Source organism: Crassostrea angulata, chromosome 3 (assembly GCF_025612915.1).
Source record: "Crassostrea angulata isolate pt1a10 chromosome 3, ASM2561291v2, whole genome shotgun sequence".
NCBI classification, from domain to species: Eukaryota; Metazoa; Mollusca; class Bivalvia; order Ostreida; family Ostreidae; genus Magallana; species Magallana angulata.
The window spans coordinates 48,715,625-48,975,300 of record NC_069113.1 but is presented as its reverse complement, the minus strand read 5'-3'; the positions used below and the strand labels follow the sequence as shown (position 1 = coordinate 48,975,300).

The window sequence follows — 259,676 nt, the reverse complement described above, 5'->3', positions numbered from 1 at the left end:
GTGGTAACCATTGTGAGGTCATGAAAAAGTTCACACAGAATTGAACGTTTTGGCTATTCTAAATTTACAATTAAGGAAGCATATGTGCAAATGTAAATATAAGGATTGGGAGCAGATCCACTTGTATATATGCAAGACTGAGCCCCAGTTTAAACTAACCTGCATGGACAGATAATTTTTATGACATTATCATCTGGAGAGAGAGTGGAAAACACAAATCTTACTTTAGTTCAAGACACAGTCATGATGAGCTTTGATACCACATTTAAAATACGATTTAATGTTTGTTTTACTTCATTTATTGCAGTACACGCTCAAGTGTCTCTTTAAGCACATGTACTAGTTCAACATGTACTTCTATGCAACATTTAACAAGATGTGTTGAATAATATGTATACAATGAACATAAGAAGTATTATAAATATGTAGGTTACTATTAATGGCAGACATCAGATAAATAAATGTCTAGTACTCTTATAGGCACATATGAAAGTCAGTGACTTGCTCTCACCTAGAGGAATGAGAGTAAGACATCGTTAATGAAGATACAAACACCTCGGTAGTTCATTTGGGGCATCTTATACCCTCAAATTTTACAGCAAGAAACTGCCCACTTTAACGTTGTTTTATGGATCCGTTATGAGAGTTTATGTAACGATACAACTGAATGTTAGTCGCCAGAAATCACGTCACTGGGGTGATGAAAACACGTCCTTGCTGTTTGAATCACTTTTAAATTTTTTTTTTCTATATCCCTCTGGACATGGTTCTTGGAGCATTGATTATCCCTAGACATGTTTTTTTGATGGATGGACTATCCCTGATTGTGTTATATGAAGGATAGACTATGGATGTGTTCTATGAGGGATGGACTATCCCTGGCTGAGTTCACTAGGGCTGTCATCCAGACACATGGCCTGAGTTTGTTCAGGGATCTGCTCCTCCATCAATTCACTTGAATCAAGATCGTCTACATCCTCTGAATCAAAATACTTCTCCTCCTCATCCCGCTCGAGAACTTCAAGGTCATCATATTCTGTGTTGTGGTCCACTGAACTGGAATAGGAACACCAGATAGTTATAGGAAAACACCTTTCAGTTGTATTCTACTGTAAGGGATAGAAATGGATCAATTTCACATGTTCATGTTTGGTTTTTTTTAAAAACAGTTGTGACTGTCTGACCCTTTCTATAATTTTATAGCAAAATAACAGTATTTCAGTATACATGTATGTAATCTAAAATATTTCATTTCAGAATGCTTCATGTAATAATGCATTGTTCTCTATCGGTATTTACTTAAAATGATATTTTACAGATAAGTTTGAAACAGATCTGCATCATTTTTGAGAGTTGATTTAAATCAACTCTCCTATGCAGTTACTCGGGCAAACCGAAAGTGAAACAGTGTTTGGACCAAAGCATAAATCAACACCGCTGACAACATTAAGTTCACATCAATAAATTCGATGTAATGAGTTCTTAAAGCTGACATGAATTCATAAATACGCTTTATTTCCTTTTTATCTCCGACTACCGCCATATTAGTTGTCGATTTCTATTGTTCTATTCATCGCTACACACCCCCTATATAAGGCAGAGAATACTATTCATGCTTCACCGCATTCAGGAATTTCATACACCCGAACACGTTACCTTGGACGAAAAGACACATAGAAAAGCGTTTTGAAGAAAAATAATATGACTACCACTGCACTGGCAAGATATGTCCAATACGACGAAACAAGACAGGCTAAAATCCAGAAGCAGATACTTCAAAATTTCCTCGATAATTGTAGACCGTTTTCCTGTGTATGTTATAACATCGCACATGCGCAAACCACACACTGTGGCAGATCGAGCAATGTCAATTATCGCATAGATTTTATAAACGGGGAGTTTTTTGTAGGAACGGATGGAAACGTTGTTACTTTCTTGGATTAACTATCATTCAGCTACTGTGTTGGATGTAGTGTCGCCGGGGTTTTCAATAAGATGCAGACGTTATGCACTCTGTATGAACAACACACGTGTTCGATGTGCATGCAAAGGAAGTCAACACAGTCTGTGCAAAATAATATGGATATCTTGGACATCCTTTCAAAGAATAAATATATTTGTATTTCATTGATTGTTGTTTTCTTTATTCTTTATTACTACATTTTACTACAATTTGTAGTTCATGCATATAGAAGTCCGTGCAACGCGAATGCCTGGATCGGAAAGCAACCGACCGTAACTTTCTCAACCGGTATATATACCCCAGTGGCAGTAGAGGAGCGATCAAAAATAATATGGCGACCAAATGCTTTTATGAATTCATGTCAGCTTTAAGCATTGTTCTTCAAGGAAACTCATTTATAGATGCCTTGTAAATAGTCAGATATTAAATGGTACGAAAAATTTAGATATTTTTTGAAGTCGTACATTTTATGTATTCCTACGCCAGAGTTCACTATAGTCTCATTCAACCAGATGCTCGGCTGTCTCCGTAAATCTCCGACAAGCATAGAGTCTCTCTTGCTTGTCGGAGATTAACAGATACAGCTGAGAGTCTGGTTGAATGAGAGTAGAGTTCAATTTTGCTTGGATCCATACAATTTTTCATAACTATTTCGATTAATAATACGTAGTTTGATGGAATAATTCTTTGAATATTACACATCATGATTGATATTGTGTTTTAACGAAATTCCTGTAGGATTCATATTATAAAAATGTGTGTAATTCAAATACTTGTAGGAAGAAGATGGGGAATAAGATGGCGCAAATGCCCATTCGGTTTAGTAGTGAAATACTATTTTGAATTTATTTTCCCCAAATTAAATCTGTTCAAATATATTATAATACAAGTTTGCAAAAGCAAAATTTCTAACTATAGTCAGTTTTTAATATTTTTAACAAAAAATAAGAAGAAAAAAAATTGTCGAAAAATTTTTGTGGTATCGAACCCATAACATAAAAACCCTAGATATATAAGGTTAGCTTATGTCAGGTACTCTAACCACTGAGCCATTTCAGACACAACAAAGTGGGCTTTTTGAATATTATGTATGACTTTGGCCATGAACCACCGGACTTGTATTATTTTTTTCAAAACGTTCAATTGTTGGGATACAAAATTATATTTTTAATGTGTAGTGGGCCATCTCTCCACGTTTTTGTTGTTTGAAATCGGTTTGTTTTCCAATAGACCTTAATTAGACTATGAGAAAAATATGGAGCACAGACCCACTCTTTAAAAGAAAGTGCCTTGAAGTTCTAAAAAAAGGCAGTATTTGCAGGTTTCGATACGTATACGCCTGTTTGAGTCAACATATTCCAAGTATTGAACATATAGGTTAAAAATCAATGATTTGTTAAATACCGTACATATTGTTTTAAATGATTTTAAAAAACCCCATCAGATTTATTGATACATGTACTTTAATTTTTTAGTAGCCTGTCGGACCGTGTATGGGCATTTTACACGCCTTATCCATCCATCTTCTTACTTGCATGCAAAAAAACATATCGTGGTTTTTAAAATGAATAACAATCGATAAAATCAACTCCCATCAGTACTTCAGTACTTTGATTTACTATAGTGGCACTAGGAAATTGATGGACTGGTGCACAAATTGTACACAGACTAACCTGTAGTCAAACTTCTTGTCTTTTCCCGCTAGAAATCTCTCCTTCATGATCCGAGTAAACTCCAACTTGAGGTCATTTTTTCTCTCTTCTGATATTTCTTCTGTTGATTCCTCTTCTATTTCTTCCTCTGAAACATCACAAGCATGTTATTAATAAACACATGTACAAATTGCACTATATTTTGTGTGAATGGAACTTAACTGTACATTACCACATTGACAAATATATGTATGTTATTTAGTATACCATCATCACTTGTGTCCTCTTCTTCCATTTGGCACTCCTCAAAAACAAAATTGTAATAACTCAATGCAGCAAAAAATTGAAAAAACAGAAAATATTAGAATTTAAAACAGAATACTATTTCCTGAATCCCTTTTTTGATGGCTACTTATTTTTTATTGCAACTTGTTTCACCACCACACAATATAAATGTTACTTACCTCCTTTTCTTTCTCTTTATAATAGAGCTCATTTTCATCTAACTGATCCATGTGTTTGAGTAAGATGGTAGAGAATCGAAGATCAGACTTGTCAATCGTTTTCTGTGCCTCCTCCTCTGTAATAAACTGACCAATCAATTGCTCGTAGAGATAGGGATCTCTATACTTCATCTCTTCCTCACTAAAATATTCTCCTTCATTTTCCAACTTTTTCATTGCTTCATATCGTCTATTTTTCACAACATTTGTACAAAAATGGGCATTGCAATTTTTCTCTATTTCCTCTAAATAAAAGTTTACTTCATAATCATCTCTGCTCTTAGAGAAATATTCTGCATCTTCCATTGTCAAATGCTGCCAGAATCTTGCCAGGAAAGATTTATCTCCTTTTGTGCTTAGCACATCCTCTGCTATTTGTAGCTTTTCTGATACGGTTAGATCAGATTCTCCTAACTGTTGGTGCTTAAAGTGAGCATTTGATTTTGCAACTCTAATCAGCATTCTTTCTTTCATATTCCTTCTATCATCCAAATCAATACACCAACCTTCACCTTCTGTTTTTGAAGAGGACTGATTCTTCACATCCATCATGTTCAACACAATACAACTACCACTGGCTATTCCATGAACTATTCCACATCTATATAACCAACCTGATATAGTTTGCAAATCTGATCAGGTCGAATATCTCAAGTCACAACATTGATTTTTGTGTCGTGAATTTTCACTTAAGTTACCTCTGTTGGCACTATAATTTGATTTTCATTAAAATGGGATAATTCTAACTGTTGAAACGTATTTAAAACCTCATCCACCGATCAACTTCAAGGTTTATTTATTTTCAAATCAAAACCGGAAATAAGGTTAGGTGTATAAAATAGGAAATAAACATTTTACGGGGAAAATATTTCCGTACGGACTTGGTTCTACTATTTCCTTGACGATAATAAACAATATGGCAGATAATCCAGCAAATAGCTTACCAACAGAGGGCAAACCGAGTTCAAAACAAAGCGGTGATCTCCCTGAAATGAGTTCAGCAGAGGATATTGTGAATAAGGCACGAGAGGAAATCGAGAAAACAATGGAGAAAGCAATGGCCAACCAGCAAGGGGGACAGGAGTTTGAAGAAGTGATAGAGTTCTTTGATCCAATCCAAGACCCGTACGGAAAGGCCATCAAATATTTAGAACAGCATGATATTCTGCAACTTTTCCAGGTCATTCATTGTTTTTGTGCTTTTTCTTGTGAATGTTTTTACTATTTAGGGCATTTTTCCAGCTCGGCATGTATGGAAGTAATTACATTTAATTAGTTATAAAGTTATCATTCTATTCTGTTTTATTTAATAAGTTTTATTAAACGATCTTTAACAGAGAATAAAAGAATTAAACATTTTATCAATGAATCAAAATTACCGGAGTGAATTTCTAGGTTTTAATTAGGTTTTGTAACGAAATGGAAGATATATTATATCAATCAATACAATGATGGATCAGACCGGGATTCAAACCATTGCCCCTGAAATTTCTAGTCAAGAGCTCTATAGATACAAACTGATCTATATGGCGCCGGTATTCGAACCGGTCTGACCATCACAGTTATATGCATAAATACATGAATAATAAATTTTATATTTATTCATGCATAAATGCATTTAACAGTATTTTAATTTGTTTTGTTTTGATGAATGTACATACATGTACTAGTATGTACGTTATACTTTTTAGCTCACCGAGACGAAGTCAAGGGGAGCTTATGCTATACCCTCGGCGTCGATGTTCGGACCTGGTTAAAGTTTTTGTTGCAGGTCATATATCTAAGTTATTACTTGTCCCATCTTCACCAAACTTGCAAGGATGATGCATCTGGACCTACTTATGGACTTGAAAGACTTGGATGCTGAATCTGGGTCCTAAATTTCAGGAGCTGGAGTAGTTTAAGGTTTTTGGAGCAGGTTAAAGTTTTGTGTTGCAGGTGCCTTTTGATAGCAATATCTAAGTAACTGCTGATCCTAACTTCACTAAATTTGCATGGATGGTGTGTCTTATGATACTGATGCACCAGACAGGCTTGAACGCTGAATCTGAGCTATGGGTTTCGGATGCTGGAGGAGGTTAAGGTATTTGGAGTTGGTTAAAGTTTTTGTTGTAGGTGCCCTCTGATGATTATATCTTAGCTACTTAGTACTGGTCTTAACTTAACCAAACATGCATGGATGGTGTGTCTTATGATACTGATGCTCGAGACAGGCTTGAATGCTGAATCTGAGCCATAGGTTTCAGATGCTGGAAGAGGTTAAGGTTTTTAAAACTGGTTAAAATTTTTGGAGCTGATGCCCTCTGATGATTATATCTTAGTTACTACTTGTCCTAACTTCATCAATCTTGCACGGATGGTGCGTCGTATAATACTGATGCACCATACAGGCTTGAATGCTGAATCTGAGCCATAGGTTTCAGATGCTGGTTGAGGTTAAGATTTAAAGAGCTGGTTAAAGTTTTTGGAAACAGGTGCCCTTTGATGATGATGATATCTTAGGTACTAATTGTCCCAACTTCATCAAACTTGCATGGATGATGTGTCTTATGATACTGATGCACCATACAGGCTTGAATGCTGAATCTGAGCCATAGGTTTCTGATGCTGGATAAGGTTAAGTATTTTTCGTAACAGGTCACGTTTTATAGATAATAGTTCTATTTCAAACTTGCATTGTTGATTAAACTATAATATGAATGAATTGCAGAGGCAGTTTCAGATGCAGAGCTTGATCTCCATTTAATCAAGGATGCTAAAAAGTATATCTTAGTTATTACTGGTCCTAACTTCACCAAACTTGAATGGATGGTGTGTCTTATGATACTGATGCACCATACAGGCATGGATGCTGAATCTGAGCCATAGGTTTCGGATGCTGGGGGAGGTTTAGGTTTTAAAAGCTGGTTTAAGTTTTTGAAACGGGTGCCTTCTGATGGTGATATCTTAGTTATTACTGGTCTTAACTTAACCAAACTTGCATGGATGATGTGTCTTATGATACTGATGCACCATACAGGCTTGGATGCTGAATCTGAGCCATAGGTTTTGGATGCTGGATGAGGTTTAGGTTTTAAAAGAGTTTTTTTGAACAGGTCACATGTTTTATAGATAATAGCTTGCACAGTTGATTTAACTTTATTGTAAATAAAATGCAGAGGTTGTTTCAGATGCAGAACCCGATCTCCATTATCGAAGATGCTAAAAAATCTCCTACCTCACTCAAACCTGCTTGATAGATAGATGAGTTTGTTTTTAAATGATATAACATGATTCTTATGATAAAGTATTGTATGATATGATACACAATTGTTTAATATCATACAATATAACATCATATGCATGCGCGGATCTAGAGGGGGGGTCGGGGGGGTCCCGACCCCCCCTGGAAAATGAAAATTTATTAAATTTACATAGTAAAATTATCGCGAAAATATGCCTCGGACCCCCCCTGGCAAACACAATTATCCTTCGGACCCCCCCTGGAAAAATTTTCTGGATCCGCGCATGATATGTTATTTTGAAAAATGTTACATGATATGATATTGTATCAATTTTTTTATATTTTATTATATGATATTGTATCATGATATTGTTATTTATAGTATTGTATATAATGATACATTATTGTATAATATGATATTATTTATTTATTATATTATCACATTATACTGTTACATGTGAAATTGCAATATAGAATATTGAATTGTATGATATGATATTGTATATTATATAATATTGTATAATACAATATTGTATGATTTGATATTGGTTAAATTATAATAAAATTATATCACATGAAATTGTATTTTATGATATTGTAATATATATCATTGTATCATATAATACAATTTATATGTTACAATATTATGATGTATTATGTGATATGATATTGTATTATACAATACTATATTGTATTACATATTATGATATTGTATTATGTGATAAAATACAATTACTCATAACACAATACAATGTCATATCATAAGTTACAATATCACATCTCATCATTGTTTATTACAGTAATGTGTATTTTATTGTTTTAAATGATATAAATTGTAAGTATGATAGGATGCAATATTGTATTTTATGTTATTGTATTGATAAACATTGTATCTTATAATACCATATGAAATGAACACATGATTATCATACAATTTTTTAACAGATGATATACGATATTGTGTCAAAATAGTATCCATGAATATCCAAGATCATAATGTATGATTTTCATATAATTTGATAAAGGTGGTCTCATAAAGGTGATGCCTCAAAAAGGTGATGCCTCGTCTCAGTGAGCTTTGTAATCTGTGATTACCTATGTTTATATAATGCTTGTCATAATTCATAATCAATGTAAAACATAGGAGATCTGTCATTTTAATGATAGAACATTTTATCTGCTATACTTATATCTATTGCATTAAATTCTCTTTCTTTTTTTCTTCGCAGGCTTTAACAGCAAACATAGTATACTTTAAACCTGAAGATCCACTCAGCTACATGATGAAAGAAATTGAAGTGATAAAGAAAGAAAAGGCAGCAGCCAAACCTGCAGAGAAGAAATGAACATCAACACTACATCAATACACACTATAGGGGGACATGGGATTAGGGGAGGGGGGTGATAAAATTAGATTCATTTTTATGTATGTGTTGAGTAGCTACTCTATTATAAGTGTGCAATTTATATGTGTGATTCAAAATACTAAACTGAGAAATCATGTTTAATTACGCTGTATGTGGAAGTTTACATTGTTATTAAGAAGACTTGTATTTGATGTGAATTCCTTGCCACTTTATGAATAATCTTCATTAACAGATGAATCAAAAACATTACTTAGCTTATTACTTATAAGTCTTTGTCATTCATATGTTGAATACTTATATCTTTGAAGTATATTTGTTAAATAATTATGTATTTGAAAATTTAAGTTGAGATTATATTCTGGAGTATGCAACCAGCATTACAGAGTTATAGAGCTATAGTATTTATTATGCATAAGTATTTATGCTTGTTGCATGTGCCAAACTTGTTTTGTAGACTTAGGAATTACATGTACCAGCAGTTAAAATGTATCACATTTTAGCATAATTTTACATGTACTTTTAAAAATGTTTATTTAAAATATGATTAAGAATATCAAACTATCAATATATTTAAATATCAAGGAAAAATAAAACTCTCTTGATACTTATTTGTCTCACTTTTGTTTTACAGTTTATAATTTCACAATAAATTATTTCATAAAATGCAAACGATTGATTGATTTTTTTAGCATATGAATTCCTTTAATTTATTTTTTGTTTTCCAAAATGCTATGAGAGGTACATGTATAAACATAATGTTCTCAAAAAAATATAAGTTGCTTGATCCAAACTTAATGTCACAGATGCAATAAAATTATGAAAAAAAACTCTCCGTAAAGCGACACTATTTTCCACTTTGATTTATCTATATATTTTCATTTAGATCTCAAAAATGCTTTAGAGCGTAAATTAAGGAGAAGACTTCGCAACACGCCTGCAACGTTTTTTATCTATATTGTCTTAGATCCTTCTATTTCTTTAATACCTTATCTGAGCAAGATTCGTCGACACTGAAAGTGTTTGACTGACCGTGCGTGACGTCTCTTCCAGTCAGTCAAAATTTGCCAGTCTAGACGAATCTCGCTGAAATTATCCTTTACAAACAATTTCCCTTGATGCTGAAGGGTTTTATGTTAGATTTGATAATGCCCAACCGTATTTGATCACCTCATAATACATGTATTAAATTAATGATTCCATATTATTTATATTCGTATAATTTTCAGCAATTGTACAATCAATTATTAAAATAATCATTGATGAAATGTATTGGACTATACATTTCAAAATCGATTCGTAGAATTCTCACAGACAAAGACACTGGAAAATGTAAATATGATAGATTGATCAATTGGCCAGTTAAATCGAGGGCTCTACAAAAAGTGATCAGTCATCAGTGTAGCCTTATAGCATCGTCGCTAGCTTTAGTTTCCTTGTTTCTGTCTTTTGGCTATCTACTTTATTAATAATCGAATCATATGTTATGGAATGTCGCAGTTTTGAAGCTGTTTTGAGCGATTAAAGTTTTCATCAGATTGACATGTATATATATCTAGCGTTGTTTTTTTTTTTTTTTTGGAAAACATATTCATGAGCAGAAGCATTCTTAAACTGTTAAATTTTACCATGCATCGCGGTCCCCAGTTCCCTACACCACAAGTTTTTTTTTAATGAAAAAGTTAAAATGAGCAGTAAACAAGCATTTTTAGTTTGTCAAAGTTTAGCCCCCTCCCCCCCTATAAATTTAATTCCAAGGCCTATATAGGGAAGCTGTATTTAATTATGATTTTTGAGGCATTGTTGTTTGTTGAATGGGTTATTGGGATATCTCAAGTTTCGGGAGAAAAGGGGGGAAAGAAATTGAAAGTATTTTAAAAATACATTAAACTGAGAGCAGAACTTATCGTACTTAACCGCTAATTATTTAGTTAATTTAGCATATACTGACTCTTTCAATATTTGTGGAAGAAATGAACAGTTATAGTTATACATTGTAAGCTGTTTGTTTGACGAATTTAAAAAACAAAAATTCAGTTTATGGAAATAGTTTACTTGTACTATATATGAACAGCGCAAATTATAGAGGTATATATTACTTCTATTTTCCGTATTAGTTATGAAACTTGTGAATAGGTCCCTGCGATGGACCATACTTTGTGTTAGATATATAACCATAATTGTATCAACTTGTGAAATATTCAAGTTTTATAAGGAGTTCAAATGATTCTGTAATGAAAACTTTAGAGGCCGTAAAAACTGCGGCAAGTATAAAATTACCGCGGATGTCGGGGATTAAAATTTGGTACTTTGTATCCCCTGATTATCAAGTTTTATAAGGAGTTCAAATTATTCTGTAATGAAAACTTTAGAGGCGGTAAAAACTGCGGCAAGTATAAAATTACCGCGGATGTCGGGGATTAAAATTTGGTACTTTGTATCCCCTGACCAGAAATTTGCAATATAAACAAAAATGAATCCAATATGCTCGCCCATAGCTGATCATACGTTTTTTATTAAGGTCTTCCGTTTCCAACGGAAGACCTTTCTATTATTGTGCGGGAAAGATTATTTTTCTTTTTTTTTTTTTTCTTCCTAGACGCGAACTTTGAGGCTCCATATCTTGCTTATTTCTGAACAGTTTTTGCTCAAATTTTCAGGGCTAATGTACTTTACAAAACACTATCTTAAGCAATTCATAAAATTTAGAATTCTTTTTCCATTAAAGAGTTATCCCCCTTTTAAAAATTTTTAGGGCCTTTTGTTTCCAGACAAAGGCTCCGAGACTATGATAGCAGGGAATGGGAATCCAACGAATTTGAATAACAGAGACATTGTAGTTGTGCACATCTGTTTTTGTTTTTAGATTACGTTTTTTATTTAGGAAAAGGTAGGGGATCAAAAAACAGGATTCAAAAAAGTGCAAAAATTTAGACATATTTTCCTTTATATCTTTTAAACGAAAAATATTTTGTTAAGACATGTAGAATAAAAGTTGTGCAAAATATAGAGAGCTTTCATTTGACACCAATAAAAAAGGGCTGGCCCCTTAAATTAAGGGCCAATGGCCCTTAAAAAAATTTGCTTAATAACTCAAAAACGGTTAGGATTTTAATATGGCTGTCGCTGGAAAAGTTGTTTGTTGGGATCTCATAAAGGTCGTTACAATGTTATTTTGTATGTGATTTGTGTAGTATGAGTGTAAAAAGCTTTACATGTTGACATGTACCCGTTTTCATTTGACAAGTTAACGAAAGTCTTTGTGCGTACAACTGGCATAAAGTTGCCGCAGAAAGTATGCTGGTTTATACAGGAGGCATTAATTCATAAGAATTTTTGTTGTTGTTGGAGTGTAAGCTTTTCCTTTAGGAGTTAAAGTCATTGTTGTTAAGTTCTTATAGTGCACAATCATTAAAAACGGCAATTGGAAAACAAAACATTCTTTTTCTTTTCTAGTAAACCACAAAATATGGAATTAAAAAACTCTATGCATTACATTTTAGTTATTAACTCCATGCCTTTAAAATCTACCTTGAATCAGAGCTGTATGTGTGTGTGTACCATTACGTAAGCTCTCCCTTGCCCGCGGCCGAGAAAATCGGTTACCATGCTCGCGGCTGGACTACCTAGCGGTCAGCGGTCATCTAATACACGAGAGTTGCGTCTCTCATATATGAGTTTATTTAGCCGCGAACTCAAGAATTGTTTTAGTTTTGATTACACAAAATCTTTTGTGGATTAAACGATTGGATGTCAAGTAAGAAATAGTTCATTTAATTAATAAAAGCAATGTCATTCTCTAGAGCAATAATAGACATAGATCAATTTTGATATGGCTGTCGCTTATATATGCATTAACATGTTTCATGTTATATTATGAACTTATTATATTCTGTAACTATTATTCTTATATAATCCAAATGTAACTGAAATATCAGTTGTAACTCTGACCCTTGGGGAGAGGACTAAAATAGGCATAGCCTGATGTCCAATCCTATTATGTATTTATTTGCATAATAAAATATTTGTTAAATTAAACATAGATCAATTGTGGGGTTTAAGTTTAAAATATATAACTTCTATTTGATAGAGTAAGGTCATTATACTGCAAACTTTTCAAATCTTCCTTGGTTCTGAGCTGTGCGATTCTGTGCTTTGTACCTTTACGTAATCTATTCTTCGCCCACGGCCGAGGAGATCAGCCACGGCTGCATTACCTAGCGGTAAGCGGTTATTTAATACACAAGATTCGCACACCGCGACTTACACTTACATGCATATGAACGTGTTTGAGTTAATATAGCCGTATATACAAGAACTGTTTTAATTCTATGTTATAAAAGTTTGTCCTACTTTAATTAAATATTTGAGTGTAAATGAATATTAATGAATGATATTACTCCAAATCGGAAAAATCGTTAGAATAAACTAATGGTTCGTTTGGTTAAGTAAAGTACTTTAAAAACTGTACAATTAATGTTTTAAATCAACACCCCCCCCCCCCCTCAAATATTAAACCTTTAAATGATGATCATCCCTCGCACATGGCTGAGGAGATCCGGCGCGAGTGGACAAGTGATCCGCGGTTGGCTCGTGTTCCTCTACATGTACCTTATGACGCGTTTATGTTTCATATTTTGCACGGACACAACTATATTTTATTATGTTTTCAACTATTATATTGGTTTAAGATGAAAAGATAAATTTATTTTACTTGTACAGTTGATTAAGCATTGGTGTATACGATAGCGTACAAGGTAGTTTAAAAATCAAATCAAATTATAATCAAAGTTCCATGTTACATGTTTGCGGTAGGTGCTAGCACGATAAAAGAATGTCCTGAGTTGAGGCATTCGATGATTATTTAAAAGAATATTCACATGAGTTTTAAACAACTTTAGATTAGATTCTATCGGTCACATATTAATCACTTCTGTAGTTTTTCTACATGTTCGTTTCATTATGGAAGCGAACTCATTGCTGCCCCCCCCTCCCGCCTCCCGCCCCGCTGACAGGAACTCGCGCTGAATTTTTTTTTTTTTTTTGGCGAAACGATATCAAGATCTGTCGAAAATCATTTTTGGTGGCTTCTTCTTATGTGTAACATTTTGTTTCATTTCCCAACCGTTTGTTTATTCGGCCAGTCTGTGTTAATTCAATCGCCACGTGCGACCGAGAATCTTGTGTCGCTTCAGCGCTCACAGCTCAGAACATATATAGCCCCCGGTCATCAATTGTTATGTAATTGAGTAACAGTTGGAATGGTGCTTTTACTACATAAAATATGAATAAAAAATCATCCAGAAAAAATGTTACCGTAACTCAATAGTCAATACCAAAAATAAAAATCCGTATGATTACAAACTGAAATCGGTTTTTCAGTATTCGGCGGGATTTGATTTTTCTTCTAACATTAGTATTTTTATTGGTTTCAGAGAATACGATGTAAAAATACAAACAGGAAATAAATCTGATATTATTTACATTGATAATGTTGAAAAATATTTAAAATTAAATTAGTTACATTCGTTAGAAAACAATGTTATACAAACATCCGATAATTTTTTTCCTATGTCGTATCATTCGCGTAAATAAATATGTTCTGTACATATCCATGTACCTCAGAAAAAATTCAAATGATTAAACAAAAAAGAAAGTTGTAATTACTATTTCGGATTTTTTTTCAAAGTAATTTAACATTGTATTGAAAAGAACAAGAAATAAAAATGATTTAAATTTTTGACTCAGTCTTCGTATATATTACCGGCGCTCCTTACATGTATAACGGCGTACAGTGTTTATAGATTATCATGATCTATTTGAATTAAGTTCCATTCGTAAAGATTCCCATAATAATTAATTGCATGACTGTGTACATTGTAGGCAAATCCCTGTGCGTTAATTACGTCTTGTTTTCCGTTAACAGTGGTTTAAGTAATTAAAATAATTACTTGTAAAAATATCTATAATCGGGATTCCAAACAACTTACTTCCCGCAATTCATAGAAATGATCAGTATGTTTTCTTTCTATGTTTACTTTTAGTTTTGTTCAAATAATTAATAAATTTTCTATCATTTAAATTGTGTGCTTCATCAAATACTGATTCCAATTACCTTGAAGTCATTAATTTTTCCATTGGCTATTGACAAAACAAGAAACGCTTGACCATCCAATGAAAACAAATACACAGAGTTTGATTGACAGGTTCAGCCAGGTGCAGGTCTCACCCGATGTCTGAGGTTATGTGTGCCGCGAGTGGTCTCAATAAGAGTTATCGATGTAAATAAATTAAAAAAGATACATGCTTATCAAAACATGCTCGTGTAAGTTAAAGTTGATTAAGGCTTGTTCCAACAGAAATCATGTTTTGCTAACTGTATTTAATATTTTTTATGTATAGCGAATTTTAATATTGTACAGTCATTTTACCGGGAACGAATCAGTATGCGGTTTCTCGTGCATGCAACTATTATTATCGGAATTCCAAATGTTTTTATTTTTTGTTTAAATCGCGTTTCTTTGTCCTTCTAAACTTTATCAAACTTCCGAAAATATAAAGGATGAATTACGGAGACAGTAATTTCAACACCCCCTCCAGTTTCCTAGTTTTGAATTCGTTTCCCAGTATCGAATTAAGCGCCCTTTATCACTTCTGACCGAATATTTTGAGGCGAATTAATTTCAAAAATATACTAGAGGTACATGTTAATGGACTTATAAATGAACAAGGAAAAACAATTGTGGGAATATGTCATTTAAACAAATTATATGATCGTTATTTTTATCATACCGTTTTCCGGTCAAATTGAAACTGGACTTGAACAGTTTTCATTTCCGTTACTTTATAATATTGAATTTTCATAAAAACACTTTATAGTAATAATTGATGATAAGTAGTTGCCATTTTCCTTTGTTTTTCCCGTATATCTATCAATTTTTGCAGCCAAATAATACTTCTGTCGCAATGAACCGTAACTAGGAAAACTACACGTGGTTCTATTTGAAGTCGTAATTTCATTCAAAGATCAATTATTATTTGATATGATGTATTATCTTTTTAAATGAATTATATCTACTAATTATTCACTAAATAGGGATCAATACCAAACTTATTTTCATAGTTAGGCTTAATTGTTTTCACACTTTCGTTTTTTCTGCTTTGAACATCCGGCAGCTCATATCTGGGGCACATTTTTAATTTGTAAACAATTCGGTAAATAATCGTGCAAATGGCAAACAACTTCACGCACTGATATAATATTTACTTCTGTGTTATAATCACCTAGCTAGAATTTTTTAAAACCTCAACTTTGTCTTCCACCAATAATTTTTCTAAAAATTATTCGATACTGGCAAATATTCGTTACCGGTAAAAGTGTACCAGTACTGAAACATCGTATAAAAACGTTATATATACATGTACTCTGTAACTAGTCGTCTTTTAAGACATATACCTTTCTTTTGTTTGTTAAAAATAAATTCAATTTTGTAAAAAGATAAGTATCATTTCTTCTAGATTTTTTTTTCATGAAAATACCTACAAGAGAGTTTTGCCAATCACAAACAGTTTAAAGTACATGTAATGTAAAACACGGGCTCCATTTTGAAACAAATTGTCAGAGAGTTCCGAATGAAATCTGATAAACGTTTCACATGGTTCTCGCACGCTTTGCTCGAAACGATTTAAACGCATTGTCCGAAATTCTGCACGCTTTGTCCGAAACGCTAAACGGTTTACACGAAACGCTTCACGATTCACACGGAACGCTAAAAGGTTAATACGAAACGTTTTTCGCACGTAAGTCGCACGCTTTTTTGTTGTAGTAGTACGTTTCAGGGTCTGTAAATTTTGTCAGCACGCAACAATTCTAAATTGCACATTGTCTTCAAAAATTTACAAATATTTAAATAAAGAAGTTATCTTAGAGAAAAGGTTACGTGTTTTGTAAACGGGTTCGGTTTAAAAAAAAACACAAAACCACAATTCCTGACATGACACATGAGTACATACTGTTCATTACAATGCTTGCTACCCTCTGAAAATTTAACTTGCCAGTAAATATCTCATTTTTTAAATAATGGTTGTTACGATTACATAAACTGTGTGCGACAAATAGTTTTCCCAAAACATTTTCTTATTTTCTTTTTCAAAACACGTTTTATATGCAGGCTTTCAATCACAACACGTTTTTATAACAAAAGCAGAACTGAAAGTTTAGTAATTATAATCGTTTGACACCATATCACATATATTTTCAACTCGCAGCAACAACGGAAGACCTACTCGTGGCTTTGCCACGAGCTCTGCTCTAGTTCTTGAAACCACTTAATCCCAGATAAAAAAAAAATAAAATATTTTAAAAAATCTCAGCCGTTATCATGGCTAAAGCTTTTTAAAAGATCTGATTGCTAAAGAGGACACATTTGCAAACACAAAAAGTTAAAAACAAGGAAGTGCTCATGTTACAGACAATTAATTATGAACTGACTATCAACATGCAATTAAAAGCAAATATTCGATCGGGTTCGGTTGATGAGATGGGAACTCCACCACAAATTTGATTCGTCGTCCAAAGTCACGTGGGGGGAATTCCTCACTGAACGCGGCTGGTGGAAATGTCGATTCTTGTTGGTGCATGATTCGCCAGAATCTTGCAGAATGGCGACCAAAACTGCACCAAAGAGCCAACTGCGGCTGGAGTGGGTGTTCGGTTATAGAGGCCACCAATGTCGCAACAATCTCTATTACACGGCCAGCAAAGAAGTTACCTATTTTGTAGCCGGTGTGGGGATTGTTTACAACCCTAGGGAACATAAACAACGCTTCTTTTTGGGACACGATGACGATATTTTGTGGTTAGCATCATAAGATTACATATAATCAGTCTTAACAATATCATCTACAGAGTTTTGATACGAACAATTGTGGTTGTTAGGTGAAATGCTGTAGCCATTTCGAATTTCCTCGGTTTAAGTTGCCTCCTTATTGATGTTTAAACTAGATTTAAGCCAATTAGTCAAACAACAGCTCACACCAGTGAATTTATTAAATTACTGTATAATGATATCATGCAGAACACAGAGAGAAATTAAAGAAATCCTTAATAGAAGGAGACGTGAAAAGTTACCCAGTGTAAAAGCTTAGCATAACTTTACTAAGCCTGAATTTGAAGAAATAAAAGTTAAATGCCTTAAATATTTATTTAATTCTGCCATCCTGACTGTCGCTCTTCCCAGGTGTCTTTTTGGCAGAAAGTGCCCCTGAAAGTCATATCATTATATATTTTTATCTAACAGTTTGGCTCTCCATCCTGACAAAACTATGGTTGCCACCGGACAAACTGGAAAGAATCCCTTCATCTGTGTGTGGGACACAACTACAATGGAGACGGTGTCCATTCTCCAGGATGGACACCAGAATGGCGTGGCTGCTGTAGGATTTGATGAAGAAGGAGGGGTAAGAAAATTAGTCTTTATGTATCAAAATTTGAACTCGGTACAAAACAAATATTTTTCTATTTAGACTTTTTTCCATTTAGACAATGAATTTAACAAACACAATAAGAGTCACACTGGGTGCCTTTATTTAATTCATTGAATCAGATTCAGACACATGCTGTTTGTACATCACTTCTTTATTTCAGCGTGTGGTTTCTGTGGGCTTAGACCAGCATGCTACTATCAATGTATGGGACTGGAGAAAAGGCAAGATCCTAGCAACTGTCAGGGGACATTCAGACAGGGTAAGTACATATACATTGAGGGAGGGTTCCTTCCAGTCATTAGGTGGGGTTAGTGAGAATTCAGAACTTCAGATCAGGGTCAATAGTTTGTTAAAAAGTTGATAATATTCATAAAGGTATTTAAAGACATACATTTGTAGTCCTACCAGACTGATTAAATCAATTATGTATTAACTGAAATTGCCAAACTTCTGATTGCTTAATGTGTATGTTGTCTTCATGGATTATTTTAATGATGAAAATCTGCTACAAAGTTAATGTACATGCAGATGAACATTTCAAGGACTATGTTGTGGAGACTATGTACGAAGATGAATTTCTCTTTGTAGGTGTTTGATGTCCAGTTTAATCCCTACGCTGAGAATTCTTTGGTCAGCTGTGGTGTGAAACACATCAAGTTCTGGTCTCTGTGTGGGAACGCTCTCACTGCCAAGAAAGGAGTGTTTGGAAAGACAGGGGAAATCCAAACCATCATGTGTCTGGCCTTCGGGCCGGATGACACGACATACTCCGGAACTCTGGCTGGAGATATTTATGTCTGGAGAGGAAACAACTTGGACAGAGTCATTCCAGCTGCTCATCAAGTAAGTCAGCTGCTAGATTTTTTTTGGAAAGAAGTGAACCATCAATTTTTAAATGTAAAACTAGAATTAAAGCTAAAAGAAATGAAAGAAAAAGAGGCTTTGAGTCTCTCTAAAAAATAGTTTACATTTATGTTGCAAAGTCTTCAAAAAATTTAGCTACAGTAAATTGAATTAGATACTAATCAGTGATTGGTGCATGTGTATTCTAAATTCATGTGCCTTTACATTTGACAATGTTAATAATTGATATGTTCATGCTATATACACATGTATGGTGTACATTACAAAGAAGTGCATGTTTACACACTATATATACATCTATGTTTGTGCAGCATAGACATTCAGTTTGTAGTTTGAAGTTATCTTAAAAATTGTCTTTATAGGGTGCAATATTTACATTGGACATGTCTGAAGATGGTTATAGCACAGGGGGCAAGGATGGAACTGTCAGATTGTGGGACCCAGACTTCAAACCTGTGACTAGTGTAAATTTGTCTAACTCACCTGTCGGATATAAAGGTAGATTAGATGAATAGTTACAAGTATAACTGGATATACATGTACACATTGTTATTATATTGTATACATTTTTAATGCTTAAGTTGGAGAGAAACTTTTTTAAAGGGAAAAATCTATAGCTTTTCATAGTTCTTTTTTTTTCTTCAGGCCTGTCGGTGCGCAGTGTGTGTTGGCGGGGGGATAGAGTTCTGATCGGGACACAGGACAGTCAGATATTTGAGGTGATTGTACGAGACCGGGACAAACCCCGCTGTATTGTTGATGGCCACGCAGAGGGAGAGTTATGGGCCTTAGCCGTGCATCCAAAGAAGCCCATCTTTGCAACTGGAAGTGATGACCAGACGTTAAGGTATGAATTAAACATTTTTTTTCTTCCAACACAAATTGAGAGTACTTGTATTTATCCTGGACTATTAGAGTAAACAGAAGACTCCTGATGAGTGTAAAATAATTTCAGGCTCTGGAACATGAACAATTTTGAGGCGATCTCAAAGGTGTCGGTGGACCAGAAGATCAGGAGCTGTGCTTTTGATGCAGATGGAAGCCATATTGCATTGGGTCTCACTGATGGATCGTTCATGGTCCTAAAAACTAGGTATGTTTTTGTTAGTGTGTTGGCTTCAGTTTTGAACCTAATTTACATGTTCTATGAAATATGTGTAATTATTGGGGTTTCTCCATAAACCTGTTATATTTGGAAATGCCTTAAAAACTGACCCCACAAATCATTGAATTTATAAATGTTTAATATAAGGTTAATGATAAAAATCAAGAGAAAGAAGCATTTGTGAATTATTGTGACTTGAGTGTGTTTGATGTTTCCAGAGATTTGTCGGAGGTGATCCACCTAAAGGACAGGAAGGAGGTGATCCATGAGATGAAGTTCTCTCCGTGCGGGAAGTACCTTGCCGTCGCCTCCAACGACAACTTTGTGGACATTTACTCCACGGAGCAGCGGTACAAACTGCTGGGGACGTGTCGCGGTAGCTCCAGCTTCATCACCCACATTGATTGGTCCACGGACAGTAACTACCTACAGACAAACAGCGGGGCGGCGGAGAGACTCTTCTTTAAAATGCCAGGTGTGTTAAGTATTTGTTTAGATAAAAAGTGTTAAAACATGTACCTAATTGTAGCTTACAGTTCATTGGAAAGTTTGAAAGATTGCAGATAATAGTCAAAAATGATTATCATGAAGAGCATGTTATTTTCTTAAAGCAAAGAGTAATGTTCACATTAAAATGTTTGTGACTTTCATTATTTGAGACTAAAAACTCTCAAAAATTATAAGCATACATGTACACTGTAGATAGTATTTACGTGTATGTTAATTTTGGAATAATCCTACCTTTTTATAATTCCCCCAAAATATCCCTTTCTTTACATGTATAGCGTGAGTGTTGCAAATAAGATATACCAGTACCCACATTTACAATACACATTATGTCTTAAAATCTGTTTTGATAAGTAAGAGCTGTCTGTACTGAGTGTAACTGTTTGGTTTCAATAGCTGGGAAACAGGTGACTAACAGAGAAGAGATCTCCAGCATACACTGGTACACATTCACCGGGGTCCTTGGAAATGAGGTCAACGGCATCTGGGAGAAGTACACAGACACAAACGACGTGAACGCGGTGGACGCTTACTTCCAGGGAGAGGTTCTGGTCACGGGGGATGATTTCGGTCTCGTCAAACTGTTCAAGTTTCCTTGTTTGAAAAAAGGTATTCAGTACTGTGCCTTAAAGAACTATATCAGTCATTACATGTAAATCAAGTAAAATTGTGAAAAGGAGGTAAAATTTATTTATGTTGTTTTGTATTCTGATTTAAGGTGCAAAGTTCAGGAAATATGTTGGACACTCGGCTCATGTGACCAATGTGAGATTTTCCCATGACAAGACGCGGGTTATCACGACAGGCGGGGCAGACCATGCGGTGTTCCAGTGGAAGTTCCTGGCGGACGGGAGCAGTGAGCCCGACCCCCAGTCAGGTGGGTAATCCAAGTGTACTCTCCTAAAGTTGATTATCATGTGGACATTTTGTAAAACTGGTGTTATATGCATATGAAAACTGCAGTTAAACTGAGTGTGATATACTGTTATGTGCACAAATATTTACAGAAGTAAATATTTTTGGTTCTTTGACTTTAGTATCTATTAATGTTGGATCGATTTGACAGGTTTTGTGGACTCTAACAGCGAGGAGAGTGATTCTGATTTATCCGATGTGGCCGACATGGACTCAGATCTGGAGGCAGAGAAGCAGGTGGTGTATTCCAGGGCCATCTACAAGGAGGATGCTGCTAAAATCAGGAAACTGACTAAAGACGAACTACAGGCAGGACAGAAACGGAAGAGAGGTCCTACAGCAGGACTCAAACTCCAATTTATCCATGGGTATGTACTTGTACATTGGTTCATAACTTTAATAGGGAAATCTATATCCAAAAAGTTTACAAGTACGCTTATAACAAAGTGCCAGGGACAGGTGTTTATATTTTCATTATAAGCGTAGTTCTTTATAACCGTCAAGTTTACAACATGTATTAAAGTCACTTGGAATGAAAATCACTTCACTGTAAACGTCAATGCATTATAGGTGTGTTTGCTATAACCAAGTTTTACTGTATATAGATTTATGATTTTAGGTTTATGATTATAATCTCATTAGATTGTATTTCAAAAAAATTTAAGTGCAGTTTCAGCTCATTGTCTTCAAAGATTTTATTTTAATACAGATTTGGTCCTGTTCATTTAAGTTTATAATTAATTGACTTGTTTGCAGGTATCGTGGCTACGACTGCCGCAATAACTTATTCTACACCCAGAACGGTGAGGTAGTGTACCACGTAGCTGCCGCCGGCATTGTTTACAACAGGGACAAGCACTCGCAGAAGTTCTACACAGAGCACACAGATGACATCCTTTGTCTGTGTATTCACCCCATCAAAGACCTTGTGGCCACAGGACAGGTGGGTAGCGCTCTCTCTCTCTCTCTCTCTCTCTCTCTCTCTCTCTCTCTCTCTCTCTCTCTCTCTCTGTTGTGAAGAATGGATACTGTAGAGTCCTCTCAATTCATTCAAAATCATACAGCATAACAATATACTATTTATTTTGCAGGTGCAAATATTATCATTTTGTTTCTAACTTACATGATGGACCATTTGGGGTTTTTTCTCCAATTTTTGAACTGATGACTCAAATGATATTAATTTAAAAAATAATAAATATTTTTAATACATGTAATTGAGCATTAATTCTTATAATGTGTTTTTATTTGTCTCTGCAGGTTGGTCGAGATCCGTCAGTTCATGTGTGGGATGCAGAGACTTTGAAGACTGCCTCTATTTTAAAAGGACAGCATCAAAGGGGAGTGTGTGCTGTAGATTTCTCAGGTACAGTATATTCCTTTTACATACATGTAGTAGTGTATAAAGAAACCATTAATTTCATGGTAAACTGTTTAATGGATACATCAGAGAGAAGATGTTTTGTTGAAAAATCTTGAAGGAGTCATATACATCATGTTATAGATATATATTTTTTTGTTGAATGAAAGAAAAATTTCTTTGTTTCAGTTGTCAACACATGTATGGAATGTCATTGATAACCAGGGAACTTGATTTTAATGCAATAAACCTTTGATATTATTTCAGGGGACGGTAAGAAGCTGGCATCTGTAGGCCTGGATGATAACCACTGTATCGTGGTCTGGGACTGGAGGAAGGGAGAGAAACTGGCCACCACAAGGTACTGTTTATTTCATCAGATACTGACTGTTTAAAGTACAGTAAATATGTTCAGTCATGTCCATTTATTCTATACTTACCAGACATATTCCTATTTGGCCACATGCATGATGGACTTTTGAACCAGTCCAATTCAAAGCAGTACATGCAGTACATGTTTATCATATATACTGGTAGTCTTGTACTGAAAATAAACTTGGAGTAAATTTTGATAAGGTGAAATCTCTGTAGTGCCTGAAGCTATTTGCACAAACAAAATGAATTTATCCTTGTATATACAAAATAGTGTTTGCATTTCAGTTTTCTTCACACATAGAAATTGCTTGCTAATTATACATTTTTCTCTTTTTCAGGGGTCATAAGGATAAGATATTTGTCATTAAGTGGAATCCATTTGAAGCCAACAAGCTGATTACAGTGGGAGTTAAACACATCAAGTTCTGGACTCAAGCGGGTAAGGGAAAACTGACATGAATGTTTGAACATTGAGTATAGAAAAAATTATTATGAACAGAATTTAAGGAACTTGAGCTAAATGTATATACATATTAGATGTTTAGTGCATGGATAACCTTAATTTTTTACTTGTGTACATGTACAGTATATCAGTACATGTATTTAAGATGGATTTTCTAAGTCATGAATCTATTTTAGGTGGTGGTTTCACTTCCACTCGCGGTACTTTTGGAAATGTGTCCAAGTCATGTGACATGCTGTGTGTAGCATTTGGGAGGGCGTCAGACATCAGTTTCTCGGGAGGAAGTGATGGCAATGTTTTTATATGGAAAGATTCCACCCTTCAAAAATCTGTGAAGGCACACGAAGGCCCACTCTTTGCCATGCATTCTCTGGATAAGGTTAGACTCTGAATCGAATTGAAGTCATTTTACAAAATAATGTTTAAATTGTTCTTGTAAAGGTGAATTAATTGTTAAATTAAAGTGTAATTTATGTACATGTATTAAAAATTTAATGAATCTTTTTTCTATAGAAGAGAGAGGATTTTAGAAAAATCTCTAGAAAACCAGTCTACTACTGCAGTAAAATTTGACAGATTCCCATTTGGTATATCATTGCATACAGATGATACTTTGAATCCATTATCAATTACAAGCTAATTTTCTTTCAGGGTTTTGTAACAGGTGGTAAGGACGGGATGATAGGTCTGTGGGACGACCAGTTTGAGCGCTGTCTGAAGCAATACTACATCAAGAAGTCAGGGATCGAGCAGTCCTCGCGGGGCGTACTGATGACAGACCTGCCCCCCATTAGGGCCATTGTCCTGGGTCATGGCAAGATCCTGGTGGGAACCAAGAATGGAGAGGTGCTGGAGGTGGACAAGGGTGGCCCCATGACAATCCTGGCTCAGGTAAGGGACAAAACTCCTACAGGCAAAACAAGAACACAGTGATGAACTGCTTGACCTTTTCAGAAAGATAAGTAAAGTTTTTTTAGGTATTTTTTTTATTAAGCTTCTGCATATCATTATACCAAAATGTCTGTGTGCCAAATGCATTTCTCTTGTTTTTTTTTGTAGTTACTATTAAGCTTGGAGAGACATGTACACATATTGATTTGATTATAATTGGTTTATAAATACATTTCATATGTTAAATAGTCAATCATTGTTTAGCATGTAGTTATACAGAGTAAATGTAGTTCAATTTTGTGTTTCTTTGATTGAAGGGTCACATGCAGGGAGAGCTGTGGGGCCTTGGTATGCACCCCACAAAGCCGATTTGTGCCACGGTCAGTGACGACAAGACTCTTAGGGTGTGGGACCTGGCTACTGAACACAAGATGATCAGCTACAAGATCCTTAAACAGGCCGGAAGGAGTGTCGGCTTCTCTTCTGATGGCAAATTTCTGGCTGTCGGTCAGAAAGATGGTGAGAACACAGTAAACGTTGTAAATCTAAAGAGAAAAGAATTAAGAATTTGATCTTCTATTTTTATTTCATAGCTGGAGAAAGTGTTTGGATTTTGATCTCTCTTGCAGTAATAATGTTTTGACAAGGATGAATATGTCTGTAATTTGTAAACATCATATGGTTAGATTCAGTGTGAAGAATATCTAAACCAGTTGATACATCACTTCAGAAATTTGTCAAACTATCGTGTATGTTTCTTTGTAATTATTGAAGGAAGCTTCATGGTTGTAAATGGAGAGAATATGGAGGAAGTGATCTCGTTCCATCACAGAAAAGAGGAAATCTCTGACATTAAGTTCTCTCCAGGTAAGGGATTTCTACAGAACACCCACTCGCAAGTCACCAACTGCCTTTTCCCCATGTCATATTTTTCTCTGCGACAGAAAAAAACTCTGGGCAACACTAATTAAACCCCTAAAAGTCATTCAATAATCATCTGGTAAAATAATGCTAAGCGTCTCTTGATTACATACTTGCTATAGTTTCTATGAATAAAAAAGACTTGCTGTAATTTTTGTTCGTGACATTACCTGGCTGTATTTTCAGGAGAAGGCAAGTACCTGGCTGTGGCTTCCCATGACAACTTTGTGGACATTTACAACGTGCTCAGTAAGAAGAGAGTGGGGACCTGCAAGGCGGCCTCCAGTTACATCACCCACGTGGACTGGGATGGGGCAGGTTAGTCAGAGGCTAGCGATAAAACCCCGACCCCTAGGGAAAACCAGGGGGAAGGACACAAGATGTCCTTTCGTTTTAATGATCAGCATTTTTGTGCTAAGATTTATCACAGAAATTTAGAATTTTTCCTCCATAATCTAAGATTGTATGCATCATATATTACCGGTAAATTTGAATTTTCAATACCTTTAGTAACTGACTTACAATGGGTTGGATTGACTTTTAGGAAAGTTGTTAAAACCGGTTTATAGATTGGATTGTGGTTGGATTAAAAAGGATATGTTCTGTTTACAGGAAAATTGTTGATGGTGAACACTGGGGCAAAGGAACAGCTGTTTTATGAAGCGCCCCGGGGTAAGAGACTGACGCTTAGTAACTCAGAGGTGGAGAAACTTAACTGGGCCACATGGACCTGTGTTCTAGGGAAGACGTGTGAGGGGATCTGGCCACCGAAGAGTGACATCACAGATGTCAATGCCACCTGTCTCTCCAAGGACAGACAACTCCTGGCCACTGGAGATGACTTTGGGTTTGTCAAGCTGTTCCAGTATCCAGTCAAGGTTGGTTAACTTAAGGTTATAATCAGAAATGAAATCTGGGTATGTGAATTTCTGTGTGTTCAATTAATACTGTGTGGATGAATATTTTCTCAACATTAATATTGATAGTGATGGGATGATTTACATTAAAAATTAATATGTTTACAACCAATATCTGATGCTTAAAGAATTTAGAACACAACAATTTAAAATGTCTGCATACATATGAGACTTGATAATTGGAAAACTGTCCCCATTTCCATTGGTTATCATGATACCAAAAATTCCAGGGAAAGTTTGCCAAACATAAGCGGTATGTAGGTCACTCAGCCCATGTGACCAATGTGCGATGGTCGGCTGACGACAAGCTGCTGGTGTCGACCGGTGGGGCAGATACTGCGGTCATGGTGTGGCAGTGTAGCTCTGCGGCGGACAGAAACACCACATGTGGAGAGAGCGATGACTCGGACACTGATTCTGAGGAAGAGGGAGGTAAAGAAAAATTTAATTATGTGTGTTACAAGTGGAGAAGGAATAGTTTCGACGAAGACAAGTATGTTTTTAATGGTATGGTAGTGTGTTACCACAAAATCCAGAAATTCATAATTTCAATATATTCCCTAATATGGTTTAAAAAAAAACCTCTGTTCTAAACAGGATATGACAGTGATGTTGAACGAGAAAAGAATATAGACTACAACACAAAGATTTATGTCAACCCAATCCGAGAGAAAGAGGGCACCAAACCACACCTACAGGAGCACGCCGAGGTGGAGAAGTAAGTGGTTAACACTTAACAAATAGCAAATTAATAAGTCCTTGAATAGATTTAATACACTGTACTACATATATCAGCTTTAATGGCAATACATGTATATGTGATTTAATTGAATAACATGTACATGTATATCTGTACCTTGCAGCGTATCAGTTGGATATTCCTGGTTAATGCATTTTTTAAAATGAACAGTGCTAAGTTTGCAGCTGATACATCTTCATGAATTTGGAACAAAATTTCTAATCCTTCATGCATACGTGTTTTAAAAGACAATGATATTTTTTATGTTGGAATACATATTTATAAGTTTGTTTTAACAGACCCAGTGTCAGTAGGAATGCTCCTATCCCTCCCAAGGTACAGCGGGTGGAGATCCCGTCCACAGGCTCCAAACGCAAGAAGATCACCCCTGTCAATGTAAGCGTGGGCTAGACTGTCCTAGACTTAACAAAGAATGCTAACAATCTTTTTATCAAAATTGTTTGGTAATATTTAGAATTAGAAGCTTTATTTTCCCCATGCTTTTCAATTGAAAATAAATATAAACATGGCTCTAAAAGGATAACAATTTTGATTGAATGATGATGTATGAGATCTTTGATTGTCCCACAGGATTTACAGTTGGAGTATGTCCACGGCTACAGAGGATTTGATTCCAGGAACAACCTACACTACATCAATGATGGGGCAGACATTGTGTTCCATGCTGCCGGCGCCGGAATTGTTCAGAATCTGTCCACAGGTAATAGATTGCCTATCGTCTAACACGTAATGAAACTACACACCTACAGGACCTATGTTGACAAATCTTCATTGTGTTATAAAAAAAGGAATCCTTGATGACAGAAACTACAAGGAAGTGGTGTACCCCATGTGTCTTGGTTCAGCATGCATGTCATGCTCATTTTGCTGGCTTGTGTGATACAGAATGTTTGTTTACCAGACACTTCTTGTCCTCTAAATTCCACAATGTTGGTGGACACATATAAAGTTTATTTGGAGAAATATGTTCATATGTACTTATGGCATTGTTGTCATGGTTTCAGGAAATCAAAGTTTCTACCTGGAACACACAGATGACATCATATGTCTAGCGGTCAACCAGCACAGCAAGTTTAAGAACATCGTTGCCTCGGGTCAGATTGGAAATCCTCCATCCATACATGTGTGGGATGCTGTCACCAAGGAAACCAAGTCCATGTTAAGGGGAGGTCACTCTCGTGGAGTATGCTCAGTCGATTTCTCCTGTACAGGGAAGTACATTGTGTCAGTAGACTTGGCAGATGATCATCAAATAGCTGTGTGGAGATGGCAAGATGGTAGGGGTTTATCTACAATAATTTAATTAAAATACAATCATAGATTCACTCTAATTGATGCATACATATTGCAGTCTACCTTTATATAAATACAGTATGACAATTTTTTTTCCTGTGCTAAATTTTGTCCAAAATAAGTTTGATCTAGAATACATAGATGAATTATCAAAACATACATGTTATTGTATGATGTTAAATTCTGCAGTATAACAGGAGTTAAAATTTAAAGCATAGAGTAAATGATAATTTTTATTAATCTGGTCAATAATAAAGTTACTTGTGATTTTTTCAAGGTGTGAAAGTAGCAAGTGCCCCTGGACATAACCAGCGGATATTCCGTGCTGAGTTCCGCCCGGACTCGGACAGTCAGTTTGTGTCCGTGGGGGTGAAGCATGTCAAGTTTTGGTCAGTGGCAGGCAGTGAGCTGGTGGGCAAGCGGGGGATTCTTACAGACGCTGGGACCGGCACAAAGATCAAAACCCTACACACCATGCTGTCTGTGGCATTTGGAGCTGTAAGTTTTTTCCATTTATTTAGATTTATTGTAATAATAGCTTTTACAATTGATGTATTACTTATTTTAGTGTCATCAATTTCATGTCCTTGTTATTAATTTTTATCATAACTATCATGAACATCCATACAAATTAAAGAAAACTTCTGAACATCTCAGATATTGTGTCTCATTATACTTTGTAGAACAATTTGACCTTCACCGGTGCTATGAATGGGGATGTGTACGTGTGGAAGGACACGACCTTGACCCGCCTTGTTCCTAAGGCCCACAATGGCCCAGTGTTCACCATGTTTACAACACTACGGGATGGTTTCATTGTCACTGGTGGAAAAGAGGGATCGTAAGTACTCTTTACATGTACTAGTTGGAAAAACTAAAAGTTCATGTCATCATTTATATTTTTTTAAAGCAAAGTTAAAATGAAGGTTAATAATAAAGAAGTAGCCAAACCTCTTCTTCAGACTAACCCATCTGATTGTTTACAGAAAGAGATGGTTGGATATTGCAAATTTAATATAAGATGAATAAATAAAACATAATCAAGATTGTTGTTGTTGTGATTCTAGGGGTAAGGACAATGGCCCGGTGAAGCTGTGGGACCAGGAGATGATGAGACGCCGCGCCTTTCCTCTGACAGAGACAGGCAACAAAATTGACGTCGTCAAGTCTGTCTGTAGGGGCAAGGTAATGGAAGGGGCAAAGAGTAATTTTTTTGCTATATGTAGAAAAATTAAAAGTGAGAAAACTCATCAAACATCAACATGAATTATGTCTCTATAATCACTTGGTTTGGACAATGGAATTTTAGACCATCACAAATTTTCAAGTTATATTGTTAAATGTAGCATGCAGGTAGATCTATTTTATTTTTGTTTTATTGGAAGGTTTGCAAAGGGGAACAAATCTAAATCAAAATTTGAATAACAAAATTTCCTCTTTTAATTATTGCATGAAATAATGGTACTGAAATGATAATGCGGTGTATTGATATTTTGGGGGACTTTATTAACTTTAAACCTGGTGAGGTGTATGCGTCCTTGTAGTACATTGTATATTTCTTTTTTTAGGGTAAGATCCTTGTTGGCACCAAAGATAACACAGTCCTCGAGATCACCGAGAAGAATGCAGCAGTGCAGGTCCTAGTGGCCGGCCATGGGGAGGGGGAGGTGTGGGGGCTAGACACCCACCCCCTGGCCGCCAAGTTTGCAACCAGTAGCTACGATGGGTCCGTACGAATATGGGATCTGGCCAATAAGGTAATAATAGTACTGAATTTGTCTAAGATTTGTTCTTATATAGAAGGGTAGAGAAATATATATATCTTTTGAAACAATTTAGAGATTGACTTTTTATATTCATTTAAATAGAAAATAATATCTTTGATTTAAACTACCATTACATGCACTTTATGCTAAGCTGTGACCTTTTGATAATTTGAAGAGACCTTTGATGATATGATTGACCTTTAGATGTTATGATATGAATTTTGATGCTAAGATATGACCTTTTGATAGTATGATATGACCTTTTGATAATTTGATTTGACCTTTTGTGCTATGACATGTTTTTTAAATGCTTTGATGTGACCTTTTAGTGCTATGATGTGACCCTTTGATGCTAAGATATCACCTTTTGATGCTAAGATATCACCTTTTGATGCTATGATTTGACCTTTTTAGTCATTGGTCGGTAAGCTGACTGTTAGTGCCGCTCGCTCGGTAGCCTTCAGTCTGGATGGAGAACTCATCGCTGTTGGATGTAAGAATGGAGAATTTTTGGTGTTCTCTGCAAATGACTTAAAGTTACTGGGAAAGAGACGAGACAGATCAGGGGCCATTAACGACATCAGGTAACCCAGCCAGAGACTAATGTCTGTGTATATATTAACAGTATCTGTATGACATCAGGTAACCCAGCCAGAGACTAATGTCTGTGTATAATTTAACAGTATCTGTATGACATCAGGTAACCCAGCCAGGGCTAATGTCTGTGTATAATTTAACAGTATCTGTATGACATCAGGTAACCCAGCCAGAGACTAATGTCTGTGTATATATTAACAGTGTCTGTATGACATCAGGTAACCCAGCCAGAGACTAATGTCTGTGTATATTTTAACAGTGTCTGTATGAGATCAGGTAACCCAGCCAGAGACTAATGTCTGTGTATATATTAACAGTATCTGTATGAGATCAGGTAACCCAGCCAGAGACTAATGTCTGTGTATATTTTAACAGTATCTGTATGACATCAGGTAACCCAGCCAGAGACTAATGTCTGTGTATATATTAACAGTATCTGTATGACATCAGGTAACCCAGCCAGAGACTAATGTCTGTGTATATATTAACAGTATCTGTATGACATCAGGTAACCCAGCCAGAGACTAATGTCTGTGTATATATTAACAGTATTTGTATGACATCAGGTAACCCAGCCAGAGACTTATGTCTGTGTATATATTAACAGTGTCTGTATGACATCAGGTAACCCAGCCAGAGACTAATGTCTGTGTATATATTAACAGTGTCTGTATGACATCAGGTAACCCAGCCAGAGACTAATGTCCTTGTATAATTTAACAGTATCTGTATGACATCAGGTAACCCAGCCAGAGACTAATGTCTGTGTATATATTAACAGTATCTGTATGACATCAGGTAACCCAGCCAGAGACTAATGTCTGTGTATATATTAACAGTATCTGTATGACATCAGGTCTAATGTCTGTGTATAATTTAACAGTATCTGTATGACATCAGGTAACCCAGCCAGAGACTAATGTCCTTGTATAATTTAACAGTATCTGTATGACATCAGGTAACCCAGCCAGAGACTAATGTCTGTGTATATATTAACAGTGTCTGTATGACATCAGGTAACCCAGCCAGAGACTAATGTCTGTGTATAATTTAACAGTATCTGTATGACATCAGGTAACCCAGCCAGAGACTAATGTCTGTGTATATATTAACAGTATCTGTATGACATCAGGTAACCCAGCCAGAGACTAATGTCTGTGTATAATTTAACAGTATCTGTAGTTTTTTAACCGGGTTTTCCAATCTGTATGACATCAGGTAACCCAGCCAGAGACTAATGTCTGTGTATATTTTAATAGTATCTGTATGACATCAGGTAACCCAGCCAGAGACTAATGTCTGTGTATATTTTAACAGTATCTGTATTTTTTAACCGGGTTTTCCAATGGAAAAATCCAGTTATTGAAATGGTGAAAATGGTGGGCGGGTGGGCGGGCAGCTGCCAAAAGGGTACCCTCATTGTACGGATAACTTCTCCTACAGTTTTCAAGATAGGAAGTTGTTCTTTTGCAGATCAATTGCACATATATCAGAAGTGTGCATATTGTTAGGATTTTGATTTCTGATAATTTATGAAAAAAATACCAGCTTTTGAATTTAGTCATTTAATTTTGGCAAAATATTGCATATAGAGTACTCCATTTCTCTGAATACGGTAGGTAGTGTTTATCTATTCAGGGTTGACATGGATTATGAATACAGTTTACATAAAAGAAAACCCGGTTAATGCTGTCACATTGACAGCTCTACACTTGTTCCAACAACTCTAATGTAATACTTCAGGTTCTGTAGGTTCATCGGATGTAATCTAATGATATATCAGTATAGATGTACTGTACCTACACACATAGCAATGAAGAGTATATGTACTTAATATGTCAGAAAAACTTCTGGTATTGCTTATCAGTTAATGGTTTATTGTAAACCAACATCTATTTGTGTGTGAGAATATTCTGTGAGGTTCTGAAAAACTCTCTACAAGGACATCTCTCCCTAAACCAGGCCATTAACTATCACTCTTAATTTTTTACAAAATTAGCCTAACAAAAAAATATCTCTGGTATAACGTTGCAAATTAAGCCGTCGCTAATAAAAGTTGGTTAATGAAATAATTTTGACTTAATACAATATAATTATATGTTTTATTTTTAAAATTACATGTACAAAAAGATGTGCAGAAGAATTGATTAGCACTGGAGAAATTTACATTGTTTTTTTGTTTTTTTTGCACTGTAGATTCAGCCCGGACAAAAAGCACCTTGCAGTGGGCTCGGAGGAGAACTGTGTGGACTTCTATGACCTGTCCTCTGGCCCCGCCCTCAACAGGAGTGGCTACTGTAAGGGCATCCCCAGCTTTGTCATCCAGATGGACTTCTCCGCCGACAGCAGATATATCAGAGTGAGGCTCAAGTTTATATACATTAAAGTATTTCTTACCAAAGAGTCTATTAAAATCAAAGTTTTTATCAATTAAGTTTGATAATTGTCACATTGAAATGACCAAGAAAAAGTCTGTTTACAAGTAGAACCTCTATTTCAAGGTGAGCACAGGTGCATATATACATCAGGTGTTTGAGGTACCAAGTGGAAAAATCATAGAGGATCAGAAAATCATTGATAGCATTACATGGGCTTCATGGACTAGGTGAGTTAGACCATTTCACACAGGAATTTTCATCAACAGTTGCTTCTAGAAAAAAAAATTGTCTTATAATTCTTGATTTTTAATCAAACCGAATGAAATTTTACTAATGCGCTGATTATGAATTTTCACCTCTTAGTGTGTTGGGTAAGGAAGTTGTGGGGATCTGGCCAAAGGACTCTAGTAATGCCGACGTTAATTGTGCCCATCTGTCGCACCTGGGAACAGCCCTTGCCACTGGCGACGACTTCGGCTTTGTCAAACTGTTTGATTTCCCTTGTTCTGAAGTAAATGTAAGTGAAGCTTTATTTATTATTCAAATAAGTATTAAGCTTAACTCCTGTAAACAAAGTTAATATGCATACTGATGATTCCTAATTAAACGCAAGGAATAAATATCTGCGTGAAATCCTGAGAATCACTTTTGGCATATTTTAAAACTGCATTCACAATTTTATATGTTCATGATTTGATGTGAAACAGTTGGATCGCAGAATTAAGTACTGTCAAACTTCGGTATCTCACACTAGATGGGACTGTTTAGAAACTTTGTGATATCCTAGTATTCAAGATAACGAGGGTAAAATACTTAAAAAATAAGTGGTTTGGACTTACAAATCACTTTGACATGCCCATTGAATTCGAGATATCAGTGTTCGAGATATCAAAGTTCAACTGTATTTGCATGAAAAAGGAATCTACAGTAGAACATATACACTTCAGACTGTCAGATGTTGAAATGGATTTTTAATACTTATGATGTATAATAATAAATAAATAATTTACCGGTATTTAGATTCAGTTTTTAATTAGAAATAGCAGTAAACAGATAACAATGAACTGTGATCAGCATATGCATAGAACTATCCCAGACACATATTTTTGGGCATGGAGTTACTATTCCCCATCATTCATTGCTTTTTTCTCTAATTTGTTTACTTACTCATGTGTTTGCATTCTTTAGACAACGGTAAGTTTGGTGAGGGAGTAAGTATGAAATCAGGAACACCTGATGATGTCACACACTGCTTTAGTAGGGCTTTACCACTGAAACCGCTGTACATATAGACAAACAATTGTTGTACAGCAACCATAGACCCGTGTAGCAACCTCCTCCTCTCCTGTACACAGCTAGAATACTCTTGATGCCGGAGACTCGGTACTATTACGCATGTCTATGACAAGTACCTACATTATAAATGCTCATATAGACTGCCAGATAAAGGCAATATTTAGATACAATGTATTGGAATATGGAAACTGAAGGAACTTATCAGGAAACTACTGAAAGTCAAAAAGGAAATCACCAATGCCAATGAACCGGGAGATGAAGAAATGGATTGAAATTTGATGTAGAATCTGTTATAAATCTATACCCTCCAAATTTATTTCAGCATTAATTAGAAAGTACATGAATGAAAAAATCCTTTAATTAGCAAGAACCTGTACAGCATATGCATATATACCCCAAACGCAAGACAGTTATTATCGATAAATACAATAAATTTGTTTCAAAATGCACCATTTGGAAACTTCAAATGTACATGATTGTTTGTATTTAATTGGAGCTGGCTGGTGTATTCATCAGTGTAAGTTGTCAGGGTTTACAATACTTTGACCCCACTTCTGCTTCTCACTTCTGCCTTAAATATTCCAAACTGGCCCCCATTGGTGGACTCTACTTAAGAGAAATGTTTTGTTTCCATGCACAGGCTGTTATACAAATCTAGCTTCTCCCACAAATTGCTGTGACTGATTTCTAGAATTCAATTTGGCGTTTGTTTCAATTTACAATGATAAAGGTTTGCCACCTTTCTTTATGTGATTTTTGAGTGAGATGTTCATAGAAACATAGAAATCTTGTCAGTTTCATCAACTAGCAAAAAAAATTTCAGTTGTACTTTTCAGCATTTAAATGAAGTCTAGAGTGTGAATAAAGAAGATTTACTTGTTCTTATACATGTACACGTCAGAACTGAATATAACTTTGTTGAAATCATTACTGTAATCTATAGTTTGTTAATGAAACATATATATTGTGTAGTGTGTAGTGCACAACCCTTTCTAGACAGTAAATAGAGAAAATGGATCTTTATTTAAAAGATTAAAAATCTACCCACAAATGAGTGTTTAGAATCTGTGTCCCTTGTTAATAAAAAGTTAACTGTGATAATCTTCGTAAAAAACATCATTTACAATAATATTGCTTAAACCTTTATATGTTATGATTACATGTAGATTTCATTAAATTTGCAGGCTCCCCACAAATCATTCGTGGGACACTCGGCCCATGTGACCAATGTCCGATTTTCCTTTGATGACAAATATTTAATCAGCACGGGAGGGGATGACTGCAGGTAAGGACATAGTTAGGATTGTATAAATCCTATAGTTAGGATTGTATAAATCCTATAGTTAGGATTGTATAAATCCTAGTACACGCACACTGCTTATTCATCCTTAATATCAGTTAATTTTATTTATATGCATATTTTATGATTTTAATAGGTGTGAAATATCTTAGATTGCATAAAGCATTATTGATGTGAGTTTATTGATGTCAGTGTTATAAGTGATGGATGTATGAGCATGAAATGTAAGTTGCATTCATTCATGTTCTGTTTCTCTTTCAGTATCTTTGTATGGAGGTGTTTGTAACAATCTTGGCTCCAGAGAGTGAGAGATAAAAAGAGATACTCTTGTTTATTTCATCAAAACAGGCTATGGAAGATTTTAGAATTTAAAAACTTTACGTTAAACAAATGGTTGAGTTGGTATACTTTAGAACTGATATAAAACCTATCTAGACATTCTATCCTTGTAGATTTAGTCAGTGTTATGAAATATTTACAGAGATAGATATATGTATTTTATACTAGGATATTTTACATTGTTGTATTACATGTGTCAATATGTTGTATTACATGTGTCAATATGTTTGTGATATTTTCCACCGCCAGGCAGCAGGTTTTGTGGTACGTGTATGTCTGTGGAATTCATAATAGGTGTCATTGTGTATACATCAAGAAAGCTTGTGAGGACATTTCATAGCTAAAGGAGGTGTAGCGATACATGTAAAAATTATATACATATATATTACATATCTATTATTATCAGTACATTTATCAGAACATTTTGAGGACTTTACATGCTTTGAGTATTTAGTGGTACATTTATATGTTACATGCCTTTATGTACATTGTTTCTTCAGGAAATCTCATTGTTTGTGTATCCGTCCAGTCAACTCATTCATGTATTGTTTTGAACAGCAACCATTTCTCGAGACAAAGATTTTATAGGTATTCTGAATATACGAACATGTGCTCCTTAATCAAATGTATGGTATATTGTATCGTGTTATCAAGTTTGGGTTGTAGATTCAAGAATTCTCAGATTGTAATTATATTCTTTAAACATGAACATTTACTGTAAGTGCTTGTGAAGTTGTGAAAATGTTGTTGGTTGTAAGAGACACGCCCGACTTAAGTGAGATCTGTTTTCCGTTATTTATATATTTCTGATCATCTTTGACTTGTTTTTGGCTGTGATAGTTTGAGATTTTTTGTTACTTCAGCAATGATTTAATGAAATGTATTTCATTTTTGTTTTGTCTTTAAGAAATGTATTTATTCTAACAATTGCTTGATGCAGATATAGTAGTTATAATAATAAATTCTACAGATAGACATACATATTTTATGTTGATTATTGTGTTGAAGTCTGGAGTCATTTTCCTGTTATACTACCAGTCAATTAATCCTTTACTTCCTTTTTCTACTTGTATGTGTTTTTCATGGTATACGTTTCAGAAGCCCCAAACATCCCCTTTTAAATCAATATTATCCCTAAATTTTAATTTCATGAATGCAAACATTTTAAAAGAATCGCCTTATTTTTTTTTCAAATTTCCCGCTCGACTTAAGTGTGGAGTTGTTTCTCCTTGCTCGCTGTAAGACTTTATGTGCAATTAAAAAAATACAATATAACGAGCAATGGGTCAGTTAACAGTGATAACTAAAATTACGTAATGAAAATTCTCAGAAGTTAAATGGGGGAAAAGGTACATGCATCTTTTTTTTCACCAGTAATTAACAGATAAGCATAAAAGAAGACTCAAACTTCAAAGTGCATTTCATTGCCATTGAATGATCTCTCTGTAGTGTTATAGAAGAAAAGAACGTTAAAGCCATTAAATGTTCAATCGTTTTCTTTTTGTGTGGAAACAATGAGGACGACGTGTCAGCGGCTCACGGTGAATAGATTTAATGTCTTCTGAAGTTTGCTATGAAATGTCTGTGTCTCGTCAGACGCTTTTTACTTTGTCTACATCACTTATTATGAATCCCTGTGATGTTGTTTTATATTGATGAACTCGAATCCCAGGTGAACAACTATTGGTTATAAACATTCCACAGAAATGAGATTTTTTTTTTAGCAATTAAACGGATCTAAATTTTTTTGTAATTAATCTTTAATAAGGTACCGTTCTACTGAAGTTGATTTTAAAGAATATTTAAATTGCTTGTACATATGGCCTATAATTTTGATTGTTCCGAATGTATTAAGTTCAAGTTCAGTTTTTTTTCACGCAAACCAAAAATTTTGAGGACCATAAATACAGAATAAACATAAATACAATTTTTGACACTGAATTTGTTAGATTGCAGAGTTTTTCTTTAATTGGTTTGTTTATCCCCACAATTTCTCAATTATGCGACAGTTCTAATCTAAAAAATCTTTTCAATTATACCCTATCATCCCGCTATTTGAAAAGGGGGGGGGATATAGCATTTAGTTCTAATTATACTTATAACTTCGAGATTTTCATAGATATACTATCAAAATACATATTCTTTGATTAGATAGCACTTTCTCATTTGATTAATATAAATAGATATAAACTATCAAAATACACATACTTCGATTAGATAGCACTTTCTCATTTGATTAATACAAATAATTAAGCGTCTTTGGGGAAAAAATCTGAGATTTCGCGCTTGAATGGGAAACTAACAAAACAGTTCCTACACGATGACAACAAGAAAGAAATCAATTTGCAACCAGATAATTTTATGCGCTCGTCGTGACAAAGTTATATTTGAATGAGCGGGGGGGGGGGGGGGGGGTAGTTAATGCAAATATAATAATTAATCAAAATTAATTCCGCACGCCGACGCAGTTCGGTTTTTTTTTCCGGGAGAGTTATTACGTGAAAGGTGAAGTGAATGCTCCAACAGAATTTCAAGAGCACTCGAAAACGGCCGTCCCCGGCGATTAGTTAGATGTCGGGATCGGAGAGGATCGCCCGCGTAACGACGTGTAATTGTAGTAAATACCAACATCTGGCGCACAACTGCATCATGCACCGATATATTGTGAGAATAATTTTTATATTAATTTAATGTGTTGTTTTTTGTTCATATTTACAACTTTTTAATGAATTTTTTGATTTACGATAAGAAATTGGGTTAACTATTAAAAGATCTATAAAATGGCAGATGATAAATGCATTATGTATATTTTACGTATGATAAGTTTTTATATACACCTTTGCGATGTGTCAGATTTAGAAATTTTCCCACTGAATCTTCGCAGCAAGATCGCGCAAAATTAACTCCGAAAATTACCTAAGCCGCAAGCATCCGTCTATCTTATGCTGAAAAGGTGAACATTCGCAAAGAAAAACAGATTTTCTTGAGCAGGATTTTGGCACGGGAATCGGAGGAACTGCTCTAATAACTTAGTTCCCACGGGTCTTCCTCTGACATCCGCTCATTGCCGCGTGATATCTCCATTAATTGATGTCAATGTTGTAAACAATGCCTGCACTCCCTTTCTCTAAAACAATAAGAAGCGAATTACAAGCCGTCCGTCTCATACATTCATCTTTTTAACTTATCTTTTTAACATACTCCGCATACTGCACTTGTTCCTCTGGTGTTATATAGGAATAGCTCCACAGGAATGTGTGAAAAGTACTCCAATCGTAAACAATTCTTATATAAATAATACATGTACAAGGGTTGGTCTAAAAGTAACGTCACAGATATCGTACATAGGCGACAATCACATAATTCAAATGATATGTGTATTGTATTGTTTATTATCAAGAACCATGTAAATGTTCAATGCTTCTTTTGATTAAAGAGTAAACCATGCCGCACGCAACATAAATCAACGTTAATTTTGACGTTTTTATTTCATAGTAAATTACATTGTCGAAATTTTGTAAAAGCTCCAATTTACACGTATGAAAAAGTTTAGAGGAGGCCTGAACTTCTGACTATTATTGGCATTACTTCATTTTAACGCATGTTTCAAATAAAAAACCAAAAGTGATGGAAACTGTGTAAATTCAATTTTGGAACATGACAATAAGGATGAAGAAACAACAATATACACTGACACATCAGGCACGTAGCATCAAGGGGTGGGGTGCATGGGGAGGGGGGTGGGGTGCATGGGGAGGGGGGGCTATCTTGTTGTCGTAGCAAACATTTTTCTTAATTTTACATATATAAAGGTGAATGGTCATGTAGTTGGGCCACCACTCTTTGGAGAAAATATAAAAAGACTTGAGAATCAAAGTCAATCATTTCCACTTTTGTATAATGCTTATTGTGAATCAACAAAATACTCCCTCCTGGTATGGCTCAATTCATTTTTTAACTAACAGCATTGATGGCACAAACAATTTACTGTCGGTAACAAAACAAAAATTCAAAAGAGCACTTAGAGACTATCTATTTAAATATTTTATTAAAGAATGGAATTCTAAATTCACTATATTGCTGACAAAAAACTAAGTTGCTACAGCACTTTTAAGCAAAATTTTGGCCAAGAGAACTACCTAAGATTACTTAAAAAATTTGAGCAGAGGAGAAGTTTAACTCGTTTTCGCATTTCCGCTCATAGACTTAATATTGAAAGAGGACGATATCAAGACATTCCACGACAAGAAAGATACTGTAATAGATGTAATGTCAAATCAGTGGATGATGAAAAACATTTTTTATTCTCATGTGATCATAATAAGGCATTAAGAGATACTCTGTACAAATTAGCTAATGACTCTTGTAAAAATTTTCAATATATGGACAATAACCAAAAATTTTACTGGCTTATGACAACTGAAGATCTACAAGTACTTGTACAACTCAGTGAAATGATTCTTAAAGGTGGAATATAATGGTTATAGTTATATATACAGATGTATTTACTTTGGTTGGGGGGGGGGGGGGGGTTATGTTATGTATAAGCATACTGGCTTGAACACTTTGAGTACAAGTAGACCAGTCTAATCGACTGTGCAGGCACCGTCCCTTGGTACTCTCTGTTTTCAGGCCACTTTGTTTCTGTATAGCTGTTGTATTCACTGATGTGTAAATCCTGTACATATATTTCATTGTATTAATGAAACATTTTGCATATTGTTGCCTGGACATTGTGAGCAGTATTTCATTCATTATTTGTTATAATCATGATATTATTATTATTTATTTTTTTAAGAATGTATATGCCCCCTGAGGGCCCTTGATTGGTGAATAAATAAATAAATACATGTATAAACAATTTAAGTGAAAGTAAAGAAAAGCAAAATGAAATTGATGTTATATGTATATACCCTACCCCACCCCCACCCCCATCTACCCAGGGATTAGGATTTTCAAGATTCTGATAAATGGTTTTTTTTGGTTGTCAAGATTTTTGTGATCATAAGCTTGCCCCACATTCAAAAAAGATGCTACGTGCCTGCGCATTTCTATCGAAAACTCAATTGCTTTTTTAGGACCAAGTTAAATTTTGTATAAAGTTTGCTGCAGAGAGCCTACTTAACTGTCTTCGTTGAATAAGACTGTTCCAAAATAATGGTTCCAATATGGCCACCGAATAACTTTCACAGTATGTGACATTGCTGTTTTAAAGTTTTATTCGGTATGTAATTAACAAATTCCAGCCTTTTCTGGGTATTCCGACATCTCTGTTGTTCTTTTAAAAAAATTCAAAGTTTAGAAACTGTCACTGCCGTGTAAAACCGGGATACAAAGGTTCAATCGAGTCTGTGAACCCGACCTATTGGATGCACAGGGGCTTGGTTGTTGGATAGTGAATTTCCTAATTATTTGTTCCCGAAGAAAAAAAATGATTAAAATTGGTAATCTTATGTGTATTTCTGTGTATTGCAATAAATAAATTCACTGAAATCCCCCGTTTCAGTCATGTTAAAAAAGTGTATTCAATGTTCAGTGAATTTATTTATTGCAATACACAGAAATACACATAAGATTACCAATTTTAATCATTTTTTTCTTGGGGAACAAATAATTAGGAAATTCACTATCCAACAACCAAGCCCCTGTGATTGGATGATCACCATTTGATCAGCTTCTGTGGTATATCCACCACCCTATCGTCGGGTTTTGAATGATAAGCCGTGCATATACATACGAAAGAAAACAATCTTTTGTCGAGTCTTTCCAAAAATATCTAATTATGAATTATGTAAAGACGTTACCATTCCCATTTTTTTGTAGTGGGGAGAACCAGCCTTTCGATCGATTCTACCACTTGCACAAAAGAGGACGTCAGTTTCGTTAATAAGGTAGCTGTTAATAAAACATGTAAAATGGTTAGGAATAAGCAGGCATTTGGAAATCATAAGCCTCCTTTATGTAACATGCATCCGACGAGGTTATTGGGTTCTCGTTGGTACCATTGATCGTGTACTCTGTTGACCTTTATATAGCTGTTCATAGAAAAAAGTAGGGGAAAGTCATTTTATAATTGAATACACGGAATTCTATAGAAGCAGCTATACTGGATTTCACGATAAAGTTTATCGCTTTATTACGCAAAGAAGACATCAACTGTTCAATGTGTGCTTATCAGGCTTATCAGACTAGAAGCGAAGCCATCTCTTTAATCTATGTTAATGAAGCTGTCGCGATTATTGATGTTCTTCGATTTGGTCTCACTTCTCAGTGGAATGTAAACATACATCAGATCGCAAGGTCGTCATAGATTAATGCAAATAACGTAAAAGAAACAAAGTAAAACGAGAATTTAATGGTCGCAAGAGAACCGGAAGAAGAATAATAAAGCGTCTGTACTGCGACGATTTCCGGAAGTGAAGTCTGGACGTTTGAAATTTCTTTGATGGAGTTTGGTCTATTAATTTTCAGCTATTTGATGACAGAATAATTGATAGTTCATTAAAATCTTAGACAGAGAAAACAAATACAGTTCACTTCAATCGGTTTGTGTAACGGCACTTCACATCAAACGCGGCAAAATGAATACCGAACCCTTATCATTTTGATATTTCCATGGCGTTTATGATGTTTCATTATACAATACAAATATTTCCATATTTTCATCGAGAACAACATTTCAACTGCAGCTCAGGTGTATGCCAGAAAATTTCTTCTATTCTCTAAGGAGGATATCTTTAAAGATCTGACAGTTATGATTCTATTTATTGGTCTTACTCTCATTCAATCATGTTGGCAGATCTAAGACGAGAACAAGAAGCGAGTGGTTCCCCCAGAATGTGACATGAGACAGGTTCCCGCAGTGGAGCCCCCCTCATTACAACCCCTTGCTCGGGGCGAGGGTGACAGCGCGTAAAGATTCTTGGCAGAACCACTTTATGAACGCCCTTCGTTTTTTGCCCAGTACGTGATGTCTTTGTTTTTCCTTTCAAACAAATAGATGTTGATGGGTAGGTATTTCAAATATTTTCCCGCGCATCTCCTAAAAAAAGAAAACATCTTTTTTTATGCACTTATGATACATACAAAGAGATTCGCAAAACCCTTACGACCACTTATATTTAGAAAACGTTTTCTTAGTAAATTATTATGAAAACGTGTCGGTGTCATTGATATTAGCAAGTTTTATGATTTCAATTGTAAATTGGTTCTCTAAATGATAATAATTTTGCTCTTTCAGTTATAACTCTGCACTTTCTTATGACACCAACTGAATACTAGTATATTTATATATAGTAAATATTTTTTTTCCATTTTGATAGCTTAATATTTGTTAATTTAGTGGGGGGTTTTTCTGTTTGTAATATATTCATAGATAAGTGGTATGTTTTAATTTTTATGATGAAATCTTTTTCTTATTTAATGCAGTAGACAAGTTCATATCTTTATGTTTTAAAGGACTTAGACACATTTTGAGGTCAAATTTTTCAATATTTTCATTTTTAGTGTCTATAATGGTCATTATGGATGTGTTTACTGATTTTGTCAAATTTCGAGTTACAAGCGAGTTACCAAAGTTAGAATTCTTAGTTAAGTAAACAAAGCTCGAGTTTTGTTATTATGTACATATGTGTTGTAAGTATCAATCTAATGTTGCTTTTTGTTGTTGATGAAATTATTCATGAACACATTGAATCATTTATTTTGTTTTTCACAAGTTAGTTTATCGAATACTTTTAAACGATAATTTCTTTACATTATTTGAAACAAGTATATGACTATATAAGATTAAGTCCTCTGTATTTCCTCGTAACTTGACTTCCAACATTCAATTTTTGGTGAACCATTCAAAATACACAGTAGACCATTTTATACATAAAAATAAAAATAAGATTTCATCTCAAGTCATGTCTAGGTACTTTTAAGAAATCGCATATTTTATTTATTTATTTTTTTACCCATGTACGTATTTTTGAAAAATGATTTTAGAAGTAAACATAAAATTCATCTATTTCGAGCATTTCGTAAATTTTAAAATTTAGTCTAAAATCTGTACAAGTAAATATTATGCATGTACAGGTAATTATGAGTGTATATATATACATGTACATGTATTACAAAAGGAACTACATGAAACGATTCCTTTTTGGTTTTAACGAGTGCAAAAATAAAACTTTGTTCATTAAATTTTTCCCGTTTTGCATGTTAAATAAAAATATAAAAACCTTATTTTGACAGGAGGCTGCAGACTAACGTTGTTAATTAAACAATTAACGTCACTTGATTAATTCAGCTCTTTCTCTCGGTGCATGTCCCAGACGCCAATGTAAACGACTACGAGCTACCTCTCATGTCAAAGTTTATGAAATTGGAGGTGTTCCAAGAAAGCATGAGAGTAAAAAAAGATAAATAAACCATCTGAGGTTCTTGATATAGATGTTTCAATTTTCCAATTACACCGTGGAGGTAATACATCATATATTTTCCTACAGTCTGTCACTACACAACAAAAACCAGGAGCTTCTCGCGAACCGTCCCGTCACAAAGATTCTCTTGTGTTTACAACCCCTCTTATCGGCCGTGCAATCAAAATATCATCAATGCACGTGCTTTTTACATTTTCTTTGTGAGTAAATTATCAAATATTCCGTTTTTGAACCCTAGCTGAGGTTAAAGATGTCAATATGTAAACAGAACCCGGTGTAGTCTTTACCTACGCTGTCAATGGTCTAGGAATTAATTAGTCACAGATGCTCAGTCTGAACTCCCGTATTCACTTTTATTTTGTCTTCTCGGTCATTCTAACAAGTTTTTTGCCGCCAATCTATAGCACCTGTCATTTTCAAATATCAGCATAAAAAGCAAATTACTTTTGTTTGTAAACAGCAGACAAGGTTGCTAGCAGGAGCGGACATGCTGATAAAACTTGTAACATGCAATTCTTCACCCCTCACGTCAAAAGCCATGTCAAGACTCTCTCCCCCTGATATTTGATAAAGAAGTAAATTACAGAGCTATGGGCAATTAATGAGTTGGAACCAGGCAGTTTTTAGGATTGTATAATAATAGAGAAAACCTGCTTGCAGATTAACCACAATAACCGATGCTACTGTCACATTTATTGAAAAAGGCTCAGTTAATACACACACAGGTTAATAAGAATGGAAAGATTTTCCGAAGTATTGCACATCAAACAATCTTTTCATGCCGCTAAAAGAATGAATTTATTAATGCTCACGAAACTCTTTCAGGAAGTCTCTCTTTATGACAAATCTTGTTTCACCGTCTAGTATTACAAAGCCCTTCACTTTGGCGTGCAAATACATTAGAAAGACAATTACGGTTTTATGTGATTGGAATTTCATGGCAAATCATTACAATACAAATAAAGGACCGTGCCCGCATCACTGCACTGCGCCGGCGCATCCTCCATCCTAGCAAGGTAATCCGTTGATTAGACCCATTACAGACGGCTAGAATCGGTTTTAATATAGCTCATTTCCACATGAATGGTGTAAAATCTATGATGTTGGTTAGATTATAACGACAGAGGACAACAGAAGCATAAAATATCAAAAAGACAATTGACTCTTGGAGGAGAAATCGGAGAAGCAGAAATATCCTCCTAGTTCTTCATCTCAATTAAATTACCGTCGTTCATCAGCGCCACCTATTGACCGCGTTGTGCTTAAAATGAAATTCTTTTTCTGTCCAAATCTTTGTCTTACTGTGTTTTATGCATGTATCTGTAAAAGAAATGTTTGATTGAATTAACCACAAAATATCTCTGTAGTTTTGCATAAGAAAGTAAAGAGCTCAGGTGGGGGCCCAACAACCTCTCTCAAATGTTATACAGTACTAATGCTATAATTTACAGATTACAGATTCGGTTACATAAAAAAATGGTTAGCCCTCTTCCGACCGACTGATAAAAAGCACCCGACTCAAATATTATACCATTTTTTTTTCTCTAAGAATTCCATGCAGTTGTTAGCAGATCATTTTCTAATTTATCATTTTATTTTCACTTTGAAAAAAAAATTGGCAACAATGAGCCGGGAGAGGAAATGTAGACTCAGCATCCTAAAAATTACTATGGATAATTCTCATTCAACATTTTCGACATAAAATAACAATAAACTAAAATACCTTTACTTTGATTACATCATAATTTTTTATAGATGACTGTGTAATTGTGTTTTTATCTGAAGAAATTATATGGATAAACCCATTGAAAAGGCGACAGATATCAAGTCATGTTTGAGTGTACATTCCACAAATATTGTCGGCAAATAGGAGAAGAATAGCGAGTTATTAAAATAATTGATCCCGCATCAAACAGTCAGTGATATTATCAAATATCAATGGGGGAACAGAGTGACAGGGCCACCATGTTTCCAGATATATCTTATATATATATTGATTTTGCGGAACATGGCGGTAATTCTCACATATGTCGAACAAGTTTTATTTTTAAAACGACGAGAACAGCTTGTCCATAAAATGAAAACACGCGAAAAATGTACTGATATAAACATTAATCTATTTTGTGAAAAATGTTAACAGGGTACTTTTTACGGGATCAGATAACAATGAATGACAACACATCGCCAAGACACGTTCTGTACATAAAATTGTCATTAATGTAACAAATTATAATAAATATTCCACTGTAATGAATAAAAGACAAAACAAAGTATTCTGTGTGTATACATGTATGAAGGATGAAGGATTTGCAGTTGAAGAAACAGCAGACAATGAATAAAAATCAAAGTAATTTTGAAGACACCCAAAGAGTAATTGAATACATTTACATATGAATCATTGTTGATTTCTTACAACAATTTAATGACGCAGACTTTTTGCGCAACATTTTTGCACGCCTGTTCTAGCTTTCACGGAAGTGATGACACGTGTATATTTTGAGAATTACCGTACATAAAATGCAATGTTTGTTCCTAAAAGCGAAGACGATTTAAGAGATTCGCTCCTTAAGTTTTGGGTAGCCATTTTTGGTCACCTCTAAATTCTGAAAATTCTGTATCACATATTATAATTATAGCAGTATATTTATATTTTACAATGCCAAATAAACTTTATTGAATAAAATTGTTGTTTAAAAATTACATTTTTATAGAGTTTAGTAAAAGAATATATTTTGTGGTGGAAGGTTTTCAAGAAGGAAATGAACAATTTTCATAACTCACTAGTTTTAGAGTACTGTTACTTTAGCTTCCTATTTTTCAGCGCAGACCAAACTTCTAGATAGTTTGTGTGTTACAACAAATTCACGATGTTCTAAAAACACATTTAAACAATATTTTGATATTTCTATTGATATATTTTGTCATATTTATTTCATAGTAGGTAAGTAAAAATAAACTCCAATGTTGGCCTAAAATTAGCCTATTCCATGCTATATCTCAAATTTTTGAGATGTGACCCCTACTTGTTTTACTTGTAAATGAGACATTAACTATTTGTATGCAAAGTTTTGGAAAGATGACATTACTTTATTTTTTTTTATTTGCGTTATAATTTGATTCCTCCAAAATGTTGTAACATCTGTTGTTGTGTTCATTATGTACTGGCTTTTAAAGCCACCAGTAAAGCAAGAATTTTTAAACATTGACTTAGACTTTATTTTTATAGTCACTGTATGTGTTCAACTTCATACTGTATTAAAATCATAACTAAATGATAGTTCAAACTATAAATGTCAATTTTTAGCAAATATTTCGGGAAAATTTTCATTTCTGTTTTGGGCCCTATATTTAAAAAAAATGGCATGTGACATGGGTCACAAATAAAATAAATGAACATTTTAGGTTCCCATTTTTATATTCAAGTGGTTTTCGGAGGATTGAAATTACTATTTAATCAGGTGCCAACCTCTCTAACACAAAATATTTACATTTTCCAGTGTCTTTGCCTGTGATAACACTATGTATCGATTTTGTACTATATAACCCATAACTACAAATGACGCAAAACTGAGGCGCCAGTGGGGTTTGCTTATTTATATTTGAATATTTAATAGTACGATGGCTTAAAATCATATAAATATAAGTAATAAGGAATCATTCTTTGAATATTATGAGGTGATAATTTCGGTCGGGGCGTGATCAAATCTATGATAAATCCCTTCGGGCTTTATTTGATTTGATCACGCCCCGACCGAAATTATCACCTCATAATACTAAAAAAATGATTATTTATTCCTTAAATATAAATATGCACGAAAAGGTCAACGGAGGTTAGATACTTTAAATAATACAGGGGTTAAACGGAAACGGAACGGTTATTTGATAAAATATATTCCATTCCTTTGAGTTGTTTAGTTGTAATTAAAAAACCAATAGATCACAGATTCTTGTTGAATTCTTTTTTTCAATTATCAGAACATATCAATAAATACCTGATGAGGACTGTAAATAGCTAATTGATGAGTGAATAGAGACGATGGATCAAAAGTTCTCCTTATGGATGTGAATTCTAAATTAATAGACTAGACGAAAGATCAGCACTATGATTATATAAATTCCGGATCAAAATGGTCTCACATAAATAAATAAATAAATAAATAAAGGGCACAAAGTGAGATCACAAAGACATTTTCAAAATATGTTTTGGGATTATTATTTCAAACTACACAAACATATATATAATATCGTTAAATGACAAAAAAGAATGTACGCTGAAACTGGCTTTTCCAAAATGCAAGCAAGCAATGTCATCAGATGAGATGATTTTGTTATTGATAATATATATATTTGGTATAATTGTTAACATCTGCTTATTTTATCAAGATATCCAGTTATACGGTAGTAGTGCGTGCTTATTCTGTTGGCCCCTTTCTGCAATAACGACTGTCTGTGCAACATATGTAGACTATGGTGACATACATATACCGGTAGGACTATCTATGTATGATACACATAAATAGGTCAAAGCGACCCTAGCTATTGTTGAAGAGTTTATCGTTTCTTTGTCTCCTATTACTGTTCTCGCCTCATAATTTGTTTTTAATAGCGTAGCATAAGTGTTCCTGATCAATCTTAATACTGAATACTATTATTGGCATATCTTTTTATGTACACGATATCAAAAAAGGGAGAAAGATCAGAGGGATAAACGAACGTCCCTATTCGTTCTTAATAGTGAATTAAATTAACACAATTATACAGAAATTATTGATGTTATCGTATGAATGTACTGGTATATACCCAATAGACACAGGTTGATGGCATGATACAGACAATGTGTGACTCTAATAGCATTAGGGACGAATTTCATTATCTATACTACTATATTAAAATAATAGACTCGAATTTTTGGTCTTTAATACCGAGAAATCGGAAGAATACTGTCATTTGTTTTACACATTTTAAACATCATCGGTACTTGAAGATTACCAATTTGTTTTCATTTTTTCTAAGTTAAGCTTCGCTAATTAATAACCAACGAAAATGCCTCAAAACATCCCGGAAATCACCTGGATTTTTTGGATTTTACAATCTTGCGCTTGCGCAATACATTCACGCTAACGGGATCTTTAGTTTATGTTTCCACAATATCTCATCTGCATGAATAAACTCAGAAATGATAATACAAATACGGGTAAATTTTCATTGGACTTTTGCTATATATTCTGTTCATATATATTAATGATTTCTGATGAGAGAAAGTATAAAATAACAAATATACATTTTAACTAAGTACTTACTTTTGTCTTCGTGATGATAAAAAATATTTGATTACACACAAAAAAGTTACATTATATTTGTTAGGAGAGTGAAGATAAAATATGTTTTATGATAATCGTACGGACCCAGTTTTACAAAGAATCCATTCTATGGATTAAAATATTTAGTTGAAAGGTATTTGCAGTCTCAAAAAGGTTTGTTCTGATGAACTTGACTGTTATTTTCAAGGCAACTTCATAAACTTTCTCCAAAAGCGATTCTGCAATTTTCTGCTACATTACGGGTACTAAGTGTAAAGGAGGCATTCTAACTGTGGTGAGGGTCTTTTCCAAGACACAGTTAGGATTATTCAAACTAAGGAAAGTATAGTGAAATTAATAGCAGTATTGTAGGCTAAAAGCTTTGTAATGTAAATGTCAATAATAAGGTGTGTCGATGTACCTATTTTGTAAATGTCCGATATGCAATGTCAACCCGTGCACGCACGCGTCAAAGTCTAGTATTTTAGAATGTATACATTTTGTAAACGATAGAAAAATCCTTTTGTCCAGGAGATACTATGAAAACTCAAATATTATAGAATTTAAAAAACTGATGAATACTTATGATGTTAAGAAATAAAACCCTAATAATATTGTCAAGATTTATACAAAAATTTTCAAAGTCTGCTCTTCCTAAAACGAACACACACAACCTACTGTATTGTATAATTCAACTTTTTAAAAATCTTTATTACTACTACTGTACATGTGAGCCTTGACTATTTATTTGTGTTCCTTTGTATATACTTATGTTGAACCTCATGTACCAGTGAACTGGTCTTAAGTGAATAAAACAACTGAAATATATCATTGGATGTCTATCAATAATTGTATAGACAGGTTTACCCAAAATAATAATCAACTTCCGCAATATGAGATTTAGAACATAACAATTCACACTGCGCTACAATAACTAATAAGTTATGCTTAAAAACCAGCTGGCCTTAAGATTGAAATTAAAATATACTGAATGAGTTAATTGAAACACAACGCATCAGAATGTAAAGTTATGCATTAGGTTCGGTGTATAAAAAAATCGCTTAAAACTGTCACTCGGGTGAGTAATATTACTAAAGTTTTGTTTCCAATTTTTTATCTTTTACACAATAACCCATGCTATTAAGTACTCTGATGGAAACAGCTTGTGTCTGTTCGGTACGATCCAGCGATTGTGAAAATAAAATAAATAAAGAATTAATGAACATATAGATATTTGTCAGCAACTTCATATGCCGTTAGGTTTGTTCCTTCTATTTAAAGAAATGACTTAATAGAATGACAAAACATATGGTTCCCATCCCCTTATATAGATTCAGCCTTTTGTTCTAATGAGGGAAGACCAATCGAACACGTCTCTAGCTGTCATGTCATGTCTTCCCAGTCTTCTTTTAAACACGGGGGAATCAAACAAAATATTCTACTTTGAGGTCGGTAGAAATTTAAAATAGATTTTTTAATATATATATACGCATTTTCGGAATTGAATGATCAATTGAAAAAAAAATGTTATCAATGTCGTTATAGATAAGTGTACTTTAGTATTATAACTGCGTACATTATAGTATAAGTAGTATATATTTATAGAATTGAATTGAATAGTATACAAGTTCTATTCAATTGTTTGTTAAAACTACAATAAGCTTAGATAAGGATAGATGGAATTCCTTTTGAAAGTCAGTCTGTTTGTTTTTCCAATTGATTAGATTAGACCGAACAAATGAAATCAGCAGAAATGTCGATTTAAATGGCAATTTTTCAAAAATATCTTTTGAAAAATCAAAATACTTTTCATTTAAGTCCAAGATTGTGCTTTTTAAATGTCTTTCCAAATTTGTACGATTATGCAAGAAATGTTCAAGCTGCTTGGTCCGATTTTTAAAAATACAATTTAAGGAATTGGTATATAACAGATATATTTAAGGATGGTTTTGTAAAGTATATGCATATTATTAGACATCACATATATAGTTCCTAATATGATAGGTTGATAAAGATTGGTGTGTTGTTTTTTTTTGGGAAGAACAGACTTTTTCTTGATATTAATCTTGACATTTTTAAATTAGTTTTTCTAAATTATAAGTATTCTTTAGCTCGTAAAGTATAATATTTGAGTTTTCATATAATATATTTTGGACAAAAACATTTTTCTATCGTTTTTCTATCGTTTACAAAATGTGTACTTTCTAGAATAGAATGAAATTAATCCCCAATGCTATTAGAGTCACACATTGTGCAATTCCTTAAAGTTTTATCGATATTGTGCCATCTACCTGTTTCTTTTGGGAATCGATGGTTAAATGTTCACAAATTCATGGTAAGAAAAATATATAAAATATATAAAAAAAAAATATAAAAAAACTTTTCTTAGGAAGCGCTCAGAGATAAGTTTCCCGTCATTCGTATTAATCAGATGGCATGCGGATCTTGTTTTTTTTTTTCTCTATATGTAATCAAATCTGCTACAAGCTGTTGTCATGCACGGCGCTATCAAGTATTTTCTTCTAAAACATCTGTATTTATATTCGTCATTTGTTACAGTACATCTGAACCTAAATGTATCTACATCCGAATTTAAATTTATATACATTTGGGGCTTTGATGACAAAAGTAATAGCACATTGCAGCCGATATGTGGACTCGATCGGCAAACACTCATAATCAAATTTTTGCACCTTGAATAGGAATAACAACTGTAAAGTTTACGTGGTATTCTTAATGAGCTTATTTCTCAAATGTACGCTTAAACGACACAACACAATTGCGAAAAAAGGCGGATATTGTAATCAATGAAGTCAAACTGTTATGTCTTCGTAGACACCATCAGAGATGGTCGGTTAAAATTTGAAAGTTGTAAGAAATCGTGCGTTTCTGCGCCGAAATCTTAAACATAAAATAATAATGAACAGTGCTAAAAATAACATGTATATAAATAAAAGGAATAAGGAATCATTCGTTGAGTATTATGAGGTGGTAATTTTGGCCGGGGCGTGGTCAAATCCAACAAAACGGTAAGGGTTTTATGATAGATTTGATCACGTTTGCGCCCCAACAATACATCATTCGTTGAGTATTATGAGGTGATAATTTTGGCCGGGGCGTGGTCAAATCCAACAAAACTGTAAGGGTTTTATGATAGATTTGATCACGCTTGCGTCCCAACAATACATCATTTGAATTCATTGGACTGTACAAAACAAAATTGATTCGTGTTGTTGTCACAGACCGTGAAAGACACTGAAAAATATATACATAACTATATAATATTTGATTATTATTTCTTGTCGAACAGTATTTTAAACAAGTTTTTAAATATAGGGGTAAACAAACATCTAATGAAAAGTAACATCATGGAGATCTTATAGGTAAGGGGAATTGTTAGGCATTTATTGCGAGTGCGAGACTACAATGTTTAAATTTTGGCATAATCTAAAACAGAGACTGTTCAACACGATTATTACATTTTTTTTTAGAATTAGATATACATTTACATTTAATTTTATTCAAGATTATTGACATGGTCAATACGTACATACTTTAAAAAAAAAATCTTTTCAAAATCATATTTAATTCACCTCTGTTAGAAGATTTTTTTTATTCAACAACGTTTATTTCTATATATTTACATCTATCTAGTATGATTCCCTCTATTTCTTACGAAAATCGATTGCAATTCATAGCTCTGGAAAAACTGACAGGACTGAATTCTGCACGGACCGTTTATCGATTCGTCGGAACCTTCATTAACTGAAGAAAAATCATGGAAGCAAGATCCGCACAAGACATTATTTTAAGAATATACCGGGTATTTCAATCAGACTTCAATTGATAATGACGATACGCAAATGTTTATTTACAATGTTCGAAGACAAAATAACAGTTAACAAGTAGCATTTCTCTATTTACATTTATCGAATATGGCAAATCACATTGCTTAATTACATAAATTATTGAACCATTTGGCTTTCCATACACTAACAATGCGACATATTAGAATTGTATATATATGTATGCTTACATGCCTTGCTCACCCGAGCTGTCTATACAGTGAGTTTCTGGTATTTCCATATTGAACAATGCATATCTTTGTTTTAAGGAATCTCATTCATCAATGTTTTGTATTAAGGATTTCTTGACAAGCATATCATTGTAATCTGTAGACAAAACATTTGTTTGACCTTTTTTCGCCTAAAATGCAATTTCAGCCCGATTGACAGTTGTTGCCAGTGATTTTACTTAAGCAATATTATTTCATAAAATGGTGTTTTCAATTATGCCTAATAATCAAATTTCGATAAAATGCTGTCTGAAGCCGCATCATTTTTGTGTGTCCTTTTATCACTATAAATGTCTTAAATAGATACAATTTGATTAGAAATATTATAAAAGCTTTTCGAATATAAAAAAAATATGAAATAAGTTCAGTTTACTTAGATTATATGTATTCAGTATAATTTTGACATAATAAAACATGAGGGGTTGGGGGTCAGTGATGTCTTATTTCTTTTTTATTTTATTTTTTTTTTTTTGGTTAACTCTTTTGAAGATACATGTTTGTATCATGTAGTTATTTAGTATTTAATATTTCATGTTTAAGCTAGATTACCAGAAACGCACGATTTCTTACAACTTTCTTATCACATTACCGACAGTCTCCTGACGGTCACTAAGAAGACACAATAAAGATTTTGACTTACTTGGTTACAAAACCCACCCTTTATCGCAATTGTGATGTGTCGTTTAAGCGTACATTCGAGAAATTATAAGCTCATTAAGAATACCGCGTAAACAAAAACAGTTTGCCGAATCCCTATATCGGCTGCAATGTGCTAATACTTTTGTCATTAAAGCCCCACATGTATGTAAATTTAGATTTAGATACTTTAAGGTGCAGCTGTACTGTAACAAATGATGAATATAATTATGAATGTTTTAGACGAATATACTTGATAACGCCCTGACAGCAGCTTGTAGCAGATTTGATTACATATTGTTTATAGAGAAAAAAAACCATATGTTTGTATTTGATTTTATACTATTAATTTAATGCGTACATACTTTTATTGATAATGTTTTCAAAATTATGTATAATTCACCTCTATTTCATGTTTTTCCACCCATTGACTTTTTCCTGTCGTATTAGTACCTCAATAAGAACATTTGTTTCTTTTTTCAGCGTCGTTAATGGTGTTTAAGGGAAGTGGATCCTATGACCTCAAAGTTTTTTTCAAGAGTATTCTTAAAAAATCTACACACACAATTTAACCAATATTTAAAAAAAAATTATTGATTTCTAAAAATGTTCTTTTGGCACAATGGTGTACTAGTTTTAATTTTTACTTTTCTGCAACGGAAATGCAACCTGCACATAAATCGCTTTTCCTTTTATACTTTTTTTAATGAACCATGGCACAAATACAAATTTATGCAATTTGCAATAAATAAAATTAAAATGATCATTCAGAAAAAAAGTTCTCATTTTCTTCACGTAATTAATATTTTGACTTTTTCCGCTGTTTTAAGTTAGTAACAATTCAACATGCAAAGAAATTATTTAAAAGTCTAAAATAAACTTTTTCTCAAATTATAAAAGATTTTTCAGAAAAATCTTATATATTCAGAAAATAAAACTTCAAGCATTGCAATGGTCTCTTATGTAAAATTTGAGATATGGCGTTAAATAAGCTGATCTTATTTTTATTGGCAAAAATAGAGTTCATTTTTTCTTGACTTTTATTAACTAATACATGTTATATAGGCTATAAAAATGTATGTCGACAGAAATATCAAAAAATTGTTAATTTATGTTTTTCGGAACCATATAAAAATATTCCAATGCACAAGCTATCTTTGGTCTGCACTGAAAACTATAGGAAACGGTACTCTAGGCTACTGAGTTATGAAAAATGTTCATTTTCTTTTTCATTGTTCATTTACCACAAAATATAGTCCCTAACTAAACTTTGTAGTTAGGTAATTTTCCTTTAACAGTTTATTTGGCATTGTAAATTATGAATTTACAAGTAGAATTAATATATGACACATTGTTTTTAGACTAAAGTGGCCCAAAATGGAGGAGCAAGCATCTTTAAACGAAAGCAGCTAACTACACAGTCTTGTGCATTTCAAATCTTCTTATTTTATATAAAAGAAACTTCGGTTAACGATTCATATTTCGACGTTTACTAGCGTCAATTTCATCCCTGCGTCAGTTACATTTAAGAATAGAATTCCCTCCAGATCATTGAATGTCGAAGGATCAATTGTCTTTCTCTCACCCACGGCGATACGGAACGCTCTCATCCAAAGAGAGACAGGGCCCGAGCATCCGGTATATTTTACTAATTGCGCACGCATTGCGTCTTGTACTAATTTATTTACTATGCAATGACATCTTCATGAAAATAACAATAACAAACTGTAAACCATCTCAAAAATTCATAAAACGAAATACAAATTCAAAGCAGAGCAACGCGGACCTCTAAAAAAGAAAATTTAGATTTTTAAAATCTTATTGCACATCTATAGGACAACCCCAATTATATCCCAAGAGATGACGTAGCTACCCCAAAAGTTGTAAGAGGAGTTCTGGGAACCATACTTTGTTTTGCAAAAAAAACGTCATTTTTTGTTGCCCACTGATCCCCATAATAAAAAAAATTCTGGAACCTGATCACACTTCAATATGACACCCCCAATCATATTCTAGAAGATCATTTGGCTACTGCAAAAAGAAAATGACGTTTTTGAAACCATTTTTTTTTGTAAAAAAAAAAACAAAACAAAAAAAAAACACGTCATTTTTTGCCAACTAATTGACCCCCAGGACAAAATTGAAAATTCCGAAACCTTATTGCGCATCTATAGGATACCCTAAAACATATTCCAAGAGATGATTTGTCTACTGTTGAAAATGTAGAAGGAGTTCGAGGAAGAAGGTTTTTTGTAAAAAAACAAAAACAAAAACAAAAAAAAACAAAACAAAAAAACGCCATTTTTTACCAGTTTTTTGACCCCCAGGACTACCAGAGAATTTTTGAAACCTTTTTACAAAACAACATGACACCCCAAATCAAACTCTAAGAGTTAAAGCTGTAATTTATGGGTTTTTACATTATAAAAGTTTACAGCTTAAATTATCATACTTTAAAATTTAAGGATGATTTGATGGTTAATTTGTTGACCATTCAGTCGATCTTTAAGACGTTACTTTAGGTAACGAAGGTTACACGTCTTGCATCGTCACCAATGTCAAGGTATCATATCAAATTTGAATTCAACGTTACTGTACACGAATAAAGATGTATGAATAATATCAAATGTGTTATCAGTAAATATTGTAAACTTTACAGGATATGGGTATATCCCTCTAACTATTTTTAGAATTGATGCCTTTAAGCGAAATAGTTCCTATACTTGCAGAGTGTATATATACATTTATTTGGACATTTTAAATCAGAATGCTTGACACATGTCAGAAAAGAGGATTTGCAATTTTAAAAACAAGTGTCAAAATTGAATTATCATTTGAAGAAAAGAATTGAAATTGTTTGATGTACACCCTTTCCAAAACTTTGAAATTCCCTACTTTTACTTTCGTTTTCAGAGTTTTTCAATACAGACGCATTTTGCTGGAAAACGAATCTGACTTCAAACCACGACATTTAAACAGAAAAGAGACAATTTGATTAGCTTTCATTCAAGAGTCCCTCGTTGCTGAACGAAAATTAGGACCGGAGCTATAAACCCTAACGTTAACATTACCGCCTATGGAAAATGCATTAGCGGACTATACCCATATGTTCAGAAAAAGGTACACACAAGAGGAAAAAACTCGTATTTAAAGACACAATGAAATATAGCAGAGTTGAATGAAAATAAACTGATCTGAACTAGTTTCATTGTTTTTTTGTTTTTGTTTTTTTGGTGTTTTTGTTGTTGTTTTTTTTGTTGTTTTTGTTTTTTAGATATTTGACATAAAGCGAATGCTTTCTGTTGTCAGTATCAACCAAAATCAATATCGCTTGACTAAATATATAGATATATGTGCATACTTTGTTGGAGTGAAATGGGTATAATGTGTGCCTGATAATAATTTTGCAACAGTACTGAAAACCATTTTGTAAATTGTGATATATATATATATATATATATATATATATATATATATATATATATATATATATATATATATATATATATATATATAAACTCCGTCACCATAAGCAGTAAACATATATAAACTCCGTCACCATAAGCAGTAAACATTCCCGTTTCTCTGTAAATTATTTTTGCGGTTTTTACATTTGCAATCACTAAATATAACCTGAAACGTTCTAATCTATAAAATTATTAACAAAATTTTTTTATCATTCAAATAAGCCCTCTGAATACGACGTTTATCACACGTGCTATCATAACTTATGAACCTAACTCCGTCACCCACATGATCTATGATACACCAGGGAATGAAGAAAAATTAACAATTTAGTTTAAACTCAACTTGTATCTAGGCCAAATTAAAGTAAGTAAAATCGGTGTATACAATTTAAATTGTATTTAATTTCATCAAAGTGAAATGATCGCCAGAATTAAAAAATGGGTCCTTGTAACAACAATCACAATGACCTTTTCAGAATGTATGGAAGCCGTTTGATTTCTGTCCTTACATATTTCAAAAATATCATATCAATAATGAATATATTAATGATTACATTATTTATTTATTACATTCTAATAAATGTAGCATATTCTAAATACCTACATACCGTGTGTATATGTATGTATATATATATATATATATATATATATATATATATATATATATATATATATATATATATATATATATATATATATATATATAACCCTGTTTAAGGCAAAAATTACGGCATGAGCGATTTGACGTTATCATCAAGTGTAGTGCATAAACGCTATTGCGGACTGAAAAAAATGTATTAAAAAAACCTTAATAAAAAATAAATTACATGTGAAATGTTTCATCTTGACCTCTCTTAAAATGACTGACCACCGTAAATCATCGAATGGGCCCGCATGTCAGAAATATCGTTATTTTAGTGCACCCGTGAAAAAGTGTTAGCTGATTTCACGCAATTTTTGTTGCATAAAATAAACAAGATGTAATTTTGTTATGGTTGAACACATTCTTAAATTAAATCGTTATAATTTAATTCTGGCTGTAACACGCTTTCTGATTGGCTAAAAAATTATCTTATATCGTATAAAGAATGCTGCCTACGTCCTAGTAAGACTAACGTCAAAAACGTATCAATACGCCTGACGTTACGTTTGAGTTTTGTACAATTTTACGTCATTTTAAAGGTCAAATGACCGTTTTTATTTACAATGAAGAGTAAAAAAATTAGATTATAAGCAATGAATTCAATATTTATTACTTTTACACGATATAAAATGGTTTGAAACAGTTTACGCTTTTTTATAAACCGCTTCTAACATCAAGACAAGCAAGGAAGGATTGTGTGCCACGACGTCAATTTCTAACGTAATTATCCTCTCTCTCTCTCTCTCTCTCTCTCTCTCTCTCTCTCTCTCTCTCTCTCTCTCTCTCTCTCTCTCTCTCTTATAATGTCATTAACCAAGTTTTCCCCGTTTATCTGTCATATATATCGTACAACAAATTGAACTGCCATTGAGCAACACGTTCAAGAAATAAATCTATGGCAATGGTTTTGACAGCTGTAATTTTGCTGTTTTATTCCATAATCATCTGTGATGAGTTAAACACCTGTGACTCGGTGTATCATGGTTCAAATATTCTTATCAATAGAATGAACAACCCTCAATTCGATATAGGTCATTTTCATTGAGGATGTACATATGTACATGTACTTTGTTCACTGTTTAATTAAGGACCAAAGTAAACTGCTATACATTACCCGTTACTGCGCAGCATTAATGCAACCTATTGATTGCAACATATGTTCATACATTTTTTTTTTTTTTTTTTTTTTTTTTTTTTTTTTTTTTTTACGAATTATGAATAGGGTTTTCCTACATTGACCAATTTTCTGATAATACATGCTTATTCCTGACCCTATCTTTCCATCACGTGTGCTATATTGGATTGTGTTTGGTATCAGCATCTAACATATAAATTGACGTTGTATCCCATTTCTTACTAGACCCCCTCCCCTCCCCCAAGATATTTTACTGACCATGTAAGATGTAGCAGTGAAATGTTTTACAGTTTTAAGAATCAACGGTATGGAGACGCCTAAACGTCAAGTAGCACGTCTTTTAAATCTGTCAACGAGACATTCATTACGTAGAATGAACGTCTGATTAGAATCATCTTAACCACCAATTAAAAACTTTCTAATCTCTGTCTCTCCTAACGTTTATTCCCCGTCGTTAACTTCAAACGACGGTGTCCAATTAATTCGAAAACTAAATTACTTAGATTACTAATTGGGCCACCCTATCATAATTAAGGGCCTATAATTCGGACCATTATGGAAATGAACACAAGGGTGGTTTGTGGCCGTCGAGCGAATCCAGGTTTGGATTATCTGTCACGGAAGCCATTATCCCAAGACAAAGACGCGAATGATGCTCGGAGAAAGTAATTTGTCAGCGGGCCCGTAATTCTAGCACACTCAAGCACAGAACGAAGACAAGAGATAGCACTTATCGAAATTAACTTCCGAAGAGATGGAAAATTTACGAATCTCTCTCTTGTCGGCGAAGCATCTTCAAGATATTGCAGAATCAGAAATTAAGTGAGTTAATTTTCGATGTCTCCGAGCGATGAAGGTTAAGCATTGATGTGCATTACTTTTCGACCCTACATCCAACACCAGAGCATCGTTGACCTTAATTGTCTGTTTTAGGACAACGTTCTCGGTGATTGAGGGTCTGTATTTGATTATAGGGACAGATCATCCCAAGCTGTTGCAGGCATTGGTCGCTGTTTTCTGCTAAATAAGGAATTCAATTGGTCACTTCATGAGTGATTAATCAGGACCGGAAAACCTGCATCCTGAAGTACAATACAAAACGCACTTTCGTTGAGTCGCTTTTAAAGATACCACTTCAGTATTATATTCCAGTTCTTGTAAAAGAGTTATTGTGTTTTGTTTATACGTTCACGTGAAAGTCAGTTACTTCGAAATATGGTCTAAACACCATTGCAATACTTGAAAATAAATTTCGAAATAAATTTTTTTTTGTTTTTTGGTCAATCAAAAATAATATTTCAAGTAGTTTCCGCATTTTTACACTATCTTTTTAATTATAACTAGATATGCAAATGATAATGATAGACATTTTGTTTTAGTGACAATACCTTAAGATTTTATGATTCCCATATTCAAAACTTGTAAGGAGTAATACCCATGATGATCCATCTTTGCATGCATGGTTTGCCTGCTTATTTTCCAAAATATTCCATAAATTGCTCATGAAATCGATAAGTTCACCAAAAAGTTAACATTTTGATGGTAATTACCTACATAGATGAAATTTAAATATTGATAAGAATATAACATCTGTTTATATCTAATGCATGGCTTGGTTTATTGGTCTCCCAGCACTTTCTCTGCAGTGTTAGCGTGCATTGAAGTAGGAGGTAAGTGTTAGAGATACCTCAGAGAATACGCCAGTCTGTTTGACCGCGAAGAAAGCATATTCCAAAACAATCGTGTCTCTTATATTTAGTTTACTCTAAGGAGATGTCCTTGGAAATGTTTAGAGAGGGAACAAAATTCAAGCGTTGTAGTATTTCTAGTAAAAAGATTATGGGAGATATATTTAGCACAGTAATGAAGCGGTGAGTTTTTTATGGTAATTGATAGCCCAAAATCCTGACTCATTTCACCGTTTTTCTTCAACATTAAAAGAAAAAGCAGGTGTGAAGAGTGTTCGTTTGATTCCTGGAAACATGTCTTTTATGATCATTGGGATATTTTTACAAAGCACTGGAATTAAAGAAACTAAGCATCACACACAAGATGGTTTTAATTATCAGTGGTAAACCCCCGTAAAGGGTGATCACCTTAATTCTACCCAAACAAAAGCAAAGATACCATTATTCACAATTAATCAAAGAAAGATCAGTGGCCCTTTAGGTCTGTTACAATATCAGATTAGTTTCTAATATTTAGTTATTATTTTTTATCGGTTCTTTATGAGGTGCGGAAACTGTCGTTTTAGCACCGAGGCCTGTTGTTATTATACAGTATCAATACCCTTATCACAAAGAAAATGGCACCGCACAGCTGTTACTGGTCTTCTATATCTCACCCGGTCGCTTTGGAAATCATCAGATTTGGCGTGAAATTGTAATTCGATTGCTCCCTTTCGATAGAGATCTTAGAGATTTGTGGGCTGCGTTATTGCTCAATTACCATACCCTGGGCTGTTTTAATAATTCATTTTCTGCGATTATCCGTAAACCTCTATTTACAGGCCAATCGATTTAGAAACTGATTGTGTGGTTTTGATAAAAAAAAAAATATAATAAATAATGTTAGACAAATTGTTAATAATTAAAACATATTTGGTTCGGGTTATGCATTTTACTTGACATAAAAAGCAATTGGAGATGAAGAGATAAAATAGAAAACAATTTACTCCACAAACATAATTACAGTACTTAACTGGTGGGGTTTTTTGAAGATGTAATATTTTGTTTCTATAATAACTATATTTTTTCTTTGTTTATTCATTTTTTGTGTTTTTTACTGTTATATACATGTGTATTTCTTTTTTATAATTGTATCTTTTTGCGATTGAGATTTAGCAAATATTAGCAAATTGAAGAAAAATCCAGTTTATTTGTGTATCCATGTATTCACATTTTTTTTTAATTCTGCAAAAACAATAGAATGTCAATATATATGAATTTATTAAATAACACCCATTGAATAGATACTATTTAAAAAAAATCATTCTTTTTCAAATTATTTTCTCTATTCAAATTTTAAAGGCGGTGTAAATTGATGTGATTTACTTAACTTTGATTTGCATTAAAACGAGAAGGTTAAACGTACATTTTTAATTTACATTCTGCAGAAAAAATATGCAAGCAATTTTCAAAACCGATTGGTTCAAAGTCTCCAAAACGTGACAAAACTTTGAAAATGCATAAAACTTTTTAAAATCACATTACAGTGAAAAATTCGTTGCTTTGGATATTCCAAAACCTTTCATAGAAACCTTGACAATTTTTTGCATTTTAAGACCGGGGGGGGGGGGAGGAAATTAATACGTGGAGACAATATGTACTTTAATGGTCATAAAATCAAACAGCGATGGCTGTTTTTTCAACTGCAAATTTTGTGTCAATTTCTCAAATATAAAATAAATCATACAAGTAAAGTCGATCAAATGTATTCCAAACATTCCTATGTTATATTCCAATTCCTATTTTATTATGAATAAATATTGTAAAACTCATATTTTTCAAGATTTTGCCATTCCTTAGAAGTGTGTCAAAAAGGCATACAAGTCGGCTAAGACATGTTTCAGAATTATCCCCATTTCTCAGATTCGCACACTTTGTATGACAAATTTCACAATGATAAATCATTAAACACTTGCGTTCAATTCTATATATAATTTTATATATATATATATATATATATATATATATATATATATATATATATATATATATATATATATATATATATATATATATATATATATATATATATATATATATATATATATATGGACGACTGCATTATTTTAAAACTTTTATGCATTTTACATATTATTGCCATTCATTTTCATATAAAGTTCTGGTATATTTTGAGTAAAAAAAGGAAACACTGGGAAGTGTAGATTATACCTATATGACAAAGCTATGAAAATTTATTGTAAAATATAGATTTGAATAGGTAACTCATATTAATTGTAAAGATATAGGTGTGTATATGTCCTATTTCAGTTTTCTCTGTGCATATTGTTTTGTTTTGTTTTAATCATCTTGTTTTTCTTTTTTTCACCTTCTGCATTGATTAATAATCCATGGAAAAATCATGCTCCCTAGCTTGCTTTAAATAATTATGAATTTTAACAGGTAATACAAAAGACAAATTACGATACAAGACGATGAAGAAGTATACACATAAATGATAAGTAAGAAAGTTAGTAATTTATTTATTTATGACATGCATGTGTATACAATTTCAAATAGAATATTAACAGTATTAAGCATAAATTTAACTCCGATTTAACAGTGATTGAAAATATTCATATATAAATATAAATTCTCAGGCACGTAGCATCAGGGGGGGCCAGGGGGGGCCTGGCCCCCCCACCTTTTCTTGCAGCAACAAATTTTTTAAAATTTACATAAAAAAAAATGAATTATAATGGAGTTGGCCCCCCCACTTTTTTGGAAGGTAGTAAAAAATTGATATGAAAATAAGGAAATGAGTAGTCAAATTGGAGTTACCCCCCCCCCCCCCCCCCCCCCCCCACGGATTAGGAATTTCATGATTTGGAGGAAAAAAAAATTTGGAAGGGAAGAATTTTTTTGGAAGCATAGTTGAGTCTCCCCCCCCCCCCTCCCCCACGGATTAGGATTTTGAAGATTTTTGGAAACTTTAAATTTCCCATTTTTTTTTTTTTTTTTTTTTTGCTTGTCAAGATTTTTTGGATGGGTCTGGCCCCCCCACTTTCAAAAACAATGCTACGTGCCTGATTCTAAAAGAATAAAATAAAGTATTGAATATTGAATTAATTGAAAAAGAGGAGAGGAAGACACTTTTAATATCCTTAATTATGCTGTAAATGAGATAAGCACCCACAATGTTTTACAATTGATTTGTGAAATTCTCCTACAAACAAGAGACCGTGTTTTGGCAATCTATTTTGAGTTGATCTGGCATGTCTTTACATTTTTTCTCTGATTAACAGCGCACCTGTCTTGTAACAACAAAACGTTGTCACACAGTTGCACGTGTTTGGAAAACATTAAACCTTCTCTAGTATTGAAGGTCATGTTTTAACAGAAAGCTTCATCGCCCGTTACGTTAAAGCAACTCCGGCCATGGCCTCTGTCAAACCGAAAAATACACGTGTCAACATCCCAAACAATACAGTTTGTTTCAGGTACAAAATTAATCATTGAGAAGAACAGACACAAAAATCGTAGCTTGCTTTTTCACATTATGTTTAAGTTCGAGTTCAAAATGGTCGCACGAAAAAAAAAAATTAGATTGCAGAAAATGGCGTGTGCGCTTCGTTTGTTTTTTCTCTTTTTAAGTCCGCGTTTCTGAAAAATTAATCTTGATTCCGGATTATTCTTTCGTCTTCTTTTCTAATTAGATGGTTAGAATTGTTATCCTGGATTCACAAATTAATGGAAGATGTCTCAAACAATTATTGATTTAACAAGCGAATCATGAGAAAATAGCGGAGCATCTTTGGAGAATTTTCCGTTGATATTGTTCTCTCATTTTTTTTTCTTTTGAAAGTGTTTGGAACATCTTGCTTTTTCATTACTGGAAACGTCAATCTTGATAAAAGTATAAAGTAGTGAATTGAACTGCTCATGCTGTAATCACATTTGTCTCTCTGTGTAATTAAATTTTTACGGGGAATGCGAGGTCTTTGGGTGGTTTTTTTTCGCTCTAAACTTAAAAGGTATATTTCTAGTGATAGATTTTCAATTCTCGTTTTGCTGATTTTTTTCACCCGCTAAGAGAATCAACGTTCCAATTTCTTAGATATAAACATTTGACAACGTCGGTAAATTAAATGATCTTACGATGAAATTGAAGATAAAAAATTTACCTGTATCTGATTCCGATTCGTAATGGAATTAAGTAAGGGTCTTAGACAATGATATGACAAACAATTGATAGAGCTCTATTACTGCGCTTACTGTATGTTTTATTGGTCCATAAGACGTCGTATGACTCTTAATAGGCATAATTGGAAGATCTCTCTCTCTCTCGTATATATACATGTATATAGAAAAACGAAAAGGAGCCTTTCATTTCTAAATACATGTAAATATAAGGATGTTGACACTTTCTAGGACATTTTCAACCCTTAGTTTGGTTTGATAAATATTCAAATTTAACCTTATTTTATAATTTTCTTTAAAACAAATTTACATATATATAGCATATATGTATGAATATCTGTGTTATGTTGAAAAAAAATAGTTATCGAAAAACCAGTCGTAACTCATTAGTATTTGTACCATTAAACTGCGTATTAATAAAAAAAATACCACCGAAAAACAGAGCAAGACCAATCGCATACATCTTTGCAAGTAAATATTTTAACATTCATTTACATCCTTCCGGGAAAAAAATATCGGACTTATTTAATATGGTATCCACGTATTTCATGATAGAACAAGAAATATTGTAGAAAGACTCGCAACATTTCAGTTAATTGAAACATCTAAAATGAGGTCGTTATACTTGTATTGTAAAGAGTAAAAAGATACTTCCGCTCGAGGCTTCTAACACACTGACTTCCAGTTCCGGTGAAAGAAAAGGTGTTTTGAAAACGTGAGAGACTGTCTGTTTGATGGTTGACCGCTAGACGGCGTGCTATATTAAATGTGGCTAGTTCTCGCCGTGATCATGACGCATGCTCGTCTGACGTGTAATTTACAAATTAGCAACTACAATACCTATCAAAGACTGTCACTTTACACTTGTGTCAATTTAAACGGTAATTTTGGAGTCATTTAGTTTGATTCATCTTCCGATTACAAAAGATCTCTGACGTAATACTTAACTCTATAATGGCGGACGGCGGGGTCAAGGCGCGAGGTTCACCACGTGAAGCGTGGTTATCTCCCTGTTGGATTGTTGACAGTGTGTTGATATATTGGCAATGTAATTCATTCGCACAGTAGTGATTTAGGCGATTTTTTGTGTTTATTTTAAAACTGTTACGATCTTTATAAAAAAGTAAAATATTCTAAATCGCTTCCGTTTCATTTAATGAATCGAAAACAAGAATAATATTAACCTAGTTCTAAAGGATTGCACTTAACAACATTTAAACTATTTAAAGATAATCAATATTAAACTAAGTAAACTTATACATGTTTTGATGAATATATACGAGTAAATGCGATGTCTTTTGATCCAAACTTTATTAAAATGTGATTTAAAAGTGATCTATTAAATTGACAAAACCAAGGTTTTTTAAAATCTAAAGTGAATAACGTTTAATATTTTATATCCCGTATTTTGATTGGGGAGTGATGGCAGACCAAGTGGTTTTTTTTTTATTTTGACGTGAATCATGTGATGTCAATTAATCTGTGGTGAAAAAATTGACGAAATGTCAAAATTGAAATGTGTAAGAGGCTGTATCTTTTTCATCCATGCTTAGTTTATCTTGGCACAATTTTCAAATGTCACTTGGTTAAACTATACGAACCTTTGAAATTATCGACCATCGGAACAAATGAAAATGCTATTATAAGATAAGTGTTGATAAAAAGCTGGTAGATCTACTCGCCGTTCATAATCTGACATTTCAATAGGCTTATGACTCAGCCCCGCTAGTCACTAATTGTTTTTCAATACGCTCAATATACCAAAAGGAAACGATTTCGGTTTCTCTCTACCAATACAGGTAAACATAATCAGACAATGTTGATTCGCCTGCTGAGAAATTGACAAGAGTGCGCTTTTAAACAGGAAAAGTAAACTTAGAATTCTAGTGAGGTTTTTATACTGCGATCTTATCGATAGTTAATGTTGTAATACATTTGTAAAAGATTTTTCTTTTTCGAATTTAAGAAGATTATTCCCTTGCTTTTATTTTGAAAGTAGGGTTCTATAAAAAAAAAAGACAAGGTACACTTAATGGCCAAAGAAATAAATACAAGACAAAGAAAAAAAATAAAGCTGTAATTCGAAAAATTGCGAGAAATTTCTTTTTAAATAAAAAAAAAATATTTTGATTTCTTGCATGGTTTTTATTAAAGGAAGCTAATTATTACATTTTCAAAAGTTTACTTTGAGTTTTATTTTTAAATTTGAGTGCTTAGGTCCAGAGTAAATTCCAAGAATTGAAAATATTTATTCGGGAATGGGTACACTTGGTTGTCAGTTTGCTCGAACCAGTTCGAGGTCATTTAAGCATGTTGAAGACAAACTGAACCCTCTTAGTTGAAATGAGACAGGAAAAAATTCTCAAGTTAACGGGAAATCGATTTTTCTCTTAATAGCCATTTTTTCTTGCATGTTTTGTTTTTCTTGCAATTTACGTCCGGACTGACTTGTTTACGTTATTTTTTTTAGCATTGATGAACAAAAATTAATTTCTGCATTCCAAATTCATACGACGTCAGATTTGTCTATATATTTTAGATATGAAACTCCGGTTATTACCTTCATCTGTCATTTTTCTACAACTGCAAAGTCGGTAATTAGTTGCTCCTTCTGATTCCGATACCGTGCGAGACGATAGCGAGATAAAAACAAAGGGTCACTGTTTGATTGGATCCACGTGGCATGCTAATTTCGACCCCGGACGGCAATACCTGAGTCTGCGGAGATAGAGAAGTGTGCATTTAATTGACAATGAAGATTATGGTAGCAACATCTAAAATCACGTTATCCCCTAATTAGATTGCAAGTGATTGATCGCGCGTCCAGGACACGCGCATCGAACGCCACCGGAAGCCAAGCTTTACTGGACGGGTGACATTTTCGCACATTTTCCAGCACGGTCTCGTAAACATTTTTGGTGGCCGTTACCGTTGCTTTATGACAAATTTTAGTGATTAATGAAGATATGATACTCTCGTTGTTTGATGCCATTTGATGCACGATTAATTAGAAGCAAGGTCTTAGAAATATTTACAAGCGGTCACCACCGGTGGTCATTTAAGACGATTTAATTGACACAACTAGAATTTCAATGATGACGTTGACAGACAAACCCACAACTGAGGTCGCAAATTTTCACCCCCTTGTCAAACATTTCCCCGGTTCTGACTTTTGGGATGATAACCTCGCGATAGTTTTATCATAGAAACTATGCATAACGATAACTAACAAATTGTCCGTCACTTGCCACATTTCTTAGGCAGATTGTCGGAATTTGCCGTCAAGCAGGGAGACGAGGATATCAAATACCGTGGAGGGAGAGAAGTGTTGCGTGAATACCCCTCATCTTTGGGGCATCAACTGTCAGTTCCGTACAAAAAGGCTCACATAGGTTAATTAATGATAAAAAACGCAGTCGTAACAACACGTTCGTCGCTCTTAGAGACTGTATTCTCATTTTCTTTACCGAGCTAGCTGAGTTGCTGACTCAAAAGTTCACAATTCTTGTTCGCATCCATGTCAAAATTTATCTGATTTTTTGTAACACTTTGTACGGATGCTTGCAAATTTACCTTCTCGTTTTACATGTTACAGCTTAGACAATTTTTTTTTTATCTTGAGAATGAATCATTCTGCCTATGTTCTATGCCTAAGGGATTGCATTTCATGAGCCTATGGGGAGCCACATCTCCAAATAAAAAAACGACGCATGTGAGTTATCGGGCACAATACGGTATCAATGCATGTCGGTTTTTATTCTTCGTCCAAAGTTTTGGCAATCTGCTCCTAGCAAGGGGAACAGATTTATTTAGACATTACGAAATGATTCACTTATCAGCGATCCTCAAGTTGAGATCAGAAACAAGATATTTCTATTTTAAAACGTGTCCTCAATTTATTTGTTTTGTTTATCGATGGTCTAGATATATTAATAGAGGTATTAATAGAGATGATATTCATAATTTTTTTTACATGTATAGATTGATATCCGATTAGTAGCATTTAGCCACGTACACATGTATACAAATTCAAAGTAATCAGTTATCGTTTGCCACAACGGTATTCTTTTTATATCTTTTTGTTTTAGGTGAACATATAGTGTCACGGTTTGTGTTAAAATGAAATACATTTTCAATCTTGATAAACACTCTCTCTAAAATTGCTTTTTGTTACTTTTACTATTCAAGCAATTTATTTGAAAGCTAGTGCACTCCTCTGTAATAAAGGACTAAAAAAATAAAGAAAAATCGTGATTAAGCCTTAAAAATAGTAAACAGACAAGCGTTAGATAGTGATGGAAACCTGTCATTTGTTTCAATACGATGACGAGATTCTGCAAGACCAGTAGACATATCGTGCGCTCACTGCAACAACACTGCTAATTATAGTTGAAGGGGAGGGAGAAGTCGCGGGAATCAGACCCCACCATCTGTACCAGGCAGTAAAAAATATGGCGGGAAAAAGATTACTGGTTTGATGATGGGCCGTGTTCGAGATGGTTAAGGTCTCTTTATAACGGGGTGACGACAAGAAAGATGGCAGGGGGTGTCAATAAGGATTCTTTAGAAGTTCAGTGGAGCAAAAGTACCTCTTTTGCAGCCTGGTGTTATTAAAGTACTCGGATTAGTGTATTATTTATCCCAGTGATATGATATGTACCACTCTATGATAAAAAAAATTAATGATTTTATGAAAGTTTTCAAAATTGTTTAAAAAAAGATTGTGTTCTTTCAATATTTTAAACCATTCTTCGCACTTAGTACATGAAGTATTTTAACACTGCACATATATTGTAGAACCAATTGCAGAGCAATTGTTTAAACCGAGATATAAATTTTATACGAGTAATTGGATCTCATCACTTTGTCTAACTCTGAATGTTTATATTTCGATTAATCCCCGTCATTTACTTCATCTCAGTCTCGGTATCGGATTAGGATCGGGAAGATTTTGATCTGTTCTGTGCCGTTAAACTTGAACTCGAGCTATGACTTCCACATGTAGATCAAATTTCACAGCATTCTCTATACCTAGTTTTTGTTTGTAAACATGAGTAGGATTGTTTTAGCCACGATTTAAGGACAAGTAATGGGACACGATATGGTATCACATGGTCAATCGCCGCCTTCCTGACACAGTGTCGAATTCACCAGAGACAAGTTAGTACTGACCTCATTTTGTTGAACAAAGATACGGCTCTATCCAATTGATGTACTATTATCCTAAGAACTTGGACTATTCAATGTCGATACTTATAAGTACACGCATTTGACTTTAGAAAAAAATTACATATATTTCTTATCAAAATTATGATATCCACATGATGACAAGATATCTTTGTCGTAATTCTTGAACCCATTACTCTCCACTATCGAAGGATGATTTACTCCATGGCTCATGTAAATCAAAATATAATTAAAAACTTTTTCCAAATCACTTCTCAGTTTGAATTATCTTTGGTGCTTATACTGTAGCGCTGAGCAAAGGATAAATGTTTGGAATAAAAATGTTAATTCTGCACGTCTATTTAACCACTCAACCACAAGGACATTAAAAGTGTTATTTATTCGCAAAACATGCTTTTTATTTCTGGATAAAACACCTAGCTCTTTTGATTGTCTATTATTTCAATACTCGTTTTTAACTACATGTAAATGTTATGATTTCAGAATGTCTATATATATTCTACAGATTTATCAAATCTGTAAAAATTCTAAAAAAAAAAAAAAAAAAAGAAAAAAAAAAGAAGTATATATTGATATTTTGATATCTAATTCATTTTCATTACAATTTATGATAAGAAAAAAAACTGCTTACAACATTCGTCTTCTTTTTTAATTCTGTAATCCATGACTCAGGAGGAGTCATCTTTCTTAATGGTTGTTGCTTTTATTTTAATTTTTCAGAAACGTGTTATATGGATTTATCTCACACGGACCGCGGCTGCTCTCCCGAAACATGTAATAAAACACGTGTGCTCGGAAAGTCAAATGTTTATCTCAGTCACGAATTCTTATAATAATTCATATCATATACTTGACTTTAAAACGACTGATATCCCAGAATCAATTATAGTTTGTCGAGGATAAGTGAAAGGATTGATTGACGCAAGAAATGATAGGGTCGGGTTTGATTGACAGACGAATTCCCGATCCCGATTACACGCCCAGCCACGAGACAGGCAAATGATAACACGCCCAGTCGCGAGATCCAAGGTGTCGCCTGTCAATCTGGCGGCGTTTCCGCAGCGAGACTCTCGTCAGTCTCTTGACTTGATTTGTTTTGCTAATTGCGTTTCCATTTGCGTGTAGTAGAAATGATTTATTGCCTAATAGGTAATTTTCTGAATATTCTGTGCATAATATTTAGGACTCTAAGTGTTATTTGACTTTGTTGTTCGCGTAAAATTAATTTGGCACGACAGATTCACAATAAAAGTAATTAAAACAGATGGAATAAGTGAGAAAATAAAGTTCGTGTCATTCGAAATTTTCTCTGTGTTTATTTTTAGACTGTTTAATGGATTACAAAACATTCTTATAGAATACTGAAGAAATAAATATTTTATTTTTTCATTAATTAAACAAACAAATGCTTAGTTCAAAAGAACTACACATTTCGTTAAAGTGTTGTTAATAAAAATGATTTGATTTAAATGTTGTGCTTGTCCTCAAACAACGCCTTTCTGCCACAAATTAAAAAAAAGATGGGGGGGGGGGTATTTATATTTAATTTTTTCTAAAGTGCAAAGGACAAGAATCGGATCGTGATCAATCATGACTAAAATTAAAATATTACTAATACACATCCGGGGTTATCGGCTTGTAATCTTTAATGTATACATGACATGCACTGAACTGATACAGTACGTAACCACCAAGGTCAAGGACGGTTAAATGATAACAATCTTTATATATTTAATATGTATCGTTGATCAAATTTTAAATCTTAAATGTCATCGTCCTTGACTGATGTATTTGCACATCGTAAAAGGCATTCGTGTTTACCTAAGGAAGAAGAAGAAAAGTGTTGTATAAATAAACAACAATTGTTATTGTCATACGTAAAATATATATATATATATATATATATATATATATATATATATATATATATATATATATATATATATATATATATATATATATATATATGCTTAGTTAGTTCACCAAGAGGCCCACTTGCGCATATAATTATAGTAAACTCTAAAAAAAAAAAAAAAGCCATGGACGTAGGCCATTGAAAAGTAGCATATTTACTGTATATTTTATAGAATTAACTAGGGATAGTATACTTACTGAACAATGAAAATCGCCCGATGACTCCTGTGTATATAATTGCCAATCAACCTAAACGGTACAACATACTGAGTAAAATGACGTTTATTGTGTAATGATAGGCTGATAAATCGCGTGTGTAGACGTGACAAACATCTGGACATCAATGTGAATGTGATTTAATTTTTACATCTTTTTTTTCAATTTTCGTATAGTGTATTCCCGCCTCATGTAATATTAAAGTTGCTTACTAACTTTTCCTAAACAGCGGCTTATGATTTCATTTGCCTTCCTTTCCACAATCAATAAATCTGAAAGCATCATAATTGTGGTTAAAAAAATCCATTATGATACGTGTATTTGTATCACAATTAGTTCATAAATTTCTTAGTGCCAGTAACTAAAACTGTAATCACTAAAATAAAAGAAGCTCTATCATGTCCTGAGGGTAAGAGAGGATTGTTATGGAAATGTAGGTCGCTTGATGTAACTAGGAGGTTAGTGGAGTAACCTAGAGGAGATCGACTCCCAGGATTAACCTAGTCAATACACGGAAATAAAGTCACACTCTCCCGTCAGTTCGTCCATCAGTCTGTCTTCCTTTATTTTGTCTATCTGTCTGTCTCTTGTTTTTGTCCGTCTTTTTTTTTGTTTTTGTTTTTTGCTGCATCTTCTTTGTCTGTCTTTTTTTGTAAATCTGATAGTTTGTCTGTATGCCTGATTGTATGCCTACCCTAAAATGTGTCCGTTTGTCGGTCACTGGAGGTTAGTAAAAGCATGTATGAGCTACAACAGAATATAACGGTGAGATTATTATGGAAATTGTTGAAAAGAAATATTGAAATACAAGGTATATGAAATGTAGGACATGGTCAATCATATACATGTTATTATACTTTATTCTGTAGTATCGATGATAAGATTTAATGTATTTCCTGTTTAAAACATTATGTTTTTTAATCGGGGGAGGGGATGGTTCTAGATTTGTTTGTCAAGTCTGTGTTCTATCTTTATATATTTAAAGATATAATCTATGAATGTGAGGAGTTTTAAAAAATCATTTAAAGCAAAGTTAAGGTCTACTGGACAATATTTGTTTTCCCCAATTTTGGCGCCATATAACAGGGTTTTCTTGTATTTATCAATCGTTACATCGCTCAGACAGACCCGAATATCGCACCGTGCTCATTTCATTTTCCTGTTTGATGTCTCACTTCTCTTCGATGAAAAAATAGATATATGCGTTGTTTATATTAAACTTATTTTCTTTGGAAATTTATACTCTTAAAGAAAGCAACAAAATATAGAAAACTCTGCTAGACCGTACATATTTCTTTTTCTTGTTGTTTTTCCCGAAGTTTTTTATTTCACTGGATACCTTTCAAACGTTCTGATATATGTGGTAGATATATTGCATGGGTCATAGATCAAAAGAAGATATTGGTAAAAATACAACATTTTAAAAATGAAATTATACAGGCTATAAATCAACACATTTCTGACTCCGGTTATCTTGACATTTCTTACCGTTACATATCGAGGCATTCGAGTGGTATCTTGATTATTCCTGATCGTAATCGCACAGATGTTTTGCCATAAAAATCCGAGTAACATCAAAACTAACAAACCACCTTATATTTCATGATTTGAAATAATTAAAACACTGACAGAAAAAGTAATGCATGAATTAATAAAGTGAATTATTAACCAAATCATCATTAAAATACTGATTCGATTGTAAAAGAACTAGCGTCAATTTAAAACTCTCTCTCTCTCTCTCTTTGTATCTCATACACGTCCGCATACACTGACAAAATACACATGTACACAACGTGCTTGTTGCATGTATATGTATAACAAAAGTACCTGCCCAGGTGTGATGTTAACAATCATGTGTTTGTACCGATAGTTGGCCCATGTCTTCAGGTGACGAGCTGAAAACAAGGACATCATTGTTTGCTGTAAATAGAAATGAAGCCTAATTTCAGACTGACGACAGACTTCCTCACGACATTTGGTAACACTATCCCGTGTCCATGTTGTTTTGCAGAACGGAAGAAATGGATGACTACTCTCAGGACAGATGTAATTGATAAACCCAGTTAACACTTAATGATCATCAATTACCTAACCCTTTTCCTTTTTTTCTTTTGGTTCTATGTAAGGCAAAATATTGTTCAACAATAAATTAAAACAATAATTGAAAAATAATCTTGATTTAAAAGGACGATTAAAACTGTATACTTTAGTTAGAGTCAAGAGTATTTACACATATAGCACGCACTCTCCTTCAATTGCTTAAACAATCACTACGTTCTACCGCACCAGGTTTGATTATTTTTTTTCTATGTTGGTGTCAATGTTTACTTTTTTTCTGAAATAAAAGTCATTTTTTTCCAACGATTATCCATTATTCATGATGCCTAAACTTTAATCATGTTAAACACATATGGAGTTAAAAGCCATGATAATAGTGATTCATATTTGAATTGTATTGTGGGCTTTTTCTTCAATGTATTATATAAATACGATTTGTAGATTTTCGTTCGGTTTGTGTCCTTAATTACAAAGAAAGCAGGAGTAATTGAACTCGATGAGGCATCGTTTTTGGTTACTTAATTAAAATACAAGCGAAATCAAACAGTATTATAGGGCATTAAACTTTTAAAGAGACGATGTTGCGGTTACATACATCTGCTAAGTATACAATGGTTTTGACCCCTTGGAGGGGAAGATTTTATTATGAAATTATATTTCGCCTCGTCTAGACACTTAGAAAGAGAGGTCCTTTTGTGATATTTTTCAAGTCGTTTGAAGCGACATGCGTAAGTTACTAAAAATAAAACTCCACAGTTGGCTTTTATTGGCGGGCTTCCAAATTTTGGGAAGGAATCATTTATATTTTTTTCACATTTTAATGCGCCCTTAAATTTGTTTAAAAACAAGCAGACCCTTTAAAAAGACCGATCGTGCTCTCTCGGTTACAGCACGCGCGCTGAAGATTGGCACGTTACACGCGATCGGCCGTTATCTGTCAAATGTGTATATCGCTGCAACTGCTTTCTCAAACAATTACGCTATTTCCAGATTTCTGCGTAAAGTGGATAAGTTTTAGACAAACACATGATTATTCCCGCAAAAGATATCTTATATATACATGTACATTTGTGCAGGAAATCGATTTGATTTTTAAGTATTGAAATCAAATTCAATTTAGCTGTAGGAATAAAATCTATATAGAAAACATAAAAAATCATTTGCATAACCTTTATTTTGATTTTTTTTTCATACATTATAAAGTTTTCATGTAAAACATCATTTTTTTTAAATTTTGTAATTTTTCAACTTTTTAATAGAAAAATAAAAATCGACAGATGTACCCCATAATATCACTCGTTGAACCCGATTCTGCATGGCCAGTGTAAGCACTATCTTTTTTAAAATAAAAAAACCAAACAAACATCCAATGCCCATCGCAAAAATAAATCGCATGGCGTACCTGATATAAAGGAACAACACTTAGTGCTAAACCGCCTCCCCCGGTTTTCCAAGAACCGAGGGTGAACTAACATACATGATCATTGTGCGCTTATAATGTGTGATTGACCAAAAAATTATAATGTCATATATTTGTATGAAGAAAAGGAGGCTTCCTGAGGTCCTTTGCACAATAAATCTGTTGTGTAAAAACATTAATAAAATAATAGCTAGTGTGATAATGTAGGGGAAATGCAGAATGTTGATTAAATAAATATCAAACCAAAAAAAAAAATGATGAAAAAGATGTGTGTATATTGAATTGAATACTCGTATTTCATTACTAAAAATAAAAAGACGTTTTGAATACAAAATTTTGTTGTAAAAATGGAGAACATTTCATTGTTGGCACACATGATAGGCACGTGACTGACCGGGGGATACTAGAAGTCGGCTGACTTGTAGCAAGAAGTTATGAGATCATAGGAAAACTCGGCAAAATATTTTTTGAAACATCTCAAAAAACTGAACTATTTACAAGAAAATATATACAATAGTAATACAATGTTTAAAACTCTTGTATCCACCTTTTCTTCACATGTCGAGCACAAAAAAAGAATGGAACCAATTCAGCGCTATATACAAGTCACAAACACAACAACCAAGTCTATGGATTATACTAGTTAGCAGTGAGAGAGGAAGTGATTAGAAAATCGTTTAAAACAACATTACAAATATAACTGAACAATTGCAGTGTTCCCTTCCGGGTCGTGCTATCTATATTGGAAAAATTTACGTTTTAAGGTGAGCACAAAAGTCTGAAGAATTCGTTGTGCGCGCTACACTTTACATCAGAGTAAAATAAGAAGAGCACAATACGTGCTTCACTCTCAAAGCGCTAGTCATCTATCTCGCTCTCTGCTTGGTTATCTGATCTAACTAGAAAGGCGTCGCTCCATAAAACAATAAAACGCAAGGTCAGACACCATGACTGTGTCAAATCGATACATTCCTACAGAGTCTATCATTTTCTATACTTGTGTTACGTTTTCCTGTTTTCCCCCAAAAATCGATAACCGCAGTCTAATTGTAGTGATAAAGTCAACTATAGTTATGAATCAGGAAATGAAGGGTGGGGTTTTTTACTTCTCTCACTCCCTTATGACTATATACCTCAGCTACAAATTTAACTATTTTTTTTTTCAAATCGAAAAAAAAAAATTCTGAACACATTTTTCGAGCACGATAAACTGTTTGATTTGCGAAGAGTTGGAGCGTTTGAACACAGTGCTGTACTTTTTCGACACCTTGAAAATGAAAACAAAATTCTAACGGCCCGACATATTGAAGTACTTTTTGTGTGTAATGGTTGTTTTTTTAATGCGATTTCGATGAGTTTGCACCAGGCATTTGATTAACCATGATGTCGGAATGAGAGACATGCACCAAAATATTGTATACTCGTGTGTCAGCACTAGAACTAAACGAGAAAACACTTAAATAAAAAAGAAAATGTACACTAACTAGTAAAAAGGACACAAATGAGATCCAAAAACCGGGCGAGGCCCCGATCTGAGCAAACAACAGCGATTATATCGATATTATACTAAAACTACAGTAATCTTGCCAATCTACGTTTTTTGACCCAAAGTCAACCGTCTGTTTACAGAACAAAAGAATCCATTGCATACTAACAGTTGATAAATGAAGCACCCATTGGAAGCATTTCGACAAGTTTCACGTTAAGGTTGATGTCACAATTCACATCTAATAACTACGTCACGCGGACGCTCAACCCGTCAACATTTGGCGGGAAACACGTCGTCGTCTTCTTGGTCGTTGTCGGGGTCAAGGTCGTCGTCATGGCGAACAGTCACCGGGCTGGAGATGAAGCTCCTGAGACTATCCCACAGGTTGGCCATGTTGAACCTGGCCGACCCCGGGAACGACTGGGGTCCCCTAAAGAGACTGGGTCTCTGCAAAAGAAAAAACCCCACCTGATATAACCAGACAAAAACTTATTAGTTATCAAAAATAACATTTATATACAGTAATTTTTATCTTCGTGGCAACAATTTGATAACAACTCTCGGATTTGATAATGCCAATGCTATCTGTGGTTTTGGCCTGGATATGTCACGGAGCGGTTTTAGCTCAAGGTTACTACAGTGATTTTCCTACATTTCCCTGTTGCGTAAACTAGCGGGCTTGACACACGCGGGCATCTGCCTTATCACGACGGATAAGTTTTATGTACTTTAGGATGTAATTGAAATTGACAAACATCTAGGACGCTTGTTTTCTGACGTTTGTCAAAAATAAACTTTTACAACACACCAGTTGTTACGCCGTACGCAAAAGAACTCGGTGAACTATAAGGGTGTAGGTACATATATTAATTGCTTTCCTTTTATCGTCCTTTTTACCCCGGCATTATGTGCCAGACATAACGAGGGGGTATTCCTGGGGACAGGAGCATCTAGTGCTAGCTATTATTTCCACTAATGGTTGCGGTTATGCTCGATTTGAATCTAACACACGATCATAAGCCCCACTCCTCTTCCAGTGTTTTATAGAGTTTTTCATCTAACACATCAGAGAAATTGACTTGACATTTCATAGGTAGACAAAAAGACTAGTAGTTCTTGATACGGCGGGGTGGGGGTGTTCTACTCACCCTGAGGGGCGTGGTGAAGGCCTCGTGGAACTCGTCGCTGATCCTCCGGAGCTCTCTCCCCACGGCCTGCTCTTGTTGCTGGCGGAGGGAGGGGACGTCCGGGAGAGAGACCGAGCGGTCACGTGACGTCGGAATGATGTCAGGAAGTGGACTAGAAGAGGACGGATGTTGATCCTCCGCCGAATTATGGCGGTTTCTGGTCAGGGAATCTGTAGATAAAGCAAAGATTTAAAAAGTGTCAAACTTTTTGTGTGAAGAACTAAAATATCATATTTTCGATATATTTTGTTCGAATAGTTTTGTATTTCTTCCGTATGAAAGAATTGTTATGATAGGATAACAATGTGTAATTGGTTGCCAATTTCCGCAATGCCATTATATAAACTGATTTAGTAATAGTTTAAATAATCAAAGTTTCAAAGACGGAATGGTTGTGTGTTGACTTTGAGATAATGGACAATAGTCTACATGGAATAAAACACATGATCATGGTGATCGATAGCGATCTACAAGTCTATTTATATCGCTGATGTAATCATACCTGGAGAGTGTGAGCAGGTAAACCCTCGTTGGGGTTTACCCTTAGGTAAATGCAGGTGTAACTACAAAGACCTTGATTTTGAACATTGAACTTGATTGAAGATAAAAATTCTAATCCAACTTCTAGCTTATTTGTTTACACAAGAGACATATTACATCAACAGAATATCTATCCGAATGATTGATTAGAAGAGCTGTGTCAACCTCTTGTCAGACCGACCTCATTTATATCAGCAGAAGACAGTTACCCTGGCGACGAACTTTCGTCTCATGAAGTACTAATAACCTAGATTTGTAATAATTATTATTAGTACCCTCGTCAACCATGTAGTTTTGCGGGCCCCTGATCTTACAATGACACACGAAGAGCAGAGCTGGGAGTTCACCACTTCAGAAATGCATGCAGTTTCCGCGCCACATTTCCGCAATGACTATCATCTGATTCACGATTTTGGCATTATTTCAGAACTATAAGTCTCACATTATAAACTGAATTGCTGGTCAATAAACTTTTCATACTTATTATATACACATCATCTCGAGTATATTGAGTTCACGAGGGAGGGAATTAGTCTAAAATTGGTTCCAAATGCACTTTTAACATATATGAAAAAAGTAAAACAACATATATAACACTAACCTCGTACATGTCCATAGGGGTGAAAACGGTCTATGACATCGTGGACAATTTGGCAGGTGGGGTTCGGAGTCTGGGTCCCCACGGACCGGTTCACGATTGGTCGAAAATAAACTCCATTCCTCCTAACTCGGCTACGAGTCCGCTGCACACACGGTGACGATATACACGACTCACTACTTATTCCCTGTATTAAATCCAACTCCATCTCTGCCTCCCCTCCCCGTGGGAAGGGTGCAGAGGGCCGGTTGGGCACGGGGATCGAGGGATGAAGCCCGGGGGAACTAGGATTGGACAGGACCATTTCCACTTCCTGGTCACTGATATCTCCGGACACTGGGTCCTCTAATTCACCGGAATTCTCTAAACTTTCCTGTGCAGAGGGCTCATCTGACAATGGCGATGATGGGATGTCATCAAAACTAAACATGAGCTGGTTTCCAAGGGCAGCACTTGCTGGTGAATTGTCCGTGCCATATCCACTGTCGCGTTTTCCGGAAGATGGTCTCTTAATTTTCTTGTCCTTGGAACACACAGAAAAGGCTGAAGGGCTCTCGTCTGGTTCGTCTACTTCAAAATTCTCTTTAGGATTTCCTTTAGAAGACTGTTGCATGTTGAACTACATCAGGATTCTGTAGAATTAATCTAAGCTGTATTTCAAGTTATCAAAAAATAGCCATCTTTATCTTACACTCGATGCTAGAGAAATGTCTTAATAATTGATGTTCACTGCATAAATTCAAAACAAAGCTGGACGCTTGCCAATTTTAAGTTTACGTTTGGAAGGATAAAAAATAAACTGTACAGGATTTAGTACCGACATCACTTCTTCTGTTTTAACATGTTCTATTTTTCATTATACGTTAATGTATTTCACAACATGGAAATGAAAATTTACATTTTGTATATATAATTAAACATTACGTCATATTAATAATATTTTAATTATAGTATTTTCTACTATATAATTGATTTTTAACTTGCACAAAATAGCATATATTATCAAACAATACATAAATATTGACTGTTATACAGCTATTTAAATGTATATCAGCATAGGTTATCGACGAAATACTTACCTATAATCTCTAGAAGGTTGTGAACGTTTCCCGCAAAAAATCGGTAGTAATAGTAATTTGCACACGTGAACCGTGATATACGCATGCTTGGTTTGTTTGAAAACACCATTGCATCATTATCCATATATGGAACCAACCAATCAGAAAATACGACAGGTCTGGACTTGTCCAGAGCGCATCTCGCGAGTGACCGCCCATTTTCACAGAGTTAAACTGTAGGCGAGGGTATCCTCACAATACCTTAAGAGCCAATAAAAGCCTGCCGTTTATTTGGTTCACCTCCGTGGGAAGAGGAAACGCGTGATAGACAGGAAGAGGCGGGGCTTGGTTCTAACTAGGAATTCTCGTATTTGGCGTGAACATACGAGAAGTGAATGAGAAATGGCGGGTACATCTAAATGTCAACAATGAGTCTCAATGACTGATTGATCAGTACCGCTGTGAATTAGGAGGAATTTGAATACCTCTATTCGTGAGAAAATGGAATCGTGATGAATTCTAAATTTCAGGCCAAAAACATACGGTGTGCATTTTTTGATATAAGGCTAAGCATTTATTTTGAATGAGAAACTAGCATTTCGAATTTCCTCTTTACCTTCTTTACTCTGATAAACTCAATCATTAGAGAAATGATTGAAACCTTTTGTTTATATAAAGTTTATCAATGCATAGTTCAGTTGCTTTATTTTGCTTCACATGTTGCTTGGATTAAACCATTGAAGCCAATTTATTTTTATAGTAATAATAGTATAAATATGTAATTCACAAAATATTCTAATGGTGTGTAATGGGATGGGAGAAAGAATTACAGACAAGAACTTGTTTGAACCTGGGGTCTGGCTCACTGAATTTCTACTTAAATGGTGTTTGACTTTGGAGATCAACATCCCCAGGCTCTTTTCCCTGGCAGGAGTTAACCGTCAGTTCCAGAGGTTTGCATGGCACCAAATGTAATGGATACCTGATGGGAGAAATAATTGTGGACTAGACTGGGTTTCGAACCATGGATCTCTTGTTAGGTCCTCTAACAACTGAGCTATTTGGCCTTATTATTTGGACTGGTCTGAACATCACAGTTTTAATCTATATGTTGGGCATTGAGACTTTAGATTTGACTATATCTGTACAAACCAGTAGTTTCATTCTTTTATAATATGTCACTATTACAATACATTTACCGTTTTTTTTTTATAATTAATCTCTGCATTTGTATCTCAGAGCTGTGAAAGAGTAAATCTAAGAACAAATGTGCCAACCTCAGAATACCTGAACAGGATTAGACTGCCCCCAAAAATCATCATATGAAAGTTTCTTATGCAAACAGAGAAGTCTACATGTTTGTAACAGGTTGTTGTTATCTATCTTAATGCAATATAAAAAGAAAAACCTGGGATATCATAAGATGACTTCACTATATGGGATATAATAATTTCAAGCTTTTATACATTTCTCTTTTTTAATGCCCCCTTCGAAGAAGGGAGGGCGTATTGCTTTGCTGCAATATGTCGATTGGGTGGTCAGTCCACCAACAGTCCGTAAATTCTTCGCAGAGGATGAAGATATTGAAATGAAATTTGGTATACAGGTTTATCATGATAATATCTAGGTCAAGTTCGATATTGGGTTTGATTGAGCAATTTCGACAGAGGTATATGCCTCTTGGATGCAGAAAAATTCTAATTATTTGCAGTTTCCGCTCATTTTCTTCACAGAGGATGAACATTTTGAATAGAACTTTGGTATGCAGGTTAATCATGATAATATCTTGGTTAAGTTCCATATTGGGTTCGATCGAGCAAGTTTATACAGAGCTATGCCCATTGGATGTAGAAAAATTTGAATTATTTGCCGTTTCCACTCATTTTCTTTGCAGAGGATGAAGATATTGAAATGAAATTTGGTATACAAGTTTATCATGATAATATCTAGGTCAAGTTTTATATTGAGTTTGAACAAGCAAAATTAATAGAGAGTTATGCTCCTTGAACTTAGAAAAATTCCAATTATTTGCAGTTTCCGTTTATTGCTTTGCAGATGTTTCAATTATTTTCAGTTTCCATTCATTTTTTTCACAGATGTTTCAAAAGGAGGGGGCCATAAGTGTTTTTTTGTATTATTTATGTTTCATTTTAAATAGTCCAATATATCTTGCAAATTTCCTATTTTTGTAATGGTGCCAGTTCTCATGTTTTCCTGGCATGTAAAATAAAAAATCATTGAAAAGACCAAAAAAAGGTCAGATATTTCTGACTTCATTTGAAGCAACTTAGTTATTATGATCTGTGTTATGTAACTCCCTGGCTTATGTGACTGTTTTTATATGTCCCTTTCCAGATGGTCACATAAGACAGTCTTGACTGTATCTGCATATAGATCAAATAAGCACAGAGTGATATTATCGAAGTCGAAATATCTCATTTTTATCATGTTTTAAAGAGAATATTTGCTTTTCTGTTAATGTTACTGTGACAGAAGTAAACAACTTGCAGTAATATAATGTACACTCTTATATGATATTTAAACATCAGAGCAGTGTTTGGGCTTTCAATTTTTTGATAGGGGGATGCAGTCATTGACCACCTGTGGCAAAAGACTGTATTTCACTACATTGTATGTTGCATGTAATTTGTAAACTTATCAAATTGAGAATTTTTTTTTTACTATTATTATTTTTAAATTACACAAAATTTTGATTTTTTGTATAGAATTAATTGCAATAAAAAAAACTAAAATGTTTGTGATTTTCTGTGATATATTATGAAGGAGATATATTTGTTTAAGAATCGGAAAGGATAAAGACTAAGTTTTTGTCTTCATTATACAGGCCTCATGACAAACTGGTACACCTGGACCCACCTCAGGTTCATTTCTCTGCTTACGTCACCGGAGGCCTGAAAAAACTCTTCACCAAAATAAACTCCCATGATGCCTCAGTCCTGCCTCTATATGGTTAGTGTGATGCTGGTACTGTACAATTATAAACTGGATTGCATTGAATCATCAGTTGGAATGTGTCGCAAGGTTTGATCATGAGATGTGAGCTATATAGTGTGTACTTGTGTTTGAAAATCCTTATAGCCATTATTAAACAATTTATAATTAAATGATTTCTGTTCGACGTACCAAAGTGAGAAAGAAAAAAAAATGCTATACACATGAAACACAATATACCTGGTACATGTAAAATTGTAGAAGCACTTTGATATGAAGATGAATTCTGAGTACATGGAATAGAACTGTGATTGAAAATGTAATTAAATCAGCTGGTGTGAAATTTCTTGCATTTTTTGTAACAGCAGCTTTCCCTTAAATTGACCTTTTGTGGACAAGATCTACCAAATAAAAGTCTGCATTGGAAATGTGTACCTAAGAGTTTAACATAAAAGTTAAACATGAACTAATTTTCACACCCTTGTATGAATGCACTCAATTTTGAAAGTATTCCTGAACTTTGAATCCACTCATGGTATTAGGGTGTAACTGTTTTATTTTGTTTTCAAAACATCTGGTATAGGGTCAAGGTGATTTCCTGATTAAGATGATACTACTTCCGCCATTGTTAGTATTTCGATACATCTTTCTAGTTTGATATGTTTTTCAGTTTTTTTTTGTAGAGTACAGTGATGATTCACTCATGAAGTCATCTTCCTTTCAAATCATGAGATATTTATGTAATACTATTTTGAGCAAATATAGCAATTGTGAGGACGGTAATATCCGCGAAATGTCAATGAGTGTGAGAAAATGTAAATATTGTATTCACCAAGCGCTTTGTTCTTATTGTGTATTAGGTTATTTTTTGGGTCGGATGTTAATAATTCATTTAGACTTATGGAAAACAAAGTCAGCATAGATATTGAATGAAGATACATGTTGAAAATGTTGAATGAAATAATTGATGAAATATTTGTTAAAAAAAGCGACACATGATGCGCTTTCAGAGATTTTGACCTTTGTTTCTTTTACCAATGACAGCCTGAATAATCTTAATCCTTGAAGTATTAATTTCATGTTCTAATATCTTTAAGGTCTTCTGACAAGAATTATTAAGAATGTACCATACCTACTGTAGGTCTTAATTCAGACAATTGAGGAATCTTAGGGTAAACTCGTTATCTTTTAACTTTTTCTTTTTTTTATCATAGAATATGGACGCTTTACTGACATCAATGGGCACTTTGTACCAGAGAAGAACAGCTTGCTGGCCTCTCGTTACCGGGTGCTGGGTAAAGTGTCGGCTCGGACCCATGGGCAGTCCTCCGTACAGATCTTTGCTAAGGTTTAAAACTAGAACATCATTATTGATTACTGATGAGTAACAATGAAATAATGAATTATCAAATTTCATTTACCACCAGGTGATGGTTGGTGTATATATAATTCATCATATCTATTCATTTTGTTCTGATGGTAATGATTAATTTTCATTTCTAGACTAATTATTTATAAAAATGTTAACATTGATCACAAGTTTGGATCTAACTGAAGCTGAACAATAATAAAATGCACTAAATAAACCTGTTGATACATTAATTTTATTAGAGGCTCTCAGACTGTTACAAAATGTCCTCAGGTTAAGGAGGCAGCCATACAAAAAAGCCATGTGATAATCTATATATAATAAAGGACATCAATTTAAACTGTGAAATTCATGATGCTAATTTTTTCATTGAACAAATATTTTATTAAAAAGGGCAGAGATTAGCTTTCCATCTTTAAACAAATGTACATGTTTTTTTGATGTCCAGATGCAGCAGGTGGGTAGTTGGGCAAGTGCTTGGAGGGGTGGGGGGGGGGGGGTGATTCCTACCCAATAGCCATATAATAATTTTTTGTTATTTTTTATGTCAAGTTTCAGTGGTATTTTCTGCAAACACTGGAATTTATATCTACACCTTCATTTCATAGATTTTCAAAATTAGATTAAGATAACAAGGATAAGGGTAAACTCAGAGACATGTATAATGATGCCTCTGCCATTGTTTATTTCATGTTCAGATGACAGAAAGGTTAAGAGTACAACAAACAAATCAAAGACAAATATAAACTCAATGACATTAAAAGTTTTCGTTTTAAAAATAATGAAAAAAAGTAAGAATTTAGAGGTTTTAGCTTAGAATAAACAAAATATACGATTATGAATTCGATTATTATTAAACTTTCTCTATTGTGTACTTACAAAGTCGGAAAGATACTGTATACAGGGTTATTTTTGCCCCATATTTTTTTCGCCCTCTTCCCTTGCAAACAGTTTAGCCCCATCTTGAATTCGCCCAGACATAGGTGTGTCTAAAGAGAAATAATTGAAGACATTGGAATTCGCCCAGTTATGATTTCGCCCTTTGATAATGAGGGCGAAAGGGGCAAAAATAAAATGGGAGTGAATATTTCCCTGTATAGAGTAGTCACTGATGTTCATGTTGTTACCTTCACGAAAGACATGACACAATGAAGAGTTCCACAAATTTTAGCACACTCATATAAATGAAACGTACAGATTTTATAACATTGATAAAAGGGATAAACACATAATACACAAATTATAAGCCGTGTAAAGGAACATGTATTATCTATACCAATCACAAGTTTATTTTTACCATTTTAAAAACTGTTGAATTGTCTGCCATTATTTAGCTTTTGCATGGTTGTTACACCCCATGGAGTTCTTTTTAATTAGGTGAATGTTGAAAAAATAAATCAAAATTTCTTTTCTTAGGATGAGTTTAACTCGGACTCTCTGGTAGTAATTAAGGTTCTCCACAAGACCTGGGGCCACCTGGCCTATCAGGAGATCCACTTCCTGTGGTCCCTCAATGTGGCGGACCCCCACAAGGCCTCTCGAGTGGTCCAGTTACTGGTATGTGGGTCAGCTGGTTCAGTCATTACCATTATTAACTTGATTATGTGACTTTATCAGAAGAGTTTTCTACATGGTATGATTTTTCCTTCTGCCTTTGTAGAATATCTTTGAGCTGGATGATCACTTCTGCCTGGTGTTTGAGCCACTGGTACCTGCTCCTTTGACCCGGGTGTTTCAGGGCTTTAACAGGGACCAGGTGAAGTACACATTACGCTTTGTCAGTGTGTAAGTCTGTGTCAGTAAAGTACACAGCTTTGTCAGTGTGTTAGTCTGTGTCAGTAAAGTAAAATACACAGCTTTGTCAGTGTGTAAGTCTGTGTCAGTAAAGTACACAGCTTTGTCAGTGAATTAATGTTCCATTTAAAGTTAACAGCCTGGCTAGTCTGTATCAATCATCAACAGGCACCGGGTAAAGCTTAGACAGTTTCTGTGTTTGAATTGTTCTGTTAAAGGTTAACTGGTAGACGATGTTTAATCTGAAGAATAGGACAATTTAGAAGTTGGCTAACAATAATTGATATTATGGTATTTTTTTTCTCATTCATCACAATCATAGAAACATATATATTGGGTTTATGTAAGGATGCATTACTTTCTGTTGTGAAATTATTTGAATACTTCTCAATTCTATCTTATATGTTATTTTGTCACTGTTAACCTTCTTATGCAGTTAATTCCCAATATAAAGAAAGTGACTCTGAGAGTTTTAACTACGCTTGGATTTCTCCAGCAACAAAACATCATCCATGCTGACCTTAAACCAGAGAACATTCTATTAAAATCAGGTATCTACATATAAACTACATGCTGTGTTTGTACAGCTTGCAGTACAATATAATTACTGTTTCTAAAGTATATATCCATTGTTTTTTTTTTCACAAAAGAAAATAACAATGTATTTCTTCTGTATTACCAAGTATGTGAAACTTGTCAACTGAACAACTAAAAAGCCATTTAATGTTTAGATAATCCTCACCTCAATATAAAGTTTGTTAAGTTTGTTACTCTTTGCCTATACTCCAAACCCTAATGTAAAGTTACATCTCAATAACCCTGAGTGTAAATTTACATCTCCTGACCTGTTGCGCTTATTGCTTGTTCTCAGAGAGATATCTTCACGATGACTTGGCTCTTGCGAATCTTGCAAAAATTTCTTGCTTGCGAATAAAAGTTGGTTTTCCGTAAGGGGTTGCAGGCATTGCCAAAATAAGATGAAAAAGCATTATAAGAAAGATGTTGAACCTATTTTTGTGTCACTACAGCATAAAAAGATTTTTTAAAAATGATCTATTTTTCAATTTTGGGCCCAGAGGTTTAAAAAAAGGTTTACATAAAATAGTCAATGCACACATATGATGTGCAGCAGTTGGTTAAAGCAAATACTTGGTGTGGTGCCTTAAAATTAAGCAAAAAATAGCATTCTGCAGAAAAGGTACAGTTGTAATATAGTACATACATGTACTAGGACTGCTTATATTGGGCAAATGCTCTAAAATACTATAACTAGAACTGAACAAAAATTAGAAATAAAGGAGAAAATACTTAGTGGATAAAAATGAACCTATATGACCCTGACCTACTCTATTTCACTGTGATTCTGTCACATCTTTGTTCTGTAAATATTTTCCTGAGTCCCAGATTTTAATACTGCAGTGCTTTGGCATTATGTTCTCTTGGTACATCATTTTGTACTTAATTAGTGGTACAGGTCATATCAAAGTCTCCCAAAGTTTTGATGTGATATCAGTTCATGCGACTTTTCAGCAAGTCTATTTCCTTTTCATCCTTTGACTTTACTCAATATTTTGTGATATTCCTTAATTTTTTTGCCACAATTCTTTTTTTATTGTAAAATCTTTACATTTTCTGTATATACTAATAAATTTCCATTAGAAAAGTTTTTGTAAAATTAAGGGGGAAAAGGGGGAGAGGGTTGAACTCTCTCTTTCTTTTTCTCACTATCTCTGGGACTAGGAATCATTGGATGTGAATTAAAAAAGTTATATAAGCAACCCACAATTTAACAAATAACATGGACAGATGAAAACTGTAAATTTATCATTCTATGTTATGGTTGAGTGACGGGCCAAGGTGGCACAAATTCCTAATTATTTTATTAACCATAAATCATCAAAAAATTGAAATTATATCTTCTTCACATCAATTATATGGTTAAAATATTTCCATACTGTAGATTTTGTGATAACTCAAATTTACTTTGAAGAATATGGTAAATACTTCAGTCTATAAATATGTTTACCACATACCATTGCATAGTACATAACATTATCCATCCGAATGCTGTTTTAGGTTGTAATTAAGTTCATCTTTCATAATTAATATTGTACATATGTGAGCTTAATTCAATATCAATGCTGTGTTAAGTTGCAATTAACTTCATCTTTCCTAATTATCGAACATTGTGTGTATGTGAGCATAATTATATATGTTTATTAATAAATTTCATTATTGAAAATTGCAAACTCCGTTTGTTCCTCATGATAATATGAAAAAATCAAATTAATGAGACAGGGTACTAGCTGCACTTTCATATTTTTTTTTCCTACCCTATAACATATAAAGAAAATTTTAATGAACTATGGAATTAGATTATTTATTGAACAATGCATGTGAAGGTTACCCTGTCATGGTGTCAATTAATTAATTTTAAAATTGATCGGACCAATAATTGACCATGCACCCACTGGCCAGTCTCTTCAGAATTTTTTATGTGTAACATGGGGGTTAGACAAGGTGGAAATTTATCACCATTTCTTTTTTCTTTGTATATTAACAATTTAGAAAAGTACCTTGTACAAAATGGTATTAAAGGAGTTACTAGCCTCAGCGAGAAACTGGGAACTGAGATGTATACCATGATAAAACTTTTTATCCTTTTTTACGCTGATGACGCGGTTAAATTTTCTGAGAACCCAGACGATTTACAAAAATCACTGAACTTTTTTTCTGAATATTGTGATCTGTGGAAACTTCATGTAAACATTGAAAAGACTAAAATATTAGTATTTCCAAAGGTCGTGTTACAAAAAGAATTTTTTTATACAGAGATGTACCTCTTGAAATTGTGAATGAATTTAAATATCTTGGTGTTTTTATGTCTCGTAGAAGATCTTTTAAAAGTACGAAAAAATATTTAACTGAGCAAGCTTCAAAAGCTTTGTATGGAGTATTTAGAAAAATAAGATATTTTGATTTACCAATCGACTGTCAATTTGATCTGTTTAATAGTGTTATTAGCCCAATCTTATTTTATGGTTGTGAAGTGTGGGGCTACGAAAACACAGATATTTTAGAGAAAGTTCATTTAAAATTTTTGAAATTTGTACTGCATATTAAGTCCAAATTTATGGTTTATGGGGAAACTGGACGATACCCTTTGATTATTTTTATCAAGGTACGGATAATAACTCACTGGGCTAAACTTTTAGAGGCGCATGATTGTAAACTTACGCATATAATGTATCGCTATTTTTATAAATGTTTTTCTAAGGGTTTGTTTATGCACCCATGGTTGAAATATGTTAGAGATATTCTTAACTAATGTGGTCTTTCCTTTGTCTGGATTAATCAAAGTTTTCCTAGTATCAAATGGCTAAAATCTATTGTTAAAGAGACACTCATAAGTCAGTTTTTACAAGATTGGTACGGGAGTGTAGAAACTTCACCCAAATGTTTGAATTACAGAATCTTTAAGGAAAGCTTTGGACAGGAAATTTATCTTACGAAATTTCCAAATGATTTAAGATTCATATTTACAAAATTTAGAACCTGCAATCATAAATTACCTATTGAAACTGGAAGATGGAATAACATAGAAGATGTCATAGAATTTGTTCATTATGTAATGAAAACACTTTGGGTGACGAATACCACCATGTTATGGAATGCCAGGTATTTTCTTTATTCCACAACAAATTAATTGAAGAAAAATATTCAACAAATGTTAATACTTTTAAGTTTGGGAACCTTATGAATACCAATGACATTGATTCATTAAAAAAATTGTCCATATTTGTTAAAAAAAATATTAGCTCGTTTCATTTAACTCTGTACTCTTCCTAACTTGACCCTGCATTTGTACATTTGTAGATATTTTTGTTTTTTGTACCTCATGTACCATTGATATGGTTTGAGAGAAATAAACATTCATTCATTCATCCTGGAAATCTTTAAAGAATAAAAAAAAGATAACTTCTTATTATATGTATTACCTACATCATAAATAGAGTGATGTTGTGATGGACATGGAGTTGTTGTCACAAAGAATCACCCCAGCGAATGTGTTCGGAATGTTTTCTTTATCGTTGCTAAGTATGTAATAAATCCAGAGGTGCTCGAATAAAAGTTCACGAGACTTCCCCGAGATTTGTTTAAGTTCCTGTGAAATTTTGTGAGGAAATATAAGTGTTCGGATAATATTCTCAAAAATACGTATGTACTGGTCGTTTTTCATATCATATCTTACTTTAATTTAAGTTAAAACATGAAAATCTTTTAAGATGTATGTCTTATTTCACCATCTATCGGTTATTTATATTAATTGATAAAATTCAGAACAGAGTTATTGTTCGTGTTCAACCACGTGTAGAATGGATGAACATGTAAACATTGGGTTGCTTAATAAAATCATAGCCATGTTTGATGCTTATGGTGTGCAATACCATGTTTGTAGAAAAATAATGGATGTCTGTTTTGCATAAAAACTAGTATATTGAGCCATTTTCAAGGAATATTCCGCATAAAATAGTACAGTCTGTTTCACTATTGATGCTATTACTAGGTCAGGTGTGGATCGAAAATTAATCCTACATGGGGTCTCTTCTAAAGCTTGATAATTGTTGCAACAGCAGACAAAAACAATTTTTTTTGTATTGTCACATTTATTCTAGAACACATTTTATCCAACAATTAATGAAGATAAAGTTTAAAATCAATAAACCTCTAGATTTTTTATTTGATAACAAATACCTAGATTCTATGAAATAGACTATAAACACGAGGCATGATTTTATTGCGAAACTGAAAGGGTAAAATAAAACCATGTGGTCTAAAAAAAATTTAAAATGACAATAACATTCGCAGGGGTAGGAATGAAATAAACACAACAATCAAGCTAACCTCCTTAAAGTTAGGATTCAGTGACTCTAGCTGCATAATACAATCTGTTTCCTCTTTAATTTGAGAAGTGAAGATTTTTTAAGTGGCTCCCAATATATAAATATGTGTATTTGTTAATAACACTTGAGTAGTTTATAAAGCCAATTAGTTACTTAAATAAATGGCCATTGATTGTTAGGTCCATGGTGCTTAGATTATATTCTATTTATTATTAAGTGTAGTAAGAAGATAGTTAAGATCTTGGATTTTCAACTGAAATATGATATGAAGTGTTCAATTTGGAGAGGCTAATGACCTTCACTGCTTTATTTCTGATTGTTAATAATGGTGAAATTGTCACCATAGCGATTGAATGGGATGATAGCTTGATTAAAGTTGCAAGCATTGAAGTGTTCCTGATGTCGTAATCCTTCTCCTCACTGCAGCCCTTGTGGATTTAATCAAGTCCCCGATCTATTATCCAATTTTACATCATTAGCCAATATTTATTGTTGGCTAGATGTTCGACTTAAGAAGCTTTCATCCATTTAGAATTAATATGGCCGGAAAAAAGCACGCGAGTGTTCAAAGAGTTCTCCATAAAAACATCTTTTTTTGACAGGTTTGAAGTTTTGGCCCAAGTTTCTCCTCCGTTGGAACATCTAAAAAGACACAGTTGGGTGCCATTTATCTCAAAACCGCGCGGTTAATTCAGCTTAATTTACTTCTCTGGAAGGCAAAATCTCCATAAAAAGCCATTTTTATCAGGCCTACTCATTGTGTGTAATCCGAAACTTTTAACATTAGTTATAAAAAGTGGAGAGAATAACTGCTCATAATGAAAAGACACCTAATAAATGCAATACACAGTAACAGAGGGGAGGGGGCCATTCAGGCATTTTATGAGGCACAAAAAGATTATTTTGTCAATAAAAGTCTACAATGAGATTTTGATATGATCTCTTTTGTGCTGATCAATAAAGAACCAGACCAACCCATAACTGTTTCAGGAGATTTATTGGGCATTTAGAAAAATCTGAAAATGGGGAGAGATGTTGGCTATATCTGATTACAGGTGCTGGGTACGATTTATTCCATCATCGTCATTTTCTGATGAGGAGGAAATCGTGTAATTTTCTGTCGGCTTTACTTTCCCCGATAATGGAAATCTAATTGTCAATTGTCATCATTTGATAGCATTTCCTAAACATTTATGTCCTGAGTTGGAATTTTTATTCTTTCTCGAGTTTCTTGACTCATTAGCTATTGAGGTGAAAAATGAGATGTGAGCTTGCAAGTCATAAAATGAAAACAAAATGGCCCGATATTACGAGTTTTAATTTCCTAGTGCAATAGCTTTGTAATTAAGATTCAGTTAACTAGTGTCAGCTTCGCATGGGTACCATGCTGGTAAACTGTTTCCTGACTGGTATTTTTTTGTTCATTAATTTTCTTTTTTTGGCATTCCAAAAAGATTTCACTAGTTAATCATTTCATATTTTCAGTTTAGCAAGGAATGAAGATTTCTATTACAATTTCTGGTTAATTTTAAAAAAAAAATTTATTAATGAAAAGTAAAATTTGAAATAAGTAAAAGTTATAATATGAATTGGAGGTGTTCAGAAAATTTTTATATTAATGTTTTATTGTTATTCTAGAAAAGACTCATAAACTTTCCCTATTTTCAGTTTTGCCAGAAATAAAGATTGCTGTTTTTAACTTTTGGTTGATGTTTTACATGTAGGAGTTTTTAATTTAAAATTTATTATTTAAAAGAGGTAGAATTTGAAATATCAAGGAAAAGTTATTGAGTTAATCGGAGATATTCGGAATTAGATTTCTTTCTAGAGGGAATTCATAAAAAAAATTTCCATTAAAATATTATGTAAAGTTCTTTTGTTTCTTTAATTGTCATTTTGTCTTGAACATTTGGCTTGTAGCTAAACATTGAAACTGCAAATTGTGAACCTCATATTCACATATGAACTTTAAAAGTAATCTATATAATCTTTCAAATGTGTGTAATTGGTTCAAGCCTTCAAGTCAAATTATCAGATCAAGGTTATACTAGAATATTATCAAAATAAGACTAATAGGAATACATGTACTTTCATATGTTCTAGACCCATTGGGAGTATATTTAAATATTTTCAAAAAATATTAATTGAAATAGAGGGAATATTTTCCTAACCAGTCAATATTAAAAAAATATTGACCTGTCAATATTTTTCGGACGACCTTATATTACAATTATTGACAACTCGTCTATATAGAATTATATAGTGAGAATATGCTACTGAATATAACAATTTTATATGTTCTAGACCCATTGGAAGTATATTTACATATTTTCAACAAATATTTCCAATGCTTTAAAACATTGATGTGATTTGATTTGAAATATTTTCAATGCTTCAAAACTTTGAATGATTTGCACACATAAGTATACAGGCTTCGTTGCATATCAAACTTTTATATCTTTGCAGAATCGGATGTTGGGTCAGTGACTGTAATAGATTTTGGAAATGCCATTCATAACAGGTTTAAAGAGGTAGCGCTATACTTCAAGGACTTTGAACTTCAAACATTACTCTACAGAGCCCCAGAGGTAAGGATTTAGTTGTAGCATTATTATCGATGTAAAAATGAATTGAAGTATAACTAAAATCAAAAAGATATACAAAAAAAGAAGAAGAAAATCTGGTATAAATATATGTCAAATGCCTACAGTTGCAGTAGAAAAAACTTATTTTGGTATGTTTCATTTTTAGTAAGTTTTTTCAGTGAAACAATATCAAATAGTGCAAATTAAATGAGTTTGTCTATTAAAATAGAGTTTTAAAAAAATCTTAATTGTAAAAAGTGTATTTTTTTGGTCTTTCACAGAAATAAGGAAATGAATGAAATATTTGAATTAAAAAATCTGTACAAAGCTCAATTGCTATGGTGGGTCTAATCTACACTATCGGAAAGTTTAAATCTTTTAATTGAATACAAACATGCTCTTGAAACATCCATTATTCTTGATTAATAAAGGTGGGGAATTTGACACCAGCTGATTAATGAAGTCGTCGGAACAAAGATCAAGATAATGAAAATCATTTCTTCTTGTCAGTCGGAGCTAGTTCCATCAATCCTGTACAATTTTCACTGTTTCCATGTTTATTCATGAGCAATGACCAAGTTTGCTATTGAATTATCATTCCATCAAATTCCTTTAAAAACATGTCCATACTGTTTGTCCTGATAATCAGATTATGATTGGCCATTTCTGACGACACAGAAACAGATTTCATAGAAAATTTAAATGTACCTCTATGATTGAGAGGGAAAATGAATTCTTAAGGGCAACCACAGATTTCTTCTCATTGCTCATATCCCACAAGGGAGACACTGGCTTTAAAAGGATTCAGCCAAATTGAAATAATTTCCTGGAACATGTTTTACAAGAAACAGATTTCTATGACTTAATCTGACGGCTATTCATCATTATGGGTGACAACATATCCTGGACGTGGGGCCCAAAGAATTTTTATCAGCAGAAGCCATTTTCATTTCTAGGTCTCTGGAGACAGGGATTTGGTCATTAAAGCATTAATGGGATTGTTTTATCTGTTTAAAATGATTGATAATGAACAGTTTATAGAGGAGAAAAAAATTACAGATTCGACTCTGGGAACAAACTAACGGTTTCTGTCTTTAAAATGGAAGTTGACATGCAATAGGGCCGAATCTTTGGAAACTAACTGGAGGCGATGGGGATTTCTAGATTGCTTTGATAAAGTAATTTGAATGAGATGACATGTGCCCCTGATAATTTGACAGCCAAGAATACACAATTGAATTACCAGTTTGAGCTATTGACAATTCTTCATTAATATGATGCATGATCTCATCCTTACTCCACTGTTACAAGAGTGAGGAATCTGAAATGAATTACTCATTGTCTGCAGCAACTTTTTAAAAAACTTTTTAAATGAAAAAACAATCCTAATTTTCGTTAAGTCTCCACAAAAATCAAGCTTGGATCATGTTGTGCAGTTTTTTACCATCCAATAATTGACCTCTTTTTCAAGATTTTCTGTATTTTAGCAAAAAACTAAAATAATGGATCTATGCATTATATATCTATGAACAACTTTGAGATTATTATGCCCCCCTCCGAAGAAGGGAGGGCATATTGCTTTGTTGCCTGTCTGTCGGTCCACCTACAGTTTCCCTTCATTTTCTTTGCAGAGGATGAACATATTGAAATGACATTTGGTATACAGGCTTATCATGATAATATCAAGGTCAAGTTCAATAGGTACAATAGAGCAATTTTCGACAGAGTTATGGCCCTTGGACGTTGAAAAATTCCAGTTATTTGCAGTCTCTGCTCATTTTCTTCGTAGAGGATGAACATATTGAAATGAAATTTGGTATAGGTACATGTTTATCATGATAATATCTAGGTCAAGTTTGATATTGGGTACGATCGAGCAATCTTTGACAGAGTCATGGCCCTTGGACGTAGAAAAATTCCAAATATTTGCAGTTCACATTCATTTTCTTTGTGGATGTTTCCAAGGAAGGGGGGCATAAGTTATTCAGAAACATCTCTTGTTTTCTATTTTATTCTTCAATTTTCACTTTTATTAAAGAATGATTCAGTTCTTTCAAAGCATTTTAGGCTTCAAATAATTTAAGGTGGAATAACACACCTGGAAAAAGTCATTCAAATTAACTGTAAATTATTTGGTTATGAAAGATATAATGATAATTAAACTATTCATATGTCAAATAAGCGAAAAATTTGCAAATTGGTGATAAAAAATGAATATCTAAAAAAATCAATTCAGTAACAACAAAAAGTCCCTGCGAATTCGGTATGTACGGATCACAAGCATGACACTTTATCCACTCGGTTAGGAAGTAAGTTATATGTTGCTGACGATAAAATCCTTTTAATATAAGAAAATGTCGCTTCGATCAGAGGTCAGCCATTTTATGACGATGTGTTATTCCACCTTAAGCAGAGTTGTGCATTTTTTAATACTGACACTTGAGTATATGCACACAGTTCACACCAAAAAGCAAGAAACTAAGTACATTGTAGTCATATTTTATTGTAATGTATTTTGATCACAGTGAAGTCAGAATGTTTGCAGACCCGCAAACACTTGTTCTTGGTTGTTTCTGACTGTATCAAATTTTCATTGATTGTCACAGGTTCTCCATTCATCAATCTAATTTTATCAAACATTTAACACCGCAGACAGATTTTTTGAAAGAATGTGTTCCCTTTTGGGGGAGAAATTCTAGCCCTCTGACTGAGTCTGAACTCTCTAGAAATTAACTGTAAATTTCAGATAATTAGTAATGCCAACCAAAAAAACAATGCCACACTCGCACAGAGTTTCCTCCCCTAATCACCGTGACGATGACACCATTAGGTCATCCATCACTCTTAAACTCAGCAACAGGAAGTTAGCTGCAATTTTCTCCATTAATCTGTCCAGCGCGGGTTTCTCTTTTATTGACGCACAATGGATTGTTACGTTACATTTGACTACAAAATTAAGATATGATTGATTAAACGCAAAATTGGAGCTGTAGAGCAGATTTTTCTGTCATTAGGAACATTTTCAAAATGATTTCATTATTTTGATCTCGTGAAATTTAACCCATTTGTTGGGAATTACAGAAGTCGGCCAGTAATTGATGCCCACTGGATTCCCCTGATGTAATTCAAAAGATCAATTTTTGTAATTATTGTGTCTCAAGCTTGCAAATTATTTGATATTGTGCATGAAGGTTGTTTAATCAACACTTCATTACTCTGAGGGGTTCCTAAGTTCATCATGATATTGACTAGCTAATAATTACTGATGAGGAAAAGAAATCTCATGAATTTGAAATTCACTGTAAATAGATCAAACTACTTTGATGTGACATTGCCGAATTCAAGGTCTGAAATTGATCATTAACGTGTAGAAACACTGTGCAAAGGTATTTGATGTTTTTGTGAATCCATATTTTGTTGGATTATAAAAATTAAATTGTGGTGTATTTATCTCTGATTGCACTTAGAACTTCATTCTTTCCAAATTTTTCAACAATCTCCATGTCATTTGTCTGAAGGAGTGTTTCATGCTTAATTGTTCCAGTTTTAACCCTCATTTGTGTCTGTTTAATCATAATATGCACTGGTCATTTCACAAATGATTAAGGTTAAATTTTCTGTCTTTGAAAAGCGAAATGAAACAAGTAGTCCTCAGATAATATTTGTTAAAGACAATTGAATGCTGCAGAGCAGTTATTTTCCATATTAGCACAAATGTTTCAATTTGAACCAATTATATTAAATATATTAAGAATTAAGAAATCTGAAATTGTTATCAACCTTTCATTTAAATCTGATTAGCATAAGGGCACTGTTTATTTTATTTACCCTATTTGAGTTTTTACAAAAACAATACGACATGTATAGTTTGAGCCTTTGAGTGCCTTTTGGTCCAATAGCAATAATCACTCTAAACACTGAAAAGTTCTCTAATACATAAAAATAAACTTTAAAAATGTTCCTAAACAAATTACTTTGGATGATATCATACAAGTAGGTGTATTACAAACCATCTATATAAAAGTGCTTAAACATATGTCAGTTTGAAAGAAGGGCAAAGTGTATATTCATTTATGTCAGAGCAAACAAATTGATTGAACTTGGGGCAACGAATGAATTGAACTAGCAACATTATCATGATTTTTTTGTTGTTGCCAATTAATTGACTTAATTTTAAATAGGAATGCATATATATCAGGTGATTTATGATAAATCATAAATTTCAGCTGTTTAGAAAGTCATTATTAAACGATGTAGTACGGTAATCCTATCCTTTATCCTAAGGTAACGAGTAGATTTGGTTTATTAACAAGTATAGACCTATAGATCATTGATTACATTTGTCTACTTTATATTAGGTTTAACTTTGGCTTCCTTTAAGTTTTTGCTGTTGGAGCTATAGTATTAGGGTCCCACTCTGTAGAATCTAGTTCCGTACACTTTAGTATCACAAGTCCACAAAATATTTCTTATCCCCTTAGCCTGATTGGCTATAAAATTCATTCTCCTTTAGAGTGGTTTTATTTAAACACTGTGCAGTATCTTTGAACCAATATTCTAGAACAAAGGCCAAGACCAAAAACACATGTAAAATCCTTGCTCAGAAAACATTCCCTCCATTGACCATATCTGGCTTCGACTTCACAAACACAGTGCTCGGAGGTAAAGGTTTGTAGTGACCTTGAACTAGGATTCAGGGTTAAAGCTGTTGCAAATCTCTGTAGAAAATCTTTATCCTAAACACATTTTTTCATCCCCTTAGCACAATCTTGTACCTATTAAACGCCTTTGTATTAAAGTACAAGTGAAGGTCAAGGTTAAAAATATCCTTCTTGAGTGCCTATTTTCACCACTTTGTCTGTTAGGTTTGAATGACCATGAGTAAAGTGTGAACAATTACATTTGATGTTAAACTTGGTCCTTTTTAAAAGGGTCCTTTACAAGACATGGAACCCTTGGGCATGGTCTCTCAATGATACATAAGTTCTGTCCTATTTTTAGGTTTTATTTGGACTTCCCTTTGGGACGGAGATTGACCTGTGGTCCCTGGGATGTATCCTGGCAGAGCTGTACTCAGGGATGCCTCTCTTTCCTGGAACCTCAAAAATCCCTGTCATCAAAGAGGTAACATTGCTAGCCATATCTCTCAGGGAAAAACTGTGTACAAGGCCTGCATCATATTGAATAAATGAATTGTTGAACATTGCTGAGTGATTAAGGAACTTAATAAGTGCCAGTAAGATGTTTATCAAGGGGAAAAAAATATTGTAAGTACAAAATCTTTTACAGATCACATTCATAGTGCAAAAAGCTTTGCTCTTAATAGTTGTTTATGTTGTAAGAGGTTTCAAGTTCATTGAAAACAGACCCTTCATTGTTTCAAGTATTTAAAATTCATCATCTCTATTTAAGGATAGGATGTAGGCTAACAATAAATACTAACATCAAAAGATATGGAACAGAATAGTCCAAGTATAATAAGCAAGTAACTAACTATGATGCAGGTGTATTGAAATTGTATAATGCCAGCAGCTAAACCAACAAAACCTAACCTATCTGAAAGTTGAAATAACAATTTTTAATATAAGGTGGAATGCACAGTGGTAGACCACAAACTATTCATAAAACCTTTAGCAAAATTTTTCACTGAAAAAAGGTCTCTATCATCAATTTAAAATTCTACTACAGTTATTGCCGAGATCAAAGAGATGCCGCGGACATTATTCTCCAATATACCACGAACGTCATCAGTAAATTATCAGATCAGAAATACCTATTTGTCTCGCACTGATCATGAAAGTACAAATTCAAACCGTAATTTTTTTTAAAACCATGTCAATTTCACGTGTTAGTTCCAGTCAAAAGGATGTGTATTGCCTCAAATGTTTATTTTTAAGAGATCAATGCGGCTGTTCCTAGGACCTCCCTAACACATTTTCACTGCATGTTTTTTCATAAAATATATCACGTGTAGTAGTAATAATCGTATTAAATTGCCCTTAAAATATTAGGAACATGATTCAAAGATATTTTATAAATAAGTGAAGAGTATTAAAAATCCAAAGAAAACGTCTGTCGTCTGCATGTGATTCCTTTGATCGATACACATGTAAACATTACTAACAAAACCGTTGGGGTTACACGGAACAGCCGTCAAAATGACCTAGATCGTCTCTCTATAGAAGAAACGATCTGTAGAAATACTGGGCTGTTAGTAGAATAGAAATAAAGTTCTTGTTATCGTGAATGTTGCAGGATAACCTCCTCGGTCTCGAAATGTTGTTTGAAATATAAAAGCCTTGGCTAACGCCTCGGCTTTTATATTTCAAAACAACATTTCTCGACCTCGGAGGTTATTCTGCAACATTCACGAAAACTCGTACTTTATTTCTTAAATATACTGAACATTGTAATTGGTTGCAGTACAAACAAAAATACTGTAGATTCCTTATTTAGTGCAAGGAATTAATATTCGTGTAAAATCGTGAGAAGCCACCCTCTGGGATTTTAAAATCTCACTTTTATTTTTCAGACAGCCTTTAACTACATAATATTATAACAAAAAATTGGTGCTCGCTATTTTATATACTCAGTGCGATTTGATTCAAAAACAGTATAGTGAAATTAAGTACTTGTGTACAGTAAGGCATTATGCTTTAATTTGATGAAGTATCAAAGCGAAAAGAGGGCTATATTGTCACAAATTGAGGCTTCTATGTATGAATATTAGCTTCATGTATTTGTAGATGACCAGATTACTAGGGCCATTCCCCAGAAGCGTGTTCCAGAAAGGCAAATTCTATGATGACCTCAAGGGATACACTGATGCATGTGAACAGAAAAATGGTAGAGACAGGACTTTTTTACAATGAACTGAAACAAATATCTAAATATATTTTTCCACAGTTTAAAAGCATGAATAAGGTTGCCACAAATATTGAACATGACTCAAACCTGAAATATGAAGAGTTTTATCCTCTAATACTCTGTACTGTAAACAAACTTTTATTCATGTGCGATAAATATTCGCAAGGTTCACAACAGTCACACCATCGTAATTCTCACCCGAAAACAGTTCTTAAATATCTCCAATATTTTATTTTCAGATGATCTGCATCTTGATTGAGAAAATAACATGTTGCAAACCAGTTTATTTCTGGTAAATCGCGAAATAAAGTTGTCGCAAATAAAAGTTGGTTTACAGTATGATATATCAAACACATGACATAATGAAAGATATTGGTAACAGTACAGTCTGCTAGGACCTCCGTTGTTTTGTTGAAGCATATCTGTATTGAGCATGTTTTAGTCAATTTGTATGATGTCAACATCTGTTTGTTTGAATTACAGCCTCAGAGGTACTCTTTAAAAAGCTGGGCTGTCGGGATTATTTATTCCGTGACTTCCTGTCCGGTTTGCTGAGATATGACCCAGGTAATCTTGCAAACACTGTACTTTATTTAAAGAAGATGAAATTATGCAACATATTTTGTGTTGCTTAGTTAAAGTTATGAAAGATTTGTCTTATTATTTCTCTTGACATTTCAGCTGATAGGTTGACCCCATTGCAAGCTGCACAGCATCCTTTCTTGGCTTCAGAGCTTCCTGTAGCATTTCTAATGCCATCAGAGCAAAATCAGATAGGTATGGAGAAAATTTAAAGGTTTTTATCTTTCTCCTTTTGGAGGTTAACACAAGCATACATAAGTTTTTATGCCTTTTTTTTGCATAAATAATTTTAAACTCTCAAAACTTCAGTTTATCATTTTTTGCTGCCTTTATTTTTTGTAGTGACAAAACCCTCTTCAAGTAAGGAACCTCCAGTAAATTCAACACCTCTGGAGATAGACCAGCTTAAGCCAGATCTCCTGCAAAAAGTAAAATTAATCAAGCCTCTTCAGAAGGATACTGTTAAAATAGAGGAGAACCTTGGTGATTTCCAGAGACCAATAAAACGTGTAAAAGAGTCGCCAGGGATGTCTAGAAGATATCATTCCATGTCAGATGTTAAAGATCACAAATCAAATTCTGATTCTAAAATACAAAGACAAGTCAAAATCTCCCCATTCCATGTATCGAATGACAGGAAAATCAGTTCACTTTTTTCCCCAAAACAAACTGGGACGGGTTTGGAGCAGTTTGACAATTTGATGACAAGTACAGAGAATCCGAGACAGAGAAACAGCAAGTCACTGGTTAAAGTAAGAGAAGATGGAAATGCAAGTGGTCAGAGGGATAATAACAGGGATAGGATTAGTAATGATGAGAGACACCTGCAGTCACTGATGCGTGAAATCCATGAGGTTCAGGAAATGGTGGAGGATAGCATGGACCAAGGATCGGTGGACAGTGCAGACAGTTTTGAAATGAAGAGAAGGAGGTTTTCTGATTCCCAGTTTTCTACTGTAACGCAGGATAGGAATAACCCAAGATCTTGGGGACTTAACAGTGAAACTGGAAGAACAAGCTCAAAGAAAGAGGATACGGATTTTAGTCCGCAAAGTCCAAGAAATTTCAGATTTTCTAGTGATGTTACATCATCTTCAAAATTGAACAAAAATTCATGGCCATTTCTGCATGAGGCTCAACCAAATCGGGTAGGTTCTAGGCACATCAAATCTTGTGATGAAAGGATTAAAAGTGGAGATGACAACCACAAAGAACCCCAGTCATATTCTGTCTTTGGATCCAAAGTCAGACCTTTCATTCAAGCGTCTCAGAGTGCTTCGGGTTCCAACAGAAAAGAGTCTACACCTATATCCTACACTTGCTCAAACTCTATTTCACCTCATAATATCAAGTTTACCTCAGAGCACTCAGAGCAACCATTTAGGAGGAATCTACCAGAACATGTAATGTGTCTAAAAACACAAGAAAAGTCTCAAAATGCTCAATCCTTCTTGCAATCCAAACAAGGAAAGAAAAACAGACTTATAATTTCTAGTCCAAAAAATGAAACGGGGCATCTTCAGAGTCAGAAAGAAAAGGAAGTCCAGTGTGACAAGTTTTCAGATAACATGTTACAAGGAGACAGTAACCTGGATGAAGGACTGAGGCTGTTTAAGAGAAAAATTAGAAGTAATGATGAGGAAGATAGTTCTCCAATACCAGGAAGTGGCTTGAAGAAAAGAGGCTGGAGTGATTTTTATAAGGTCAAACAGCCTGTAGAAGTTTGTCGTCCACGAGTTCAGGACAGGAGAGATCAATCAACATCTAGCAGTCTTCATTCCATCATGAACACAGAGGAAAATGAGAGAATGGGATCTCTGGCATCATCTGAAGGAAGGCTTCAGCAAAACTCTAAAAAAGCTGTTCCCAGGAAAAGACTCATGTTTACAAATGCACTCAATATGAAAAAGAGAAGGAAAAAGGAGGTTGCCACATCAGGTGCTAAAAGGAAGCAGAGCAAAAGTGCTGATCAGATAGAAGAGTTAGATAGATCAAAAGATCCATTCAGGTTCCCCAACAAAAGGACACTATCCAATGAACACAGCAGACTACTCAATGCTGGTGATGATGGTGCTTCACATTCGTCCAATGACAGTTCTTGGGACAGTCATCACCAGGGGCTGGAGGAAGACAGCAGAGCGGGGACCAGAGAGGGTCAGAACAGCCTACAAAACAACCTTCGAAAGTCACAGGCCGACAAGTTCAACAAGAGACAAAGGTTTTCATTGGATTTCTCTCCTGTGGAGCAGAGGGATAGTCAAAAGAGATATGATTGGACTTTTGATCAGTGATCAAGAATTGTTGCAGCTCAGGTTCTGCCTGTCATTGTACATGTACTGTAAATCAAGATTGAATGAATATCAAGGTTATTTATTTTAATTGTTCAAAATTGTTATTGTATGCATTTGACATACTTGTATTTTATCATAAAATCTATTAATATAAATGTACAAGTGTGTAAAATGGAAACAGACTCTCGAGTTATTGACATTATGATACCGAAATATTTATGCGTGCTCTTCAACATTTGACAATTGATTAGAAATAGATTCATTTGTGCATTGATCTTAGCATATCTAATCCTGCACCCAGATAAGGGGTGGTATTTTATCTCCATGTTCACTTCAGTAAATATTAAGTGAGATTGTGCAATAGTTCAGATTTTTAAAAATTACATCAATACATTTGATGTTTTGGCTTTATTTTATCAACTGCAATTTCCTTTTGAAGGAAAAATAGGGCTGGGAAAATCATTTTCCATATACCGGTACGACCCGTTTTGTGTTCTTTGTATTGTTAAATGAGGTTTTGAATTATGGAGATGCGTGTATTAATTTTATTTCATTCCCTGTAATCAAATTAACTCTTTAAATACTGGCGTATGGTACCAATTAATCTTAGCTATCTGGTAAGCCACAAGGGCAAAGCTTCCAGTACAGTGCTACATACATGTTGTCTGTGGTCAGTCGAGATTTGGTGGATGGTGACTTCTCGTATTGCATGCACTATCTTGCTGCTCGCATTTCCTCATAAAAAGTCATATTTGCAATTTTTGCTTGCAAAAAATTGATAAAATATATTTATTTTTTTGTTACATATTTGTGAAGGTAACTTTACTCAAATTATTGTGTGCTATATCAAATGTAGTGTCAGTGAATAATTGGTTCAACAGTTTAACAATAATTTTTGTAAATATTTATTTTAATTTTTGCATGATCAAGGTTAGAATGTGAATGGTATGAAAATATATGCTGTGATAAAGGATCATTGTTAGGCTGTCTGAAATATTCTACCCAAATGTTTATAAAACAAAGGGAATACAAAAATTCAAATTAATTGAAATACACCTGTACATGCGAAGTGAAAATTTCAGTACCATCAATATAATTTGGCGAATTGTACAGCTACCAGTCCATTTTGGTTAAATTGTCTCGGTGTGTAACCCAAATAAATGTTCTAAATGGCTCCAAATGTTGTTTCTTTTCTATAGAATGATAAAGTACATTTGAAACAAAATTGATGTTAACAAAACCATGATTCTATTTTTTTTCTTTCCAAAATATGAAATCCTCTGAATCTATTTGTGATTTTAGGAAAAAGTTCCGAGTTTATTGTTTTTAGCAATGTGAGATAACCTAGCATACAACAAATGGGAGACAACTAAACTTTAGAGTAAAACAATAAAACTTACAACCATGTCGTTTATTATAACATGATGATATTGCACATACAAATTCTATAATGCATGTACAATGCATTGATGATTTATGTACAAATTAAAATAAAATTCTGTAGGAAAAAGTCATTTGTAAAAGAACTTTAAAACTTCTTCTGTAAAATGTTAAGAAATTTTCCTCGTGTCATCTCTCTTGCTGAAAATAGTAAAAAAAAAGAAAGGAAATAAGGTAAAAATGTAAGCAAAACAAACAAGAAATAAGCAGTTAAAATCAGAACTGGGACACTGATAACTTGGAAAAGAAAAAAAAAATTAATTATAAAGGCAGATGTTCATAAAGTGATTCTTTCACAATTATCTGCGTTTGCAGTTTCAGGGTTACTTCTGTGGAAAATTCATAATAAAATTTAAGTATAGGTATGATGCAATATCAAAAACTTTCAAAATATGTGAAGTAAAAATTTCTTAACTGTAAATTTTACTTCCATAGTAAAACTGTGTGTGGGAATGGTAGATGTACCTTATTAAACAATGGTGTGAAGACAGTTGTAATAATGAGGTGGTTTTGATATCTAATCCAAAGGTTTTACATTTAGATAATGTAGTGCAATGCATACCTTCATCTAGCCCTAACTGGTATGCCAGATTTTGTAAGCCTTTTATTTTTTCCATCAACTGTGAAGTTGTCAGACTGCCGAATTCTGTGTAGACAAACAATACAGTATTAAACAATGATTTCTTGGAAAAATTTGAATACAACTTAAAATTTACAAAAAGAGGTAGCAATTTAAAATTGCAAAAAAATAACTATTTTTGCATGTACCGTACGGTAATAAAGATTTTATTACACTTTTGTTTATCTGTTACCAGTACCTGGTGAATACAGTCTTAAACATACATGTACTGAACACTTGAGATTGAATTACATCGCAAGTAAAAGTGTTATACTTTAGTTTTTGTTTTCCATTTGTGAACAGAATTTTGATCCCTGATCCACAAATTATGAATTTGATTGAAATCACCTTGTAGTAATCCTATATCTTCATTCTCTAATTCAGCCATCCATTTAGGGGAAGTTCCAGGTCGGGGGACAGGCTTATAATAAAAAAACACAAGCAACTTGAAAATCTTGTGCATGATAATAGGTTTTTTTTTATAAAACTCTGAACAACCATGCATTATGTTTATAAATTAAACAACTCTCATTTTAAAAAATACATGTTTCAAGCATAAGGATGAGTCCACCAAATTTATCACACATTGTATTGTTATACTTTCATGTTAAATACTGAAATCTGATTGGTTAAGACGCAGTTCATAATATTTTCTATTGCCCTCAGCGTTAGCAACGCACTTAGCAATGGGTAACATTAAAAAAAAATTGTTACATGCGCGAAAATTATGCGCGTACGGTTCGCTGTAGAATTCACGTTATTCCTATATAAAAGCAGTAAAATTTTCTTAAAAATATTAAAAAAGACATTCAGTATAACAAAGTAAATAGTGCCTGTTTGGGAGGATAACAGTTGAAATTGACACCCCTCGAAAACCATTGTCAACCGACGCGAAATGGTTTTCTCGGGGTGTCAATTTCAACTGTTACCCTCCCAAACAGGCACTATTTATATAATGTTGTCTTTTAAGATTTAAACTAAATTAACATGATTTTTGTTCCAGCGAAGTTAGGTTTCTCCTGTGGTCTCTATAAGGCCATGGGTCACAATTTGAGTACACATATTTACAAATGAAAAAGCTTTCATTTAGATTTAAATATGACATTTCTATTGCAGGAGTCTTAGAAGTTTTTTAAGGACAAACACATAATTTAATTCAGTCTTTGAAAAATTATCTCCCCTTTCAAGAGAGCATAGTCATTTATATGAAAACCCTTTTCTCTCTCTTTTATTTAAATTGGCCCAGTTAATGCAGATTGGAAGATACAAAATTACAAATAGTAAACATATGCCTTGGACATGGGTGCTTTTCGTTTAAATTGGTGTATTAAAAAAATTCATCCATAAATTATAAATTCAACTCTACAGGGAGTGCCTATGTCCATGGAAAGCATTGAACTAAATCAACAGACCCTGGAATAATCCTAATAAGAAAACAATCCTTTGCTTAAAAGGGAAATTTTTTACTTAAATATACTTACGCTTTTAAGTGAAGCAAACTCAGAAACACCAGGTACTGAAAATAAGAAGCAATTATTAAATGATTCAATAAAATGAAAATTCAACCATGTGATCAATAGATTAGTTGACCATTGTTAGTGCCTAAATATCAGCTAGAAATCAATTGTTTCATTTCATTCAAATTTAGGGGCACAACATTTATTAATTTAATAATAGAACCATTTTCACAAGACCTTGGACTTCCGATAGGACCTAACTATCAATTTCTTGCGTTTAAATGATGCTGGTTTCAAGTGAAATATATACACAGATTGCCTATAGTCTTAGCTCAAAAGCCAGACACATCTTGTTAATGTCACAGAGCCTTGGCTGAGTGGCCAGCAATGAAATAGACAGGCCTACGTCACATTGCTGTTTGACACAACTACCCAAAGTCCAAGCTATAGTTAAAATGGTTCTAATTACATTACTTTTGTGTAAATATCATGCAAATGATACATACTGCTGAATATTTATAGTCTTGCTATTGGAATTTCATGTCTTCGAGAGTAAAGACCAGCTTAAAAGACTGGGTACCATTTCCATCATTACAGATTGCCCAGCTTATAGGGGTACATCTACACTTTGATTGTATGGTCTGCTTCATCCACTTATACCCTACACTCTTTTCTCATTCTCTTTTAATAAGGCATGAGTAGTAGACATTTCATTCACCCCTTCTTTACGAAAATTGTTACTTTCATGGTATGCAAATATGATGTACAAACAAAAACATAATGCACGCACTCTGCTCTGGCCATAGGTCTGGTGAAGATCGGTCTAACTTTTCAAAACTTAACAGGTCATCATCTCCATCTGTAATAAACAAAAACGCAGTATTTTTGTAGAAAATCAAAAAGGAGTAAATTTTAAACATTTAAACATGTTTTCCCATAAAGGAATACTTACTTTCCCTGGATCGTATTATTCAATTTAAAAATAAGAAAACAATTCCAAACTTTGTTTTAAACGTTTGAAACAAAATATAAACACAAGCAAATTACCCGCACTTGAAGTTGAATTCGACATTGTTGACATCTCTTGTATTGCTATATTTATTTTCGTATTTTCTCTCTTTATTTCTACTCATAGTTATTTGATTGAAGGTTTTTGGTGACTTAAAAAAATATCAGTGAAAAATAATAAAAAGTCAATTTATGAATATAACTTTTTTTTTGTACTACCATGTTGTTTACGAAACTAAAGGAAAACATTGAAAGCGGCTATTCAAACGAAACAAGTTTCTACTCGACGAAAGTTCCGAAAGGGAAAAATATCATACTTTTGCAGAAATGAGCTTAGCTCTTCGGTAAGTGACTTTTATGAATTAAATTTATCAATGTTAGTTTACTTGAAGCTTTTGATCATTGTGATGCGGTGTCCGACCCGTTTCTTTTGATGATTGACAGTGCCCGAACAATGTGCATTGTGCAAGGTATTATGCAGAGAAACATTAATGTTGTTACGTTACATTCATAGGCTTTACATGAACACATTATTAAGGGTGCCAGAATATGTGATACCCAACTGACTGTCACAATACAAGATCTGACAGGAAACCTCATTACAAACCATTAGTAAACCAAATTGATGTCATTCTTTGATTTGTACTGACCAAAGACCAGTTCTCGCCGAAAACCATTTCTCTCCAGTGCATTTTTACTTCATTTTATCAATGGTAAATATGTATGAAAAATGGCAAACAATGCACTGTCTATAGATAGTACTTGGCAGGTATTAGTCTTAATTTGGTATATAGACTTGACTTCACAAAGACAACTGATACATTACCATCTCACCTGTGTACTGGCGAGAAATGGTCCTCGGCGAGAACTGGTCGCACGCCAGTAGGCTATGCCTGTACACTTTTTAAAAGAGATTACCATCTCTCCAACAAATCCATCTGTTATGAATTGATACACTATAAGAAGGATTAAGATCTTAATCCTTTAAACATTCATAGAGGTTCTGTTGTCCAGTGAAAATGTCCAACTCCAACAGAACAATGTTTTCTCAAAAAGTTGGTATAGGATTTATAAGAAATGTACAATACATGTTGAAGAAATGCAATCCTATTAAGCAATCCAATGCTGTTGGCTTAGGAGATGTCTCAAGCATGTAGGAGTTATAGGTATAGGTAAGATATCTTCAATGCAAACCAACATTGAGTATGCCTCATGGTAACCGTATCAGCAAATCTAATCAACATCCACAAAGGCCACAAGATCAGTTGGATACTGAAGAAGGAACCTTAAAATCTGCAAAACTTTTCTGCAACACATCAAGAGCCAGGCATATTCACTATTTATTAATAAGTATAGTTTTGGTAAACTTTTTGATTATGCATCATTGATGACTCGTCTCGGATCCTTACCACCGACAATTGATCAAACTGCTGTATGATGTCAAACACAGAGCAGCACGGCTGAAAAACTCTGAAATCAATATTAAGATGATATTGTAATTCACCTTATATCGTATTAATGATATATGTACATGTACATTCTTTGAGAATATGAACTAATCGAAATTATTAACTTTTTTCAAAGTGATCTAGTTCTAAAATGATAAGTGATTATTAACACATCTTAATGTGTATTGCAGTGCAGAGTTTGCCTTGGACAAGAGCAAGAAGAAGAAAAAAAGAGAATTGGCAGATGAACAGAAGCAGGAGATTAAGGAGGCCTTTGATTTGTTTGACACAGACAAAGACAGAGCTATTGACTATCATGAACTAAAGGTAAAGACATTAGGAGATCAAATTCTTGATCAATACTGTTATTTTCGTCCCATCTTTTTTCGCTTTTCTACACTTGCAAATGATTTTGTCCTGTCTTGAATTGCCCAGACGATGAAATATATGATAGTTTCTTTTTCTAATGAACACAATAACTTAAGAATTGTTTGGAATTTGCCAAGTTTAAAATTCACCCAATAACAAGGATGGCAAAAGGGGCCAAAATAAAATGGGGGCAACTATTTCTCTGCATACAGTATATAATCGACAATCATTTTGGTTTCAGTTTATTATTTGCAACCAGTTTGTACAAAATTCAATCCAGTTCATTCTAAAACTTTTCATGAAATTTATGTAAAGCATCTCACTCTTAAACATTAAGTGCATTTTTGATAGAAGAATCTATAACCTGGCAATGATCTTGGTAACAAGATATACAAATTCAGTGCTTTTGTGAATCAGGTAGCAATGAGGGCTCTCGGCTTTGATGTAAAGAAGGCAGATGTGTTGAAAATTCTTAGAGACTATGACAGGGAAGGAACAGGAAAGATTTCTTTTGAAGATTTCAATGAAGTCAGTAAGTATATGTCTAGGGATAATTTTTTTAATGCAAGGAAGGGAGTGAAAATGAGAAGAAAACTGTTATCTTGCACTCCTACATGTTTTATAAATTGTATTACAAATAGTGCCCCATTTTAGAGTTTTTTACATTCAACATGTTTAATTCAAGGTCAGTGTATATTTTTTTTCCATATCTTTCTTTTCTCATTTGTTTACCTTCTTTTGTTCACAGTGACTGACATGATGCTGGAGAGAGATCCGCAGGAAGAAATCCTGAAAGCCTTTAAATTATTTGACGATGACACTTCAGGAAAAATAAGTCTTCGGAATTTACGACGGGTAGCTAGGTAAGTAGAATGGTTATTTATTGGTGTACATGTATAATTTCACTTGTTTTTGGACATGTTTTCTGTATTTTATATTTTGTTGTTTACAGAGAACTTGGTGAAAATATGACAGATGAGGAGTTGCGTGCTATGATTGATGAATTTGACAGGGATGGGGATGGTGAAAGTAAGTGTCTATAATATTGAAAAAACTCAAATAATGAAATTCAATTAATGATGAAAGTGTTGCTTTATATACTAGTTTTTTCCCAACAAGTGTAATTTTTGCATTTTGAATTTAAAAAAAAAAGTTCATTTTTATCTATAACATTATTTTTTTACCATTCTTGAATTGATGATTTTAGGATTAATATAAAACAATTTTTTTAGCAGTTGAAATAAAACTGTAAAATTTAGCAAAATATAGTACTTCGCAAAAATCCAATTAATATAAGTTACATGCATTTATTTATAACCTATATACATGTAGTATTATATTAAAACAAAATTATGTTTTCCTGTAACAGTCAATGAAGATGAGTTTATTGCCATCATGACAGGAGATACATGAATGATTCAACCTCAAAGTGACACCAGTGTAGTTTTGTTTTCCTTTTACCTTCCACTTTTTCCTCAGTTCCTTTTGGGAGAGTGCTAGCAACTAGACAAAAACTTAAGTTATATAACTTCTTATATCTGAAAGAATATTACATCTGAGTGAAAGATGAGAATATGTAAAGTAAGGTGTAAAACCAGGTTGAAGAGGACCAAATCATTGCTGATCTCTAAAGCTGTTGTCATGAAAGTTTGATTGATTGTATAAGCTTGTATGTGAATGTTGTCAGTGTGTTGTCTTGTTGTCCTATCTTGTTTTGTGTGATGTTTTCTGTGATGATGCTGTTTTGTTTAGAAAGAAATGTGATCATTATTTGTTAGTTTGATAAATATGTACTGTACTGAAAAAGTTCAGTATTCAGTAGGTACTGCCTAATTATCTCTACTTAATATTCAAATTCACTGTTTACTGTTAGTACTTTTCAGAGAAGTACATACTGTACTTAATGTAATTTTGCCCAGATGAATGAATGCTTCATTATTTTCTTTTAATCTAGAAGAAATAAATGCATGTTCAAATTCAGAAAAGAGATCAAAGATTGCATATTTTTATACTGCCATACTTTATTATATATATACACAATAAAGAATACATGAATACAAATTATTTTGATGTGATTTATGATAAATGTATGAAAATGAGGAGTTATGTATAAAGTTCATAACTACAATTTGTTCTTAACTCAGTAATATCAGTGTTATTAAAAATCCATTAAATTGAAAACTATGTTGCATTATGTAGCACTTCAATCTACTGGTTTGAGATGCTTTTTTGTCTATTATTGAATTTTTTGTTCATCCTTTCTCATGCTCCAGTTAGTTCAGATCTAGGCACGATATGAAGCATTAGAACTAAATCTATCATATATTTCTTGATCTGTAGAAAGTCTCTGATTCTGTTGCAAGGCATATTGAGAATTAGGGCGTGCTCCATGCATACCATAAACACCATTTTGGTGCCCTGACCAGGATTGTCTTTGATGATACATGCTTGGCGGGTTAGGGTCATGGTAAACTGGTTCTGTAATGTATCAATACACAGAATTGAAAAAAAAGTATTTACGTATCCATGAGAAGAAATTCTATATTTCTGAGTAAAATATTGACCATTAAAAGTAGTCTCGGTTGTATTTTCCCTGATTATCAACACTTTCCCACTGTTTGCCATGAGATCATTATCATCTGTGATTTCATGAGTTTCATCATTTTCCAAAGTAACCACGATAGGAGTGCGAAGTCCAAGGGCTTTTGAGGCTGAAAAATATACATACAGTATTTGTGAAAATATTTCCATTTTAATTAGAAAGTTTGCAATAAGGTATACATTATGTTATGTTGTCATGAACACAAAACTTGCCTTTGATATGAAGGTCTACAACATTTTCTGCAAATACTACTTTTTTCATACTTCGATCGTTTGACCAAACTTTGAACATGCCCCTGCAATAAATTTGTTTCTCATAAATCAAATAAAAAGCCAAAAATCATTGACACCACTTTTTCATAAAGAGTTCAACGATACATACATTTCAAATTGATCACTTGTACTGTTTGGAGAAGATGATATATCCGCAGACGATGGAAAACTGATCAAGCCACGAGGAGATCCTCTCCACGCATGCTCAGCGCCAAGAAGCATGAGTGTTTTAGTGGAGCACGAACAGAGTATCCTGTCAGTATCTATGAGAGTACCATCTTCCTCCAGACAAACTGACATCACGGAGTAACCCAAGCTGGCGGATCCTAAATTTAAGATACTTTGTATTTTCGCACTAGACGATTTCTTGTAACCATTATGAAAGTTTTTGTATACTAGTATTTAATGGCAAATACCTTGATATTTTAGGTCTTTAATACTGTCTGCTAGGATCAACTTTCTGACCTTTCTATCGTAAGAATACACTTCGAATGTTAACCTGCACAATATTTGAAAAGATGGCGAACATGAATATTACAGTATTCAATCATTTGTACCTTTTTAATGTCTATGATATTATTTGCACCCGTTTAATTAAAAAAATTAAGGCATTGCACTCATGGTATCTTAGAATAGCACTTGCCTGTTGACATGATTGTCATAGAGACCAACCTCTGGTTGCCAAACCTCATTGTCACCAAGCAACAACATTATTTTTCCAGCGCATGCTCTGAGCGTCTCATCCGAATCTATCTGTGTCCCATCTTCCTCCATCACCAGTCGCACATTGCCTTGACAACCAAAGTCTGAACCAGCTGCATAATTTGAAAAATATAAAATTGTGATACGATGGATCTTGTCTTGCACAGTTTTAGACTTCAATACGTCTTGATGCAAACTAAATTATTACCTTTGGCAAGGAGCTCTTGTAATGTATCAGCGTAGAAAAACTTTTTCCTTGTTCTTTTACACGTCCATACTTTGTGAAGACTGCAATATTACGAAGACTTAATTTATTGATTTAGCATCAAATAATTGTCTATATGACTTCGGTCAAAACATCTTGAGAAGTCTCTGCATAGGTGTATACCTTAAGTCTAGATCTATAGAAGCCATTTTTCGACCATCCAGACGTTCTCCATTTGGACCCAGGGTGTGGGAACCAAACCGCTTCATCCTTCTCATCTCTTCTTTTTTCTTCTCAGATCTACATTTATAAAATTAATGAGTCGGATATTAATACCTTTAGTACCTCGTACAGTCGGCTGAACACTGGCTTATATAGAATGAAATATAACCTTGACCCGGGTGACCCCTGACCTGAGTTTGGACCTGTAGCAGACGACTGACACGATGACTGTAACCACAATGATCAGCACCGCCCCACCCCCAAGTCCCCCACCAATGTACTCCCATTTATGGTCTTTTGGCGGAGGTTTCTCTAAAAAAGGAACACAAGAGGAAAATTATTTTGTTTTATTTTTAAAAAATACAGTTCAAGCTTATGAGTTGGCTCACTGAATGTTTTTAAAGCATCTGACCAGTGTAATATTCGTTTGTATCATATTGATTTTATAAGAATATGATTTTTCAACACTGTTTTTTTTTCACCAATTTGATAAAATTATAGAATATTTTATATTTTAAAAGGGATCAATAGACATAACAACATAATGAATCTATAATAAAAACAACAGCGAAACCACCATTCTCCCTAACTAAAAAAATATTAATTCAACACATGCTAACAATGTTTGTCACCACATTTCGAGAGATCTGCACTAAATAAAGGTACACATACGGATACAATTTCCTGGAAGGGGTGGGCTCCACTTTTTCTCCTTACAGACTGATTGTGTGGAACCGTTCACCATATAATCATCGGTCAGACAGGAGATCTTGGCCTTGAACTTGCCGTCGTTACAGCTGTAGGAAACTATAGGGGTAACAATGGTCTTACCGCTTACCAAACCAGAGACCTTGTTCTTATCAACTTCCACAGGACACGGGTTGGTCTTGCAATCTTGGAAAAAAGGGCCCAAAGGTTATGATAAAATTAAAAATACTAATTCAAGAAATTGTTCCAATGAAACGTTCAATACTCAACATTATTCTGATACCGGCAAAATTACAGACCAATTATGATACTAGTTAATGGTAACCAAAATATTATCCGAAAAAGTCAATTCAAAGAAAATTAATTATGAATTGTTTAGTAAAGATTTTGATTCCTGTGAAAAACATGGGACTAATACTTACTTTCAGAAATACGAACTGCCAGCATGAACATTAACAATAAGCCCACTCTAATCATTTTCCAAGGTGTCTGAAACAATTCAGTCTTACAAAATAATATACTTGAATTAGACATTATATGTCATATTCATATGTACATGTAAATAGAATCAACAAATTAAAATAAGCGTTTGAAATACTTGTTTTTGTTTAATATTTTTATAAGCAATTTTTGTACCATGCTTTTAGCTTTATTTTTGTTTTCATTTAGATTAATATTAAAAGATTCATTTACACAGTATAAAATGCAAATTGTTGAATTCATACTTTTGAAGACTGAAATCGTTAAATATTCCCGTCGCAGTACACTGGTGATCCCCCACTCATACTTTGATTGTTAAGAGAGACACCGTTATTGTTTTTGAAAAAAGAAAACATAGAATAGGTAGTGTTCAATGCACCGCCTTGTATTAAGCCAATATTTCTTAAAACGCTTGTTTGACCTTTGTAAGTAGAGCTTAATTTCACACTTATTGATTAATTGATTTCAATAAGAACTTGTTTAACGTCGGTTCTCTTATTCACATTTCAGTAGTGCCTTTGTTTGGGAGAGATAATGTTGTTCGAGATAAGCTAAATGGTTCACCGAGATATCTTACAAGTGCCCTTATTACCGAATCGGAGGTACTTATGGCATATAACGTAAAAAGAAAAACTTTTTGAAATAATCTAATAATATACCAAAAAATATGAGAAACTCAGATTTAATTTTCTGTACATGCATGAGATTAAAAGCAGACTAAATTATTATACCTTATTGTAAAACCTTACCGTTTGTACAACTTTCCCTTTGTAAAATAAATTTAAGACATGTACTACAACTGTAACGTTATCTGAGCGTTAGAACATTGGACGACGATAATCAAAGGACTGCTGGTTCAACCACGGCGGGGGCACGTCAATCAGGGCCTCTATCACAACAACACGGAAGAAGAGGGGGACCCACTGTTATCTGTAAATAATGATACTGAGAGTGTTACGGCGTCTGAGTTTTTGTACGTTTTTTTTCAGATAAAATTCAAGAGTGTCGTGGTAAATAGTAAATGCGTATCCGAAAGGCTCGGTATTTTCTACAAGTCGATCATCCTCTGGTCAGTAAGTTTCGCTAATTTCAGGATTTTTGTCAATTTCCTATCTTTAAAGGTGTCTATTATTCTGATGATTTCTGAAAGGATCTCCCACGTTAACAATTAATGACCAATTATTGTTCTGTATCTTTTTCCAGGATTTTATATTTGATCATATCTTAAAATTTCAGATTTTCAGAACTTTTCCTCAGAGCACAGAACCATTGAACAGCAAAAGTCTGATCGTTCTATGCCAATGTATTTTGGATATCAGAGTATTTCCTTCATAACACACATATGACATTCTTTCCAGTACTGTGCACCTGTAAACAGTTGGTACTGCATGATTTTTTAAATTTTTTATTTGCAACTGTTTATACAAATTCAAACAAAAGTATGCTAAACTACATCGTCGGATACCCACGGGTGATCGCGTCTTTTACTTATCACAAGTAAAAGACGCGATCACCCGTGGGTATCCGACGGTGGCTAAACTACTGAGTTAGAACCATTTTAACAAGACCATGGACTTTGGGTATTTGTGTCAAACAGCAATGTGACGTACGCCTGTCTTTTTCATTGCTAGCCACTCAGCCATGGCTCTTTGAAACAAGATTTGTCTGGCTTTTGAACTAAAACTATACAATCTGTGTATATTTCACTTGATATCGCGTCATTTTTAACTTGTTTTGCCGCAAGAAATAGATAGTTACTTCCAACTGAAAGTCCAAGGTCTTGTTAATATGGTTCTATTCGAACAAATATTATTTGATATTATTTTATTTTCACCTACAACATCTGAATTTTGTGCGGAAGCATTCTCATGCAGTGTAGATTCATCCCTAGGGTAGAGTGGTGCAACAATGTGGGGTCAAACTTTTACATGGGAACATATAGAGTAATCTTTAAAATCGTCTTTTCAGAAACTAATTTGCCAGAAAAGCTGAAACTTGGGTGAAAGCACCTTCAGGTCGGGTAGATTCAAGTTTGTTCAAATCATGACCCGCAGGGGTAATGTGGGGCAACCAATGAGGGTCGAATTTTTACAAAGGAATATATAGAATAAATCTTTTAAAATCTTCTTCTCAGAAACTAAACAGCCAGAAAAGCTGAAACTTGTGTGGGAGCATCCTCAGGAATATGGTAGACTCAAGGTTTTTAAAATCATAATCCCTTAGCGTAGGATGGGGTAACAACGTGGGAGGAGGCAAAATTTTACATAGGAATATATAGAGGAAACATCTTCCTCTAAAAACCATTTCACTTGGAAAGCTGTAACTTTTGTGAAATCAACCTCAGATAAATTCAGATTTGGTCAGATTTGTTCAAATCAAAATCTTGAAGAGTCGAGTAGGACCACATTGGGGATCCAATTATACAAAGGAAAACATTTTAATTATTCACCAAAAACTGAAATGTTATAATATATGGTTTTATTATATACAAGCATTTTGACATCATGCTGATTTTTAAAATTGTTTAGACCTCGGCCCCTTGACGATACTCAGACCTCACAAGGGATTGAAAGTTTAATGTGGGTTTATATCCAATACATAAACAATTGTTTAAGATCTTTTGGAGAACTGCAATGCTCAACATGTGATATGACTTTAAAATTATGATCCTGTTATAAATGGACTTGATTATAAACATAAGAATACTAAACGGGTAAATGGATTTTTATTTATACAGGATCTACATGCTACATGTTTCACAATAATTGTCAAGATATTTTGTATTATGAATCCATAACGCTGACTTTATCATGCTATTTTTGCTCAGGTGAGCAATGTGGCCTATAGGCCTCTAGTTTCTTCCGCTCCATCCTTCTCATCTCTTCTTTTCTCATCAGATCTACAATTGTAAAATAAATGAATTATAGAATTTAGTACAGTCGTTTGAAAATTGGTATATATCGAATTAATGAAGAATCACCTTGACCTCTGGCCTGACTTTGGACCTGTAGCAGACGACCGACACGATGACTATAACCACGATGATCACCACCGCCCCACCCCCTAGTCCCCCGCCAATGTACTCCCATTTATGGTCCTTTGGCAGAGGTTTGGCAACAAAAAAGGAACATAAGAACATTAAAACATTAGAGGGAAAAAAGTTTGTTTTTTTATTTTCAAAAATACAGTTCAAGCATATGAGTTAATTAGCTTTTTGAATGATACAAAAACATCTGACCAATGTAATATTCGTTTATACCATATTGATCTTATAAGAATATGATCAACGCTGTTTTTTTTCCATTTTTCATCAATTTGATAAAATTATAAAATATTCAATATAATCTAAGTGATCAATAGACCTAGGCAACAAAATGAATCTTATAAGAAAAACAACGGCGAAACCACCATTTCCCCTTCCGAATAATTTTATTATTAAATTTAAAACACGCTAACGATGTTTGTCACCACATCTTGCAAAGTAAAGGTAAACATGCCGATACAATTCCCAGGTAAGGGTGGGCTCCACTTTGTCCCATCACAGACTGATTGTGTGGAACCGTTCACCATATAATCATCGGTCAGACAGGAAATCTCGGCCTTGAACTTGGCGTCGTTACAGATGTAGGAAACTATAGGGGTAACAATGGTCTTACCGCTTACCAAACCAGAGACCTTGTTCTTATCAACTTCCACAGGACATGGGTTGGTCTGGCAGGTCCAAAGTTTATGGTAAAATACAAGGGTTGTCCCAAAATAGAGCAGACAGGTGGCGTTATTCAGTTAATCGAAGACACAGGAAGATGAACTTTGTGCCACAAAGGGTTCAAGCAATTTGCATTTTAAAATGTTTTAAAATCAGATATTGTTTGACATTTAATAAGTGAAATGAATTATGTTAGATCAAAAATTTTGTGACAAGTCGAGGTGTTTACTCGTAATAAAATGACGACGTCAGCGTTTAAGACGACGCAACAGTAACCGATTAAAGTACGTAAAGGCCTTGAAATAAACCTTGAGCGGCTTTCGATTAGAAATGCGTTTTATGAATAAGTAGTTATAAATATTGAAAATATTTGGACGAATATGATGCCATAAGTGGAAAAAAGAAACCCCGACCGATAGATATGAACGTCAAAACGCTGAACGACACATTGCGGTAAGACGGACGGTGGACAACAAGTAATACAGGCTAAGTTTGGAGTCGTCCGATCGTTAATACTTAGAAAATATTTTTTAAAAAATCAAAACTAGAACTGTATGTTGAATGTGCACTCAGGAAACATGTTCAAAGAAAATATTTTTTCCAGAGATCTTCGGAAATAAAACTTAAATGTTATCGTAAACGATGTGGGGGGTTTAGCAACAACGTAATGACTGGAAATTTTCGATGTCGCACATTGCGCCGCCTGCATGGCAAAACTTGCTGTTACTAATTATTCATTTTCTCAAGAAATAAATAAAGAACAGATTTGAATTTTTCAGTATTGTTCGCCAATGGGTCATTGAAGAAAGCCTAACGAAATTCGGTAAACAAATTGTAAGTTATGTGTCCTGTCTACGCTATTTTGGGACAACCCTCGTAAAAATACTTTCAAGGAATTGTTCCAATGAAACGTTCAATACATCAACATTATTCTGATACTAGCGACATCACGGACAAATTATGATAAATGGTAACCAAAATATCAGTCTGATTACAATCAGATCTTCGATGCTCCCGTAACGATCCTTGTAACGACATATCATTAAAACGGGAGCATCGAGGATCTGATTTTAATCAGGTTGCCAAAATATTATCAGAATGGTCAATTCAAAGAAAATTAATTATGTATTGTTTATTTAAAACTGTGATTCCTATGAAAATCATGGGACAAATACTATAGTACTTACTTTCAGAAATACGAAATGCCAGCATGAACATTAATAATAAACTCACTCTAATCATTTTCCAAGGTGTCTGAAATAATTTAGTCATACAATTTGATATTTGCATTAGACATTATGTCATATTCATATGTACATGTAAATAGAATCAACAAATTAAAATAATCATTTAAATTACATGTTTTTGATTATTTATTTTTATTGGCAATTTGTGAACCATGCTTTTTAACTTTATTTTCGTTTTCATTTATAGTAATACTGTAAGATTCATTAATACAACATAAAATGCAAATTGTTTAAATCGTATTTTTGAAGGCTGAAATGTTAAATATTTCTGACGCAATATACTGGTGACCTCCAAAATCCTACTTTGATTATTAAGAGAGAAACATTTAATGTTTTTTATTTAACAAGAAAACATAGAAAACAGTGCACCACCTTGTATTAAGCCAAAATTTCTTAAAAACGCGCTCGGTTGACCTTTGTCAGTAAAGCTTAATTTCACACTAATTGGATTAATTGATTTCATTAAGAATTTGTTTTAGAGGTTGAGGTTGAGCCAGTCAAATCTCTTATTCCTATTTCAGTGTCTTTGTTTGGGAGAGATACTGTTGTTAAAGATAAGCTGTATGGTTGAACGATATCTTATTATTGCCCTTAATACCGAATTGAAGGTACTTATGACATATAATGAAAAAAAGATTTTGAAAATAATCATATATACCAACAAAGGTGAAACTCAAATTTAATTTCCTGTACATGAGATTAAGAGCAGACTAACTTATTATACCTTATTGTAAAACCTTAAACTTACCTTTTTGCACAACATATATGCATACAGATTTAAAACATGTACTACAACTATAACGTTATCTGAGCTGGCGACTTCGATTAGTAATCGAGGACGCACTCGAGCTACTCGAGTTGCAATCGAATGATTGTAGTTCCTACTTATATTTCGTCATATGACCTCATGAACTCTACCCTCGCTAACCAAGCACTCGCTCCACCGTCACCAAAATTTGAAATCCCTCAACTCATTCCTCAACTCAAATCCTTTAAAGAATAGTGCATAAATTTGAGGTCAAACCTTAGATTTGAGGCTGAGTATTGACTTGAGGAAAGGTGGTGACGGCGGGGTGGTTTAGCCACGCTGGGGCACGTCAATCAGAGTCGCTACATTGTATCAAGGAAAAACGGGGCACGGCCGTAGCACACCCCTTTTGCAGATGAGGCGGTATAAAACTACGAGTATAGTTATCGTTTCGAACAAGAAATTACCGTATGGAAACTAGTTCTAGAGAAAAGCAATAAATAACCCCGAGAACAAACTTATAAAGTAAAAAAAAATAAAAACAATTTTAAAAAAAAGTTATTAAAAATAATAAATCATCAGTGCCGATCAGACATTACACAGAAGGAACAGCTGATTCTCTCTATATGTTAAGATTACCACAGTAACTACAACTACTTGAAATTCTAAGGTACTTGCAAGTCAGTGCATCCACAACTTTCTTCTCTGTGTCTATCCAGTGAAGATTAATGTCAATAACCACTACGTGTCTTCTTATTTGTGAACATGAGGTTGAAATGTTCAGTCTCGTCGGACTCTTTGATTTATTTTTGTCTGTATGGTGGAACGGTGGTTGCTTTTGCGAGGGTCACTTGTTTCTCAACCCTATTATTTTGATCAAACCTTACAGCTGATGAGATATACGCAGTTGTCTGTGCGACAAGACATGTAATTTTGTAGTTGTGACCCATAATGGAACTAGTAAACCTGTCCGTGTCAGTGCTGTTTTTGCACAAACTTCTTTCTTGGACGGGGTACTATTGTCTTTTCTTTGAATAATGAAAAGGTTTCTCTCATAAATTGCCTGCTTTGTAGCCTCGAACACATGATAAGGAATTATCATTTCAATATCTTGAGTTGATACTGAGAGTGTCACGGCATCTTGGATTAACGCTTTTTTGGAGATAAAACTCATGAGTGTCAGTTAATAATAAATGCGTCTCTGCAAGGCTCGATATTTTCCACGAGTCGATCATCTTCTGGTCAGAAAGTTTTGGTAATTTAAGGCTTTTTGTTAATATGTTATCTTTAAAGGTTTCTATTATTCTGACGATTTCTGAAAGGATCTCCCACGTGAACAGTTAATGACCAATTATTGTTCTGTATCTTTTTTCCAGAATTTTATATTCATAACTTTAAAGTTTCGATTTAGTTTGACCTTTTTCTTCTGACCAAAGAACCACTGAACAGCGAAAGTTTGATCTTTCTATGCCAATGTATTTCGGACAGGAGGGTATTGCTTTCATGAAACATATAAATATATATATAATTATATAACCTTCTTTCAAGTACTATAGATCTGTGAACAATTGGTACTGCATGTTTTTTTTTTTATTTTTTAGTTGCAACTTGGGACACAAATGCAAAAGAAAGTATGCTTAACTATTGTGTCATTCGGACAAATACATGCAACATTCTTCAGTGAACACACATTAGATTTTTAGATAACTCCAACCGTGATAGCAAACAATTTTGAACAGCAAAAACATTTACACATTTATATGAAAAGTAGTGATTTTTGTTATTATAAGAGTTACCTTCCTGTCTAATGATCTGTTATAAAACCAATTTTTTTTATCTCGTACATGACATTATATGCACATTGAGGAGGAATGTACCGGTAGACGTTTTCATAATTGATCATTCAAGAAGTGATTCCTAGAATAAATGATGTACAGACTGCATTTACAAAACAGAAAATCGCTGCTTAAAATTTATGAAAGAATGAATTAAATGCTATCGAGTGACTTTGTTACTTTAGCATTTGTGTTGGTCGTTAAAGCCAATAATAATAATGCTTTATGCTATCAGTACAACATATTTTGATAAGTAAAAATATCCCATGTGCACTATTTTTCACTTTGAAGTCTTATATAAAGCGGATAGATATACCAAACAATTTATGGTGAATCCACCAAAGCAACTGGTGACAAAACCAAATGGGTTTATTTGGTTTACAATCCTTTGCTAGTCACGGTTTTCTGATCCGGACCGCTCCTCAGGAACCCTTGGGTTCGTTAGGAGCAATGCCGATCAAAAACCCTTGGCTAGCGAAGATGACTGCGTATGCACTCTGTACTTTTTAAGAAACCTCTCCAAAAAATATTTTTACTTGTTCAAATTTTCATATCTTATTATTATGATTTATGAAAGTAATGAAAAATAATTTTATCCGATTCATGAAAGAGAAAAGTATCGAAACATTTTATTTTTCCTTAATACCCATAAAAATATGACATACAACAATGAATTGTCAATTTTTAAATATCCCAAATATGAATATCATTGTACATTAAATTATCAGGAAATATGAAATGTTCTTCGTTATGAATCCCTTATCACAGTCTTCAAATAGCATGCACACAAAGATAATAATATAATACAGTCACAGAAAATACTATCTAAGAAAGATAACTGTGTTTGAGGTGGATTTTTGCTTTGATCTGTGGTCATTGTTGATTGCTCCCTAAAGTCTGGCATCAATGCCCCCCGTGACCAGAATGGTTTCGCCAGTGATGTAGGAAGCGTCGTCAGAGACCAGGAAGGACACAGTCCCTGCACACTCTCGCGGCTCACCGAACCTAGCAAAGACCAAGAGATATAGGATCAACAACCATCAACTCAACAATGTTTCTTTGTTAAAGGAAGTGAACATGAAAAAATAATCAAGGGCTTAAATTTGTCTGTTTGATGTGTATAATGATATCTGAAAACCGTTTAGACAGAGCTTTCCTCAGTAAAAAGATATACCACTTAGAATAACTAATTCTTGCAATCCATGAGCGCTGCCATATTGTTAAAATCATTACCTCCCTGCTGGGTTATCTCTAAGCATCTAAGAGAGGGCAGCACTGATGCTGCCGTCAGTGAGACACATTGCATGTTTACACACGTTTAGTAACAGATATAAAATGCCATCATCAAAATGTGAATGGAAACTTGGAAAGGAATGTAAAGAGTTGTCATTTTAAACAGTGTTTATAGAGGAAGATTTTGGATCTCGGAATGATGCATTCCCACCAGCAGTTAATGTGACATGTAACTAGAATGGAATGTCCGTGGATCAGTGTTATTGTGACCTAATTTTCATTGCACTCGGGAATTTCTTGTTTATGAGTTTGAACATTATGTGTGCTACATAAATGAGCACACAAGGTGCATTGCACAGCATCCTGACTTTTAAAAAGTGTCTTAGTCCTGTTATTCTTAAACAGCATAAACAGAACCGGCGTACATATCATCAAGATCTTATGTATAAAAAACACAAATCAGAAAAATTTCCAGGGCATTTAAATAAAAAGTAACAGTAAGAAACCCCACCAAGAAAATGAAATTACAATTTTATATTAATTTAAATTGAAATCTAAAAACAGCATTTAGTTTATATAAACACTGACTGCCACATCTCCGTACAAACATCTGGAATGTGATGGTCTTATATTTCACAAATTAATTTATCTATTCATTTTTTGTACAAATCATAAATAGTTATATGAGGTTCATTTATAGAAATGTACTTAATCTTTGTCTTCTCATGACAGTACACAAAACTTTTCTTCACATCAAGGCATATTTTTTCTTCGTAACTTTTATCAACTCTGTACATAAACACTGGCCTAGTAGTTCCAACATTGACCCAGTCACCAACAGCAATGTGGCTTATCTACGTCAGAGAACAGATGCATGCTGGGGAATAATGGATTACCTTTCACTGAGAGTGTTAAATTGATAAAATCTCTTGATAGAAATAAACAAAAAGGTAACAGACCTCATTTTTAAGTTTCAAAAGGCTTTTAAAATTTATTAAGCAACAATTATTTTTTTCATGTTCACTTCCTTTAAAGAAAGTGGAAAATAATGAGCCATGCGCGGATCTAGAGGGGGTCCCGACCCCCCCCCCCCCCCCCCCCCCGACCCCCAGAAAATGAAAAAATTATTAAATTTACATGGTAAAAGTATCGCAAATATCCATCATGCTAGTATTCGATTGACAACATTGATCTTTATTAAAGGGGCATGGTAACGATTTTGGTCAAATTCTGTTTTTCTGTTTTTATTATTTATTTTGGTTGCCTATTAAGAATGCCCCATTGAAGCATTTTAAACATTAAAATCGGAAAAATAGGGGAGTTTTCTCATGCAGCACTGTCCAGTGCATAATCTATTTGATATAAAAAAGACATTCACCCATATTAGAATTGTCTGAATAGTATTTATTGAAGCTATAACATAAACTGTTCATTAAAATAAAGAGGGAAGGGGGTGATGAATATTTTAAATGTCACATCCCATAATTGTAAAATTAGTTGCATTACGCTGTCCAGTATTGACATTAAATTTCCTAGATGCAGAAATGAAAAGTACATGAAGAGGTAATTTCATTGCATGATCAATAAAGTCCTAACCCAACCTAAGACCCCTTAAACAATCCATGCACTATGAATTTACCATTTTTGGGAGTTTATTTTAATCAACTCTCCTATGTAGTTACTCTGGCAAACCGAAAGTGAAACAGTGTTTGGACCTAAGCACAAATCATCACCGCTGACAAGGCTAAGGTCTTGAAAATAATAGAAAAAAATTCGATGTAATGTATGCTGAAGCATTGTTTTTCAAGGAAACTTATCTATAAACACTTTGAAAATAGTCAAATTTTTAATACTACGAACAATTTAGATATTTTTGTAGTCTCATGTATTCCTACGGCAGAGTTAATATAGTCTCGTTCAACCAGACGCTCGGCTGTCTCCGTAAATCTGAGACAAGCTTGTCAGATATTAACGAAGACAGTCGAGCGTCTAGTTAAATGAGACTAGAGTTCGATATCAATAGTGCTTGGATCCATCATACTAGTAGTTGAAATCTATCTTTAAATATTACACAACATGATTCATATGGGGTTTCTCGAAATTCTTGTCGGAAAAGTTTAAAAATTCATATTATAAAAAAGTGTGTATTCAAATACAAACTAGAAACTAATTGCCATGCAAGATAAATTGATTTTAAAATAAATGATAATCCATAAAATCAACTCCCGTCAGTACTTCAGTACTTTGATTGTCATAGCCACCTTGTTCACCGTGGAGCACATGGCTCAGTGGTCATGGGTGTTAGGTCAGTTACCAAAAGGTTGCTGGTTCTAACCCCGCTACACTGTGATCACTTGATGTTGTGTGTTGTGCACTTAGACAAGGCACTTTATGTCTCAGTCCACCCAGCTGAAATTGGGAACAGGCTTGTACTGGGAGTTTAGGCATTGAAAACCATAAATTAAGACCCCTTGACCTACATACTGTAACCGTTCTTGGGCGAATAAAATAAAACATCAAGACGATTGTAGGGTTCTAAATTATATATTCTGACCGTTACGTACGTCGCATTAATCGTTTCACCCTTAAACAATACATAAAACATATAAGCACACCACTATAACAATACAAACATTATAGACATCACAACATGTATAACATACATTTACTTATAGATCAATTATATCTCTTTACATTTAATCGCAATACACGATAAATCTGAATTTTATGTTAAATAACATTTCCAACTATCAGAAACATTACTCTAATATAAAGATTATATTAAAACTATTTACAATAATGAAATTCAACAGATAGTTACCAATTTATGGAACTGAGTGCACGACACTGCATATACATGTATGTAGTATCAATCAGCGGATCAGGCTCATTATATGACTTGACCTATTTATAATTTATACAATATATAAGATCTTGTCTACACAATTATAAATATGACATATACTGCTCACGGTATTTACATTGTACTGTATTCAAAACATTCACTCTACATACTCATACTTATTTATTATCTTATTTATTTTAATCTTTAACCTATAAAAGTTTAGAATTGTACTTATTTAAAGAATTATGTTTTAAAAGAATAACTTACAGGTCTGAGTCTGTATGCTTTGTCTCAGTTTGAAACACAGTCACCTGTGTGGCTAAAAGTCTTGGTTGCAATTAAAGAATTACAGAACCATAATACAAAAGAATATCTCCCGCCAAACTCTATCAGTAGTGACCAATACTGACCAATCACAAACCGTAAATATAAAAATACCTATCTTCAAATGGAATACTCCAAACCACTGAAACAAATAACTTAAACAGACTATACCATTATTTATAATAGGGGTGTTTAAGTTTACACACACTTGTTAGTATTAGTGCAGTGCAGAGTGAAAGATGGAAAAAGTGAATGAATGAATGAAGAACTAAATAATGCTAAAAATAAAACTAAGTCAAACTATCACAATGCCACAAATTTTACAGTTTCTCCTTGTTTAACATAATCTCACAATTAGTTTGTATCATGCAGGTATAAAAAACTTAGCAAAACTTTTGAAACATAGGCCACACCAATATAATTTCTTGCTCATCGGACCCTGCGTGCTCGTTTTTAAATAAAGCTATACAAATAACATAATTAATTTCCTGCATTCAGGAAATCTGCGTTGTTTTCTGTTCCATTTTTGCTCTATATTTTTTGCATTTGAAATAGTTTTAATTTTTATATCAGAAACAAACAGAAAAAATTATAACTGTCCACACAAATTTATGTACCGCATCAATATTTTGGCTACAAGAAATATTAATTTCATTTTTAAATCACTCAACCGCTTGTACCTTTTTTTACTGGATGTCCAATGAACAAGAAATTCATCATTTTTTTGTACTTGAAAATAACTTGCATATTAAAAATCTGTCTGTTTTCAATTTTTGGCCAGGAGACTGGACGCAGGAAAAAATGGGTACTTTTTTTTATTGTGGTACATTGTATATTAAGTTTTATTTTTTTCCAAAACTTATGGCCAGGGGTGTTTGGGGTGCAATAAATTTAAAAATCAATGCTCCCTTCCCTATAATTATGCTACCTATCACCAGAAGAATAGCATGCATTGTGCATTTTAATAGAAAAAAATGTATGATTTTTACTTGTATGAAAAGTAGGCAAATTAATTTGACAAAGCCCTTACCTTTTAATGGGTATCATTTGAAGGGAAACTTGACTAATTGAGCTCTCTTCATCTTTCCACAACTGCACAAAGAAATTTAAAACAAAATAATAATGAAAACTAGACACGATCTCGTTACGAGCAACGAAGAGGTCTTCCGTGCGATTTTTTGAAGGTAATATGACCTTGACTTTGATATTTGACCCTTTATCTCCTTATTGGGGCAACAAAAAAAAATTGATGGTTGAATTTTGTTAGGAACATCATTCTCAGCATTTTATTCTATATTGATTTTCCAAATGATGTTTTTTAAAATATTTGTTCTGTTTGAGGTATGTTATCAAAGTTTGGTACTTCTGGCCCCTTAAAACCCATTAAAACCCCTTAATACGGAACACATGATAAAATAATTATAATATGTTGTTAAATAAATGTGAGATGAACATTTTTGCTTCCTAAACATATAACAAAACATTTTTCAGTAAAGTGCTATGGAAGAAAGACTTTAGAGCCCTTTTGGTCCCTAAATTGAAGGGCCAGCCCCTTTTCTTGGCATCATACGAAAGTTCTTTTGATATTAAACATATTTTGTTCAACAAGTGTTTAGAAATTCTTTGCCGTTTTTGAGCTATCTGGGATATGACGTTCTAGGGGCCGACCCCGAATCTCCTTATTGGGGCCAGATAACGAACATTTTATGATTGAATATTGTTTAAAACATCATTCTAAACATCTTTTATTCTATATTGCTTTTCAAAATATTTGTCCTTTTTGAGATATATTCGATCGAAGTTTTGGACTTTTGGCCCCTTAAAACCCCTAATTACGTAACGCATAGTAAAAAATTTATAATGTATAGTTTAATTAGTAAAAGATGAACATTTTTGCTTCTTAAACATATGACAAAATATTTCTCAGTAAAGTGCTATGGAAGACAGACTTTAGAGCCCTTTTGGCCCCTAAATTGAAGGGCCAGCCCCTTTTTCTTGGCATCATACGAAAGTTCTTTTGATATTAAACATATTTTGTACAACAAGTGTTTAGAAATTCTTTGCCGTTTTTGAGCTATCTGGGATATGATATTTAAGGGGCCGACCCCTAATCTCCTTATTGGGGCCAGATAACGAAACTTTTATGCTTGAATATTGTTTAAAACATCATTCTAAGCATCTTTTATTCTTTATTGCTTTTTAAAATATTTGTCCTTTTTGAGATGTATTCGATCGAAATTTTGGACCTTTGGCCCCTTAAAACCCCTAATTACGTAACGCATAATAAAATTTTGATAATGTATAGTTTTATTAGTAAAAGATGACCATTTTTGCTTCTTAAACATATTACAAAACATTTCTCAGTAAAGTGCTATAGAAGAAAGACTTTAGAGCCCTTTTGGCCCCTAAATTGAAGGGCCAGCCCCTTTTTCTTGGCATCATACGAAAGTTCTTTTAATATTAAACATATTTTGTTCAACAAGTGTTTAGAAATTCTTTGCCGTTTAAGAGCTATCTGGGAAAGGACATTTTAGGGGCCGACCCCTAATCTCCTTATTGGGGCCAGATAACGAAAATTTTATGATTGAATATTGTTTAAAACATCATTCTAAGCATCTTTTATTCTATATTGCTTTTCAAAATATTTGTCCTTTTTGAGATATATTCGATCGAAGTTTTGGATTTTTGGCCCCTAAAAACCCCTAATTACGTAACGCATAATAAAAAATTTATAATGTATAGTTTTATTAGTAAAAGATGAACATTTTTGCTTCTTAAACATATTACAAAATATTTCTCAGTAAAGTGCTTTGGGAGAAAGACTTTAGAGCCCTTTTGGCCCCTTATTTAAGGGACCAGCCCCTTTTTCTTGTTATCAAACGGAAGATCCTGTAAATATAAATTTTATTTGCTCTATATGTTATGGTAAAATATTTTCAGGAAAGGGGATAAAGAACGAAAACCATTAAAAATTACGTCGTTTTTTTTTAACTCGATTTTCGGGTCCAGGCGAGCTTCGACGCCTTTGAAGCCAGACAACAACAAATGCCTTTAAACACATCTACAATCTTTTGTCTACAATCCCTGAAAATTTAAATTCAATATCTTTTTTCGTTTAGGAGGAGATAGCAGGACAAAATGACCCTCTAAAAATCACTAAAACGTCAATATCTCCCGAACGGAAATGACGTCATTAAAATAAAAAATTATATATAAGGGTTTTATCAATATCTACAAGATCTGAAATTTTCACGAAAATCGGTCAAGTCGTTTTCAAAAAATCGCTTGTACAAAAAAGCGTAAGAAAAAAAAAAAATAATAAAAGGGAAAAAGAAACAAAGCAATAACAATAAGGTCTTCCGTTGGAAACGGAAGACCTTAATAAAAGGAAAAAAGAAACAAAGCAATAACAATAAGGTCTTCCGTTGGAAACAGAAGACCTTAACAAATCTTTATACAACAAAAGAAGAAAAGAATGTGATGCAATTATAATCCACCAAAGAATGCCATGTTTTTTGCATTACTTACTTGCTCACTGAAGCGTGTCTTTATAATACCTGGTGCCAGTCCGTTAATGCGTATATTTCTGGAAGAACACTCAGGGACCAGAGCTTTAATTAGACCTAAAAGACTCGTCTTGCTGACTGAATAGGCACCAATGATCTACATATATATATATATATATATATATATATATATATATATATATATATATACACACACACACACACACACACACACACACACACACACACACACACACACAGGAATAAAACATGAGACCCCGACAACTCTAGTTGGGAGCTCTACCACTAAGCTTCCCAGGTCGATATCCACCGTTCTTTTCTAAGACACCCACGCCATTTTCACTGTTTTATAACTAACTCCCTTTTTAAAAGGATTTTGCCCTTTATTAATTAATTTAGAATCCCCTTTACGTAAGGATGGTTTGTACCAAGTTTAGTTTAATTTGACCCAGTGGTTCTAGAGAAGAAATCAAAAATTTGAAATGTTTACAGACAGACAGACGGGTGGAGGGTGGACAACAGGTGATCAGAGAAGCTCACATGAACCTTCATTTTAGGTGAGCTAAAAGCCAGCTTTATGGTTTTAGAAAAAACTATTTTTGAGACAGAAGCTAATTGGACCAATAAGTCAGGTGAGCCAAATGGAACAAGAAATATTATATTATCACTCTGTCATTCCATTGAAATTTTTAACTTACAGTAAACATAATAATGAAAAATTACTCACTTCTCAGAGGGTTTGTAACCAGCAAAAGAACTAACAACAACAATAGAACCTCCCCTGTAAAAATCAAGAGAATATAATTGTAATGCATGTACATGAATGTAAGCTTTTTTAAGGAAGTTAACGGTATACAAGTGCAAGATTTGATAGCTGATGATGTCAACTTGTTGATATAAACAGGTCACTTGTATAAGTTAGGGCTTCTAAAATCATTTTTATGTAAATGAAAATCATGTGTACCAATTTGCAGCCCTTTTGGTGAGGTACTATTTTTTGTATCAGTGTGAAATTTGAACCTTAATTAGAACATAAATATTTAGTCAATTTAAATACTTACCCTCTTTTTTCCATGAGAGGTACAATTTCTTTGCATAACATAAAAGTTGCTTTGACATTAGTTTCAAAAATCTTTAAAGAAAGGAAAATATATTAGAGAATCTGAATGAGAAATTTTAAGAATACAATACATGTATAATTTATTAATATATGCAAGTTAAACAATTCCTATAAACAGTAGCACTTTGCAAAAAAAAATGTTTACCTTATCCCAGGCATCTTCTGAACACTAAAAAATATGATATATGAAAAAATAATATGATGCCAAAAACATAGGTAATCACAGATTACAAAGCTCACCGAGACGAGGCATCACCCTTATAAGGCATCACCTTTATGAGATCACCTTTACCATATTATATGAAAATCATACTTTATGATCTTGGATATTCATGGATTCTGTTTTGACACAAAAAATATATCATCTGTTACAAAATTGTACGATAATCATACGCTCATATGTTAATCAATTTAATAATATAAAATTAAATATTGCATCCTATCATACAGTGGTAGCAACGTTATTGTTGACAAACAACACGCACGAATCTGATACACGAACGATCACGCACGATACACGGACGATCACTAACTTACTGAATCTTCACAATACACGAACAAAAACGATTAAACAGGCAACCGAATGATTCTACACCATTAAACACGCAAAATCAAAATTAATTTTTAAGATTAGAATTAAGAAAACGTATTACTTTAATTTGTATTGCTTTATGTTTGTGTGTTATTGAAAAGCGGCATGTAATTTAGTCATGCACTGTTTTGTATTTTACGAGTTTTAATACTTTTACACATCCATACACAAATATAAAGGATTCATACACAAATTATTTTGTTGTCTCCATAACGAATATTAACTTCTATCATAAGTTAAAGAAAATCACGTGTAATAGAAATGAAGATAATGCATAAACTACACCAAATTATTTACGTACGAGTTGACTGTTTATGTAATTTAATTCTCTTACGTACGATTTAGTTATGCGGGATACAGGTAAATTTGTTACCTTGTTCCATAGAATTTCGATTTTTCACATCCAATATTTTCATATTTTACAGTACATAATTGATTTATTTCTATTTATTCTAATTTTAAAGCGTCTAAATAAATTTTATTTCAAAAAAATGTGTATACAATCTATTAGATAATAATGCGTATCGTATTCTCATTTGAAAGAAAAACGTTGGGAATGCGTTTAGTTTAAAACGGGGATTGGGTAAGCCTGGCCGCGTTCATTCAACGTGTCGCTTTTGCTAATATGATTGAAATTATTTGTCAAGACACAATTGATGCTTGTTATAGGCTGATTATAAAATTAAGCAAAATTAACTCGACCGAACAAAGGATTGAATGAGCTACGGAAATACAAAAATGTATTTAACGACGAAAGAGAAAATGAATGGTAACAACTGTCAATGTTTTTATATAAAAAATAGTTTTATTAAATTCACATTGTTTTACAAAAACTACTTGTCTTTGTTTTAAGAATAAATCCTGGCATTCCGTAAAAAAAGTTACAAAACGAAAAAAACGCACGATCACGCACGGAAACGCACGATAAAAAACGCAAACCAATTTTCCTGATACACGCACGATCCAGCACGTTACACGAACGATCACCCACGTTACACGAACTATTTAACACAATTGGCTTGTCAACAATAACGTTGTTACCACTGTACTTACAATATATATCATATAATACAATAAAATACTGTAATTACCAAAGATGATATTGTAAATATGAAATGACATTGTATTGTGTATTGTGTTAAACTTTATTGTATTTGATCACATAATACAACATCATTTTATATAATACAATATTGTATTATATGATACAATATCATATTACATAATACATCATAACATAATATAATAAAGTATGATATTGTATTGTATGATATTGTATAATATTTGATACATAATATGATATTGTATCATATGATACAATATAATTTGATACATTATTGTATCATATCAAATGATACAATATCATGTGATAATAAAAGTAAAATATTATACAATACAATATTATATTATACATATTGTATCATAATTATGATACAATAATAAATCATAAAAACCAATATCATATTATACAATATTGTATGCTATGATAATATATGATATTACAATATCATATAATACAATTTCACGTGATATAATTGTAAATCACAGAAACCAATATCATATTTAATACAATATCCTATGATGCTATATTATAGATACAATATAATATTATATAATATTGTATCATAATATACAAAACTATACAGAACAATATCATGATACGATATATCATAAATAATTAAAAAAAATGATACAATATCATATTGTATCATATAACTTTTTACAATATAACATATGATATTATTTTGTATCATATCATACAATACTTTATCATAGGAATCATGTTATATCATTTAACAACAACCACATCTTTCTATCAAGCAGGTTTAAGTGAGGTAGGAGATTTCTTTAGCATCTTTGATAATGGATATCAGGCTCTACATCTGAAGCAACCTCTGCGTTTCATTTTTAATATAGTTAAATCAACTATGCAGCTATCATCTATAAAATATGTGACCTGTTCCAAAAAACTAAACCTCATCCAGCATCCGTAACCTATGGTTTAGATTCAGCATTCAAGCCTGTCAGGTGCATTAGTATCATAAGACGCACCATCCATGGAAGTCTGGTGAAGTTAGGACAAGTAATAACTCAGATATCATCATGAGAGGGCACCAGCAATTAAAACCTTAACCTCCTCCAGCATCCGCAACCTATGGCTCAGATTCAGCATCCATGCCTATCATGTGCATCTGTATCATAAGACACACCATCCATTCAAGTTTGGTGAAGTTAGGACCTGTAATAACTAAGATATATTTTTTAGCATCCTTAATAATGGAGATCAAGCTCTGCATCTAAAGCTTCCTTTGCGATTTATTCATATTACAGTTTAATCAACTATGCAAGTTTGAAATAGTACTATTATCTATGTAACATGTGACCTGTTAAAAAAAACTTAACCTTATCCAGCATCCGAAACCTATGGCTCAGACTCAGCAATCAAGCCTGTCAGGTGCATCAGTATCATAAAACGCACCATCCATGGAAGTCTGGTGAAGTTAGGACAAGTAATAACTCAGATATCATCATCAGAGGGCACCTGTTTCAAAAACTTTAACCAGCTCTTAAAACCTTAACCTCCTCCAGCATCCGTAACCTATGGCTCAGATTCAGCATTCAAGCCGTTCAGGTGCATCAGTATAAAAAGACGTACCATCCACACAAGTTTGATGAAGTTTGGACTAGGAGTAGCTAAGATATAATCATTAGAGGGCACCTGCTTAAAAAACTTTAACCAGCTCCAAAAACCTTAACCTCCTCCAGCATCTGAAACCTATGGCTCAGATTCAGCAATCAAGCCTGTCAGGTGCATCAGTATCATAAGACGCACCAACCATACAAGTTTGGTGAAGTAAGGACCAGTAGTAACTCAGATATAATCATAAGAGGGCACCTGCTTAAAAAACTTTAACCAGCTCCAAAAACCTTAACCTCCTCCAGCATCTGAAACCTATGGCTCAGATTCAGCAATCAAGCCTGTCAGGTGCATCAGTATCATAAGACGCACCAACCATACAAGTTTGGTGAAGTAAGGACCAGTAGTAACTCAGATATAATCTTAAGGGTACCTGCCAAAAAAACTTTAACCAGCTCCAAAAACCTTAACCTCCTCCAGCATCTGAAACCTATGGCTCAGATTCAGCAATCAAGCCTGTCATGTGCATCAGTATCATAAGACGCACCAACCATACAAGTTTGGTGAAGTAAGGACCAGTAGTAACTCAGATATTATCATCAGAGGGCACCTGCAACAAAAACTTTAACCAGCTCTTAAGACCTTAACCACCTCCAGCATCCGAAACCTATAGTTCAGATTCAGCATTCAAGCCTGTCTGGTGTATCAGTATCATTAGACACACCATCCATGCAAGTTTGGTGAAGTTAGGACCAGGAGTAACTTAGATATTGCTATCAAAGGGCACCTGCAAAGAAAACTTTAACCTGCTCCAAAAACTTTAATCTCCTCCAGCATCTGAAACCTATAGCTCAGATTCAGCACTCAAGCCTGTCTGGTGCATCAGTATTATAAGACACACCATCCATGCAAGTTTGGTGAAGTTAGGACCAGGAGTAACTTAGATATTGCTATCAAAGGGCACCAGCAAAGAAAACTTTTACCTGCTCCAAAAACTTTAACCACCTCCAGCATCCGAAACTTAGGACCCAGATTCAGCATCCAAGTCTTTCAAGTCCATAAATAGGTTCAGAATCATCATCCATGCAAGTTTGGTGAAGATAGGACAAGTAATAGCTTAGATACAGGACCTTCAACAAAAACTTTAACCAGGTCCGGACGCCGACGCCAGGGGTATAGCATAAGCTCCCCCTGACTTCGTCTCGGTGAGCTTAAAATTGATATGAAATAATGACAATGCTTTCAATCTGTAACATGAAAATATCAGGCTAGGGACAATTTTATTTCACAATATTATACAAATATTGACTGAGGTTGAGGGCAACATTGATTATATTAGCCCCTGAGGGATGAAATATTTCCATCGTTAAACTGTTCGTCTTAATATATATATAGTGAGAATATACTACTGAAAAAAACAATAAGATATATAAAAACAAACTATCTGTAAGCCAGATACCCCCACTTTGATGTGAATATACAAAATAAGCAAAGTCCACATTTAACAGGAAGTTGTGACAGTCATTGCATTTTTCAAAAATAAATCTGGCAACCATATGGCATGCCTAACCAAAGAGTGTAATAAAGTTCCAAGCATCAGCAACGAAAAGTTTGCTATGAAATCTATTATGAAAATTTGTTTAGATAAATAGGCCAGAAAAAGATAGTTGTCATTTAACAGGAAGTTAACATCTGATTGGTAGTAAAAAACATACCTAAACAAATAGTGTTTAAAATTTTTTAGCACCTGCGACCAATAGCTGCTGAGAAAAATGCAACAGAAATTTCTTAAAGACAGACATATTGGCAGACTCCCAAGGGTAAAACAATATGTGGATCCCGGAGGTATAATAACAATGTAAAATAACATTTATATGGAGATACAAATGAACCTGATCAGGTATTGTAGTAATTAAATATACTCACTGACAGAATTGGACCAAAATGGGGATTGGCAGCAGCATTGGAAATGAAAATGTCAACGCCTCCAAAATCTTCTAGAGTCTGAAAATGTTATTTTGTAATTAAATGACCTTGTGCACTCTCACATATACATTGTAAATATCATTCATTGTAATGGTTATAAGCATATAAGTAAGCACTGATATCTACCATTAATCACAATATTTACATATACATTATGTAATTATAACATTGCACCATGCCCTGATTATATTATAGTAGAGCAACTCTCCCTTAAACTATCAGTCTTATCCCCTTTTAAGTTTTTTTTTCACCAAAGGTCAGCCTCTACTTGTACTATTTAAAGTGTGTTTTAATGACGTAGAACAGCTATACATTGCATCATAAGCGATTTTTCATTGAGTTTTAGTGATTGTGACGTAATACATGTATTAAGAATTTGATGTTTGTAACAATCATTCCTCTTGGGTGCACGATATATCTGCAAAAAGCGAATTGGTTCCATCACCCTTAAGCCTAACTGTACCTTCTGTATCATTTTCTGTCTGTCTTCTTTCTTGGCTACATGGCATACTATTCCTGAGGCCTCAATCCCATAGGATTTCAGTTTCTTAAGACTGGCATCTACATTTTTTTGTTTTCTACTGCTAATCATTACTTTGGCTCCATCCTGTCCAAGTCTCTCAGCTATGGAATATCCTATTCTATAAATTAATAAATAATAAATTTATCAATTTGGATTAATAGGATACAACAAGTGGCCCAGGAGCCACACTACTCATCTAGCTGAGCAATCAATGGCCAATGATCACATTAAATAATAGATACTATATAAGATAGGTGACTAAAAAATGTTTGGTCAATTATTTAACAAAAAATATGTGAAGCATATAAAATTAACAGTGAGTATATACTCAGTCCCCTCCAAATATTGTTATTGAACAAGAAAATGATTTATAAACAAGTTTTTGCATTTGAATTGACATTACCCGTCTGTGGAAGCTGTGACAATCGCAACTTTTCCAGAAAGACGCTTTGCTGAGGAAGAACTCATCCTTACTAATTGCCTTGCCTGCACAGGTAGTCGGGATATCAGGCGAAATATCATCCTCCTTTATGACACTTTAAAGCGAAAGTTGAACTCGGTAATTTTGCAACCCTCGGAAGGCATCGGTCACAAAGATATAATTATATGGGTAGAGTGAGAAAGTGGAGATGTGACCAGTATCAATGGAAATACTTCAAGATAAAAACAACGGGAGCCAAATATTCAAAAAGAAAACGAGCCGTCGGATCAACTATAAATTTACGCGCAGTGCATATTTTCTGGAGTCGAATCGCAACTTAGTGTTTATAGTGCGTTACGCCGGTGATGAATCTCTCTACAGTCCACTAGCCCACGGGAACAGCAAAACAGACAGTGAATTCGTTAGAACGTGTCCGTCCGTTATTCAACAAATTAAAAAGGATTCCGAAATCGGTATGTCGCCATCACAGATATTCGATAAATAAACTGCCGCTAAAAGATAGATATGGCCAGAAATTAGTCCTGACTTTTACCCCATTTCATTTGTAACCAGTAACAAGGCACTGTTTTCTGGTGACAAAAGTAACATATATGACATATAGAATAACACACTTTTGTTTTGATCTCGGCCCTGGTATCAGCCCGCGCCCGAGCCGTTGGTATCGGCCCAAGCCCGAAGGGCGCGGGCCGATACCAGGGATGAGATCAAAACAAAATTGTGATGTTGTTTATAGCGAGCGCAGCGAGGCGGCGCAAAGCGCTGCTCGCGTAGCGAGCTCCATTGACAACGTGTACGAACGGAGGAAATTCGAGTTAAAATCTGCACATTGTTCAAAGAAAATTTTATGAGGCCACGTGAAAACGTTCTACTATCCCAGTGATCCTTTGCGGTGCATAGCAACATGGTGGAACAGAAAGTGTTTCTACGGAAAATTCTTACCTCTACATCGCATACATTTTCATTTAACAATAAAAAAAATCCTTCTAAAAACATTACAGTAAACAACACATAAGCTTACGTAAAAAAACTGAACTTTTGCTGACATATGACGTCATTTCCTTCTCCGAATTTGTCCGACAATTTACGAAAACTGTCGAGCGCAAAAGAATGTTAACTATGACGTCACAAAGATCTCGCGTTTAATTTCCCGCGATACATTTAGAGGTGGATCAAGCATATGTACTGGATCATGTAGGAAGTACTCAGTATCAGTGTTAACGGTGACTCTTTGGCTGATTAGTTTTGTTTTGATGATTTTTTTTGCTTAGTAAATACACATGCAAGTTCCATGCTAAATTTATTGTCATATTGATCCAATCATATATGCATACGTTAGGTAGGTGACAAATATTATTAAGAAAGAAAAGTCTAATCATTATTAGATCTACGTGCAGCCACGTCATTTTGTAATGAATAGATAAAAGAAAAGAATTAAACTGTTGAAATATCTACCGGTACATGTATTTGTTATATAGTTGCATATGTGGTCAAATGATATTGGATATCACACACTAAGAAAGGGTGAGGGCACATGTCTACAACGCTTATATAGCGTACAAAAATTAAAAAGATTTAAAACAAAATTAATGTCACAGAGGAAAATAATTAAAACACGGGTTACAGCAAGGAACAAAATGAGAAATAACACACAAAATTTATTTTTTACTGATTTTAATGATCATTATTAAAAGGTTAAGAAAAAATAAAACATAATTGTATCTACATAAAAAAACGGTGATGTGTTTATCAAAATATTTTAATACAATGGTAGTCTGTTTAACATTTTATTAATGCTCAGTGGTAGTTTGTTTAAGTGTATAAGACTAGGAAGGGGCCATTGGAATAAAAGTTTGATAACTTCGGGTTCCTTGCGGTGGTAAAAGTTTTCGAGACAAAGCCAAAGTTTTTTGGTTAGGGCAAGTCCACGGGTTGCATTTAACAATGATGACAGATGTGTGGTTCCTTTTGCGCTCGCCCCAACGGTCACACCGTAAAACATATTATCATACATCTAAAATCAAAGACTTTCATTCAAATTTAAATTCTAAACAAGGAATATAATGTATCATGAAGAAGCTATAGATTTTTTTCGGATTTACAAAACTTGTTCGTTTTTATTTCTTTTTATATGTGTTAAGACTGTAAGAGTTGTCGGACTTTGTTGACAAACCATCGTCATTTGAAATACAGTAGAAGGGAGTCTGTCGTCTGAAATGAAGCACTATATTCTAGAATTCAAAATTATCGAGAGAGAAACTTCTTCTCCTACGCAGCTTCGTTATGAGTCAAATTCTTTCACTGTGATTTCTGAAGTTTCCCGTCAGATTCCATTCGTAAAGATCGATACTGTTATAGCAACTAGAAAGTTGTTTGAGAACGTTCATACATGTAAGCGCGTCTATTACTTTAACCCCTTAATTTTTACAGTCTAATCTCTGGTTTTCTAAGATTAAGTCTCGTTCCATCCTTCTCTATATCCTCCATAATTTAAACATTGATTGATATTAAATAAAGCGTGCTATTGTTCTAAATACACAACCGTTGTGTGGGTTACCTCCCCTTACTTGGATACACATCACTCTTTGGCGCTATTTTTGAATTATTATTTTTCAATTTTCGGTAATAAATAAAAATATTCCGACGTGTAAGGTTATAATTTGTATTATATATTCGTAATTCTATCGTTATTTCACAAACTAGTCTTAATTTAAAACAGATATATATGGAAATTATCGATTTCAAATTTGAGGGCAATACATCCCCTTGACGACGGGCTGAGACAGAGAAATATCAGCCCCGAGGGCGATACAGCCCTAGTTGCTGTCTCACCTAGTCCAAAACACGTGTATCAGGGCTGATACACTACTAGGTATATGATTATTTTCTTTCCGCTGGATGGTTTAATTTAAGCCAGTTACAATCAGTGGCGTAGCTACCTTTTAATTTACTGTAATTCAAAAAAAGGTAGGGGGTCTGGGGGCCGCTTTGAGACCCGCCCTGGTGGGGGCCCAGGGGGCGGAGCCCCCGGAAGCTCCTGGATTTTATGTTATTTGAATGACAAAACAGCCTTAAAAATATGACATTTTTTAAGTATTATGATTCCAATAAATATGAACAAACGTTGCTAAATTCCGAGACAAACATTATTTACCTGGTACTCTTCGAATATTTTCTTTAAAATTTCAAGACCCCCGATGCTCTTGGATTTTTGGTTTTAGCTTTTAGATTTACAGGCTTTTGATGATGAGATATTGTCTCAAAATGTTACAATTTTACATACTGTATGTGTAAGTGAAATGTTGAATTTTAAAAGAATGTGTAATTATATATGAAACACTGATACCCCAGCGGAAACCAACTGCATATGACTAAAGATAATAGGCGTTTTGAAACAGATCTATTATTCAAACCGTAACATACTTACCTAAATGACAAATTTTTGATCAAGTTTATCACAATGTATTGTGACTTTGTCAAAATTTTAATCACCCGACCGCCGACTTTAAATTACATGTAAGTATAGACTGACAGAATACAATTACAGACATACACTCAAAACTTGATGTGTTTTCAGATTTTAGTATGAATATTTAAACTTGAAATGAGTTAAAAGGTGTTTATCTCATTTTAATAAGTTTATTGTAGATCATTCTTAAAGCCAATAACATGAAAGACTCGTGATCGTCTTTGCCTTCATTGTGTAACTGTTGTGCTTTTAAAAACGATTTTAAATTGCTTTGTACGGACATACTTTTTATATTTAGATTTCTTACGTAGTAAACTCAAAACCGGATGCATAAAAAGTATGAATTAATGTAAAGTATGGAATGACGGTATTTTCCGGAATCGTACTCATTGCATGGTTTACGACGAGAACTGAATACTAAATATGCAGATTATAACTCAGTGGAGTCTCAATACGATCTGTTTACGTGCAAACAATAGAAAACTCAAATCATAAGACCTATGCTTTGCAAAATTTTGTGTATTCATTTGCGTTTTTGCGTAAAGGGAGCTACGCCACTGACAATGGTTACAGCTATATTCTATTGGTGACAAAAGGTAACAGAGGTGACGGGCCTTTTTCTGTTTAGCAGGGGGTCTTATTTTATGTGGTTACAATGGTTACAGCTATATTCTATTGGTGACAAAAGGTAACAGAGGTGACAAGCCTTTTTCTGTTTAGCAGGGGGTCTTATTTTATGTGGTTACAATGGTTACAGCTATAATCCATTGGTGACAAAAGGTAACAGAGGTGACGAGCCTTTTTCTATTTAGCAGGGGGTCTTTTTTTATGTGGTTACAATGGTTACAATGGTTACAGCTATATTCTATTGGAGACAAAAGGTAACAGAGGTGACGAGCATTTTTCTGTTTAGCAGGGGGTCATATTTTATGTGGTTACAATGGTTACAATGGTAACAGCTATAATCCATTGGTGACAAGAGGTAACAGAGGTGACAAGCCTTTTTCTGTTTAGCAGGGGGTCTTATTTTATTTGGTAACAATGGTAACAGCTATATTCTCTTTGTGACATAGGGTAACAGTGGTGACAGTCATTTTCATGATTTACGAGGGGTCTTTTTTAAATTGGTTACATTGGTAATATTGGTTACAATGGTTACCTAACCCTAATCCTAACCCTAACCTTAAACTAACACATTGGTAATATTGGTTACAATGGTTACCTAACCCTAATCCTAACCCTAACCTTAAACTAACACATTGGTAATATTGGTTACAATGGTTACCTAACCCTAATCCTAACCCTAACCCTAAACTAACCCTAATCCTAACCCTAACGTTAAACTAACCCTAATCCTAACCCTAACCCTTACCCTAACCCAAACCTAACTCTGTCTTGTAACCAATGTTACCAGTAACCACTGTAACCTGTCACAGATACATTAAAGTTTGAAAAATATTCATAATAAAACATTGTTACCGATGTAACCAATGTTACTGGTTACAAACAGAAAGGGGTAAAAGTCAGGACTAATTTCTGGCCATATATGCTAAAAGATGGTGAATACATCGGGGGTGATGAACGCTCGCGACGTCAAACAAGTGAAAAACATTTCAACTAGTGTTAAACGTGCAAAGCAGTTGACAAAAGACGAAATTTATAATTTAGTTTTATTAGGTTATCATTTAGAAGGTTTTGTTCACAAAATTAAAGTATTTCCTGATCTTGTCGCAATTTTAGGTTTACCAGGGATTTTTGACAGTTTTTCTCAGTTGTTGGATATTGATGATACAACATTTTCAATTTGTTTAGGCTATGACACAACATTTAATCTAGGTGATTTTTATGTAACTCCATTGATTTTTAGACACATTCTTTTTGAGAACAGACCAAGTATACCTCTAGCTTTTTTAATCGATGAGCGTAAATATCAGAAATGTCACGAACGTTTATTTGATTATTTGATTGAGAAAATACCAAAACTTTTTTCTAAAAAAATTGCAATTGTTACAGATAGGGAAAAGGCTGTTTTCAATGCTATTAGTAAGCTGTTGCCAAATAGTGTGAATTTATTCTGTTGGAATCATTTAAAGCGGGATTTTAAATTTTGGTTACAAAAAAATGGTGCTCAGGGTAACGAAATTTCAGTGTATGTACAAGGTTTAGTTAGTATTTTACAGAGTGATAGAGACAATATTGAGAATGTCATCAAAGAAATTACTGAAAAATGGTCACAATCAGCTGTCGATTATTTTAATGTTTATCTTAAGTCTGATATTATCAATCATACAGCAAAATGGGTTGTTCAACAGTTTCCAGGTCTCTATAATCCTTTTTCTGGTATTACAAACAATGCTTCTGAGAGTATCAATAATGTTTTGAAATTACATGTTAACGGTAAAGAACTTCCTGTAGATGCTTTAACATTAAGTTTACAATTGTTGCAGTATAGGTATTTTTACAATATTCAATGTGGGTTAGCAGGTATAGGGCAATATAAATTATTAGACATGTTTTCTTGTATAAAAATACCAAAGGATGAGATTGTAATTCCTAGCAAGTTATTAGAGCCTGAAGAGATTACTGATTATGTGCGTGGAACTTTAGAAAATTTAGAATCACTGTGTAAATCTGATTGTAATTCTACAACTACTGTCAATGTAAGCTCTAATATTTGTAATTCCAACGAAAATGTCGATGTCGGCTCCGATGAACATGTACCTTTTGTTTCAGAATGTATAACCGCGGAAACCGTTCCCGAAATCAGCGAAACAAATTTAAAAGGTATTGATAATTCAAATTTATCACAGACGTGTTTAGCTAAATTGACAGTCGCGAATAATGGTGTAACTTTTGTCGAAAATCAGATGGCTTTCATTGTTAACGGTAATAATAACAAAAAATACGCAGTAACATTATTTCCTAAAGAATCGTGTCAATGCCCAGCCACGGGTACTTGTTATCATATTAGGGCAGCGGGAATCACAATGGGGGACAATATTTCGGAAACAAAGAAAACAATTAATCTTAAGCAGTTGTCTAAGAATAGTTTGAAACATAACGATAAAAAATCCGGTAGAAAAAAACCGCGACCGAATGATTGCGACAAGGGAGTTATACCAGCTCCGGATTCCGCCGCCGCCGCGTTAGAACAAGAGGATGTTTGCGACGACATTCCCGTTAAAAAAATCAAATTAGAATGTAAAGAGGGTTCCGATAAGGTTATTCAAGACGAAAAATGGGTTACGGGGCTTAAAGTTTCGCACAAGAAAAATATTTTAGATCCAAAAGGGTGGTTGTGTTCCGATATTGTGAATTATTCATTAGATATAATCAAAAAGCAGTTTGAAAATATACATGGGTTACAGTTAACAAATATTGCACCACTATTTGACGAACAAACTAAATCATGGAAATGCGATAAAAAATTTGAACATACTCAACCACCTTCAGTTCAGATACATCATACGGGTAGAAGTCATTGGGTAACATCTTTTCAAAATAACAATAACGAAATTTGTATTTTAGATAGTCTTAGCAAAAGCAAGAACCAAACAGTAAACACTCCATCTCTTGAAATTCAACTCTCTAGCTCTTATTTATGGGCGTAATAAGACGTCTATTCCTATTAAAATTTTAGATTCTCAACAACAAGAAAATGTGGATTATTGTGGATTATTTGCAATTGCTAACCTTGTAGAATTCTGTTTTAATCCCGATAATTCATTTCAAACTAAAACCTCTTTTATAAATCAGAAAGTATGAGAAACCATCTTGTAGAATGTTTAGAAAATGGTTTATTTACGCAATTTCCGCAAAATTCATCACAAACTCCTGACATTACAGTACAGTTTTAAAACATAAGATTTTAACAATTAATTGCTGTTGTTGTGGATTTCCAGATTGGGTGGATGAAATGGTAGGCTGTGATTTTAAATTAGGGAAAAAGCTTTGTAATGTTTGGAAACATTCAAAATGTGCAGATGTAAATAATGATTGTACAGATTGGCTATGTATTGACCATTGTCGTGATTAAATTTGTGTTGTTCTATTGAAATTTGCTGTTTTAATAAACTCTCTATGTTTTTATTACTTGTGTTGTTCACACTTTCTTGTAGAACGGCTTCTTTACCTGAGCGATACCTGAGCGCATCTAATAAAATTTGTAAATTTTGAGTGTAAAATTTTCATTCCGGTCAAGGTTTTGAGCATTTAAATCCAGTTTGATATATAAAACTATATATTATCTGAAAGATGTATACCTAAGGACGAAAAAAATCTTGACCGAATGGAAATAAAATCAATGGTTTATTATTTAGAGATGACTGCACGATTACAGCATTCTTTTTTAACGAAAAATTTCCATTCCGGTCAAGGTTTTGTATACTAAATCTAAAGATATCGATTTAATTTTTTCACATTTTATAGGCCTGGTCGTTGTGATTAAAAAAATCGTTTCCGAATGAAAAAATATTAAAACTTTTTGAGATATTAGATGTTTTATGAAGTCAACTTCGTCATTCCGGCAGCTGATTTTTGCGACCATAGCTCTGAGCTCATTCCGGTCAAGGTTTTATGTATCAAACATGTACCTATCAAAAAAGTTTTTACATATATCGATAGCCCTCTATCCACAGATTAAAAAACTGAAAACCGAATGGTGATAGCTTATACCTAACACAAGTTATCGACCTTTTTATACATGTCACTACGTTTATTCCGTCGCCATTCCGGCGATTAGTCCTCACCGTAGCATTCTGCATCCCTCGGAAAGTCTCGGTCACCAAGATAGCTATCCCAACTGTTTTATATGAAATTAATAAATTTACACATATTCTCAAATGATGCACGTTTGTTATATTGTCTGAAACTCAGAAGTAAAATTTCAATTGGATGAAAACTAGTAGGACGAATTCTCTCGATACCGTTTAGCAAATCGTCAGTCTGTACTAGTACCACTGGCAATCCTCGGCTGATTCCGCTACGCTCCATACATTATGCGCGAAACAACCCGAGTAGTTCCGAGTTGGGGTAGTAAACAAAGCATGGTCGTCCGTCCAGTTTTGAACCGTGTCTTGCGACACCGATGCTTAAATATTTCCAGAATGCATACGTCCACACAGGGTGAGTAATCATGGTTATTGATATATTATAACTATTGTTTAACAAAATATCTTTAGTTTTTGTTAATGGGTGACAATCAAGATGTTTTATAGTACAGTACAGTGATGAATTGCGTTTAATATTGCACATTCATCTATGATCTTATACAAAGCGTTTGTTAATAATAATAACAACGTGTTGCATCTATATTATATATATACTTAAATCTAACGCATATATCTCTTCAGCAGGTGCAAATTCAACAAATGGGAAACACAGAAAAAGCTTCACGGTAATATTGCAAAACTTCTTTGCAGAATATTTGATTTAGAGAGATTAAGATTTGTTTTATTCTTGTAAGGAGTAATTCCTTGTAAGGGAACGTGTACTCGTACAGCTGCCTTAGTGAAATACTTACAAGTACATATAACAAGTTATTAACTTGTACATCGAATACCTTAATTCTGATTCTACAATTACGCTAAAAAAACTGGGTAAATATGTGTACGAATGTTAATATAACTACTGCTTTGTTTATCTTTTTGATATTTTTTTTCATCCATTTTATACTTTATATATATATTTATATAACCTGCCTCCCACCTGTACCCACGATTATTGTAAAGTACTGTTAAATTTATGCTATGGCAATGTATGTAATGTAAACGCCAATAATTAAACTACTACGACATATAAAATTATACACAAATTTGCAATTGTTCAAGCATATACATATATATAGCTATTAAACTTAATTTACTCAAGATACTTGTATATATCTTATGGCGTTATGTATCTCATTTAGAGATCACAGGATTGTGTTACATAGGCGTCGGAACCGGGGGGGCTAGGGGGGGCTTAGCCCCCCCACTTTTTTGGCAAAGTTATACCTATCCATTAGAAACATAGCATGATAAAGGGTTCAGCCCCCCCCACTTTTTCTCGCAGGAAAGATTATTGTTCGTAAATTTACCTTGAAAGATTGAGAAGTTAGATTCAGAAGCATACTAGCCCCCCCCCCCCCCCCCCCCCCCCCCCCCACGGATTAGGATTTCCATGATTTTGGGAATTACTTTTTTCTCAATATTCCTGAGGATTAGTCTAGCCCCCCCACTTTCAATTTGCTTCCGACGCCTATGTGTTATGTAAATTCTTCAAAGATAGAATAGGTGATAATCATCTGCTAAGCTTCTGAATGAACCAATTAAAGTCTCAATTTCTTAAATTGTTTAAAAAAAAAATTATGAATTATAGCGAGCGCAGCGAGGCGGCGCGAAGCGCCGCTCGCGTAGCGAGCTCCATAGACAACGTGTACGAACGGAGGAAATTCGAGTTGAAATCTGCACATTGTTCAAAGAAAATTTTGTGGACCCGCGTGAAAACGTTCTACTATCCCAGTGATCCTTTGCAGTGCATAGCAACATGGCGGAACAGGAAGCGTTTCTAAGGAAAATTCTTACCTGTAAATCGCATACATCATTTTCATTTAACAATAAAAAATCCGTTTAAAACCATTAAAGTAAACAACACATATGCTTACGTAAAAAACTGTACCTATGACGTCATTTCCTTCCCCGAATTTGTCCGACAGTTTACGAAAACTGTCGAGCGCAAAAAGTTAACTATAACGTCACAGTGATCTCGCGTTTTATATCCCTGCGATACATTTAGAGGTGGATCAAGCATCTGTACTGAATGTAACGTGTAGGAAGTACTCAGTATATAGGGAGTCACCGTTAATACTGATACTGCGCTCGCTATTAACGGTGACTCTTTGGCTGATTAGTTTTGTTTTGATGATTTTTTTTTTTGCTTAGTAAATACACATGCAAGTTCCATGCTAAATTTATTGTCATATTGATCTAATCATTGTATACGTTAGGTAGGTGACAAAAATTATTAAAAAAGAAAAGTCTAATCGTTATTAGATCTACGTGTAGCCACGTCATTTTGTAATGAATAAATAAAAGAAAAAAATTAAACTGTAAAAATATCTACATGTATTTGTTATAGTTGCATATGTGGTCAAACCTTTCAATAATATTGGATATCACACACTAAAAAGAGGGGGAGGGCACATATGTCTACAACGCGTATATATCGTACAAAAATTAAAAAGATTAAAAACAAAATTGATGTCACACAGAAAAATAATTAAAACACCGGTAACAACAAGGAACAAAATGAGAAATAACACAGACACACAATTTATTGATTTTAATGATCATTATTAAAAGGTAAAGTAGAGATAAAAAATAAAAAAAAACGGCTTTGTGTTTATCAAAATATTTTAATAGGTCTGTTTAACATTTTATTAATGCTCAGTGGTATTTTTTTGTGTAAGTGTATAAGCCTAGGAAGGGACCATTGGAATAAAAGTTTGATATCTTCCGGTTCCTTGCGGTGGTAAAAGTTTTCGAGACAAAGCCAAATTTTTTTTGGTTTGGTTAAGTCCACGGGTTGCATTTAACAATGATGACATATGTGTGGCTCCTTCTGCGCTCGCCCCAACGGTCACACCGTAAAACATATAAAAAACAATAAGACGGTTATTGACAATTTACGGCAATAAAATCGTACAATTATACCAGTTACGTCTTTTTTGATGAAGAAAAAACATAGAATATATGAATAATTAATAAAAGTTAACAAGTTTTCAGTTAAAGGTAAATGAAATAACTTATAATGTGGTTTATTAATAAACAAGGAGAGAACGAGGTTTAGGGCGAACGATAATAAGAGCGAACAGACCTAGAGCGAACGGACTAAGGGGAACAGGTGGATAGGGCGAACGAACTCGCTACCATGTTCTACAATGCATTGTAAACCTGAATATGATCATCCAGTAATAAACAATATTTTCTCTTCAACTAGTCTTTAATTTTTTTCAAAAATACATTTTCAATACTGAATTTGTAAAACGAAAGCTCATTTCATTCAAAATTCACTGAAGAAATTTCTTCAAATGTACAAAAAGATACAGACACGAGAAATGATGAAGTAATACACAATGTATTAAGGGAATTCATCTATTACAAGAATACACGTACACGTACCCATTAAATCTCAACCTCTCTTTTGTCATAAATAGATAATTAAAAGGAACTTTGTGTATTATCATGATTATTAGTGATTATGTTTAGCAGGGGTCAGCTCTGATCAGGATTTAATTCTGTTTGTGGTTGCATCAGAAGTACCCTAGACTAGCATGAGTTCTACCTACAATGTGCATGTATACATGTACATGTATATATTTAGTGATTGTATGAGAATTACAATTATTTCTCCGCAAGTGACCAGTCATAGCAGTTAAACAGTATTTCCACTCCGCCTTCTAAATATTGATATGAATACTATATGATAACAGTTATTGTATTAAATCACAAATTCTTTTTTGTGCAACTAACCTATTCACAGCCATTTACCTGGTAGCTGTATTGCCCCTCTGTCCTCAATAGATAATATGAATATTATGCAATTGCAGATTCAATCATCGATTAAAATATTTAATGTTACCGTGACTTGTTTTTATCCTCATGGCAGGTATGTGTGGAAGGAAATATTGCCAGTGGAAAAACTGCATTTTTAGAATACTTCAAAAAGAACAAGAATGTTGAGGCAAGTAAATACTATGAATGTTAACCCAGATTGGTATTCTAGCCAGAGATATTCCCCTTATCAAGACCTGTGTATATTTTTTGTTATTTTGTAATAGATGAGTTCTACTGAAATTTCTTGTTCCTGTATTAAGACATTAACATGACACATACAGTGTGTGGTACTCCATCTTTTTTCCAGTTTGATTGCAATGTAGTAATAAAATAGTTATTTAGCAAGTCAATATTTGCTTGCAACATCATTTAAAAGGGATGATGTTCTCTTTTGGCTTCATTTTGTCTGAGATCAGGCCGGTATTTGGTAAGTATGATAATTATTGGTCTATGCTTTGTAGATTTTTGAAGAACCAGTCAAGAAATGGAGAGATGTCCATGGGAACAATGCTCTTGTATGTATAACAGGCTTAGACTTTTAACTGGTATTAACGAATAGAATTAAAAGTTTTTGATATATGGTAAAGGGAAGGGTAAGAAATATCAATACCTGCATTACCTCTAGCCAGTAATCTAAATTGCAATTGTTTAACAATTCTTAAACTTGGCAATTACATGCCTACTTGATTTATTCTGATTTAAAAGTCGTGATACAATGGATAGGAATACTTCAAGTTGTTGAATGTGTGAGGTACATTTTTCTGTTGCAGGCTATGATGTATGAAGACCCGACTAGATGGGCGCTAGCCTTACAAACTTACATACAGCTGACAATGTTAGAACTCCACCAGAGTGAAACGGTCAGTCTTCTTTTTAATACTTGGAAAATTACTTACTAGTCTATAAAATTTTAATTTTTTTTTTACAACATCAGTAATGTATTTGGAGCTATTCATGTTATATATTGGATGAAAATTTGGAAACGGGCAAATTGTGTTAAAATGTTGAATTTCAAAGTTTTTACATTTGTTTTTTTTTCTGTTTGGACAGGATAAACCGGTGAAATTAATGGAGCGCTCTATTTACAGTGCCAAGTACTGCTTTGTGGAAAACCATTTCAAAAGGTTTGTGTGATTGAAACAACAAGAACTTGAAAAATCAATTACAATGTATCAATTCCCCTACATTTGGTTTACGATAGAATTTCAAAATGTACACAGTAAGTGGTTTTTGTTTGTAGTGGTATGATGCCAGGCCTGGAGTATGTAGTACTTACAGAGTGGTTCAACTGGATCATAAAGAACAACCACTGTAATGTGGACCTGATAGGTCAGTCTGTCTGTCTGTCTGTCTCTCTCTCTCTAGACTACGAGGATGCTAATGATATTCTGGAAAAACAACAATTGTAACAATATTTCACACACATTTGCAGTCTTATCAGCATCAGAAACCTCAGTCTTACCTGTGGCATTCTTGCATAAACTTGCCAATCAAAGGCCACTTCACTGAAATGTCCAGGTTATTCTGTATATTTCATGTTCTGCTTCAGTTGACTTATTTACGCATCATGAAGGAAATTTCACCAACTGGGTGGACACTTATGCATCTGTAGTGGTGTGATGAATAATCTTAACCCGCCTAGATCTTAGTTTTCATACCACCATAAACCAAGGAGTATCACTTTCTCATTGGTGGAACTAAAAACTCAGTTATCCAAGAAAATTTATATGTATTGGCCTTTAACCAGTTAGTGTATGCCACACCAGTCATTGGTTTCCAAGATGCACCCTTAATAAAGAGGGACATAATGTAATAATTTGATTTGGCAGGATTTTATCTTAAGAAGTCAGCAAGAACAAAATACTATATGGTTACATATGCAAATCAAGTATGAAGACGTTTGAAAGTTGTACAATGTTATGTGTCAAATTATGTTATTGAAAAGAATTTTATGAATCAGATAAATGTTATGATCTTTTGTATTAATATTCATTGTGTATTAAAAAAAAAATTCTGTGCTTTTTGCAGTTTATTTACAAGCCAAACCTGAGACTGTGTACCAAAGAATCAGGAACAGAAATAGACATGAAGAGCAAAATATCTCACTGGTAACCAGAAAAACCAAACTTTTAAAAAATCTGTCTTGTACATCATTGCACATGTACACAGATTTATATAAAGAAGATTAGACTGAAATCATTAAGGGAAAGATGTAATGTAACTATTCAGTAGCACCTGAATATTGGGGAAAGGGGAGTAATTTTATTTTAAAACATTTCTTATTCTTTCAGGATTATCTGAAGTCATTGCATGACCTTCATGAAGACTGGCTTGTGAAAAGAACCAAATTTTCTTTGCCATCAAAAGTTTTGGTAGGTAAAATATACCTGATACATTTTCACTGAATCCATCAGTGTTGTACTTAAAATTTCTGATAGTTTGTCAAAAACTGTCAGTCTGGGTACCTTTTTAGCCACCTACCATTACAGCTGAAGAGAACGATATGATAGTTTTTTCAGTCTGTAAGTTTGTTCCACATACACAAAGTTTATTGTTGTTTTTTTCATATTTGATCTGAAAATGACCAGATACTTGCTGGTCAGCTGTCCAGTGTCAAAGTGTAGATAATGAGTGACTTTTGATTTTTTTAATAGATGCTTATTTAAGCACAGTAAAATTAGGCTCTAAACACACCTGTTTTTGACTGTTTTTATCTGTAGGTTATCCCAGCTGATAATGATTTAGAAGAAATGCACCGGATTTATGACAAAAAAGAAAAGGAAATCTTGTGCGGAGTTTAGTGAGACTGAACATGCACAATTGTGCAGTTGGGAATAAGAACAGTATTATTGTTCTTGTCTTAAGTAAATGTACAAATGTTCTATCTAACGAATAGGGATAAATGGTCAACAGGTGAAAGAAGATAAAACTTGGGCATTATTATACACTGGCATGTTCATGAATTAAAAAGGTGTTTTACCATAGGTAGAGAAGGGGTCTTTAACTACCGTAAAATATACATAGCCACTGCCAGCAACTGATTTTATTTGACACTTTATTGTGTTCGACATTCCTTCAATGAACTTATTTTAAATTTTGATGTGTTCTATGCCAAACAAGAAATTTTATTTTTGGATCAGTGATACCTGATCATGTGTTCATAAGAACACTACCTCAAATTTTGTGTTAACAGTAAACACTTAGTTTAATCTTGTGAACTCCAGTTTTAGTATACATACATAAATGTACCATTGATGGACATGATTCAAACTCATCTAATAGAGTCAACTTTTTTAACTCTAACACATATTTGTAAGAAGTTGTTCATGAATTTCAATATGAATTCAGATGTTGTATGTTCCGTTTCTTTGTTTTCATTTTGTTTTTAGTTTAAACTAGAAGTCTGTAAATATACATGTATATGTATTTAAGAAATCCAGAGTGAATGGCATTACTGTAGAAAAATGACCTGTTTATACATCGGTGTTGTTAAGTGTATGTGATAGATTAATTTTAAGGTAGTGTTCAATATGCATTCTGTTCAAATAATATTTTCCTGCATAATTGCTTTTACATGTAGTATTTTTATATTGTTTTTATATTGTGTTTACCTATGTATTACTATTATATTGAATCTGAAGATACAGACTTTGTTCATTTGCTAATATTTTAGTTGGAAAATATGCTTAATTTCAAACATGTTTTTGTTTAAATTTGATAGGGAAAAAATCATTGTATAAAAATGTCAAATACATTGGAGATGTTTGTAGCATTCAACATACATATTTGATAGAAAATAGTTTAATGTGTATGATGTTATTTCCAGTGACTATTGCTCAAATCATACACATGCAGGGCATTAAAGTTTGTGTAATAATGGTATATTTACTGCCAAGTAAGGAAATAATTGTCCAGGATGTTTCCTGAAACAAAATTATGATGTCAGTCTGTTTATATGCACATGTAAATATGTTTCATGATCGATACATGTTCAATAAATATTTAATATATACAGTATTGCTTTATTATGGCTATAAACTCAGTTTAGCTTCTATTGTATTGGACTAAATAAAGCATAGACTAATGTGTACATGCACTTAGTATAAAAGTTTATTAATCTAGTATTTGTGATTTCAATTTTTCAACCTTTTATACCGGTATACATTTAATAATGTTAATTTTACAGATCAGTTAATTTCATAATATGTTCTTTACCTAAAAGCATGCAATCTAATATATAATGTTAATGACTTTTGAGGAACTTTGTCAGTGAATTATTAAGAGATAGAGGTAATGTAAATCACATACATGTATATCTAAAGTAGTATAAAACCAAAAAGAAATGTTCTCTGGCATTTTCGCATTAGGTTACCATGAATGTTTCATTATTGGTTACTAATTTGGGTGCCATATATTTAAAAAAATAAGGGAATACTGGTAACTCTATTTTGCATTTTAGTTTGAGAGAGAAATTTTCAAATGTGAAGCTCATTGGCCTTAACTCTCCCATTGGTTATACATGTCACAAAGTCTAAGATTTAAAAATTGATGGCCTGATACATGTAGTCAGGTAGAGAACTAACCCATCTTGTCTGTTATTTTATTAGAGTTTTCCCCATAAATGTTGGTCCAGTTGGAGGGGGGGGGGCAATAATCAAGACTATATATGTCAGTGTGATTGCATTCTCTTGGGAAGGTTTTAAAAGAGTTTCTGCCTCTTGTTTGAGAATGTAAAATCCCTTTTTAGCTCACCAGAGCTGAAAGCCCAAGTCAGCTACTCTGATCACTTTGTCCGGGGTTGTCTGTGAACTTTTCACATTTTTTACATCTTCTCTAGAACCATTGAACCAATTGTAACCAAACTGGAAATATGTACACATTTTCTTCTCAAAATCTATTTGGTCAGAAAAGCTGAAATTTGTTTGTAAGCATTCTTAGGTAGTGTAAATGCGAGGCTTTTTTTTTCAAATCATGACCCCTGAGGGTAGGGTGGGGTCACAATTTGGGGTAAGGGGGGGGGGGGTGATCTTTTACATACAACCTAAAAGAAAATTCTTCTCAAAAACCATTTGGTAAAAAGCTGGATCATATGTGGAAGAATCCACAAGTAGTGTAAATTTTATTCTGTTCAAATCATGATCCCCATGGATAGAGTGGGGCAAAAATTGGGGTGGGTGCATATGTGTGACATTTTACATCATAATAAATAAAGAAAAAGTTTTAAAAACTGAACAACAAAAGGAGCTAAATGTTAAACATTAAAAAATGTAAGCGAAATTTAATTTTTTTTTTAAAACACGATCTTTTCTAATATTTTGTCCAGATATTTTGTATTTGATATTGTAAAGCTGATTTGATCAAGGTTTAATACGGACATTGCTACTCAGGTGAGCTATGTGGCCCCTTTACCTCTCGTCATTTGTATTAACCATTCCTCTTGCTTGTGAGTACATGATAAGAAAACACTTTCTTTGTAGTAATATTTAACTTCTTTTTTATTCTGTTCTGATAACAATTTGACAAAAATTCAACAACAGGAATTAATTGCATCATATAATTATGTAACAATACATTTATATCTTCATGAAAACATTACATGTCTGCTTTTATGAGAACCAATTTTCATGGATTGCCACTCATTTTTCTTACAACTTTGTGCTTGGAATGTATTTAAATGGATTCATTTTCATAAAAAAAATAGATAATGATCAAATTTCATGATTCATCACAGATGCTTACTTATGGATGAATGGTACCCACAAAAATTGAACGTATCTAAAGTATGAGAAATGAACTATAGTGTTTTATTTTACAATCTATTCTTATTCAACCGTAAAAAAAAACAAGTCATTTGTACATGTAAGTAACATATATTTCTATCTTTTAAAGGGGCATGGTCACGATTTTATTTTCCTGTTTTTATTATTTAAAATGCTTTAGAAATGCATTTCTAATGATTAAAAAAAAATTGAGGGCCAGTTGTAGAGTTTTAAGCAAGATACAGCGCTCACAATTCATTGTCATGTAAACAAGGCTCGTGCCGTGTTTATGTTTACATACGTTCAATATACCAGTAAAAAATCTTTTTTAAGCTGATTAGTCTATCTCCTTATTCATTTTAAGCATAAATAAATTGTTTTTAACGTTTAACACATTCATTTTAAGTTTAAAACTGGAATTTTCACTCCAACATTTAAAATGTAAACAAACGTTTTGTTTACATTGCAAAGAAATGTAAGCTCTGTAACTCGCTTATAACTCAGCGATCGACACTCAAATTTTGGTTGCTTATTAAAAATGCTTAACTAAAGCATTGTAAACATAAAATTTCGAAAAATAATTTTTGACCAAAATCGTGACCATGCCCCTTTAAAAGATCAATGAATATTAATTTCTCCCACTTATAGTAAGATATTTAGAATTCTTCTACTTTACCTTAGTCGAGAGTGCACATTCACATGTATAATTTTAAATTATCAATAAGATATTGCCTTGCTAGTTAAAAGGCTCAGTAGTGCCCGACATATTATACAACAAACCAGCTCACCGTGATGTGTTAACTAAGACCCTGTATGTTTCACACCGAGTATACAAGTATGTACCAATACATAAGTACATACAATAAAAAAAATTAAAATAATTCTCTTTAATATTAAATTATTGCACTACTGTAAATTCCTTAATAAACACGAGGAATTTATATCCGCGTTAAATCGCAGATTTTAAAACCTCGCTATTATTTTCTGAGAGTTGAAGACTATCAGAAATATGAATATATGTCCCGCGTTCGTGATTTTATATTCTTACTCGCGATTTGATGCAAAACAGCAGGATCGCGGAATTAAGTACTCGTGTAATATAAGGAATTTACAGTATGCAAAACTTAAAAAGAAAAGATGTACATCAGTATACACCCCAAAAAAGTTTACATAAGAAGTGCTGGTAGATGTATTCCTGTATATACGCAAGCTACTAGCTAATTATGAATTGTAACTGTAAAAAGTCTGTGTCAAGATAATGTAAACAGAGATATTTCATAAAAATCAGAATTTTAAGATATCAGGCATAAGTTCTTTCATAATACACATTACTATGAACTGAACTTCTGAAAATCATTGAGAACTGGGATAGATTATTGTAATAGCCAGGGCATGTGATAAAAAACACCTAGAAAATAAATCTCTATTAATAATTAATATTCTTAAAAAAAATATAGATGTTGATAATATCTATTTCTGTACATGTACTTTAAATATTCCACAATTAGCTAAAGAAATTGATGATAACAACATTGATATAAGGAAAAAGATGTGATAAAACATCTGGATCTTGGGACCCGAGAGTGTTAGAAAAACATCAATACAAGTAATGGAGAACTAGCCATATAGAGTGTTTTGCTAGTTTTACTGTACTAGTACTGTGGTTTCATTAATTTTCGTGGGTATCAATTTTCGTGGATTTTCTGAAAACCACAGTTTCAAGGATACGTAATTTCGTGGCCAATGATCCTATCAATACAAAATGTTAGTTGATATTGAACTTCAATGAACATTTAATTTCGTGGATCAACTTAAAGCTGAACACCGCTCGTAAATAGGCACCATCACACAGATACCTGGTATATAAACCCTTCGATTTCGTTACACCCGATTGCACACCTGAACCTCGTGGCCGACATGTAGCATTCCTTTCGTGGTCTTTAGATTTTATGCATTTTTTTCCTATCTTATGTTCATTTTCTGTTCGTAAATAATGCATTGACCAATTTATTTGATGTTAGTATTCTCCTGGCTTCAAAAAGTGTGTAAAATTTGATAATTTCATCGCGACCGGGTAACACGGCGAAGCAAAATGAACGTCCACACAGGTGAGACCTCTACAGCGAAGTACTTTGAACTGTTTAGAGGTCTGTCCCTTATATAAGGGTTGTAGGAACAGCAGTGATTAAAGAGAAATATGGCGGACATTGCCTATTTACGAGCGGTGTTCAGCTTTAACAACGAAATCCACGAAAATTGGTATTCAATGAATATTGATGAACCGCAGTATTTGGACATCCATGAACACAGGATACTGAATAAATAAATTAAGTAGACCTTGTAATAGAATAAAAGTGTATAACATGATACTAAAACTACAAAAAGATAAGTGTAAAATTCTTTCTTTGTTGTATGAAACAGTGGAAGATAATAGAAAATTTACAATATAACAGAATACAAAGTAAATACAATGTACATGTATATCACATCACTTGTCGTACAAATTAAATATATGCAATAGTTGGTAAAACTTGAGATTCAGTTGATATTAATCTCATTGTTCAATCAGACCACAATTCGGTATGTATTGCACAAAACAGTTTGCTGATATTCAGTATTTGTATATATTGTATACCTTTGGTAATAAAATGATATGATTTATGTTTTATGATATGACTTATAAAATAATATAGCTTATAAGCAGCTTATAAGCATTCAACATTGAGCAATTTAAATCACTTTCATAACAATACACAATGAATTCAGTGGTTAAGTGAAAGCTAATCTATATCACAGAGTCATTTACACATTTACACATTATATTTACATTTACACTTATACATTACATTTACACATTTCATTTACACAGTACAATCTAATGAGTCTTGTTGTACAAAAAGTGCCAGGCCATTCTATAAAGATGATATATTTGGTCAATATCACATGTTTGAAATGTTTGGGGCTACATTATTGCTGCTACTAAAACACTGTTCTCAAAGAAATGAAAATAAAAATACACTTCAGAGATAAAAAAAATTTCTCTATTACAGCTTACAATAAAACCAAAATGTAAAACCCCTGTAACAACACTGGCCTGTTAAATTTCATCTACCAGGTAGCTTCAAACACATCAATTTTCTGCAGATATATATGTAATATTAATGTCTCTGTGGACAAAATGCCCTACTTTAGCATTTATAAACATGATAAATTGATTAAATTCATTTATGAATAAATCTATATAGATTTTCAAAGTGTTTCTGAGATGGCTTGATTTGTACATTCATTAAAACATAGTCATCTAACTTGGGGGATTTTCTGTTGAGCAACCATCCTTAAGGCTGCAGCTTTCCTTGGGGTGTCCCTGGGTAAGCTTTAAGCATTATACAGGCACACTTCCTCCGGGGCTGTGGTTTGCAATAGGTATCGCCTCTGAGGCAGTAGTTACCTAAGTTTCAGCACCAAGAGGTGCTTTGTCTACACTTGCCCACAAACCACATGTACATCAGCTTGTTTCTATGGTTCAGACTGTGGAACTCCGGGTCACTGTGGGATGGAGTCCACTGTAATGCAAACTCTCCTGACTGAAACAAAAATTCAAAAGAATGTTAAAACTTTACGATTGCTACCTCTAAAATAACTGGCGATATACAAAGCATATTCTGAGGTGAAGCTGTAAGTTTAGAAAAACTTGAATCATTCATAGATAAAAGCTAAGATTAAAGGGGAATAACTCTGAGTTATCTTCCTTGATCACTGAAATCTCACCATTCTTTGAGGAAGAACACGTCCACAGTTTCCTTTGTTGATATGTTCTAAGTACGCCAGTTTCAGAGTCTTCTTCATAGACAGAGACACACAGGGACTGCATAATTTACACATCTATAAATAAAGGACAAAGCTTTTTGAAAAGTTTTTGGATTCAACTATCATCAAAGCAAATCAAACTGTTTGACTATAGGTATTCAAAAGAAAGCCATCTGTAGCATTATAGAGTTGGATAACAACCACAAAGTATGTAAACACAGGGAATGTAACACATCCTGTTAGTTTACCTCATTTTCGCAGCTGTGGAGGCACTGTGCACTGAGGCACCATTCGGGGAAAACAGAAATGTCTTTGTCTGACACCCTCATGTTGGCCTCGTCTTCAGAACTGGAAACAAATCACACAATATTAAGCGTGAAAAATGGAAACCTCTCTTAATTTCTTTCATGACATTGAGTTAATATCAAGCTAGCATTATACACAAACATATCTGAAATATAAATATAATAAATATTTGATGAACCATTCAAATAATATAATAATATACCAGAATGCAAAGGAAAATTTTGTACCGGTACATGGTAGTTTTCTTTCATACAATGTAATGGGATCAGCAAGTCTATATACATCTTAAACATTGAGCCTCATCTGAGCCCCAGAGTTGTTTCAGTGGTTGTTCAGAATCAAAACAATATCAGGATGATTCAACAGGATTTGCTCTCCTAGAGTCTACCTGTTTTATCACAAAATTGATGCTGTAGAGCAAGCGATACTCTGATGTACCTTTGACAGGTAAGCTTACCTTTGTGAGAAATCATGGCTGACCGGCCTGGTGACAAGGACCAGACTCAACAGGTTAAACACCACCTGTTCATACATTAAGGTATTCTCTCGGAAGTGACCAGATGACAGGTTGGGAGACATATTCACCTGGCAGAAAATATTGATACATGTACAGTCAGTATTTTGATTTCATAATATACAGATCCTTTAAAAAATTCTGAATCATTTAAAAATAGATCAAATTTAAATATTATACGTAGTGTTAAGTGTGTTTACTGGGGGTACATATACATGTATCACATCAGAAATTTTGCTACCAGTATGTTTATTGTACAATCTTCCTGTTGCCCTTTGAGTGCCCTTAGTTGGTCAATAAAGAAACTGAAATTGCCAGTATGTGAACTAATGATATACTATGTTGTACATTCATGCACAAATAATTCTCTCACCTCCATGAGGTAAACATTCAAATCCTCATCCAACGCAAAATCAAATCGAACCATTTCAAAGAAATTTCTAAAAAAAAAATAAAAATAAAATAAATTAAAATAGAATAAAAACTACTATGCAAAGACAGGTACAATGCATAACAACAGACAAAATTTTGACCAGTTCTGGTACTGACCTAGACGATGTGTATTTATTGGTGGCAGAAATGAGAGCAGCCTCCTTCTGTAGGTACACTGTTTTGATGGCTGAGGTTATATCCGCCCACAGCTTTCGAGAGTTGTGGCCTGCGACATACAAGAATATGAGTTATCTCCCTTAAAATGCTTACATAATAATAAGAACAATTTTTCCACCTGAAAAATGTTCAAACAAAACATTCATCATTATTCATTAAAACATGTTTCCTTACCTTTCATATCTAGATAGGCATTAAAAGCATCCTTAAAGTTAAAGTTCAGTTCTCTGTACAGCTTCTTAAGTGAAGGAATCTGAAAGAGAATATACATGTAGGGTTAAAACTATCAAAGCACATGCATATCAAATGATTAGCAACAAGTAATTCAAAAATCAAATAAATAATAAAGAACAAAGAGCATGCACATATAAATTATTTCCAAGGTTAACACAATTGGTGCGAATGTTGAAGGAAAAGAGACAGATAAAATTCTAAAAAAAAAGATTGGAACTGTACAAGGGATGTTTGTGATGCACATTAAATGTGCGGCACTGTGCCAAGCATAGACTGTATGCTACTGATTTCCAAACTTATTCTGTACAGTACCTCCCACACTGGTGTGTAATCATCCCCTACGACATACTTCTTGATGTCTCGGGCGTCAAATGGGTAGTAGTCATGGGAACAGAACCTAAAACAATCATATTCAATACAAGAATTCCGTCACATTTGAAGTTAACTCGCAATGGATACCACAAAAAATACTATGTCCTAACCATGTATTAACCAATCATTGTGATCAATTTAAACTTGAGGAGTGACCTTCAACTTTACAATTCATTCAAGTTTGGCCTTGAGTTTAGAAAGCTTGAAGTTTTACATGTACATGTATAGAAATTTAGGTCTATTTCATAATTTGAAAAAGTTTAGGACAAAGAGACATACTAAACATATTGTTATCTATTCTACATCTTGGTTGTTATGAAAATTGGCTAACATGAATAAAGTATGTGACACAACCAAGGTAAGGTACTGACCTGAACAATGCCTCGGACTCCAGAATGTACACTCTCAGGGGGTCAATGGAGGTCAAGGTTGTGTACACACCAATGTCAAATTTTCTGAATATTGATAGTGGAATGTTAAAAACATGTACCTGGTACATATATATTTCAGATTTTAGCAATCGTTACAGTTGTTATTATATTTTTAACTTTCCATAAATTCTATCTAAAAATATGTTTAATGAATGTGCAGAATACAGGGATGAAACTTTGCTACCCACCTCCCATCAATAAGGAACGGTCTATCCACAAACATCTGAACAAAAGAGCCGTCATCTGACAAGTCCAATTCTAGAGCAAAATCAGAGGAGAAGATAACTCTCACACCACTTAACATCCGAGAACAATCAAATTATTGTTGTACATAACTACAAACAATATTGTATAATTTGACAAGTTTCAAAGTCTCCTTTTTAATATAATGAAGCAATTAATTTATGTTCATAAACAAGTTGATATAATGGAAAAATGAGGAATATAAAACTTTGAAGTATAGAAAAGGTATACACCTACCCTGCACATGTTTGATCTTGATGCCCCTATGGCTATTTCTCTTCTGGACCCACAGCGTGTGTGGGTGTTCCTCTGCCTGCAATTTAACGCACGAGTGTCATATTGTGTATCTCAGTCCTTCATCTTAGAACCATTTTAACAAGAGCTTGGACTTTGGTTAGATGTGTCAAACAGCAATGTGACGTAGCCCTGTCTATTTCATTGCTGGCCACTCAACCATATATCTTTGAAATCAACAAGATTTGTCTGGCTTTTGAGCTAAGACTACACAATCGGTGCATATTTCGCTTGAAACCGCATCATTTTTAACTTGTTTTGATGAAAGAAATAGGTAGCTAAGTCCAACAGAAAGTCCAAAGTCTTGTTAAAATGGTTCTATTAGCAGAAAAATCAGTGATATACCAAAACACACTTCACATGTATAAGATAATAAAACATTTACATTTTACTATACAAATATGCAGTAAATTCATCACAGACTTACATATTGGAGGAATTGTCTTTTCTCCTTGGGGATCTTGAAGGCCCGGGGTATGAAGGGGTTGGTGGACACAGCCAGACTGACTTTGTTGGTTATGTATCCAGAGCCCGGGAAATGGTTCACCTGTGAAGAGAGATGACATCTAACAAAGTTTTTCAGGGATATTTTCTGTCAATCAAAGACATATACCAGTTGTTGCATTTACATTCACACAAAAAAGCTACACTAAAAAATATAAGTAAACTAAATTCAGAATCCAAATGTCACCAAGCCACAAACCACAAGGTTTTAAAACATTGCATGTCCTTGTGCTTGTAATCAAGACCAAGACATTTTACCCTTCTAGTCCTTATTAAATATGATAAATGAGATAACAACCATTTTTTAATACACAGAGGAGTAAAGTACTAACCTTTTGGTGAGGTTTTAGAACTGACATTTTCTTGGCCAGAGATTCAAATGGATACTCATGAGACCAGAGAACATCCCAGTCAGATTCGCCATTGCCAAGTGCATATCCAATTCTGTCAAATACAGCAAACACATGCTTCAGGTAGCCAGACTCTAACTGTAAAAATAGATAGAAAGTTAACAAATTAAATGCTTCAAGTAACCAGACTCTAACTGTAACAAAAGTCTGACATTAACACAATACAGGTAGCCAGAATCTAACTGTAAAAATGGACACACAGTCAACAAATGCTTCATGTAGCCAGATTCTAACTGTAACAATAGCCAGACAGTTAATGCGTGCATAAGGTAACCAGTCACTCTAACAAAAGTCCGACATTAACACATGCATCAGGTAGCCAGACGCTATACCTGTAATAATAGTCAGACAATTAACACATACTTCAGGTGGCAGGACTCTAACTGTAAAAATAGATAGAAAGTTAACACATGCTTCAGGTTAAGCCAGACTATACTGTTAAAGTATTACATTTGGCTGTGTATTCTGTTTAGCATTTTTTGGCGGAAAACGGCATCCGTTTAATCAAGTACATCACCAAATGTAAAATATATACATGTAAGTAGATAAATAGGTACATTCAGAAATGCGCTACTGTAAATTCCTAATTAAACGCGAGGAATTGATATCCGCGTAAAATCGCGAGAAGCCCGTCTCGCAAATTCTAAAATCTCGCTTTTAATTTTGGGAGACATGTAAACTACATGAAACTATGATGAAATTTCGCCATTCGCGATTTTATGTTCTCGCGATTTGATGGTAAATCGTTGAATCGCGGAATTAAGTACTCGCGTAAAATAAGGAATCTACAGTAATTAAATCAAATTCACTCTAATTTGCTGATAAATCATATTCCGCAAAATATCGTACACGCCAAATATAATACGCTTATGGTATTAACTGTTCAGTCAACTAATGCTTCAGGTGTACTTTAATTGTAATAAGCAACATGGTGAACACATAGGATAGCCAGATTTTCTTCTATTTGAAGTTGAATTAATCTTTTATTTTCAAATTTTAATGCTCTTTGACATGAAATATACCCACCAGTTCAAAAGTTTCTATATAAGTTGTAGAATTTTTGAAAATATAAAGATATCAACAAAACTTCAAAATCAAAAGAAAATTTGCTGACATTGCATTCAAAATAATAATGAATCATTTGATCATGCAATCATATCAACCAATTCAAACGGGAAGGTGATCCAGGTGGCATATCCATTACCCATATTAAAACAACAGTGTTCTCTTGTACCTTTTTTCCCTCCACCCACACAATGGGGGTCCGGACAGCATATTTCCCTGGCTTTCCCTCTGTCTGTGGCTGAACAGCTTGCTGAAGGTTCCCAGTTTCCCTCATCTTATGAAGCTCGTAGATGTTCAACAGAGTGAGGACAATCCCGAGTGCCAACACAACAATCACCAACGAAAACAAACGTCCGGGCTTCTTCATTTTGGGCTTTGGCTTTCCAAAAGTGGGCAACTGGGCATCCTAAAAATCACAACAAGCTTAGTACTCAATGTTTAAGAGTTGTCTATCACAACACTAACAATTTTTCCGACCCTTTGAATACAGTATTCAAGCTTCTAAGATAAAAGTGTGAATCGGTACAATATGGTATCAGTACGTTGTTACCAGCCTTATTATAGTAAGTAAAATCACAATAAAAAATAAAATACATTATGCTTCAATACGGCATGCAGAAGTAATTAAATCATTACTGAATTCTCTATGCACCTAATCATCCAGAAATTTAAATAAAAATGACTGAATTGCTAATCTTAAATACTTATGACTTTCTGTGAATAAAGAAAATGATAAAAAGATTGTAAAGATTCTATGAAAGTCACCATACCAAATTTTACTCCGAACAGATCTACAATTCCCCTTCTCCGTAGTGTCTCTTTTATGAAACGGAGAAATAAAGCCACATCACAAAATAATGGAATGTTCAGAGATCCAAATTACAACAATTTACATTTGTAATTGACAGGAAATAGAAAAACAAGATGAAAAAACAATGGCCTCACTCCCAGGAATAGTCCAAAGCATGTGTTATCTGTGTTAACATTCAGTTTGGTTCACACTTCTAAAAAGAACGCTCCTGTTTGATAATGTCAATTTCTGTTTAAAGGTGTGTGTCAATTTTTTTTTACCTTTCCCGGATTTAATTATCATATCACTCTATCTTTTTGACACTTCAGAACTGTACATATCAAGCATTACAAATTAACTTATACAAAATTCACTAAAACCTTGTACACACCCCATTAAAGTTAATTTGTGGCTTACATATTAATTATGAGACCAAGATTGTCAGTTTTACAGCACTGCCACATATAAATAAATCAACCACATTAATTTTCCTTTTAAAATGGGGTCATCCTACTATGGTTGTTCATCTGTGACAAAAGCATACGACATTTTCATTTTAATCAATAAATTCAAGGCTTCATCATATACACATAGAATTGATCTAATCTGCATGAATTAAATTATCACATTTCAAATGATTTCAGTCTAGAAATCAAGTGAAAATCAATGTACTGTTTGTTAGGGAAATAAATTCCTACTGCATGTTGCAATAATTTCTTTGAATATTTGATAAATAAGTACATGTAATACAGTGCTTTTAAAGTCAGTAGAATCAACGTCCTAAGTAATACTTATTAAGGTGTATACTGCAAACTACTTATTATTTTTGGAAAAAATTCACAGCTTCAATCTCAATTTTTTCACCACCTAAATGTGGTCACTCACTGTAAAACATTTTTAATCTCATTCGAGAATGCGATGTCACTACTAGAACCTGTTGACAGAAATATTTGTCGCTGTAAACCAATTTCTTAATGTCTCTTGCAACTGTAAGTGTACAAGGTAATTTTTTCAAATCAATAAAATAGGCTTGGTCTTAAAAAAGTCAATCGAGAGAACCAGTCTATCAGTGGTATAAAACTTGAAATAAACTTTTCGACAATAAAAGTGGTTAACAGTACACTGACTGTGGAATGAATGTTACTTACCTGTAGTTGGTTAATGGTACACTATCAGTGGAATGAACGGTACTTACCTGTAGTTGGTTAATGTTACACTGTCTGTGGAATGAACGGTACTTACCTGTAGTTGGTTAATGTTACACTGTCTGTGGAATGAAGGGTACTTACCTGTAGTTGGTTAACAATAGTATGACCATCAAATGATCGGTACTTACCTGTAGTTGGTTAACAGTACACTGTCCATGGAATGAACAGTACTTACCTGTAGGTGGTTAATGGTACACTGTCATTGGAATGAACGGTACTTACCTGTAGTTGGTCAATGTTACACTGTCTTTGGAATGAAGGGTACTTACCTGTAGTTGGTTGTAAGGTGAAAAGAAGCTGTTCATGATGTTTGCTATCTGTACAGACTTTGTCTCATCAGTTCAGAATAGGACCTCTACTTTGTGCCAAGTTTGTGTGTGTGTTTGTAAGAGATCTATACAGGTTTCAGGGTAAATATCAACTCATCCAGTCCACTTCATGTCAACCTATTCATACAATGAGAATAGATCTAAGTCAGTGTCTAAGATACTTCTTTGCATGTTATTCTTTGTCTTTTATCAGAAAAAGTTTGAGGTTTTACACCATTGCTAATAATTCAACAGACAGAGCATACCAAGAATTGATTATAACCATAAAGCTGATACTTTCGACAGTTTTCCTGAGAACACATTGTTTGTTATTGATATAAATCAAACAGGATGTTCTGACAAGTGTAGTTAGATTATGTTAATATGCCACATGTACTAAATAAACTATACATAATAAGATCAGTAGCTGGAAAATGTACTGGTAAGATAAATAGGGTTTTGGAAAAAATCTTTAGGAAAATGGTATTTACCATGTTATGTTGAATCATAGCAATGTTATTAAATTAATTAATGTGTCATACATTCATTACAAGTTATATCTTATTTAATATATATTATTTAATTATTACACACATAAAAATTAGTCAAAAGATTTCAACATCAGTGGAATGGAAAAAGAATATTAATATTATCACTCTATCAGAATAAATTAATCATTGTCTTTGTGTAATTTCAGCAGTACAAAATGATATACATATAGTGTACAGAGCACAAAAGGAAATCCTACCAATGTTGTATACTATAGAAATGTTATACAGGTCCATGGGCAAAATTACTTCTCTAGAAATAATAAATGACCATGATGTATTAATTAAGGCCAAGGGATACACCAGTCTTGTTTAAGCATAAAAATTACATCACAAATGCAATTATAATTTTATCCCTGTAACTAATTTGAAAATAGAATGTGTACAAGTTTTCATATGTTTATAAATATTGATCATTTTATGCAATGAATTAACAAGTCCTTTGATAAACATGAACACAATAAAACATAAAGATCAATTCAGCAATTGTAGTTCATATTGACTCTGCTTAATTGTTTCAATCTTTTAGCTCATGTCAAAAATCAGCCACATGTTTACAGAGTTTCTTTACAAACAAACAGGCTCATCAATACATTGAAAGGATTATATTTCACAGTATCAAACACTAATTAAATAGATGTCTGATTACTATCAAATTTGAAAGAATTTAAATTTTAAAATCTGCATGATATTACCTGTGATAACGATCTGGCCGCCTGATATACAGAAAGAGCTAGTCTTTGTAAGTTGTCCGCTCATTGTCAAATAACTTGGGGGTACATGTTTATATATCTATCTGTGTGTTAACATTTCCCCATCAACTGTTCCAAATCCTGTTCAGATGAAAGTCGACCCTGCAGCTTTTTAAGTGGCCTGCATAATCCCTGCCTAGAGAAATTATTCAGTGTTTTAACATCAATCAACTTTTAGCATCAGGTATATATATATTTCATATATTTAATATACTGTAACAGTACTGATCATTTTTTTTTCTCTTGAAATTTCATGACAGTAATCCAACTTCAAAGATTTATTGATGCTTGAATGGCTTCAAGTTGAAAAATGTACTTTATATAATAGGGGGTGCATTATACTAGCTGTTGATGCACAAGCTCAGAAAATGTAAAGTATTTATAAAGTTCACACAATATTTATTGAATAAGCTATATGTATAAATTTTATGAATTCTTAAACACAATCAACACATATACATAGTAATAGTATATCCTTGAAACATAATCTTATAATTTTCATTCACCTTCTAGACAATTGATGATATATAGCCTAACCACATCAAGGACATCATGCTTATTATGGATATATACAACTGACAGGTTTATTCTCACACAAGCTGTGAGGGTTTCATTAACTTACACATGTACATACACTAGTTTTGTCAGGTCACAATATAATAGGACATTGTAGCAATTATATACTCTGTGAGGTGTGTTTTTATTTTGCCAATTTTTACTGCAGTAGTGTTATTAATAAGCATACTAAGCGAATTTTGAAATATATACATTTTACAATATACTTTCCATGAACATTGGATTATTTATACAGATTAACATTATATTGCTATGATACATTTTCTATCATTAAATAAAAATTAATCATCTATTCATATATAATATATATACAAGTGGCAATACATATTCAAACCAAGGGTTTGCAGTCCACTCCTATCCCTATAATTAATATGGTAAGCAGAGTGGACTGAAAACACTTGGCTATATTGAAGATGGTGGCTATAATGTATAAACTATTTTTGTTTATATATCAGTATAAAAGTATGCTTTATAAAAACATGAATAAAAACCTTGGGTCTATACTTTGGTAGGGGGGGGGGGGACTAGATTGGCTGTTCGTTCACCTTAAAACGCATTTGCCCTTGACGCCGTTCGCCCTAGTTTACATTCGCCTTATTTTTATAAAAGATTAATGTATTTTTGTATTCTGATCAATTTAAACATTATGAAGAGATTAATTAATGAAAACAATACCACCCTTTTCTCTTTTACATAATAATCACCAATCGACTGACAGTGACATGATATTGATACGGAGACTTGTGGATTGATTTATCTAATTTTTTTTTTTAATGTTACAACATTTTATATTCTTCTGTTATAATTTTGTACTTACACGAATTTTAAATTTCACCTAATAATAAAACCATATTGAAATCTCCATATATTAATTATATTTATCTCATTTAGAGATCAAAGGATTGTGTTATGTAAATTTTTAAAAGATAGAATAGGTGATAATCATCTGCTTACTAGCTTCTGAATGAGCCAATTAAAGCAATTTCTTTAATTGTTAAAAAAAACATCAAGTGAATGTTTATATTTATTGTACTGATAAGCTGTATTAAGCTTAAAGTAAATAAAGAACTGAACTGAATCATTATAAAAACAACAAGACGGTTATCAAAAATTTACCGAAATAAAATTTTACAATTATACCAATTACATCTTTTTTGTTGAAAGAATTTAAAACATAACGCTAGAATATACATATAATTATTAAAAGTTAACATGTTTTAAGTTAAAATTAAATAAATAACTTATGCTGTGGTTGATTTAAAAACAAGGCGCGACGAATTTAGTTTGGGGCGAATGATTATTGGGGCGAACGATAATTAGAGCAAACAGACCTAGGGCAAAGGAATGCTGGAGAAAACGTACCCAGGAGAAAACGTACGCAATTTATAGGGTACGTTTTCTCCAAGAGAAAGAGAAAACGTACCCTATGAAAATAATAAATAATGGTTTTCACAGATATTCTTAAATGAAAAAAAATAAAATATACCATGAACATTTGTATCATTTCACATTTGTTGTTGTTGTTCTTAAATGCATACAATAATTTGTAACATACACATTCATGAACATGGCCTGAGCATTTTAATTAGTTGACAATTAATCCACCATAAACGGAACCGTCAAATAATTAGTTTTTATTGCAATCTCATTTGGAGAACTAAATGATGAGTATCAGAAGAAGTCGATATCACGTTTTTTAAAACATTTTTTTAAAAATTATCTATAAAACAAAGTTGCTTTAATAAAACCAAGTCCAAGTCTTTTAAACATTTGTTTGATTCATATACATGGAAAGTACTACGAGATGTAACATTGAACAGTCAATTTGCTTCCGATGCCACTGACATGTATAATGTGTGGAGAGTGAATATTTTACCTCATGCGCGGGGAGGCAATACATATTGTTATACTTTCATGTTAAATACTGAAATCTGATTGGTTAAGACGCAGTTAATAATATTTACTATTACCCTCAGCGTTAGCAACGCACTTGGCAACGGGTAACATTAAAAAATGTTACATGCGCGAAAATTATGCGCGTACGGTTCGCTGTAGAATTCACGTTATTCCTATATAAAAGCAGTAAAATTTTCTTAAAATTTTTAAAAAAGACATTCAGTATAACAAAATAAATAGTGCCTGTTTGGGAGGATAACAGTTGAAATTGACACCCCTCGAAAACCATTGTCTACCTCCGCTTCGCGTCGGTTGACAATGGTTTTCTCGGGGTGTCAATTTCAACTGTTACCCTCCCAAACAGGCACTATTTATATAATATTACATAATAATAACTGCTCAGGTATTTAATTGATTATCACTATAATAAAAATCAGGGGATCTCGCATAGAGACACTCAAATCGGTAAGGCTACCGATAAATGGATAATTAGAAGAAGTAGACTGATAACACTTTAAGACAGGTCATTCGTACTAAAATAAAAGTTGCTACAATTATTATAAAGATATTATTCATAAAATGAATATATTTCTATACATCTATGCATTGAAATATGCATAAAAGTAGCATTTGAAAATTATTTAAAAATATTAAAAACTATTAATAAGTATAATTTTGATTTTCATAGGGTAAAGATTGGGTACGTTTTCTCCTGGGTACGTTTTCTCCCGGGTACGTTTTCTCCTGAAACTCGGGCACCATGCAGCAATGCATTTTATGACAATTAAAGATATCAATTTGTAAACCTAAGTCAACCATATCACGCTCAGATGTAAGATGTATAGGTTCAAGTTTCTATGAAAGATGAAGACAGCCTATATGCATCAGATTTTGCAAGTCAGTTCTTTAGAATGCTGGAGAAAACGTACCCAGGAGAAAACGTACCCAGGAGAAAACGTACCCAATTTCTAGGGTACGTTTTCTCCTGGAGAAAACGTACCCTGTGAAAATAATAAATTGTATTTTTCATAAATATTCTTGGATGAAACAAAATAAAATATACAATAAACATTGTTCAAATGTTGCTGTTGTTTTTAAATACATGACACGTACATAAATTATTAAGATAATAATTATGTTTAATTAGACAATAATTTGTTACATTCACATACACGAACATCGCCTGAGTCGGCAATTGATCCACAATAAAGGAAACCGTTAAATAATGAATTTTACTGCAATCTAATTTGGAGAACTAAATGATGAGTATCTCAAGAAATCGATAGCGCGTTTTACATGTTTTATGTATATATAGGTTGTAAATAAACGAAATGTCTCAAGAATTGACCATACTTTGAAAGTTTCAAAGGTTTATAGGAGATTACTTATAACGAACATTGAAATTCTATCAACTATTGAAAATTATTTATAAAACTAAGTTGAAATTTTTTAGCTCAAATCAAGTCCAAGTCTTTTAAATATTTGTTTGATTCATATATATGAAAAATACTACGAGATGAACTACAACACACTGACTGAACAGTCAGTCTTAGTAAATATGTGATTTCCTGATCATAAATAAATAATCCTTATAAGTCTAGCCCCTACCCTCCCTCCCCCACTTTCAATTTGCTTCCGATGGCACTGACATGTATAATGTGTGGGGAGTGAATATTTTTACCTCCTTAGCGCGGGGAGGCAATGCATAACATTACATAATAATAACTGTTCAGGTATTTAATTGATTATCTCTATAATTAAAAGGCAATCAGGGGATCTCGCATAAAAATACTCAAATATGTAAGGCTTACGGTAAATGGAAAACTTAGAAGAAGTAGACAGATAACAATGTATGACAGGTCATTCGTACTAAAATAAATGAATACATTTCTATATATTTATACATTAAAATATGCATAAAAGTAGCATTTGAAAACTATCTTATATGTCCAAACCCTTTAAATATATAAAGTATTAAATTCATATATCTATAAAATTCATACTTTCCGGAATATTTAGTGTAAAATAGTATTTAAAAGTATTAAAAACTATTAAGTAGTATATTTATTATTTTCATAGGGTACGTTTTCTCCTGGAGAAAACGTACCCGGGTACGTTTTCTCCAGGAGAAAACGTACCCTAGAAATTGGGTACGTTTTCTCCTGGGTACGTTTTCTCCTGGGTACGTTTTCTCCTGATACCGTTCTTTACCCCCCCCCCCCCCCACCCCTTCCAAACTGGGTGTTAATCTTCCTGGTTGCACACTTCCTTGGGTGCTTCGCGTCTGATTTTATTAAATTTCCTACACGTCAAACCAACGCTACCTACACCTATGACATGTTTATAGTTGTATACACAGGGGCCAAGCCCGTTTTAACATTAATTTCATATGGTTACATTGAAATTAATGTTAAAACGGGAATGGCCCCTGTCAATTCATATGGCATTTCCTTGTTCAGTAAGATGCCTACAGGCTACAGCGCGGCGTTGTGTACAGAAACAGTAGGCCTTCATGTTTCGGGTTTTTTTCTTCTATTAAACAAACAGTTAATAAAATGCATGCTAAGAAGTTAGATCTACCTGTAATGGACTTGTGTTAAATAGCGTCTCCATGTTTTTATCGACTTACATGTACAGTCTTACCTGTCATTAGAAGTGGTTCGTCCAACTTTCGCTCGGCACACCTCGGCCGATTCGTATCTCATCTATGTAGGTTACGGAATCAGCCGAGGTTTGCCGAATGTCCAACTTTTACTTGATTTCGTAGCTTTTCGGGTTTCTTCATCGCGTAGCATCAAGAGTCAAAAGGGTTACGAAAGTTTAAGAGGCAAAAGAGTTCCACAACAAACACATTTCCCTATTTTCAGAACTTAGCTTATTTCATTGTTTTCAAGGTGAGAAAAGACATTTTTTTTGGATTACATGTAATTTGAATAAGAGCATATAAAGGGGTAGATGTCATGGGGTTTTTATTGTCACATTGAAACTTTTGCAATCTTTGGACCACGTGAAAATATCCGAATTTCCTCAGGTGTTAAATTTTTTTATTATGCCATTGTAGATTTCCGATTTTCCGATTTTCTTCAAAGTATCCGAATCTCGAAATAAAGCCATTATATAATTTTTAAACACACTGTTTACCTTAAACTTAAATAAGAGTTTAAATTGTTATACATGATGATGAAGCTGGTGTGACATTTCATAATCATATTGAAATCCATGTATTTGAAAAAGTATATCAAATTTTCTTATTTAAATTATTATGCTGGTAAATAAAATTGCTGTGTTTACACGAGAAATTTTAATATGTGTCAAGTTATAGCTCAGTTTGGCGATGTTGTTTTCTATTAACATAGTTAAACGTTACTATTTTACTACTATACTAATGTTACAGTAATTCTCTTAGCTGATGAAATCAGACTAAGTTACCAATAGGAAATTGAATTATTTATGATAAGTAAAAATTTAAAATATGCTGATAAAATTATGATAAATCCAGTTATAACCAGAGGCTTAGTTTGCCAGGTTCCAAGTCAACTTCACTTAAAGATTTAGGTACTGAGTTGACTAGTCAGCAAGTTATATAAAACATGTATTTTTCTACGAGTTTTATTTAACGAAAAACTTCTGGTGTGGCTTTGGAATTATGTGCAGCCTTCAGTTGGCAATGTAAAGATTTTCAATTTTCCTCTCTTTTACCATGGTATTGTAATATATTCTCCAAAAATATATAGTGTAAATCCACACAAGTAGTAATATATGAAAAAAATAACAACATCGATATAAACTCAACTAGTTTCATTATCAATCATCAAGAGTTTGATAATTAATAATGAAACTAATTGGGTTTATTATTAGATTCAGCTCTATATATTGTTTATTATGATATGAAGGGTTCGTTATACATGTATATATATATATATATATATCTTTATGCTCTTAAAACTCTGGCAACCATATATGTGACAATTGTAGATTAATGCTTGCCATTGTGTTTACATTTAAAACTTGTTACAGTATGCAAAAATGTTTTTAAAAAGGTACTACCAATATTTATTTGACATGTTATTTTTTGTTCAGTTATAGAATAAGTGGATTAAGACAATTTGACACAAATAAAGATGGAAGGTTCTAAGGAGTCAGACTTTAGCCACATAGTGGACAACATCTATATAGGCGCAGAAAGGGCAGTACACAGAACAGACCAGCTGAAACAAAATAATGTCACTCACATCTTGACCATCAACAATGTTCCCCTACATCGGAGCATCACAGAAAGCTACAAGTACAAGTTTATTTATGGACTTGACCTTGAATTCACTGACCTTCTCAGCCATTTTGAAGAATGTTTCCATTTCATAGAAGATGCCACTGAGAGTGGAGGCAGTGTTCTGGTGCATTGCCTTATGGGGTGTTCCAGAAGTGCAACCATTGCGATTGCTTATCTTATGTATAAAAACAAAATAACTTATGAAGAGGCCTTGGAAATTGTGAAAAATAAAAGACCAATGGTGTGTCCCAATGAAGGGTTCGTTTCTCAGCTGCTTTTGTTTGAGGAAATGGGTTGTGCCATGGACAGGACACATGAGAAATACAGGCAGTATAGACTCAAGAAGCTGGCCGACAACTTACAGGGCTCCACTTCTGAAGAGAGACTTAAGCTGCAGGCCGATTACTTTGATACTGCTGAGGAACTCAAAAAAGAGGATGTAGTGTTTAAATGTCGTAAATGTCGACAGGCCCTGTTCAAGCAGTCAGGGATCATGAAGCACTGTGTCGGAGAGGGAGAGGTTGCATTCAGCTGGAGGGGGAAAGTGTCCACGGAGAAGACCGAAAAACCTAATGACCCTGCGGTCTGTGATTTATCATACTTCATCGAGCCGGTCAGATGGATGGCAGGATCCATTCAGGATCTTGAAGGAAAGCTGTCATGTCCCAAATGTAATTGTAAAATTGGCTCCTTCCTGTGGTATGGGGAAAGGTGTCCGTGTGGTTCCTGGGTGGCACCCGCCTTCCACATCCAGACCACCAAAGTGGATATGTGTAAACCCAGAGTTGTTCCAACTAGATGATAGAGTAACTCTAAAATTAATATTGTCATGTGCTATGTGCACATTATATGTTCTAGTATTTATTATCTTTAATTTGCATGTGAGGGACTTACCCTCATTCCTCACTCAAAAACAGATACAGAACTATAGTTAATGTATATTGGTGTCAAAGTCCTTGTCACTTATGATGTTGCCTATACATTTGAAAGTAAAGAGTCAGAAGACATAATTTTATGTTGTTCTGATAAAAAATCCTTTCAAACATACAAACAATTCATGTAAAATGGTTTATTTTTATTTTTGTGATAATTTTTTATTTTCTGTCACTCTCAGAATAACTCATCAAAAGATGATTTATACTTCATTGTCTTATCTTCCTAGTAAGTAAATGTTATTACAGTAGCATTTAATGTATGTTTGTAAAATAAAATGAACTTATATATTGTTAATGTTTTAAGGTTGTTGAATTTGTAATTTAACAAAATCTAAAGATGAAAAGCTGCATATTAAGCAATTATGAAGCAAAAAGTTTTGGAGAGAACTGTGCAACACACACTGGTTTTTAAAAATAGCCATGCACATATATATGTACATAATGTATTAAGAACATTATTGATAGTCTTAAATCTAGATCTGTTACTAAAAATCACATCTGTATCTTTCTGTATTCATAATCAGAAAATTGATTAAATTAGGATTAAAAATATGCAACATGAACAAAATAATGTAAAAATATTGTGAATACATTAGAAATACATGTATCATTTTGTATCCCAACAAGTGAACATTCTAGGAAAATAATTCAAGTGTGTAAATTCTAGGCCAAAATAACATAAAGCATTTAAATATAAAGTATTTTGTTGTGATTAGAATGGCTAAGAGGTTTGAGCACTAGACCTTAGGTAGCATTATCCACCCAGATTAAGAAAAAGAGGCTCCGATTTCACAAAAAAAACTTAAGTCAAATCTCAGACTTAAAGTCTGAGTTTTTTCTCCAATATTTGAGTTTTTTCTCAAATTTGAGAAAACTCAAATATCTGCGTTTCACAAAAAAATCTTAGTCGTTTTTTTTTTTACTCAATTTGAGAAAAAACTTAAGTTACCTTCATAGCAGACTTAAGTCAAAATAAATTCTCAAATATGGCAATTAACAACAGACGGCAGTGTCGCCATCGTAGACATTGGCAACGAATTTGCCATTATCGTCTTGTTAACAGACAAAATACACTAGAAAACTTGCCCGAGTAAGTAAAAAATTCAACTCAGCTGAGAAGTGACTAAGTTTGTTTTGTGAAACGCAATTTGAGAAAAATCTCAGCTGAGTAAATTCTCAGGATTTGAGATTAAACTTAGGTAAAAACTTAAGTTTTTTTGTGAAATCGGAGCCTGGACCTACTTATGGACTTGACAGGCTTGAATGCTGAATCTAGATCATGAATTTCAGATGCTGGAGGAGATTAAGGTTTTTAGAGCAGGTTGAAGTTTTTGGTGCAGGTGCCCTTTGAAAGCATTTCTAAGTTACTACTGGTCCTAACTTCACCAAACTTGCATGAATGATGCGTCTCATGATACTGAGGCACTTGACAGGCTTGAATGCTGAATTTGAGTCATAGGTTTCGAATGATGTATGAGGTTACGGTTTTTTGAGCAGGTGCCCTTTGATGATTATATCATGGTTATTACTTGTCCTAACATCACCAAACTTGCATGGATGTGCATCTTATGATACTGATGCACTTGAGAGGCTTAATCTGAGCCATAGATCTCGGAAACTGGATAGGTTATTGTTTTTTGAGCTTGTCAAAGTTTTTAGAGCATGTGTACTTTGATAGACAAATCTTAGTTATTTTGGTTCAGTCTTTATCAAAGTTAAATAGATGATGCATAGTGGGATTCTGATGCACTCCACATGCAGGCAAGGATTCTGAATCAGAGCTATAAGTTTCAGATGCTGGAGGAGGTTTAGTATTTTAGAACATGTCGCATGATAATAGTACTTTTTCAAACTTGCAGAGTTGATTTAACTATATTATAAATGAATCGCAGAGGAGGTTTCAGATACAGATCAGATACCTGATCTCGATCCATTAACAAGGATGCTAAAAAAATCTCCTACCTTACTCAAACTTGCTTGATAGATGTGTTTGTTTTTAAATGATATAACATGATTTTTATAATACATTTTATAAAAGATATTGTATGATATGGAACGCCATAGCTGCCTTAAGGTCAATTTCATATTATATGAATTGGTATATCTTTTATATGCAATAGTAATAACATTATATGCATTTGTAACATCATTATATGCAGTGCTAACATAATTATATACTGTAATTTCTCCATTATACCCAGGGATAAAATCTTTATATGAAGTGGTAACATCATTACGTTATGTCGTAAGATCATTATGTGCAGTGGTTTATTCATTATATGCTATGAATAAATCTTTATATGATATGATAAACTCATTTCATACAGAGCTAAACTCATAATGAACTTTTGTTCAATGGTTATGTTATGTGGTACACTCTTCATGTGCAGTTGCAAAATCCTTTTATGCAGTGCAACTTCTTGACATTAGGTGATAAGTTCATTATATGCGGTACTAACATCATGTTATGGTGTGTTAAAATCATTATGTACATTTGTATGGTCACGGGTAAAACCTTTATGTATTGTGGTGAAAGCTTTACATGCAATTGTAAATCCTTTATATGATGTGACAATTTTATTATATACCGTTGTTGAGTCATTATTTGATGTGGTCAATTCTTTACATGATGTGATCATTTCATTATATGGAGTGGTAACTTCTTTATATGCAGTCGTATATGAGGCGTCGTTTTAATATTTTTGAGGTATTTTCTGATATCAGAAAAATAAATATCTGATATCAATAATCTCGAATCTTGATATCAAAAAATGATGAATTTCTGATATCACAAAAATGTTTTTTTGGTATCAAGAATTAAAGTTGATTTTATTTTTTGAATTCTTGATATCAGAAAATCATTTTTTGATATCAAAAAATCGAATTCTTGATATCAGAAAAATCATTTTTTCATATCAAAAAATCATTTGTATTTTCTGATATCAGAAAATCGATTTTTTGATATCAGAAAATAAGACCTACATAAAATTACTATCAACTTAACTAATGCTCCCTGTGATGCAACTTTTGTAATTTGTAAGAAATTGTTTTTCAAACCTGTAGATGTATGTTAAGAATAATAATGTATGCCTAATTCTAAACCCGATTTCATTTTGGCAAGGGTATACACATATACAAGGATTAGTACTGCTTTCTTTGCGATTCGCTGTGAATATTGAATGGAATTCCTTAAAACATGATGGCGTCGCATAATATAAAGGAATTATACTGGTGTACAGTTAGTTCAGCAATTTAATTTTGGGTCAAGGGAGTATTCATTAAATACGTGAAATTAATTCGCCATTTTATTTGAATTTCTGATATCAGAAAATATAATTCTTGATATCAAAAAATCAGTTTCAATTTCTGATATCAAAAAATCATTTTCTGATATCAAAAATCGAATTTCTGATATCAAAAAATGATATTTTGATATCACAAAATCGATTTTTTGATATAAAAAAATGGATCGTATTTTCTGATATCAAGAATCCGAATTCTTGATATCAAAAATTAAATCATTTTCTGATATCAGAAATTAGAAATCTTGATATCAAAAAATCATTTTCTGATATCAGAAAATACCTCAAAAATGTTAAAACGGCGCCCCATAGTCGTAACTCTTTATTATGAGGTTGTAAACTGGTTCTCGCTGAAAAGTTTTCATGGGGAAGAGGTCCGGTTTTATTTTGAAAAAGATGTCGCGTTCATTGTGACAGTGTAAATTTCGTAAGTTTTGAATTCACAAGAGAGAGAGAGAGAGAGAGAGAGAGAGAGAGAGAGTTTCTCTGTTCTTGGGACATCGATGTGTGATAAATCGATAAATCGAATGCATTTTTAGTAGAGTACGTACGCGTTTAATTTTAAAAGTAAAATTTTCAAATTTGGAAAGTCACACCTTAGTACTTTGATATTTTGACAGGTGAAGTGTATGCATAAAGGCAGATATTTAGCAAATTTGGAAAATTTAGATGAATACCTTCTCATTCGTCGTAAACTCGCCGGAATAAACAGTGGTAAAAATTTGGACATCTAGACTTACCTTAAAATTGATTAATATTAATTTTAATCATAAAAAATAAATGATAGATATTATTCATGTTATAACTGTCTGAAGTAAATAGATAAATATCATTGCAATCTCTATTTAAGGTTCCATGTACACCGTTGGGGCACAACATTTTGGTAATTTAACAAGTGGAGATTGGATGTGGGTCAGAAAAGGCTACCACTCAACATTAACCAACGATATGTTTGGTTCTCTTGAACCATATAGATTCATCATAACAAAGACTAAATATTGCTTATATCTGTCTCCTGAAATCGAATATGCCTTTACAGCATACCCCTGCTCTTCAACAGCGCAGTACATATGTGAGAAAAATCGAAACAACAAAAAGGCTTCTGTCATCTTTAGGAAATGAAATAAAATCAAATTTTAATCATAGAATTAAAAATAATGAAAGTCGACCGGTATTTTTATTTTGAAAATATTTTGTTGGATACAAGAACACTGACAAATAAAACTTCTTAAGGATGGTACATGTATATATTGAGGTCGGCTGATAAAGGAGACTGTAGAGGGATTGTACTCCTTTATTACAGCGTTCTTATTAGTTGAACATTGGTTAAACATTATTTTCATGTTTGTATCGGGAAAAGCTATATACGCAATAATTATGAATGGCTGTATGAAAGCGCATGTTTACTGTACAACAAAATTACCCATGTGCGAAAATTTTCAATGCTGATTTTTACTGCGTTATAAAGTATAACATTTCAATTATTTATTTACCAGCCAAGAAAGTACATGTAATAATGCTTGTTAAAAACACGTGACATCGACAGGTGAATTTAAAGTATAATGTACATGTATAAATATAGGCGTATGACCATCACTTTTATAGTTGCTAGACTGTTTCTAGAGGGAAATGATCTTTTTGTTTACATAGAGCATAAATTGATCCTATATACGAATGCAAAAAACCCAAACAAACAATTAAAAAAAACCCCAAAAACTGTGAGAGCAATAAGGGACGTTTGTTCTCTGGAACAAAGACGCTTTGTATTTTCAACCAAAAGTTTGTGCGAGTGGATAGTGGACACAGTCAACATGAGTAGAAAAACCGATTTTTAAACCTTAAAACAGGAAAAATCGGTGATTTTGATTAATTTAATAAATATTTAATAAATCAAACTTTATATTCAATAAATGAATAGATTATTCATGGACAGCAGGGCAGACTCATTACTCCCAGTGTAAACTGACTTATAAGATAGAAAATTTTAAATAATGACTAAAATATTGCGGCATGTATTCACAGCAAGTCTTAGATTTATATTTTATGATATTTCAGGAATCTACCATTTTTCTACAGATATGTTTACTATAACCGTTGACTACTGAATATAAAACAATAAGTATTAAAAATATTTGATTTTCTTACAATAAATATTAACTTCAATTTTACATGAAGAAATTAGAGAAATCACGATATGTAACATAATGTTAAAAGAGATAAGCTTTGTAAATGAACGTTTCCATAAATTCAAGAATAAGTCATAAAATAGAACAAGTTGACGACTTCTTGTCTGTTGGGCGTGGTTTAGCTGTATTCTGTAATGGATTAGTCAGCCGTTTAGTGGAACCCACTGTAACTGAGGGCTGCTTCTTTATTGGATTTCTGGACTTTTCAGTTTCCTGTATTGGATCTCTGGGCTTTTCAGTTTCCTGTATTGGATCTCTGGGCTTTTCAGTTTCCTGTATTGGATTTCTGGACTTTTCAGTTTCCATTACTGGATCTCTGGGCTTTTCAGTTTCCTGTATTGGATTTCTGGGCTTTTCAGTTTCTTGTATTGGATCTCTGGGCTTTTCAGTTTCCTGTATTGGATCTCTGGGCTTTTCAGTTTCCTGTATTGGATTTCTGGACTTTTCAGTTTCCTTTACTGGATCTCTGGGCTTTTCAGTTTTCTGTATTGGATTTGTGGGCTCTTCAGTTTCTTGAATTGGATCTCTGGGCTTTTCAGTTTCCTGTATCGGATCTCTGGGCTTTTCAGTTTCTTGTATTAGATTTCTGGGCTTTTCAGTTTCTTGTATTGGATCTCTGGGCTTTTCAGTTTCTTGTATTCGATCTCTGGGCTTTTCAGTTTCTTGTTTTGGATCTCTGGGCTGTATTGGATCTCTGGGCTTTTCTATTTCCTGTTTTATTTGCCTTTGATTATTCCCATTTGATACAGACTTTTCATATTTTGAGTTCTTCAGTGGCTGCACACCACTCTCTGATTCCACATTTACATAATCATTACTTTCATCTGTTGGAATTTGTTGTCTAATTTTGGACAACAGTTCATCAAAATACTTCCCATCCCATGATAACTGGACAGATTCGTCATTTGAAAAATTAACGTAAAGTAACTGCGTAAGAACCATGCTCATTGGTCCAGTTGGGGGCCAGTCTATTTTCTCCATCAACATAGGGATGATGGGTTTCTTTAAAGCATCAGCCAGGCTGACCTCTCTCCTACAGTTGGCAGATAGAGCATACTTGGTGGTCACTGACGACAGCATGACCTTGCAACCTCTGACCCCTCGGTCAATTTTGTCATACAAAGAGTCCCCTCCCCCCATCTGACGTATGTCCAACCAACAGGTGAAGCCTAAACTGGTCAGTCTCTGGAACAAGGCAATAATTTCCTTTTGTTTGCCCCACTGGTAGGATATAAACACGTCAGGGGAAACAACCTGTGACTCTGTCTGAAAAACAAAATATTTACCGATTATTTTTAAAGCAGAGATGCTTAATAATCGCAGGAAAAAATCCAGAGAAATATAAATGCAGTTTATATTTTCAACAGGAGCGTTTAAAAGACATCTGTCCTGAGCCAACTTGATAAACCATAATTACTTGAATACTCTACTACACTCTGTCCCAAGTGCTTTCACAAGTTTTTAAGTAATATTTCGATAATCATAATTACTTTTGAGCCCTAATTACACTAGCTCATTCACTAGAAGGAAAAAGTCCAGATTATCTGTTCTGAAACACCCCCGCTTCAGGTTTCATTACACAACCAAAAATAGAAAGTTTGAGGGGATTTTGCATTGCAAACAACATTCGGATGATAATGCTAATCAAAGTACTGAAGTACTGACGGGAGTTGATTTTATCGATTATCATTTATTTTAAAATCGACTTATTTTGCGTGGCAATTAGTTTTTAGTCTGTATTTGAATTGTGCACTTTTTTATAATATGAATTTTTAGACCTTTTCAATCAAGAATTTCGAGATTTCAAACTATGTATTAGTAATTGAAACAATTCTAAAAATTGTATGGATCCAAGCACTATTGATATCGAACTCTTGTCTCGTTCAACCAGACGTTAGGCTGTCTCCGTTAATCTCCGAAAAGCATGAGATCCTCTCTGCTTGTCGGAGATTTACGGAGACAGCCGAGCGTTTGGTTGAACGAGACTATATAAAACTCTGGCGTAGGATTACATGAGACTACAAAAATATCTAAATTGTTCGTATTATATAAAATCTGAGTATTTTCAAAGTGTTTATAGATAAGTTTCCTTGAAAAACATGCTTCAGCTTACATTACATCGAATTTTTCTATTATTTTCAAGAACTGAGTCTTGTCAGCGGTGATGATTTGTGATTAGGTCCAAACACTGTTTCACTTTCGGTTTGCCAGAGTAACTGCATAGGCGAGTTGATTAAAATCAACTCCCAAAAATTATGCGAGGTGTCCCTAGTACTTCAGAATGGAGAAATGATGTAAACATTTTCCATTTTGAATCTCCATACGTTAAAAATCATAAAAAAAATGATAGAAAGAATAACTTGGAACTATACCTGATGTTGATCAGACGAAAATGCTTTATTTTCTCCCCTTTTCTCATTTCTTTTTGGAATGACGATCTCTTCAACAACAGGAACCCACCAGTTCTTATACACTGTAATACACCAGTAAAAAGCAGCCAGGTATACTTAACATCAAACATTTATTTATTTTCAAAACAAAATGAAGACATATTTTTAGGTCCACTGTGACTCTTTTAAATAATGTTTAGTTTATCATTAAAGTGTTCGATACTCACGATTGCTTCTGAACAATGAAACTTGCTTACTTTCTGAAATATTTCCTTCATCTGGCATAACTTTTAAGTAGTTAAGTTGCATGAGAAGTTCAGTAAACTTAGCAGCTGACCAGATTCGGTCGTCATTGGTTTCCTCTCCTGGTCGTTGAAAGAAACGAATAAACAGGTACTCGCTGAAAATCGGCCCCATGGAACCTGCAGGAGGCCAAGCCATCTTTTCCATCAACAAAGGAATCATTGGCTTACCAAGGTTTACAGACAAATTGACCTGGAATAACCTTAAATATTTTTTAATCAATATGGCATTATTTTACATGATCTACATTTTATGTTTAATTTTTTTAAGAAAGAAAAAAGAGTATCACAATTTTTTGCAGTTTATTACTGTAAACACTTCTAACACAAATTGATTTTAAGCATTAGTTTTTTTTCTGGAATGAACAATCTTATTTACGACAAATAAATATTTCCTCATAAACTTTTACCTCTCTGTTACAGTTGGGCGATTTAGCATATTTTCCTGTGACACATGATATCACAATTTTAGCTGCCCTTATCCCTGAGTCAATCTTCTCAAATAACTTATCCCCACCACCCATTTGACCAATGTCCATCCAGCATTTATACCCTGCCATTTCAAGGTGACGACAGATCAGCTTGACCTCGTTCTGGTGACTCCACTGGTAACTAAGGAAGATTTCAGGGGGTTCTGGGTAGTCAACGGGTTCATCAGTCACAACCACCTCTGCACAGAAACAAGTATATTAAAAATGATAAAAAATCTATAAATTAATTTATGGTGGCATACTTTGTCTTCCTTCATGCAACTTATTTTACTGTCGAATATGTCGACATGCAAGATAAATGTGTTTAAATGCTTGATTGGGGCAAAATATGTTACCACACTAATTTTATTTATATTAGGAGGTACATGAAGCAATTATTTATGATAGAAGTTTTATTCACCTGCAGCTTTCATTGCATTCTCAACAATAATGGCAGCATCCAATCTATTCATTTCCTGCAAAATTGTCAACACTCCTCTTGATGCCTCGAACGTTTTGTGCGTTGCGTACCATTCACTCAGAAGAGCCATGCAGGGATCTGATTGGGTAGCCCACCCTCTGATGTCATCAGGACTGTAACCAAGGCGACTAGCCAAAAGCCGCCAGTCATGTTCAGAATCTGGGTTCAGTAGTTTTGTGACATCACGAGACCAAGTTGGAGCATTACTCATTGTCTATAACACAAGTGAGAACAAGTCAGATTAAAGTGGATAAAAGTTGATGAAGGACTCAGTTCTATCATAAAATGAAATACAAAATGATTTACTTTTTCTACTAGAAAACAGTGATTATAGATTTATTCAAAGGAAACAATTTGATATTATGACTTTAATGTGAATTAAGCAAACATACGAACAATGAATAGAAATACAAATATTTTATTGGCACAAACACAATTACAATAATTGGCAAAGGCCCAACATATGCATATTAAAACAGAAGTATTGTTTTTATTACATATCAGTATGAATGATATACATGTATGATTATATTTCTCATTCACATGGGACGAAAATAGTTCTGACAATTAAGTTTGTGCAGTGTTTCTGTATGATGTACATTTATTAATAAATGGGAGAATGAATAAATTCTACTACCTTTTTATCTACTTCTTCCACCCTTTCTTTGGTATCCGCCACATCCACCTCTACCTTGTCCACTCGTGTGTTGACTTCTCCCAGTCCCTGTTTAACTCCCTCAAGCTCCTTTCTCTGTTCTTTGACATCTTGATGGACCTTTTTAAGCACCACCTTTGTCCCTGCTACTCCAATCTTTAGCTTTTCAATTTGTCCAGAGTGCTCTTCAACATCTTTAGATACTTTTGCTATGCTAAAATCAAAAAGATTTTTTATGATATTGACACACTGATAAAAAAATTAAGATTTGTAAAAAATTTGTTCTCAGAATGTGTTCATGTTGGTAACGACAATACCAATTTAATTGTATTAGAATATAGAAATGATGACCTTAAAACCTTTTATGATAAAACTCATTTGGAAGCCTGTTTAGGCACCAATTCAAGTGTCTTTCATTTTCAGACAGTAAAACAAAGCACACACCTCCTACCCTCCAGCTCATTCAATAGATTTTCCACCAGGTCAGTTACAGTTTTAGAAGCCCCTTTCTCCTTGATCTTCTCTATATACATCTTATCTTTTTCAGAAAATATATATTTTCCAAAGACTGAATGCATTTCCCGCAATCCTTGTATACATGCACTTTGAACTTGCTCAATATTAGATTCCTTTAGGCGTTTCATCAAATAGGAATATACAAGGCTTTGCTTATCCTACAATCAAAGTGAATAAACGATTTCATTTCCTCACACAGTAAACACTCAATGCTTAAATGATATCTATATAACCTCATTTTTAATTGTTAAAATAATAAAACAAAACCAAATCATTATTCTCGAGATTATACTGTAGACATACATTGCATTTGGCTGCTATCCGGATTAAAATGTTGAACTGATAATGAGCCATAAGTTCCATCATTAAATCAGTCTTCATCAGATGACTCTCGACATAAGGTTCCAGGTTTTCAGCGTGTGATTTGGATACAACATCCAGTACCATAAGGACTTGAGGGTTGGCATTTTTTTCCATGAAGTGATGTTTGAAAATGATATCAAGAGGTTCTTTTGTAAATATCTATAAATGGAATAATTTGGTGTTTCAAAATTGACCAGTCACAATGATATAGAACTGCTTTTAATGGTATCAATAATTTTTTCATCGATGACAAATCCATTCAGTAAATATTTCTTTAGTCTTTTTACTTAATCTGAGAATGAATCAGATCACTATTAGTTCAATCAGACATCTTTGTATCTTTCACTATTTTATATTCCTAATAAACCTATAAGATAATTTCTTAACTTTAATAAAGTCCATACGTTATGAAACTTAACATTGAATAACCATCTTACCTCTGGCTGTTTTTCTGCGACTTTTTTCAGGAACATTGTCTGCATCTCTATCTCATTGGTTTGAGTTTTCTGTGTACATGCTTTGATCAAAGGAAGAAACTGGGAGGCTAGTGTTTCAGAGTGACCCTCGTATCCAGAAGATATGGCATCTAAAACAGAAGACTCGGATTAGAGTCTCAGTCCATGAGAACAATCAGAGATTTCGACTACCATGCATCAAATATGATCCCAATTCATGTCACCGTTTTGCATTTTAGATGTGACACGAACTAATTGAAATAATTTCGATGTCAGGTTCTAGCGCTATTTTTATATATTCCAACCTTATTTTAAAACCTTAAATAAAAGATCAGCTAGAATTACTGAAAAAAAACAAAACGGTATTTTAGATTTCATAGATACTAAGTAATTTAGGATTATAAACATTAACATGTCCAACGAAGAAGGCTTTATATGACATGGAAATTCCTACTTATTCCTACTAAAATAAGAATTCTTCTGAGAAATTGATGGATATTCTTGATATTTTAAGCAACATGCCATCGACTGACGCAGCTTAATTAGACATTTCACATGGCACTTTTCAAATAAAGCAAAATAACGCTATATTTCTATATTATGTTCCTGACTTTACCTTATAAGAGCAAACTATGCCACTTTGTAGTTATGACAAGGCTCTCTCTGATTGGAGTAACAAAAACAACATGTATCACACAATCTTTCTTCGAATTTCTCAAAGACCACTGTCGTTTATGATAATCCATTATGGTTGGATCAGAATTTTTGTTATTCTGGCTGATGTTACAAAACAAATGTCATCACCTTGAAAGGCATGCCAATGTAACTTACCAAGTTAAGCAAGAAGGATTAGTCTCTTTGATATTCATACTATGGTGGCATAGATCTGCCACCACTTGTCAGATAATTATGTTAACTTCTGATATGATGTCGACTTGTCAGATATTTATGTCAACTTGTCAGATCTTTATGTTGGCTTGTCAGAAAATAACCATAGTGACTAGAAACTCAATATTTTGCTGTCAAAGAGTGTTAGTGCCACTAACTGCCATTTACTTGTCATCATTATATCATATAAGTCGAAATAAATATCTGACAAGTTTACATTATCATCTGACAAGTCGACATAATTATCTGACAAGTGATGGCCGATCTATGCCACCATATCAGACTCATATTAAATACTAAATAAAAGAGATATTTCCTATTTTAGACACTATGTCACTTACCAAGTATGGCAAGATCCCTCTCCCTGATATACAGACTAATGAGGTTCTCCATGCCCTGGGTGTCAATTAACTGGGTCTCTTCTCTCCCTAGGACTCTAGTAATTGTCCTCATAACTGTCTTTATCGTATCGTCGTCATCATCCATCAACCGCTGGATGTGAGGAAACAGAGGCTTCAGCCGTCCAACTGTTGTCGTCCCAGTGTGCTGTGTGTTAAAAATATGCATTTGTATTAGGCAATTAGGGTGAGTGCAGTACATTTCATTAAAATTCAATTTGCTGTTTTTAATTTTTAAGATGAGAAATGTTATTAACCCGGAATGGAAAGGTATTTGATGATTAAATTGGTTCTATGATTCCACACAGTTTAAAAATCTCCATGTTCTTCAGTTGAAAACATAATTATTTTTTCTTATCTAACGATGACCTTGAACCGCACTTTGGGACCCCTTCCTGATACTCGTAGGTCAAAGTTTGGCATTGAAGTTAAAAAGATTCTTTGTAAGATTTTCAAAAACTTCTACAAGTTTTTTTCTAAATATTAAAACTTTGGTAAGAGTCTGGTTCTTTCAAATAAAGCAATAATTCAGGAGAAAATATGAAAGTCGCAGAGAAACTTATTAAACACCTTTAAAACTTGTCTAATATTTTGAAATGACTAATGTCATTTTGTTTTTTTTTCTTTGCCAATACTTTATTTTTTCTAATATATGTAGAAAAATAAATATCCCGTTCCATCTGGAATAACCGGAGCTTGTTTACTCAGATTTGAATAATTAAAATTATTTAAAGAAAAAACTCACAAGCAGCGATCCTATAATTTAGTTATTCTTTGTACATGGTACATGTACAAAGAATACTTCATTGTAAATGAATATTAAAATAGTGTATTAAGAGTCCACTTGATTTGTGGACTGCACATTTAAATAACAATCGGGATATCAACATTTAATATCATTCGGTATTCTTCCTCACCAGAGTGGTGTATTGTGGAAGTCCAGCCACTGCTACCAATCCAAAGACATTTAGATGCTGTCTCTGAAGACTGATGTATTCTCTGTCCTCAGACAGACAGAACAGGAATACCTGTATGAACGCCTCGTCCATTTCCAAGTCACGCACCTCATCACCACTGAAATAAAGCTTAGTAATAATTTTCAAACTTTTAAGATTTTTAATACTGTTTTCATTTTCAGTTATTAAAAATTCTAATTTGTAGAAAATGTGAAAGTCAAAATACTTGACGGAAAGAAAAAATGTATATTTACAAGTTTTTTCCTTAAAGTGCATTTTCAAACGCAAGAAAGGGGTACTATATATGAACTGTGTTTCAGTAAATCATTAAAACACTTACCCGGATGACTTGATGAGATTATTAAAGAAATCGATCCCTGCTTTTGTTATCCAACCACCATCCCAATCAAACTCTTCATTCTTCAACAGGCACAGAAACCTTTCTAGGTAACCCTTTATCAGGTGCTTGTTATTCTGAAATAGATATTGTGCATAATTGCCCACTATCAAATATAACAAGAAACCCATTGGCCATAATGCTCACCTGAGTAATATTAGTCATTAATGAACAGGCAGCAGCATTCGGACTCAGATAGGCTATCAAGTCAGATATAAACAATGAAATCTTAGAGCGAATTGTTGATAGATTTGTTTCAACTGACTACAGTCATCAATAATTTCAAAACAAAGTTATTCTAGGTTATTTATTCTAGTTTAATTTAATTTTTCTATTATATCTGTGCTTCTACTTAAAGAAACTTTCAACTTGAGAAATATAACTTTATAATATAACATCATAATGTAAAGGAATCCCCCAACATAGATGAATGATAGGCTGGTTTCCTGTTAGTTTTCATTTAAAAAAAATAATAACGCTAAATATTTATAATTACAACCCCCCCCCCCCCCAAATACTATTAAGCCTTATTTTCTCACCAACAACAAACCAAAAATTCAATTACAATCAAAAGAAGATAAGAAATATTTCTAAAATGATTTCTACTGAACGATTTGCCATAAAAAGTATATATATGTCAAACTAAAAAGGAAAAGATAAGAATCTAATTAATTCAAACGTTTCAAATTAAACAAAATATCATACACAAATCACAAAAAATAAGAAATAATGTTTTGAGCAAACTCAATATGTGTATATGTAGATATGTGTATGATTATAAAGTACATGTTTTTTATTGTCTTGTAAATATTATAGTTCACCAAACAAATGCTGCAGCATACATTTCATGAAAGGATACACACAACCACGTGTGCAGGATTTACATTTTCAATATTTGAAACATACCGTTAATGACATCTTTACGCTAGCTGTTCTGCACAGTCTATCCACGGCTATCCCCTTTCCAAATGCTTCCATGGTTACCATGGCTAGCTCTGCTACTTCCACCTCGACATTCTTAAACACTTTCACAAGTCTGAGAAATAAATCTCCCGTTTTCAAATTTTCCCATGCAAATAATATAAACAAATATCCAAATAATAAATTGTTATCGTAAATTAGCTCGACATGTAGCTTATACAATTCATTTTGGACAGAATCAGAAGACCATAGATTCCTACATTAACTGATCTACGAGTTTCTTCAGGAATGACTCGGCACTGGAAGAGTACTCTGCAGCATTTTCAACAGAGGAATAATCCACATTCGTAAGGGCTATAATCATTGCCTTTGCTTTAGATATATTTTCCTGAAAATAAATTTCAAAAATTCAAAATATTTGCACAATATTCAGAAATATAGGAAATACTTCTTTTTTTATACATGTAATACAATAACCATTATCGGAGATACGATTTTTCTGAGCGAAAAGGATTTTACGTACTCATCATAATCAGATGTAAGTATCGAAAAATAAAGTTTCATTTATTAAGCATTTCATATAAAAATAATTTAATTTGGTTTTAAAAATTGTCAGGGCCATTTACTTTCCATTTCCAGTAACTTTTCCACTGATTCGTGCTTAGAGTTCTTTCTCCGGCTCTCATTAGTTTTTCATGAACCCATCCACAAAATCCAACGATGACAGACAGCCAAATCTTTCCCAAATTTGCACTGAAAAAAGTTAATCTATTCTTGATGTTAACTTCACATACATTTCAGACAACCTTGTTTCAACTTTTACAAGCATAGCTAGAACCTTCAACAAAAATCTGTAAATGTATAAGCGTTACTACTTTGTATGTGTATGTAGAATCCATTCTTACTTTGGTTTTAGATTATCGGCAAATCTGTCGGTGGTATATGCCAGCTCGTTCCCTGTTATCTTTTCACATGGAGATTTTTCCAGTATCTCTTGAGCTGTCACAGCCCATTTCTCAAACATTTGAGGATTCTATTTGAAAGAACAGGGGTTGTCGCTTCTTAATTTCCATTTTTATCGTCATATTATGATATCAAATATGAATTTTAGACATTTATTTTACATAGATATAGAAAAAGATTATTGTTTGATTTAAAAAATACAGCGATTTGTGACGTTACAAACATTACAAATGCTCTTATGTATTGATAAATAATGACTATGATGGCTCAAATTTCGGATATCAATTGACTACTAAACACTTTATTTCTTCCAACCTTAAAACACTCTTCTGGGATCCCCTTGTAGAAACAATCGAGTTTCTTCAGTAAATCTGTATCCTCTCCTGTCAGACGCTTCAAACTTATCTCCTTCAGAAGCTGACAAATATCTGCGTAGACTTCAGCAATCATCTTCCCATCCCTGCAAAACAATTAAATGTGGTAAGTTGAAAAACAAAATACTGCTACTGTGAAATGCTGCAAACTCTATCTTTACAATGTTTGTTGTAAAACATTCATCGTATACAACAGGCACGTAGCATCGTTTTTGAAAGTGGGGGGGGGGGGGCAGGCTCATCCAAAAAAATCTTGACAGGCAAAAAAAAAAAGAAAAAAAAAAAAGGGGAAATAAGACTTTTCCAAAATCTTCAAAATCCTAATCGGGGGGGGGGGGGGGGGGGGGGGGGGGGGGGGGCAACTCCATGATAATTTTTTATTTGTCAATTTTAAAAAATTAGTTGTTGCGAGAAAAAGTGTCCCCCCCCCCCTGATGCTATGTGCCTGTACAAACTGAGATAAGTATACACATTTTCATACTTTATTTGCAGAACATTTGGAAGCCTTTGATACGTGGTCTCACAAATTTGTCTATTTTGAGGGAAATTGGAATCCTTGATGAAATCAACAACTCGTAAAAGCTGCGAGCGATAGAAATCAACATCTTGTATTCCCTGAAAGCAAACATGACCCTTTTCAAAATTTAATGTAAATAATTCACGATAACCATTATATTTTATACCAACTACTACAAAGGAGCAAAAATATGAGACAATAAATAATTTATAAAATCACAAAAATTTCAATTGAAGTAATACTCGAAAGTGAAATTTAAATAAGACCCATACAGCTAATTACTTTATTCAATTTCTAAACTAATGTGAAGATCAATTAATTATATGAGGAGTGTTTAGTTGAATCTTCAGTAGCTGACAAATATAACCCTTTTCTATTTTCAATAACACAAAATTAAACTATGTTAACAAACACGTTTATTAATGAATTTATAGTTTATTAATAAGTGATTTATTTTATTGAATTACAAAATGTTCCTACCATAGTTTTTCTCTTATTCCGATTAAAAAAGTAAAAACAATGGTTTAACATTTGGAATTGTATCTCATGAGAACTCACACAGAATGGCTCCATATGATAAGCCTTGTAAATGTTGTGTTGAGCCCTGATCAAGACTGTCCGTAGAGTATCAGGCACATGAGGTAACTGGACCAGGTAAAACACGAACAGGTCCATTAAGGCGTGATGAACTTCGGGTGACCTCAATCTATCCTGTTTATGACTCCTCAAATCATAGTTCAAATAGAATTATAATGCAGTAAATAATACAATGTTTTTTTTTTCATTTTACAAATGCTAATATATAAAACATTTTAAAATTTTTATACGTAACTTTTTTATAGTTTTTATGCAACGGTTTGTGTATCGTTGAATCTGTTTATAATTTGTTCATGTACTTTGTAAATGCAGAGGCTCAAATCTGCAAGTCTCAGACTTATATAACATAATGCTATGGCTTACCAGTATGTTTCTTGCTATGCAATCACATCATAATGTCTCTTTTTAAATAACTGTTGCAAAAAGTGGAACTGTACCAGTACAGCATGGAAGCAAGGACTTGATGATCTGGGTACATTTATTGTGATAGCATACTAGTACCAAAACGTATTTTTATGATAACTTTCTTCGGTACTGTTAAAAAGTGGATACTGTACCCATTACTACCGTAGCTAATTTTTTGCTGATATTGAGACATTTGGGAAAATTGTCCATTCTGATAATATATTGATGCTTGCCGATGATTCTAAACTTAGAGTGATATGACACTGTTCCACGATTGGTGTCACAAATGCGATAAAATCATAAAAGTAGATGTAAACTAAGAAAAATGTATTTCAAACTTTCTATTTCTATCAAAAAATGCCAATTCAAAACCCTGCTTATTTTGAATATGAATTTCTCTTAAAGACATCAGGCCATGGTAGTTTTTGCTTGCTTGCAACATATTTTATTGATTAATAGTGACGTTTTGTCATAACTCCTTTATAGTATTTTTGAGAAAAATTTCACTGTCCATAAAAAAATGACCGTAATGTTTTATAAACAGTTAATCTTAAATCAAGGAATACACTTACCATTTTCCTGAATTTTAGATGGATTTCTGTATTGTGTAATACGTTAAATTGATGGCTCCCTAAAGGTTCATCAGCGTACCAGGTGTAACCTCGTTAAGAAATTACTAATAAATTGGACTTATCAAATGATTGTAATACCGGTAGTACCTGATAACCAAGGTAGAGAGTTGATCCGGATACACCCTGTTGACCGTGTCAATGTATATAGAATCATTTCCCTCCTCTACATAGGAGATTGCCTTGAATCCACCAATCACATTTTGTAATCTTTCTCCATATAAATCCTAATAATGATAGCAGAATTAAAGAAGACATGAACATCAATTAAAAAAAAAAATGAAAAACAAGGATTATATAAGATGATAAAAATGAGGAACACTGTCTAAAAGTAAATAATACTGACAGTATTTGTCAAGTTGAGATTCATAATTAAATTAACTTTGTGCCACTGTGAATTGTTTCAATTTCTTTTCGAATGTACATGTTCCCGTGGTTCAAATATAAGATAACTGCAGCTGATTCTTTTGGACTATACTCAACATTGTTACGTGTATCTTAAGGATTATAAAATCTTACAGAAAATTTGTTGTTTAATCGTGATGAAAGGAGTTCCGATATGTGCAAATAGAGTAAACAGAAGGTAAATATTAATTATTATTAACGTTTGATTATCACTGTTTCCAGTAAACTGTAGAAAGATATACCTGAATCTCTATATGATTTGTAATGAGTTGGAGTAACTCACAATGGCCACTTCCTGGTCCTGATTTTAACACCTGTACATATAAATCCAACAGTCTGTTTTCTACCTCCTTGGCTGAAAAAATGGTTTCTTCAACTTTCCATCTGCAATGGATGAAGTATAACATTGCCTTTGTTAATTTCAAACCAGCCGTCGCGACAAATTAATCTATATATGTATGTAAGATATGATAAAAATGAAACTATAATGAGACGCACTACCTTATTGTCTGTAGGATAGTAGTGAGTATTAAGTCAGCATATTCAGAACCAGGAGATCGAACTCCGGGGAATCCACGAACACATACTTTGGTCTGAAATGCCTTAACAATGTTCAGAATCCCAACATAATCAAGGGAAGATAACTGTTCCTTGTATTTTGTCCTTTCTCTCCGAAACTCATTAGTTGTAAAATCGTTTACATTGGAGAAGTCACAATTCGAAAGTAGAGACTCCATTACAATTCAACTGTAATAATTTGAAATAAAATTTCCTTAATTTTACACATAACTTGAAAAAGTACGCTCTTACATCAAAAAATTTCAAAAAACATAATAAAATAAACTCATAAAATGTTCATATATTCAATAAAACATTTAACATATTCTACATAATTATCCTAGACATTTAAATATCCATTGTGACATGCAATAACAACTTACTTGTAGCTTCTACTTGGTATTACACCCCCCCCCCCCCCCCTTAACATTGATACCATTCTTCATGGCCAGCAGAACATGGAAATGTCTGATTCTTTAAGTCTTAATTAGAAGCAATCAACAGCAGAAAAGAATTTATTTATTCATTATGTACTCTTTGTTTCAAATCAATGTTTTAAACTCTAGTTTAGAGGGGATATTATCATCAATACACTTAAATAATTGTGAGAGAACATTGTACGTACCTTATTGTTTACACATCATCTAATGCTTCGGATCCATTTCCATGTGTCGCTTTTCCGATTATGGAGATACCTGGATCTGACACCCACACATAAGTCTTGAAGTCTTATAAACCACTTATATTTCTCGGGTTTAAACTTGACCATTCAACAGCTGGTAAATTAAAGACTAAACAACGATAACTTACACTTACATCTATTCAAAACCACCAGCACATGGGTGTCCCTTTAGTACGTATTACTCATCCAACCGTGAACAAAATAGTTACCAACTTATCGATCAGAATTCTTCATTTTGTTTTCAGGATGTGATCCCAGTTCTATCAGACGTGTATTGATTTTCTCCATATACTTTTTTTTTCATTGCAGGGGAAAACAACGTGAAACTGCACTATTTGGTATCTGCAATTTATTTTCATCTTTAAAAGTCTATCTAATCATTCAGGTGTGTAGGTCAAAATTGTTCAGCTATGAATTTACATTTTGTTCTTAAAGTGCAAGAACTAAAAGGAAAACGATATTTATATACTTCACAGAGATTAAATGATTAAATGCAAGATCCTGCCCATACTTTTTAAGTGTATTAAAATACCAAATGGTATTGCTAAAATGTAAACCTGAAAGATTCCAATTTTCCTGTATGTCACAGAAAAAATAAGTAAAAAGATAACGACGAATGAAAAGATGATTTATTTTGTAAAGCATAGACAATGAGTATGTAGTATTGCATTCAATATTTTTAGAAATATTCATATTTACATCATTTAACACACCAGGCAAAAACAATGTTTTTCAATATCATACATGTATCACTTTTTAGATGCAAATGTAATGCATTAACTATGAGTTTTAAACTTGTGATAGTTCATAGTTTATTTTCATTCTTATGTATGGAAATATATACATGGATTTAAAATTCCTTAAAATCCGATGCATGCCTCGGAATCCTTCTAGTCCTTTTCCTAAAAATAATGAAAGCAACTCGTATGTCAATAAGAAAGTATATTAAATTTGATGTAAAAAACCCCCCAAAAACATTGCATCGAACTTCTTGCGCCTGACTTTACGCAAGGCATTGCTCTTATTTTCATACGACCCGTATATTTTTGAATTTATTCAGTTCTTTGTAAAATGTTGAATTAATGAACATATATTCTCCATTGATATAATGAAAACTACACGGCTCATTGTAGGGCGTTGGGAATTGATAAAAAAAATTGTTATGATTAAAGGAAGATTTGTTTCAAAGGGGAATGGGGTTTTTAAACAAAAGGCATGAAAAATAAAAAATACATCACAGATCAAAAAATAGTCGCACACTTGCTGAGCTAGACTGCTAAAATAAATACTTATGAGCCTGATGAAAAAAAAGAATAAAATGAAGATAAAAAGTGTTTGAATGTCGTACATTTCAACAGGTTCCGTTTAAACAGCGTGAGGGCTAGATCCTAATAAACACTATGGATTTGTAGACATTCATTGTTCCACTGCTTTTCGATATATTTGTGAAAAAAGTTTATCCAAATAATCGACGTATGAACATGTGTTTCTCCTTCTAGATATTTCTAGCTTTTGTGAAAAAAAAAGATATGATAATTTTTTTGGAAAAAGCCACGATGAATGTTTTTTAAAAATGTTTAAGACAAAACATAATAATTAAAGTATACATTGCTCGTTAATAAGTAGATTGTCTTTTTACAATAGAACGCTTCTTAAAATGTTTCAAAACAAGGCATACAAATGATAGTTTACGTTTCTCGTTAAACTGATTTGATTTTAGTGCATTTGAGAAGGAACTTCTTTTATCTGACACCACAAATGTGATATACCACTTAATAGGCATTTTGTTTTACTAAAATTAATGTAAATCAATTTAAAGAGAATGCATGAAAGAAAAAAAATTAACTGTTGACTACTAGACCAATTTGATACTTTAGACAAAATTACTTTACTATTTTATAAATATAATTTCTATCTTTTCATTTATCATTGGGGCAATTATTTTTAGTGCCAATTTTTGGTAAATTTCAGATAATCTTTAGAATTCTTTACATATAAAGCTCGCACTATTTTCAAGATAACAAAGTAACGGTTGAAATAATTTTTATCACATGTGGTAATTCAAATACAAGAAAACATTTTGTATTTTAAACATTTCTAATGTGTCCCTTGTCTAGATTCAACATAACATGCAACACTCACTAAGTTCAGCCATAACATGGCCCTTACCCTATTTGCATGATTTTAAATTAGCGATATATGGTAAAAAAATATTTGAATATAATTTGTTATCCTGTTTGAGTGATTATTTCTTATTAAATATTAAAGCATTATAAAATTGAACAAGTTGACGACTTCTTTTTGTCAACTTGACTTTGTTGGTCTTCATTCTGTACAGTATTTGCTGAATTTTTGGTGGAGCTCTCATTCACTCGAGGTTGCTCCTGCTCTGGATAACTGGGCTTTTCAGTTTCCTGTTTTCTCTGCTTTTGATCATTTCCGTTTGTTACAGACTTTTCGTCCTTTGTGTTCTTTTCTTGTTTGCTACTATTTGTTTGGATTTCTTCAATTTTAGCAGTTGGAACGTGTTGCTTAATTTTCGACAATAGTTCATCAAAATACTTTCCTTCCCAAGATAACTGAATAGATTCGTCCTTTGAAAAATTAACGTAAAGTAACTGCGTAAGAACCATGCTCATTGGTCCAGTTGGGGGCCAGTCTATTTTCTCCATTAACAAAGGGATGATGGGTTTCTTTAAAGCATCAGCCAGGCTGACCTCTCTCCTACAGTTGGCAGACAGAGCATACTTGGTTGTCACTGACGACAGCATGACCTTGCAACCTCTGACCCCTCGGTCAATCTTGTCATACAGAGAGTCTCCTCCTCCCATCTGACGTATGTCCAACCAACAAGTGAAGCCCAGACTGGTCAGTCTTTGGAACAAGGCAATGATTTCCTTTTGCTTCCCCCACTGGTATGATATAAACACGTCAGGGGAAACAACCTGTGACTCTCTCTGAAAAACAACGTAAAGAACTGTCATCAGAAAATGAAATCTTTCGGGCAATCAAAAAGATGATACTTTTCTTATAATATAGCAATAAATGTAAATTTGCTGGATTGTGTGAAAAAGGTCAAATCTACATTTACGTTTTCCTGGCCAGATGAAGCTGCTTTATTCTCTCCCTTTTTCTCATTTCTTTTTGGAATGACGATCTCCTCAACAACAGGCATCCACCAATTCTTATACACTGTTCATGAAAATAAAGTAAACCATGGTGTCTGCTCAAAACCAAATTAACATATTGACAATTGAAAAGGATTTAATTTCACTATAAAATACAAATATATTTTCAAACATTGTGTTTTCTTAGAAAATAAGGCTTTGTTACTTGTTGCAATATTCTCTTCATCTGGCATGATTTTCAGACAATTCATTTGCATTAACAGTTCAGTAAACTTGGCAGCTGGCCAGATTCGGTCGTCATTGGTTTCCTCTCCTGGTCGTTGAAAGAAACGAATAAACAGGTATTCGCTGAAAATTGGCCCCATGGAACCTGCAGGAGGCCAAGCCATCTTTTCCATCAACAAAGGAATCATTGGCTTACCAAGGTTTACAGACAAATTGACCTGGAATAACCTTAAATATTATTTTTATATCATTTTATATTTTTATATCATTTAAAACATTATTTTACATGATCTACATTTTAATTTCAAATTTTCTGAGAAAAAAAAAGAGAATCGTAATTTTTTGCCAAGTTCATTACTGTAAACATTGTTAATACAAATCAATTTTAAGCATTAGTCTTTTCTCTGGTATAAACAATCTTATTTACGACAAATAAATATTTTCTCACAAATTCTTACCTCTCTGTTACAGTTGGGCGATTTAGCATATTTTTCTGTGACACATGATATCACTATTTTAGCTGCCCTTATCCCTGAATCAATCTTCTCAAATAACTTATCCCCGCCCCCCATTTGACCGATGTCCATCCAGCATTTATACCCCGCCATCTCCAGGTGACGACAGATCAGCTTGACCTCGTTCTGGTGACCCCACTGATAACTAAGAAAAATTTCAGGGGGTTCTGGGTAATCCACTGGCTCATCAGTCACAACCCCCTCTGCACAAAAACATGCATATCATAAAAAATCAAAAAATCTATGTATTAATTTGTGGTGGCATATTTCTTCTTCCTTCGTGCAAATAAATGTTGACATGCAAGATAATCTGTTGACATGCCAGATAGTTATTTTAACATGCAACATAAATATGTTCACATGAAAGATATTAAAAATAGGATCAACATTGTTTTAAATCTTATAAATAAAAATTCAACGTTGTCTACATGTAACTTACAACATGCTTGATGCCACTATTTCGACATGCAATTTAATTATGTTGGCAGGCAAAAAGAAAAGAATGTTGAAGTGCTTCTTATTAATGCTGACATGCAACACAAAACTTGTATTTAAACATAATTAAGTCGTATGTTGACATAAATAAGTTTTATGTCAACATATTTATGTTGCATGTCAACATAAATAAGATGCATGCCAACATAAGTTGCATATTGACATAAATAAGTAACATGTCAACATAACTAAGTTGAATGTGACATAAATAACTGGCTTGCCAACATATTGATTTCACATGAGAACATAAAATATTTGCAGGTTTAAATAAATTAGTAGCACCTTGCTTGTAGTATGTAACATGTCAGGATATTTGAGATTTTTGAAGATTTTTTAAAATAATTCTTAATTGATTAGCATGTTGACTTAACTATTTTGCATGTCAACATATTTATCTTGCAAATTGACATATTTGACACAAAAATAGCACGATCAAAAATATGCCACCATACTACTTTGATTTAAATTAGGGGATACATGAAGCATTTCTTAATTTTAAAAATCATAATGATTTGCATTGTATTATAAAGACTTTATTCACCCGCAGCTTTCATTGCATTCTCAACAATAATGGCAGCATCCAATCTATTCATTTCCTGCAAAATTGTCAACACTCCTCTTGATGCCTCAAACGTTCTGTGCGTTGCATACCATTCACTCAAGAGAGCCATGCAGGGATCTGATTGGGTAGCCCACCCTCTGATGTCATCAGGACTGTAACCAAGGCGACTGGCCAAAAGCCGCCAATCATGTTCAGATTCTGGGTTCAGTAGTTTCGTGACATCACGAGACCAAATTGGAGCATTACTCATTGTCTGTAATACAAGTGAGATGATATAAGATTAATCTGAATAACAATTTTTTAGTATAAAATGAAACACAAATGATTTACTTTTTTACAGGTACACAGTGATTATAGATCTACTCAAAGGATACGATTTGATATAATGACTCAAATGTGAATTAAGTATTTAAGAACAATGTATAATTGTACTGTATCTCCTACCTTTTTATCCACTTCCTCCACCCTTTCCTTGGTATCTGCTACATCCATCTCCACCTCGTCCACTCGTGTGTTGACTTCTCCAAGTCCCTGTTTAACTCCCTCAATCTCCTTCCCCTGTTCTTTGACATCTCTATGGACCTTTTTAAGCACCACCTTTGTCCCCGCTACTCCAATCTCTAGCTTTTCAATTTGTCCAGAGTGCTCTTCAACGTCTTTAGATACTTTTGCTATGCTAAGATCAAAAAGATTTTTTAAAACATTGGCCTACTGATAAAAAAAATTAGAATTGTGAAAACTTGATCTTGAATGTGTTCATGTCGGTAACGACAATACCAATTTAATTGTATTAGAATATAGGAACTATGATCTTAAAACCTATGATAAAAACTTAAAAATGCAATTCATTTGGAAGCCTGCGTAGGTAAAAATCTAAGTTCTTTTCATATTTCAGACACAGAAACAAAGGCACACACCTCCTACCCTCCAGCTCATTCAATAGATTTTCCACCAGGTCAGTTACAGTTTTAGAAGCCCCTTTCTCCTTGATCTTCTCTATATACATCTTATCTTTTTGAGTAAATATATCTGTTCCAAAGACTGAATGCATTTCCCGCAATCCTTGTATACTTGCAATTAGAACTTGCTCAATATTTGATTCATGTAGACGTTTCATCAAATAGGAATATACTAAGCTTTGCTTATCCTACAATCAAAATGAATAAACAATTTTATTTCCTCTCGCAGTAAAAGTTCAATGGTTGAAAGATATTTCTATAACCTTATTTTTAAAGGACTATATATGATAAGGGCCTAAAATGGCCCCCTAAAATGAACATCATCAATTTACTATCATTCTTTGTTTTCTTAGTACAGATATGTATGTGATGTGTTTACATAATATTCATTTTGGTTCAAGTGCCCACAATTTAGAAATATGACATTGTAAAGATAACCTTTTCCCGCCATTTTTGCATTTTTAGCGTAAAACAGCTTGTTTTCAAGCAGTTTTTCCTTCCGAAAACATAGAGCGCATTCTTGAACAAATAAAATATTTTAATCAGAGATGTATCTAGCCAAGACTAATAAGTGACAAAAAAAGTTTCCTTGTTCAAGCATGCGCTCTAAATTTCCGATTCGTAAATAGATAAGAAAAATGTCAATTTTTGGCTGAGTTTGATTGAATAAGAGAAATGGCGTCACTTCTGACGTCATATACTGCCAGTGAGTGCAAATAAATCAAATAAATAGATGAAAAATATATTTTATATCAACTCTTCAAAAAAATTAGTTAACATTTTATTGTACCCGAAATACTTAAAAAATGGCGAATTATGGGGGCAAAATTTAACTCTTATCATATATAGTTAAAAGAAACTCAATTCTTATTCTAGATAAATCTAGATATGCAACAATTATACTGTAGATATACATTGCATTTGGCTGCTATCCGGATTAAAATGTTGAACTGATAATGAGCCATAAGTTCCATCATTAAATCAGTCTTCATCAGATGACTCTCGACAAAAGGTTCCAGGTTTTCAGCGTGTGATTTGGATACAACATCCAGTACCATAAGGACTTGAGGGTTGGCATTTTTTTCCATGAAGTGATGTTTGAAAATGAGCTCAAGAGCTTCTTTTGTAAATAACTACAAATTGAATAATTTTAAGACAAAAATATTTTTATAGCATTGCCTGTACTAATATTTTTTATAACGATGAAAAAACCATTCATTTACCATGTCTTTAATCTTTAATCTTCAAGCTTTGAATCCCTCATTTTTACTATAAACCGATAAAATAAATTTCTAAAGTTATGATACATAATATCTAAATGATCAGCATACCTCTGGTTGTTTTTCAGCAACTTTCTTCAGGAACATTGTCTGCATTACTATTTCATTGGTTTGAGTTTTCTGTGTACTAGCTTTAAGCAAAGGCAGAAAATGGGAAGCTAGTGCCTCCGAGTGACCCTGGTACGCAGAAGATATAGCATCTAAAACAGAATACAGGGAACGTCTAGTGTGAACAGAGGTTAGGGAATTAACTATGGGTCCCAATAAAACTCCGATTTTGCTCAGATTATTGTCTTCGTCCATGAGAACAATCAGAGAATTTGACCTCCATGATTCATTTTTAAAGGGACTTGGACACAATTTGAGATCAACAATTTTATTTTTATTTTTTATGTATAAAATGGTTAACTGCTGCATTTTAAATGATTGACCAAAATATTGAATGTTAAAGTTAAGTTACAAGCGAGATACAGAGGTAAGAATTGGTTGTTATGTAAACAAAGCTCGAGTCTTATAGTTGTTTACAAAAATGTAATGTAGAGAATTACCATTTCGTAGACAAAATGACATGCAAAAAGCAATTAAAACTAATTCAATATCTTTATAAATACTATTTTCAACAAAAGAAAGAAACATTTGATTGAAACTTACACCAATACAACACATTTGTAAAAATTGACATTTTCGAGCTTTTTTTACAAAACAAAGAATTATAAACTCTGTATCTTGCTTATAACTTGATATTTGACTTTCAAATTTTGACATAGCATTGTAAACTTCTATATTTATCAGTATAAACATTAAAAATGGGAAAATAAAATTTGAAAATTTAAAGTCAAATCGTGTCCAAATCCCTTTAAATTCATTTTTTTTTTCAACTAATGGAATTTCTTTTCTAAAAGATGCTGAAACAAACTTAAAGACATAACTTTGTTCCAAACTTATATCGATACAGGTGTAATATGGATTAATTGAATTCATTAAAAATAAACAAAAGGGTTATTAAATTTCAAATAATTTAGAATAATAAACATTATCATGTCTAACAAAGATGACTATTTAAGTCATTAAAGACCATACTTGCGAAAAAGAAGAGAAAAAAATATCCATCTTAATTGATGAATATTCTTTTAAAATTGAGCACATGTCATTAATTAAAGTAACTTAGACATGTAAAAAGAGCTCATCAAATGAAACAAATTAAATGTATGTTAATATGTTCCTAACCACGTCCTTTAGAACACGCTCAGTGGTATTCTTTGACATTTGGTCTCCGGTTAATTGTGTTTCTTACCAAGTCTGGCATCGTTACACTAGTCGTAAACAATATGGTATCACAAGCACATATCATAGGATCTCCCAAGATTAAGTAAGATCTTTCTCCTTTATATCAATATCACTGTCCTTTATGATTATCCAGTGTGATTGGACGACCAAATTTTCTATACTGGCTGTTGTCACAAAATATTTTACATTTTTTCAAGTGTTTTATTTTGTCGTACTCTACAACTCAACAAATCGATTTTGTGACATATAGTAGAATGCAATCTATCAATGAAGCAGGTGGGGTACAAGACGAGGTTTGCATTATTTTACAAAACGAAAATACCGTAAATAGTCAATGAGTTAATGTTTAAATGAACAGTAGCTGAAAATTATATAAATATGAATAATAAGGAATCATTCTTTGAATGAATATAATGAGGTGATCATATGCGATTGGGGTGATCAAATCTATTATTAAGTAGGGTTTTATAGGATTTTATCACCCAAATCGTATTTGATCATCTCATAATTCAAAAATTGATTCCTTATTCTTTAAGTAGATGTGAAATACTAATGCCATTAATGTAGGTCAAGCACGAAGGACCAGCCTAATTGATGATCCGGCTTATTTTAAATACCAAATTAAAACAGGTATTCGCTGTTTTTGAGACCAATGTCACTTACCAAGTGTGGCAAGGTCCCTCTCTTTGATATACAGACTAATGAGATTTTCCATGCCTTGAGTGTCCATTAACTGGGTCACCTCTTCCCCAAGGATCCTTGTAACTGTTCTCATAACTGTCTTTATCATTTCGTCGTCATCATCCATTAAACGCTGGATGTGGGGAAACAAAGGCTTCAGCCGTCCTATAGTTGTCTTCCCGGTGTGCTGTGTATTAAGAAAAAGGCATTTGTTTAAGGCAAGAGAAGTGAGTGCACTCTTTGATTGAATCTCCTTGATTGAATTTCATTTTTAAAAATTGAAATTAGATACGAAGTTTTATCGACCCGCGAAAAGGTATTTGATATTATAATTGGTTCTATGATTCCACACAATCTGCTTGTTCTTCATATAAGAACATAAATATCTTTCTTATTAAGTGATGATTTTTATATACAATATGTATCTGCCAAATAAGTTATAGACAATATTAGAAAAAAAAACTATTTTCCAAAATTTCCTTATTTGAACTTTGATGAGGGTGCGGTCCTTTTTTGATTCACAAGTGGTTCTGAAGCCAATATTAGTTATTATGCCTCATAACGTAATAAGATCTAGAAAAATATGCACGTACGTTCCCTATGCATTTAATAGAGCTTATTCACAGAATTCTTAGCAAATGACACTTTTTAAAGAAAGAGTCACATTCAGCGATTCGGCACTTTAATAATTAATTGTACATTGTTTTAAGGTGGTTACTAAATGTACTTTTTGTATAAAGAGTCTACATGATATGTGGAAAGTCCTATTAAAGAGGGCAGTTAGGATGTCAAAATTAAAATTTAATGATAGTAAGTGTTCCTCCTCACCAAATTGGTGTATTGTGGAAGTCCAGCCACTGCTACCAATCCAAAGATGTTTAGATGCTGTCTCTGAAGACTGATGTATTCTCTGTCCTCAGACAGACAGAACAGGAACACCTGTATGAACGCTTCGTCCATTTCCAAGTCACGCACCTCATCACCACTGAAATAAAGGTTAGTATTAATTTTCCAACTTTTCAGATTTTTAATACTGCTTTCATTTTCAGTTAACAAATATTCTAATTTGTACATTTTAACAACGGCAAAATTCTTTAAGTGATTGTAAGACCAAACATCCATTGTAGCTTATTAACAGAGATTATTTTCTTTCAAGTGCGAATTACGTTAACGCAAGAATAGGATATATTATTTGTGTTTCAGTAAATCATTTAAACATTTACCCGGATGACTTGATGAGATTATTGAAGAAATCGACCCCTGCTGTTGTTATCCAACCACCATCCCAGTCAAAGTCTTCATTCTTCAGGAGACACAGAAACCTTTCTAGGTAACCCTTTATCAGGTGCTTGTTATTCTGAAATGGTTATTGGACATAATTGTCCCCAATGAAATATAAAAAAATAATAAAACTTTTTTTCCTCTTTTAAAACCTTATGTCCCTACGATTGCTCCAGTTGCTATTTCGATTGTATTTATTGAACTATTTAATTACACTCCAACAGTGTAACTTAAGAGCATGTCTACGAGAAAACCATGCAAAAGGTGGTGGGAGCAAGGTTCTCTGATCAACTTCATATTTTGTGTGTAACAGTGTGCATCTATATGAATTAATTTGCCACAAAAATTTTTTTGATGTGGTCAGTCTAAACTTGGTTCTGCAGCACTGTTACTAAAAATAGCATTTTGACCCTTTTAAGAATAAAATTTTGTATAATTTACCAAATTACTGTTAAGAATTCTGAGTTTAGTTTAAATATGAATTCAAAAAGTCATTTAGAGTTAACACTAACAAGGTACACTTGTGTAATTCATTTTGTCAGAATTCCCATATATTCTTTCTGTTAAGTGCAGATAGGTCACGAATCTGGCATGTTTCCAACTTTTTGTAAAATTGTGAAAATATACATTTTTTAAATGCTTAAAAGTCAGAAAATGGCACTTTAAATTCACTAAATCTGTTTTTAGTTATAAGAGGACATTTATCTTTACAATATATCAAAAATCTGTCTTTGGACTCTCAATAATATTGCAAATATATTGTCTTAAAGTTGGACATTTTTCTACTTTTAAAACTCTCCAGAATCTGTAGTTTGGCATAAGCTTTACATTGTAACATGTATATTATGAGGAAAAAACCAGACATATTTGTGAGCCAAACAATATTTTACTGAACTGAAGGATTGCTTCAACACATTTCAGTTTTTTTTTTAAATCAATGCCATTAAAACACGAGAATCATGGGAAAATGGGAATTTGAATATACATGTAAGCTGAATTGGACTTATTTGCCAGTGCTACACATTCACTGGCGTCGGAAGCAAATTGAAGTTGGGGGGGGGCTAGACTAATTCTTAGAAATATTGGGAATACCTATACTTCAAAAAAAATCTTACCTACCAAAATGTTTTTCCCCAAATCATGAAATTCCTAATTCGGGGAGGGGGGGGGGGGGGTTAGTATGCCTGTGACTCCAACTTCTCAATCTTTCAAGGTAAATGTAGGAACAATTATCTTTACTGCTAGAAAAAGTGTGTGGGGGGGCTGAACCCTCTATGATGCTATGTTCATAATGTTTAGGTCTAACGTTGCAAAAAAAAGTGGGGAGGGGTGCTAACTCCCCCCTAGCCCCCCCCCTCCCCCCGGTTTCCGACGCCTATGACATTAAGACAAGCAGAGTGCCCATTAGATACACAAATGAATAATTACAGGGGCAAAACTACAAAATTCAAAGTACTTAAATAGTTAAAGCCGGGCTCTTTTGGTGTGTAATTTTACATATTTTTTACCACAGATTGACAGTCTCTCTCTCTCTCTCTCTCTCTCTCTCTCTCTCTCTCTGTGCATGTATTATGTATTGATCGTTTCATTTTTTATACTTGAACTAGTGATTTTTTAATTCAGGAAGTAGGACCAAATTTCAAAGCCCCCCCCCCCCCCCCCCCCAAAAAAAAAAACAAATAAAAAACAACCAAAAACCAAACAAAAAAAACCCCCAAAACAAGCAAACAAACAAAAACAAAAAACAAAAGGATCACCTCCATGAAAAAAAATGATTAAACATATCTTTGTTGAATTTAACAGAATGTTTTTAAAAATGTGGAAGTGGTGTGGTATCAATTGCCAATGAATGTCCATCACATTAAAATATCATAGAATAAGGTAGATTTAGTAATTATTTTTGTCCGACAGTATAAAGGATTGAACTTTTATTGTTTGAGGGGTAGAGGGACCCAATATCAAGCCTGAATTACGCTTAAAATTAGTAAATAGCAGCAGAATATCAGCGTAATATAATATAGAGAAACATTTTATTAGCATTTCATTTTTTCAATTTTTTTAATCACAAGACAATAAGAGAGTGTAAAAATTTTGACTTTTTTATTAGACTGCTTCATAACTCTGGGACCAGGTCTTCTTATGATGGTTTATAATCAAATAACATCCCAAAATAACAATCCCACAAAAACAAGTTATGATGTCTATTTTAATATTTGGGATAACTTTTTTATACCGGTAGTTTATGTTTATATTCATATGTGGTTTTCGCAGGTTGAGATCCCCTGGGGAAAGGGTAACCTAACACCTCATTTTTTCCTTTACAACTATATTTTAATTTTAAGAAAAGGTACAAACTTTAATTTTTTCCAAGAGGAGATCAATTGCTAATAAAGAGGTAGGGAGTAGACCTCTCTATTAATTTCAGATGTACTTACTGTGTTACATTCTCAAGAACTTAAAAAACCCTGGCTCCCTCCCCGTCATTTCAAGATTCCATGAAGTCTAACCTTAACATCTAAAGGGTAATTTTTAGATGGCCAGTGAAATGTACACGTACATGTAGAAATGTGATGTCTATTGCAACAGACTCCGATGATAACGATGAAAAATTGCACGAGGCATTCCTTGTGAATTCCGAATTATTTCAACATAGAAAGAATAATCTTAGCGTGACCAGGCTATGCTCAGGTCTTACCCCATTATAAATTAAATCTTTGTAAGAAATCAGTTCTCGTTTTTGTGGATTTTTTCGAGTAAAATATGATAATCTGTGAATGAGATTATCTTGGAAAATTTCCCCTTCATCTATTTTAATTGTACTTCTATCACAAGTTTGTATATTTTGATTAAAATTCGTCCAAATGTGCTGCTTAATTGGGACAGAAAATAGCAGTTTATAGACTAGATACAAGTCTCCATCAAACTTCAATATGTATGTGATATAGTGAATAACACTAACAAGATGGGGCAATTTTTGTGCAATTAAAATCATTCAATATCATAACATATATTAACAACACTCACAGCATTTCTCAATACTTACACATGTAGCCTGAACTTGAACTTGTATAGCTTTGTCAACATTCTGACTAGTTTACCTTCTCTACCGAAGAGCGCAACAGGGGAGACAATTTTAACAGTAGTAATGAAATGCAAATGTAATGAATAAGAATTCTATGAGAAACAATGATATCCACTAATTTTTTTTTAATTAAAAGCAAAATAGGGTGGGGTTTTTTTCATGTTTAATTACAAATATTGACTTCAGTGGATTAAAATCACTTGTAACATAAAATTTCAAAAACCAAAAATTTTTTATTTTATTTGAAAATGGTATGTTTTTGTTAATTTATTACTTTTTAGTCCTTGAGAGTCCAAAGATGGATTTTATATATTTGTAACATTACATCAAACAGTTTCTTATTAACACAAAATTTCAAAAAATAATGTGCCATTTTCTGAGAAATTCTTTCTGAAAAATTGACAAAAATGTATAATTATCATTTCTTGGCATCCTGCCAACATTTACACCCTTGGGACTTCATGGTGTAAATAGATATATGAAAAAAAATATGCAACGATTAAAGGTTTGAACTTCCTCTTTAAGAATATAGTCTTATTTTTTTTCAAACATTGTTTATACATTTTGTAATTAATTACTGAATTTGACAATTTTTCTCTTAACTTTTCTAGATTTTAGAGGATAATTAACCAGAATGCAATACTGGCCGTTACTATAAATAGAAACATCCAGTGCAAAAACAAACATCATATATCTGACTCTAGATGGGTATCCTTTAAACCTATGATAACATTCTGTTCATTCTTGAGACTTGCTGCCGCAGCTTTTTTCCATATTTGCAGGGTTTTCTCGTAGACATGCTCTTAATACAATTAGAAATCACTTGTTTTATATTGTTTTTACTGAACGTTTTGCCTTACAAATTAAAGCTGTTCCAAACAATAAAGGAAACGACTGGTATTTAACTTATTCAAATGTTTCAGATCAAACAAAACAATTAAACACAAGTCACAAATACCTTACTCCAAACAACAGAAATAATAACTGCATGCATATTAACCGTCAATTAGTATAAATTTTTTACGTTAAATTCTTAAATTTGATTGCTTTAGACGCAGTTTATAATCGGTCCTATTTCCCTTAGAGTAAGCAACAGACATGGCAACAGGTAACACAACGAATTGTAACATGCGCTTAAATTAAATTATGTCCGTATATATAGTTCGCCGTAGAATTAACGCCATCCCTAAAAAAAACAGTTGAAATTGACATCCCTAAAAAACCCATTGTCAACTTCTGCTTCGCGTCGATTGACTGTGGTGTCAATTTTAATTGTAACCTTCTCATACAGGCACTTTTTATATAATGTTAATAACATACACATAAAGATATGTGTATGATTATAATGTACGCATTTTCTTGTCTTGTAATTTTTTGGTTAACCGATAAGATAGTGAAGTATATGTTTAACACGTCGTTATCAATTGTCCATTTCATTTGACGTACTGTAAATTCCTAATTAAATGCGAGGAATTCATATCCGCGTAAAATCACGAAAAGCACATCTCGGGGATGCTTAAAGTTCCCTTATATTTTTCGGACAAATGTACAGTTTTGGAATTATGATTAAAATTAGGCGTTCGCGATTTTATATTCTTGCAATTTGATGCAAAACCGTTGAAATACGGAATTTAGTACTCGAGTAATATAAGGAATCTAAAGTATACACACAACCACTTGAAGTATGCTAGTCTTATACATCAATATATTTAAAACATACCGTTAGTGACATCTTTTCACTAGCTGTTCTGCATAGTCTATCCACGGCTATCCCCTTTCCAAATGCTTCCATGGTAACCATGGCTAGCTCCGCTACTTCCACCTCGACATCATTAAACACTTTCATAAGTCTGAAAAATTATTCTTCCGTTTCAACCCAAATCCACCCATTCCCTTGCAAATGATTAAAACAACTGTCATAATAATTATACGTTGATATTGTAAACTCAGCTAGATAATCCTATTAGAATAAAAGGAGCATGGTCACGGTTTTGTTAAAATACTATTTTTCTGTTTTTGATATTTACAATGTTTAAGAAATGCATATCTAATGATAAAATGAAATTTGAGAGTTAGTAGGAGAGTTATAAGCGAGAAAAAGGGCTCGTAATTTTTTGTCATGTAAACAATTCAAACGTATGTAAAAATTTCAGCCTGATTTCTCTCTGTTCTTATTCATTTTAAGCATAAATAAACAGTTCCTAACGTTAGACGCATTCAATTTAGGTCAAAAACTAAAATTTTAACTTTAACATTTCAAATGCAAACAAAAGCTTTGTTTACATTGCAAATTGGAAGCTCTGTAACTCGCTTATAACTCAACGAATTAATCTCAAATATTGGTTGCCTATTAAAAATCCCTTACTGAAGCATTGTTAACATTAAAATCGGAAAAATATTTTTTTATAAAATTTGTGACCATGGTTCCTTTAAGAGACAACACGCCATTACATTAACTGATCCAAGAGTTTTTCCAGGAACGACTCCGCATTGGAGGAGTAATCTTCTGCATTTTCAACAGAGGAATGATCTGCATTCGTAAGGGCTTTAATCATTGCTTTTGCTATAGATATATTTTCCTAAAAATAAAGTTAAAGTTTGATTAAAAATTTGTGTACCATACGCTGAAATGAAGGAAAATATGTTAAACTGATTTTTATTTTCTTGCTTTTAACATAGAATAACTATTGCTGTAGAAACGAGTTTGCTAGGCTCAAAGTGCTCTATGTTATCATACAGATCATATATAAGTAAACAAAAAGTAAGTTTAGTTTATTATTTTTTTAAAACGTTCAAACTGAATTGAGCATTTTAGAATTCAGATTTAATAGTTTTGATTTCATTCGCAAGGTTAAGGAACCCTTTGAAATGAAAATTTCATGTCTTCTTTATATGTATAAAATAGTTTAGTTGTGTATTTTGAAAGATTTACTTATATTTGAATGTTAAAAGTCATGTTACAAGCGAGATAGAGAGGAAAAAGGCGTTGTTCTGTAAACAAAGCTCGTCTTATTTTATTTTTACAAATAATGTAAAAAAATAGGAATTACCATTTCTTTCACAACATAACTTGTACAAAGAAGATACACTAATTTTATGTGATCATAAATAATGTAATCAGCAACAAAAAACTTATACCAATACAACACATAAGTAAAACATAATAAGACTCCAGCTTTGTTTACATAACAAAGAATTCTTACCTCTGTGACTCGCTTGCAACTCGAAATTTGAATTCAAATTTTGACATATCTTTTAAAATAACCATCGATATTGACCATTTTAGACATAACAAAAAACAAAAAACAAAACTGAAAACGTTGGGCTTAAATCATGTCTGAGTCCCTTAAAGGTCGTCAATTCCCTTTACTTTCCATTTCCAGCAACTTTTCCACTGATTTGTGCTTAGAGTTCTTTCTGCTGCTCTCATGAGTTTTTCATGAACCCAACCACAAAATCCTCCGATGACGGACAACCAAATCTTTCCTAAATTGGCACTAAAAGAAAGGATTCTATTCTTATCGATCTTAATATCACATAACTTCCAGACAACCTTGTGTCAATTTTCCCAAACCTACATAAGTTAATTTGTAGAGCATTGCAAAAAATTACATGGAATAATTATAATGTACATACGAAAGTTCTTTGTGTATTGTATGTGTAATCTGATATCTTACTTTGGCTTTAGATTATCGGTGAATCTATCGGTGGTATATGCCAGCTCGTTCCCTGTTATCTTTTCATGTGGAGATTTCTCCAGTATCTCTTGAGATGTAGCAGCCCACGTTTCAAAAATTTGAGGATTCTGTTAAAATTATTGTTTTAAGGAATGAATTCAATATATATTTGTTTTATTCGATATAAAATGGTTTGGGGCAGTTTACGTTTTATAAACCGCGAAGCGGTTTATAAAAAAGCTTAAACTGTTTCAAACCATTTTATATCGTATAAAACTAATAAATATTGAATTCATTGCTTATAATTTGATTTTTTTTACTCTTCATTGTAGAGAAAAACTGTCTTTTGACCTTTAAAATAACATACAATTGTACAAAATTCAAACGTATCGTCAGGCGTATTGATACGTTTTTGACGTTAGTCCTACTATGACGTTGGCAACATTCTTTATACAATATATAATAATTTTTTTAGCCAATCAAGCGCGCGTTACAACCAGAATTAAATTTTTGATTGATAATATCATAAATGCGTCAAATTGGGACGTCACAAACATTACACATGTTTAATGTATTCAAAAATAATTATAATCATTCAACTCTAGCATATCAACAAGCAAATGTACACTTATCTCATCAAACCTTAAAACACTCTATTGGGATTTCCTTATAAAAACAGTCGAGTTTCTTCAGTAGATCTGTATCCTTGCCTGTCAGACGCTTCAAACTAATCTCCTTCAGAAGCTGACAAATATCTGCGTAGACTTCAGCAATCATCTTTCCATCCCTACAGCCAAATAAAACGTGGAACGTTGAAAAACGAAATGCTGCAATCTCTGTATATAAATGACTGTTTGAAATCTATGTTGACTACTAAACTGAGAAAAGTATACACATGTTCATACTTTATTTGCAGAATATTTGGAAGCTTTCGATATGTGGTCTCACAAATTTGTCTATGTTGAGGGAATTTGTGATCCTTGATAAAATCAGCAACTCGTAAAAGCTGCGAGCGATAGAAACCAGCATCTTGTATTCCCTGAACAAAAGATGATAATAAAAAAATGTCAAGATTATATAATATCGGATGTTTGAATTCCATGGATGGGTACAGTCATTTTAAATCAATCCATACAGCTAATTACTTTATTAAACTTGAAAATGTAAAGATGAATGATCTTTAGTAGGAATATTTGGTTGAGTAAATTCTTAGGAGACAAGGAAGAAATCATAGGTATTATGCTCTTCTATACAGAATTAGACCATGCTAACAAAGATATTAAATTATAAATTGTTTTGCAATATTTTGTTTTATTATGATATCGAATGTACCTCTTATCACGATTAAAAAAAAACATTTGGAGGTGTATCGCGCGAGAACTCACAAAGAATGGCTGCATATGATAAGCCTGGTAAATTTTGTCTTGGGCCCTGATCAAGACTGTCTGTAAAGTATCCGGCACATGAGGTAACTGGACCAGGTAAAACACGAACAGGTCCATAAAGGCGCGATGAACCTCAGGTGACCTCAATCTATCCTCCTTATCACTCCTGTAACATCATTGTTTAGTCACAATTATTATGCAGTATATAATACAATGTTCTATTTATTTTACAACATTTTTTAAGTTTAGGCACGACTTTTAGTACAATGGTATTCGTATTTTGTGATTTTGTTTATAATTTGCTAATGTACGTACTTTGTAAATGCGGAAAGTTAAATCTGCTAAAATTGAAAGTTAGAGACTTTGTAACATAGCATAAATAAGGTGGCTAGCCAATCTGTTTCGAGTGAGACAGTATACTTATCAATGCCATCGATGTTTCTTGCTAAGCAATCCCAGTTAACTTATATTCTTTTTTCAAAACTTTGTCTGATGACAGTAGCAGCTATATGATTTGGGTTCACTTTGCAGACAGTGGCACTATACCAGTCCACTATGGAAGCAACAACTACGTAATATGGATACATGTTTTTTTGACAGTGATAGCATATTTAAACGTATATTACTTCCTTGGATACTACAAACTAACAAGTGAATACTGTACCTGATTACTATAACGAAGTTACATGTCTAAGAGCATTTACCTCATTGTAAAAATTGTCTATTCTGATAGCCTATTGCTGAAGACATTTTAAAATTTAGAGAAACGGGATTGGTCCACGATTAGTGCCACAAATGCGATAAATCATAAAGGTTGGTGGAATTCGACTAGAAATGTGTTTCTAACTTACTATTTCTATCTTTTAGATTAAAAAATGTCAATTAAAAGTTCTACTTATTTTGAATATGAACATATCAAATAAAACATAAGGTTAGGATAGTTTATCCATTTTGCAACGTATTTTGTCTCCTTAATGTTCTCCACTCTATTGATTATTTATTCATTGAGTAGACTTATTATTTTCACGAATTTTAATGTACTCGATAGGATTTTTTAAATTGAGTGCTCTTTAAAAAGGTCATGAGCTTACCACGTTAAACCACGTTAACGAAATAATGATTTTTAATTGTTTTCAAATGATGGTGTTTATAAACTGTTAATCTTAAATCAAGGAAAATACTTACCATTTTCCTGAATTTTAAATAGATTTCTGTATTGTGTTATACGTGAAATTGTTGGCTCTCTAAAGGGTCATCAGCGTACCAGGTGTAACCTCGTTAAGAAATTAATTGAAATTAATAAATTGGACAAATCAAAAGATTGTTAAAGTACCTGATAACCAAGGTAGAGAGTTGATCCGGATACACCCTTTTAACCGTGTCAATGTATATAGAATCGTTTCCCTCCTCTACATAGGAGATTGCCTTAAATCCACCAGTTACGTTCTGTAAACTGTCTCCATACAAATCCTGTCAACGATCAATAAAAATATGAAAGTCCATGAAAATATCAAAAACATAGATTATAAATTGAATGACATTAGAGTGATACACTGTGTATAAGTAAGTAATATTTCAAGTATTTGTTCTGATGAGATAAAAATTAATTAAACAAATGCCACCTATTTATTCTTTGTATCTTACAATTACTGTCTTCGGTAAACTAAAGATATACCTGGAACTCAACATGTTTCGTAATGAGTTGGAGTAACTCACAATGGCCACTACCTGGCCCTGCTTTTAACAACTCTACATATAAATCCAACAGTCTCTCTTCTACCTTGTTGGATGGAAAAATATTTTCATCAACTTTCCATCTGCAACAGATTAAATGTAACGTAAAGCATGTTTAATTTCAACACAGTTGAAACAAGAACGGCATGTAGCTGTATGTAAGATATGGTAAAAATGAAACTATAATGAGACTCAATACCTTATTGTCTGTAGGATAGTAGTCAGTATTAAGTTAGCATATTCAGAACCAGGAGATCGAACTCCGGGGAATCCCCTGACACATACTTTGTTCTGAAATGCCTTGACGATGCTCAGAATCCCAACATAATCCAGGGAAGATAACTGTTCTTTGTATCTTGTCCTCTCACTCCGAAATTCATTAGTTGTTTCATCTTTTACATTAGAGAAGTCGCAATTCAAAATTAGAGTTTCCATGGCAATCCAACTGCAAAGATGATAATGATTTGGAATATAATATTTCAAATAAACAATTTCATTAGGTTAAAACATAAAATATTTGCCAAAATATTTCACACGATTACCTTAGGCATTTGAATTTTCCATCGTGGCATGCAATAAAAATTTACCTGTAGTTTCTTCTTGGTATTACACCCCCCCCCCCTCGTTTACGTCGATCTCTTCACACTGATATCAGTCTTCATGGTCAGCATTAAATTGAACTGTCTGATTCTATAAAGTCTTGACCGATTGAATAAAATGAGATATGTAATCAACAACAGATAAGAATTCATTTATTCATCATGTACTCGTTATTTCAAATCAATATTTGAAAGTCTAGTTTAGAGGGGATGATATCATCAACTACACTTGGATAAAGCATCGTGAGAAAACATTGTACGTACCTTAATGTTTACACATCGTCGAGTGCATGCTTTGGATTCACTTCCATGTGTCACTCTTCAGTTTATGGAGATACCTGGTTCTGCCACCCACACATTTCAATGATAGTAAAGCATTATAAATCACTTAATTTTCTCGGGTTTAAACTTGATCTTTCAACAGTTAGTTAATCAAAGACTGAACAACCAAAACTTAGCTTTACGTCAATTCGGAATCATCACCACACGGGTTTCTCTTTAGTGTGTGTTACTCATCAAACCGTGAACAAAATAGTTACGAACTATATCGATCCTAGTTCCATCCGACGTGTATTGATTTTCTTCATATATTTTTTTTTCATTTCAAGGGAAATCACGGTAAAACTACAGTGCATTTTCATCTTTAAAAGTCTATTTACTCACTCAGGTGTGTCTGTCAAATTTGTTCAACTATGAATTTTTAATTCGTTCTTAAAGTGCAAGAACTAAACAGAAAACGATATCTAATTAATTCACAGAGACCGACTGATTTGATTCAACATCCTTTACAGTCACATAACCTTTTAGGTATGTTAGAATACCAGTATAAATTTCTTAAATGTAAAGTTTAAATGTTCAATTTTCTTTCCACTTTCATATTCCCCATCTAAACTAGGGCATATACTGTTAGTAATGCATTGTTGAATAATGAAACCATTGCATGAAGAATCCAAATTTTATGACAATTTCAGATCCAGAACACATGGGCTAGACAGCGAATACAGAACATTGACATAAACATCATTAAATGCGGGTGTGTGTGTTTTTTTTAAAGCTCCTTACTAGAATTTGTCTTGTCTGTTTAATTTATACTTATGTGACTAAAGTGCTGTCAAATTGTCTTGCAGAAATATAAAAAGTCAAAAGCCATGGTTATCATTATGATATATCAGTAAACTGCAATAACAGTATTGCCAAAATACAAATGTATTGTTTTAAGAGAGTGCTTGAAGGAGACAAAAGCAAATAAAAGAAATGATTTAAAAGTATGTATGAGTAAATTCAAATACAAGTACATATATGTGATAACACTTAACTTAAATGTAAAAAAATTATTTTAACGTTTTAAAATATATTTTAAGCCAACAGCACGCGTTAATGTTTTCTTGTAATTGCTGATCATTACTTTAAATGTAGTTATTTGTTTATTTTAAAAAATGCTGAGTTATCTTAGTAAATCATTTCATAAGAAGTTGTAGAGAGAGAGAGAGAGAGTAAAACGTTTTTAATGTTTCTCAAATATGAGAAGGTCCGTTCGTTTTATCAAACAATCACACACAGAGCCATCGATTTAATTGTAATTGGAAAAAGTTGAAGGGTTCATCATCATATCCTAAGCTAGTCCATTAATAAGACACCGTGCCCAGTTCTGGAATGAAAAGCTGCACAAAACATTTTATTTTAAAAATGTATCCAGTAATTACCCTTTAGAGTTTGGTGGATTACATTACTTATTTAAATATGTCTCATCTGATGACACACAACTGTTAGCTAAGATTTTTTTAATATGTTTTCTGCTGGAAAGTTTATATCGGAACTAGAACATGCTTAATCATAAATATTGTTACATATGTATAAAACCCTCATATAATTGCAACATGCAGCATGAAAATCACTAAACGAGAAGTAATTAAAAATGTGATTGTCGAAGCGTAATTATATATGAAGATTACACTGAAGATTAAGGAGATTGTCACACTTAAATGGGAATAAATAGAGTAAGGACAACAACAGGTGAAAAGATTCATTTTATCAAACAAAGGGATACAACTCTTTAAAGGAAAAATACAATCTGAAAGTGGTAAGTGAAATTACAATGTGTATGTAGTTTAGCTTATATATATATATATATATATATATATATATATATATATATATATATATATATATATATATATATATATATATATATATATATATAGTCTTGTCTAGATGACCCAGTGGTTAGCGCGGTGGCCGCTCAGTGCTAGGAGAATGGGTTCCAGAGGTCGTGAGTTCAAGCCCCGGCCGGGGCGGAGGTGGAGCTCCAAAAAGGTGAATATCTCTGTGCTTTATATATATATATATATATATATATATATATATATATATATATATATATATATATATATATATATTTGTTATATTCAGTAGTATATTCTCACTATATAACTCTATATAGACAAATAGTCAGTAACTGTAATATTAGCTCGTCCGAAAAATATTGACCGGTTAATATTTTTTTGATATTGACCGGCTAGGAATAATATCCAGAGAACATTCCCTCTATTTCAAATAATCGCCTCTGATTTGTTGATTCGTAAACGATGACATAAATAGCTCTTCGCGACTCCAAAACAAGGTGACGTCATAATAGACAGTCAGTCAATGCAAGTAAACAACGGACGCGCAATGCGACGGTTTGCTATCATAATGGCTATAAGGATTTGCGAATTACTGTGAAATGAAATCAGGTAGAACGTCTGTTTGTTAATTCTCACGGTCGGCGGAATATCACCAGTGACTGTTTGATGCTGAGGATATTTTGAAAATGAACTTTGCACAAAATTGAATTCGTGAATTCTTTGTTGAGCTGAGAAAATTACGGCGACCTGTTTTCAATTACTTTCTTAAATTTTGCTTTGTTTCTTCATATAACAAAACAAATGTTGACTGTGTTTTCGGGCAACATTGATTATATTAGCCCTCTTGGGACGAAAATATTGCCCTCCGCTTCGCGTCGGGCAATTTTACGTCCCTCGGGGGCTAATATAATCAATGTTGCCCTCAACCCCAGTCAATATTTGTATAATATAAGCACTGATTCGAACTACTTATATTTATATCTACTAGTATCTGACGTTGCAGAAGATGTTGCTCTGATGTTCATGTGATCGGTATATATTAGTTTTACATAGTTCTTTTAGAGATGTTGCATAAACGAACATAAAACCCAATTCCGAATCAGAAAAGAAGTTTATAGGGTAGAATATCCTTTCTACATGGTGGCTAATCCAAAGAATAAAAACAACATTACCCATGGGAACGCGTTGTAAGTTGTTGAAAAAAAATGCTTTGACCAGAGAACAGATTTGTTTATTTATTCCTATTAAACGATGCTTGTTAAAGAAAACGCATGAGAAATACAATAGGCTTGAAGATGCTTAGCTCCATTGCTGATGAATCTGATGAAAAAAATAAAGTAAATTTGAAAAGTGTTGTCGTCACATCAACATGTTCTGCTCTAGCTGTCTTAAGTCATGAATATTGCTTTGAAAAGGGGAAAGAGCAGCCAGAGATAGAGAACAAAATATCAACAAAGGAGGAAGACAAAACTTACAGGGGTTTGTAATTGATGGTACACACTAGCCTTGTTTTGTTGATTATTACCATTTAAATAAAATTATCATGAAGGTATTTGTCGGTTTGACAAGTTTTATGGTAGGTTCATCCTAGAGAGTAGGTACACCGTTTTAAAAACTCCATGGAAATTTGCATAATGTTAATTTGTGGCTGATGTCATACGCCTTACTCCTACATACTTACAGGTTTAGAGCATAATAGAGCATAGAGCACTATAAATGAATTAATTAACGAAATGAAGCCACAACCACTGTTGCGTATCATACTGCAAGTGTTTGTGACAAATGCAAATGAGATTTATTTGGTTAATTTATAGATTCAAGATTTGATAAATCACAAACAAGCAGTCATGCATTTGTGAGCATAGTGTTGAATTTGTGATCTGTTCAGAAATACGGCACTTTTTAACAAAGAGGAAAATGATTACTAGCTGCATTACTTTGCCACTCTTACTGTTTCTGTTACAGTTTGTTTCTGGTACAGATGGTCAAGGTAATATTTTTATCATTATTTGTTCATTCTCATGTTCATTCTCATTTAAAAATGAAATGTCGTGCAATATAAGTACACATGAAGGGAATGCTTATTTATGATTAAAGTTAATTGTGTTCTCCAAAATGGAAAACGTTATTGAGAGTTTTAAGTATGTAAACTTGTTTTTCTTAAAGGAAGTAAAAAATGTATATATATATATATATATATATATATATATATATATATATCTTGTATATATATAAATGTATATATATTTATCTTGATATTTGGCCACGGACAATTTTCCGTTTTTCCGTTTTATAAACTTTATACTGACAATGCAATTGAACGAAGGGAAAAAGAAAAACATTTTATAAAGTCACTAAAACCTTCGTTAAATGGTTTGATATAGACTGTTTCATCGTCTTTGATTTTGTTATCATTTAATATTTATTCATTTGATGAGATATCAGCGCTTCTGATTGGTCGAAAAATTTCTTTGATACCTGCATCAATAAAATTTTTGCCGGATCTACTTTTCTCAACTGTTCTGATCTAACACTATTTATAGAACGGGAATTTCCAAGATAAACACTGTCAAGAAAATGTAAAGTTGTGTCTGTTTTATTGTCAGCAAACAAAATGCAACCTTGTGAATATAAAAAAATTGAAAGTTTAGCCTTCAAAAATAAACAAAACACATTATTTAATTCACGAAATAGAAAATTAAGCGTCTTCTCACGATTTCGTCTGCTTGAGATCAATCAACATTTACAGCGAGGCTGGCTGTTCCTTTTCCAGGAATATTATAACGAACATATAGGCCTATACACTTTCACGGTAACACTGCTGTTCAAATTTGGTAACGATAATTTTAAAATTTACACACGTACATGATCGGTCATCAGAATAAGCGTCGTAAAGAAAAGCTATGAGTGATGCATCAACTCCTTCTGTGCATTCCAAGCGGCTGATATACCATTTTAGTACATCACTGGCTATCTAGTTACCACAACGTTTACAAAAGTCGCTTATACATACTATTCTCTGTCGACATATCAGCTATTTTCATCCACGATCGCCTTTCCTTGGATGGTTATGTCCAGTTGCATATTCCAGCGATCTCGCATGAAAACTTGTTTTATTACGAGTTCTTCTGCACAGTGAATAATATCACAAGCTATCGCATGTATTTTCCTTTCGTTTTCAATTCAGCCGGTTCAGATTTTAACTCACTATTTGTGTTTAATCCTTTAATTCAGCTCAATAGCTCTGCATCAGCTGAGGCGCATCCATTTTGAATATTGTTGCTGTTGTTGTTTTGTATTCATACGCGCCGCTTCATTTACATTATTTACATTTTTGATCAATGACGCATCACATTTTTTTATTTGAAAATGTTTTATTAAATGATAAGAAATGAAGATAATAATTTTTCTATTGATCGACGTCATAGTTTACGTCATATGCCTTCGGCATCGGGCGACATAACACTCCAGGGCTTTCCTGCCACCTCGGGGCAAATATTCTGGTATGTCGCCCTCGATGCCATGTAATATATGTATAATATATATATAAAATAAGGTTTCTGTAAATTGTATAAAATGCTTTTGCATTTCTTAAAAAATAGCAAATACATAGTAAATAGTTTGATATAGACTGTTTCATCGTCTTTGATTTTGTTTTACTGTATATTACGCTATATAACTTTATTCTATGATTTTTTTCCTTCAAAAAGCATTATGACGTCATAGTATTATTGTTGACGTTATCACTAGGTAACGTACTTATGTCATAGTTTTAACGACTGTAAAACGCCCTGAAGATTTTAAACAATGAAAGCGCTTATGTTTTGCAGTTAGTGTTGCTTTTGATAGATAGATAGATAGATAGATAGATAGATAGATAGATAGATAGATATAAAATAAAAGATAACAGAAAGCCGATCGATTCAAAACTCTACCGGTTTCATTATAATCTTCTGGGCCCGGTTTTTCGAAAGGTGGTTAACTCTAACACCGTGTTAACTCTGTGTTAAACTCGGTGTTAAAGTTAACGAAATGGTTAAGTGTTTTTCGAAAGTGTGTTAGGGTTTAACCATGTGTTAACTTTAATCCACCCCCAGTACCTTGGTTAAGATTTAACACAGCGATTAAATATGGCCGCCAGTGTAATGATTTTGCCACTTCAACTCAAAAAATTGGTATAAGAAGCATTTTCCAGAAATTTTAAAGTTTAAAAAATCTTACATACGATATAAGATACGGAAAAGCAACCGGCTTGACATGAAAAGTTGCAGTATCTGTGTGATATAATTATGGAAGAAGGATTTTGCACATGGTTCATACCCCCTATGTTGAAGGATCCCTTCATTTGAGGAGGCTGCATTGTTGACAGCAGTAAAAGGTACTTTTTTCTTTATTTGACCTTCACATTGATTATATTGTTGTTGTCACATAAGACATTTAACAAAAATTTCCAAAATTATTAGTGAAATGGGTAGGCTACTATAAGTACAAAAACAGTGTACAATTTTTTCCTTGAATTTTTAAAACATTAATGAGAAAGGAATTACCAGCTCCTTGATAAATAAATATTGAGTGAACATGTTAGCATATATATTTTTTTTCAATGTTGTTACTGCATATTAAGATTTATCTCCCTTTTGACAAAATGCAAGTGGTGAATCAAAATTATTTCTGAAACGTCTAAATGTTATGCACAGTCAAGCAATGTAAAGATACTAAAATTATATCTGATTGGAGCAATATTGGTATGATTTTTATGTACATGTATTTTATATTATATCTTCCTTTTTTAAATCACTTTTTTAAAGAATAACTGCATTTTAAATTTTTGAAGCATTTAATTTTTAAAACTCCATATAGTTATATTGATTTGATTAAATTAGTGATATTTAAATTTGACCTTATTTATTTCTTTCCACAGGGCAGATCCCAATCATGATGCACATGTTTTTTGAAGTGTATCTATTTCAAATGTACATGTATTTTACATTATTAATAAATGCATTTCAGACATGTTTTAAGTATATATCTTTATGATTTAAAAAAATCTGTTGTTTTGTATTTTCAATACATTTTAAAAATTATTTATTTAAAGATTTGGAAGAAGGAGAACATGATATGTTCTGCTTGGTGACACTTGCTGTGCTTCATACTTAATTCTCCCCAAGCCATATTTCATGAGGCCCACAAACTGCAGCCAAGGATAAATTTATTCAAACATGCATACCAAGATCAGAAGTGAAATTGAGAGGTTCTTTTGTTTGCATAAGGTGTGATTCTATTTCTTTCTTTTTTCACTGAAGGTTGGGTATTTTCAGTTGAAGTGACAATTTTTAAATTATCATGGTATTTCACAAACAATTTATAACAGAGCATTTATATGCTTTAAGACTAAATATTTTAACATTTACTGAAAATTTCAATAAGGGAAGTATTATTACATTTACTGTGCTCTCAATCGACAAACCTGATTATTCTCAATTACTGAATTATTAAGAGTTTAATGTCACCTGGATGTGAACTGCTTTGCTAAACCAAAATCATCATCTTTACATGTATATGCATGTAACTCATATCAGAACAGGGTACATACATGTATACATAAATCAGTACATGTTTTCTGTAGTGTCCATTTTAAACAAATTTTGTAATCAGAACTGTTTAAAATTTAAGGTGAATATGAAGTTTAGCCCCAAACTATGACTATATTTGTCTTTATTTCACAATTGTTGTCTTTTTGTATACATTTTATCCTTTTTAATTCACAGATTTGCATGATACAGGAATTAACTGCCTGCATTGTTAATTGAAGAGGACTCGGAGAGACTGAGATAGATGCATGAGTATTTGACAACAACCAACCTCTAAGCCTCAAACACCATGCACCAAGAGAAGGAGAACAACTATTGTGACATTTAATCTAATGTCTACATCCTAATTTATAATTATAATACACAATAGCAAAAAAAAATTGAATTTTCTCTCTCTCTCTCTCTCTCTCTCTTAACATGTCTAACATGTTTTTATTATGAAATTGTTTAAAGTACCAACAACTGGAAATGATAATTATTAAAGTATGTAAAACAATGCGAATGTAAACCTTTGCATTCTCTCTCTCTCTCTCTCTCTCTCTCTCTCTCTCTCTCTCATGTAAAAGAGTATGTTGATTACTTTATATTTGTACTTTTATAATATAATAGAGATTTTCATCCAAATATGAAATACCGAATAAATAAACATTAAGTATACACAGAATGTTACATATAGATGACTCAGTTTTTGTTTATCACAGCTTTTAGGTGTAAATGTTATATTGTTGTGTTTTTAATGACAAATTGTTGTCTTTAATTATCCATGATAGATTAAATATTTAATACATTTATTTTGTATGTTTATGTCTATAATGTCCTTGTATAAAAATATGCATTTAATACTAGTAAGCCTCTTACCCTTTTATTTAAGGCATATTTTTCTTTCAAATTAAGTTTACATGAAGACAAATGCAGTTATCATTGAATACAAAATGTAAAAAAAAAAATCCAAGTTTTTAGCTCCTTCCTGTCCAAAGGTGAAATTTTACACATATTTACATAATATATATAATTGAAAAATCACCAATTCCTTCCAATTGTCTCAATTTAAATTGCATGTAGGATATGAAAATGTACATTTTACATAAATTAACATAACATCTGCTATAATAACTACTTTTGAAATGAACAAGAAGCAACCATATTTTTATCTTTGTATTGTATTTATGCATTTAATAGAAAAACATGTAAAATTTAAACATTTTTCTTGGATTTCTTATCTGTCTCCAGCTACCCGGGTGTGTTTGAATTTTATTTTAATAATAATAAAATTAAGGCAGACATCACACTAGTAGCTAGATCTTATTTATTTTATCATGGTTGGAAAGGGAGTATATTTTATATTATATTAAATATGATTGTTAAGCTTGCTTTTTAAGAAATTTAAACAAGAAATCACATGCAGGACGGCAGGACGGCATGTATGTTTGTCTCTAAAATGCTACAATTCATCCAATTTTCAAAATAGGTCAATTTTTAGTGTCGGTGATACATGTTTTCAAATATGTGTGAGAATTGACACTAGGAAATTGCCACAAGTTTCATAATATTAGGTGAAAGATTTCAAACCACTGCTTTTTATGAAAATCAATACATAGGAGGAGGGTATGCATGCAAGGGTATTTCTAAGTGATGTGGTGCTTTTAGAATGATAATATCATGTAGATACATGCAGTATTGAATAAGGTTCCCTATTAAAAGAGGTTGAACAACAATTGACCTCTTAAATATTAAGTAAAGATGTTTTGCTGAAGAAGAACCATATGAATCTATGTTAAATAGAGTAAAGTGGAAATGGTGGGTTCACTTAAATGACCATATATTTCTCAAACCTCAATGAAATTGGCAATATGCGGTATACTTTTTCTCAAAATTGCATAAGCTTTCTTATTCCAAGACAAATTGTCTTTTCATAGAATATTAGTGTAAGTTAAACCCTATAAATTAATTAGAAAATTTGTTGAGCCTTTGAACTGTATTTTATGATACATGTACCTAATTGATTTACCGGTACACATTGAAAGGAATTTATAATGGTATTTTGAAGCTATTACATTGTACTTTAACGGTGTTATTTAGACAACAAGAAAAGAAAGGATTAATTTGGAAAATTGCATACTATATAGGATCGGAACCCTGGAAATGATATAGATGTTCAACATATAATTATATCAATAATATTTCACTAAATTCAAACTTATTGAAATCCCAAAGCAAAATCTTCTTTTTTTATCCTATATAGGAAGTAGAAATGAATTATGGGTAACCAAGTGATTACCAAGTGGTTAACTCAGTTAACACAGTGTTAGCTAACCAATGCTTTAAATTGCTTTTGATCAACAGAATTTAACCACTGCGTTAGCTAATCACTTGATTAGGATTTAACACGTCGTTATCCTTAACACGGTGTTAAATTTAACCACCTTTCGAAAAACCAGGCCCAGGAGTTTTATAATGAAACCGGTAGAGTTTTGAATCGGCTTTCTGTTATTTTTTATTATTTAATACTTGTGTGGATTAACTTTACTCATTTTGGATTATATATATATATATATATATATATATATATATATATATATATATATATATATATATATATATATATATATATATAAATATATATATATATATATATATATATATATATATATATATATATATATATATATATATATCGCATAGCCCCCTAACTCCGTCACTACCCTAACTCCGTCACTTTCGGGAAACTCCTCGCCGTTTGAAATCAAGTGCGATTATGACGTCATTTTTTACATGTCAAAAATCTTTAATCAAATGTCAACAATTTGCAACGGTTAAAGTTAAGAATGTTTCAAAAAATAACAGAATTAAACCTTGTTCATTTTATGCACCATTAATTGTGTGAAATCAGCTAACACTTTTTCACGGGTGCACTAAAATATCAATATTTCTGACATGCGGGCCTATTCGGTCATTTACGGTGGTCAGCCATTTTTAGAGAGGTCAAGATGAAACATTTCACATGTAATACATTCTTGATTAAGGTAATTAATACATTTTTTTCAGTCCGCAATAGCCTTTATACACTACTCTTGATGATAACGTCAAATCGCTCATGCCGATACTTTTGCCTTATACAGGGTTTAGATATATCCGGTATATCGCTATTTAGAATATGCTACATTTCTAAAAATGTAATAAATAAATAATATAATAAGTAATATATTAATTAATGATATAAAATATTTTAAATATGTAAGGACATTAAATCAAACGGCATCCATACATTCTGAAAAGGCCATTGTGATTGTTGTTACATGGACTCATTTTTTATTCTGGCGATCATTTCATTTCGATGAAATTAAATACAATTTAAATTGTATGCACTATTTTTACTTATTATAACTTGGCCTAGATACAAATGGAGTTTTAACTAAATTGTTAATGTTTCTTCATTCCCTGGCGTATCATAGAGCATGCGGGTGACGGAGTTAGGTTCATAAGTTATGATAGCACGTGTGATAAACGTCGTATTCAGAGGGCTTATTTGAGTAAAAATAAAAATATTTTTGTTAATAATTTTATAAATTATATTGTTTCAGATCATATTTAGTGATTGCAAATGATAAAAACCACAAAAAATAATTTACAGAGAAACGCGGGAGGTTTTCTGCTTATGGTGACGGAGTTTGGGTACTCGGGGATATATATATATATATATATATATATATATATATATATATATATATATATATATATATATATATATATATACACCATTTTTGAATAAGTTTTCTCGTTATGTCACAAATGAGATAATTTTATTACTATGCCCCGAAAATTGCTGAATCACACCGGAAACAGTTATATTGCCCTCCCGGAAACAGTTATATTTCACAGGAAATAGTTAAATTGCCCTCCCGAAACTGTAATATCACCATCGCGTGCAAGAATTCTGCATATTAATTACGTCGGGTTCGAAATTCAACGAGCCAGTTGCTAAGCAAACGTAAACAGATCCGCGAATTTTAAACATGTCAGGCCAACGTCTGCGGTTTGTTCATCTAAATTCAGATGAACTCGATAGTTTAATTGATGAAAAAAATTCGGCAAATACGACAAAAGTGATAAACTCAAGCGTGAGTGTTTTAAATATATTTGCCTCTGCCTTGTGAATTAAATAAATATGTTCATAACCCGACTTTGATTTGTTTAAAAATGTTATATAACATATATTACATGTCTTCTCGGGCGACAATACCAGAATATTTGTCCCTCGGTGACAGGAAAGCCCTGGAGTGTTATGTCGCCTTCTGCCTTCGGCATCGGGCGACATAACACTCCAGGGCTTTCCTGCCACCTCGGGGCAAATATTCTGGTATGTCGCCCTCGATGCCATGTAATATATGTATAATATATATATAAAATAAGGTTTCTGTAAATTGTATAAAATGCTTTTGCATTTCTTAAAAAATAGCAAATACATGATTTACGAGATCAAGACAATTCAGTACGAAAACAACTTGTATCAAATAAATTATATTTAATGCAAAATACAACATTAAGATAACTTATTGTCAGATGAAATTAAACTTTATTCTTCCCGATACAGAGCTGATCTTATAAAAAGGCAAAGATTTCCTAAACTGGAGATAAATATTATATTTTAAAAGTTGAAACTTGTTTTGGGTTACCATAAATCGACTATGGAGAACTACAAATTTATTTCATCGAAACCGAATAAGCAAGCTTGTGTCGAATCTCATAGATCATATCTTACTACTTAATATCGGTTATCCTTTTATGCAAATATATATATATATATATATATATATATATATATATATATATATATATATATATATATATATATATATATATATATATATATATATATATATATATCCTTTTTCTTGGTATCGGGGATGAATAAACACAAAGAATAAGTGCAATGCTCAAACAACTTTTATCTATAGCGCTATCGCCCTTCCGGGCTCTTCAGTAGATTTCTACAGCGCTCTCACCCTACTGGGCTCTTCAGTAGAATAAAATCTACTGGAGAGCCCGGTAGGTCGAAAGCGCTATAGATAAAAGTTGTTTGAGCATTGGACTTATTCTTTGTGTTTATATCTATCTATCTATCTATCTATCTATCTATCACTTGAAAGTATTTGATTCTATTTTTTGCAACAGGAAGTAAATGCACGCCTCCTTATGTTTCTATTGACTCAAAGTGCTACTACTTCAGTTCAGAGAAAGCATCCTGGAATAAAGCATATGTAAGTTTGCACGTATATTTTTGACTGTTTTTGTGATATGGTCTGTTCTTTCTGATAAGTCATTTGCTATATGAACTGGTTAGAATCAAAGGGGTCAATGTTTGCCACAAAGTTCGGAGTTCTATAATCCGAAGCCTCAAACCATTACCGTTCATATGTTTAATTCTAGGGGTTTGCGAATTTCATAATATATTGCCAAAGACATCACAGTGTAGTCAAGTGTTTTTCTAGTCTGTGCTGACGCCTTTGATGATGTATACATGGTATTTTTTTTTCGCCTTTCATAGTCATAAATGACATTTGTTCATTTCTTTTTGTAATACTCACATGTACAAAACATTACAAAAAACAAAAACATAAAACGAAAAACAAATGCACCCGTCTTGGCCGCAAATAACAAATAACATAAACAAATTTAATGTTACACCCCAGCTTAAGGCGAGGAAAGGTGATGGTGGAGCCTGGTTAATCAATGTTCTAAAATATTTTGTATAAATATTTATACAAAAGTGGGTTAAAATTATTGCAACATCATGAATCCTCATCAGTCGGCTATTATATAACATTGTTTGCATATATATAACGATGTAATATTTTCCAAAAAACCCCATAACCTTTGTTTCAATGATTATTAATACCAATCTCGTTTTTCTAAATTATTGTGGATTAGTAGAATTCCCTTATATTTTTTTGTGGACTCTAAGAACCATTGGTTAATAGGTTTACAATAGTAGCAAGGTACAAGCAAATGTCGGTGGATTCGAAAACATCGAAATTGTGTCATATGATATTTACTAATTCACTGAAAAACTGAAGACAGCATCAATGGAATTAGCATTAGATTTCCCCTATATGTGTTCTTGTAGCTTTAAAAATATATCGAACTATACAATGTACAATCTATGCATATCCTGTATGATACAGATTATAGCAATTAAGTAATTATTTTTAAATTACCTGGGACCAATGCCAGATTCGCATACTTTTTTCTATACCAGATTTTCAAATCTGTGCAAAACGGGAACAAATCAGTACTTCGATCTTCTTGAACAAATGCACTTTCTTAAAATTCAGAAACATTTAATAAGTAATTCAAAGGGTGTAATTGTCTTTAAAAATGAATGTTGTTTGAATATTTTTTCAAATCACTTTTCCGTGTAATGTTTTGAGCAAATTGTTTATATTTTGTATGTAGAATAGTTTTAAAATATGGTCCCACCCTCTAAGTAAATAAACAAAGTGGTTTCAAGATATCCAGGGTAATTATGTTGAAGTAATTTCATACCAAAAACACATAGTTTAAATGTCTCAGTAACATTGCATCTATCATTTTGAAAATATTTTCTCAATGTCTATGCTTATTCTCGATGTTCCTATTTTAAAAAAGCTTTTTTTTCATATTGACAGGTAGACTGTATTAAAATAGGTGGATACCTGGCAAATTTGGAAACTCTGGATGAATATCTTTTTGTTCATTACAAGCTTCAGGAAATGAACAATGGTAATGTGAAATTTCATGTAATCATTGAATTCGTGAACGTCCTAACTTGAAATAATAACACTTATGAACAAACTTATTATTACAAACGAAATTTAATATGATATTTAACTTACAAAAAATATATAGTTAATCTTGTTTAATAAAATTGGTACTCTTTTTAAAGGCTTATTTTATGCCATTGGAGCCCGAGATTTTAACCAGGATTTGAAAGGTGGAGATTGGAGGTGGGCAAGGAGGGGATTCAATTCAAGATTGTCGTACTTTGCATTCGGTGCATCAGAACCAGATGGGACCAAAACAAACCCTGAACTATGTTTAGGGCTAGATCCTAACAAAAACTATGAATTTGTAGACATCCCTTGTTCGACTCCTTTTCGATATATTTGTGAAAAATAAAGTTTATCACAATTATCGATGTATGAACATGTTTCCTCCTTCTAGATATATCTGGCTTTTGTGAAAGAAAGAAAAGACACACTAATTTTAAAAATAAAAGTATATAGTCCTTTCAGGATAAAATGTTTTTTTTTTAAAAAGATGTTTCAAGACAAGGCATTAAATCATAGTTTACATTTTTCGTTAAAAATATTTTTTTTATTTTTAGTGCATTCGATAAGGAAGTTCTTAAACCCGACAACACAAATGTGATATACCACTTAAAAGGCTTTTATTGTGACTCAACATATATGTAAATTAGTTCAAGGAGAATGCATTAGAAAATTAATTAACTATTGACCTAATAGACCAATTAGATAATTTAGTGCCAGTAAAATTCACCCTACATTTATTTTAGGATAATCTATATACTAGTATTTTTAATTATCACTGGGTCAGTTACTAACATTGCCAATTTTATTGAAATTTTCGGATATTTTTAAAAAAATCTTTTCTATAGAACGCTTGCATTATTTGAAAGATAACAAAGATTGGAATCATTTCAATAAAATGTGGTAATACAAATACAGGGAAACATCTTTCATTTGTTCCCTGTCCAGAACATACACAGTATGCAGCACTCGCTTAAGTCCATGCCACAACTTCGTCCTTACCCTAATTAAATTAAATTAAAAATTGTAAAAAAAAAAACTAACTGAATATCATTTGCTACCCTGTTTGAGTTATTTCTTTAAACTATTAGAATAAAATTAAATTAATAATTGTAAAAAAAAAACTAATTCAATATCATTTGCTACCCTGTTTGAGTTATCTCTTTAAACTATTAGTAGAGCATTACAAAATAGAACAAGTTGACGACTTCTTTTTGTCTTTTTGACTTGGTTGGTCTTCATTCTGTACAGGATTAGATGTGTGTTTGGTGGAGCTCTCATTCACTCGAGGTTGCTCCTGCTTTGGATCTCTGGGCTTTTCAGTTTCCTGTGTTTTCTGCTTTTGATCATTCCTGTTTGTTACAGTCTTTTCGTCTTTTGTGTTCTTTTCTGGCTGATTACTATTTGTTTGGATTTCTTCAATTTTATCTGTAGGAACTTGTTGCTTAATTTTTGACAATAGTTCATCAAAATACTTTCCTTCCCATGATAACTGAATAGATTCGTCCTTTGAAAAATTAACGTAAAGTAACTGCGTAAGAACCATGCTCATTGGTCCAGTTGGGGGCCAGTCTATTTTCTCCATCAATAAGGGGATGATGGGCTTCTTTAAAGCATCGGCCAGACTGACCTCTCTCCTACAGTTGGCAGACAGAGCATACTTGGTTGTCACTGACGACAGCATGACCTTGCAACCTCTGACCCCTCGGTCAATCTTGTCATACAGGGAATCTCCTCCTCCCATCTGGCGGATGTCCAACCAACAGGTGAAGCCCAAACTGGTCAGCCTCTGGAACAATGCAATAATTTCCTTTTGTTTGCCCCACTGGTAGGATATAAACACGTCAGGGGAAACAACCTGTGACTCTGTCTGAAAAACAACGTAATGAACTGTCATAAAAATGACATCTTTTGGGCGATCAAAAAGAAGATACTTTTCTCATATTATAGCAATAGGTGTAAATTTGCTGGATTTTGTGGAAAAAGTTCAAATCTACAGTTACGTTTTGTTGGCCAGATGAAGCTGCTTTATTCTCTCCCTTTTTCTCATTTCTTTTAGGAATGACGATCTCTTCAACAACAGGCATCCACCAATTCTTATACCCTGTTCATGAAAAAAAAGTTAACCATGATATCTGCTCAAAACCAAATTTACATTTTTTACATTAAAAGGATTTGATTTCAGAATACAGATATATTTATAAACACTGTGTTTTCTAAGAAAATAAAGCTTTATTACTTGGTGCAATATTCCCTTCATCTGGCATAATTTTTAAGCAATTCATTTGCATTAGCAGTTCAGTAAACTTAGCAGCTGGCCAGATTCGGTCGTCATTGGTTTCCTCTCCTGGTCGTTGAAAGAAGCGAATAAACAGGTACTCGCTGAAAATAGGCCCCATTGAACCTGCAGGAGGCCAAGCCATCTTTTCCATCAACAAAGGGATCATTGGCTTACCAAGATTTACAGACAAATTGACCTGGAATGAATATTTATTTACTTTTGTGATCAGGATTTATTCTTTGTGGTTTTTAAGGTGACTCACTACACTCTGAAATGGTTACTTGTATATTATAGATAATATGATACATAAATAGTATATAAGTCAAACAGGCGATAAAATGCAATTTTGGATTTTAAAAAAATCTTTTTTAAAGAATTTAATTCAGTTAAAACAAACAAGAGCGTCAGAAAGACTAACTAGCCAGAATCTAAACCACTAAGCTAAGATATTGATTTAAATAATTAAAAAAAATTAAAAAGAAATGTAAATCGCCATTTTATAATGTGGTGACTTAAAAGTACAAGTCTCGATGGTTTTCAATGTTTTTTTCTTCATTTTTTAGTCCTCTGTAAAAAGTCAATTCCAAATGGTGGCCTTATCATGTATCATGATTTTAATTGACTTTAATCAACACTACAAGTGATAGTTTCCACACAAGATTTAGCCTTTCTTGTCAATTTTTAGCAATTTTTTTTTCAAAGGTACAAATAGGATTCAATAAATCAAATTATTTTTTCTTGTAAGAGGACGTGGTTTTTCTTTTAACCTAAATCCAGTTAAGCTTCAAATATTAGTCTGGCCTAAGGCTCAGGTGAGCTAAAAGACGATGAACATTGATGTACGTACCTCCCGGTTACAGTTTGGCGATTTAGCATATTTTTCTGTGACACATGATATCACAATTTTAGCTGCCCTTATCCCTGAGTCAATCTTCTCGAATAACTTGTCCCCGCCCCCCATCTGACCAATATCCATCCAGCATTTATACCCCGCCATCTCCAGGTGACGGCAGATCAGCTTGACCTCGTTCTGGTGACCCCACTGGTAACTAAGGAAGATTTCAGGAGGTTCTGGGTAGTCCACTGGTTCATCAGCCACAACTCCTTCTGCAAATACAATCAACCAAAACTGCATTAATGGTATACATGCTTCTAAACTTAATTTATCTGACTGATTATCTGAAACACTTGCAAGAACCAACAGAAATTAAAGTATATCATTTGTGCAAACATTTAATACTGATTTCACCGTTTGTATAATCGTGTAATATATAGCTCGCAATCTTACTTAATATATTTAAATTAATTCTAATTTCCAACTGGCTAACTAAAATTGTTTAAATATTTTGTTTGAGAATCATACTAATGATGCTGAACCAACAATTTATCTACCTGCTGCTTTCATTGCATTCTCAACAATAATGGCAGCATCCAATCGATTCATTTCCTGCAAAATTGTCAACACTCCTCTTGATGCCTCAATGGTTTTGTGTGTTGCGTACCATTCACTCAGAAGAGCCATGCAGGGATCTGATTGGGTGGCCCACCCTCTAATGTCATCAGGACTGTAACCAAGGCGACTAGCCAAAAGCCGCCAATCATGTTCAGATTCCGGGTTCAGTAGTTTTGTGACATCACGAGACCAAGTTGGAGCATTACTCATTGTCTGAAAAAAATTTGAATGTGTAAATTACATTTTAAAATCATATATAATACATTCTTTTCTACTTCATAATAGAAACTGAAGTTTCATTAAACGAGCGGATTGTGATATCTATATATCGTTTTATATTGTTTTACATATCTTAATTTAGTGAAGTTTTAACAACCTTTTTATCCACTTCTTCCACTCTTTCCTTGGTTTCCTCCACATCCACCTCCACATTATCAACCCGTGTGTTGACATCATCCAGTCCCTCTTTAACCCCCTCTAAATCCTTTCCCTGTTTTTTGACATCTCTATGAACCCTTTTAAGCACAACCTTTGTACCCGCCACTCCAATCTCTAGTTTTTCAATTTGATCAGAGTGCTCCTCGACGTCTTTGGATACATTTGCTAAGCTAAAACAAAATGAATTTAATGACATGATTATATTGAAAGTTAAGTCCGTTGATAAAGAATACTACTAAGAATTAAGATTCTCTTTTTAACCTTCAAATTGAAAAATTATCAAAACACCATATAGATGTTTGAACAGTGAGACCAGTACAAAATTTCTAGAAGTTTTCAAAGTTTTAGATACATAATAAAAGGACATACCTCCTGCCCTCTAACTCATTGATTAGATTTTCCACCTCGTCTCTCAGTGTATTGGTTGCTCCTTTGGTCTTCAACTGTTCTAGGTACTTCCTGTCTTTTTCAGAAAACATTTCTCCCCCAAAGACTGAATGCATTTCTCGAAGTGCAAATATACTTCCGATATGGACCAACTCAACCTTTGATTCCTTTAGACGCTTCATCAGATAGGAATATACTAAACTTTGTTTATCCTAAAAAAAACAGTATTTTTTATTAAAACTGAATACGTAAATTTCAATTTTGATTTTTTTTGTCTTAAACTAAATACTGTGGAATCATTAGAATTCGTGGTGGCTCAATTTTCCTGGTATTCGTGGGAAGCCTTTTCCCATGAATTTACATCCTCCACGAAAACAAGTTTAGAAAGATTAATCTTTGTTCCTGAAACTGAAAACCGACGCATCCGTGAAATTATATCCCCACGAATGAGTAAAAAACTTACAATCCACGAAAATTGGCCCCCACGAATTTAAATGATTCCACAGTACATACTTTCTTTTTATAAACGTTATGGTTAAATGGATTTTAAATTTTTATCTTGTCTTTTTAACAGTTTAATAATTAATGGAAATTTACATCCTAAAGTTGGAAATAATTTCCTCTTGATTCCTTATCCATGATATCACAGTTACCTGGCATTTGGCTGCGATCTTGACCAAAATGACAAACTGATGACGAGCCATTTGCTCCACCATTAGCTCTGTCTTCATTAAGTGACTCTCGGTATAAGGTTCCAGATTTTCAGCATGTGATTGGGAGACAGCATCCAGTACCAGAAGAACTTGAGGATTGGCATTTTTGTCCATGAAGTGGTGTTTAAATATGACTTCTAGAGCTTCTTTTGTGAATAACTAAAATAAATGCATTTAACATATATATCCCGAAAATCAACACTCGTCGTCAGTGATATCAATAACGTTTCACTTTTATGATAGCTTTGCTTAATGGATTGATCTGACGTTGTCCAAAAATTCTATTTAAGAAGTAAGTGCATGCTACCTCTGGTTGTTTTTCTGCGACTTTCTTCAGGAACATTGTCTGCATCACTATTTCATTGGTTTGAGTTTTCTGTGTACAAGCTTTAATCAAAGGCAGAAACTGGGAAGCTAGTGCTTCAGAGTGACCCTCGTACGCAGAAGATATAGCATCTGAAACAAAATACTGGGAAATTTAGGATGAACGAAGGACATCAATATCACAAGGCTTTTGTCAGATGTTATGTCCCTTTATTACAACAATTGAAAAATAAGACTTCCGCAGTTCTAAGCCCCAATTGATTATTATTTTATTTCAATTTAATTCTTTTTATATCAAGACTGAGAGAAAAATGTTGGTGTTAGGAATATCTAAAAAGCTTGATGGTAATTCTTAAAGACAACACAACAAAACTGTCAAATGAGACCAACAAAATAAATAGAAACTAAAAAGTCTCCTGTTAAATGATTATCCAATTACCTACAGTTCCTTAACATTTCTTTTTTGGTAAAGAACATATGAGAAGACAGAAATAAATTTTACATAATCTGCAATAAAGTTCGCTATACAAGGCAATGGATTCTTTTCCGTTGGTGATGAATCGATATGACTCAAATCTAGCAGCATTTCTAGACTGGTGTAATTGGATAAGGCCACCAACACTGCAAGAACCTGCTCTGTGATACAGATGCTGATAACACTTACCAAGTGTGGCAAGGTCCCTCTCCTTGATATACAGATTAATGAGGTTCTCCATGCCCTGGGTGTCCATTAACTGGGACACCTCCTCCCCAAGGATCCGTGTGGTGTTCCTCATGACAGTCTTCATCGTATCGTCGTCACAATCCATCAAACGCTGGATGTGAGGAAACAACGGCTTCAGTCGTCCTATAGTTGTCTTTCCGGTGTGCTGTGTAATAGAAATATTTTAAAAGGTCTTATTTGTTTAGATCTTCCGAAGTGGCAGTATGGAATCAAGTCAATGAATCTCATTTAAAATGTTAATTCACAGTACTCATTACAGTGGAATCCTTAGATTTCGTGGTGGCTCAATTTTCGTGGAATTGTGGCACCTCTCATCAACAAATCAACATCCTCCACGAAGTAATTAGTTAAAAGTAAGTAATAAAACATATTTGCTTTTGTAGATATAAAAGAATACACGAAATTACGTCCCCGCGAACCTGTTAAATTTAAGTAATTCGTGTTAATTGGCCCCCACGAAATTTAATGATTCCTCAGTATTAGGCGTATTTGAAACAATGAGTGATATAATTGTTACACACATTAACATATATATATATATGTAAATTTAAGCATAATATTAGATACCTGCAGCTGGCTGTATAATGAAAATTTAGATTTTATATTCACTCTAAGTATATGTACAATATTTGTTCTAGGAGCTTGCTTGATGGTATACGTAACTGTTGAGTTAGCAAGTGTTTCTAAAAGTCTCAATGATAAGAGTTGCCTCTCCTTACCAGCTGGATGTACTGTGGGAGCCCAGTCACGACTACCAAACCAAAGATGTTGAGGCTCCCTGTCTGAAGACTGATGTATTCTCTGTCCTCAGACATACAGAATAGGAACACCTTTATAAACATCTCGTCCATTTCCAAGTCGCGCACCTCATCACCGCTAGAATGAAGGTGTCTTACAGGTAGTACCAAGCACACAATGGGACAATTCTCGTGAATTTCGAGCTTTTATATACTGGTTTGGTCTCAATTTATATGATTTATAAAGATGGCATTTTTATTTGAAAACATCAATATCATAATTCAGTCTATGGTTGAAGCAACAAGACGGAATAAAGAGAAGGAAGATTGACTGAAACTGTTTATAGTTAAAGAATTCGCATCTACCTAGATGACTCGATGAGATTATCGAAGAACTCGATTCCAGCACCTTCTATCCACCCTGCATCCCAATCAAAGTCTTCATTCTTCAGCAAGCAAAGGAATCGTTCCAGATAACCCTTTATCAGGTGTTTGTTATTCTAAAAATGTGCATGTCATCAGTCAAAAAAGGGGAAGTTATTCAAATAACTTAATTTTAGAAAATAATTCTGACTGGTAAAAGTCTATAAACAAGATAATGATCTTATTGTACTAGTTTATCAATTCATCTGCTAAAATTATTTGTCCAAATAACATTGCAATACTGGCCATAGAAAAATACCAAAATGTCCAGGAAACATGCACATAACAGGCACGAAACAATATTATTTCTTAAAGTAAGGACTGTTTTTCTTGAAATTAATTATAATTTGCTTTACTTATTTTAAGTAATACAATATATCACAATTAATTTAAACGTGTGAGATAGGGTAACCAGAAATTAATTCATTTCAACACACCTGCAGCGAGGTCTTTTCACTAGCTGCTTTACAAAGTTTATCTACCGCCATTCCTTTACCAAATGCTTCCATGGTAACCATTGCTAGCTCCGCTACTTCCACCTCGACATTCTTGTACACTTTTACAATTCTGAAAACAAAATTATACTTAGAGTATGAATATATTTGTTATCTTATATTATAATAAATATCTTGCTACTTTGCATAAAATTCAGTTTCAGTCATACCACATCCCAATCAAAAAGATAAGGATTAGAAAATATGCAGTAAATTATTAGTTAATGATTATTACACTCAAATTCACTTGGATATATAGAATCTAGAAACCCCCTTATTACATTAATTGGTCTATAAGCTTTTCCAGGAATGTTTCAGCGCGTGAGGAAAACTCTTCTGCATTTTCAACAGACGAAAAGTCAGCATGTGTAAGGGATACTATCATTTCTTTTGCTTTTGAGACATTTTCCTGCGAAAGAAGAGAGAAACCCGTCGTCTTTATTGAAGTCAATATTGACATTTCAAGTGAAAACTTGATTTCGATTAAACCGTTACAATGATTTAATTTTGCAGAGATCAAAATGAATAACATGTATAATTATTTCATTATAAATCTAGGCTAACAAAACAGTAAAAATACAAAATGCCTGCGTTTTCTGTTTTTTGTGCATTATGTTTTTGGTTTCTTACTTTCCATTTCCAGCTGCCTTTCCACTCGTTTGTGCTAAGAGTTCCTTCTGCGGCTCTTATCCCTTTTTCATGAACCCATCCACAAAATCCAATGATAACAGACAACCAAATCTTTCCCAAAGCGGCGCTGTAATCAATTGAGTCCATTTTATCACTCTAATTCTAACATCAAAATAATTTTCATAAAACCTTTTGTCAACGTTCATAAGGCTAGATAATTTAAGGTAGTACAAAACAGATAAGCAAAATTTTTCTTATCATTCAATTTTTCTGAAATTTTTGTATTTTTTTCTTTAGAATAAAATCTTACAATACGTAAAATTTGAAAAAAATCCGACCTCACAATTTTTGCCCACATTGCCCCAAACCTACCATTGGAACCTCCTTTCAGTGGAGTGAAAAACGAAATAGTCATTGTTATAATTTTCTATGCCATTAAGTTATTTTTCAAGATATTACAAATATTTGTGCTGCTAATTAAACAGAATACCTTCTTGTTAGTTAAAGATACTGAAATAAATTCTAACTGGTAGCTTATAATAAGATAATTTTTCATGCGATATAATGTAAAACTAAGACGAAAATTTGCAGCACTTAACGGTATCTAAAAAGAAAATGTATAATTCAAATTTGAATAAAATTTAACAGTTTGATTGCCATGACCCTTTAATTAAAATATATCAAAATAAAGAAAATTTAACCATTGGTTTTAGATTAATTAAGGTTTTTTTTTTTTTTTTTTTTTTTTTTTTTTTTTTTTTTTTATGATTTATTAGACACAGTACATTTGATTCGAGATAATACCTCCGCAGAGGCTCTCTATATATACATCACCTGGGGTGCCAGGGGCCCCCTGGATCTGTAATGCTAATCAGCGATATAAATGAATCAGTATTTATAAATGTATTTTTTAAGCGTAAATAGACTTAGATATGGAATAACAATATTGTATATAGATTTGTAGAGCATTAGAATATATTGTACAAGGTATTTCTTTTCTTCAATATGTATAATTGTATTTTTTTAAAGCGTTATTAGACGTAAACATGAAATAACACATTTTGATACAAGTAATAGTAAAGTAAAACTAGAGACGAGCTCGTTGCAAGCAACGATTAGGTCTTCCGTCGTAGCTGCGTCATACTTGTGACGTAATACAAAAATTGATACCTGACCATGGTGCAATATTAGATGTATAAACACTGTGTAAAAGAAACAAAGTACATGTATGTAAGCAAATACAGATCTTTAAAAGTTGTCTGAAGTTTGATTCGTTTTTTTGCATGTGCATTTTATTTTGAGAAACTTATCTAATCATCATAATTGACTCAATATACACAGAATATGGACAACGATTATAATCACACAGTGGGTATGCCCGGTATGAACGTAAAAAGACCAAACATTTTACTCGCATTTTTTATCGAAAGCAAGGGCCAATGAATCTTTTAGAATGTATGCGGAGATCCTGGAAATTTTACAGGGGGTTCTGAAGAATAATTTTGTTTTTTGAGGGGGGTGGGGGGAGGGGGCATGCGCGGATAAGAAAAATTTTCCTGGGGTGGGGGTTGAGTGTCTGACGGTTATTTGAGTTTGCCTGGGGATGTCCGAGGCATATTTTTGTAATTTTATATTGTACATGTAATGGAAAGAAATATTTTGCGGGGGTTGGGGTGGGGTCTGGAACCCTCACCCTACTCTTCTAGATTCGTGCATGGGGAAGACCGATGCCGGTAATTTAACGGTAATTTTAACCATTTTTATTTAATCAATCATTTTCAAAATTATCGGAATTCCAATATTACCTTTAAACGCAGTTAAAACTTAAAATACGAACCATTTAGTCTCGGTGAGTATTCGGCCAACATGTGTCCGCGTACGAAAGAAATGGCAACATTCAAGAAATTTGGATGGACGATCTGGGTCCTAGGTCGTCCATCCGATTCTTTTTCAGACTAAGAGCTACAGAACTGCACTTAAAGAATGTCAAACTGATTATGTCAATTTATTTTGTCTCAAAGAATCAGTTTTTTTTAATCAATAAAGTTTTACCTTAAAAAAAAAGAAATCGGGCACAAATTTCAATGTTAGCATTTTACAATTTAAAGGTCTAATAAAATTTTGAATAAAGTTTCAAGATACTACTCTTCGTTGTTTTATACGAAATATTGCATGGAAAAAAGATTTACATCGCATATATATTATAGAACTAATTTCTTCTCTTTTTTATTTACATCAAAATAAATCCAAGAAAAAATCTAATTTTTTTTTTCCTTTATATGACTGTGTTAATGAAAACGTGGTCAGCAAGGGCCGGTTCTATGTCGTGCAAGCACCTACTTAATAGATTGTTACACGGATCTACCACGATGACAAATATGGAAAAGGCAATATTGTGGGTGAAGGATGAATGTGTAGTTTGTTTTTTAGGTTTATTTTTGATAATTATATTCATCTGGATCAATTTGGTCTGTTGGTTTGTTTTGTTTATTGAAAAGGGAAATAAAGAAAATGAGTAATATCCGATATGAAGTCAAGCATATATTTTCATATTATTATTGACTTAAAACATGTTGGAAAAAAGAAATATTGTATCAAGCAGTTAGTTATTATGCGCATATCATGCATTCCTCTATGGTTTTCACAATTGCATGTATCAGTTACTATACGTATTTGCTTACGGAGAAATTAATTTCCAAAGAGATGATATAGTTATCAGTTAAGTTCCAGATTGTCTTCTGCACATGCAAGCACGTGTGTAATCCTGATTTAAAAATAGGTATAATGGCCGGGGGGGGGGGGGGGTCATCGCAACAAAATTGTGTATTAGCGTTCTAGAGTGTACATTGTTAATTAATAATTGATGTTGAATTGTTATTAACAAACAAAATCATAAATTTATAATAACATACACTAAAATGCCAGGGAGTTCTGCTGGACGCGATTTCATTTGTCTTCAATTAATAGGGTGTAAGGATGCCTGCCTACTTAATACATATGCTCACGCGTCAACCGATTAAAAATGACTGTATTTTGGATTTATAAATCGTTCTAAAACATTCGATCTGATATATCGTTGTTAACAATTCAAAACTTTGAACGATTAAATTTGTTTTTATACCTACCCCGACCCTCACGGAAAAATCCATTCAGATCAATGGAAATTTCATTTACAAGACTCCGCGCCAGAATCAGAATGTCTCATTCATTAATTTTTTCGTAGTTATAGTGGACGAGTCCAAAATAGGAATAGAATTGGAATAGGAATATCATGTGAACATATGCCGTGAATGCAGTTTACTTTGCGTCTATTTTCTTATTTTGAGAGTCCTTTTTATCATGCTTATCATGGCTTGAAAATGACGGAAGGCCCTTGAATGTTGTTATCTTTATGCAGGCACGTAGCATCCTTTTTGTAAGTGGGGGGGGGGGGGGGGGGCAGACTCATCCAAAAAATCTTGACAAGCAAAAAAAAAAAAAAAAGACTTTCCCAAAATCTTCAATATCCTAATCCGGAAAAATTAGTTGCTGTGAGAAAAAGTGGGGGGGGGGGGGGGCACCCACAAGCTTGAATTAATAATTGCCTGACGATGCATCTTTAATGTGTCAACATTTATATTCATAATTGATGAAAACGTTATATGGGATGTAATAAGCAACAATGAGCAAGAGTGTTCAATTAAAAGGGCTTTTCACTTTGCACGTGTGTAATCCTGATTTAAAAATAGATTGCCATATTTGAAAGGTCAAAAAAAAAAAAGAGGGAGGTGTCATCGCAACAAGATGATACACATTGTCTAAGTAGTACAATGTAAGTAATAGTTGGTGTTGGATTATCATCATTAACAAAGAATCATCAGTTTGGATTAATTAAAACAAATATAAATTCATATAATTGGAATATTTACTGGAGGGGCTACGTACAAGTAATTCGCCGAAGTGGGGTACATGTGACCCGATTTTCGATCAATTGGGCGATTTCATTCATCTGGAAAAGGGTTTCACTCGCGTGTACAAATGTAAATGTACATCAAACAATTGCTAGTCAATTAACTGATTAAGTGTGTATGTTATTTGGATAGATTTCTTCTAAAACATTCAATCCAAAGTATGTAGTTATTAGTTGACACCCTCCCAATGGATCTATGCCGATGGATCTATCTGAGATCTCAGCTGTTGCGTGAATGGTAAAGAAAGACTTCGCGCCATAATACGTCTCATTCATAATTTTGGCTCGCCGATTAGTGGGCGAGTCCAAGTTAGGCCAGAGCACATGATGTGTGGTCTTATCCACTCTATTTTCTTAACTGGTCATATAATAAATAGAGATATCATGGATCTTTCACTTTTGTCGGAGCATGTAATAAATGGAACCAAAAAATAAAGTAATTCTAAATGAATTAAATTGAAGTTAAAATGTAAATACCCTCTCCCACCTACGGATTAGGATTTTCAAAATTCCCCATTTTTTAAATTCCTTGTCAAGATTTTTATTTGATGAAGCTGCCCACCTAACCCCCCCCCCCCCCACACACACACACACTTTCAAATAACGATGCTACATGTACGTGTTTGAATATCCTTTCCTATATGGTTAGAAATAACAAAATGTCTTTGATTTTGCATCTAATATATAACAAATTCAATTTTCAATTTGGCTGTTTGAGATTATTCGATACATGTACATTCCTAAAATGATTTAAATTAATGAAATGATTTAATTTCCAATGATATACAGGTACATGCACTCGATCGAAGAAAAAGATTGAAATTGCTTCTAAACTCTGCTCGTTCAGTTTAATAATTTATGATCCGCAGCGAAAATTAAATTTCATTTCTTATAAGATAGCCTAATTGATACATGCATGCTTCCATTGAATAAATTTGGGTAGTCAGGCAAGCTTTTTGGAAAGCAATAGCTTGTATAATATTAAGGTCAGACGCGACCTTCATGTATCTTCCATTTTTTCCTATCTCCACAATCTGAATTAAGATTTCCACTTTGTTATTTCATAATTAAATTTTTATGTAATATGATTTTTTTGGTTTGAGTATAAAGTGTTCAAATTAAAATATATAGTATGACTTTACTTATAAGCATTCAAATGCATTTTGCGTGCTATTTTAAGGAAAGTTCGAAATATTCTAGCTCCAAAACGAGCCTTGTTATGTACTCTAAATTTTTTGGAATTAACAGGTTTAAATGTTAATAAATAAGGAATGAAATATCAAGGAAAATTATATAAAATTGAGGAACGTCTCATCTGTCCTTAATTAAAATAATATAAATAGACATCATAAATCCCATATCAAACAACATATAACCACTTGAATCTGCACGTCTTTTAATGAATTTATGAACAGCGGCAAATTCTAAGGTAATGTTAGCTGCAAGTCTGTATAGCCCTTGTATGAAAAATTTCGGATGGTACTCAATTTTTCCAGACAGAGAGCTACATATATGCAGCTAAGGTAACTAATAATGCTTCCGATGAAATACTTTGTTTAGTAATGCAAGGTTTTAAGAGAGCAATACTTATTTGTTTAAAAAATAACACCCTAATACTTCGCATTTCATTCGCTGTTTGTAGAACAAGCAGAACCAGTATCTGAGTTCGATCCCTACCGTATGTACATTGTTCGAATTTAATAGCCCTTGCATTGCATTGCTTTGCATGCACAAAATATCTTTTAAAAATTCAACACTGAAAGTGTTTATCTATATGGCTATTAATCTATATGTACATGTACACATAGCGTACACATGTGATTCAAAATACCCCAAACGGAAAAATTCACTTATTGAGTCTACATTTTATAGAATTTGCAAAAAATACATTGCGGGTCTGAATGTTTGTTAATGTGTCAATCTATCAATATACAGTTTGTTAATTATTTTCGATTGCTAAGGCTACATCGTTTTTGATGAACATTGAACAACATTTTTTCCATGCCATTATTTCCACGGAAGATAGCGAGTACAATTATAAAGCACAATTTATTTAATTATCTCTTTAATATTGTGTACTAGTATGTAATAAATAATTTATAAATTGCTGCCGAAGGTTGTTTGGTATTTTCGTTTGTAGATGCATTGCAAGTAAAAAACGTGAAACGCGGATCAAGTCATAATTAATATCCCTAATAACCGTTACTTAAAAATAGCGGCTAATATTATCGTATACGAATATTAAGTTCACTTTTTAATATCATCTCCACGATGATAATATTATATCCATCGGAAATCAGTATTTCGTTTTGCTTTAAAAGAAATGTTCTATCGGGAGCAATCCCGCGTTCGTTTAAATTGCCGGCGTACATTTGTCATGTCAGTAATACACATTGTACTTTATATGACGGCCGTGTATACGTACTGTAGAAAAGTTGAGTTTAATTACCATGCATTCGAACCATTTTATTAACACATCTCCCAGTACTGAAACAATTCAAAATGTCTCTGTTACAGTAACACAGTGGGGCGTTAAACATGTGTACGTCCACTCAGCTCTACAAGCATATGCACTGCTAGCGACTCTTCTATCGATCGGTTACCTGAGTCTCGTAATGCATCTAAATATAGAAAGGGGCACAGTTATGAAACAAACAACAAAAATAAGGTCAAAGACGTTCATCTTTATGAAATGAATATGTACATATGAATAAAAACATTTGGGAATTTTATGTAGAATTATTTTTGCGCGCTGCATGTATCAGTTAGTGCATTACAAAAAGCCCTTTCATAACCTCCTAAACGTGCACACCCCCACAAAAATGGACCGAACTGACAACAATTGTTTCTGCAAATACTGGCTATAAATTACGAAAACATTAAATTGAATACCACGGAAGGATTTGAAATTAATTTCTTTACAACTTTGCTTCAATAATGCATTAGAAATTTTTATTCCTATACAAGTTATTGACAAGAAACTATTGACGCATCTAACTCCCTAATTATAGGGGCCAGCCCCTTTTTCTGTATACCGAATGAAAGGTCTTGGTAAGACCAAGATCTTTTAAAATACATGTTATAACAAATTTTTATCAGGTAGAAAACTAACACGGAGAATACGCGAATTTTTTTGAATTTTTTTCTTACCTTTGTTTCAACATCTATACCACCCCTTTTATTTGCATTTAAATAATAAATAAAATATATCTCGCACAAATTCAATGTATTAGCTTCCAAACCAGCCCATCTTTGAGACTCTGCCAGTCATCGTTATAGCTAAACCCCCCTGGACAAAAGAAGTCGTTAAATTTTACTAAAAGGGGAATAACTCAAAACCGGATGGGGATTTTCCTCAATTAAAATATGCAACGACAACATCACGCGGCATGCTATCAGTCCTGAAAATTTCAAAACAATCGGTGAACAAACGAGCGAGATATTAAGGATCAAAGTTGGCGTCTAGAAGAAAAAAAAAAAATAACTAGAGCAAAGCTCGTTGCAAAGCAACGAGTGGGTCTTCCGTTAATGTTGGAAGTAAAGCTGGAAGTTCCTGTAAGAAGCAGAGCTCTTAAACCAATAACAAGAGTAACTAAAATAAAAAGATGAAAAAAATCGAATATTCCTGGTACGACTTAACAAAATACGAATGATTTTAAGTACGACTGAACAAAAACCTTACCGATTTCAAGAACGACTTAACAAAAAAAATCCGAATGTGTTCAAGTACGACTTAACAATTATTTTTGGTACGAGTTAATTTTACTTTGAACATTACGCTATTTTTTAAACCAAGGACGCGGAATCAAAATTTCCGGAAAAATCAATTTTGAAACCTCGATATCTCTGAAATGCATCGTTCAATTTTCAAACGGATTTCAGATTTGAATTCACCATGGCAAGTTCTATAAGACTGTAGTATTGTCTTATTTTGTTCAAAAAAATAAAAATTTCCAAAATTTGGAACTGCTTCCGGTTTTGAGCAAAATTGATGAACACAATTTTAAACCCCCCAGTACATTATAGAATTGGTACATCTTTCATCAGTAAAAATTTCAAAGCGATATCTTTAAAGTTTACGGAGATTTCTTCCGGACAAAATCACTTTTTTAAAATTTAAAAATGGCCGCCAAATTTGAACGGAAGTGACGTAAATGCTGAAACTCAAACATCTTTGAGGCACGGTAACTTTACGAAAGCTCTGAAAATTTCATTGAAATCGGATGAAAACTTTTTGAGATATAAAGCCGAGAAGGAGTCAGAAAAAAAATAAAAAATAAAATAATAATAAAAAGAAACCGAAGAAAAACAAGAGGGTCTTCCGTTGGAAACGGAAGACCCTAATAAGAAATTTGAAAATTTTTCAGAATAATAGTAAGGTCTTCCGTTGGAAACGGAAGACCTTAATAAGAGTACTATTCGGGGAAGTATCAATTGATATAATATTCGTATCAATATTGTAAACATATTTGTGGAACATAGCTGTTCAATAAAATATTTCTAGCAATAAATATACAATCGGAACATAAAGTAAATGTAATGCGGCAGGACTAACAACAGCATCACAGTCCAAAATTGCCTACCGCATATATGTGAAGAGGGACAGGTCTCCCTCTTGTATATTACAATAGTACATTAATAAAGTTTATAATATTTCATTTACCATATACTATTTGATATTTTTTCAAGAATGCTGAAGTTTAACTTTACACATTTTGATTTTTTTACAGTAAGATACAATTGCATTAGCGCATTTTTTAAAAAACAGCGCATATCTTCAGATGACACATGTTCGTTTAAGATTCTACGTTTCATTTTATATTTGTAAATTTTGCATGCAATGAATGATAAAGTGTTGTCTAAGATAAGAGTATATTTGTTGCTCGTAAAAATAAAACCAATGACAATCAATTTCCATGTAACATCAATATTTAGTATCAGAGAAATTTTCCGCCAAAGTGGCATTGTCAAGTCACACTCGTAGATTAAATGTTTTATATTTTCTGGCGTATTGCAATTATTACAGTTCCCATTAATGTTTTTATCCCATTTACTAACCGATAGATTCGTGGTCAACAAGTTGTGAAGTAATTTATAATTAAACTCTGATACAGATTTATCAAATAATGATCGAATCTTATTCTCGTAGATTATATTAAAGTAGTACTTGTCTATTTGGAATTCCTTACACCATATATTTTCCATAATAGGTTTTTGGGATTTCTTGTTTATAAGAATATTGTAGAAAAATTTAGACTTTTTATTTGAAGTATCTTCTAGCTTTCCTTCAAAATAGAAATGTGACTTAGTGAGCGAATTCGTGAAATTTATGGTTTGTAAATCTATTCTTGAAAGGTGCAACTTTATTGCATTTTTAACTATAAAGTACTCACATAAAAAATTGCTTGTTGATGCCAAGCATTCTTTTATGTCGTTTATTGTTTTGAAGCCATTCTCATTAAAGAGGTCTTTTACTAGTAATAGACCACCTTTTGTCCAACTTGAAAAAAATATAGATTTACCCTTAAAACATATGTTTTTATTGAACCAGATATTTTGATTAGCAAAATTGGTTAATGAAATATCTTTGCATTCGTTAAAGGCCACAAGGACCTCCTTATAGAACACAGGAAGGGAGTTTAATTTAAATTCTTCGTATTTTGTAATGCTTGAATTGATCAAAAATGGAATATCGATATTATGTTTTACTACACAAGCGTTTAAGAGTAAAGATAGACTACTTCTATTTTGAATAATTTTCGAAACCCAATTAGATTAATTAAGGTTTAAGTATGTTTGACAGAGGTATAAATTGATAAAAATCCTAGATGACGTCATCATATTTTACCTTTGACCTGTTGATATGACCTTGAAATTTGTTTGACATAAAACCTAAACACTGGTGGTGGTTGTGTTCAAATTTCAGGTCTTTACTATGAACAGAACACAAGTTACGCATTTTTAAATGATATAAGGCTAAATTGCACAAAAATCATATGAACACCATCCAAATGAATGTTTCAAAATATTTGAAATGCGTTGTATCCTAAATTTATTTGGCCTTGAGTAATTGATGGGTATGATTTATATTTTTTTTCTTAAGATAATGGACTGAAATTAATTTTTACATAATATTAAGTCATTATTTTGTGTATTTGAGAAAATATTTCAAATAATTAATTTCAGGGGTGTTTCGTACTACCTTAAATGAATTTGAGGAGCAATGCAACAAGTCACGAGATTTATGTAACCACTTCGTAGATAAAGATTCTGATCTTACTTTGGTTTTAGATTATCGGTAAACATGTCTGTGGTGTTAGCCAGCTCGTTCCCTGTGATCTTTTCCCGCGGAGATTTTTCCAGTATCTCCTGAGCTGTAGCAGCCCATGTCTCAAACATTTTGGGATTCTGTTTCAAAACAGCAGGTGTCATACAGTATAATTTTTCGCCAATTAAAATGTATACATAGAAGAACTATCTCAGGTGCATCGAAAAATTGTATGTTGGAACAAACTGATCAGTGTATGGTATTTTACTTTCAACATTATACAAAATTTCTTGTCAAGCTGGTTTTCTCCAATTTCTCCTAAGTGCATAAATACGGTAGCATCATGATTGTTTGCTTAATGTTTTTGTAAAACTTCAAACATTTTGAATAAGAATTAGCATGAACTCATGAATAATTTTTACTTAACGGGGGGTTATAAAATATTGTTATACTTTCATGTTAAATACTGAAATCTGATTGGTTAAGACGCAGTTCATAATCCTTTCTATTACCCTCAGCGTTAGCAACGCACTTAGCAACGGGTAACATTAAAAAATGTTACATGCGCGAAAATTATGCACGTACGGTTCGCTGTAGAATTCACGTTATTCCTATATAAAAGCAGTAACATTTTCTTAAAAATAAAGACATTCAGTATAACAAAATAAATAGTGCCTGTTTGGGAGGATAACAGTTGAAAATGACACCGCTCGAAAACCATTGTCAACCTCCGCTTCGCGTCGGTTGACAATGGTTTTCTCGGGGTGTCAATTTCAACTGTTACCCTCCCAAACAGGCACTATTTATATAATGATGCACTACAGGTGCAATCATATAAAACGAGTAATTATGTAAACTTAAACTACTTTTTAAAAAGCATTGAACATTGAACCCTTATTTTGATCTCATCAAATTCATAAAATTATTTCTCCGTACTTTAAAACACTCCTTGGGGATCTCCTCGTAGAAACCCTCCAGTCTGGTCAGTAGATCTTTGTCCTGGTCCTTCAGGCGCTTCAAACTTATCTCCTTCAGAAGCTGACAGATGTCTGCGTAGACTTCAGCAATCATCTTTCCATCCCTGCAAAAATACACAAATGTTGTAATATGTTAGTAATAAGTACGTTACATGATCGTTACATGTACGCTGTAAGCCATAATCTAAGTTACATGATCGTTACATGTACGCTGTAAGCCATCATCTAAGTTACATGATCGTTACATGTACGCTGTAAGCCATCATCTAAGTTACATGATCGTTACATGTACGCTGTAAGCCATCATCTAAGTTACATGATCGTTACATGTACGCTGTAAGCCATCATCTAAGTTTCATGATCGTTACATGTACGCTGTAAGCCATCATCTAAGTTACATGATCGTTACATGTACGCTGTAAGCCATCATCTAAGTTACATGATCGTTACATGTACGCTGTAAGCCATCATCTAAGTTACATGATCGTTACATGTACGCTGTAAGCCATCATCTAAGTTACATGATCGTTACATGTACGCTGTAAGCCATCAGCTAAGTTACATGATCGTTACATGTAAGCCTTATTAAATGATTAAATTTGTACATGTACAAAACTCACTTTATTTTCAGAATATACGGAAGCTTCCTTTCTGTATTTTCACAGATTTCCCTACTCTGGGGGAACGCCGGATCCTTGATGAAATTCTTAATTCGTAAAAGCTGTGAGCGATAGAAGCTAGCATCCTGTACACCCTGATAAAAAAAATTTCTTCATAAAACAGGTATGTAAAACAGAATATCATTGGTACTTTTCGTTAGATAGTTTAAATACATCTTTTTACATTTTTAATTTGAATTCATATTGGATGCTTAAAAATATCAATGTGGATGAAACTACACCATATTCGAAATATATACTTATTGTTTATATTCAAAGAGCCTCGTTTTCCGCAGAAAAGGGTATAATACTAAACAAAGTAATCATGAATAGCAATTACTGCGACCTGTTTGGGTACTAGTGGTAGAGTAAACTACAGAATTTCAACATTTATCAATTGAATTTAATTCCAACTTTACATCTTCCCAAATCACAATGACGTTACATCTGATGCTGTGTTGAGAAAGAACTCACTTTAAACGGTTCTTTATCATAGGCCTGGTTAATCTCATCTTGGGACCCTGTCAGAATGATCCGTAAAGATTCAGGCACGTGGGGTAGCTGGACCAGGTAGAAGACGAACAGGTCCATTAACGCGTGGTGCACCTCAGGGGACCTCAATCTATCCTCGTCACTCCTAAATTAAGAGAATAGTGTCTCATTAACAGCATGAAGAATGAGCAGTCACGTAAAGACAGTCATGCAAATCTCTTATACTAGTCCATGTGAAACTCTGTTTAAGAATGTAAGGACTAGCTAGTGAAGTATTTTTAGAAAAAAATTCTTATAATAAAAATAAGACGCACAGGTGGATATTAAAATAAAAAGATTTTTAGTTCCGTTCTGTTGTAAAGTTTTAATTAACAGTCCTGAAAATGTGAACAATGTTCACTTACTATTAGTTATATGTCAGTGTACATTTAACCAGTCGTGTAATACGATAAAGTAAATACATGGATCCCTATGGCTTCATCAATGACGTATCATACTTCCTTAAAGGTACATGTATGTTTTGATATATATCGCACTTAATATGTTTTGAAACATAAGTGTACATTTAACAGTGAAAGACTACCTAACATCATATTCAAATCAACCATCTTTTGCTTTGAATGATTAGCTCAACATGTCTTTTACGTGTGGAGTTATCGTACATGTAGAGTACCTTAATTTTTAACGTGATTGAATTTCGCGGCTTTTTATCACGTGCACATGCGTTTAATAAAATGTTTACAGAGACAGCTTATTGCTATGAGAGCAGAGAACAATCTGAACGTGACATTTACAGATGACTATGGTACTAGTATTACCTGATGACGATGGTTGATAGCTGATCAGGGTAAACCTCTTTGACCGTGCTAATGTATCTAGAATCATTCTTCTCCTCTACATAGGAAATTGCTTTAAATCCACTAATAACCTTCTGCAATCTGTCTCCATATAAATCCTGTCAACAATTTGCCAAACACAGTGTCATAAGAAAACAAAACTTGACAGTGACTTGAATTGTCCCTGCATAGTTATAATTAGATACAGTAACTGGTATTTTGTGAATTATCCCTGGATAGGTAGTTACGGTAACTGGTATTTTGTGAATTGTCCCTGGATAGTTATAGTTAGATACAGTAACTGGTATTTTGTGAATTGTCCCTGGATAGTTAGATACAGTAACTGGTATTTTGTGAATTGTCCCTGGATAGTTAGATACAGTAACTGGTATTTTGTGAATTGTCCCTGGATAGTTAGATACAGTAACTGGTATTTTGTGAATTGTCCCTGGATAGTTATAATTAGATACAGTAACTGGTATTTTGTGAATTGTCCCTGGATAGTTAGATACAGTAAATGGGATTTTGTGAATTGTCCCTGGATAGTCAGATACAGTAACTGGTATTTTGTGAATTGTCCCTGGATAGTTAGATACAGTAGCTGGTATTTTGTGAATTGTCCCTGGATAGTTAGATACAGTAACTGGTATTTTGTGAATTGTCCCTGGATAGTTAGATACAGTAACTGGTATTTTGTGAATTGTCCCTGGATAGTTAGATACAGTAACTGGTATTTTGTGAATTGTCCCTGGATAGTTAGATACAGTAACTGGTATTTTGTGAATTGTCCCTGGATAGTTAGATACAGTAGCTGGTATTTTGTTCAATTCAGTTGTGTTATTTTTTTCACAGTCTCATGTTGACATCATGGATATGGTGAACTAACTGTATCTTTGGACAATAGTTAACACAGTCAAATTTAGCTATAGAAGATTTCACTGTATAGTTTAAATTAATGAAAGTTATACATGTATAAATATATTAAACACTGAAAATATACCCTAGGAGACAGATTTAAAATAGGAAGGCAATGAACCAATTAAATATATACACAAATTTTAAATATATACTAGAAATGTCATTTCCCATCTATTTCATTTTATTACTTAACTAGTCATGTTTATAGATATATATTTTGTTTGATAAAATGAAGTATATCGGAAAGGTCAGAAATATTACAAAGAAGAAGAGAATTATATGTATTTTGTAATTGTTACTTTACTGTACAGACTGTTTCTTTACTGTACAGACTGTTACTTTACTGTACAGACTGTTACTTTACTGTACAGACTGTTCCTTTACTGTACAGACTGTTACTTTACTGAACAGACTGTTACTTTACTGTACAGACTGTTACTTTGCTGTACAGACTGCTACTTTGCTGTACACACTGTTACTTTGCTGTACAGACTGCTACTTTGCTGTACAGACTGTTACTTTGCTGTACAGACTGTTACTTTACTGTACAGACTGTTACTTTGCTGTACAGACTGGCTGTACAGACTGTTACTTTGCTGTACAGACTGTTACTTTACTGTACAGACTGTTACTTTACTGTACAGGCTGCTACTTTACTGTACAGACTGTTACTTTGCTGTACAGACTGTTACTTTGCTGTACAGAATGTTACTTTGCTGTACAGACTGTTACTTTGCTGTACAGACTGTTACTTTGCTGTACAGACTGTTACTTTACTGTACAGACTGTTACTTTACTGTACAGACTGTTACTTTGCTGTACAGACTGTTACTTTGCTGTACAGACTGTTACTTTACTGTACAGACTGCTACTTTACTGTACAGACTGTTACTTTACTGTACAGACTGTTACTTTACTGTACAGACTGTTACTTTGCTGTACAGACTGTTACTTTGCTGTACAGACTGTTACTTTACTGTACAGACTGCTACTTTACTGTACAGACTGTTACTTTGCTGTACAGACTGTTACTTTACTGTACAGACTGTTACTTTGCTGTACAGACTGTTACTTTACTGTACAGACTATTACTTTGCTGTACAGACTGCTACTTTACTGTACAGACTGTTACTTTGCTGTACAGACCGTTACTTTGCTGTACAGACTGTTACTTTACTGTACAGACTGTTACTTTGCTGTACAGACCGCTACTTTACTGTACAGACTGTTACTTTGCTGTACAGACTGCTACTTTACTGTACAGACTGTTACTTTGCTGTACAGACTGCTACTTTACTGTACAGACTGTTACTTTACTGTACAGACTGTTACTTTGCTGTACAGACTGTTACTTTCCTGTACAGACTGTTACTTTACTGTACAGACTGTAACTTTGCTGTACAGACTGTTACTTTGCTGTACAGACTGTTACTTTACTGTACAGACTGCTACTTTACTGTACAGACTGTTACTTTACTGTACAGACTGTTACTTTACTGTACAGACTGTTACCACTTGTTTGATCAGTATGATTTCTCAACACCGTCTATAAAATAAAAGTGTAACGTACCTGAATCTCCACTTGTTTCGGGATGAGTTGGAGTAACTCACAATGGCTACTACCTGGTCCAGATTTTAACAACTCTACATATAAATCCAACAGTCTCTCTTCGACATCCTTGGACGAGAACACATCCTCTTCAACTTTTTCACTGCAGAAACAATTAATTGTTTCATTTATCATTAATGTGCAGATCCAGACAATTTCTTCCGGACGGGACGTGGGGTCTAAGGGATGATTTTGTTTGGTCGGTGAGGGGGTAATTGGTCCGAGGCCTTTATAGGTAATTCTACTATGTGGTTTAATAAGTTTGATTTTTCCAGGAGAGGGTATGGGATTCGAACCGACATCCCCCGTCTCTAGATCCGCGAATGATCACTATATTATTAATATATTATTAGTATTATAATCATCTATTAATATCTCAATATTAATTCATAATTAATACATTCAAATACTAGTATCATCTTGATACCCTTACCTTATTGTCTCTAGGATTGCTGTAAGTATCGACTCAGCCAGCTCATGACCAGGGTACTCAACTCCAGGGAATCCACGGACACACACTTTATTCTGAAATGCCTTCAGAATTTTCAAGATCCCAGCATAATCAAGGGACGATAACTCCTCCTGGTAGCTGTCCAAACTTTCACGAAATTCATTATTTGTATCATCGGTCACACGGGAGAAGTCGCATTTCAAAATATAGGCTTCCATTATTGTTAAACTGAAATGAAAACAGTATGAAAATAAATGATTTAACATTAAGCTTTAACTTTTGTTTCTATAAGAATTTGGAATACAAGTTTAAATTCTAGCACAAAAATTAATTAGAATACAAGAATTGTAAAAGAAACATGCTATTTCAACGCACTATCAAATATGTAATGAGCATACAAGAGCATTTTTCCAAAGTCCTTTAAATCAATAAATTTTAGCCATTTAAATTCCCTATACAGAAAGCAACCATACTGTCGAAAATTCTACCTTTAGTGTATACAAGAATGTTTGAAAAGTATATTAATATATTGAGTGAAATTTAAAGTCCCTAGCTATCACGCTGATTTACATGACATTGTATCTACCTCTTTTGACTGTGGTCTTTAGGTCAAAACTGTACCAGCTTAACTGAAAAAAATAAATGGCAGTCAGTAACTGCACAGTCCCTCTGTACTGGTGCTAAGAAACAGCATTGCACCATCTCCATATCAATGAAGAGAGACAATCGATGTTTAAAACCCTACACGTAGCTTCAAGAGAATTTTATCATTGATTCCTAATTCAAAACGAAATTGTCGATACAACATTTAACATACCTACATGTTCATGCACCTTCCGATGATATTATCAATTTTGGTCACTGTTTAGATTGTAGATCGAGATATTGGCACTGCCAAACAAACACAGTTCAACACGTGTGAAATATGGATCATCAGACCACTGACAGTTGGAACCAAGTACATGTATATATATATTTTAATTCACAACTCTCATGTTTAAACTTGACTGGTCAACAGACAATGTATATTCTACAACCAAGACTGAAGACTCAACACACAAAACAAGGGAACTTCTTGTCCTAATATTAACTTGCTGTCATCACAACGGGTTTTCCCTTTAACTCGTTCAACCGTGAGCCGATCGATATATCAATAGCATTGACTGGAGTTCTCTTGTCCCAAGATGTGACCCAATACCCCATTACACTTGAACTTTATTGATTTTTTCAAATGAATGGGGGGGGGGGGGGGGGGTCTTGGTGATGATCTTATTGTTATGTAAGCTTGCGCTTTAACATGGTATGAGCACTTGCGTTTTTACATTCCCATAATCTACAGTTTGGTGACGATCGCTGGTGCAAAATTCAATTCATCTTTCAACTGTTCTAGTAAAAAATATGCATTTTCCCTCCCATTCAGCATAATTGTAGCAATTATCATTAAACTTAGAATTCTTTCTCTCTCAGAAATGTTTTGGACTTTTGCCACATACTGTAAAAGCTATTGACTTTTTCTCCTTTAGCTAATAATACATTGTACCCAGTGCATACATGTCTGTATACTGACATTGAAATATTTTTTTTTTAGAAATATGACCAAAGAACTATTCTGTTTGTATGAGGGCATTAAATGACATCATAAATTGAATATTCTACAAAACTGTCCTGTCCACAATTAAAAGCGCTCTTTGCAGTTAACAAAATTATAAAGTTTCCATCAAAATGCCCCATTTTAAAAATATGACATGTCAAGTTAATCTTTTCCCGCCTCTTTGGCATTTCGTAGCAGTTTTTTTTCTTTCAGGAAACACTGAGCGTTTGCTTGAACAAAATATTTTAACAAAGATTTCTCAATCCTAGAATAACTACCAGGAAAAAACCGTTTAATTAAGGTGCCTCACTACACCTTGAAATAGTTTCTCAAATCGGCAGAAAATAACTTGATTATGATAAAAAGCATGATGGATAAGAAGTATATATGTCAAATAGGCGAAAAAATGTGCAATTTTAGATAAAAATGATATTTTAAAAAATGTCATTCAGTAATCATGAACAAAAGCCCCAGGTGGATTCGAACTCATGACCTGCGGTTCACAAGCATGACACTTTAACCACTGAGATATGACGATACACATCTGAATTGATTGATACAAACAGTTTAATTAACAAAACATTTATATCGCCATATTGTGACGTAGTGTAGTATAAGTCTCGGTGTAGTGAAGTACCTTTACGCTACTTCTCTTTATTTTCATTTGATTTTTTAATTAAAAATTTCCCCTAAACTTTGAACCCCTCCTAGGGCTTCAGTATCTGTTCAGGGGTTCATGATTTGAACAATTTACACCCTCTGAAGATGCTAGCATAATAATCTCACAAAATTTGTTTCACTTTAAACCGCTTTTGGGTTTTTAATACTGGTTCAGGTGTCATGGTTTGAGCTACTTAAAATCTTCAGTATATAGAGGCATTACTGTAATTGTTGGCATTCCTTGTGCAACAGTTCTTTAGAAGACCTTTAAGACACACATTTTATTTTCAGTGCTTCTTAAGAACTATTTTAGAAACTCAAATAGCGCATTATGATTTCAGCGTGTGTATATCAATCCACACTGACATATAAATTTAAAATGGGTTATAAACATTACGGTCTTAGGACAATTTCAATTTATCAACACAATAAAGTGGACAGCAGCTGTCCTCAATCCT

General features: G+C 33.3%; 16 protein-coding genes and 1 long non-coding RNA gene across 24 annotated transcripts; 8 read left to right on the top strand and 9 right to left on the bottom strand.

Annotated features, from left to right (window-relative positions):
* Positions 1–265: 265 nt before the first annotated feature.
* LOC128178055 (coiled-coil domain-containing protein 97-like) lies at positions 266–4,911 on the bottom strand. Its single transcript, XM_052845046.1, has 4 exons — positions 4,080–4,911; positions 3,883–3,919; positions 3,637–3,763; positions 266–1,056 (listed from the first exon to the last, which is right to left on the bottom strand). The coding sequence occupies exons 1-4, from the start codon at positions 4,668–4,670 to the stop codon at positions 873–875; spliced, it is 939 nt and encodes a 312-aa protein (XP_052701006.1). The 5' UTR covers positions 4,671–4,911; the 3' UTR covers positions 266–872.
* Positions 4,912–5,010: 99 nt separating this feature from the next.
* On the top strand, positions 5,011–9,316 carry LOC128178056 (uncharacterized). Its single transcript, XM_052845047.1, has 2 exons — positions 5,011–5,298; positions 8,571–9,316. Exons 1-2 carry the CDS (start codon positions 5,035–5,037, stop codon positions 8,685–8,687), a joined length of 381 nt encoding a protein of 126 aa, XP_052701007.1. The 5' UTR covers positions 5,011–5,034; the 3' UTR covers positions 8,688–9,316.
* An 8,043-nt stretch (positions 9,317–17,359) lies between these two features.
* On the top strand, positions 17,360–37,217 carry LOC128176513 (echinoderm microtubule-associated protein-like 6). Its single transcript, XM_052842915.1, has 36 exons — positions 17,360–17,563; positions 18,005–18,164; positions 18,352–18,450; positions 18,780–19,034; positions 19,418–19,553; positions 19,701–19,902; positions 20,011–20,148; positions 20,379–20,635; positions 21,064–21,276; positions 21,386–21,544; positions 21,734–21,950; positions 22,339–22,525; positions 22,843–22,948; positions 23,210–23,303; positions 23,656–23,756; positions 23,957–24,159; positions 24,432–24,671; positions 24,989–25,190; positions 25,446–25,538; positions 25,779–25,910; positions 26,205–26,470; positions 26,740–26,941; positions 27,107–27,227; positions 27,548–27,644; positions 27,840–27,969; positions 28,274–28,546; positions 28,840–29,060; positions 29,246–29,403; positions 29,630–29,747; positions 30,131–30,319; positions 30,743–30,912; positions 33,122–33,284; positions 33,427–33,530; positions 33,667–33,820; positions 35,784–35,884; positions 36,161–37,217. The coding sequence occupies exons 1-36, from the start codon at positions 17,367–17,369 to the stop codon at positions 36,183–36,185; spliced, it is 5,883 nt and encodes a 1,960-aa protein (XP_052698875.1). The 5' UTR covers positions 17,360–17,366; the 3' UTR covers positions 36,186–37,217.
* A 39,097-nt stretch (positions 37,218–76,314) lies between these two features.
* Positions 76,315–81,606, bottom strand: LOC128178999 (uncharacterized). Its single transcript, XM_052846460.1, has 4 exons — positions 81,473–81,606; positions 80,397–81,025; positions 79,217–79,425; positions 76,315–78,515 (listed from the first exon to the last, which is right to left on the bottom strand). Exons 2-4 carry the CDS (start codon positions 81,004–81,006, stop codon positions 78,339–78,341), a joined length of 996 nt encoding a protein of 331 aa, XP_052702420.1. The 5' UTR covers positions 81,007–81,025; positions 81,473–81,606; the 3' UTR covers positions 76,315–78,338.
* Positions 81,607–81,815: 209 nt separating this feature from the next.
* LOC128178997 (uncharacterized) lies at positions 81,816–105,969 on the top strand. 2 transcript variants are annotated; one of them, XM_052846453.1, is made up of 12 exons: positions 81,816–81,995; positions 84,297–84,421; positions 85,618–85,751; positions 87,189–87,329; positions 87,433–87,528; positions 88,003–88,117; positions 94,937–95,058; positions 100,057–100,179; positions 101,802–101,901; positions 102,406–102,489; positions 102,604–102,699; positions 102,847–105,969. In XM_052846453.1, the coding sequence occupies exons 1-12, from the start codon at positions 81,964–81,966 to the stop codon at positions 104,793–104,795; spliced, it is 3,117 nt and encodes a 1,038-aa protein (XP_052702413.1). In that variant the 5' UTR covers positions 81,816–81,963; the 3' UTR covers positions 104,796–105,969. The 2 variants fall into 2 exon arrangements, with proteins under 2 accessions (XP_052702413.1, XP_052702414.1); XM_052846454.1 differs by lacking the exons at positions 81,816–81,995; positions 84,297–84,421; positions 85,618–85,751; positions 87,189–87,329; positions 87,433–87,528 and adding an exon at positions 87,549–87,857.
* Positions 105,970–106,185: 216 nt separating this feature from the next.
* Positions 106,186–109,473, bottom strand: LOC128179001 (protein lin-52 homolog). The gene is made up of 6 exons (XM_052846463.1): positions 109,359–109,473; positions 109,102–109,170; positions 108,336–108,370; positions 107,203–107,275; positions 106,798–106,881; positions 106,186–106,376 (listed from the first exon to the last, which is right to left on the bottom strand). The coding sequence occupies exons 1-6, from the start codon at positions 109,390–109,392 to the stop codon at positions 106,324–106,326; spliced, it is 348 nt and encodes a 115-aa protein (XP_052702423.1). The 5' UTR covers positions 109,393–109,473; the 3' UTR covers positions 106,186–106,323.
* Positions 109,474–109,537: 64 nt separating this feature from the next.
* On the top strand, positions 109,538–113,197 carry LOC128179000 (centrin-3). The gene is made up of 6 exons (XM_052846461.1): positions 109,538–109,663; positions 110,959–111,094; positions 111,554–111,668; positions 111,885–111,999; positions 112,089–112,165; positions 112,506–113,197. The coding sequence occupies exons 1-6, from the start codon at positions 109,647–109,649 to the stop codon at positions 112,547–112,549; spliced, it is 504 nt and encodes a 167-aa protein (XP_052702421.1). The 5' UTR covers positions 109,538–109,646; the 3' UTR covers positions 112,550–113,197.
* Positions 113,138–122,058, bottom strand: LOC128178998 (uncharacterized). Of its 4 annotated transcripts, none has more exons than XM_052846455.1 (12): positions 122,029–122,058; positions 121,221–121,287; positions 115,812–116,033; positions 115,331–115,451; positions 115,101–115,217; positions 114,921–115,000; positions 114,654–114,825; positions 114,427–114,509; positions 114,120–114,336; positions 113,951–114,033; positions 113,701–113,847; positions 113,138–113,614 (listed from the first exon to the last, which is right to left on the bottom strand). In XM_052846455.1, exons 1-12 carry the CDS (start codon positions 122,041–122,043, stop codon positions 113,421–113,423), a joined length of 1,518 nt encoding a protein of 505 aa, XP_052702415.1. In that variant the 5' UTR covers positions 122,044–122,058; the 3' UTR covers positions 113,138–113,420. The 4 variants fall into 4 exon arrangements, with proteins under 4 accessions (XP_052702415.1, XP_052702416.1, XP_052702418.1 ...); XM_052846456.1 differs by lacking the exons at positions 121,221–121,287; positions 122,029–122,058 and adding exons at positions 116,270–116,336; positions 117,077–117,181; XM_052846458.1 differs by lacking the exons at positions 121,221–121,287; positions 122,029–122,058 and adding exons at positions 116,270–116,336; positions 116,573–117,029.
* A 2,419-nt stretch (positions 122,059–124,477) lies between these two features.
* On the bottom strand, positions 124,478–139,251 carry LOC128177590 (dehydrogenase/reductase SDR family member 4-like). Its single transcript, XM_052844359.1, is given in 9 exon segments — positions 124,478–124,868; positions 129,296–129,357; positions 131,794–131,928; positions 132,516–132,573; positions 132,854–132,924; positions 133,058–133,081; positions 138,069–138,146; positions 138,592–138,769; positions 139,055–139,251. Coding segments are annotated over 9 exon segments (840 nt in total). The 5' UTR covers positions 139,174–139,251; the 3' UTR covers positions 124,478–124,753.
* An 8,143-nt stretch (positions 139,252–147,394) lies between these two features.
* Positions 147,395–155,167, top strand: LOC128177711 (thymidine kinase 2, mitochondrial-like). Of its 2 annotated transcripts, none has more exons than XM_052844534.1 (10): positions 147,395–147,683; positions 147,911–147,954; positions 151,206–151,280; positions 151,615–151,668; positions 151,924–152,013; positions 152,204–152,277; positions 152,394–152,482; positions 153,182–153,261; positions 153,445–153,525; positions 153,874–155,167. In XM_052844534.1, exons 1-10 carry the CDS (start codon positions 147,557–147,559, stop codon positions 153,952–153,954), a joined length of 795 nt encoding a protein of 264 aa, XP_052700494.1. In that variant the 5' UTR covers positions 147,395–147,556; the 3' UTR covers positions 153,955–155,167. The 2 variants fall into 2 exon arrangements, with proteins under 2 accessions (XP_052700494.1, XP_052700495.1); XM_052844535.1 differs by having other exon boundaries at positions 147,408–147,683; positions 147,914–147,954.
* A 1,452-nt stretch (positions 155,168–156,619) lies between these two features.
* Positions 156,620–169,388, bottom strand: LOC128176377 (probable tubulin polyglutamylase ttll-15). 2 transcript variants are annotated; one of them, XM_052842654.1, is made up of 16 exons: positions 169,251–169,388; positions 167,969–168,145; positions 165,871–166,107; positions 164,559–164,714; positions 164,150–164,269; positions 163,666–163,741; positions 163,374–163,443; positions 163,126–163,209; positions 162,695–162,779; positions 162,323–162,401; positions 162,089–162,197; positions 161,913–161,979; positions 161,483–161,610; positions 160,968–161,067; positions 160,681–160,794; positions 156,620–160,496 (listed from the first exon to the last, which is right to left on the bottom strand). In XM_052842654.1, the coding sequence occupies exons 2-16, from the start codon at positions 168,002–168,004 to the stop codon at positions 160,368–160,370; spliced, it is 1,590 nt and encodes a 529-aa protein (XP_052698614.1). In that variant the 5' UTR covers positions 168,005–168,145; positions 169,251–169,388; the 3' UTR covers positions 156,620–160,367. The 2 variants fall into 2 exon arrangements, with proteins under 2 accessions (XP_052698614.1, XP_052698616.1); XM_052842656.1 differs by lacking the exons at positions 167,969–168,145; positions 169,251–169,388 and adding an exon at positions 166,472–167,896.
* LOC128176378 (dual specificity protein phosphatase 12-like) lies at positions 169,354–177,279 on the top strand. Of its 2 annotated transcripts, none has more exons than XM_052842658.1 (2): positions 169,354–169,491; positions 175,860–177,279. In XM_052842658.1, exon 2 carries the CDS (start codon positions 175,901–175,903, stop codon positions 176,849–176,851), a length of 951 nt encoding a protein of 316 aa, XP_052698618.1. In that variant the 5' UTR covers positions 169,354–169,491; positions 175,860–175,900; the 3' UTR covers positions 176,852–177,279. The 2 variants fall into 2 exon arrangements, with proteins under 2 accessions (XP_052698618.1, XP_052698617.1); XM_052842657.1 differs by lacking the exon at positions 169,354–169,491 and adding an exon at positions 174,563–174,673.
* A 4,801-nt stretch (positions 177,280–182,080) lies between these two features.
* On the bottom strand, positions 182,081–196,993 carry LOC128175250 (uncharacterized). The gene is made up of 23 exons (XM_052840742.1): positions 196,738–196,993; positions 196,056–196,301; positions 195,797–195,938; positions 195,240–195,376; positions 194,077–194,242; positions 193,483–193,616; positions 192,943–193,087; positions 192,570–192,697; positions 192,291–192,417; positions 191,925–192,052; positions 191,650–191,779; positions 190,687–190,820; positions 190,308–190,464; positions 189,334–189,538; positions 188,087–188,235; positions 187,590–187,808; positions 187,215–187,444; positions 186,753–186,984; positions 186,056–186,329; positions 185,575–185,834; positions 185,120–185,357; positions 184,845–184,945; positions 182,081–183,738 (listed from the first exon to the last, which is right to left on the bottom strand). The coding sequence occupies exons 2-23, from the start codon at positions 196,289–196,291 to the stop codon at positions 182,545–182,547; spliced, it is 4,866 nt and encodes a 1,621-aa protein (XP_052696702.1). The 5' UTR covers positions 196,292–196,301; positions 196,738–196,993; the 3' UTR covers positions 182,081–182,544.
* Positions 196,994–197,406: 413 nt separating this feature from the next.
* Positions 197,407–218,311, bottom strand: LOC128175814 (uncharacterized). Its single transcript, XM_052841656.1, has 23 exons — positions 217,673–218,311; positions 217,285–217,530; positions 217,027–217,168; positions 216,685–216,821; positions 215,352–215,517; positions 214,872–215,005; positions 214,609–214,753; positions 213,967–214,094; positions 213,660–213,786; positions 212,741–212,868; positions 212,010–212,139; positions 207,150–207,283; positions 206,755–206,911; positions 205,909–206,113; positions 204,010–204,158; positions 203,593–203,811; positions 202,637–202,866; positions 202,164–202,395; positions 201,699–201,972; positions 200,606–200,865; positions 200,128–200,365; positions 199,886–199,986; positions 197,407–199,751 (listed from the first exon to the last, which is right to left on the bottom strand). Exons 2-23 carry the CDS (start codon positions 217,518–217,520, stop codon positions 199,065–199,067), a joined length of 4,359 nt encoding a protein of 1,452 aa, XP_052697616.1. The 5' UTR covers positions 217,521–217,530; positions 217,673–218,311; the 3' UTR covers positions 197,407–199,064.
* Positions 218,312–221,634: 3,323 nt separating this feature from the next.
* Positions 221,635–233,111, top strand: LOC128175813 (perlucin-like protein). Its single transcript, XM_052841655.1, has 4 exons — positions 221,635–221,797; positions 230,571–230,656; positions 232,064–232,157; positions 232,321–233,111. The coding sequence occupies exons 1-4, from the start codon at positions 221,725–221,727 to the stop codon at positions 232,551–232,553; spliced, it is 486 nt and encodes a 161-aa protein (XP_052697615.1). The 5' UTR covers positions 221,635–221,724; the 3' UTR covers positions 232,554–233,111.
* On the top strand, positions 223,767–226,476 carry LOC128175815 (uncharacterized). Its single transcript, XR_008242724.1, has 3 exons — positions 223,767–224,185; positions 224,903–225,077; positions 225,576–226,476. It is a non-coding gene; the product is annotated as an uncharacterized LOC128175815 (long non-coding RNA).
* Positions 233,112–233,337: 226 nt separating the features above from the next.
* Positions 233,338–258,046, bottom strand: LOC128175812 (uncharacterized). Its single transcript, XM_052841654.1, has 23 exons — positions 257,785–258,046; positions 256,950–257,195; positions 256,478–256,619; positions 253,972–254,108; positions 253,136–253,298; positions 252,623–252,756; positions 251,962–252,106; positions 251,038–251,165; positions 240,809–240,935; positions 240,460–240,587; positions 240,122–240,251; positions 239,628–239,761; positions 239,244–239,400; positions 238,465–238,669; positions 237,784–237,932; positions 237,417–237,635; positions 236,746–236,975; positions 236,315–236,546; positions 235,878–236,151; positions 235,333–235,592; positions 234,444–234,681; positions 234,208–234,308; positions 233,338–234,074 (listed from the first exon to the last, which is right to left on the bottom strand). The coding sequence occupies exons 2-23, from the start codon at positions 257,183–257,185 to the stop codon at positions 233,388–233,390; spliced, it is 4,356 nt and encodes a 1,451-aa protein (XP_052697614.1). The 5' UTR covers positions 257,186–257,195; positions 257,785–258,046; the 3' UTR covers positions 233,338–233,387.
* Positions 258,047–259,676: the final 1,630 nt, after the last annotated feature.

Coding starts and splice junctions, on each gene's coding strand:
- LOC128179001 (XM_052846463.1), bottom strand. CDS start 109,392: ATGTCAACAATGTCGAATTCAACTTCAAGTGCGG. Junction 109,171..109,358: donor GAATTCAACTTCAAGTGCGG/GTAATTTGCTTG, acceptor TGTTTATTACAG/ATGGAGATGATGACCTGTTA. Junction 108,371..109,101: donor AGACCTATGGCCAGAGCAGA/GTGCGTGCATTA, acceptor TCTTATTTTCAG/TACCTGGTGTTTCTGAGTTT.
- LOC128178055 (XM_052845046.1), bottom strand. CDS start 4,670: ATGATGGATGTGAAGAATCAGTCCTCTTCAAAAACAGAAGGTGAAGGT. Junction 3,920..4,079: donor ATAAAGAGAAAGAAAAGGAG/GTAAGTAACATT, acceptor TTTGTTTTTGAG/GAGTGCCAAATGGAAGAAGA. Junction 3,764..3,882: donor AGAGGACACAAGTGATGATG/GTATACTAAATA, acceptor GTGATGTTTCAG/AGGAAGAAATAGAAGAGGAA.
- LOC128175812 (XM_052841654.1), bottom strand. CDS start 257,185: ATGGAAGCCTATATTTTGAAATGCGACTTCTCCCGTGTGACCGATGAT. Junction 252,757..253,135: donor ATGATAAAGAACCGTTTAAA/GTGAGTTCTTTC, acceptor TTTTTTTATCAG/GGTGTACAGGATGCTAGCTT. Junction 236,976..237,416: donor AGATCGCAGCCAAATGCCAG/GTAACTGTGATA, acceptor TGTTTTTTTTAG/GATAAACAAAGTTTAGTATA.
- LOC128178999 (XM_052846460.1), bottom strand. CDS start 81,006: ATGCAACAGTCTTCTAAAGGAAATCCTAAAGAGAATTTTGAAGTAGAC. Junction 79,426..80,396: donor CCCCTATGGACATGTACGAG/GTTAGTGTTATA, acceptor CTTTATCTACAG/ATTCCCTGACCAGAAACCGC. Junction 78,516..79,216: donor CCTTCACCACGCCCCTCAGG/GTGAGTAGAACA, acceptor TTTCTTTTGCAG/AGACCCAGTCTCTTTAGGGG.
- LOC128177711 (XM_052844534.1), top strand. CDS start 147,557: ATGCGCGAAACAACCCGAGTAGTTCCGAGTTGGGGTAGTAAACAAAGC. Junction 147,955..151,205: donor AACACAGAAAAAGCTTCACG/GTAATATTGCAA, acceptor TCCTCATGGCAG/GTATGTGTGGAAGGAAATAT. Junction 151,669..151,923: donor TCCATGGGAACAATGCTCTT/GTATGTATAACA, acceptor TTTCTGTTGCAG/GCTATGATGTATGAAGACCC.
- LOC128176378 (XM_052842658.1), top strand. CDS start 175,901: ATGGAAGGTTCTAAGGAGTCAGACTTTAGCCACATAGTGGACAACATC.
- LOC128175250 (XM_052840742.1), bottom strand. CDS start 196,291: ATGGAGTCTCTACTTTCGAATTGTGACTTCTCCAATGTAAACGATTTT. Junction 189,539..190,307: donor TTCCACAATACACCACTCTG/GTGAGGAAGAAT, acceptor TTTAACACACAG/CACACTGGGACGACAACAGT. Junction 188,236..189,333: donor GAGGGATCTTGCCATACTTG/GTAAGTGACATA, acceptor CTTCTGTTTTAG/ATGCCATATCTTCTGGATAC.
- LOC128178997 (XM_052846453.1), top strand. CDS start 81,964: ATGAATTCTAAATTTCAGGCCAAAAACATACG. Junction 81,996..84,296: donor TTTCAGGCCAAAAACATACG/GTGTGCATTTTT, acceptor TTCATTATACAG/GCCTCATGACAAACTGGTAC. Junction 88,118..94,936: donor GAACATTCTATTAAAATCAG/GTATCTACATAT, acceptor ATATCTTTGCAG/AATCGGATGTTGGGTCAGTG.
- LOC128176513 (XM_052842915.1), top strand. CDS start 17,367: ATGGCGACCAAAACTGCACCAAAGAGCCAACTGCGGCTGGAGTGGGTG. Junction 18,451..18,779: donor TCAGGGGACATTCAGACAGG/GTAAGTACATAT, acceptor TTCTCTTTGTAG/GTGTTTGATGTCCAGTTTAA. Junction 23,304..23,655: donor GAGAAACTGGCCACCACAAG/GTACTGTTTATT, acceptor TCTCTTTTTCAG/GGGTCATAAGGATAAGATAT.
- LOC128178998 (XM_052846455.1), bottom strand. Junction 115,001..115,100: donor TCTATAGATCTAGACTTAAG/GTATACACCTAT, acceptor GTAATATTGCAG/TCTTCACAAAGTATGGACGT. Junction 113,615..113,700: donor AACCGAGACTACTTTTAATG/GTCAATATTTTA, acceptor GATACATTACAG/AACCAGTTTACCATGACCCT.
- LOC128179000 (XM_052846461.1), top strand. Junction 111,669..111,884: donor TGAAGATTTCAATGAAGTCA/GTAAGTATATGT, acceptor TTTTGTTCACAG/TGACTGACATGATGCTGGAG. Junction 112,000..112,088: donor AATTTACGACGGGTAGCTAG/GTAAGTAGAATG, acceptor TGTTGTTTACAG/AGAACTTGGTGAAAATATGA.
- LOC128175813 (XM_052841655.1), top strand. CDS start 221,725: ATGATTACTAGCTGCATTACTTTGCCACTCTTACTGTTTCTGTTACAG. Junction 221,798..230,570: donor TTCTGGTACAGATGGTCAAG/GTAATATTTTTA, acceptor TTTTTGCAACAG/GAAGTAAATGCACGCCTCCT. Junction 232,158..232,320: donor GCTTCAGGAAATGAACAATG/GTAATGTGAAAT, acceptor CTCTTTTTAAAG/GCTTATTTTATGCCATTGGA.
- LOC128178056 (XM_052845047.1), top strand. CDS start 5,035: ATGGCAGATAATCCAGCAAATAGCTTACCAACAGAGGGCAAACCGAGT. Junction 5,299..8,570: donor ATATTCTGCAACTTTTCCAG/GTCATTCATTGT, acceptor TTTTCTTCGCAG/GCTTTAACAGCAAACATAGT.
- LOC128175814 (XM_052841656.1), bottom strand. CDS start 217,520: ATGGAAACTCTAATTTTGAATTGCGACTTCTCTAATGTAAAAGATGAA. Junction 215,006..215,351: donor ATCATATGCAGCCATTCTTT/GTGAGTTCTCGC, acceptor TCTTTTGTTCAG/GGAATACAAGATGCTGGTTT. Junction 199,987..200,127: donor TGAAGAGAATATTGCAACAA/GTAACAAAGCCT, acceptor TTTCATGAACAG/TGTATAAGAATTGGTGGATG.
- LOC128176377 (XM_052842654.1), bottom strand. CDS start 168,004: ATGAACAGCTTCTTTTCACCTTACAACCAACTACAG. Junction 162,780..163,125: donor GAGTCCGAGGCATTGTTCAG/GTCAGTACCTTA, acceptor TGATTGTTTTAG/GTTCTGTTCCCATGACTACT. Junction 161,611..161,912: donor TGAATGTTTACCTCATGGAG/GTGAGAGAATTA, acceptor ATTTTCTGCCAG/GTGAATATGTCTCCCAACCT.